This window comes from Melopsittacus undulatus, chromosome 7 (genome assembly GCF_012275295.1).
Source record: "Melopsittacus undulatus isolate bMelUnd1 chromosome 7, bMelUnd1.mat.Z, whole genome shotgun sequence".
NCBI lineage: Eukaryota > Metazoa > Chordata > Aves > Psittaciformes > Psittaculidae > Melopsittacus > Melopsittacus undulatus.
This window is the reverse complement of record NC_047533.1, coordinates 34,340,274-34,546,187: the sequence shown is the minus strand read 5'-3', so window position 1 is coordinate 34,546,187 and position 205,914 is coordinate 34,340,274. Positions and strand designations below refer to the sequence as shown.

Genomic DNA, 205,914 nt, shown 5'->3' with positions numbered 1-205,914 from the left:
AGTGAGTTGGGGGCATTAGCAGCCCACCTGTGTGTTCATGTAATAGTCTGCTGGGAGAGCAAACCTCAGCTGAAGAATAGATGTTTGGTTTATTAGCATAGGTTTTCCTACTGCTTCTCCAGGGAGAAAAAAGGGAAGTTTCCTTCCCACACATGTAACTTTTCAGACTGAATAGTATGAGAGCAAGAAAGCTGCTGCCACTGCTTAAACAACAATGGTATGAGCATGAGAAGCCAGGTGAGACTTCATTCATTGTATGCAATGAAACTTAGGTAAGCTACAGAGCCTGACACCTAATGGAGGAAAGGCCAATGAAGGTCAAAAAAATTACATTGGGAATCTCTGCACTACTTTTAAACTAGAAGTGTTATCTGTTGCCAGTAGCCTTTGGTGTAGTTTTCACTGTGTTCATATGGTAGCTATTCATTGTTGAGTAATTATCTTGTTTTATTTTTCTATTTATTTATCAAATAAATCAAACTAATAAAAATCCAGCCCACGATTGCCATGGGAACTCTCCAACAAGGACAGATGCAGTGTATAGCTGCAAGGGAAGAAAGCAGGCTTCAACTTTATTAAATTATACACAAGGCAATCAATACAACTTAACACAAACAGCACTTGCAGCCTCTGCACTACCCATGCAGAAGGCACAACCGGTAACTTAAGAGATTCTTGCAACGCTAAATCTTAACAAACACCATGAACATGCTCCAGAATGCAGTCTTTCTTGCCCTTTCCTCACGACCTTCTAAAGGGAATCACAGAATTCAGTTTGCGTTTCCACCCCATAGACATGCTGGGTATTTTTTCCCCTTCCCTAAATCCCATAGATCTCTCTTGAATTCTTCTTGTGGTGGTGACAGAATTTGCATAGAAAATTTAATCCTGGTTAAAATAATGCATTTAGACAATTTCAGGCAGCTTTTAAAAACAGAAATCAAATCAACCTCAAACAAATCTAAATTGTTGTTTAGCTTAACTTGGTCACTGCCTCCCCAAAGATGGATGGCAACAGACAGGAAAATAGAAAGCAGAGAGGAGAGGAGATTAAAGCGATAAAGGGCCTACAAAGCTCATAGCAATTTTTCTCCTTAATTTCCTCATATTCAAGGTAATATCACTGAGAGAAAGCCAGGAAAAAGAATTACCTGCACTGCCCAGACTGTATTTGTAAAAGGCAGTCTTATCACTCCCGATCCTTTTATCACTGGCAGTGAGGGTTGTCTTTCTGGACACTGCAGGGAGAAAAGGTGCCAGGCATTTGATTAGGCCACATCACAGTCTCCTTAAGTCCCCCAGCTGGGAGCCATCTGGCAGTAACCTACTCTGTGCAGGTCATCCTTTCTATTGCAGTGCCTCCCCACCTGCCAGAGTGCTGTGATTATCCTCCCTGCTCACATCCTCTTAAACTTGTCCCTACAGTGCTGACAAGACCCCCCTCACCCCTCACTGCAGCACTAGGAACAGGCTCCATCTCCCTTCTGCTCTGGGAATTCTGAAACAATCCTAAGATCTGTTTTCTTTATTTCTAATCTTCTTCTGATGACAGTTGATCAGGGATCAGCACTGTGATTAAACAATACCTATACTGAGAACTTTGCAGAATAAAAGATAATGTACATTTGCTTTGCTCCTTCTACCCATACTCTGCCTTCTTCTGGGATTATTCAATATTTCATTACCATCCAACATCATCTCCAGTCCCTAGCCAGAAAGATGTACTGGCTCTGCCTTTCAGAACTGTAGCACTGAGTGTGCAACTTCAAAACAGACAGACACTTATCTTGCCTGTTCAAGTTACCCACCAGTGGGTGATATCTCTTGTGACATTGTTCACACAGAACAGCCATCCAGCTTTCACCCACACTCTCTTGCTGGCTCAAGTTCATTTTCTCATAGACCAACACCCCCAGGTCCTTCTCCACAGGGCTGCTCTGAATCTCTTCTCTGCCCAAACTGTAGCTTTGCCTGGGATTGCTCTGATTCAGGTGTAGGACCTTGCACTTGTCATGGTTAAACTTCATAAGGTTGGCATCAGCCCACCTCACAAGCATGTCAAGGTCCCTCTGGATGGCATTCCTTCCCTCCAGCGTATCAACTGAACCACACAGCTTGGTGTCATCGGCAAACTTGCTGAGGGCACACTCAATTCCATTGTCCATGTCACCAACAAAGATGTTGAACAGCGCCAGTCCCAGCACCTACCCCTGAGGAGCAGCACTCGTCACTGGTCTCCACCCAGACATCAAGCCGTTGACCACAACTCTTTGAATGCAACCATCTAGCCAATTCTTTATTCAGTGAGCAGTCCGTCTGTCAAATCCATGCCTTTGCAGTCTAGAGACAAAGATACTGTGCGGGACAGTGTCAAGTGTTTTACATAAGTCCAGGTAGATTGTTTAAATATAGTTAAAGTGACATGTAATTTATTTCCTTTCTGCTTAACCCTCTAAGTATATTTCATCCTTGAGGCCAAATTACTTACGAGTGGCATTTGTTAGTAAAGCAGAGTTTTCCAGAGTTTTGGTTCACTTTTCTTTTTGAACCTCATTATACCAGCCAGCTATCATTAATGAGACATCATAATTTTGTAAGTGGAAGATGTTTCTCATATAAGCGTAGGGCTGTGATAAACATTTCCATGTAAAATTGTTGTTTTCTAATTAGTATGCCAAGGTTGGTATCATTTGGATTGCTAAAGTCTGTCTTTAAAACAGAATATGAATATGTATTTTGTCACAAAATCAAGGTAATAAAACGTTCTGCAGCAGCAACTTGATGATTATGTGGCAAGGCATATGTTTTTAATACTGATTTAAATAAAAAGCAGTGAATGACTCATGAAGAAGACAGCCTGCACAGGGAACCTTAGGAAGGTGCTTGCTTTCTTCCTCACAGTATCTGTTTCCAATGAGGACTCTTCAGTAGATCAGGGTGCTTGCAAAGAGGCAATTCCTAGCAGAGCAGAGCCAAAAATTAAAAGTGCTGTTAAAGCTTTGTCAAATCTGAGGAAGTGCTGATCTGGAACCTAACATTACAATGACTCCTAGCCTCAGCCTTGAACCAGCATCTAAGCTCTGAAAAACCTTGAACTCTGCAAGTTTACATCTGGGTGCAATCAGACAGCTCAAGTCCATTTCCAAGCAGAGGCAAACTGAAAGGCATGTGGTGTGCTGGGGAGACAAACTGCAGATGTTTATTGTGCTCTTACGCCCTTAGCAATTGTTTTAATGGGTTGAAGCTCCTAGGAGACCATTTGACTTTTGCTCATGTCTATACTGTTCTCTTATAATGCTGACTGTGCAGAAGCCTGAAGCTGTCAACAATCTGCTTCCAGTGTTATTTCAAGGAAAGAAAAGTGAAGTGACATCTGATCTACTGGGAGAAGATGGGGAGGGGGAGCATTTTTAAAATATAAAACAACAACAAAATCTGTAGGGAATCGATATTACAGTCAATACCTTTTGCCCCTTTGGAAAGCACAGCTTAGTCTGAAACACAGGTTTGTCCTTCTCTGTTGCAACTATCCATTAAGAAGACTAGTACTTACTTTGCCAAGACCGCATTGTCAGTAAGTGTCTTGAAGCTCTGCAATAACGATTATTGTGCAGTATTGCATTTTAATAATTCAAATAAACCATGGAACATCATGATCTTTATGGCTAAGTAAATACTTTGTTGCAACTGCAGCCTTGGAAAGCCTCCTGAATTTCAGTAGAATTGTCTCTCTGCAGAAAGGAGCACTTTGAAACCCCAGCTTACCCCCACAAAGAGCAGCCCCGGTTGCTGCTGGTCTCCTCCAGTCTGTGCAGAGGGAAGAATCTATGTTTGTGAAGATCATCATGATGTGAGAACTGTAGAGATCTTTTGCTCTCTGTTGTACCATAAGACCTGTGCAAGCAAGAAGATCCACCCATATGCATTGGGCATTTATCTCCTTTCCTTTATTCTTCAGTCATTAAACTAAACTACACTAAACTAAACTAAACTAAACTAAACTGGAACCTAGACAGTACCAACAAGAAACACCTGCCCGTTCAGGCAAGAGTGACACCGTGGCACTACAGGACCCTGGTTTGAACACAGAGAATGTGAATTGCAGAAGTCACCAGGATGAGGTATTATCACTAGCCATGAGTTTCCCTGGTTCTTCTTACATCCAAGAGGCGAACTGCGGCAGAAAAGGAAAAGATCATCCTTCCTCTTTGAGATGAAGCACAGATGGTAAGTGAGAGAGGTTTTGTAAATGGTAGCAGTGAAGGATGAGTGGATCGGGAAGAGAAGAAGGATTTAAGGACAGTGGAGGTGAAGAAATGCTACAATTTCACAGAACTGAGTAGAGCCCTTCAGGAGAGAAAAGAACTAGACAAAAGTAAGAGAAAACAGAGAGCAGGATTAAAAAGAGAAGTGTGATTACTCAAGGGCATTGGTTTCAACAGGAGAAGAGTTAGAAAACATATTGCTCAGGCTAGAAACTACCCCAGGCAAGGCTGCAAACATGAATGTCAGCTATGTAAAAATATACTGTTAGTATTGTGCAGATGGACTAGGATAAGGCACACAATTCCTAGATTTCCCTAGTCACTCAGAATTGTACAGACTACTTAAAAGGCATAAGGATTTCACTTTCAGTTTTGCCCTACACACAACCTTTTGTGGCCACTGAGATTTAGATAGTAACCAAAGTGCAAATTCTTGAAAACTGAATGAAAAGGTTTTCTATTACTAAGGCTATAAAGCATTTTTTCCCCAGTTCTTATATGAATGTGCCGCACAGAGGCTCATTCCTCTAATTGCTGTCTTAAAACTGTGTGTATTGGTGGTGGACAGTTCCACTACTTAAATGTTTGGTGAGGCTCTCTGCTCTATTTCGAATGGGCCAGTAAAGACAAAGGGCATTTTCTAATCTGCTAAATCATGTAGCCCAAGGATCTCTCCACTGTTACGCATGTATTTTTCTACAACCCTCACAAGATAAGATTAGATTAGATGGAATATTATCAGAATTAGAATCACTAATGTATCAGTAGAAAATGCAAGAAGAAGATGCTGTCTATTAAAGTGCAAGAAAAACCTACTAAACAGGAAATGGATGACTGGCTACAATAAATCAAAGCTTAATAAGGCTTTCAATTTATGTGGGTTTTTATTTATAGTGGAGAACTGAATAGGCTAATATTTCTCATTCAAATTTACATAAATACGTTCTTTACTGTCTGCTAGGTCAAACAGAACCCTGGTAGCTGCAGACACAATTCCCCTGGCTTCTGAGAAGTCAAAGTAACCATGCTTTTGAGGAATGTGTTGCTCTGACAAACAGCAGAGTCAAAAGTACTCTATGACAGGTAGAAAATTTGCATTTCCATTAGTGAGGCCTTTGTCAAATGAAATCCCTAAAGGCAGTGAAGAATGTGTGTGGAAGGAAAATGCAGTGTGTTAATTTACCACCTTCCCCCAAAAAAATTTCACTGTATAGTTCAACAGAACGTAAGTTAAGATAAAATGCAGAAGGAAAAGATTTACATTCCAGGGGGTCACACAATAAAAGGACAGTGATTTATACATGCTTTTGCCACAGGATAGCCCAGAAAAGAAATGCTTTTAGATAGCTTGGTTGGCTGGAAATTTATCAAGGACTCAATTCTTCTATCCTGTTCAAATTAGCAGCTGCTCAACTAATGCTATTAAGATGTACTGAGTAAGGAATCAAAGGGAGGGAGTCTGTGCCTGAGCCACTTGGATCCTCTGAAAAACCTGGCCTAGATGTTCAGCTACTTGCAAAAATAACCCCAGTTTTTACCTTTATTAACATTTATTAAAATATGGATACACTTTAAAGGATAATGCTTCATCTTTTTTTGGCTGATATGTTTTAGAAATGAATTAAAATATTACTGATTTTAATGAGATTCCTATTCCTTTACACTCTGTGACTGCTGTTTTTCATGGATGAAATTCTTGCTAGAAATTAATAGATCATCACTGAAATTATAGATAAAACAAGGTACTATTTAATGTGCATAAAACATTCCAGAAATTGGTCCCAGGTTTAATTTAGCCAGCTTTTAGAGCACATGAGTATTATCAAAACTAACCTTCTTTTTAGGATGTCTATATCCTGCATTAGGACTTCATTTATATTCCAGATATTTATCATCAAGGGTCACTTTATCTTTAGAATGATAGAATTAAATTGACAGATTTGGAATAAAGTAGGGCCAAAAAACAATACACAATCATTTATTAGTTGATATTGGTTTCCCTCAGTACATTTGAGCATTTCAGTAGAATATGTATCATGAAAATTAAATTAAGAACATACAGAATTAATGTTTTTCAAATCTTACTAGTTTATCAGTGTGTTCTTGCTTGCTATAGCCCACCCCACTGAGAGCTAGCCCTTTCCTCAGTATTACCTTCCTTTCTGACATCCCTTCCTTTATTCCAGTGCATGTGGCTGTACAGCGTTAGCTGAACTGGTTGCACTCCTTACCAAAAGGGCCTTCCATTTATCTGCATTATTGTACCTGTGCAACATCAACAGTTTTCCTGGACTTCTACATTCAGATGTGGAAACAAGACCCCAGCTTTGAGGCCTTCAGGAACAATCCTTTTTCATTTGCGTGCATTGCCTATAGCTTTAGGAGTACCTGCATTCTCTACCAAATTAGCTAATGAAAGTTAATTTCTCTCACCAAGAAGTCTTTTCAGGAACAGCTCAAATATTTATATGCTCCCTTTCATGCAAAACTCTCAAAGGTTGACTCTATTGATCACAGCTCAGAGGAGACAAATGTCAAGTACAATTATAGTAATTCTTGGATAGGTATTCTTCTGGTTTATTTATCCTCCTCTATACAGTCGTGCTGTACTAGCATATACCTCTGTGTGATATGTGGTGCTTGTAAACTATTCTATCAAAAGAAAATCCAAAAGCTTGACCCCAACCGAAACAGTCATATTGGAGCAAAGGTTATGAGTTAACTGGGTTCAGAAGCATAATTCCCAATATCTTCCCCTTTAATGGTGTTCCTGCTCTGAAGTAATCTATAAGCTTTCACAAACTAAACAGACTGTGTGACCATCATACACCCCCCAAAAACATCACAACTATACCAGAGAGTGCATATTCTGAGCTGCAAACATGTCCATGATGAAGCTGTGTTTGTTTCAGGCATGAAGAAGTAACTCCCCAGATGAATTAAAGAACTGAGAGACCATGCACACTGTGTAGCATCCTATTTTGTATTTGTTCAGAAACAAGTGTAGTTGCTTTCTTTATGCTTTTATAAAACAGTGGGTTTTCTACCAGCCCTACTTGGTATTACTTTCTGGTTTGGGCTCTTTCTGCCTCTGTACTTATTTATTCCTGCTTCACTAACTTTATTGCTAGCAAAGTTTTTCAGCATTTCTTTCCTTTTTTCTCTCCCCTTTTCATACAGCAATAAATATTATTCAATTCAACAAATGCATACAAATGGTTTCCATTAGAATTTTAATCTACTCTCAAAATGAAAGAAAAGCTTTGTATAAATCTTTTTAAATTACCAGAACATAGATTCAGACAGGGACATCTACACCTAGGCTGAGCTGGGGAGTTCACAGCCTACTGTTCTCGTTCATAAATTAATTGAGGTCTCTAGCTGCTGTAAATGAACAGTGCATCCTGCAAAAGATCGTATCTGTCAAGATTGCAGATTGGTTTCTATCAGAGTTTGCAAAAGTCAGAGCGCACAATACTTTCATTATGCCTATGAGTATGGCTTCCCAACTGGAAAGAAATGTGCGGTTTGTTCTGTTGGGCCAAGATTTACCAAAAGCAATTTTCCTCCATGCTCCAGCTATGACAAACCTACTGAAAAATGCCATTTCATGACTTCTTTCATTCAGTCACCTTTTTACCGACAAATATATATTCTTTCTGCTTCATGTGTATGCACCAACCATGACATTTAATGGCCAAGGAAGGTTAATCACAGGTGAATACATATCCCTCGTGGATATTGCAAGCTATACTGCATTCAGTGCCACTTCTCCATTATAAAGTAAGCATGGCTTTAGCTGTCTCACACTACGTGTTTATATTACAAATACATACATTTTTTTAAAAGGCTTCCTAAGATTCTGAGCACCAGCCAGCATATCCATGAATACCTGTTAGGTGTCATAAATTATGTTAAGGTTGTGACAGACTGTGAAAAGTCAAAAGCAAGGTGGATACTGAGTATTCAGAATCATTTTGTTTCTTCCCCTTTGACTTTGCCCCATGAATCTGCAGGCACATGAGGGGTAAAATAAACAAAAGACATAGCATCAGATCCTAGAGTTTGGGAATCAGACATAAGTTTGCTTTTGGTTTGGTTTGATTCGGTTTTTAAATCAGTGCTGCATTTGACAATGGTGGCAGGGACCCTAGATGCACAAAGACCTTTTTGTAAGAGTTTGGAAATTAAAAGGAGGGTAAGACTGGGCAAAATAGCACTTTACACATATCAGTAGAATTGATACTATTACAATTTACAGGTAAGGGACTAAACCCCAAGCACAGCACATTTTCTTCCTTGCCTAGATCAGCTGTGCTGGACCTTCTCTCTTCACAGCTGGAGCTGTAGAGAAGGCACCCCCAAATCACCTTAATGCCAATCTTTCACTTCTACCTCTCTTCTTTAAGAGAAGAAGACTCTCCCTCTTGTGGTGCATTGAGTATCGCCCAACAACTGACTGTCGTTCTCTGGAAGCAATAGAAAGTCATCATACCAACTCTTAAAGATGATGGGAAGATTGTCTACAACTACAAACACAGTCACAGAGAGGTCTACACAGTAGACTATTGAGGCAGGGCTAGAAGGGCATACTACGGCGTTTTGTTATGTAAATACAATGTAAATACATTTTAAAGAATGCAGATTATCTACATGCTAAAACTTCATGTGCCTGTTAATCTCTATTTAAAGGGTTCTGCCTTAGCCTAACAGTGTCAACCAGTTATCCTCCATGAAACAAAGGTGGCTGCCAGCCACAAGAACCAAATATGTACTGGAAATTAATGTTTTATTTGGCAGGCTCAGCAGTCCATTTATTATCAAAACAATTGGGGTAATTTAGCAGTGTTATTAAATACTCCATAGTTCTGACCCATATCACACAGGCGATATTCAGCATCCCTGTATCATGATGCTGCCTCTTCCAACCATGAGTCAGGAGCACCACACTGTCACACTCTTCTCCAGAAAAAATACTTGCAGGTGCAAGCATCAGCAGTTGTCCTGGTAGTCTAGTTTAGAAAGCATTTAAAATAAGTATTTTAAATGTACAACTGCTCTGTGCTGGGCTCACACAACAGGAAGGAAATTTCAGACTGGAAGTTTTTATTGCAACAAATTACAGCCTCTTGAAGATGTGATTGCAGTGGAAGCCCTGATAGCCTGTGCATCATAGCAGGAACAAGTCAATATGGTGTGAAAAAGAAATCCCTTCTAAGCAAATACTCATGCCAACATTTTCTGTTACATCAGCCCACGCCTGATATATACTAGCATATAGGTAGGTACATCACTCCACCGAACACAGAGAAGTAGAGAAGGGAAAACAAAAAAAAAAAACAGAAGAAATAAAAAAAGAAACAACCCCCAAGTGCCTGTTAGTTTGGAACACAAATCAAAGTGCAGAGGTTTTTGTCCAACAACAGTTTGCACCCAGAGCTGTGCTGTTGCTGCTACAGGTTGCAGAGATACTATTATCAGAACAAAATTCCTCCAGATATTTAATTTCACCTCTTCCTTTATTTTAGCATACTGTCCCTAGTTACAGTCTTTTGAACAGAACAGTCCCTCCCTATAGCTTCAAATATCTGGAAACACCTGAATGCTATTTTAGGCATCATTTAAAGAGCTTACCCATTTCAAGTTTTCCCCTCATCCCTGGGTTCCTAATTATTGTTATGCTCTCTGTGTCTTAGTGAAATAAGAAACTGCCCCAGACAGCACCCCAACACCTAAGAGTGTGCAGAACACCTAGCAGAAGAGTCCTGTGGAGAAGGATTATTTCTCTCTTCTTCATGACAGACACAGTCTAAAAGTTATCATTTTTTGAGCAACTTGATCCCACTGCAAATGCATCTGTTGTGCCCTACTGACTCTTTCTTAAACTACTTAGTAACTTCTCCCAAAATCTCTCCCTCTTAGGGACTTTCTGTGTTTTGGATGATTTTTCTCCAGGTGCAGTTATTTTCTTCTCTCTTGTATCCAGGTAGAGAATGGCAGAAGAGTAGTTATGCAGCCTTTCAATGAGCCCAGTCTCGAGGGCAATTACCTGTGTGATCCTGAAGCAAGATCCAGTCAGCATAGCTAACTCCTCATTCATGCTGGGAAGTCTAGCACAGTTGAATGTGATACCTTCCTCAGACACAACTGATGAGAGAAACTATCACACTACCACATTAGTCTCATGTACCACTTTGGTTAGTAAATGTTTGACCTTGATTTGTCCACAATCTAAGACAGAAAGGAAAAAAGTCAGTGAGAGTTAAGGACCCTCTTTCCCTCCCAGTCCCCTTTCCTACTAAGGATCAGCTGTTAATACCTTTACTCAGGTATTTACCTTTAGGTGACTAAGATACATCTTAAATAGCCCACACCAAACATAATCTAGAGGCAACCAGCTGTGATGTGGGATCCTCATAATATGCTGTTACATATTTGTTCATCAAACTGGGGGCAGGTTTAATACTGATTTGAAGCATACAATGCCAATCTTTGTTAGAGTATCTGGCTAAATGGACAATATGTGTGATTTGCTTAGATTGCAGACAGTAACAATGGTCAAGACAACTTGTCTTGTCTACCAAATGGATCAAAACCCTATCAGCTCTAATGACTAGCATCAGTCCCTCCCCACCTTTGTTTTCAGCAACAGTGTCACAGTGCTTTCTATATTAGTCACTGAGGACGTAATGACCACAATACAGAATTAGTTAGAGTTAGGTACAAGGTGACAATGTTCTATCAATTATTTTGATATTTTTTTGTTTGGAAATGGTTAATGTATGTGACTAACATAACACTTCTATTAAGGTCTTACTTAAAAGACCTAAGAGATGTGAGAGCTAGCTCACACAGTTTGGTGCATGTGTTTCTATCCTATAAGAATTCTTAGAAAGTGCCAGAGGAAAGGATTTGAGGACCTTGATTACCAAAATAAAACAAAACACAAAAAGGGAAGGGTGCTCTATGCATGTGTCCATATCGGGTTTGCATGGCAAGGTTTTGATATTGGAGGGACTACAGGGATGGCTTTTGTGAGCAGCTGCTAGAGGCTTCCCCTGTCCTTGGTGCAGCCAAAGCCAGTTTGCTCTAAGGTGGACCTGCTGCTGGCCAAGGCTGAACTCATCAGTGACAGCGGTAGTGCCTCTGGGATAACGTATTTAAAAAAGAAAGGGGGAAGAGAAGGAAAGCTGTGCAGCAGCAATTGCTGGGAGAGGGAATGAGAATATGTGAGAGCAACAACACTGCAGACACCGAGATCAGTGAAGCAAGAGAGGAGGAGGTGCTCCAGGCACTGCAGCAGAGGTTCCCCTGCACACCCCAGTGCAGACCACGGTGAGGCAGGCTCTGGCCCTGCAGCCCATGTAGGTCCATGGTAGAGCAGATCTCCACCTGCAACCCATGGGGGACCACCCACCATCCCCAGCAAGGGGATGCCTGAAGGAGGCTGCAACCCCGTGGGAAGCCCATGTCAGAGCAGGCTCCTGGCAGGATCTGTGGTCCTGTGGAGAGAGGAGCCCAGGCTAGAGCAGGTTTGCTGCAGGACTTGTGACCCTGCAGGCATCCCATGCTGGAGCAGTCTGTTCCTGAAAGATGCATCTCACAAAGGGACGTGCACTGGGGCAGTTTGTGAAGAGCTGCAGCCTGTGGGAAGGACTCACATTGGAGCAATTTGTGGGAGACTGTCTCCTGTGTAGGGCAGCAAGGGAAGAGTGTGAGAAGTCCTTCCATGAGGAGGATGGAGCAGCAAGGCCAACATGGGATGGACTGACCACAACCCCCATTCCCCATCCCCCTGCACTGGTGGGGGAAGAAGAGAATTCGGGAGTGAAGTTGGCCTGGGAAGAAGGGAGGGGTGAGGGGAAGGTGGTTTTAAGATTTGATTTTATTTCTCATTATCCTATTCTCTATCCTATTAACTGATTTCCCCAAGTCAAGGCTGTTTTGCCTGTGGTGGTAATTGGTGAGTGATCTCTCCCTGCCCTTATCTCAATCCATGAGCCTTTCCTTCTGTTTTCTCTCCCCTATCCAGCTGAGAAGGGCAGTGATAGAGCAGCTTTGGTGGGCACCTGGGTTCCAGCCAGGGTCAATCCACCACAGTGTCCAAAGAATATTATAGGGATTCTTTGTCAAGAAACTGCATGTCTTTATGGCAAGTTTCCCACTGTTGTTATCTATCTGATGTGTTATAATAACCTCTGCTTCACTGAAGCTTCCATCTGTAGTTTTCTAGGAGTCAGGAAGCCCAATTTAGGAAATTAATCTACACCTTTGCCTGTGCAGAAACACAGAGTGGAGCACCATCCCACTTCAGAAGCTTGCATTAAATGTGCTGGCAGGAGAACAGAAAGCAAGTGTTCATATCAGTGCAGGTAAATTCTAAAATTTGGAATAAAACTACTACAGAAAGAGCAGTCTTTTGAATACTGCACTGCTCATTTAAAAGCAGAGGGAAAGATAGGATTTTAGTGCATTATTGAGGGGGCACAGAGAGACAGCTTTCATGTGACATAGAAGACTACACTAATCACCAATGTCCAGCCCCTAGCAAGCAGTTCATCTCTCTCTCAATCTAGCTTTCAAATGAAAGGTGCCTGCTCTTTCTGAAGTTATTGGATTGTATCCTGGCAATAAAGTTAAATTACATGAGGAGTATCTAGAATATTTCATTACAAAATCAATGTGCATTATCTTAAATTTTGCTTTCTTCCTCATAACTTGCATACACACACACTGATCTATGGAAGTTTGTGTTCAGGAAGAACACAATTTCAAAAAGCTACTGCTGCCTCAAGGAAAATGCTGAAATATATTCTAGGACAGAAATAATTCTATTTATCAATCATTTTTCTTCCTCACCTCTTTGCTATTTAGAATATTTGCATGAAAATGGGAACTTTATTTCCCAAGAGTTCATCAGTTGCTCCTGCTATGATATAATTTCCATGGATACCAATTGTATCTGATGTTGCAAGCATATGAGTAAAGGATAAGGAATAGGGAAGAGAAAAATCAACTGCTTTATTCTTTGGCTATGCTTTTGAGGAACTCCATAAACAAAGCCTAAAGCTTTGTCTAATCGATTCATCACCCACACAAGCAACCCAAGCAGTCCATCTCCCTTCCAGGCCCTCTTGGCAAAAATATCCCCACTTATTTAAATGTGTTCAGTCTTTCACATGCTACCTGCTAGTCAATGGGAACAAGAGTCAGGGCTGTACGAGGTGACAGAGAGAAAAAAAGCCATTTTAATTTGCAATTTTGAAGTTAAACTTTAAAACTTGCTAATTCAGAAATTTAAGTGGTAGAGTTCTCCATTTAGAAAAGAAACCCAACCTGGTAAGGTGTTGCTTTCAGTAAGAAGACTAGCAACAAAGAATTACAGCTATAATAAAAATCTATCCAAAGAAAACACCAACTTTCAAAATGTATTTGTTTTATCAGTAGGTACAGCAATTTAATGCAATGTGCCTGCACAGCTACACAAGACTGAGTTACCTCACAGCCAGATGGGAATTTTGATACCTGTGTCTTTTTAAAAGCCATGTGAAGAATACATTATCTTTGGTTTAAAGCCATCTCTAATAACAGGGTTTGGATGAACAAGTTTTCTCATTTTGTAACTATACAGAAACTACTTTTCAGATAAGCTTGATCAAACTGTGACCCAGGGATTTCAATTTAGCTCAGGCAAGAAATGCCCAGAAGCAAACAGCAGAGAGAACTGTAGCCTCCATTCATCCAGGGAACCCTGATGTGACTCACAGGCAAGTTCTTGCAATATTTTGATGTAACAGTAACACGCGTGACCTATAGAGATGCAGGAAGACAGTCGTAACTATAAAGCCCTCACCATTATCTGTGATCCCTTCTGTCCAATATCTCAAAGGCAAGGTGATATTTCACAGGGAAGGAAACACCCACAATGAGATCAAGAAACTTGAACAGAGTCACAGGCACAGCGCAGAGCAGAGCCACAGAGAGAGGTCTCACAGGAGAGTACTTGCCACTGAAGAAGAGTCCCAGTCCAAGGGAACATGGTGGCAAGGACCACCAGGAATGTCTCACTCGCTGTTTCTCCAAGCCTAATAGCGTCTCCCTCCTTAGTTACACTTAGAAAGCAAAAATCTAACTTCTCTGCCAGCAGCAAAGTCATTGAGCCTTTCAGTCCTCACTACTTTTGCATTTATTTATCCCAGGCTCAAGCAGCACACTGAGGGGCAACCACAAGGAGCCTTGCCTCAGCTTGCAGGCTCCTGCCTTGCCAGGAAGTGGAAGTTAACCCTCAGCACAGCCAGAGGGAGAGCAGTTTAAAGTTTTCACATCCTGCCTTTTCGTACAGAAGGTTTCATGCAAATACCCGGCTGTAGTGATAGAGGCTGGCTGCTGCTCAGGCCAAGTGCAATTGTGTAGTCTCCCAGAAACAAAGCCAAGGTATGCATACCTGGCATCACAGAGAAGCAGGGCTTGAAGTATGTGTTTTGCTGCTCATTCTCTACTTCTCGGTAGCCTCAACGTTATCTCTGGGGTTGATAGAAACTTTGCTTTTAAAAAAAACCCAACCCTCTGCTCATGTGTCAAGTCTCATTGCCTGACATCAAGGAGATGTCCTTAAACACAACTCTTGGCTCTTTGGAGAGGCTCCTCTTCTCAGATGTTGATCTCCTAAGCTCCTCTCCGCAGCCCATCTCCCCTGCTGCAGCCTTCAACAGATTTTTTCAAATCAGAACAGACAACCCATAGAGCCTGACATGCTTTTTACAGTGCTCGCTGCTCACATCTGAATGTTAGTACCCAATCTGACTGCATTCCTGGGCAGCACAGCAGAGGAGAGTGGGGACGCGAGGTGTCTGCTACATGGGTAGAGGCATGCGCCTTGGAAAGAATTCTTTCTGTAGTCAGTAAAGATGACATGGGTGAGGAAACCCATAAACATTACTGCCAGGTAGTTTTAAGTACTAAGAGCAGAAGATTTCTATGGGAGGAAAACCAAAAGTGAAACAAGGAAAAAAAACCCCAGACATTATCAGAATTTGCCCTTTCTTTCGGAGGTTTTTCCTTGGGAAGAAAACACATTTGGGTACGTGAACACATGACCTGCTCTCTCTTGAATGCCAAATTCTCAGAAACAGAATTCATCTTACTAGATGTTCCTTCTCCACCTGAGGTGAAGTCAGTCAGGTCTGCACACCCAGTGCTGGTAGTTATGTCTTACCTTAAAAAGTGGTCAAAATAGAACAAATACGTGAAGTGCCAATGCCACACAGGTATTTCTACTTTTACAGGGACTTATCCATTCGAGAAGACTGTGACCTGAAGCAGTTCTCCTCTGCTCTTCCCCAGTCCATTCTGCATCACCGCCCCCCACTCCTGGGATATGTAAAAAAACACCTTAGTTGCATCAGTCTGAGCTAAAAGTGCATTTAAAATCAATCCAGGTAATGCGTAGCCCCCACTCGAAGGCAGAATCTCAAACTGGAATATTTATTACTGAGCTGTAAAGCTGTGTTTTTGCAGACTTTGTCAGGAAGGCATTATTTGAATGCCAATAGGGACATCAGGCTCCATCTCTTTATAGACCTCAGGTCAGGAAGAGACGTGAGCACATCGCCAGCCCTAGCCCCACTGACTTAAAGGATAGTTAAGCACATATTTTACATTCTGTCATGAGCAGGAAATATGTAGTACTGTAGTCACCTTAGCTGCAAGGGGAATACACACACTCATACAAGCTACCTAGCTCACTGCAAAGGATGGTTACAGCTTTTCTTGCACTCTAAGCTATGATCAACAGAAAAGAAAGGAACTGGCCAGAAGTGAGCAATGGGATCAGACTATTAAAGTTTTAATTCAAACCAAACATATGAAGGTATCATTTTATTATTCCTCACAGCTGACATCAGTGACCTTTCTGCAGGCTTAAGTCAGTCCTAGGGCATCTAGGATCCCAAAGGCCCAACCTCAGGGACAGGTACCCTGCTGGGCACTGATCTGCCTCACCTGTGCCCATGCATCAGTATTTCCAAACAGGGATATGAGCCAGCATGAGCAATGAGGGGAAAAGCAGCAGAGACATCCTATTTCCAGAGACATCCTACCTGAACCAACCCATTGTGTCACCCCAGGAGGGGACAACTGTCCCCTTCTGTGACATATGGAGACAGTTACCGTGGCTCCCACCTTTCCCCACACAATGCGACCCTGGGGAGGTGGCTGTAGTGTTGAAAGACCCTGTATTTCAGAAAGGGGGTGCAGAAGAGACTCACAGCTCTGCCAGGTCAGTGATGACCCATGCTGCTTCTGCCATGCTTGTGCCACTTCTGCCATGCAGCCCACTCTTGCTCACATCTTTGCAAGTCCCTGTAGGAAAAGAGGCTGTGGAGGAGATGATGGGGGCTGCAAGAAGAGACAGTGAGAGGATGCAAGATTCTTTTCCTTCCCGTTTCCAGATAGCTTCTTTTGGCCTTGCAGGTCATGACAGGTAACAGACCTCTTGTGCAACTATGCACTTCCTTTTCTCTCTTCCTTTCAGGATCAGACATCAACATCCCATCACAACTTTGTTTTGCTGTCAAGGGCTTTCTCGTCAACCCTGTCCCTTTCCTCAGGGCAAGTCTCCAAGCACCAGCCAACACTCTTTGAGGTGTTTCCACACCTAACTAGCTTCTGAGTTTTCTCCTCTGCAAGGTAGACAAGCAATGTTAACAGCAACAAGCAGATTCATATAGACAAAGGCATTGATGATATGGCTGTTTCCTAAAGTGTAATGTTCCCAGTTGTAACAGACATATTTCTTCCCCATGAGATTTAAAACTAGAAAAAATAAATAGGATACCCATATCCAATATAATTAGGTGCAGTCACCCTTGAGAAAGGGAATACATGGAATACAAAAACCTGGCATCTGAATGTGAAGCTCTTTAGCAAAACTCGTCAGCACTTCAAGAAATAAACATGAAAACTGTACTACAAAATGGCAGATGCATTATTATTGGTATCTTTAATAACTACAAATATTAAAGTGCCATATTGTTTACAACACAAAATTAAAACTTTAATTTTAATCAGTCCTATTTACCCAGCAACATTCTGATTAGCAGTCAGACTTGATTGAACAGTGGAAAGAAAGAACCCTGCTCACAAGATGTGCCACATAAAAGACTTCAGCACGAGTCGACAAACAGCAACAGCAGAGTTATACAGCCAAGAAGGTACCCAAGTCTCTGGCAAACCAAGACACAAACTTACGCCACTGAAGTGGTGATTTGAATATATTTCATTTTCTCTCCTTTGGTTCAGGGAGCCCTTCTGAATATTTGCATGGCAGAACTGAAATACACATTAGCTTGAAACAATGAAGGAATAGGGAGGTAGAGAGCCTGGAGTAAGAAATCCCAGGAAACCGCAGGCAATTGCTTCTTTATTATGCATATTCTGCTGCTGGAGCACATTATTCTCATTCTCCTTAGGGCACTGTTTGTTAAGAGCACAGTAAATAATGTCAACAACTAAAAACCCAGCACATTGAGCTTGATTATTCTTTCCCTCAAACTTGAATGAGAAGTAGTGCCCTGACAGAGGGCAGGTTTTCCACCATGAACCTTGAAGCATATGAGACAGAAGTAGCAGCTTCCCATTCCAACCTACTCCTTAATTCCTCACAGGAAAAAAAAAAAAAAAGGAGAAAGATCAGGTAGAGACACAAAACAAATCACTGTAACTCACGTACCCTGTCACATATAGATCCATTTTAAGTGTTGCCCTTCTGCTTCACAGTTCGCAGGAAGATGGTGCCCTTCTTATTCATTATTGGGAGTGACAGGCAGCAGCCCTCCCACCACAATTATTTGGTGGTGCCTCACAGTCATAGAGCTGCTCAAGGCACCTTCTTCATGGGATACCTCCTCAGCAGGGAAGGGGTTCAAAGCCCAGCCGCAGGAGTGCCTTTGAAGCATTCAGGTGACATAAATCCGCTGCTCCTGAGGATGAGCAGTGTTGGGAAGCAAGCTGCTGCGATTAAGCTCCTGCTCCAGCAAAAAAAAAAAATAATAAAGTCAACTGCTGCACTCTTCCATAGCTTGATGAACCACATGCTTCATTAGGGCTTTCACTGCTGTTTAACTGAGCTGTAAATGCCAGGAAGACATTGGGTTTCTTAAAGGGCAAAGACAGTTCACAAATCCTTTTGTATCATCTCCCCTCATTTCCTTCAAGCCAGAGAAAGTAAACAGGTGAGGCAAGTGTAAAAGGAATAGAATGTGGATTTAAAGATTTTATATAGGGTTTCTTAGGCAGTCAGTCCTGTTCAACACTTTTCCACCATGTACCTTTCAGTAGTTTCCAAGGCTGGGAACACAGAGCAGATGCAGACTAAGCACTTGAAACAAGTTTTACCCCTCTGTTCTCAAAACAGTTTTACATTAGCTAAACCTGGATTTTAAAGGGAAGAAACAGAGAAACCTGCTAAAAGAGGCTTTAGTGGTACAAACCCTTTGAGCCATCACCACTGAAGAGAGAAAGAGCTGGTACCTAACACTTTCGGTCCTGTATTATATAAATCCTTTTCTTACCTACAACTGGGAAGAAACAGCACAAATAAATGGCTTTGCAGCTGCAGTCACTTCTGTACTTCACCATCAAGTGCCCCCAGTGCAGCAGAAACCCAAGACAACCCTGTTGAACTCACTGCCCTTTCATGAGCCTCACACCACACAACAACTCCCAAAACCCCAGCCACACCTCGTAAACTTGTCCCAGGCCCCCTGGTGAAACTCAGCCCCCTGTGATTGCTGCTTCAGGGGGATCAGGTGAGGTGCTTTGTCCCACCTCACTTGCATGAAGACTTCCATCTTCAGAGAGAAAGGCCAAGAGAGGCAAGTCAGAACTTCTGTTTATTTTGCTCATTTTTAACAGCATAAAATCCCTGCGAGATTCACTTTGGCAGCTGATGAACTACTGCAGCCTCTGAAGTTACATACACAGGGCTTTCAGCCTGAGTGATGCACCAGAAGAGTTTTTATTGCCAACGTTATCTTAGGCTATTTTGGAAATCAGAACAATTGTACTGGTCACAGCATACTTTTTGTTATCTTTGTGAAAATATTGCTAATATACAAAGCAATAAAATGCTTGGAGAGTGATCAGGGCTTCAAAGATGGAGATTACGCTCTCATTGAGTATGCCAGCCTGTGAAACCACCCTTTCTTAAATGAAATTTATGTAAATAAGATTGCTGATTCCTTGGGCTCTTCAACAGGGGAATGAAATAATACTTGGAAGGAATATCTAGATGGTGGCAGGATTTAGATTTAACTGTTAAGAGTTATATTGAGCTGGATGGAATCTCAGCATTTTATTTGAATGTGATTTCTTCCTCCAGTTAATGCTCCTGAAGTAACTACCAAAGTGCTCCCCAGAGTCTCCTTTTAGCTTCCTGTACTTGTTTAAGCAAACCCTAACAAAGCCTCAACCTGCAGTTCCCCCATCAGGCAGGAGGGGTTCTTCACCATGGGAGTGGTGCTGCTGGCCACCATGGGGCTTGTGAAGTTTCACATTAGTGAGCCATCAGGCTCCAAGAGTCAGTGCTTAGAAGTCCAGCTACGTAAATAGCTGGAGGAATGGGTTGATGGAAACATGCTGAAGTCCTGCACCAGATACAGAACAGCCTCCTGCTGACTAGGTTCCCACTGGTTGGAAGGTAATTTGGAAGAAAAGGACACAAATCCAGGCGGACAAGAGATGAAGTGCCCTTGCAACACAGAAGGCTATCCAAATAGCAGGCTCTACTAGAAAGTGTCTATCCAGGAGGTGAGCAGAAGTGAATATTCACGCTCCTCTACTCTGTTTGTGTAAGACCACATCTAAAGCAGTGTCATCTTTGGGCTCCTCAGTACACATCAGGCAGTGAGGGTACATTAAGATGGCGGGAGGATGGACCACATAATGCATTGAGAAAGGATGAGAGTGCTGCATTTATTCAGCTTGGAGGCTAAGGATGAGGGGAATCTAACACTGAATTCAGCTACCTAATGGGTGGTGTTGTGGTTTAAGGCTGTAAATCAGAACCACGCAGTCTCTCTCTCACTTCCCCCCTTCCCCTCCCCGCTCCTGGAGGGATGGGGAGGAGAATTGAAAGAATGTAACTCACACTGGTTGAGATAAGAGCAGTCCAGTAACTGAGGTATAACACAAATCACTGCTGCTACCACCAGTAATAATAAGGGAAATAACAATGGAAGAGAATACAACTGCTCACCACCCGCTGACTGATACCCAGCCCAACCAAGCAGTGATCTAGCCCTTTCGGGTAACTGCCCCCAGTTTACATACTGGGCATGATGTGCTGTTGTACCTCTTTGGCTAGTTTGGGTCAGGTGTCCTGTCTCTGCTTCCTCCCAGCTTTCCCTCCTCCCTGGCAGGGCATGAGGCTCACAAAGCCCTTGGTCAGAGTAAACATGACTTGGCCACAAATAAAACCATCGGTGTTATCAGCATTCTTCCCAGGCTGAAAGTCAAAAACACAGTGCTGCACCAGCTCCTAAGGAGAAAAATGACTGCTACTGCTGAACCCAGGACAGGTGGCTATAGAGAAGACAGACTTCAGACAGAAGGATGAGAGGCAACAGACATAAGCTATAGCACTGCAAATTCTGACTGAAGAAAAAAGGCACAGTGAGCGTGTCAGTGAATGGGAATGGATGACCAGAAAGGCTGCAGAATTGCTGTTCTTGGACATCCTCATCTAGACAGGGCCTGAGCAACTGGATGTAACTTCCAAGTCAACAGTTGTTTCAACAAGGGGGAAGACTAAATGCCCTCTAGAGATCCTTCCAGGCCGGCAGTTCTGTTAATCTTGAACTGGAGTTTCAGTAGCTAAACAGTTTATTATATTTACTTTGTTTCCTCTAGTAATTATTCTGTATTTGGAAGTTAAAGCACTACCTCCTGAACTATTAAGCCAGAAGCATTTCTAGGAATGCACATGAAGTAAGGGTCAAACCTTCTTTAAGATTTGCTCTAAAACGTTAATCTTGAGATAAGCACACATTACCTCCAGAGCTGTGGATGTGCTTCTTCCTTTTCATAAAGTTGCCTTGGAAATAAGAGAGCCCAATTACTAGTGTGAGTCAACTGACAATTGCTCTGAAAGCTTGCATATGTGGCAAAACTGATAGGAGGAAACATATCACAAATCCTATCATATTCTCTATTGCACTCTTCTGTTACATGAACAGGAAAGTCCTGGGAGAGGAGAAAAAAAGAGTCATTAGGAAAAGTAGTACATTCCTAGTAATACCAGGACATTGGTTCAAAAAACTCCTGAGTTCTTATACATATCATACATACCCAAGGCTTGACAATAAAGTACTTAAAAGTAAGCAGAATCACAATGCATGTATGTTTTAAGTCTGAACTTATACCAGCAATTATCTATGAAAAAACAGCAATGTTTCTGCCAAATGTAATAATTTTGCTTCTTCTGTGCCCTCTGTACCATTGTCAGACCAGCAGAACTCAAAATGCTTCTACTTATTAATTCAGGCCAAAGAAAAAGATGCACATAAGCTGTTTTAGTGACAATTTATGAAAGTAATTTTTCAGGTTTCACCCTCCCCCTCCACATATGTGCAAATTTCTTCTTCTGGCAGTAAGCCACAGACTGACTTTGAGGTGGAAAACAGTTGCAAGAAAAAAGAGAAAGTCAGAAATTACTTTATAAATGGACACATAATATGTTATGGTGCTCCCTTTAGTAGCCAAATGGTTCATGAACACTTCACTTTATGTAATATCACAATGCACAAAATATGCTTTGCATATGATTGCAAAAACAGCAGTGATCTGGAGCCAAGCACATGGCTTAATATTATAATAATGAGTCTACTTCAATGTAGTGGATTTTAATAAGACTTTAATAATATTGGTATGAAGCCAAATTACATAATGTCCCAAAATATGAAACAAAGCTTTTCTAGAGAAAATAAAAGCTCACTGAAGTATAACCACATTTAAAATCAACCTGCCCACCCTCTCCCCCAAAAAAACCCATAAAAAAAAAATAAACAAGAAAAAACCCCAAACACCAGTGTTATCCAAACAAAGCCATTAGGAATATTTAATTTGAAAATAATCAAATTAGAGAAAAGGAACTCAAATCTATTCCCAGATCTCGAGACAAAATTAAAAAGGATATTATTTTAGGCAGCATTTATGAAATGAAGGTACTACACCAGCACTGGGAAACAAGCTAACACCGTAATTACCTCTTTTGGCATGAATGTGGATATGGGCTGACTATCTTCAATTTCTCTCAAAGGACAAAAAATTATTTAGTTACCTTACAGGTTGATTTTAAGACTGAGCTATGTTGGGATTGTCTAGAGACATCTTGGACCAATAAAATTATTTCCTTCTACACATGAAAACCAACTCCAAGTAAGAAAGAGTCCCAGACATACAGAGACAAATAATTTACTCCCTGAACTCTCTCCAGTTCTGGAGTCTTGGGGAAAATATGGACCTGAAAGCACCTGTGAAGGCTGGTACAGTATGGACCATTCCCAGAACTTCCTCTCTCATCCCTCCCCATGTATGACAGTGTTAGACTGCAATTAAAGGAAAAATGAGGATTTAATTTGTTGGATAAGACATGCAGAATATCGCACATTCTTAAAGCTGTATCATCTTTTAAATATTAATGTTATGCAAGTTGGAAGATTAGTATTTGCATGGATAACATTTTTTTGTCCTTTATTAGAATCAAGTATTTAGATCTCCACATCCAAGAGAGATCAACATATTATCAGTGTATTTCAATGTACTAGTGGTTACAATAAGTATGACTGTTAAACTGAGTCTAAATCAGTGCTGACAGCCTATCAGAGCATGTGGTGATGCATACAGCAAGAATCTGAACAGTTTTCTTTACATACATTATATTGTCTCATCAACATGTCTCTAGTCTTTTTAAGCAGTTTTGATAAAGGCATTAAAAAAAATTAAATAGATTTAGATTTCACTTGACAATATGAAGTGATGGGGACATTTAATGCCTTGGATTTCTTAAAAGTCTACTTTAGCTACAGAAGCCATTAAAAAGTTGCAAGTGACTTCAAGATGAAAGGCATTAGCAGCATTTTGGAAAAGGATAATCACACTCTTCTCCAGACTTAATGAGACTTAATTCACAGAAGCTTCTGATTTGGTCTGCTGTTAATTGAATCAAAGTCAATGATGATCTTGTTACACTTTGGCTTGAATTCCCTAAAATAAAGAAAAATACAGTTATTAGTTAGTGAGTAGTTAAAACATCTTGTTTGCTTTAGCTCCAGCTAAATTTTTGAAGGAATTAAATAAAATTTAAAAAACCCTCCTTGGATTCACATAGTTTTCATCTCTATGGGAGCCAATTATAGTGCACCACACTGAGAGAAACCTGGACAGGAAAGACTAAGACAAAAAAGACACATGGGGTGGGTTAGCCTGTATATTCTTTGGCTATTGGAGTTCACAAATTACCTAGGAGTCAAAGGACTTTTAACAACTTAGCTGCAGGTGGTGCCATCATGTTACCAAGGGCTGGGATTTTTGTTCATATAGATTTATGTTTCAAATATTTTTAATACATATTTATAGATACAGCTACACATATGTACCTACAAAAACTTAATACTATACTGTACGTGCATTACATATACACATATATGTATATCTATAATCTATATATATACACACATACGTATATATTAAAGGTATTTGGAATATATTTTGGCAATATTTTGATCACTTTTTTTTCTGCCAAGTTTTCAAAGAACACTTTCAAACTTCATCTCAGTATGTTATATTATTTTTTGAGCTAAGGGAATATATCACATTATGCATCATACTGGGGAAAAACCAAACTAGTTAAGAGGGAATAATTTAAAAATTGTAACTTTAGAACTGTAAAATTAATACTGCCACAAAATGTTTCCTTTTATTATCATTGGAGCATCTGCTACGGCAATTAGCAAAGAAGGTATTTGGGGACCACGCATATATTTTCCAGTCTAGCAGTAAACAAAGGATTATGCAAATAGTGTGGATTTAGTGCCTAATTAAGCTCTGCAGTTCAGTTCAAGAGATTCATTAAGTACCACCTACATCCTTAACAATCAATACAAGAATGAGTAACAGTCAACACAGAAAAGCACATGCTGCTGACCATTGTAAATGCTTTGTCCAGAATACCAATCTGAAATGCAAGAAACACTCTCACCCTAGAGAAGTTACAAGATTTGATTTGCAAGACAATGATTTATGCTTTTTTAGTCAAAATAATCTTAGTAGGTAGGAAATATACTGAAGGACTAAAACTAAATTTCAAGTACTGCTGTGTTTTCTCATGGACATTTCTTAGCCCAGTAGGTACCTTTCATCCTCAAATTCTATCTGTCAGAATTGTTATGTTTGCAAATTTTTCCAAGTCTTTATATTACTACTGTAGAACTTCTTTAGAGTTGTGAAGCCTTCCTCACCGCATAATTAGCCTCACCCACAGCATGTTTTTGCCATCAAACTAGCTGTTGAACAGATTGTCTTTAGGTATCTCTGTCAATGTCTTTAAAACCCCACTCTTCAAACATTTTTCAGTTTGCCATTACTTTAAGGAAAATATTCCAAATTTACCCTTCGCTCACAAGAAAAGCTGACCAAAGACGACTGGACAGCTCTAGGCACTCAGAATTAATTATGGGTGGCTGGAATGACAACTTCCCAAACTGACTGCAACAAAAAGATATTAAAGTTTCAAAAAGGATCAAGTAATCCACAGACAAAATAAAAATCAACTGGTCGTTTCAGTCCAACTTGTATGATCACTGGATAATTCAGGTTATAAAGGACTTCAGGAGATCACCTCATCTAACCTCCTACTCAAAGCAGCAATGACTCTCCTGAGTACAGTGTAACCACCACAACTGCAATTTCACTTGCAGTGCAGGAATTAAATGAGTATTCCAAATGGACTATTTTCTCATACAAATGTTATGAAACTGAAATTTAACCATATAGAAGGCAAAAAGAATGGTGCATGTCTGTCAACCCAGTATGTTTTACAGGCATAGACAGCAAGCCATCTACGGATACTACCAAAAAATAAAATGCTGCACAATGCAAAGGAAAACTTTTACCCTAAAGTTGTTCTCTTTCACACACCACTTTCTTCCTTTCCAGTATAAAGTTAATCCAAGGTTCTCTTACCTGTATATAACACCTGCTAAATCAAACATCCGCCGTGCAGCTGTCATTTCCATAGTGTCATGGTATTTGTCAGACATAAAAATAACTTCCTTTATGCCTAAAAAGGTCATATAGAAAAAAGCTTAGAAATGCACTGACAAAAAAAATAAAAGAGAAACAGAGTAATATCTGGTGGACAATATCAGAAGAGGTAGCATTCATCCACATGCTCTAGAACTCTTTGGTACACCTCTAATTCCCAAAATACTGTAACTTGTACTTGAGAATAAGGCTATGTAAGGTAGAGCTATTTTGGAAGACAATTCTTTCAAAAATGTTGGAAAATATTTTTCTCTGCTTTCCCTTGAATTTAACTCAGGAAACCAGAATGAAAACCTCATAGGCAAAACCACTAGACAGACTAGAAATTGAGCATTTTTGCAAAAGTAATTGAAAAATTATCTACCTCTCTAATACTGATAAAATTCCCCACAAAGAATTTAAAACTCCTAATCCTATTCCCCTTCTGAATGCAGAGCTATAAACCAATGCCTTTCTCCTTTTGTTCTCTTTTATAAATAGCTCTCAATCCCAGGTTCAAATCACAGAAACATGCCATCTCAAATTGTTGAATGATCTATGCCTAAATTACTTAGGCAGGGGAGAAGTGTGAAGGCCAGCCCAAGAGAATTCACACGTGTTTCAAAGCCTATCAGCATCTTACTGTGTTTACCAGACAATGTGAATATCCATACATTGCAATTAAGTGCTGACCTAAACCCATAAGGATGAATGACTACATTCAGAACATGCAGCCAATGGGATTGGAAGACCATTTTATTTTGATTCTATAAATAACAGGAATGTAACACAAATACAAAATACTGTTGCCTCTTCCCCTTCACCTATCTTCATTTCAAACCTTACTGACCAAAATAAAGAAGTGTTCTGTTTGCTACTTTCTTCCTAGATCCCTGTGGCCATTTCTGGTGACAGAAACTCATCAGAACAACAATCCATTCCAGGACTGCAAGACTTTACTCAATGAGCAAAATATAGGCTACCTTAAACAGAGATTTTTATGGAACTGAAGCCTACTGCAGATACTGCCTAATCTGAAAAAAGGAGACACATTTAGGCCAGCATACTTGCTGCAGTGGCACAGATTTATAACAATTGTAATGAAAGACATAATTAAAGTAGGATCATAGAAGTCTTATGACATTTATGAGCAAAGATATTTTAAAATCTTCAAATATCTACCATGCATCACACTCAAATTAAAATTTCATGTATATACTCCCAACAGACCTTTTGTCATGCAGAAGTTTATTTCTTTCTGCCCTACTCTATTCAATGTGTCAGAGCACAGTAAAATTGACAGTAATTATATGCAAAGCCTGTGTTGTTCTTTGGCAGCTCCTGGTCTAAGAAGTTACAAACCTAAATTAGAAGCACGCTTAGAATCACAGAAGATGCAATTAGCACTGGAAAAATTTGGCACCATTCAGATGCAAAAAAAACCCCACAAGTAGCATCTTACGAAGTTGACAGTGCAATTAATTTAGAACTAACAGCAGCAATTTAACATCAAATACATCCATGATAAGATACCAATGTGCAGGCAGCACTGCAACCCTGACAAATCAAGCTGGCACTACTCCTTACCTGCCTGGATGATAAGTTTTGCACATTCATTACATGGAAATAAGGCAACATACATGCTGCAGCCTTTCACATCAGCTGAGTTTTTGTTCATGATGGCATTCAATTCGGCATGGCACACTGATTTATTAAAACAAACAAACAAAGAAATAATTCATATTACCATTCATTAAAACAAATCAAACTAAAATAAAGTGTTACAATACAACTGCTTATATACTTTCAAAGGCAAATAGCTTGCACAGCTTGTCATAAAGGGCAGAGGAAGAAATAAAAGCAGAAATACCAAGATCAATGAAGGTCAATTGTTCTGACCAGGCTACAGATTAGTAATGATATCATTAAGCGCATTAGCATTGCCATTTGCTAACACCTATTGCAGGCAACAAAGCCCTAGGCTGTGGGCCAAGTAGTTGCAACCACCCTAAGTGAAGCAATATCTCACAGCTTCACAACTCTCTGGAGTATCTAATTGCCAGTATAAAACAGCTCATTTATGTGTTTACATGCACAGATAGGAACAGTCTTAAGATTGTAAGAGCGCACTGTGCACTCTCAAAGGCAGGAGAATCACAAAGTAAAACTGAGCAGCTGTGTCCTCTGGGTCTCAGAACGGCTCAGCCCTGCTGCATGATTCTCTCACCCCAAGAATACACAAGACACACTCAACCATAAAAATGTCCCAGCTTTAATATTAAAGTGAGTCTACTGCTCATTAAAAGGTGCCAGACTTCCCAAGCAGGAAAATAAAGTCCTCTATTTCTCCATGGATTTGAGATAGCAGGTAGCAACAGACTACCCTGCCTTATTCCACCGTAACACAATAGCTCTTTCTGGACAGATCGCACCTTAGGGTTTAAGTTTTTATACTTTACACATCAGTAGATTATCTAATGTGTTACCAACACAGGTGAGAACAGTAGAGTTCCTGTGTCAACCCCATGAACCTCTGAAAAAAAAATTAAGTTCTTGGTGAAAACTTCCTGTTTACACCTAGGAATGATGGTAAGGTGAGGAATTTATATACCTACCTACCAAGAAACTGGCTGCTGCCCTGACTTACTTCATAAACAGGTGCTGAATTGAGGTGTGGGTTTGAGCTCATCTCAAGACCTGCATACGCAGACATGAAGAGTTTTTACACCGCCTATTTTGATGAATGGGTTAAAAAACCCAAACCAAACCAAAGTAGTTTTCCTCTCCCTTGTGTACATACAAAAATTAAACCAGGCAAAGTTTCACAGCATGAGTTCACAGTATACTTGCTACTATATACTGACCTCTGTGTGAATGACCTCACCATGCAAAGAATAACTGAGTGCAAAAACTTCAACACACAGGAATCCTTGCTGAATGGATTTTTTTTTTGTATGTGCTAAACATCTACATGGAATTTGCTATGTAACAGCTAATGCACTACAAATTTACAGCCTAGCTTACAGCACACAAGCTTTCCCATGTAGACAAATCACAAAGGACCAAACCCTTGTTAAAGAAAGATCATCATCGACTTCTATAAGCAGTCCCTGGCACTACAATAACCATGCTGTCCACATACCTTCTAACAAAAAATAAAGCCAAAAATTAACATGAAAAATGGGAAATTAACAAAACAAAAAAACCAAACCAAACCCAAAAATGCACATAAAAGAAGCACCATGACATTAAGTTTTCTATCACTATTACTGTTTCTGTTACAACTGTAACTGGATCACACTATATTTTAAACATGCCATTAAGTGTACAAGATATAGAATTATATGAACCTATACATTTTAAATAATACAGAAGATACATTTAACTCCAAGTATACTCATGAGCTGTATTCACCTTATGTAGCCTTCAAAAAGCCAGAGAATGATTTTTTTTCTGGGGTTACAGAGCATTGAGTGGAAAAGTGTCATTATTTCTGCAGCTGGAATTAGGTTGTGTCAACAGGACAGAAACATCACTTTTAAGTTTCTATGAGCAATATATTATGTTCTAGACAGCAGTCTAAAATATGGAAGGTCTCCAGAAAGAAGGATGAGGGAATGTTTTCAAGGCTCACAGAACTAAAATAAAATAACAACCCACAACCAAACACTAATTCCTTCAGTAAGTATTTCTCCTTCACTAAAACTCAGAAATCCTCAGCCATTAACCCAGGAAGTTTCATTATTAGTACTGCAACAAGTTTCCTTCCTGCACCGATGAGAAAGAAATGCTCTTTTGGCAGGCTTCTACAAGCTTTCAATAACAGATCTCTTTCCAAGCAAAAAGCAAATTTAGGCCAAAAATAACTTACAGAAGATAATCAGCTGGAGGGAGAAAAGAAATTTTGCCTCCTGACCATTTTAACACAATCTGAAGGTAAGAGCAATTTTGAATCTCCAGTGTGGAAAGAAGACACAGAGGCAGTAATAAGGAAGAAACAGACAGTAATCATTCCGAGACAGAAAGTAGTGGGGTCTCCAACAAACCCAGCATGCTTTTGTTTCAAAAACAAAAGGAGGCAGGTTTTTCATGCACACAGTAGCCTAATACAGTATTTCTTACTGCATTCACTGCAGAAAGTAATACAGGACACAAAGTTTGCATTGATTCCAGAAGTCATCTTTTTTCTCCCAGTATTTTTTTTTCAGTCTACTGGGTTATTAAATACAAACCCATTTTGGCTTAGTTATTAGAACTCGGAAGATTATTACATGTCTTTGGTTTACACTTTTCACTAGACATCTGCTACTGACCCCCTAGATGGTCTCTCAGAAGGTATAGGCATCATACAAATATTTTTAGGCTTTGTCCTATCACTCTTCATCCCCTCCTTCCTCATATTCCTGCCTCTGTGGCAGATAGGCATTGACTGCTAAGTGATTTATAGATAGTCTATTATACTCAGATTTTTCTTATAGACCTACTATGCTTTGTACAGAGGATTAGTGAGAGACAGAAAACAAATCTAAGAGTCCAAAAATCCTACTCGTTAAAGTTAGTTCACATGTGGGACATTAGAAGTTTTCTAACCTGTTAAAAGCTTCTAGTAGTAGTTACATATTGTTCTCAGGCAGTAAGAAGCTAACTTAAAATAACCTTTCACAGGTGCAAAATATTCAGAGCTCTGGAAACTATATATTTAAACAGACTAGTAAAAGTAAGAATTTTTACAATACCCTTTGGGGAGTGCAGTGTTTCAGGGCATGGGGGAGTGTCGTTTTTTTGTTTGTTTCGTGGGGTTTTGGTTTGGTTTTTGGGTTTTTTTTTAATAATATTCACGTATAAACAACATAGTATTAAGTCTCCAACACTGGTTTCCATTCTGGAAAAGCGGCTTGAAAAGTATTCTCAAAAGACTTCATTAGCTGAAAAAATAACCATGCAACAAGAAGTTAGTGTTTGCTGTTATTCCCACCACCTGCTAGTATAGTTACAAGGCAGGAGGTGAGGAGGAGGAAAGGCAGTAAAGGAATGAATGCTGCATTACTAGTAGCATTAATTGCTAGGGCTTCTATCTTTTCTCACTGCATACTACTTTGTGTTGCACATATGAGGTAGTACTCACTCTTAAGCCAACCTGTAAATACGAGACCCTTACTTACCCTATTAATGGAACATGCTCTTAGTGGGCTGCAGTCAGAAATACTCTTCCCACCTACTAAAATGTTCTGACTAGGGAATTTCTAAGTAGCACAGACTAGCCAAAATATTTCTTTTTGTTTTAAAGCTTACTTGCTTGATGAAGAAATTAGAGTAGGGACCCCTGTAACATGTCACCTTTTAAGAAGCAATTAAAGGAAGGGCTGGGGGAAGTAACTTTAATGATGTGATTAATTACTAAGCCAGACTAGATTTTTTGAGAAATTACTCACTGAAGACAGTGTTATATTTGAACATGATACATTTCAAAGGAACAAGATTTGCAGTGGCAGCCACTGGGGGAAGTGGTTTATGAATCTGGAATTTATAGAATAATACTGGTATTTTTCAACTTTTGTGAAAGTATAGGGATAGTTGCTGGCCCCTGCATTAGGGGAAGGCAGGACACTGATGTTGGGCTGACTCTGCCCTCAGCCATTCCTGCATATCTTTCTCATTCTGTGTACTGGAGAAAGAGCAGTTGCTGTGGTTAAGGCAGGGAGGCAAGAATAATACCTCCAGATTTTACTGGAGCCTGGTTTTCGTGTCTTTCCTCAATGAAAAAGGAGAGCTAGGAAGTGAAGATGGAACCACTCAGCCCATTTCAGATCACAAAATCTGCTGGGGGCACACCAGAGAAGCTGCTCTCAAAAGCTGAGAAGCATTGGTTAATTCAGCCCATTTCCCCGTTCCTCCCATCCTGCTCCAACTTTGTTTAACTCTCAGCAGAGCACAGAGGCATTTGTGTTTCTTTATGTTTCAGAATCTCCAAACTTTGTAGAGATGTATGAGACCAGAAATGGCCAGAAATTCACAAAGGTCAACAGAGTGAGTGGCTGTACAGGGAGACTGTCTCATACAGATCCCCTTTCCAGCTGAAGCCTCAACTTTGCACTGCCATTTGGAAAGAGAGCATCACACTTCTTCATAGTACTTTATCAAGTTTTGTGCTGTCAAAATAACAGCTTCTACAAAAGTAACATTTGCCTGAATATCTTGGAGCGTTCATCTCTTTAAAAAATTGACGAAAAGCTCATAATCCTAACACAGGAAATGTTGATAACAGTTTGTTTCATTTACACAGCAGGTACTGTTCAATTAGAGCACACTTTTTACCATAGCACATATTTTATCATATCTGAACCTGTACAAATATTTGTAAGCATATTTACTCATTATTTTCTCTATTGCTCAGAGGTTTCTAAATTTGCCAGTCATTTTAATTTAAAACTCTCTTAATTAGACTGGTTGTCAAATGGATGTTCTTAGATTACAGTGGAGACAGAGGGCATAATAGGAGCACAGCAACCAGCATTAGTGGGAAGCTCACATTAATAGGAGAAAAATGTAGTATTTTAAATGATTAGTGAGAGGAAATGGAGCATCATCAAATCCTTGATTCATGTAACAGAAACAGAGGGCATTTGCTTTTGACTCAGAAAGACAGAATTTTGTCTAATTATTAAGAAGCTTCTGCATACAATATTCAACAGAAGCAGCAGCTCTTCCAGAAGAGTCACTTAATAACATCTTAGTAAAGTACGTATTCAAATCTGGCCTTCCATTTCACCTGTGTGCACAGAAACATCCCTGCTCCTGTCACCGACTGGCAGCCTTGAAACATCCAGTTCCAGCATAACAACTAAGGCTGTGAAAAATGGCATTCTGCAAAGCAGCCAGTGCTTTCTAACATCACAAGGTTATACCACTAAACTGTTCAATTATACATAGTTGAACACTATGTTCAACTACAACTACATGGAAAAAGTTCTAATCTGCTTCAAGACTCTCTTAAGGAAAGCACAGTATCAATACAGGTGATTCCTGTAATAGCCAAATGCTTGCAAGCATTTATATCCTTTGAGGTAAAGTGAGCACTACCTAGCACATTTTGATGCTTTCTTTCAGTAGCAGCTCAGGTTACATTTAGATACGGGTAAGCACATTTATTTTTTTTTAATCAAGCATGACCCTTTCCCTAACACTGAGCTGAACAGAACACACACTTGAGAATGCAGGTTAGATATGTACAGTATATTGCAGCAGATACAGGTAACTGAGACCCTGGTGAATTTCAAGCCAACAAGTTTCAGGATACAGTAAAAGTAAAGACTGACAGAACTTGTTTAGCCATATGACAAAAGTTAAAAAAGTTATTGTTATCAATAAGTGCATAGAGGAAGGGAGGAAGGACAAAGGGTTAACAGCAGTGAAAAAGAAAAGTTAAAAGAACAATGATGGCACACAGGAACGTAAGAACTAACCACCAATAAATTTAGGGTGGAAATGGGAAGTTTTCTAGCTATGAAACAGTGAAGCTGATCAGAGCTGTAGGGTCAATGCATCCATCTGTTCTGCTGGAGCTCAATAAATTTCTTATAAGATCATCTAATACACTTCTGCAAAGACAGCCTCTGGGTCCCATCTCCTGCTATGTCTATGCTGCTAAACACAGACAGGGCCAGTGACTGACCCTTGGCCCTGAGGCCAACTGGTGTAGCCTGGCTTGTGGTCATCTTACTCAGGCTCCATCAGCATTACATAGCACTTGGCCCTGGGTTTCCTCAAGGCTCCACATCTCAGGAGTCCCATTGCACCACATACTTATTTTGTGTGTCTCAGTTCAAAGTGCATAAAGAAGTGAGATGACTTTTTTGCAGCCCACTAGAGTGGTATTTTCACAGCATGATAAAAAGAGTATGCTTGGCATAACCCCCAGTATGGCCTGAGGGAGGGAGAAGGGTTAAGCATACCATCTCAACAGGCTTTGCATTACACGCCTATACAGGATGACAGTTTTCTTGCAGCCTGTTTTCCACCATGCCCTCTGGAGCTGCCTTTAAGTGAGCCATTCACGGAACAATACTCAGCCTTTGTTCTGAAGAAGGCTAGTCAGAGTGGCCTGAAAGAGATGGGAAGTGACTAATGTTTATGTCTAACCTACAAAAGCACTTAAAACCAGGAGGTCAGCATTCAGATCCACCCAAGCCCTTTTCTGTAGCACTGCAGATGCATGAAGTAGCTCTTGAAGACATCTTCCAAATTATGTGGTGGTACATGCACAGTTACCATCAGCTTCACCTAATAAGGTACATTGCAGCTCCAGTGATGAAGGTGCAGCATTTGCACAAGCTAATGGAGCACACAGGAAGATTGTACCATCTCTGATCAAGCTAGTCAGGAAAAAGCAAGGATAAAAAGTTCAATTTACACAAATGTTGTGCTGATTAGCAAAAGCAGAAAGGAAAACATGACAGTTTAATGAGATTTTAGCAGCAATTCTATGTGTCTCCTGCATCTACCAGATTTTTTTTAAGCAGATTTTTTTTTTTACATATACTTGTCTGGTCTGTCAACTGTGCTATCAAGATTAATAAGAAACTGCTAGAGTTTAAATGATCTGTGAATTACAAAATAGGTTGTTTATTCATCACAGCAGACACTTTATGTTACAAAGTTGTGATTTTTTTAATGAGGTGAAGGCTTAAGACTCTTGAGGGGGAAGAGCAGTAGTTAGACCAACTCCTAGAAACAAACTCATCTTCCAACGTGTTAGATTGGTTAGTGCGGTTTTTAAACATCACATATTGAAGATTTTTACTTTACTCCACATCTTTTTGTATCGTGATTAACAACAATATCACCATCATTGTCTCAGGTCATCTTATACAAAGATTCTTCACAAACTCATAGAGCATTTTCAGTTTAAATTGGTCAGCTTACATTTGAGTGCCTTGAACTTGCTCAGCTCCCAGAGATCCACACTGTTAGTTCAAAACCGAGAACTTACAGCAGCATAAAGATTCAACCAAAATCAATATTCTCTTTTCTGCACTTTATGTTTAATCAATGGGCTAACATTTTTTTCCTCACCCTGTAAGTAAAGAGCAGTCACACCAGTTGTACCATTATGGTACTGTCATTTCATGTAAAAACAGTGCTTCTGTGCTTTAGTGCATTTTTAAAATTTAGCAGGAGCTGGCCCTAGTGTCAGGAATACATCTCTTATGAAAAAGAATATGAAACTGTCTCAAGCTTAAGAGTCAACATTAGAGGTTGTATAATAAATTGGTAAAGTGAACAAGGACAAAGTACCAGGGTTTTAAGAACTCATGTATGAAACTGATGAATTAGGTGCTGAGGCACTGCATACCATCTTTCACTTCAATACAATGGGAAACCAGAAAATGTAATGCCAGTTTTTAGAGTGAGATCTGGGTGAACACAGGGAACATCAAAACTCACGCAAGTCTAATCTCTGCATCAGACCAAATGTTGGAAGTTACAAGTGAAAAACAGAATTAATAGGCAGAGATAAATACTGTACACTGGAAAAAAGTCAGTATCTCTTTGCAAAAGCTGCACTCTGGTTCTCATTTCCCCACACACATGCAGGGAGAAGGGGAAATTTCTCAGGGCTTTTGTTCAGTTTTGTGATTATTCCCCCAGCCATTCCTGAGTCCAGGACAGACTGAGATGCAGCACAGCATTAACAGGCTCCTAATACCTGTTTTTCCTGTGCCCATCCATGGCTTCTGCGGCATTAGTCTCCCTCCACAGAGGTGCAGCAGGAGATGGTGTGGCAGCAGAAAGATGAAGAGGGATTTAGGAGAACATACACTTCAGTCCTAACAAAGCTCCTCCCCAGCATCAGATATTCAGGCCACAAGCCACCTCTCAACTCGATTTCCACAACCAGCAGAGAGCACTCATGACATAAAGCCTGAGGCAGCCCAGCAACTCATCTCTTTGGTTCCTGCAAACCATGCCTGGCCCAGAGGAGTAACTATGAAGCCCTGTTGGTAGGTGCACCAAGATTCTCAGAGGAACTTTTTGGAAGGCTGAACTATACCTGCTGCAAAGAAAAAGACAGGATCCAAAGCAGCAGCCATCCACAATTACCATGAAAATATCCTTGCTCTTTATTTTTGTCCATTTAGTGTATGTGAATGAAATCAGAGGCCGAAATTAACACTGGAAGTCACCTCACCCACAGCAGGGTAAATCACTGCACACCAGACGAGGCAAAAAATGGCATGGAATGGTAGAATGCAATCACATGCTTCAAGACAAACAAAATTCAGCTCCTCCATAGTATGAATTGCCTATGTCATCAATACCTGAACACTGCAATTTCCCACAACTGCAGTTTACAATTTTAATACCTGTATTTTAGATCCAATTATTTGTTTTGCATATACATAAGCTCTGTAATTAATGTGGAGATGTACACACAGAAGCAGCAATCATCTGCGCACACTGCAACTGGGTGCTAATGTGCTGCTTTATAGTTGCAAATTTTCACTACACAATCCAAAACAGCTATTCATTTATGAACATATTTCACCATGAAGTCAGTCCTTCAGATGGACCATTTCATTCATTTGCAGAGCTGTGGCTTTTATCCTGAGGTACCACATATGTGCACATTTTAAAAAACCATGTGAGTGGAAGACAAACTGATCTGTACTTTAACAGCTGAACTTAGAGATATTACAAGCCTAACCTGTTAACCACAAGAAGACTTACCATAAGGATATTTTGTGTCTAGCCTGTGCGCTGCTGTTCTTGTCCAGGGTAGTACATCATCACTGCAGCCATTAGGCATCCCATTATATCCAATTCCAACAATCTTGTTTTCTAAATTTACAATGCAGGCACCAACCTAAATAAAATCAGATTTATACAGTACCGACAACATGCAAAACTATGTATCAACAAGAAAGATGAGACCTGAAAAGTCAGTCCTACAATTTCCATTTAAGAGATGCAAGCTTCATTTTATATTAAGTCACACCATCTAGTGAGAAAGGCTACAATTGTACCGAACTGGTGGAGCTTCAAAATAAATCGGGGCAGATGCAACCCTGCTGCCCCTCTGGTCATGCAGCCCCCATCCCAACCTGCCAGAACTGTTCCTTATGGAAATGTGAAGTAAACTTAGTTCAGGGAGCAGAACTAGCACCTAATTAACCCTACTAAATACAAGTTTTCTGTCAGTTCATCTCCCCAAAATAGCTTTTCCAGGAGCAGTATGAGCAGCAGCAGCAGCTAAACAAACATATCAAAGATGGAACAAAAATGAAGCACTGTTGACCTAGGCAGAGATAGGCTCACAAACCTTTCTGGCTTACACCAGTGTGCACCAAAATACCAGACCTTTTAACGCCCACCTTTTATTACTTCAATCCAAGTCTGCACAGGGACCTTTCTTATAGAATGATGAAGTATCCTGTTTTACATTTTCTGCCCATATTGCAGATTTATTAAAATGGCCATACTACTGGTTTTAACTCACACAATGTGTTTATCGACCAGCTCTTGGGTAACAAAAATTTAGCCCTAAGTAACTTCCAGAGAACTAAGAGCAATAACATATAGAAGCCAGAGAGTAATTGAACGGACTGTTAACATGCATTTTACTCCATGCCTCTTCTGGGATTTGCTTCCTAAATTTCTTCATACAAACAAAGACTAACAGGACAACTGGGTCCTGTTGAACAGCATGTTTCAGCAGATGTAGTGATCACCTTAAGCCAATATTCAACAGCATATAGCACATGAAGGAAGCAAAGAATTGGAGCAGAGAGTGAAGCAGAGGAGGCAGGGCAACCTGAGGGAGGAACCAAACTAGGCAGGAACTCCAGACAACAAAACAAACAAAAATGTGTTTTTATGGTCTTATAGGTGAAGGAAAGGAACTTGTAAAATGCTGTGTCTTGAAAAATTATAATCTAAGACTTTCAGTAGTTTATCCTCCACCAACAGTAACTATATTTACCGGAAAACAGAGAAAAAAATACATGCTATTTTAACCTTCAGATGAAAAGATTTACAAAACTCCAAGCTGCAAATGTACAACAGAATTATACACCAGGTCATGCCCAATAAGAGAACTTCTGCAACAAAAGGTGCTGACCATGTTAAAAAATAAATAGCTGTACACTGAAATAACTTCCGATTAAGAAATTCCTGAAAGTGCTACATGTGCATCTGATGTAATGTACAATATAGATTAGGTTATGCTATTCTCATACATTGCCTTTTTACCTGAGAACTTGGATCCTTGCTTCTTTGTGCTGACAAAAAAGCTACTGCCATAAAATATTCAGGCCACTCCAAATAATCTTCTCGTTTTTTGCAGGATGCTTCATTGCTGAAACTATATGGAAAAGAACCCAACCATCAGCAAAGAACACATAGCTGGAGCTATCACAAATTGTATTCTTTTAATGTGTACAAGTTTAAAGTATTCAGGATCACAATCTGGCTAAGATGACTGCACACACAATGATATTTTAACAGTAAAACCACCAGCACTATGTGCTTTCCAGGGACTTATGTATGCGTTATTTCCTTTCAGGGGAAAGCCATCCAAGCAAGGTTGCAAATTTCAGTTTTAGGTATGAGGCTGAGATATTCAGAGCACTGAGCTATTCAAAGACAGAGCAATTTATCCTTGACAGATAACACCTTCTGTATTTCTAAGATTCAGGAGTATCATGTACTAGCATTTTCACCCAAACAACATAATCTTTTTTGTGATGACTGTGCTAACTGCAAGCCTCTAATCTAAGATATTTTGTACTTCTGCCTACGACAAGTGCTGGCTGGATTTCTACTTGGTACCTTTGTGTGCAGTCATTTGTTACTGCCTGTACAGTTATTGCCATGAGTTTGCCTCTCATTACAACACTTACTAGTGAAAATCTGAGGCCATTTTGACAGTCTGCTGCTATGTCCCTCTTGAGATTATGGAAGCCTTGGGGCACAGTACTTTTCTTCTTAGGCTCCACTTACCAAGGACTACAGCTCAAGACTGAGATACCCTTCTAGCGATGTACAGTGATGGAGAAAAATTCATCATAGGCAACCACAAGCAGCAAGACATCTTATAGCAACACTAGTTCCAGCAGTTTCAGAAGACAAACATCAGAAGTATTTTGTTAATTATTTTTATAACCAAACCCATATGCTGGGAGCTTGCAGTTAGCTTATCATAAAGAGGGTACACTACTTGAGTGAAGATTATGCCAGCACATGATAAAATTGTACTTTAGAAACAGACAGGGTGCTATTTACTAGTTTTGAATAGTTCATATATGGCACATTGCAAGTTAGCCATTTTGGCTTGTTCTTGGAAATGAATGAGAATCATATTTAAGACAATCTTCTTAACCTAAGGAGGGAGAAGCATACACTCTTGGTGTAAACAGCACACCTAGTTCACATTTTGACATTGTAAATAGTGCCCAGACTGTCAGTTGTCTAATGAAACACACTGATCAGGTTTCTAAATGAGAGTGCCCAAAGTGTCTTTAATCATTGTAACTAAAGGGTTGGGCCTATATGCTATTTAAGAAAAAAGTACTCCGAGAAGAAGAAAGTCACAGCAGAAAGAAGAAAACAAAGACACCCTCACACTTCTCCATGCGAAACTGAACTTTGACAAGTTAACTGGAATGCCTAGAAATTGCTTCTGCTAATTTAAGTGATTATTTAAAATATGTATTTCACAAACGCAGACTTCCAAAATGCAAAACACCATCAGACTTATCATATGTTCCCAACTACGTGACATTCACTCACAGCGATGTCTTTGGAGAGGGACACAACACACAGTGCAGAACTACATTAAGTAAATATTCTGGGCAAAGTGTTCCAGAAAGACACTGAACTAAGAGATCATGAGATCTCCTTTTATTAAATTATTCCCTAGCAACCATATTTATTGAAAACACACCAAAACCTACTATTTACTTTTCTCATAAATACAGAACTGTGTGTAAGCAGAGGTTCTCTCTGAGTACCAACTTCACATGGAGGGGAGAGTATCTGAAAAACAAGCAGAAGGCTTACATCAAAGAGAACATAAAAACCCCACTTACTCAGTTACTTCTACTTAACATCACCATGTTTGGTGAAGTAATTCCCTCAACTCAGTGCACAGGAATGCAAGAGTGTGAAATGGGTATAAACCACTTAATTTCTGACTGAGCAGAAGCCAAGACCTTGGCTGGCAGTCAAGCACACACAGGAAAATTAAGTTTATGGATTTGGGACAGCTGATCATCCTCCTTATGCTCATCTTCAAGTTCTAGAATTGCATGAATGAAAGATACTCTAGAAATTACAGCTAGCGGTAAAATAAGCAATTAAGACTTATGCTTGTGATAACTTGTAAGAACTTATTGTAAGAATAAAAATGGTAACTGAAAGCCATGAAGATAACACTACTGAAGAAGGAAAAAAAAAACTTAAATTTGAGAGTGGTTAATAGTCTGTAGAAAGTCTGTGTAAACAGTATCTCAAAGGAAAATAGAGAAACAGATTCTGCAGTTACAGGACAGTGCTTCCCTTTTCAGTCCTTTTTCACCCAGCTAGGGTTCAAAGAAGGTGTAACAACATCTGAAACAGGAATTTCATTCAGCTACTAAAAAAAAAAAAAACCAACCCAAAAAACCCCAACCTATCTTAATGAAAATTTTAGTTACAGCAGAGTACATCACCTCAAATCTTTTCATGCCACAATTACGATAGTCAGCTACACAATATAGCCCAACTGGAGAGCTGGTGACTATATGACTTTTTTCCCTTTTCCCCACCTCTCCCCCTCTGCTTTATCTCTAATGTCATGTCATTAGAATTATGTTCCAGCTGTACTGCAGTAGGGTTTTTTCCTCACTCTACCACTCAAAAGCAGCTATCAATATTTCTTACTTAAGTCACAGAATTTAAAGTGGTAAAGTGTACCTTAAAAATAAAAATTAAACATCTTCAGCAATGCTCTTGTTCTTCAAAGCCAAATGGGATATGTGTTCTTGATGACTTTTAATACTAGCTGCTTCTTTAAGTTTCACAGTTTTATGATCTCTATTATGTCAAATTAATGTGGAGTTTCCTTTACTTGAAGCTTGCCATCTTTTGCCTTGCATAGGTACTGAGATACAGTCATTACCTGTTCCTTACTGGGAAGTAAGTTTTTGAGACAGATGGAGAGAAAAATCAACTTTTCTCACAGGAAAACAACACTGAAAATTAACTACACTCAAATTTTTCCTGCAAGATAACTCACCAAACCTGTACACTCTGTAGAAATACTGAACCCTGCCCATGGCAGGGGGGTTGGAACTAGATGATCTTGAGGTCCTTTCCAATCCTAACTATTCTATGATTCTATGAACCCGGTTGAGTAGTACAGGAATGTATTTCACTCTCACAGCATCACTTCTTTGACTTTAATTAATTACATACTGCACACGCCAGCCTCCCTTTCAGGAAATAATGAATTCAAGATAACCTACCTGCTCTTTATCCTATCCCTGTAACTGCCGTACCCAAATAAAAGAGGCCATACACAGGGCCTTCGGAGGCCCTAAGAAACGCTTCCCTGCGGGATGTGGCGCATCCCTCCTTCCACAGCCGGGGCCGGGGGATCCCCTCAGCACCGCGGAGCCGGACCTCCAAGGCAGCCTCCCCACGGCTCGAGTAAGCGCCCAGCTGCCTGCAGCCTGTCCCTGAGGACAAGGCTCCCGAAAGCAGCCTCACGGTGACCGCGGCGCTCTTCCCCCTCACGGAGCCGGAGCCGACCGCGTGGCGCAGGCCGCTCCGCAGGCCCGCCGCCACCGGAGTTAAACTCTTCGGCGGGAGCGGCCTGCCTGAAGGGGGATAAAACATGTTCAGTGGGGATGCGGGGGGAGCACGGTGCTAGCGGAAGGGGGAACCGCCGGCTGACGGGCGAGCAGAGCTTGGAACCGGCATCACTCAGGGGCCACCCCGCACCCGCGTCCCCTCCGCGCCAGCGCCCCCTCCGTAGCAGGAGGCGAGCCCCCGCGCAGGCGCGGGCAGCGTACGCGTACCCGTACCCGTACCCGTACCCGTTAACGTGACAGCTGGGCTGAGAACCGCTCATCTCGCTGCGGACCCAGTCCCTTTCGTAGCTTGGCGCCAAGGCGGCAGCGGGCGGGGAAAGGGGAGGGCGGCGGGGAGGAGCGCGGCGGGGTTAGGGTCCCCACCGCCCTGTCCCCCGGGGGGTGAGGGTCGGCTCTGGTTTCAGTGTGCCCTCAGAGCCGAGAGCTGATGTCCTTTTCCCGGAGACACCGCTTCCCTACCTGGCTTCTGTGAGCCTCCGCGCTGCTCTAAATGAGTTACTTTACAACGTGTCCCTGGAGTTGTCATCTTTCTGACAGATGCTGCTTTGAGCGTTACGCTTTGACACAAGTATGCAGGTTGGTTTTGCCCAGCTCACACTCTTGAGATAAATGCATATTTATTAAAGCTTGGCATTAACATATTAAAATGTCCAAAAGTCGGGTTTTGTTTTCTGAATATGAAATTTATATGGAAAGTGAGTTATGGTTTATTAATTCCTCCAGCTGATGCCAGGTTTTAGAAGTCTCCTAGGATGCTCAGGTAGCTGAACATACATATATAGCCCATTACAGTGCAAAATAAGTGGTATAATAATAAATATTAAAGGCGTGTATGGTGTGTTTGCCTTACTTCTGCAAGGAGCTGGCTGGCTGGCTGCCACAGGGGCCTGCCTTTATGGAAGCACTCATATGGGAGCAAGTTACAGCTGTTTGCTCCACGGGGCTGCCTGACACGGGTGAAGACGGCCCAAACCAGCCATACGTGTCTGATCCGGTTCCCTCTGGAGGCAGTGACAGGTGCAACAAACTCTGTGAGAGCAATGATGGACAAAGGAAAACACTTGCCTGTGAGAGCATCCCTATGGGGGATCTGTGCATGCAAACAGTACAGCTCACACTGCATATGTGCTGCACCATTGATCTGAACATGGTCAACAGACAAGATAATGGTTTCCTGCAGCCTAGTCAAAAATCTTCATGTAGGAGAGTGCTGCAGGTTGGGGAGCAAGGACATTTTTGGGAAATGGAGCACACAGTAGTCCTATTCCAGAAACTGGCTGTATAGTTCCCTCTTACTGACCATATGCTTAGCAAACTCCACAAGTGAGTACACCAACCCAGTTAGTACACCAGCGTGTGTGTAAGAATATGGCTAAGTCAAGGAACCTGCCATGCTCATAGTTACTCTTGAAGCTAGGCCAAAAAAAGAGCCTGCAGTGATCAAAACAGAAGAACACAATGCTAATATGTTTTCATATTTAGCTAGCTTTAAAAAAAAAAAAAACAAAACTGACAAATCATCAAATATGAAAATGTTACTTAATTTCACAGATATTCCTATTCAGTTGTAACTAGAAAACTTGGCAAAAGCACCCTGTTATATTTCAGCTGACAAGTTTTCCAGCCCTCAGAGTGGGAAAACATACAGCTATTTCAGTTTGCAAGACTTTTATTATCGCAATTTCATATGGACAACAAATGTTCATGTATGGTTTGCTAATGAATGAAAAGGAATGATTTAAATGCAAGAAAAAGAAATTAAATGAAAGTTGCATCACTCAGAAAAGCATAAGCCTGAAGGTGACATGAAAGGCCTGATTATGGCTGATCACGAAGAGAGCTAAAGAGCACTCATTTAATTAATCTGGAGGAAAAAAAATAGCATAATTCAGTTCAGAAAGTTTTCTAGCTTCTGCACTCTTGAAATATGAATTAAAATGAATAGTGCTACAATTAGCTATGCCAAATTTGTTATCCTTCATAATTAAGATTCTGAGGACAAACCATAACAACTACTAACCTTTAAAAAGCAGTGTTTATATGCTGATCATATGAAGTGAATGATGGATTCTCTATTCTGTGAACATTGATGAGTTGTTACAAACTATTCCCTTCCTTTGAATTTGTCATGTTTTCCAGCTGATATCTACAAATCATGCACAAGCAAATTCAAAATAATACAATTGTTATTGCTCAAAAAGAAAGCAAACTAAGATTCTTGCTCTTCTCTTTCTGTCTCATCAGAGAAGAAAAAAATACATACTACAAAATAACTGCTTATATTATTAAGCAGTGAGGTTTTTAATTCTGGAGTACAGTTTTCACCTTTCCATAAAATTGCATAAGAATCATATTATTTTTTAAATTCAAAACAAATGGTTTTGTCATGCTTAGAAAATAAGTTTCTGTAATAATTTGAAGCTACTCGTATCTCCATCCGTAAAGTTCACAAATGTACAATTTTTTTAATTTTTCAAATGTTATTATTGACTCTTCTATCTTGTTCTTCCTTAAAAGGATGTGTTGGTTGATGAGATGCTCAGTGTGAGCTGGCAGTGTGCGCTTGCAGCCCAGAAACCAACCATGTGCTGGGCTCCATTAACAGGAGCATGGCCAGCAGGTCAAGGGAAGTGATGTTTCTCCTTTACTCCACTCTTGTGACTACTCTCACCTGGAGTACTATATTCAGCTCTGGGGCCCCCAAAACAAGAAGAATGTGGACCTGTTGGAGTGAGTCCAGAGGAGGGCCGTAAAGATGATCAGAGGGCTGCAGCACCTCTACTATGAAAACAGGCTGAGAGAACTTGCTTGTTCAGCCTGAGAAGAGAAGGCTCGGGAGAGACCTTAGAGCAGCCTTCCCATACTTAAAGAGGGCATACAAGAAAGTTGGAGAGGACTTCTTACAAGGATGTGTAGTGAAGGGAGAAAGGGGTATGGCTTTAAGATGAAAGAGAGTAGATTTAGGTTAGGAATTAGGAAAAAATTCTGTACTGTGAGGATAGTGAGACACTGGCACAGGTTGCCCAACGAAGCTGTGGATGCCCCATCCCTGGATGTGTTCAAGGTCGGGTCGGACAGGACTTTGATCAACCTGGTCTAGTGGAAGGTGTCCCTGATGTGGTGGTGGGAGCTAGAACTAGGTGATCTTTAAGGTCCCTTCCAACCCAAACCATTCTGTGATTCCGTAATTCTAAAAAACAGACTGAAAACATTCAGATTTCTAATAATACAGTAATAATATATGGCCTGAGTGGGACAATGTTTGGTGGAATTTTAGTAGACTCCTAAGTCTACTAGTCTTGCTAAATGACACATTTTTGGGGAACCTAGATACATTTTGGTTTTCTCCTTTTTTTTTTTTATTTTTAGGAATTACACTGAAAGCTTGTGGTCAAATTGTGATTGCTTTTATGATAATGTGCTATGGAGGTGGTACATGATGTGACAGTCCCTTTCTTCATGCACACATCACATACAGGTTAGGTGGTTACAGATACCCACAGAAAGTTACATCTGGATTAGGTGACATTCAGGCCAGGATCCTGTGATCTAATCATTGGGTTGCACTGTGGGCAGGTAGCTTTACTTGCTACAGGTGTGGGACAAAGTCCTGCTGCCTGCAAGGTTCTGTAAGATGTCCCTGGCAGCTGTGTCCTTTGCAAAAGCAGCAGCTTCTCTGGACCTGCTGTCTGAATCCTCTATTAAGTCTGTCATATGCTTGATCTAGAAGCTTACTTGTACCCTTCATCTGTCTCAGGACCATTCAGATCTCTGATAGAGCTAGAGTTTCCTGACTCAAAGTCCCTGTTCAGAGAGGCATGCACTAAAATAGGCTGAATTGCTTTTAGTTTTGTATCTGACACTAGCCATGTCCTTACATGTTCCTCTTTTATTTCACAGAGAAGTGATTAACGTGAAGCCACACAGAGTACCTCAGGTAGACTTTTGTAAGTTATTTTGATTAATCTCATTTTTTTAGGTGAAAGTCTTGAGCATGGATTATCATGGCCTTGCTGTATAGATGTCAATAAACAGTCTGAGCTGATTACAAATATTTCAGATGCTCTTATTAATCAGAAGTGATGCAAATTTGAAAGACATGCTAAATATATAACCATCTGTCAAGATGCTTATATTTTTAGCTCACTGGTTATGAAATTTTCACATCTTCTACCTTTTGTCAATTTTGATAAAAGCAAACTAAGTTGAGTTTGGGGAAACCCCAGGTTTCAGACCCCCCTCCCCACTTTCTTGCTGCTTGCTAATGGACTCAATTTTAACTTTGTTGGCAAGCAAGGTCTCTACACAAATGTAGCATATGTGTAAATTGTCATTCAGAGAATAATCTTTGCTATTTGCTACGATATGGAGCATGCAATTTGGTAGACCACCCTGAAATCACTCTCAAAACTTAAGGGAAAAGTAAAGAGAAATTGCTAATGAGCTGTTGTCTTTAACAGAACGAATTTTTCAGGAACTAATTACTAGATTTAGAGAAAAAGACTCTAAAATAAATATATATGACAATATGTCTTAATATTGCAACATCTGGTTCTTGTCGGTCTTTCAGAGAAGTACTGCTCACTGACAGCATAACTTTCACAGCTAGAGAAGGGGATAAATTTTTAGGCAAATCTCATCTTCTAAATATTTTTCCAAATAGGAGTTTCTACTTGAGTTAAACGTTTCCTCCTATAGTTACATAGCCGAGAACATATTAAATACAAATGCAGCTGCTGGCATATGCTGCAGTTCTCAATTTTTATGGTTTATTTAATCAAGAATGTGAATTTATTGCTTCCTTACTGATAAAATTATGTTTGTTGCAATGTCAAGCTTTGCCATATGAATAAAGTGCTGCTGATGTAACCCCCTCACTGGAAGACCTGTAGCAGCTTGTTAGTAAGTCAGCCCATTAATAGATGGCAATAAACTGTTAGATTTTTATATTATAGTATTTTGTATGGGAAACATAAGCATTTCAGAATTGCTACAGGAGTTTTAACTTCAGCATGTAGCTCTTTATACTACATAATTTTGAAACTATTTGTTAACAAGCATAGTAAGAAATGCAACTAATTACGAGCCTTTGATCAAAACCAAATAGAATCACAGAATCATAGAATGCCAGGCTGGACCAGATGTCCCAGCACCCTGTCTGGCTGAATCTTAAAAAGGTCCAGTGTTGGGGAATCCACCACTTCCCTAGAGAGATTATTCCAATGGCTGATTTACCTCTTGTGTGTAGTTAGAATCTCTCTCAGACTAACTTGTGCCCACTACCCCTACTCTTTCCCATGTGAGTCCTTGTAAAAAGGGAGTCTTCATCTTCTTTGTAACCAGCCTTTAAATGCTGGAACGTGCTGATAAGGTCTCCCCTGAGCCTTCTTTTCTCAAGGCTGAACAAAGCCAGCTCTCTCAGCCTTTCCTCATACAGCAGCCTACCCAGTCCTTTGACCATCTTTGTGGCCCTTCTGTGGACCCTTTCCAGCCTGTCCGCATTTTTTCTGAATCGTGGTAATTTTAGTGCAGATGAAAGACTGCTGCAAATACAGTATTTTCAAACTCTGGTGCCAAAATTCAGGACATCAGAATCTGTGTTTAGATGCCTGCATTTTTAGAGATTTGTGAACTCTGAATGCCAGAAGAGCTTGCATGATGTGCATCTCTGACAGAATCCAGTCAATACTAAGGTATTTCTATGATTTTGATATCCTAATGGATACCTTTTCTGTTTTCTATTCTTAGGTTACAATGACTCGTATATTACCTTACCTTTTCTATAGCATCCTCTTTCTTGAAAACTAGAATCAAATTCTGGATTCAAGTTTTCGTCCTCCCTGTCCAAGACAGACACTATTTTGGATATCACATTCTCAGTCTTTCAGACTCAAAATTTTCGCAGTCTGCCAACTCCCTAAATCCAGAACTCCCTAAATCCAGCATCTGACCTTGAATAGCAGGCAGTTTTCTCTGACTGCTGTCTCTGCACTTTATTCTGACTGGGGTCACAAATGAGTATGTAAATAATATTCTTTAAACAGTCTTCTGTCCAATTTTTAAAATTAGAGCTGTTTTTCATCTCACCTAAAATTTTATGAACATCTAGTGGTTTTCCATATTTTGACTCTCTTATTGTTTTATTTATACTGATGGCTCTAGTTATGGGCAAATGTTACCTTCCCAGTACCTCAATCACCTTGTAGTTTCTTTGATATCAGTATATTCTCCAACTAGATTGGTACTTTCTCTATGTTATTTGCTGATGCTTTCTGGTTTTGTTTGTTTTAATATTTGTATCTTATCTCTGACAAGTCCTCTACTTTTGACACTCCTTGTTCACTCATACCTGCCCGTGCATCCAAATTCTCCATTTTAAGCAAAGTAGTACAATTGACACACAAAGACAAGTGCTAGAAAAATAGAAGGTCCTGCATGTAATCTTTTTTTTCCTATCTTCCTCCATAACTGGAAATCCCAGATAATCTTGCTAAGCTGTTCTTTGAAAAGTAAACTGAGACATAAAGTCTCAGACTGCAACCCTGGTGTTTTCTTCCAAAATATGAATTACCATCTTTGCCCACCCATGCTAGTCATGATCACAGCTATTCCCTAATTAGAAGTGAGAAATTAATTTTCTGCTTTCAGTATAAAATTTCATTTTCTTGGCATGATGCTTCTGTACTCAGCACCCGCCTACATACTTCACAGCTTTCTATTTCTTCTGTTACCTTCACCTTATTTTTCAAGGCTATTTTTAATATCTACAAAGAGTATTTTCTATTTCCATCCCCTCCAATTCAGCATGATTTTCCTACCATGGTGCAGTAGCTTTTCATATTACTTCCATGAACTCTCCGTAAGCCCCAAAATCTGTTGCAGTGTATTGACTTGCAGAAGCTCCACCTGGACAATAACATTTACCTGTCATCACTACATCAGACACATTCTGAAGAAAGAAACCTTTCCTCTTCTATCCCACACAAATAATCTTCAATACATGTATCCCTTCATATTTGAGCAACTAGTTTGCTCTTTGTAGTTTTTTTTTTTTTTTTAATTCTCCTGATACAAATTCCTGTTATGATTGTCTCCTTTAACCTCAGTGGAGTTTCTCTCCAATTTTCTTCTTGTTCCTTTCAATTTTTTTTTTGTTTATGATAAGTTTTAGATTTTTATACAGAGAATTTTTGTATTCTATGTGTAATTTCCTGACATTTATATTATATGTATCTTTAGATTTCATTATTACAGTGTGATAATACTTAAATCTTCATATAAGAGCCACTATACAGAATCATTTTCTTACATCTTCATATTATTTATATGGGATTTAGTATGGAAAGTGTTAAGTAAATGTGTTAAATCCATTCTGTGGTAAGAGAAGAATTACCCTTTCAGCTAACCTGTGGACTGGACAAATATTTCAGGATTTTTCGGTATACTACTACATCAAAATTATACTAACTTAAAGGAAACAGAAAGAACTGCTGCAGTCCCGCTGGTTTTGTCCTGTATCTAACCTCAGCATGATTAGATCCCTTTGACCTACTTGGCTTTCAAGTTTGCCAATATTCACATTTCCCCGAATACCCTTTATCACTAAAGGCATTTTCATTCCTCAGTAATAACTGCTCCATTCCTAAGACATTGCATCAAGAGATGGTAAAACAGGAGGCACGAAGCCTTGTTTTGTAACATCCTGAGTGTTAGCATGGCAGCAGGGCAGAGAGAGTTCAGGTGCCACTATCATATGACTTCTTTTCACCTCTTCCAACAAAGTTCTGTCTGTTTCCTAAACTCATCGAACTAATTACAGAAGAGCAGCTAACAGACACGCTCCTTTAACTTATCAATAATGAAAAGTGAGCTGGAGCTGTCAGGAAATACATCTGACAGCTTCGAAGAACAGGAACTCTGTTCTCCCTCTGAAGATATGAAAGGAAATATAATCATTAGTAAACCTAATTTATTTCATAAGCAGAGTTGGCAGTGTGATTCCTTTTCAAGACTTCCTGGCACTTTCCTATTATGAGAGTCTACTTTTAGTTGTCTACATCAGACAAACATGATTTGTTCAGGCTGAAATAACCCAAGCTGAGCATTTGCTTCTACTAAGATTATTTCTTATCTTTCAAGTTGTGTATCCATATTTTTTATGCTACTTTGACTTTAAAACCATTATAAATAAACACATATTCACATTAGGAAGGCATCAACTCAGATGGCAAAGACAGTATATGGTAAATGAGGAATTCTAGCATGGAGCCAAAGCAGCTTAATGCTTTAAGAAAACAGATTATTAGGTAAAGAAGACCAAGAGCGGGATGTGATCTTTGAAGCAGGAATCACTAAGGAATTCAAAGGTGGATGGGCTACAGATTGTGGAAAGGGAAGATAGACATTGGTTAGATATTCAGAATTCTTATTTCTCAGAATACAACAGAATATTATTAGGGTACAAAGTAATGGAGAAAAAATATCTTTTGAGGCCAGCCTTCACAGGAACCTAAGGAGATAAAGAAATCAAATAGCAGATAGACTTCGTATTTTTCAAAACTGAGAAAGCAAAAGGGAACTGAAATGTGGTTTTCTTCATTTACAGGAAAGTAAATAAAACCCCCTCCCTATTACTTCTACAGAAATTCAGTGGGTTCTATAAGGACAGTAACAAGGAGAACTTTGAATCTCTCCACTGGTATGTATATATATCCTCTGGGTAAGCATTTTTCCACTGAAGATGAATGTCTTACACAGGCAAAATAAGAAACAGGCCAAAAATAATAAGAATTTTATGGGCTTTGTGAAAACTATCTGCTCTTGTTAGTACAATTTTTTAGGATTAAAATATTTCCATGCAAAGAGTCTGTTAAATTGACTTTAATTTTTTTAAAGGATTTGACAACAGAGGTTTCTTGTTTGGAGATGCTACATGGGTCATTTTGTTTGTGCATTTTGTGCTAAAAATTCTTCAATATTTTCAACAGGGCTTCAGCAGATCTGCAGTACAAGAATCTGAAATTAGGTAGCATAATGCAATCAATATTGAGCAATATTTTGTCTCTGAAAGAAATTCAGTCTGACAGAGAAAAGACCAGTGTAGGAAAAGTGAGACTCTGGCTGAAAAGCTGAATACAGAAATTCCCTGCAAAGCGGTACAAATTAGTTGATGTCACCAGAGCAAGAAAACCATAGTGACAGAATAAAATGTTATCTGGGTTCCAGAATACTTTATTATCACCACCTTAGGTCACTAAGCTTCACAAGCTATATCCATCAAGTTTGATAGCAGTATATATACTCACAGCTAAGCTAGAAGGTGCAGTGCTTTAATGTACTAACGATTTACATTAAGACACCTGGGTTCAAAGTCAGTTTATGACAAGAACAAAATGGGTTTGTTGGTCTCAGCCTGCTCTCTAGTGGACAATTGCACATAAACCCAGACCTGAGAAGAATCCCAAGAATTAGATTTGGTGGCCAAGACATATGATGAAATTCATATTCTCTGAACAACATTATTCAAAATTAAATTAAACTGGATATATGTGCTAATTCTGAAACACTGTAAGATGAAACACGTCCATCAGCATCTCTTAAATACTGTATTCAGTATTCTTGTAACCAGGGTTTGGAAGGAAACAACAGAAGGGGAACCAGTACACTGGAAGGCAGAAAAGGAAATTAAATGTTTTCATGTTAGGTTAAAATGAAGATAAGATGACATGCTGCAGTAACAGACATTTAATGTTTGTGACTAGGTAAAATATTTGTCTTTATTTACTCTTTTTCATAGTACAAGACAACAAGCAATGAAAAACATGGCACACACAATAATAATAAAAGGAAGTATTTTCTTGGTACATAATTAACCTGTAAACTCATGTCTGAAAGACACTCAGAGACAAGAGCTAAACAGGACTTAAAAAAGATTATGCTTTTATATAAATAATGAGAATAGCAAGAGGTATGCTAGATAGTATTAAAATGTATGAGGGATATAAAGTCTCATGATTCAAGATATAAAACAAACATAAATTGCCTAGAGCATGAGAAGAAACTACACCCACAGATGTTTTATTTCATTAGTGTATCCCATACAATGTTTACATTCACTTCAGCAGGCAGGCAGCAGAATACTGGAGTCTCAGATTTGTGTAGTCTGTGGTATTTCCTATGCTTCCAAGACAAAGTCCTTAGTGACTCATTTGCAGAAATCAGCTGCAAAAAAATTGTCTGGAACTCTGACCCCATTTCAGGTTATTCCTCTTTACATTGCTTAACCTTTTATTAGTCAGGAGAACAACACTCAGTGATAACCAAGCATTTACAATTACAATCATATGCCAATGACAGAGGCGAGTAAAAATTTTATTGAGTTAAAATATCTTTTCAAAACTTTTTTTAATATAAAAAATGTTAGTTATTGCTAGCTTATAACTGACCATTACATATTACATATATATTTGTATGATATATTTACATATATATACACTGTATTTACAGAGTCTTTTACAGTCCTGTGCTTTTTCCTAGTCTAAGCTATTCCATTATTTTTCATCATGTCATCTACCTCACTGATTTGCAGGAATGTTTGAACACTTATGTTTTACAAGCCTACATTTCAAGTTTAAGATAAATTTAAAACTAAATTCTTATCCAAATAAAGTTCACTTTATGGAGTGGCTGCTGTTTACCTTGTTTAGAATGCTGTATTTCTAGATTTTACATAATTAAAGAAAAGACCAAACCAAACCAAACCCCAGTCTCTTTTTCAGTCTTTCAATCTCAGAACAGCCTCTCTGACATTATTCTGATTCCAAATTTAGCGAATCATCATTTTTCATAAGAAAATAGTTTTACCCTCAATTTTGCAAGGAAATGCAATTCCAGATATAATTTAAAGTGCAATTTATCAAACATTAATTTCCACTGCTCTCTCAGTGACTAATTATACTATTAGTTTATCAAAGCTCTTCTTTCATTGTCCTTTCATGATTACCACTTTTGATTATTTTATTTCCAGTCTTCTGAGAGCTGATGGTTTACTTAAAGGTTGAACAGTAAATGCTAGTGTGAAAATGTAAGTTATCATGTACAGAAAGACATGTTTCCTAGACTTTGTAAGAGAAGAAATGCATCTTAACTACTTTTTTAAAGTGAACTAAGTGAATCTGAAAGCCTCTAAAATCACAGGGCAAATAAAGTAAAACCTCAATGTACTGGGGAAGTGAGATGACTCAATTTCTGCTTATGTGTAAGCTTCCATGAGTAAATTCTTACTCCAAAATTATGTTTTTATGGAATAGCTTGGCAAGCAAAATTCCCTTGAAGATTAAAAAAAAATAATTAGAAATGGTAAATAGGACCTAGATTTGTCAAGCATAATGCAAAGGAATTAAACACTAAGACTCCTGTAACTTCAAAAGAATTTGAATTATGCATTTAAATTCAGACTTGCGGCATGAAATAAGATAATTACTAGGAAAATAGCAGCTTTTGCAGTCAATAACAGACACTAGATTGAGTTTGTCAATTTTTCTGATCTGACAAATGAAAGATGATGGCTGCCAAAATGAGCTGCAGATTATATGAGAACTACTATGGTCCATAAAAACTAATGCTTTTATTGTCCAAGCTTAAAGCTGTAAGAAATATTAATAAAGCTATTTATATTTAGCTAGTTGTAGTGCATCAGGTATCCAGTAAAGAAAGATTTCTTGATGGAGGTAGTCTTCTGTTTCCACTTGGCATCAAACAAATTTTAATAAAATGAAAAAATGTTTTTCTGCTCTATTTTGATAATTCAACAGTAGTATGACCAAAAAAGCCCTGTCAGAGTACTGACTGCTTGCACAGAATTCCTATTGTACCCACGACTACCCACTGGCGAATACTAATGTGCAGAACAAAAGTAAGTAAGATTACTATAGCTCAAGATAGATAGTGCTGGAAACAGGATATAGCAAGTGTACTGGTAAAGGAGAAATCCCACCCCTAATAGTGGTGCCTCACTGCTGGAGAATAAATAAATAAAACCCAGTATTTTTGCTATGCAAAATCTTAATCTTTATTTGTGATCTTACGAAAGAGCTTAAAATCCTTTACTTTCTGCAAAGCAGATATCCATGCATACTGAAGGAGGAACATACTGTAATCACGACTATATGTTCCAGGGATATAAACCACTGAATGACAGCTCAGGATCAGCCAAAGCTGATCAAAGCTTCAGGAATCTTATCTCCCCAACTTCTGTAGGAGCCCACTGTGACAAGCTTATCTCTTTGATTCCAAATTTAAAATATGTCAGAATGGATTAATCCTACATGTTTATTTTCACATTTGACAGTCTTTTTTTTAATATTAAGTGGTAGGCAGGGCCCAAGCTTTCAATTTTCTCAGTGGTTTCCATCACTTGGAAAGTGCCATGGGCATGGCATGGGGGAAAGTTCTAACTTTGGGATTTCAGCTGAAATCTTTTCAGCTTTTCCTCAGCTCATCTTCAAGAGGTTTCTGAACTGGATTGCAGAGAAATGTGAGTGGTAAAGAACCTTAGAAGAGAAATCTGAAAAAATGCCATAGAAAAGGAAGGGAGAAGAATCCCAGTCTGTTACTATTTTTACACCTCACTATTTTGAAAAGTCATGGATTCTGAATGCCACAGCTGAACTGTCTTAGCCATGATAGAGATTTTCCAGTCCAGACAGTCAGTTCCCCTCTATGCAAAGGTATAGTACTCTTCAGACAAGTAGGCCATTGCCCTGAGCAATAGACCTGACTGGAGGCTTAGAGTTATCAAGGGTCCCTTCTGTGAGGCTCATGAGAGAAGAGCCCTACATCTTCCTTCTGCACAATCTCGTAATCATTGACTGTAACTATCACAACTGACTTCTGCATTGAGGCCCCGATGCTGGGCCATTCCCTTTGGTTCTGCTGGACCTGTGTGTGCAAGACTCATGAAACAGCTAGGTCACTGAATAGGTACTGTCAAGGGTTGTCCCTGTTGCTTTAGCAGGAAACCTTGAGGCACACATTACTATCTATAGGCTTACTGTACAATGTATCACCATTGTCATTCCAGATATGATGGCAGAGAAGACCAGTCAACCCCCCCCGTCATGGTCCCAAAATGTCAGTGAGAATGCCACAAAAATACAATTAGGGACAACTGTTCACTGAAACTAATAGTGGTATAGGGGAGAGAAGCACAGGGCAGCTGCATGAATTAATTATTCATAGGTGTAGGGGGAAAAGCAAGGGTAGGTAAGAACAAAGAATGTGCTAGAACAGCACATGCATGTATTCACCCATATCTCCCCACATTTTCTTTGTTCTCTACAAACTCAGCTCTGAGGAATGGAACCCAGGAATTTCCTTAACAACATCTAGACTAGAACATGGTGAAGGAACAGCTAGAGGCTTACACCCAGGCACTCTTCCCTACAATTTTGGTTTAATTTATAAAAGAGTAATGAAGTAAGAAAGAGGAAGTTTGTTAAAAGGAAGCAAAGGGCAGCTCAGAGTCTCAGCTCTGTACAGCCACCAAGTAACTTGTTTAAGGGTACTGTAGTAGAAACACATACTTTCTCTCAAGACTTCAGAAAGGGCAACAGGAAGCTGGCGTAACTAACCAGCAGGGTAAGTGAGGTTGTTAGAAGCAAAAATACGTCCTTGAAAATGCTGAAATCTTGTTCAAATGACACAAGAAGAGTTACAAACTTGAGCAGGTTAAATGTGACAATGTAATAAGGCAGACCAAAAAGCATCTGAAGGGTAACTGACAAAGGAATCAAAACTAGTAATCCTTTTCTCTACAAAACCCATCAGGAGCAGGAAGTTTGCCAGAATCTGTAAAGCCAGTTCATTTTTTAGGGCATAAAAGGAATACTCAGAAAAGACAAGGTCATTGCAGAGAAGTTAAGCGAACCCTTTGCATTGGTGTTTGCTGTGTGAGGAACTGGGATGATTCCAAAACTAGAACCCTTCTTGGTGGGGGACTCATCTGAAGATCAGTCTGAAACTGAAAATACTGTAGAAGAGGTTAAGGAATAAATAGATAAAGTGAAAATCACCAGGACTGTGTAGCAGTCACTCCAAATTTCTAAAGGAACTCAAGGACGAAAGAGCTGAATTACTTACAGCAGGGTGTGATCTATTGCTTAAAATTGCCTTGCTTCTGGAAGGCAGCAGATGTGACATCAGTTCTTTAAAAAACTTACAAAGACAATCTGGGGACTGGTAGGAATGTAAGTCTGACCTGTACTGAGCAAATTACTACATACCATGATAAGGAGCAGAATTAGGAGACACATGGGTAGATTTGATTTATTGTGGAAGAGTTAGCATTCTGTTGAGGAAAATACTGCTTTACAAGTCTGATAAATGTTTTCCAAATGAGACAAAAAAAGATATGTATAATACTGGGGTGATGATGTTGATACAGTCTACTTTGATCTCCAGAAGACTTGAGTTCAGATTAAAATTAGGGTTTGCTAAACTGTAATGTCTACAGGGATGGTAAGACTGAAGGAAGAAAAAAGACCACCAAGGAAGTGCAAAGCAGAAGCTGGCAGGTTTACAGAGAGAACATTATGGGAGGGCATCCTAAGCAGCCTGGCCTTTGGGCAAGACTGAGGAAAAACAGTTGGAAAGAGTGTGGTTCTTTTTTCCAGATGGAGAAAAAGGCCCAGAAAATCAAAGACCTCTTACTGGTAAAATGTGATGCTATTCACTATGTTATCCTTTTCAGTCCATTCACATGAAGGTTGGTAAATAGGATTTTGCCAATACTAGTAAAAGGCCAGAGATTCTAGTGACCTGGCCATGCAGGGTCTCAGGAGCTGTCTGGGCTTTTCTTGACTAGAGCTTATTTTAATTTGTTTTTTTTTTTTTTTAGTGTATAACAATTGTCTAGTGGTCAGCTGGGTTGAGCTAACTGGATTGAGCTTGGTCTGTGGATATTTTATATGTTAAATGCCTAACCACCCCCTTGTCACAGTGGCTCTTTACATTGATAGGGGTTGTGGGAGACTGTGGAACAAACCTCAGACTTCAGCAATGAGAAGGATGCAGACTATAGTAAGAAAAGCCAAGCAGACCCCTAAACAGAAGGTGAAGAAACTCTTATTGCAAACATCAAACTATTTGCAGCAAAGGATGCAGGGGGGCAATGACTCATAACACCTCAATTTCTCATGCAGTCTTTGTAAGGAAGATGGAAGTTGTCAACCTTAGGATCCAGTGGGACATGCAGAAGGTGGACACAGCACCAGAGAAACTGAGCAGAAACAAGGAAGTTTATATACAACAATCTTAACTGTATTGTTAATGTATTAATTCTGTATTAATGGGGTAGTTTGTACCATTAGATAATTAAAACATTACTAGGACTAAAACTACATTCTTACCTCCTTTTTTAAGGTATGATCTCTTTAGCCCATAACAGGATTTGAATGTAACATGAATCCAGCCTCAGGCTAGGGCTAGTTCTAAGGGTTAGGGTTAAGGTTTGAAGAGACAGAAAGCTTACAGGGGGTGATATGAGTGGTGGCAGAAAAGAGACACCAAGGAAATGTGGGGCAGGTGTCCAGGAGGTTCCCAGGGATAACATCATACAAGGGGTCTAAAGCATGACACAAGGCTTCTGCCTAAGCCTACTGTTAGCCTTTGACTATGAAGTTCAGACAATGTGGTTGAAAAGAGCGTGCTTCTTGATTCTACATGGAAGAAAATGTCTAGAAAAGCAGAAAAGATCGATCACAGGTAAATTCCAAGACAATATCTGCTATATTGCTTTTTCTAGAATCATGGAATCATTTAGGTTGGAAAAGACTTTGAAGATCATCGAGTCCAACCATAAACTCAGCACTGCAAAGAGATCAGTTATTGTGATGGACAATCACCAGGGACCAGAAATCTTCAAGAAGCAATGGCAGGACATTTCAGCGAGTGTGGTAAAAGTGTTAAGTCATATGAACGGCTGGAGAAACAGTCCTCTAAGCTAGAGTCTGAGGCTGACTACCAACCTGTGAAGTTCGCTGTAGTGGTCAAGTTTATGGTACCATGCTTTGCATATGGAACATAGTTATGTTCCCTCTGCATTAAGAGGCACAAACTCAGGCCTTGTTCTTCTGATTTCATGAAGCCAAAAGATAAGATGCTCACATTTTTCTGTTTATTTTTTTGTCATTATTTAAAATCCGAATCAATTAATAAAGCACAAAAAAAGAGAAGTATACAAGGAAAAAAAGGTGTTGGCAGCAAACATCTATATTGCCCTTTACATGCCCACAAGCTTTTCAGTGAAGTCAAAAGAACGAAAAGCTCAAATCAGACTTCTTTTCCCCATGAATCCCTGTGGATTCATAGGGGTTTCAGTGGCATTAAATTCAGTGAAATTTACAGGAATTTCAGTTCTAAATATATAACAGCCTAATAGGTTGGAACAGTAATTCTTCTTCCATCAAATTTAATGGGTACTTTTTAGATTTAATGTGTTTGTGACATTTTTGCAGACTCGTATTTCCTTTGTTGTCTTCATATTGCCACGGAGTTGCACCCCAGGGTACTTTATGAAACTGTAACTGATGTAAAAACTTGATTGGCAGATTTTTGTGTGTAAAATATATGTTTCATGACATTTTAAAGTATTTCTTGATGGAATCTACTTTGTTCTCTATTAGGTTGTAGTTCATTCTGTTATGTGAAAACATATTTTTGCATTTGGGTGCAGTACCAAATACACTGCTTCATATACTGTCAGTAAAATGTTAAATATTGCTTATTGCATTATGACAGGTATCTAAAAATACAAGAGGAACGTTTTTATTTTGGTAAACTGCCAGGACTTTCCATGCAAATAGAATATTTAATATTTCTTTCGGTGTGAAGTTACCAAAATGGAAACCATGCATAACAAGCTAGCATAATTTCTTTGAGGAAGTGACAATAAAAGCAGGCAAGAGTAAAGAAGTACCCATTATTCACTTGGATTCCAAGGGAGCTTTTAATCCAGTGCCAAATACATTATTAATGAATAGGGTAAGAAGGTAAGGAAGTAATACTCAACTGGATAACAAACTGGCTTGACTACAAAGTCAAGGAATGACCATAGATGTAAAAGGAAGATGAGAAATGCAGCACCACAGAGCTTAGCATCAGATCCTCATCTTCATGATACTAATGAAATGCACACCTAACAGAGCTTCCAGGTGTGCAATCTGGTGTGTCAGAAATAGAGGTAACAGATGGTCATGAACAGAAAGGAGGAAAATATGTTTGAACCAAATGGAAAAAAGCAAGTATGTATATGCCACAAAAGTGAAAATGTAAAATGTGTAAAAGTGAGCATAAGGAAGTTAAAGAAATAATAGAAATTATGCCCCAAATGATGGGCTCTACTGAGCATGTCAAAGACAAGGCAGTGTTCAATACACAGTTTAAAACATGAGGTAATTAGATAAATTATTACATTAAATTATGTTCAGACCATTTGGTAAGAATGTAAAATACTGCATAAATGCAATTAGCCATTCAATATCTGGTAGCAGCTAGAAGGGACAAAAATTATATGCAGAAGATGGAGAATGCCAAATCCAGACTTATAGTACAAAGGAGTATGAAAGGAATTGAAAATGAGAGTATTTGAATCTGTCCCAGGAAGATGAAGATTAACAGTTCTTTCCATCAGTTTACTTGTTTGTCTGGGTTTGAGCAGTGAACTGGTAAATATGCCCACAAACACATCAGTGATTGACAAAACTGCAAAATGAATTATTCTCTTCCTCTGAGAATCTTCCAGTTATTGTCAGGAAAAAAGAAGGAGTTATACAGATAGGGGACAGCACTTGTTGGGAGACTGCTGTGATACTTCTGGGAACTGAGGGATTTAGTTGCTCTGTATTTCAAAAGTGCATTTATTAAGCACTAAGTGATTTTCTTCACTGCTATACTCTCTAACTAGTGTGGTATATGCTAAATTCATCATTGCTGTGATAGCCCTGCAGTCTGAGTGTTGCAGTGTAAGTTCCCCCTTTCCTCCAAATGTGCATACTCAAGAACAGCAAGTGGAAACAGTGCTGTTGCTACCAAATCCTACATAAGTCACATGAAAGTTTATTCTCCCACCTGCCTTTTCAGTTGTCAAATGCAGTCTTCAGGAGAACCAGTCAGAAAAGACTAAGACAACAGCAAGTGCAAGCTATACTTCGCATCTGACCATACTCATTGACATTGAGATAGCTTATTCTTTTGACAAAGGCAGTTCACAAATAAACATTTGGCTAAAGCTGAAGCAAAGAAATAAGTGATACTACTTGAAGAGCTCAAAGGGGCACTAAGTCTCTTCTGACTGAAAATACAAAATAATAAGTGGCCAACTCAGTCCATAAGTAGGGACTGTTTGTGGATTCTTACATCTTTGCATTTTGGACTGATGCTGGCTCTCATGAGGTTGTCTCTGCTGAAGTGTGCTAAATTATGATCTTGCTTTTCATTCATCAGTTACCTAGATAACAGCAAAGCAATGTGAAACCTGCAGCTTTCCAGACCCTCTAACCTGTTACTCATCTTCTGAGAATCAGAGTCAAGTCTGGACACACAAAAATCATTCTCCACTCTTTGTATTGCTTTTTCATAGCTCTGAAGTCTGAAGATCTGAGATATCAGTATTCTGCAGCATCAAGTCAAGCTAACAAAGCTAGAGGATGAAGAATGTGGGGCTATGGCTTGATGAGTTACTTCTTTATCAGCATCTATCAGCTAACAACTGCCTGTGTGACAGACAAAATCATGGCGGGATTGAGGGTAGGGGGAGGAAGAAATAAAAGACTATTACACAGGGTCACTACCTTCTGTTCAATGTGCAAGACCAGCTAAACCATAAAACAGAAGACTCCTCAAGAAAGCAAAATCAAGAGATGCCTATATGTCTCCCTGCATACCTAGGACAGATATTAAGGGTAGTCATCACACCTCATTATTGGTAAGAATAAAATAGTTAGTAATTGCATCTTAAGAAAATTTAGGATAGGATAGGATAGGATAGGATAGGATAGGATAGGATAGGATAGGATAGGATAGGATAGGATAAGATAGGTCTCTTTGCAGTGAGTTCTAACCTGCACTACACAGCAATACATCTGCCTTCCTACTGATGTCAGATGTCTATTGAGAAAATAGGACTGAAAGCAGTGATTGTGGGGGATCCTTTCTGAGAGGTTTTTGTGCTGGAGATCAAGGTACTGAGAAGAAAAGAGAAGAAAATAAACTTTCTTGCCCCATCTGAATCCTTCTCACAAGAAAGAGATGAACTAATCTCTGCCATGCTGGCCTGGTCTGTGATGATACTTGTAGATCTTCTGTGTTATTAAATCCTTCTAAGTCAGTATAGAAAGCATTCATGGTTTTCTTTTATGTCTCTTTTAAATCAGCCTACGGCTATTCTTGCTTAATTCTTAACATATCTCAGGTATTTTCATCATTTTACTGATGATGGTAATATAAAGGCGCTGTCAAACTCCAATAAAGCTTAGATCTATACTTCGTATCTAATATTTTCATAAAGAAATTTTCCTCAAAGACATTCAGATATCCATCTTTGGTAGTTTTCCAGATTTTGTACCCATGTATTAAGATGCAAATTATCCCTACTCTCCCTCCTTAAAGCCATTTCCTAATGCTTCTTTCCATGATATTGTCAGTTTCTAATTTTTGAATGCTGAGTTTTGCAATAGTAATGACCATTTTTGGTAGAATATGCATAATAGAGCAATCTGCTGTTAGCACAACTGGCATCAGTGGTATTATTCCTACTCTTTGTGAATACAATGATGAATGCAAATAGGCCAAATGCATTTCAGAATAGTTTCTTGGGATCCTGTTCTGGAGAATTTTCCATTTAATTGTTTCTTTTACAAAGCTTTCAAGACATCTAGAAAATTTTTATAAGTCTTTCTAATAGGTTGGAAGAAATCTAATAGTGTTTCTAATAGGCATGTAGAGAATGAAACTATGAAAATGAAATGAGGGTAGAAGCAAAATGGAAGCATTCTTGTTACTGTATTATAAAAAAAGGTCCTACTGCAAGTTCCTTGCTGTATGTTATTATATGGGGAAGAATTAATGTATCAAATGTACTTACTGGTAGCTCATTTATAACTAAATGGTCATCAGACATCATATGGTCTATATGGTGGCCTTCAAAATTGTATTTTATATATACTTTTATGAACACTGTTTCATCTCGAATCATAATTGGCAAAAAAATCAGTTTCATCTATGATGTTTGTAATAAAAATAATATGGCTTCAGGCATCAACTGGCAACATTATTTTCTGAGCACAGGGGAATCATTAATCTTGAGAGACAATCAACTGCTAAATCTATTATAAAAATATAAGTGCTTTCAGTTAGCTTTAATTGTTTGTTATCACAAGGAATTCAAACACTTGGTGTCGCTGCCTAAGGCACCAGCTCAGCAAATCTATGGGGAAGTTCCAACAGTTTGCATGAATGTAAAGCTAAAATATTTCAGTAAATCTTACTCAGAAACAAATTAATAGAGCATGGTTGCAATACCCACCATAGCTAAACCTTAATTCTATTAGCCTCCTTCATTTCTTAATTCCACTGAAATTTGAAGCACTGAAATGTAGCAATAGTCCCTATTCACAGCATTTACAGTAATCGTTTTCCATAGACCTGCCGCACTTTGTTCTTGTGATCCACCTCCCTCCCCTAGGAAAAAACAAACCAACCAAACAAACAAGTAAGTCAGAAATGCAAAAGAAGAAAGAATTAGCTGATGCAGATGGGGCATTACCAGATCCCTGTGAAGTCTACAGGCCGTACCTCAGCCTGTTGTACAAGAAATTCTAGTTGCAGGCATTAGTGAAGCAATTTTTCCAAGTATTATTGCAAATCACAATATTCCCTTTAGATTATCTCTGACAGAATTTTAAAATATTTACATTATTTATCAGCTCCTGCATCTCCTCATCTACATGTAAGCTGTAATCAATAAATCATCAATACCTCAGTTCTTTATTCTGTGGAATTTAAAGTATGTACCTTTCTATTGTTTTTATATATATATATATACCTGTGTGTAATGCTCAGCCTTTCCAAACCCATCACAAATAAATTTATTTCTAATCAATAAAGGTGCACCTGTCACTTGGGAGCTGTGACTACTTCTACATGCTGAGTAATGAATTTAAATAGCATAGGATAAAATGGCAGAAGTTCTTTACGCATTCCGACTCTGCAACCTTACGACTTCGAAGATGAATGGAGCTAGGTCCAGTGTTTAGGCAATTATTTTATTTTACTGTGAATCGTGCTCATATGTCATGAGAAGATCTCAAACTCTATTTTACTGTAGACACAGACTAGACGAGACTAGAACAGAACAGAATAGGTATAAGTGAAATCTGTCTGAATTTCTGCAGTGGTTTTAAATGGATAAACTTGTTAGATGCTTTACTACCACAATCTTCTTCTTCCTCATTTTGTAAGCTTTGAAGTGATTAATAAGGATTGGTAAAACTTAGTAAAGACAAGAGTCTGTTTTTCAGTAAAATGCTTCCTTCAGCAAAAGTGAGATGGTTAATGAAGAAAGAGTAAATGCTGAAGATACAGCTTGGCATACTTTCCATGGTGTGGTAGGCCTCAGCCTGGCTGTTTGAGTATGGTTATACTTCACACACAGGTTTGAATGGAAATACAGTTTACTTAGAAATTTAACTAACTTTATTCAAACCACAGGGGAACAAAAAAGTTTAAAACTTACTATTATCCCCAAACTCATTTTAAAGGTGTCTTTTGATAAGAAAAACTAACCCATTAATCTGAATGACAATTATTACTGTTCTCAAAACTAAACCACTTAAAGAGTCTGGGAGTTCTTATGGAAAAGTTTAAAACTATTATACTTCAAATTAAATATGAAGGTATTGCATATTGAGTTGCCTTTTTTTTTCTCCCATCGATTTTAATTACTGGTACATTTGCATGAAAATAGAATCTTTATTTCTTGAAAGCTCATCTGTTCCTGCTGCTTATTCTTCATTGAAGATGTCACATGCAGAGGTTTAGATCTTCAGGTGATGCAGAAGCAAGAGCAGATGTGCTTAGAAGAAAGAAAGTTTTTTTATGTAAATCTTATTTTTAATAAAACAGAAGAGGATAAAAAGTGAAAGTAAATGCTCTGGATGCAAAATTCCAGTAACTCTTCCAGGAGATACCGTTATCCCTCCAAACACAAGAAATTTTGAACTTTAAAACTGAATATAGAAAATGAAAATACAATATGAATACATAAAGATGCACTAGACCACTGTTTGCTCAACCCACCCCCCCCAACCAATTTGCTATGCATGTACTTACTGTACAATAAAAAAAACCAAGACCCAGGCAGTGAAGTTTATTTAAGCCCTCAAAATGAGACTTTTCCTCTACAAAAGTTTCTGATTTTTGATGGTCCTTTCTGAAACAAATTGCCAATTTCTATCTGAAGAGAGGCATTCCCGTTGTAAAAATCAGTCAGATGCTCATGCCTTAGTATGAAGAAACCATGAGCAGCCAATACTGAATGAACACAAACTATGAGCTATACATTGGCTCCTCCATGTGCAGATCCATTGAAACACAGTGATGCAACACTTGGAGGAAGTTTGCATCACCATGTGTATGTGCTTTGAAAGAGAACTGAAAGTATTTAGCACCATATTTAATATACAACCCCTGCTTCTATTTCTTGATAATGTGGCTCAATTCCAGCTATCAGCAAAATTCAGTGCATGAAAATAGTAATGAGATCCTGGGCTGTACTAGAAATACAAAAAAAGCCATCAAAGACTCACATACTAAAATAAAACTGTTCTGCTTTATAAAAGCTACTGTCCTCTACCAATTTTATTGGAGATTAACTGGTCTTCAGATAGCTCTGCCCAGTTACATAATAAATGTGGTTATTATGTTTGACGATCATTGCAACTGCCTGCAGCCTATCTGGGAAGCATCCTGAAGTTCATCACACTCCAGGCACCAGACTGGTGATGACAGTAAATGAGCTGTCATTCATCAGGTATTCCAAAGCTGTAGACAAAAATTTGGCTGTGTAAATACTGTTTTGGAATGACAAAATGGCACTAGTGGTCCCCAGTCCATGTAAGATAAACTAGAGGCAATGCCACCTCTCTGCTGGAAGGGGGCATCACTTGGGAAGGAAGAGAGATTGGGTTTATGACATAAGTCCTACTAAGAAAAATACAGCTCTGTTGAAGCTCAGAAGTAGTATTTGACGTCATTTCTTCTGGTACAGAAAATGCCACAAAGGCAGAGGCAAGGCACTCAGACAGTGCACTCAGATAGTCAGATTCAACTCTGCAATACAAATGAATTGCTACTAATAAAAACAAGACGCAGAGTCCCTTTTACATTGTTTTATCCTGTTTAAAAGACAAACATTTGCACACTGCAAGCCTCAAATGGATAAAAGCTACCATGAGAACTTATAAGCCATCTGCTAGCTTCCTAATGAAGCCAGTAACTATTATTGTTTACAGTTGAACACCGGGGGTCATGTGTATTCGCTGTAATGAAAGAATCAATGCATCACTGCAGATGCGAAAAGGGAACTTTTTTTTTTCCAGACGGCTAATTATAAATACAATAAAATAGCAAATTAAAAAAAAAATCTGTTCATCTCCATAGAGAAATAGTGCTTAGCACACCAAATACAAAATGCAGCTCTGTTCTGGTTTCTAGTAGTCCTCCTTTGACAGACCCATCGTACAGAAACAGAATCACAGGAAGTTACTCTTCAATATTTGACAAATAACAGATCACCAAGGAATGCTTAACCCCTAATTCTCTAATCTTTACAAACTCCCTACATTGTGTTCCTTATCTGAATGAAATGATGAGTGTGTATTATCAGGTATCTCTCTGTTGCTGTTTCTCTTGCTTGAAGAAGACACTGTAAGTTATGACAATTTGGCTCAGTTGAGCTACTGAAAATGTCCTGAAGTTTCTTGGGTTTTTTAAATATTGGTTGAAGAGAAACTGATACATAGCAGTGATACAATCAATTCTGGCTTACTATTTCATCATTCACACAAAAATACACTTACAAAAATACACAAAAACTTACACAGTATTAACATTCGTTCACAACATAAATATTTAGGCCTTTATACCTGAAGGAATTCTTAAATTCACTGAAAACAAGCCATTCATTTTGAAATCTTGATAATGGCCTTTATTTGCTCTAAAACCAAAGTACCTTATTTTCAGGAAATTTCCTAAAGATTGTGAGTCAAAAAAGCTTACTTGCTTTGCTGAGTTGGAACATTACAAATGACTCCTCATTGTTCCCTTATGTCTGATGGCCACATAGCCGTGGCCAGCATGTATGGGCAAACCTGTTGTGTGAACCATTCCTCGTGTTCCTGAGCTATGCATAGTACACAAGCGAGTGGCCTCAGAAGCTGGGTAAAGAGAAGATGGAAGGACCTGCTTAGCATCCAAAGCTTTGCTTTTCTGTGTCAGGCATGGCTGGACCCCTCCAGAGAAAATCAGTGAAAGAGCAGAGTGACTGGAGTACAGAAAAGCATGAGGAGAATAATTGTCCTGGTTTCTGCTGGGATAGAGTTGATTTTCTATCTAGTAGCTTACACAGTGCCACATTTTGGATTTAGGACAAGAATAATGCTGATTACACAGGAATGTTTTGTTTTAGTTTTTGTTTTGTCTTTGTTTTTGTTGTTGCTAAGCAGTGTTTACACAGAGTCAAGGACTTCTTCAGCTTCCCACACAACCCCACCAGCAAGAAGGCTGGGGAGCACAAGAAGTTGGAGGGGACACAGCCAGGACAGCTGACCCAACTGACCAAAGGGATATCCCATACCACTGTGTATCATAACCAGTATATAAACTGGAGGAAAAGCTGGCCGGGGGCTGCTGCCTGGGAACTGGCTGGGCATCAGTCAGCGGTTGCGAAGCAACTGCACTGGGCATCATCTGTCTTGCATATTACAGAATCACAGAATCCCAAGGGTTGGAAGGGACCTCAAAAGATCATCTAGTCCAACCCCCCTGCAGGAGCAGGGAAACCTAGAGTACATCACACAGGAACTTGTCCAGGTGGGCCTTGAATATCTCCAACGTAGGAGACTCCACAACCCCCCTGGGCAACCTGTTCCAGTGCTCTGTCATTCTTACAGTAAATATCTTCCTGATATTCTAATTCTTTTACTATTTCTTTTCCTCTTTTTCTGTCTTATTACACTGTCTTTATCTCAACCCCTAGTTTTTGGGGTTTTTTTCCCTTCCTGATTCACTTCCCCATCCCACTGGGATGGGGGGAATGAGCAAATGGCTTTGTGGTGTTTAGCTGCCTGCCATATTAAACCATGACAACAGTTTAGCTTCAGTTCCTACTCTGACTTCTCCATCTTTGTGGACTTAAGTGAATAGCTTAATTTATAGGCCTTAATTCTTTGTTTCATAAAAAGTCCAAGGTAATACTGCGTTTCCTAAACCACAGGCAAACATGTATGAATATACTTCTCCAAATTACAGGGGAGTTGCAAGAATTAATTACTTAATGTTTGCAAAGTGCTTTGAAGGCAGAAAGCACTCTATAAATGCTAATTATTAAATCAAAGGTTTATCTGACTTTATTATTAAACCACTAATAAAATAAGTTACATAGCTGTTGCAGGTTGGAAAAAACACTTTTACTGTCTAAAAGATATAAAGGTTTTAATTAGCAAATGTTTTGAAAGCGCTTTGCTGAGGAAAAAAAATGCTTACTGTTAATAAAGGTTTTCCCTAATGAAAACGGCTACAAAATATGAACTCCTGGATGCTACTGTATCTTTTGCGTATATTATCTAAAGTTTTGTCCCATGACAGCAATATTTATATTGGAGGTACAATTTTTGTAATACTGATAAAAAATAGTGGTTATGTTTGTCAAATACATATTCAGATGCAGCAAGAGATTAAAGGTATCATTCTTAGCAGAGAATAGCAAAATGTAATGTATTGTCAAATTATGCATATATACACATACCATTATTTTTGCTATTTAACTTAAATAAGCGCTATTTAAGTTTTGTTTTGCTGAGCTTCCAAGCTTCTGCTAATGTAAAAGGTTCACCTCTTCCAAATGCTCCACTGTACCTGCATGTATGACCTGTTATCTACATGTTATCTTAAAATCTAAGTATGCAAACAGATTTGAATCTTTTACGAACAGGCAGTTAGAAAGACTGAATTCTGACAGTGCTTCAAGCCTTTTGAAACACTGTGGATCTTTAGGTTCACACATAGTTTCATCCTGCTGGGAGAAATGTTTTGTGACCTGTTTGTGACATGCGTTTCTCCCTTGGATTTAATAATATAAACCTGGATATAATAATATGAACATTTATTTCTTAATAGGAGTATAACGATTAATGTATTAATATAATTGGTTTTTAGACATAAAATTTTAGACATAAGCTTGCTTTTAGAGCCTTCCAGAGTCATATTATTATTATTATTTCAAAATTATCAGATGGTAATCAGTGTTTCTCAAGTGCCTAGGCTAGTGGTTTGAAAAGAAGCTTAAAGATAGATCTTGATATGCTTAATACCTGTTGTAATGTCTGCCTGTGGCTGTAGAAATACAAAACCTTGAACAATAAAAAAAGTCCTATTAATGTGTTTTGCTGAGAGGGGAGAGGCATGCCAGCATCCTCCCTACTTAAAACCTTGCTGATGGCAGGAGGATGAGCATGCAGTCATGCCAGGGCAACTCAGTGAAGCAATGCAGCCTGGCTGCTGAAGCAGAAGCTGCCTGTTTTGAGGGTCCAGGAACAAAAATACCTCATGCTGTCCCTAGTGCTCCCAGCAGGAAGGGGAGGTACAAGTGTTGCACCTACAGGGGACAAAGGGGCCTTCTGCTTTCTGATGTCACAGACTGGTGGCTCCAAAAGGTCCTTTTCAAACAGCCCCAGGAGAGGCGGTAGTATGTTCATTAATTTGAGCCATAAAGCGCAATTTCATATGACAGGAAAATGTCCAGAAGATGATATGCTACAGCAAAGGGTTATGTCCGTTTCTGTGCTCTTACTATAGCTCTTCCAGGCAGATGGGGAGAGTCAGAGCAGCAGCAGGAGTGATAAACCTTTATCACTGCATCGATTTGTCAAGCTGTCACTGAAGGAAAGATGACTGAGATTTTCCGGAAAGGGAGCAGGGATAGGGACTGGGGACAGGAGGGACGTCTAGGAATAGATGGGAAATGAAAAGTGTTCAGGAGACTTGTTATAATGTCAAAGGTGTTTTTAGCAGAAAAAACTCAAGATTACTGAATTTCTCTCAGCCCATGGTTTTTTAAATGCTTTTTCTTGGGTTACAAATTTACCTTAGAAAAACATAACTATCATAACTTCACAAAACAATTCCAGACTAACTAATAACCAGATAGTCCAAATTGTCACTAGTCTTATACATTGTGAAATAAAGTACCTATGACATGAAGTGAGAGCAGTAGTGCTGAACCAAGGTCTTGACTTGAAGTATTGTCCTCAACATAAAAAGGACATGGACTAGATCATCTAGTTCCAACCCCCCTGCCATGGGCAGGGACAGCTCACACTAAACCATATCACCCAAGTCTTTGTCCAGCCTGGCCTTGAACACTGCCAGGTATGGAGCATTCACAACCTCCCTGGGTAACCCATTCCAGTACCTCACCACCCTCACAGTAAAGAATTTCTTCCTTATATCCAACCCAAACTTCCCCTGTTTAAGTTTTAACACATTACCCCTTGTCCTATCACTACAGTCCCTAATGAACAGTCCCTCACCAGCAACCCTGTAGGCCCCCTTCAGATACTGGAAGGCTGCTATGAGGTCTCCACACAGCCTTCTTTTCTCCAGGCTGAACAGCCCCAGCTTTCTCAGCCTGTCTTCATATGGGAGGTGCTCCAGTCCCCTGATCATCCTCAGGGCCCTCCTCTGGACTTGTTCCAACGGTTCCATGTCCTTTTTATGTTGAGGACACCAGAACTGAACACAGTACTCCAAGTGAGATCTCACAGGAACAGAGTAGAGGGGCAGAATCACCTCCTTTGACCTGCTGGTCATGCTCCTTTTGATACAGCCCAGGATATGGTTGGCTTTCTGGGCTGTAAGCACACACTGAAGCCAGCTCATGTTCATTTTCTCATTGACCAACACCCCCAAGTCCTACTCCGCAGGGCTGCTCTGAATCTCTTCTCTGCCCAACCTGTAGCTGTGCCTGGGATTGTCCTGACCCAGGTGTAGGACCTTACATTTGGCATGGTTAAACTTCATGAGGTTGGCATCAGCCCACCTCACAAGTGTGTCAAGGTCCCTCTGAATGGCATTCCTTCCCTCCAGCGTATCAACCGAACCACACAGCTTGGTGTCATCGGCAAACTTGCTGAGGGTGCACTCAATCCCACTGTCCTTGTCACTGACAAAGACGTTGAACAAGACCAGTCCCAACACCGATCCCTGAGGGACACCGCTCGTTACTGGTCTCCAGCTGGACACTAAGCCATTGAGCACAGCTCTTTGCGTGGAGCCATCCAGCCAGTTCTTTACCCACCAAATGGTCCACCTATCAAATTGATGCCTCTCCAATTTAGAGACAAGGATGTCATGTGGGACAGTGTCAAACACTTTGCACAAGTCCAGGTAGATGACATCAACTGCTCCACCCCTGTCCATCAGTTCTGTAGCCCCATCATAGAAGGCCACCAAATAGGTCAGACAGGATTTCTCCTTACTGAAGCCATGCTGGCTGTCACCAAGCTCCTTGTTGTTTTTCATGTGCCTTAGCATGCCTTCCAGGAGAATCTGCTCCCAGATTTTGCCAGGCACAGAGGTGAGACTGACTGGTCTGTAATTCCCTAGGTCATCCATTTTCCCCTTCTTGAAAATGGGGGTTATATTTCCCTTTTTCCAGTCATCAGGAACTTCACCTGACTGCCATGATTTTTCAAATATGATGGCCAGTGGCTTTGCAACTTCATTTGCCAGCTCCTTCAGGACCTGCAGATGGATTTCATCAGGTCCCATGGACTTGTGTACATTCAGGTTCTTAAGATGATCTCGAACCAGATCCTCACGTACAGTGGGCCCAAGGTCTTTATTCTCACAGTCCCTGCGTCCGCCTTCCAAGACTCAGGTGCTGCAGTCAGAGGCTTTGCCAGTGAAGACCGAGGCAAAGAAGTAATTCAGAACCTCAGCCTTCTCCAAATCCAGGGTAGCCAGTTCTCCCGAAAGCTTCTGGAGGGGGCCTACGTTGTCCCTAGTCTGTCTTTAATTCACTACACACCTATAAAATCCCTTCCTGTTATCTTTCATGTCCCTAGCCAAGTTTAATTCTAATTGGGTCTTAGCTTTCCTAAGCTGGTCCCTAGCTTCTCAGGCAATATCCCTGTATTCTTCTCAGGCTGCCTGTTCTTGCTTCCATGTTTTATAAGCCTCTTTTTTCCTTCAAAGTTTCCTCAGCAACTCCTTATCCATCCAAGGAGGTCTCCTGGTCCTCCTGCTGCACTTCCTTCTAGTCAGGATGCAACACTCCTGAGCTTGTAGCAGGTGATCCTTGAATGTTAACCAAGAGTCTTGGGCCCCCCTGCCCTCTAGGGCTATATCCCATGGAACCTTGCTAAGCAGGTTCCTGAAGAGCCCAAAGTCTGCTCTCTTGAAGTCCAGGGCAGTGAGCTTACTGCACGCTCTTCTCACTGTCTTGAGGATCTCGAATTTGATCCTTTCATGATTGCTGCAACCAAGGGTGCCCTGGAGCATTGCATTTCCAACCAGCCCTTCCCTGCTGGTGAGCACGAGGTCAAGCATGGCACCTCTCACTGTCGGCTCCTCTATTACTTGCAGAAGGAAGTTGTCTTCCACAGAATTGAGGAACCTCCTGGATTGCTTGTGCCGGTCTGTTCAGTCACTCCAACATATATCAGGGTGGCTGAAGCCTCCCATGAGAACAAGGGCCTCATGAATCTCTGAATCTCTTCTCTGTCCAAATGACAACAACAGCATGAAGCTGTTCCTATCTGTTTGTAGAGCACTTCATCCACAGATTCCTCTTGGTCAGGAGATCTGTAACAGATCCTCACAGTAATGCCTCCCATTGCTGTTCTCCCTTTAACCCTGACCCACAAACTCTCTGTTGACTCTTCACCTGTCCCTACACAAATTTCCATGCTCTTCAGGCTATCCCTAACATAAATGGCAACTCCACCTCCCTGTCTGCCAGGCCTGTCTTTTCTAAAGAGCCTGTAACCTTCCATTCCAACACTCCAGTCATAGGAGCTAGCCCACCATGTTTCTGTGATGCCTATTATATAATACCCCCATAGACAGAAGTCTCAGTGAGGTGCTGTGGCAGAAGGAGTTAATCTAATCTATGGCCAGAAACCTGTGGAAACTATAGCACAAGTGGATAGATGCCACATGTGCCTGTATTTGGCATTAGTGTGACTGTTGCTGGGGAGTTAGTTCTATTTCTGATATTTCAAACTGAAGAAAGATCTCCTTTAACTGGAGTGGAGTCACAGAAAAGAAATGCAAATGATTAAGGGACTGGAAAGTGAGCTTTATAGTGAAAACTTACCAAAGAGACTAAGCAGTTATTTGTTCATATTCTGATATATCTATTTTATTTTTGCAAAATAGAAATAGCAATTTCCACTGTGCAAGATGAGATTTAAACACATCTGATAAAACACAAGAGTGAAGAATAGAAATGTTTATCTCTTTAGTTATGCTTAATTCTCATATGTATAGAGTACTAAAATAAAAATCCAATATTTGAAGAGGATGCAAAAATCACCTGCTTGACTTGCTGCAAATAAAGCCAACACTTACATTCAGCTCTTTGGATTTTCTGCAATCATTTGAAGGCAACCCTACAAATTATATTTCTTCTATTTGGTTTAGTATTCCATTATCCTTGCTTGCTTTAGCAATGTAGCTTTCTTCCTACCTGCTACATATTTGCTTTCCAGAAAGCCTGTTCCTGTGATTTGTCCCAGAACAATTTCCTTATACATGTACACAGATCAAAAATATGAGTAAGCCTAAGCTACACATTGAGACATTATCACATCTCAGAAATCATGTATAACAATCCATGTGACAATCCATATCCCTGTGTTGGTCAGGAAAAGCAAGGCTTTGCAGAGGTTAAAGAAGCCCTGTCATACTCTGGTATTGGGACTGTTTGCCCTGTACTCAGCTGGATGGCATTTGGAATAAGAGATCATGTTAAGGATTAAAATCATTGCATAGCAGGACTCCACTTGGTGCTGTAAAAGTATCAACTGTCAGATAAAGCGACAGAGAAAACAAAGTTTGGACGTGCTCATTACTGGTTGTCTTTCATCCATCACTGTTTGGCTTTGGGTTTTTTTTGCTATTTCAGTCTTCTGCAGGTCTGTCAGTTCAGTATTTGACATTGTTTAAAAAAATATGACATCATAATTATTTTGCCATGATGATTTGGTATATTTGAACATACGAATCTTTGGTAAATAAAGTGAAGGGATACGAAAAAGAATTTTAGCTCTGCAGTCTGCTTTAAGGCCTTTGATTTTACTTCGATTTGGAAATGTCATGGTTCACTGCAAGCTCACCAGAGTGAGTTTAATGGATTAGAATATGTTATTAAAATGAGATTGCTGGAGAAATATATTCCACAGACGTGGAATACTGAGAAGGGAGATTAAACAAAATGACTGGTGAAAGGCCTCTGCTTCATTAAAAAGAGCACATACTAGTTTTCTTTCTTGCCTTACAGGATAAAGGGCAGGAGTAGGGTTGTGCATATATGTGCTTAGGGAAATATTTTATGTTCTTTTTGAGATTTTTTTTCTGAAATATTCTTCAAGTTTTTACTTGATTCAGGAAAACTTCTTTTCATAAACAATTCCTTACCATCTTCTCCCCTGTCCTAACATACCTCTTTGCCTCCTCCTATCAAAACAAAACAAAAGCTGTGTTAACTTGCTCATGATCTATGAAATCCACCTACAACCTTACAAATATATATGTTATTAACCAGATCTTTGCTTTCTCTTAACACCATCCGGGCACTTGCAATTAATGATATTATGTGTAACTTGAAAATGGCTCTTTCCCTGCAACTAGTATAGAACTAGTAGAACCCCATTCCAGGGTTGATGATGACTCTGAACCTCCAGCTGCTTGTTCCAGCTCTCACTATTGGTGTTGTTTTGAGGCCACTGAAGGACGTGCAGCATATTTCCCTCTGCTCAGAGCCTTTCCCAAGCACAATCCAGGTGTGGACACCCCTGTTTTGACTTTGACTAGAGTGGGATGGTTTGAGTGGCAACCCCAGCTGCTGACTCCAACAGCAGATGTCACTGTCGCCAGTGCGGTCCTTTGCTGACTGTTCACAGCAACAGGTATGGAGTTATCTAAAAAGACTGTTCCAGGGGGTATGGATATGGGTTGCACTGGAGAAGGGAGCAGCGTGGTTGGTGTAGGACCTACAGCACGCACTAGGGACAGTAGCACATAAACACACCAGCTGCATGAATTAAACCAGGTCCATTAGTGTTAGCACTGCTGCAGCTCCAGCCCTTGCAGATCAGAGCCAACAACTGCAGCTCAACAGGAGCATCAGAAAGAGCACATGTAAGAACAAAGGATGTGGGAAGGGGAAGGCCAGGAAAAGAGCAGCAGCCAGCACCCTTCATGGAAAAGGGTGACACTAGCTTTTCTACCCCCAGCCCCATGAGTGATGACCATGGATCCTGGATGGAAACTGTAGAACAGCCAACCCTTGTTCTGCTACATTCTGAAGATACACTCACTTTATTTCTTTGAATGACAGGACTAATTCTGAAATCTGGAAAAAAGACCAAACCAATTGTTTCTGAGTTCCTGGAGTGGGAAGCAAGCTGCCACATTTGAATACTGTACTTTATTCACATTTGTTACATTCTGGAAAAAAGGTATCAATGGTTAAGTAATCAGAGAATTTCTGAGGTGGTGTTTGGAAATACCATTTTAGCTCTTTATGTAAAAGAACACTTTTACATAAACTTCTTTTATTGCTGACGGTGGCATACTGAGTTGTACAAACATGTATTAATACTTCCATGGAGAAACCAAGGTCTTATCTGAATGTTGTATTCTGTACCACTGGAGGCTGCAGACCACAGTCCTGAGGTGGTTTATCTCTAATTCTGATTGTTTAGGGAGATTAAAGGGAAAGCAGCACTGATTCTTAACACCTGACTGCTTGCTAGTGGGGCACCTCTGGACCTAGTGTTCAAGAAGCCAGTTTACAGCACAGCAGTTTTCTTGTTTTGGTATGTTTGAATTATGTGGTGCTTTTTTGTGCTCTTTAAATATGTAGAGAAATGAGCAAACATGAATCTTGTAAGTTTGACAAAGAGAAATGCAATGTCCTGTGCATGGGGAGAAATAACCTCATGCACCAGTACATGCTCCAGGCCAACTGGGAGTCCTGGGAGACAAAAATCTGACCAAGCGCCAGAAAAGTGCCCTTGTTTGTATCACTTTTTTTTAGTGAGGGTGACCAAGTCCTGGAACAGGTTGCCCTGAGAGGTCGTGGAGTCTCCATCCTTGGTGATATTAAAAAACGTCTGGACATGGTCCTGTACTATCATCTCTAGTTGGCCATGCTTAATCACAAATAAGATGGTTGAATAAGATGACCTCCAGAGGTCCCTTCCAAACAAAACCATCCTGTAATGCTGATTCCTCTGGTATAAGCACCAACTGTACATCCTTTGGCTTTACATTCACACCATTACAGAACAGCTGATTATCAGCAATGATTCTGACATTCCATTGTCTGAGGGTTATGTTTAACACTTAAATTCTGCAGACTTTGCTTAGCTTTGAATTATTTTCTTTGAATTATTGTTCAATGTCATCTGTTTATGCTGTTACAGGTTGTTTATTAGTGTATCTCAGTTATGAATGGAGAAGTACAGCTAACTACAATTTATATTTCTGTTATGTTTCTCCACCAAGAAATTCAAAGGAGCCAGCTATTGAAATATTGTCATGTGCCTCATATGTGGGCACAAGCATTTCATAACATATGCTTGACCATATGGAATTGATAACTTTTATACACATTTTACCTGGGAATGAGACACTGAATAAAAGGATTTTTTTTGTATGAATTATAATCTTTTCCTTGTGATAAGAAAGCTTACCCCAAGTATTTCTGAGACCACATCTTGAAATAATAAAAATGATAGAATGCAGTTCAACAGATTCAGCTCAGGAGCTGAAAACAGCCTATGTTCTAAACCCTATCCTTTTTCACATAGGTATTTTTTACTCCACCAAGTCACTTAACACATTTATTTTATGTCCACTGCAAAGTGGATATAATAATATCATCCCCCCAAAAGTGCAAACATTGTGTTTCTGGGTTTCAGATAACCACACTAGAACAAAAATTGCCATAGGATGATTCATACAATTCAGTAACATCTCTAGCATTCTAGAAGTGCTAAATCTTGGTATGATGCATCAGCCCCATTTTTGCTATAAAGCTGCATAAGTTCAGTTTGCAGCACAGTTTTTAGCCTCAGTTAGCAATAAGACAAGACTGAGGTTCCTTTGTGGTTGGCTGGGAGAGATGTCAAAATACTTTGCATTCATGTGAAGAAACTGTACTTTTTGAGTGGAAGGAAGAAGTGAAAAGTGGGCAAAAGAGAAAAGCAGCCTATTTTAATATATTATAGTTTGGCAGGTTTGTACTTGTTTTGTGTTTCAAATAAGATTTTTCATTTTTCATTTGAAGATTCTCTAAGCCTATCCCATCAGGCAGAGGATCTTTCTGTTTTTTGTCATGCAGGTGTTAAATGCTCAGTCTCAGTCTACTTCATTTACTGCACTGTTTCTGAAAGTAAGTGGATGATACAGAGAAGAATCATACTTCAGGATGTCATTGCCAAAATGCTTGTATTTCATTCCATTGCTCCCCTTGGATACAACACAGCAGACATACGTTAAATGCTTTCTTCTGACTGTGGTGGGAGCACTTACTCCTTGCACCAGTAGAGAGGGACAGTTAAAACCATTAGCTCTGTAAACCTGTGCACTTGCATAGCACTTAATGAAGAATTTTAATATGTACAGAAATTAATTGCTGTTCCCCACAAAGGAACTGTTATTGAGAAACTTCTCAATTCTTCCCTCCCTGGCAATGAGCAGAAAGCTTCTGTTGCTGGCCTACTTCTGTTTTACTCATGGCCAAAAGAGAAACCTGTGCTCTTGGGAACCTTTTGGCTGACCAGGCATGCTTCTGTGGTTTCCCAAAGCCATTAGACAGCAGTGAATAGATATCACAATTCCATAGATATGATGAAATGTAGGCAACTTAAATCTATGTGTACAAGTACCAGAGATATATTAAAAACAATATAGCAAGACTGCTTCTGTAGAAGATGTAACACCAAGAAAACATACAATTTCAAGACTGCATCAAGAAATCCTGTGGGAATATGCCTCAGAGGCTAATTTGGACCTCATCAATACTAGGTTTTTGGAACAACCAAAATTCTCCATCTTCTTTTTCCTTTTTCCACAGAAATACCAGCAGTATGAATCAGAGTTAACAGAACTGAATGCTAAGTTAGTTTAATAAGTGGTTTGGGTGAGCCTGAGATTTTACCATGAAAACATTATTCACATTTCCATAGTTATGTCTGAGGCAAAACTCTTACCACATCATTTCCATTCTACCTACCCTTTATCAACTTTTAATCAGACTAACAATCAGTTAAAATTGTTCTGTATGCTTATTTTCAGATTTATAGGATTAGAATTATGTCTGCAAGGATTTGAAATGTGTAATTGCTCATTACTTTTTCCTGCACATGCCTAAAGGCAAAAATAAAGCCAAAATACTGAAAAAGAGATAGTATATATTTATTTGAAGCAGAACCTGATAAGGTCTTTTCCACTCATACTCTGAGAACTCTTTGTAGGACATCCTATTTTAGCAGCAAACTGTCCAGTTGAATGCAAGTGGAAAGAGCACGCTTTGGAGCAACAAGAAAAGCTGAATGTGCATAAACATTATCTGGCTTCATCACTTCTGTAGAATTACATCATAAATTCAACCAGAAACAATATAATCGAAGATCTTTTAGTCTCAGATATATACATGCATTAAAAGCTGACAGCAGCAGCAGCACTCCTCTTCCTCCCTCATGCATGTACACTGTTATTCTTTACAGAACTTTTAAAATCCTTTTTAAAACTAACAATCTCACCACATAAAGGAGTCCTGGATTTGGTGCCTTTCATTTCTTGGAAAGCATAGCTGTCAGATAAAATTCAGTGTGATTAAATAAATAAATAAAATGCTGAAAATGTTGTTTTTAGAGTTCTACAGTAGCTATCTGTGAGGGAAGTCAGACTTATTGCCAGTATTTGGTGCTTTAAGAGCTTAAAAACCCCCTCAATGTAACCTATATATTTTTTCAAACATTTTTGTCAGATATTTTTAAGAATTAATTCTGTCACCATATTTTGTAACTCATTCTGCACTCAAATTATGTTTGAAAGCAGTGGAGACTGAACTGTGTAGATTTTTAGGGAGACAACTGTGGCTCTTGATTCAGAGCCGTTTGTAGATAGTACAAGTTAGAGCTGTAACAGCTGTAAATTTCTTCAGGGACACCACTCTAGTGGATCAAGTTAAGGGAATCTCTTGTTATGGAAGGAGAGGGTACAAACATGCCTTTTTTGATCACAAATTTACTATAAAAGAAGATGAAAGCAGAGAGTATCAGGAGATGACTAGGGTAAGTACAGACTCTTATGAGTATGGTTCTCATTATGCGACAGGGCACAACCATTTGCCTTTGCAGCTCCTTTTTCTGGATTCAGCCACTTTCACACTTGCATTCTGAATTTTTGCACAGACATTTTTTTCTTCTTCTAGCTGGCAGCAGTAAGGAGAAGGGACATAAAATAGTCATAATTCTAATTCCTTTTAACTCAGTTCTTTAACTATGTACTACTTAAAACATGAACTTCTCCGGACTGGTTAAGCATGCATATACAAAGCAAGAAAGGAACAATCAGCTCCCTTTCATGGAGCATATCTTGTTATTTATCATACTTATTGATAAATACTTAAGTCATGCAACAGACACATTGTTCCATGCTTTTGGACACCTTCTTCATATGCACCCTTCTGTGTTTTGAATAAAGCATGCTTACATATTCTGAACTATGCTGTCTTATGCAATTAAGCCAAACAATCTGTGGTATGCTGTCAGCTGACAATGTCAGCACAACATGCTAGGCAGGTTACCAGTTGAGATGTGGGAGATGTACTTGAAAAACTACTCTAGTTAGAATTTGTAGCATATATCAAGCTAAAAAGAATCGTCATGAACATCTATTCTGTTTTTCTATATTGCACATATGAAAACATATTAAAGGATAATGGAAGAAACTATCTTCTACCAAATGGGCTCTTTTCCCAAGTTGCAAAAGAGTAAAAAGCAATAGGATAATTGGATTCTCTTTTGTACAACAGCAGTCCTTCAAAAAGCTAAATATTCTCATATTCTCACTGGTGATACTAAAGGTCTGGCATTTATTTACACAAATATTACCTACTTTTTGTCAGTCTGACTTCCAATATTGCCATTTCTAAGCAGTCCTAAACTGGCATTCCAGACTGTAGACCCTAACTATAAAAACAAACACAGTGAAGTACTAGAACAAGGGAAAATGGAGGGAGGGAGAGCCTAATGCTTACCATGCAACAGCTTATATTTACGTATAAGCACATCTGTATATACATGCACAAGCATATACATAGAATTTAGACAATTATACAATGATCTTAGTACACTTATTTTCAAAATTAAGAACTGCAATTTCCATTTATTTATGCAACTGAAAACATTGATGTTTTCTGATGTTTTTTACCCTGGTGAAGATGGTTATAGATCAGATCCACATCCCCATCCATGCGGATCTCATCTGACCAATAATCAAAGATGCGATACTTTGGTGCCTTGGCAGTGACAGAGAACAGGAATTAGGTATCAGGTTCAGGGTAAGCATTGACATAAACGAGTTTCCAGTTTTGTCTTGGTATTACAGAATTTCTAATCTCATGCTCTCTTTTGTGTGGGTTATTTAGAGAATAGGAGTATAGGAATGCTGCTGTGTCACAGGCCTGTTTTTTCAGGATGAAAAAGGCTGTATTATTTATAAAAGGTCCTTGTTAATGTCAAAGAGAAGTAACTATATCCTCTATAGGTTTTTTATCAACTTATATAACAAACTCTCTTACTGATAATGCAAACTGAGCTTTAAAAGGGAAAAGGAAATCCAGTTTATCCTGTCCTACAACTGCCACATGTACTTCTGCAGTGTAAGATGTCACCTATAAACTGGTTTATAAAACTCAAGACTATTTAAAAGGACAAAAATGTAAATGCACAGTGAAAGTGCTTTTTTTCCACAGATGGAAAGTAAAACTGGACTTTATAAACCAACCACCTCATTGAAACTTAATATTCTCAGTGAAAATAAATGAGTCTGTCACTTTAATAGGTAATGACTCTGTTGCTTTTCCTAAGTAGCTGAACTCTTACAGATACCCAGAAGTTAGGACAATTCAGTTTTTTGTGCACTGTTAACTACAAGAGCCTTACTTCATGAATGTAGTTTCACTGCACACTCCCTCAAAACACCAGATGTGAAAATAAAATCTTCAAGATAGTATGGAGCTCAACATACAGGTATTTTGGGGAGGCATCTGAGCTATTTGTAGAGACAGTGTTACAGAATAAGTAAAATGACAAAGATAATAAAGGTCTTAGTTCTACCAGACTGTGAAAATAACTAAATTAAAATCATATCTTGCTCGTAATTTTTACTATTTAGCAGCAGATCCAACAGAGGGACTTAGACACCTGTAAATTATTTACTACAATGCCTGTCAAATATGTGCAAACTTCTTATGCATTAAACAAGTCTAGTAATAAGTGTAAATTGTCTAAGACCAGTAACTCAGAGCTGAATGCTAAAGACAGCTAGAATGGAGTAGATAAACAGACTAAAATAAATAAATAAAAGAAAAATAACAGCTGAGTCCCAGGCTTCCTCTCCCAGGAAGATTTTATTACTTTAAACCACTAACTTCAAGTGAAAAGAAATAAATAGGGACTAAAATTTGGGTTACCTCAGATTCCTAGCTGCTAAACCAGTCATATTCCCTCATAGGTGCTCTACTTCTGGTGCCAAATCTTGGAAATCAGATACACATGCAAATTAATAGAACTCATTAAATTACCTTCTATCGGCTAAACCATGGTAACCAACCTGGAGTAGCTTCTCTTGTAGCAAAGATGAGATAAGCATCCAGTAATTCACACCTCGTTCCTATATCTCATGCGATTTAGCTACCTGCTTTTTAGGCCAGAACAGTTCAGGTCACGAATGGTGTATGCACAAAGTAAATAATTAAATAAAATCGGTAAGTTTATTTACTTCCAGAGTTAAAAAAAAAAAAAGTCTTTTTGTTTAAATTTTGAACTCTACTATTTTAAATGTCAAGGTCCTTTTAGGAACTTTCGAGCCTTACTGGACAGTAGCGACAGTTGATGAGGATGTGAAGCGAAGCGAGGGGGACCAGAAGGGAAGGGACACTCGACACCTCCTCGATTGAGGGCAGGCAGGCAGTGGCAAGCTGCCTTTTCCCAGGGCACCTCTCCCGTGCCTGCAGAGCCGGCACATCCCGGCTCCCAAGCGGCCTGCACCTCCTGATGCGGGTCCAGCGGCAGGTCCGCAGACAAAGGGCCGGGCGGCAGCCCTCACGCCAGGTCGCTCCTTCCCTCACCTCACCTCACCCCAGCCCTTCCGCACCGCTTTCCCCGCCGGCTGCTTCAGCTGAGGGCGCGGGCCGTCGGAGGCTGCCCCCCTCAGGTGCTTGCCTCCTATCCCCAACCGCACCAGCCCCTGCTCGCCGCGGGCACAGCTTGTTTGGAAGCAGAAGGGCACCCCCCGCCAGCTCTTCCCCCTTCCCCTGCCCATTGTCCTCCGGTCTCCCCTACGTGCTCGCCCGCTGGACGCTTTTCGTCCCGGATCCACGGCCGGGGCCTGTCCAGCGCGGCGGAGGGCAGCGCCGGCAGGGTTAACCCTGAGGAATGCGGCGGGAGGAATGTGCATGCAGATGAGATGGATGCTAATCTCATGCTAATGAGCGACGGCCGCAGCCGCCTGGGGCTCAGCCGGGCTCCGAGCGCCCAGACGGCAGCTGTGCTCCGCCGGCAACCCTGACCCGGGCTGCCGCGGCGCGGGCAAGGCGGCAGCCCCGGCATGGTGGACTGAGACCCGGCCGCGGAGGAGGGCTTTCCTGGGCTTCCGCGAGCGGTCCGCTGCGTGCCCCTCAAATTCCCAGACCTTTCCCCGTCCACCGGGCTAGGGTGGGGGTTTTTCCCGCTTCCCGTCTTTCTTTCTGTCCCTATGGATCAGCTATCCCCGCCGCCCGACCATGCCTAGGAAAGCTGGGAATGGGCAGCTCCCCTTACCCGATGGCTGGGAGGAGGCGAGGGATTACGACGGCAAAGTCTTCTACATCGACCACAACACCAAGCAGACCAGCTGGATCGACCCCCGGGACAGGTGGGTGCGCGGGCAGGGAGGTGGCGAGGCCCGGAGTGGGCTCAGCGCAGCGCTGCCGGGGCCCTCTCCGCTGAGAACGGGGTGGGGAGTGTGGGGTTCGCCGGAGGGTTCCCCTGGCGGGACGGGGGAGAGTGAGCACAAGTCCCTGCGTGCAGTAGTGCCCCCCTTCCCGTCGGCATCGGTACAGCGTGTTGTTAAGACCGCTGCGTGAGTTGTTTGAGGGGGGACGGACACCTGTAGAGCTCTTCCCGGAGGCGACAGGGGTCGTTGAGTTTGTGGTGTTCGCGACAGGTACTGAAGTTTGAGAGTCCCTCCCAAACCCGAGGCACTGGCTTTTCGCCATCCCTCTACCCCGGGCTCCCCGGAGCGGGGCCGCCTCCCTCCTTGCCGGCGGAGCATCCCGGACTCCTGTCCCTGCCTGGTGCCCCCCCCCCCCCCTTGCCCCGGGGCCCGCCTGCCCTGTGGCCGTCCTGTCCCGGCCGTCCGGAGAGGTGTGTGCTGCTGGCGGAGGAGTTGGTGCTGCGGGAGGCCTCGTGTGCTCGCTAGGCCTCAGCAAGCCCAAACCCTCTCATCCCCCCGCCAGCCGCAGACCGGGGTGTTTGCTGCCCTTTGCAGGTCTGAGCGCTGTAAATCGGCAAGTCTCCTTTGAAAAGTGCTTCGGTGAGCGAGGTGTGGTACCGGCTCAAAGGCTGCTCGCCCAGGAGTCACCAGGGCAGGTCTTACCGCTGGGCAGGGATCCTGGCTATTAGGGTAGGCTTCAGTGGCTGTTTTAAAAGCTGGATGATAGATGCCAAGCATACCTACTGTAAAACGTATGTTTTCCCCAAAGTGGTCCTGAAAAGTAGTTACACCCCAGAAATTTGTGTGTGTTATGAAATGCAGCGTTGCTATTCAAAACAGTGCTAATTATCAAAAACTTTTAAAAGGCATTATAAATTTATGGAACAAGCTGCACTGAATTATAAATGAAGGCCTTGGTTTATATTTCTTTGGTGAAATTAGAAAAGGTAGCTGCAATGAAGCTTGCGGGCTGTAAGTTGCATAAGGAAGGGTTTGACAATTATCATATGCTGTGTTGGGCCTACTTCTCTATCCTAGTTGCTGTAACAACAAATTCCAGTAATGGAAAACTTAGTATGTAAATTCTTTCATACTTGAAAATATGTTAAACATCTTGTAAATATTAGTGAGGTGGTAAAGTGTACAGGACGCTTATTTATTACACCTGGCTTTCTCAGGTGATTGAGTTTTGTTGGGTTTTTTTAACTGTAAACAATATTTTCTGTGTTTACTGTCTCTAGATATAGCAGATTTGAAGTTTAGTTTTAGACTTTTAATGTGTTTGCAAAGCAGAATACAAGATGGTATAATATTCATTATAATATCACCTCAAAATTTCACTAATTTAAAATCTTGTTTCTACACAGTTTGTAGTCTTTGAAAAGTTTAACACTATGCACATTTGGTGGTAAAACTTGAGTTTTCACTAATTAACAGAATAAAGAGCAGAGTAGCACTTGCATGTTTGCCGTCCTATAGGATAAATATTGTTTCATTAATATCTTGATTAAAGGTGAAAGAGAAATCAAGCCCCCAGACTTTAAATAATGTGTAAGGGAACTAAGGAAGTAAAGCCCTTTTTCAGAAAGAGTCCTGTTTGAAATAATTGTTAACCTGTGTCAGTCATGCAAGACAGAGGGATTTTGCCCTAGGTGTCTATGAGAACCCATGCTTTAGTGTATGTAGCTTAACTGTGAAGCTGAGTTACCTGCACAGAAGAGAGGCTGACAGGCCCATTTTATGTGCAGCTTACAGTATTTGTATTTACAATATCCATATTTACAGTGTATTTATATCTGTGACCTGGTTTGGAAAAGTAAGTAAGAAATGCATGAAAGTCCTGGGATGACTTTGCTCTAGATTCCATTGTATCTTCTAGGAATTTAGAGAATGTATGTTCAGAAACCATACAGTATGCAATTAGGGCTTGCTGTCAGAAAAATTTAAAAGTGGTTTTCCAAGTTTGTCAATACAATAAAATCTGGGTTCATGATGTTTTTAAAACTTACTTAAATCATCAAAATGAAGATAATGGATTCTACAGAAATACTGAAAGCACATTCTTTTGTTGGATAATAACTTCAGACTTTGTTTTTTTCACCTATTTTCATTGATGGATGTCATAAATTTTTCCTAATGTACTTGTGGAATATTAGAGTACATGGGCTTATAAAATCTGTCATTGGTAAAGCAAGTGTAGAATAAGTAAGTTTGTATGGGCAGTATTCCTTATGCTGTTGTTACACTGCAAACCCTAGCTGACAAATACTGAGGACTAGTGCTGTGAGACATCAGCCATATGTCTGTGGGTTGCCAGCTGTATTTAAGCACAATTAGGAACTTATTTGTTACCAGTTTAAAATATTCATGTCTAGAAATAAGCTGGCAGTTGAAAACGCCATATTTAAAAGCTTATTTGAAAACTTTGTGGTGTTTTTGTTTTGGTTGGTTGGTTTTTTAAATAGAGTGATGCTTATTCTCTTGCTTTTCTACACTGTTCTCATAGTACATGTATTTGTTACTGCTTATCTGGTGAAGGTCTGTAATATAATGATAGCCTTGGGTACAGCTGTGAAAAAAAACCTCACATCAACTTCAAGCCTGGGGCTCAGTTTTCAGATTTGCCCACTTCATTTATCTGAGTAATCCCATTGACAGTAGAGAATCTCACAGTTGTAAGAGCAAGAGTGACGTGGCTTGTTGTGTTTTAGGAGTGTTGTGGAGGCACAGGAGTTTGTAATGTTTTGCACTATTCAGTAATGATTTTTCTCTCCAAAGACTTAGGGTATTGTGTTGATTTGTTTTGAAGACTGGTGGCACAAAAGAGAGGGCGCTTTAAGATACCAAGTGTGAGAAAGAGAAACATAAAGGCAAGATATATGGGGGTGGTTGTAACATTTTCACTTGCTATATATATAGGTGTTATTTCTTTGTTTATGACTCCTCCAAGATATGGCAAACTTGCTGATCTTGACAGTACTTCTGAAACTGATTTATTTTAAGAAGGGTAATAGCCCAAAATATCAACTGTATTCTGCTACTACTTAACAAAGTTATTGAGACACTGAAGAGGATGAGCCAGGTGAAAAGGTGAGGAAGGATTAGGGAAATTCATACTTCTTTGAAGTCCCCTTGAAACTCTCAAGTTCCTGTGATACTGAGTTACAGTAGGGTGTTGATGTGTTTTGGGTTTCTTGATAGACATTTAAAAGGGTCTTGGAGTAGAGACAGAAATGTGAAAAGGAAGGCTGGGTATGTTGTGGGGTTTTTTTGTTGGCTTTTTTTTCAGTTATTCAACACATTATAAGTAGGCCTCTGTTCATTTCATTTCTTGGTATGGAGCACCAAGGAGAAATGGAATAGGAGATAGAAATGTCGGTATCCTCAAATCTTCAGCAGTTGGATGGCATTTAGGCAGGAATGCGGGGCTTCTCATATCTTGCTTTCTAAATAGTAAATTGTCCGTGCTTCACTGTTAATCACCACTGACTCAAACCAGCTATCTTTTGTTTCTATAGCTTTCCTCAAATGAGTTACACATCTCAAATTCTGAAGCTGCAAGTGATCTTTATTTAATGTTTCTTGGCACTCCTGTAGAAGTGGTAAGGAGTGAGCTGCTATGAAAACAAAACTATCCTTCTGCCCCTTTTCACTTCTCATGAGGAGAAAAATCTGTTCAAAATATATTTGTACATTTGAAATAGTTCATAGTATACTTTTACTAGAATGTTTCTAGAGTGCTTGCTAACTATGTAACTGAGAAGGTGCTTGAGAAACATCAGATGCACAGAAACCAGAGCTTCACAAGTCAAGAGGTTGTGAGAGTCTTCTTTGTGGCAGTGTGGAGAGGGAATGCAGTTTCCATTGCTGTTTTTGTTTGTTGGGAGAAGTGAAAATGCAACAATTTTTATCATGGAATTATGTAGCTTATGCAAGATTTCTCTGAATTAGAATGTTTATTAGGTTTCAGCAATTAAACTTTGCATTGTACTTTTCCCTTAGAAAAGAAGGGCACTTTGTTCATTCCTTTTTTGCTGGAACTTCCTTTCTCTTGTCCTGTGATCAGCAGAGGCTGCGAGGAGGGAAGATACTGAGGTTGAAGTTACTTGAGCAGGGGGACTTTCGTCATGCCTCTTTCTTGGGCATTGCTCTAGCTCAGGGGTGCATGGTAGGACCTTCAGTCACAGTGGAGACTCAAACAAGCAGGAAGCATATAAGATATTGTTCTGGTAAAAGTTAAAGGTAGTAAATAAGAGGCAAGCAAAAAAGGAAATAGCATGATGGGAGGTCATCAGAGACTGGAAAACACATTTGGATCTCTTCTTTTTTTTTATGAAAGTAAGCTGTGTTGTGATAGATGAGTATTATAACTTTTACTATCTGAAGTGTCTGGTGTCTGAGGCAAGTACAGTTCTGTGTGAAAGTGGTGACTGCAGCTAAAATAGGAAAAAATTCTGAAATGTTTAAACTTCTGGTGGGTGGAGGGAACAAAATTTAGGCAAGACACAAGAGTATGGTTAGCCTGTCCTTTGAAGAAGAATGATGATAAATTGGAGTGTTAGTCCTTATATTTTGAAAACGATGGATCTTAATTTTGTTTTAAGTGCAAATCTTACCATAGCAGATTTAAGGTACAACTAGAGCAACTACTTGATAAATCCCTTCTTTAGGCTGCTGCTTGCTAAGAATTAATTTAATGGCAAATCATCACTGAAAGGTTCCTGTTCTCATACCTCTCATACCTATTCTGTTGTCCCTTGCATCTCCCTTGTTTGCTGATAGCTAAGGAGGGAGTGGGGCTTTTATATTCTTGGTGGCTTGAATCCGCTGATTGCCTCAACATACCTTGTGAAATTCTAACCCTAATAAGGAATAGTCACTTAACTATTTTGGAAAATCAGAGAAGGATCACTTGATGACACTCCAAGGTGTGTAACTTGAAGTAATCCTGTAGGGAGATAGGACAATGATTTCCCTCTCCCCCACTCAATCCAAATATATTTTTCTGACTTGTTTCATCCTGTAGTATCATTTGCTGTTTTTTATCTGAATTTCACATAATTTGTTCCTGTCTCCTTGTCTGCTCAGGAATGTGCATATTCCCTGTGAAACTGTCTGGTATCTCATTCTCGTTTCAGTGACAGGTTGGGAACTGCTTTTACTTAATTGATGTATATTTATTCAAAATAAAACCTGTGATGCAAGTACTGAACTTGCAATGAGAAACTAGCTGTGTCTGAACTTCTGACACCATTTGTTTATCCAGGGTAAAGTAGAATTCTAATATTACAGTGCTAATATAGCTGTGGTAGCATCAGACAGTGTTAAAAATACATAGTGATTGTGTAAAATAGATTGATGTTAAAATACATAGTGATTGTTAAAATACATAGTGATGGGATTTTTAATCAGTCTGTCATTGGCTTAGGGCTATGTGTTGTTGATTTTAGCATTAGTGAAAATGGCTATGATAACTGAGATAACACTTCTTTATTTTTCTGGGAGTGATAGGACTGCACTGTGTCTTTCATCTCAGACCATGTGAAGTTAAGTCAGGAAATGCTAGAGAGTATTTGCTTTTGTATACAAAGTGTGTACAACTGGTTAAAGCCAAGGACTGTGACCTGGTATGTAAAGTGGAGCGAGTGATCTAGACTGGTTTATTCAGGCCTATGTCTGTAGTACTTTTCTACTGGAGCTACTTTGGTTAAAACCTATCTTGACGTACAGGGTAGTATTATTGTAGTTGTCATGCACAACATAAGCCTTCACAAGAAGTTTTACATATGAAAGAAAATAGACCTTTTCTCAAATGAATGAAGCTAAGCTGTTTGCTAGAAATGTTGTCCTACCATAGTATGATTAAATGAAGGAATACTTCAAAACTATCTTATATTTTCAGAGAAGGGGAACTTTCTTTACTTTGAAGCAATGGTTATGAACAAAGTTATAATTTTTACAAGTAAGGGTCAATGTATAGATCAAATAGGGCAAGTTATTTATAACTTCAGAGATCTGTACAGATTCCATTAGTAATTCTTCTCTTTCTCCAGTTAAACAACTGTGTTCATCTCTTCTTAAAATGCTGCACTTTGAATGTTATTAGTGTTATTAGAATAAGAGAATTTCTCTACTTCCACTTACTAATATTTGTAACATCTACAGACAAATTGAATTTTGTGAAATCCCAGAATCCCAAGGGTTGGAAGGGACCTCAAAAGATCATCTAGTCCAACCCCCCTGCAAGAGCAGGGTAACCTAGAGTACATCACACAGGAACTTGTCCAGGTGGGCCTTGAATATCTCCAATGTAGGAGACTCCACAACCCCCCTGGGCAACCTGTTCTAGTGCTCTGTCACTGGAGTTCTTCCTGATGTTAATGTGGAACCTCCTATGCTGCAGTTTACACCCCTTGCCCCTTGTCCTGTCACTGGATATCATTGAAAAAAGCCTAGCTCCATCATCCTGACACCCACCCTTTACATATTTGTAAACACTGATGAGGTCACCCCTCAGTCTCCTCCAAGCTAAAGAGACCCAGCTCCCTCAGCCTCTCCTCATAAGGGAGGTGTTCCACTCCCTTAATCATCTTTGTGGCTCTGCGCTGGACTCTTTCAAGCAATTCCCTGTCCTTCTTGAACTGAGGGGCCCAGAACTGGACACAATATTCCAGATGCAGCCTCACCAAGGCAGAGTAGAGGGGGAGGAGAACCTCTCTTGCCCTACTAACCACACCCTTTCTAATGCACCCTAGGATGCCATTTGCCTTCTTGGCCACAAGGGCACATTGCTGGCTCATGGTCATCCTCCTATCCACCAGGACCCCCAGGTCCCTTTCCCCTTCACTACTTTCCAGCAGGTCAACCCCCAACCTGTACTGGTACATGGGTTGTTCTTCCCCAGATGCAAGACCCTACACTTGCCATTGTTGAATTTCATCAAGCTTCTCCCTACCCAACTCTCCAGCCTGTCCAGGTCTATAGGTTTTGTTTTGGTTTTCTTGCTGCTTTTTTTCTTTTTAGCCTAGATATTATTAGATATTATTTACAGATATTTGAAATTTCACATTTTTATATCACACAGATGACTATAAACTAGAAGAATACTCATGGAAGTAATGGAAAAGATTGAAAATGGACAAATATATGGTAATATTTCCATGGTGACACCTTTTCAGAAAGGCACAAATAGAAACAATGCCAAGATTCCACAAATGTTATTCTGGAAAGTGTGAATTCAGCACCTACAGCAACCTGCAAGAAAGTGGAAAAGGATTGCAGAGGGGTAACACAGCTACTAGGTCTTGACTGTCATGGTTCTGTTTACCTGTGCCTCTCTGCCACCAAATAGTAAACTGAATCCAGGAGGTGATTTGGCTAAGTTGTTTTTAGGGTTGTTCTCCATCAGAATCTGCTTGTCTCACTGAATAGATACTAGTGCTGGTATGAGGCAGGAGGCAAGTCCAGAGGTGGAAGCAAAAGGGAGAGTGATGGTGTAGAAATCAAGATGCAGCTCAATCCTAGCTACCGTGGAACTGTCATGTTAGGTGTTCATTTCTCTTGTTGGCTTTCTCCATTATTTTCTTGTGTCTTTTTGTTCACCTTTGCATTACAGTGAACTAGCGGTACAGCTGTTGCAGCCATCTTGATGCTAAACATGTTTTCTGTCAGCAGGAAACCTTTATGGTGTACAGACTTTTTACTGACTTTTAAAGTGTTTGTTACTGTGAAGCTCTTGTTCCAGAGAAATTTTATCATTGCACAGTTGCAGAATTAGATCTTGTTTTCCAGTAATGTGCTGCTGTTGACAATATGCTTATGAGTAGCTAATTTCTGCCATCTATGAAAGTAGATCAGAAATTCTTTGACTTTGGTGCAGCTTTTTTCCGTAACTATTCATAAAACACAGTTTAGACTCTGCTGCAAAGTGTCTCACCAGAATGATGGTATAATTTAATACTTCGAGTATTTTATTCTGTGAAGCAAGCTGGAACCATTTGTCTCATGTATTTGAGGGAGTCATCTGTATGGACAAATAGACTTGTCCTTCATTTGAAATAAGCTGTTAGTAGCTGAAAGAGGGAGTGATACAGTAGTTATGTTTTCCCTTTTGTGTTGATTTAGTATTTAGTAGAGTTTTGCTTTGTGGGTGTAGGGTTTGCGTCTTTTTAAATAGCACATTTTGAGTGTTGCTGAATACTACTGCTTTTCACAGTGGCTTATTTGCAAAACCATTAGTGATGAAGTTCCTACACTATTAAGTCTATCTCTGGCCCTCATTTTTAAAAGGCTAATGAAAGTGCTTCTTGGGGGAGAGATTGCTTGCTTTCCCCTTCACTCCACCCCTTGTTTGTATTTCTATTTAAGGCTAATTTGTTTTGTTTTGTTTTGTTTGGGTTTTTTTGTTGGTTAGGACTTCTGGGATACAGATGGTCTGTCAGTGTATGAATATATTCTGTCAAGTGAAACAATCATTTGTGTCTCATAGAACAAGATCAGATGCTATCCTTTGAACTTGGATACTGTTAGTACTTGAAGAAAAGCAACTTTATCTCATCAACCCTGATACATACTGTATTTGAAGTACTTGTTTGGGTACATGAAGATGTATTGTTTTAGGACAGCAGATTCAAATTTCTGCATACTCTTGCTTTGTGCTATACAGTACTGTATGTTGAACCAGCTTTGGTATGTCTGTACTTTTTCTCAGTTCATTAACTCAAACTTTGATCTTTATTTGAAAATTAAAAAGGACAACCATACTGGGATGCCTTCCATAATATCCTGTTTGTTCTGACAGTCAGGATTTAAGTGTCTAGAAATAACAAACTTTTTTACTTTTAGAGGAAAAGATCTAGAAGAGTCTGCATTTTAACTAAATTGTGCTAGGACATTCTCTATTGGCACCTTTCTTGTGTTAATGAAGGAACAGTACTTTACAAGCCTGTTGCTTCTTTTTAAAGTACATTTAGGCACTAAACTGGAGTCTTGTCCAGATAAGCACATCTTACTGCCTACAGATCTGACCTGTGAAGAATTCTTACTCTGATTCAATGCCTGCCCCGTGGCTCTTAAGAGCTTACGTCCCCCATAGAGCTGGGAATGTCTCACAAAGGTGCAGGTATTTTTATAATGAGGCAGATGAATTTTTGATATTCTGCAGATTGTGTATGAGCACATCATGCCATATGGCAGTAAGTATGCCCAACACATGATCTTAGTGTGGCATATGACTTACTAACATCTTGTCAAGTAACACAATTTGACCAAAGCACAGGTGTCCTCTGTCATATAGCTGCATGACAGCATTTTTATTGGGATCACACTGTGGAGAAACAATTCTGGTTGCTTCTGCTTGTCAGTCTCTGGGGCACTTCTGATCACTGGAGGACAGGGTGATTTGCTATCTGTTTTTTTAGTACTTCTAGAAGAGAAGATATGGCCCCCTTTAGCTGAAAAAGTAGGCATTTTAGCCTTGCTCATTGTCTGATGGATTGCAGAAAATTGTCAGGGAAAGGCATCTATTTGTTCTTGATGAGGAAACAGTAGGGTGGGTTTTTTCCTTTGTTTAATACCGTCAATTGTTAAACTGTAGTCTAGTCCAGAAATGCCTGTCTCATGGCCTGATGATCTGATTGAGAAAGAATACTTTTATTCAGAGCCTAGCCCCTTCATTCTTAATTCAGATTTCCTTGATTATGCTAAAAATATTTGTGTAGACTTATAAGTCTGCCTCTTCACTGGTGTTAACAAAATGTCTCTATGAAAATTCTTAATTCCTTTTAGAAATAAACCTCCTGCAGAACTTTTTGGTTAATAAACAGTTAATGTGCATCAGAGAAAAAGATGTAATTCAGATTTATGAACTAGATTTTTTTAAATGCTGTTATTAGCAAATTATTGCAGTCCCACCCTGTGATTTGATTTGTGTTCATGAGCCATTATGGTTATTGTAGGACATCGAGGTGCATGCTGCTGTCCTCATTGTAGCCTGACCAATGCAAAGCCCAACCAGGGGATGTTGGTTGGCTTCTATTCCACAAGGATTCAGTGGAGAGCAGCTCTCATGGAGAAAGGTTTATATTTCAGGAAGGCTGGAGTAGCTGGGAGCTGAGCTAGGCAGGGAACATTTGAATGTTGTTTTTATCTTGCTTTTGGGAGGGCTGTGGGGAAAGTGGGACATGTAATGGACTTTGTGAAATAGTCTGTGGCTACTGTTACTTATAAAGGTACTTTAGCCTATATTTAATCTTTGATGTTTTTGTCTAAAGTGAATGTGATACAAAATTTCCTTGTGAGCTAAGTGACATTTCTGTTCTATATATCATCCAACACTCAAGTGTACTTCTCTTGTCAAATGTGTGTTGTTAATTTGGGTTTGGTTTAAATGTTGAAACATTTTGGCTATCTTGAGTTACACTGTGAATACCCATGGTGAGTTATCTTTGTATACATAGTTTCATGGTACAGCACCAAATAATATAATTTAAATTGTTTATTATTTTTAAAGAGACACAGCAAGCATCCTGTGAGAAACTAATGAGCTTTCAGAAGTTTGGAAGCTTAGTAGCTTATTTTCTTCAGAAGTGACATCTGGGTAGAAACATACAAACATATTACTTCTTAGTTTCTTAAAACTTCAATGGAATTTAGATTGTGGTTCTGCCATAAGGACTGTATGGGATTTAATTGCGCTTTTTGTGTGTGCTTGGGGTGGATATATTCCCGGTTGTACCTAAGCCTACTTTCCGACTCCCATATTCCCAAGACCTGTACAATGTATATTCAGTATATTCACATCTTGCAAAAAATGTTGTTTTCAGCTCATTCTGTCAATGCTGTCCTAACACATTATGCCATTTTGTAGTTTGTGATAAATTTTGAAGTATGACCATGCACTATATAATAATGACATAATATATTGATATATAATGATACAATAATTTATGCATAATTGTGCTTTTTCCGAGGCATTGCCTTGATTTTAATCACATTTCCAGTATTCTTGTCTGCAGGATTGACCTAGAGGGTATATTGCTTTTGTGTTTCTTGAGGCTTTTAATGTGAAGTGCAAAGACTTACACTTACCCCTTTTTAGTTTCGGTGGAATTGAACAGTGGTGAGCAATTCTAGTTTGGAGTGCTATGGACTCCTCTCGGAGAGATTTGGAAAGTAAGCTACAGTATGAGTTTAAGGCACAAAACTATTCAGTACTAAATTCCAGAGTGAACAGTGACAAACTGCCAGAACCAAAACTGGGATGTCCATGGAGCTGGAGTGTAACAGAGAAACCAAGATACTGCTCAGATTGATGTAATCTCTTAGGATCTGACTTGAATTTCCACCCTTCTGAAGTAAATAACAGCGTTCCTTTTGATTTACTGGATGACAATGTAGACCTGTAGAGAAGCTCCAGAAATCGAGGTCTTTCCTTCATTTCTCTATCTTAATGTTCCTGGACAGTAGGAGATTTGCCAAAATTTTTCATATTTCATGCATTCTTTTGCAGTTGCCAGCTTTGTTTTGCACAGAAATGGCAGGCTGAGGTGCTGCTTTAGTTGGGTTACAGTATGAGCCTCAAGTCCTCGACAGGACTTGCAAAGAGCTCAGCTACCGCAAGGAGCTGACTCACCAGGGGCGGAGACAGGAGGCTCAGTGGAAGATTCAAACCAGCCATCAGCAGCCATTCTCAGGCACTTGCTGAGGGGGGTGGCTTGAGAAAGGACACCTGTGGCACCGGAGCAGAGTAGGGGGAGATCAGCGTCCAGAAGCCTCACCTCAGGCGACAAGAGCCTCAAATCCTCGACAGGACTTGCAAAGAGCTCAGCTACCGTGAGGAGGTGACTCACCGGGGGCGGAGACAGGAGGAGTGGCATCAGCTGTGAGTAGTTAAAAATCTACCCAGGGAGCGCGGCAACCAGGAGCGTGGCGAACAGAGCGGGTCGAGGCAGTTTGTGCGGGCGGGCGAGCAGGATGGTGAGCACTCGCCGTATGACCATGGTCCGGTCTGGGAGCTCTGCCCCGGCCGCCCCGTTGGTGACCAGCGTAGGCATCCAGACAGAGCCGGTAAGAGGGGAGGCTGCGGTGCAGAGCTTGGAGTGTAGAGAGTGCCTGCACTGGTCTTGTGAGGGAAAGGTGCAGAATGGGCAGGGCTGCGCTCGCTGCTCCCTGATGGAGGTCCTCCTCCAGCAGGTGGCTGAGCTACAGGATGCTGTCAGTAAGCTGCAAGGTGTCAGGGAAGCTGAGAGGAAGCAGGACTGCTTGCTCCAGACCCAAAGAGCACAGGGGCCTCAAAATTCCCCTCTAACTCATGGAGGAAAGAAGGAGGCTGTTGATCAGGGAAGCTGGGAATTAGTAACAAAAAAACCACAAAAGGAGGAAGAGAGCAATTAAAAGCAAGGGGCTTCCTCCTAAATCTGCTGTACCCACCCAGAACCGCTTTGCTGTCCTGCAGGGAGCTGATGAGGAAATGCACTTGCATCAGAAACAGTCGGCTGGTGCACTGGTACAGAAGATCTCTACTGGTGCTGCCAGGAAAAAGCAGCAGGTTGTAGTAGTAGGGAACTCTGCCTTGAAAGGGACAGAAGCGCTCATCTGTCGGCCTGACTCGGTCGCAAGGGAGGTGTGTTGCCTACCTGGGGCATGGATCAGGGATGTTGCGGAGAGGCTGCCTGCTCTAGTAAGTCCCATGGACTATGACCCGCTTCTAGTGATAGATGTGGGTGCTAGGGATATAGATAGTAGTAGCCTGAGGAGTATAAAGAAGGACTACAGAGCTCTGGGAGAGGTGGTCAGGGGTTCTGGAGCTCAGATAGTCTTTCCGACAATTCTCCAAGACGTAGGGGAGGACCTTCCAAAAGCAAGGAGGATTGGACAGGTTAATAAATGGTTAAAAGGGTGGTGTCATAGTCAAGGGTTTGGGTGTCTTGGACACGGGGCCCACATTTGTAAGCCAGGCCTACTGGGGGCTGGTGGAGCTGCTTTGATAAAGAAAGGGAAGAGTGGCTTTGCTGGGAGGCTTGCCAGACTTGTCAAGGATGCTTTAAACTAGTTGTGTTGGGGGAGGGGAGCATCATTCCATCCCAACACACCCAGTCAGTTGCCAGCACCTATAATAAATACTCTGAGCAATGTAGTAATATTCTAGCCACTCCAGCCACTGAGCCGGCTTCACTTGGAGCTCGGATCAGATGCCTCTATACAAATGCCTGTAGCATGGGGAATAAACAAGAGGAATTGGAGATTTGGGCACATCTACAGGGCTATGATATAAAAGGCATCACAGAAACATGGTGGGATGGCTCCTTTGACTGGAGTGTTGGAATGGAAGGTTACAGGCTTTTTAGAAAAGACAGGCCCGGTAGGAGGGGAGGGGGAGTTGCCCTTTATGTTAAGGATAGGCTGGAGGGTATGGAACTCTGTCTGGGGACAGGTGATCAGTTAACAGAAAGTTTGTGGGTCAGGGTTAAGGGGAAATCGGTGACGGGACACATTACTGTGGGGATATGTTACAGACTGCCTGATCAAGAGGAACCTGTGGATGAAGAACTCTACAGACAAATAGGAAAAGCCTCACACTCACAGGCCCTTGGTCTCATGGGGGACTTCAACCACCCTGACATCTGCTGGGGCAACGGTACGGCCCAGCACAAGCAATTCAGGAGGTTTCTCAATTGTGTGGAAGACAACTTCCTTCTGCAAGCAATAAAGGAGCCGACGAGGAGAGGTGCCCTGCTTGACCTCGTGCTCACCAACAGGGAAGGGCTCCTTGGAAATGTGACTCTCCAGGGAAGTCTTGGATGCAGTGATCATGAGATGGTTGAATTTGAGGTCCTCAAGACAGTGAGAAGAGCATGCAGTAAGCTCACTGCCCTGGACTTCAAGAGAGCAGACTTTGGGCTCTTCAGGAACCTGCTTAGCAAGGTTCCATGGGATATAGCCCTAGAGGGCAGGGGGGCCCAAGACTCTTGGTTAACATTCAAGGATCACCTGCTACAAGCTCAGGAGTGTTGCATCCTGACTAGAAGGAAGTGCAGCAGGAGGACCAGGAGACCTCCTTGGATGGATAAGGAGTTGCTGAGGAAACTTTGAAGGAAAAAAGAGGCTTATAAAACATGGAAGCAAGAACAGGCAGCCTGAGAAGAATACAGGGATATTGCCTGAGAAGCTAGGGACCAGCTTAGGAAAGCTAAGACCCAATTAGAATTAAACTTGGCTAGGGACATGAAAGATAACAGGAAGGGATTTTATAGGTGTGTAGTGAATTAAAGACAGACTAGGGACAACGTAGGCCCCCTCCAGAAGCTTTCGGGAGAACTGGCTACCCTGGATTTGGAGAAGGCTGAGGTTCTGAATTACTTCTTTGCCTCGGTCTTCACTGGCAAAGCCTCTGACTGCAGCACCTGAGTCTTGGAAGGCGGACGCAGGGACTGTGAGAATAAAGACCTTGGGCCCACTGTACGTGAGGATCTGGTTCGAGATCATCTTAAGAACCTGAATGTACACAAGTCCATGGGACCTGATGAAATCCATCTGCAGGTCCTGAAGGAGCTGGCAAATGAAGTTGCAAAGCCACTGGCCATCATATTTGAAAAATCATGGCAGTCAGGTGAAGTTCCTGATGACTGGAAAAAGGGGAATATAACCCCCATTTTCAAGAAGGGGAAAATGGATGAGCCGGGGAATTACAGGCCAGTCAGTCTCACCTCTGTGCCTGGCAAAATCTGGGAGCAGATTCTCCTGGAAGGCATGCTAAGGCACATGAAAAACAACAAGGAGCTTGGTGACAGCCAGCATGGCTTCAGTAAGGAGAAATCCTGTCTGACCTATTTGGTGGCCTTCTATGATGGGGCTACAGAACTGATGGACAGGGGTGGAGCAGTTGATGTCATCTACCTGGACTTGTGCAAAGTGTTTGACACTGTCCCACATGACATCCTTGTCTCTAAATTGGAGAGGCATCAATTTGATAGGTGGACCATTTGGTGGGTAAAGAACTGGCTGGATGGCTCCACGCAAAGAGCTGTGCTCAATGGCTTAGTGTCCAGCTGGAGACCAGTAACGAGCGGTGTCCCTCAGGGATCGGTGTTGGGACTGGTCTTGTTCAACGTCTTTGTCAGTGACAAGGACAGTGGGATTGAGTGCACCCTCAGCAAGTTTGCCGATGACACCAAGCTGTGTGGTTCGGTTGATACGCTGGAGGGAAGGAATGCCATTCAGAGGGACCTTGACACACTTGTGAGGTGGGCTGATGCCAACCTCATGAAGTTTAACCATGCCAAATGTAAGGTCCTACACCTGGGTCAGGACAATCCCAGGCACAGCTACAGGTTGGGCAGAGAAGAGATTCAGAGCAGCCCTGCGGAGTAGGACTTGGGGGTGTTGGTCAATGAGAAAATGAACATGAGCTGGCTTCAGTGTGTGCTTACAGCCCAGAAAGCCAACCATATCCTGGGCTGTATCAAAAGGAGCATGACCAGCAGGTCAAAGGAGGTGATTCTGCCCCTCTACTCTGTTCCTGTGAGATCTCACTTGGAGTACTGTGTTCAGTTCTGGTGTCCTCAACATAAAAAGGACATGGAACTGTTGGAACAAGTCCAGAGGAGGGCCCTGAGGATGATCAGGGGAGTGAAGCACCTCCCATATGAAGACAGGCTGAGAAAGCTGGGGCTGTTCAGCCTGGAGAAAAGAAGGCTGTGTGGAGACCTCATAGCAGCCTTCCAGTATCTGAAGGGGGCCTACAGGGTTGCTGGTGAGGGACTGTTCATTAGGGACTGTAGTGATAGGACAAGGGGTAATGTGTTAAAACTTAAACAGGGGAAGTTTGGGTTGGATATAAGGAAGAAATTCTTTACTGTGAGGGTGGTGAGGTACTGGAATGGGTTGCCCAGGGAGGTAGTGAATGCTCCATCCCTGGCAGTGTTCAAGACCAGGTTGGATGAAGCCTTGGGTGATATGGTTTAGTGTGAGGTGTCCCTGCCGATGGCAGGGGGGTTGGAACTAGATGATCTTGAGGTCCTTTCCAATCCTAACTATTCTATGATTCTATGAAAAAGGTTTATTTTGAATGAAAATATTAAATATTTAAAATATATTTTTGCTGAAGCATTGAGTGGTAAATGATTGTATGTAAGAAGAAGCAACTCAAGACAGCAATCTGACAAGAAGTAAAGACATCTTTCGGTCATGTTGTGTTGCAATGCCTGAAATGAACTGTTAAAACATTTACGATCATTCTGGTGAATAGTAGAATGCTATGGATGTGAATAATCATCTGAGACCTCTACAGAACAGTCCTGAAATAGTGTTCAAATGACTAGAGAAATTATGGGATGCAGCAAAGCACACAGACACCATAAACCTTTTAGTCAGGCTGGCATGGTCAGTGGTTTACTACAAGAGTAAGGCTTTATACACAGGAACTTACACTGTAAACAGATTATTTGCTCAAGTTTCTGAACTTGCGAGTTCTTTTCTGGTTTTTCTCTGTTATTTATTATCCCCAGGCACACTTTTTATATCTACTCTTTGAGAGAAAGGCTTTAGTGAAGTAAAGCTTGAGGTTTGCTATGGAGTTGTTAATTGGTTACACTGCTGTTTTAGCTGAATTAATGAGACTGTAGTCTAGTGAGGTAATGGCTTATAGCAAAACAAATTATTAGGGTAATATGGATTAGGCTTTTTGGTTCTTGCTTATTTTTTTGTTTGCTTGTCTGGTTGTTCTGCCTCACTTGCTAGCATGGTGTACAATGATCTAGATGAGCCATGAACTTCCATGCTGTGGCAGGTTGCTGGTTTGCAGTCAGGACCTGGCTGTCCCATTTGCTCAGCATACATGGAAGCAATCAAAACTTTATTTTTCCAGGCAAGATTTTGGCAAGAAAATAAGCTTTGAGGACAAATGTAGGACAGTTAAGGGTTTTGTATTTAAAAATCTTTAGAACCTCTGATACTTGATATTTCATAACCTTTTTCTGTCAGCCAGGTTTTGCTAAAAAGTTGTACAGTATCTTCTTTTTGGTCATAGGTGTAGTGCCTAGTATTTTAAAATTGCATGAAGAGTATAGATTCTTAATTTGGCAGATGTACTATATAGTTAAACAGCTTCAGCCAGCTGTTTGAAGGTCTTGTGAAACACTGTAGTTGTCTGGTGTTGAGGAGTGACAGTACTTATCATAGGGCCCTCCTTGTGGCGGTACTGTCATGCTTATTGAAGTAGTAGGTTTCTAGCAAATCTTTTGGGAATAAGCTCTCATAAATAGCTATTTTGTAATACATTATTTGAAAGGGTTTTTAAAATGGCCTGTATTAGAGCTTTATCTGAATGCTATCTTTTTCCTTAGGTGTGGCTAGTACACATCTGTTTAAGATGTGTTGTGATGTTTAAAGATGATGTTGCAATGATGATGAACACAGTTAACATTCAGATATCATGAAAGATTTCTTATAACCTTGATGATGGTGATGTTCTGATGGGATATTTTGATTACAGCCTTTGATTGAACTATACAGCTGTTTGTACAACTGAGCTGCAAACCAGAGTAAAAAGGCTTAAAAGAAGCAAGAGTAAAGATGAAAAAAAATCCTGTTAAAGATCATACGAAAATATCAAGAGCTTGTAGTACTGCTGCATAGGTGAAAAGTGAATGTACCTCCCTTCTTTTAAATTTTATTGTTATTTATTTTGAAAAGATGGATCATCTTTATTAAACTGGCTTTGGTACTGAAGACCTCATCTTGTGAAAGCACAGTCTCTGGGTGCTGTGGAAAGTAAGGATGAATTAGGTACAGAATGCATACCTAATGAAGACTGACTTTGGTCTTCTGTGCAGATGTTGAAGTATGGGAAAGTGACAGTAGGCAACTGATGATTGATTGATTTTTTTTTTTTTTAATAGAAACCACAGTTTGACGTGGAGGTAGAATTTATACTGTTCATTGTGTTGAAACTGAGAGACCAGTATACAGCCTGTATCACTGAAAATGGAATTGCAGTGATCTACTGAACCAAAAATAAAAAAATGGCAACATAGACTGGGATCTGTGGGCAAGCACTAGAGCAGGTTTCCCTGGGTGGTTGTGGGCATGACTCGGAATAACCTGGTTTGATTTCAGAGCTGTCCTGCATTGGGTGGGATGTTGGACTAGACAGTCTGCAGAGGTTCCTTCTCATGTACATTATTATATGCATTTTATTTATTTAAGGGAAAAAATGTTTTCTGTGGAAGACTGGCCTGCTATTACTAGATGTGAATATTTCAAGATTTTATAACTGGCCTTTCCTTCATTATTTACCAGGCATATGTGGGTAAATGTGGCTTCATCAGGGTTAAATCACCAAATTAACTAAGCATTATATATATTGGGAAAAGACTAGTTTCAGAGAAGTAACATGTTGATGTAGTCTGTTTAAATATAAGGAAAGAACTTGTTACTACACCCTGACATGAAGTCCTTAATCCCAAACTCCTGTGTCTTTAATGGAAAAACTGGATTATGATCAGTTAGCTGCAGGACAAGGAGACTAAAATGTGCTGTATTGGAATGGGAATCATGAGGGCAGTGGGAGGTTACTCGCAGTGTTTTACAGTATATTGACAGTAACTCAACCACTGTCCAGTTCAGTAGTGTCTATAAAATGATCTAAAGCTAAAATCATCTAGTGATGATTTTTTTTTTCTGTTCTGTTGGATGTGACTTTGGAAGGGACAACATTTTAAAGTTTGTTCCAGAAGGCACTTTCAGTGATGGATGATTGAAAACAACTCTCCTGAATGGCACCTTGCTGTACTTCATAACAGCTGTTATTCACCACTGTGATTGTTTTTTAAATTACTACCTGCAGATGAATACTCGAAAGAATTGGCCTGCTGACTGCATATTTGGTTTGATTGGGGGCTATCTTGAAGTTGCCTTTAAATTACATGGGGTTCTTGATGATCCTACCATTTTCTAATCTTCTTTGTACTGCATGATTTGTTTTGTATCTTAGTTTCTTGCAATTTTGGGAAGAATAGTAATTCAATCTTTATTTTTTTTCTTGTTTAAAAAACAAGTGTGCCATTTCAAGCTAAGATATACAGAGATGCTTCTAAAAATTATGTAGTTGTTTATTTTGCATTATTCTTCCACTAGAAGCTGTAAATTATGTAATGAATAATTACTATACTAATAGTTGTTGACAGACTCAACTGTTTAATTTACAGAGATACATTTGTTATTAGGAAGGCTTCAAGTGACATCCACAACAGTGGTGTACAAAAATAATACTGCTTTAGTACTTTATTGAAAATTTCAGTATAGTAGTAGTGTGCTCCATGTTTTTCCACAGGTGGATGTTTCATTGAACTGTCACTAACAAGATGGGCAGAAGAAAAAAGAGAAAATGAATATCATAAGACAAAGTGACAGTTGAAGTTGGTTGGAATATTTGAATAAACAGCTTTTTTTCCAGAAGTTGCAGTTGGTAAATCTGTATAAAGTGTTCCATTCTTCTGCTTTGTTGAAAAATTTTTGGCAGAGGCCCTTTAGGGAGTGTAAAAGACTGGGAAGATTTTATTGCTTGTTAGTTGGTGTACTGGTCTGGAATGTGAAAGAATCAGATTCCAGCCCCTTTCCTGGCTCAGAATGACTCGGTGCTATTGAAAAGCTGTCTTCCCTGAGTGAATGAGGCGGAAGAGGTACCTGACATCCCAGGCCTGTTTCCTGAACTGCCATAACCCGAGGCAAGAGGAAAATCTAAGTTTCAGTTTTGAAAATGCACATTTTGAAAAACCTCTGGGGAAAAAAAGCAGACAGATGAATGGAAAGAACCAGTGCTGTAGAAATTCCTGTGAAATGTAGTTGTTGTCCTCTAGATAGCCTTGAGAGGTGTGCTGATCCCTAGAAATATTTAACCAATCAAAGACTATCTGTAATCTCCATAAATTCCTCTCAGATTTTTACCTGAGCTGAGGGAACTTCTTAGCCAGGAACTGCGAAGTTCCCTGCTTCAGTTGCCACATCCCATGCTCCCTCTGTTCCTAGCGTTCAATCTTTTCTCTTTTCATTCAGAAAATAGCCTGAGTGAATAAGCAGAAGATGGAAAGAGTGGGTCTTACCCTGTTCAAATGTATCACTTCATCTGTATGAATAGCATGGAGTAAGTAACAGGTAGGTAAGGGTCATGACAGCAGGAGAATGCAACATTTTTCACTGCCCTTAAGTCCACAATATGTTTTAGCTTGTTGGTAGCTAAACACCACAACTAGATTGCTAGCAACTGGCAGGAAGAGCATGATTTGCTCTGTATAGTTTGTGTTAGTTCTGCTTTTAGTCCACAGACATGCTTAGCCAGGCCTTTTTTTGTAGGTCCTGAAAAAATCTGAGTTCAGAAGGTCCTAAGTGGTGTTTTGGGCTACCTCTGCCTTTGGAAATTGCTGTCCCCCTTCAGTTTGTTTTTTTTTTTTGTTTTGTTTTGTTTTTTCTTGAGGCATTTAGCAGCTGGAGGAAGCCGAAACAGATTGAAGGTTAGGGTTCGGGTGTTTCAGTACTTCAGCTGAGGAGTGCATCTGACCCGTCTTATTCTGTACTAGTGACTGAAAAGTCACACTTTGCTCTTCTGACAAAGTTAAGTCTTTTTGCCTAATGTAAGCATCACAGGAGCATCGCTCCACATGGATCAGTTTGCCTGTGTCCCTACTGTTTAAAGCAGTTATCCATACTGCAGCACATTCTTGGTTACAGCCCATTCACAAGTATTCAGGCCACCCATAACAGACTTTGGTTATAGCCTAAGCATAGTGAATGTCAGTACAGTAAAGGGCCTTTGGACATCAATTAAGCTTTCTTGTCAGGTTTGTGAAAGGAAGAGATTTTGTTTTGCTGAAGTCCAGTGAAAGGATCAAAAAAATACTCTAGCCTGCTTTTTTTCAGCTGGCATAGTGGATTGCCATGCTCCATCAACCAGACTAATTCTTTGGCTGCCAGTGAGGGTCACCAAGCACTGCTGCTTCCTTGCATATTTCTCAGCAGCTGGCTTTAGAGGGGCAACAGGAAGAACAATCCAGGCATGGAAACACAAGAGGATAACAGTGGTAGTTACTTTGCAAACTCTATTAGTTTCTTGCACAAGATGATGCGTTTCTTCTGCTGGCTCTGGTCACATGAAGCCAAACGTCATTATCAAAAACTAGATGTGGCAGCATTTGTGGTTCCTTTTTTTTTTTGGTCATTTATTGTTTTGTTTGTTTGGGGTTTTTTTTGCTTTCCTTATTGGGATTCTAAAGAGAAGATGTCTGCTGTTATTATTAGATTTTTGAAGGCAGAAATGACTTCTAGACAAAAGTATGTGTTGAAGCAGAAATGCTAATCGTAAAATCTTAAAATTGCTTGGGTTGAAAGGGACCTCAAAGTTGATCCAGTTCCAACACCTCTGCCCTGGGCAACTTTCCACTAAACCAGGTTGCTCAAAGCCCCATCCAGCCTGGCCTTGAATGCTGCCAGGGATGGGGGCGTTCACAGCTTCTCTGGGAAACCTGTTCCAGTGTCTCACCACTCTCAACAGTGAAGAACTTTTCCTAATATCTTCTCTAAATATACCCTCTTTCAGCTTAGAGCCACTACCTCTTGTCCTGTCACTACATGCTGTTGTAAAATGTCCCTCTTCAGATCTTTAAGGAGCTGGAATATTGAAAGTATTAAATACTTGAAGTATTGAAAGGCTGCAGTGATGGTTGAAATACTGTAACATTAAGAAATGTTGAGTACTGTTGGTCAACTGGTACTTATGGACTGCTCTAGTACTATTTGGCGGGTGTCGCTAGTTCTTTAAAGTTCCCACGGACCTTGTTACCTGTTTATTGTGAATACAGGTGATAGAAATGCAATTACTTTAACACAAAGAAAGCAGTAAGTGAAGGAGAGAAAATGTGATGGGCAAAATTAAATGCTTTATATATCTTTGGCATGAAGCAGTGAAATCATAGCATAGTTAGGATTGGAAAGGACCTTAAGATCATCTAGTTACAACCCCCCTGCCATGGGCAGGGATGCCTTACCCTAGACCATGTCACCCTGGGCTCTGTTCAACCTGGCCTTGAACCCTGCCAGGGATGGATCATTCATCACTTCTTTGGGCAACCTGTTCCAGTGCCTCACTACCCTCACAGTAAAGAACTTCCCTGTTTAAGTTTAAACCCATCACCCCTTTTCCTGTCACTGCAGTCCCTGGTGAATTGTCCCTCTCCATCATCAGCAATAAAGACAGAATTTGGACCCTTTCTCCTGGACTTCCAATAAAAAGCAGAGTTTTTTCATTATTTGTTCAGTGTAGAAACTAATGAAACACAGGAGTTGGGGTGAGAGAGGATAAAATTACCATATATTAGAAAAGTCGGTGAAGAGCTATACAGATCACCTTTAGGAAGAAAAGAAAGTGCTTTATTTTATTGCAAAAACCTACCTGTCTTCCTTAATGTTTTTGCTTGTAAAAATTCAGTCAGTACTTCATAGCATGGCACAAAAAAAGATGCTTGGTATACTGACATCTGAAAGCATGAAATGATCAGCCCACAAGTGTGTTAAAAATGTTTAAAACTAAATGTAAAAGAATGGATTTTTTTCATTAAACAAGCACACAGTGCTGATGATTTCTGTTAACTTCTACCATTTCAAAGACTTGACAGAAGATCAAATCTCTCTTTCTATGGCTGATTTAAATCAATCATTGTTCTGTCTGGCAAAATTCCAAGCCTGTATTTGAAAGCTCTTTTGAGAATTATCCTTCCCCCACCCTAGGTCATATTTGCCAGATCAGGAAATTCCAGCTTCTTCTCTTAGATTTACTATGGAATCCTCAGAGTCTAAAATGCATAAAACAAATTTTTGCTGGACTGTGAATAATCATGATCCTCTCTTTCTTCCCTAACCTTTTCATGTAGTTTCTAAGCCAGAATTTTAGCCATGTGAAATGCCTGCAAATCAGCAAAAAAAGAATTGCATGGACTGTCATGAGCTGGAAAGTGTGTCCTCATTAGGTCAAACTCCATGCTTCTATACTTTCTGACTGAATGTTAGTTGTCCTTGCATTTGTATCCATTGCTTTACTTTATATACCGTAGAGCACTGAAGTGCATGCAGTCCAATGGCATTTTCAACATATTAGAAATTTAACGCCTATTTAATTACAGTGGGCCTACTTTTAAGCTTTCCAATACTTCTGGAAATTGTTTTAGATGACCAATATTTATAGGATGAGAATCAGAAGCCTAGATTCCAAGTAGATAGGTTTTGTTTTAAAAGCTTGAATGATACATGAAGTAATTTCCCAAAGGAACCTAAGGATATTATGTAGAATAGGAGGAAAAATAGTATCTCAGAGTATTAATATTTATGTTAAAGATTTTTCACTAAAGAAACTGATGTAGATTGATTTATGAGGAATAGTAAGAGACTTCCATTGAGAAGTTTAAAGAGATTACATAAGTAATTGGATAGTAGAGATTTGTATCTGGACTATCTCTTAAGAGCAATCTTCTCAATTCAGTTTAAAAGAATAATAAATGGTAAATGGAGGTGTAATGCTTATCTTGGCAAGGAATGACTGTCTGTTTCCACTGTGTGAGCTAATGTTGAGGTTTTTCATTACATGAGCTGTATAAAAACTTTGCATATAAGAATAATATTTAAAGTGATTTTTGTGAAGTAATCATTTAAAAATACAGCATCTATGAAATTCCAGAAGTCTGTGAAATTGCAGCTTTCTAGTCAGCTGAATTTACTGAAACACTGCTTATAGGGCAACTTGCCTCTTCCAGTACTAAAGAGATATACAGTGTGGGAGATTACTGTTTAATCAACTGTTTATGCTTAGGTGTTAGTTTTCTATGGAAGTGCCTTTGCTCAGTATTTGAGACAGTACTGTAATTTTCACTGCCATTAGCAATTGTTTTTAAACTCTCCTTACTAGAAACTCGTTAAGGAGCTGGTTTTGGCTAAAAATGTCAAAATGGGGATAGCAAAGCCTCTCACAAATAGACACAATATTTTAGGTTTTATTTTTGCAACCATGACAAAAGTTAGGTAACTATTAATCATATGCAAAGTTTGCTTCTAACTTTGTTGAAGGCAGTGGCAAGGCTGCCTTTGACTTTGGTGTGGAAGGAGACCGCACGTAGAAGCTCCCTTGGCTTATGCTGTGAAGTTGTGTGTCCTTTGCAGGATTGGGCACTTCACTGATTTACACTGTTCTACTTTGAAACTCAAGTAGCCAGTAGATCAAGGTATTAAAATAAATGGCAATTTTCCTAAGTGCCCAAGCATTTCCATTTCATAATACAACAGGGATTAAGCACTGTTCTCTGTAATTTCTTCCCTTTTCTCAGAAATAGGTCTTTGTAACTAGTTGAGGTTCATTGTTAGTCCAAAAAATCCTCAACCTACCAAAATAAGCCTCCTAGCTTTCACCACATAAAACTTGCACAAGATAGTAAGCACTCTCCATTTGTGCATGCTTAGTCTTACAGCTTAATCGTAAGGAGCAGTAGTAATTATGTATATTACAGTACTGCCTAAAATTTCCGTAAAGAACCAGGGTTTCAGTGTCTGTTAGGAACTCTGTTGTTTCATGAACTAGCTCATACCAATCTGAATTGGGACTGCAAGTGCTTTCATGCTTTCTCTTGCATTGGCTTTTGTACCAGTTGTGAACTGGTTAGGCAGCTAAACTGGTTAAAAAAAAATAAAGATTTCAATAACTCCTACTAGTTTATTTGCTTGAACTGGCTTGAAGTCATATGATTGCCAGAATAAGTAAATGAGAAGGGGCATGAACATTTAGCATGAAGGAAGAGCAGAACTGTGATAGCCAGGTCCACTGAAATTATTATGGAACCTCGGTATTTGGTGTGATACAGGCAAGTACAGAAGATTATTTTTCCATAATCAAAACATATGATAATGGAGTTCTAAGCTCCAAGAAAGGAAGGCAAGGCAGGGGTGAGTGCACATGTATGTTTATGTGCTCATGTGGCTTGTAAGGGCAGTGATCACAAAGATTTAAAATTACGTGAAAAAGTATGGTCAGCTCTGAGATCAGTTACTCAGGTATGACTTTATAGGTTAGCTTGTCTCACGTGCACCTGTCCTCATGGTGAAAATGCTTTTTCCTTAAAATTGGTCTGAACTTGTTTTAACTTATGCCTGCTTTCTCTCATCTGCCTACCATACCCACCCCTGCAGAGAGCCCGGTGCAGTTGTCTTGAAGACTTTCTTGGGCAGTCTGATGTTGCATCTCTGTGAAGCTGCCTCTTCTCCAGGCTGAACAAACCCTCAGTCTCTCAGCCTCTCCTCACAGGGCAAGTGCTCCAGCTCCCAACCATCCTGATGGTCTGCCCCTGGACTTGCTCCAGTTTGGTTTTTTTTAGGACAAGAAAAGGCCAGAACTGGATGCAGTATTTGAGATGCAGTTTTAATGTGTGCAAAGTACTGGGGGTAACTGCTTTCCTTGATTTACTGGCCATACTCCTGTTGATATAGGAGACTGATCAGGCCCAGCCTGTATCACTGTAAGGGGCATTTGCACCTGTTGTTGCTGAATCTCTGAAGGCTTCTCTTGGCCCATTCCTGTAGCCCAAGTCTTTCTGAATGTTGGTCATGCTCTTGACAGTGTTGGTTGTTCCCCTGAGTTTGCTGTCATCTGCAACTCAGATAAGAGTGTACTCTGATGCCTTCTCCAAATCATCAATACAGATGTTAAACAGAACAGATCCCTTCAATAGTCCACTTCTTGCTGACTTCCAGGTAGAATATAACCTGTTGACTACCAGCCCAAATGGAGGCAAGCCTGGATTGCAGGCTGTTGATACCAGACTAGGACAGATGAAAAGAATTGGTACCATGTATTTAGTTAAAAGTGGAGACTATCTATGACTACTTTCAACTCAAGATGGAACTTTTTGCTGTGAGCTTTGTGGGAGCTGTACTGCTGAAGTAACTTATTATTCTCCTGACTAGGTTAGTTTTCCATTTTTACTAAAATTCAGTGCTGACCATATATTTTTTGCAATAATTAGGGTTAATGTAAATCTAAGAAATGTCAACTTTAATATTTAAAAAAAAAACCAACAAACCCAAACATCCTTTGTGACTCCAACTCAACAGAAGAAAAAGAAAAGGTAGGAAAAACTCTAATGACTTATTATAAAACATTAAAAGGACTAAATGCTTATCAAATAAGAATATATTAAAGGGAAGTCAAAGATGTATTTGCTTATGAGTTGCAGTAGCTCCATGATGTTCTCTGTACTGAGGCAGTTTTAAGAATACTTTGTAACAAGAGCCCGGTTTGAAGTGTGTGCACAAGGCCAAAGTCTTTTTTTCTTTTCTTTTTTTCCTCCCACTGGGAAGCATTCTCTGCACTTTCATCATTGTAAATGAACTCTTACGATTTGTCTATTGTGTGTTCCTTTCTGTTGCTAAAGAATAAAGATGGCGTCATAGTGCTTAGCTATGCTGCTGGTTTAGTAGCTATCTTGAAAAGTATCACCTCTCTTCTTTCTTTTTCTTTGTTCATTTTGGTGTCTTTTTGTTATTAATGTAAAGTCATCAGCTTCTAAGTAGCTAGAGTCTTTAAGACAAGGTACAGTGTCTGACATGTTTTCTGTCTTCAGAGTTCTGATTTCAAGTCATAACAGCCTTGTGAAAGGAAGGAGTGGCAGATTTATTTCGTCTTTCTGCATGTGGTAGAAGAAAAGTTAATTTAGAATAGAAACTCCAGTAGGAAAATGATTGCATCTGGAATATTATGTTTACTGTTACTGTGGATCTGTTCTTTGTAAGTTTTGTTCTGTTTTTGAAAGTAGTGTTGTGGTTTAAAACCCAACCACAGTCTCTCTCTCACCCTCCTGCTCCCAAAGGGATGAGGAGGAGAATCGAAAGAAAGTAATTCCCACCAGTTGAGATAAGAGCAGTCTGGTAACTAAGATATAACACAAACCTCTACTGCTACCACCAATAAAAATAATATTAGAGGAAATAAGGGGAGAGAATACAATACCACCTGCCAAAATGAGCCCAACCTGGAAGTGAGCAAGCCAGAGCCCTTCTGGCAAACTCCCTGGGCATGACATGCTGTGGTATGGAATACCTCTTCAGCTAGTTTGGATTGGGTGTCCTGTCTCTGCTTCCTCCTAGCCTTCCCTCCTCCCTGGCAGAGCATGAGACTCAAAAAGTCCTTCATCAGAGTAAACATTTGAGCAGTAACTACAAACATAGGTGCTATCAGCACTGTTCCCAGCCCGAAAGTCAAAACACAGCACTGCACCAGCTACCAAGAAGGAGGAAAAATGACTGCTACTGCTGAACCCAGGACAAGCAGTTACAGTTTTGACTCGACAAAATGGTGTGACAGTGAGGTCCACATGCTATTGTGTGTGGTAGAGAACTTTGTGAGCATACTCTTCTGCATATGCCTCCTTGTAGTGTGAGAAATAGAGGACGTGCTTCCCGTTCCTTTCCTTGTATTTAGTATTTCCATTCTGTAAGCAACTCCCAACATAGATAAACTTAGTGTGTTAAGTTACATTACATTCTATATGTTGCCTGTTTTTCTCTGTATCTTACTGTATGATTTAACTCATGAGATGTTGTCGTGTAGAAGTACAAGGCTATCAGAGCTGAACATAGTATTAAAATGTAATCACACAGTGGCTTTATAGAAGTCATGTGGTGATGTTTCCTGGTTTGTTTTAAATTTCTTTCGTTGTAACTTGTAAATAAGCTGTCTGTAATTTTAGCTTCTGCTGAATGGTGGGCTTATTCAAAGAGCCATCAGCAGTGAGTTTTGGATGACTTCTTCAGTGGGGTTGCTAAAAATACTTAACCTCTCTTGCTCCAATTAAAAACAATTCTGTGGTACAAAACCCTTTCAGAGATTTTTGTGCATAACCTCTTTCCTTTTTTAATTTTGAGTTTCCAAGTGTTAGCTTAAGCAACTGAATTTGAAAATGTGCAAAATAACCTTGTCCTGGTATTCTCATCTTCTTTCGCCTTCTCACATATGCTTTCACCTTGAAAGACAGGACTGGTAAAACATTGCAGTTACTTATGGGAGTACTGTGAATACTGTTCTGATGTTTGTACACTTATTTGAAGAAATAATGATGATTTACTCTGCATTATTAGCCATCATGACTAGGAACTAGGTTTTAATATGTACTACATTCTATGAGGTAATTCTTTAACCTGGATTAGAATAATATTTTTAGATCAGATTATTAGCAGACTGCTAATAAACCAGAAAGGAGTGCTTTTTTACATGTGGGAAAAGTAGACAGCTCTATTCTGGTAAGTACAGTATTAGCTTTTGCAATATCTCACAGAAGTCCTCAGCAGTCTTTTCAAATTGCTGCCTTGGAAGTATTTCCCCTGCTCTGAACAACTGTTTGTGCCAAACATACTCTGTAAAGAGTGATGTGTGATAAGATGTGAATTTGCTGCATTGGGGTGTTTTGTTTTTTTGTTTTCAGGTCTTTTCTGGGAGTGGGTGTGTGGGAAGGAAGTCACAGCAGAACACTTAAATGTTTCCTGTTGGATAATTGTTGTGTGCTTCCTATTCCTCAAAACCTTACTGCCACTGGGAAGAAATGTAATCTAAAACTTGAATTAAATTAATATTGTGAATAAAGAAATGTAAAACCAGTAGAGGTCCAAAGGAGCTCTGAGTTCATTTTGTTTAATATAATACTATTTTGGGAGTGTCTTGAAATATACACAGAAAACCAGTTTAATTTTAATAAAAGCATTGCAAATGAGAGGTTTGCATATTAAAATAATTGGTGGGAGGGATTAAATGTAGGCCAGAACATATATCTGAAATCTTAGAATTGTAATTTTACCATGCCCTAATTTTCCAGCACCCTGATACTTCCGCATCTTGCACTTTCAAGTTCAGTGTTAATTTGTATGAAGCAAACATATTTGCTACAGCCTTATTTGTTATTTCAGTTTTGTGTAATTTTACTAATATATATGTAACTCACACTGAGGCTTCCAACACTGCTCTCAAGAATGTAAAGATTTTTCTGGAGGCTGTCTTCTATGAAACCATAACTGAAATTATTTGAGGGAACTTTCGGAACTGTTTGTACCAAGGGTTGTTTGACTTTTCTTGTTTCTTAATATAAATATATTTTCCCCCCTTTTTTATATTATACTGCTTGCAGATGTATAAAATCAGTGGTGTGTTTGTTCATTTTCCATGTAAAAAATTAGTACATTTAGAAGATTTCTCCTTTAGTATCTGGAAATAGTTTACCAGTGCCCAGAAGTTGGCCAAGTGATTGTGTAGGATTTGAGCTCTGATCTCAGTCTTTTTGCAACAGGAGTTGCAGTGTACTGCAAAACACATAATGATTTAATGATGTGTTAAAAATTGTTACCAAACAAGTGATTAGATGAGAAGCTAGAAATCAGGACATGAAGAATTTAGTATTAATAATGGTAAGAGTGGGGTGCTGTCTCCTCTTGGGTGCAGTTTGTAGGTCTGTAACTGAATTGCGGTGACCTTGGACAGTTAACTCGAGTTCACTCTTCCCTGCTTCTGGAATGATTGGTGTACTTGGCTGGAGTGCTTCACAGCACTGAAGTTGAATGTTTGTGAGGTTATTTGAAATGTTCAGATGGATGGTACTTCTCAAAAGTGCTTGTCACAGATTTAAGTTTCCTGCTACTTAAATTGGTAGCAGGAAATTGGTAACACTCCTGCTGACTTCAGTGGGAGCAGTTAGGCGAGGAGAGTCTTTAAATATCCACTCTGTAAATTCAAAGGTCCCTTGCAAGGCAAGCGTGTGTTTGCAGGAAGAGTGAAGGGGAATTCACACAAAAAAAAATTTCTGTAGCTGATGAGGTGAGTAGTGGGGTGATTTGCTCTAGCTTGTGTATGAAATTACAGAAAGGAGGAATGGGGAAAGGTTAGGGATAGGTCAGATCTTTAATGATGACATTAACTATCATGATCGTTTTGACTGTGTTCTTTCTTTGAAATGCCTTTCTTTTTCCCAGATTTAGTTTTCACTCTGCAGAAATGTCCTATATTTAACCCTTCAGTAGTTAACTATCTGCCACAAAGTTTGCTTTTGATACTTTGTGCCTGACAGCTATTTGGACAAATCATGCAAAATAACAGAATAAATGTTTTAATCCTTTATTATAAGTGTATCAGTTTTGATTTATTCCAGTAAAGTATCCCAAACTATGGATATTTCCCTCCCATTGTTTGTCGTATGATGCTTCAATTAAAGGTAAGCTTTGGAAACAGATGTTGCTCCTGTTTGCATATTTGCATATGGAACTTATTGCAATTTGTGACTCTTTTGAATTTCACAAACAAATGCTTGACTGGGTTGGTTGGTTGGTTTGTGGATTTTTTTCTTTTCTTTTTGTTTTTAAACTTCTGTATTTCTAAAGGTACATTTTCCTATCATAGAGGAATAGTTTGATAATGTCTGAAATGAGAAGCAGGGCAGTACAAGACACATAAAGGAAACATTTCCAGGTCAAGTTTGCAGGTAGAGATTGTAGAATTGGGAACACTTAAAATTACTGGAAAAATATAATGGTATTTATGGACTTATATTAAAACTAACAGCAGAGTTTCTTAACAGTATTCTCAATTGATGACAACATGGTTTCCTTCTATCAACACTGTATAGTTGTGTATATACAAATAACCTATAGCAACGCTGCACATAATAGCCTTTTCATAATGTCACTGCATTTGAGCTTTCTAGGGGAAGGCTCAAAGGTCGTATCATTGGTTTATGGCTGTGGAATTATCCCTGTGCTGGGGTATGGTTATCAGACATTCCTCACATTCCAGGTGTCTAATATTATAGTGCTTACAGGCCAGCGCAGGACCAACTGCTGCGTCAAAGGAAAATGCAGAAGAAAATATTCATGGCATTACCCATTTCCACTCCTCTGTCCCCCCCTCCCTTCCTAACCTTTCAAAATGGCATCTTTGCATTGAACTTGGCAATGTTAAAGGGATAAACAAATTACAAGTAATGATTTTGTTGGGGGGGGGGGTGCCCTACAAAAACAAATAGCTGGTATTCTGAGATGGAAAATACTGGTTCTCCTTTTCACTTAAGCATTTGGTTTCCTTCAGTACCTTCAATGATAAAATGATGTAGCAAAATGTATAGCTGTGTTCAGCATGGGTTTTTTTCTTCACTGATGGTAATTGTTAAGTGGAAAGCCAAAGCAGTTTATCATAATCAAAAGGAAAAGGAAACAAAAAAACATGCCAGCAGCCAGTTTGACCTGGTCCTGCAACCAGTGGGTGTGGGTCCTTTCCTTCCCAAAAGCATTCTTCCCCTTCTGGGTCTCAAGTATTCAGTTTATGTGCCTTTTCAGAAGCACCTGTGAAGAGACACAGTGAACTGACATGGAGCTAATGCTAACCCTTTTGTGACTGGGAAGAGGCAGTTATGCTCTGCTTCATTGCTGTTATAATGTATTTTTATGGCAGTCATTATCATGCACATAGCTTCTTATGGTAAGCTGGAAGGCAGCGTATTCACTTTGCACTCACTTCCCCCTATCTTCTGCCTCCTGTACTGAAATACTGTGTGTTCTCTACTTGCTTCCTTCCTTTTGTGTGTGTGCATGTGTGAGAACAGCATCAGTTTCTCATTTTGTGTTTTTTCTGTGGAGGAAATAGACAAAATCTTTGGAGGACCTGAAGATTTATGATTTCCATCCTTTTCTGTATTGCACTAAAGCTGAGGGAGCTTGGAGATGTGTAGGGTTTTTAAGCATTGAAGATAAGACTTTTGAAATAAGGAAATAATAGGACAATAATTTTTGTTAATTCTTTGCAGGTTGTAGATTTTTTGTTATAAAGAACATGTTGATATGTATAGTGCATCTTTTCTAGTACATACATGGCTGGATTGGCTTAAAATCATTATGTTCTTAATAGATATTGAAAGCCAAGAACTTCAGTCAGATTTCTGTTTGGGTTTTTTTGTTTTACAGGTTTAGTAAGTGATGTGTAACTATACTGAATCTAGGATTTTTTGTTATAGTGTGGTTGCAGAAAGGTTATTTGGTTTGTTTTGCCCTGGCAGTTAAATGTTTAACTAAACCAAGAAGAGTAGTTCCTGGAAAACATTTGAGGAATGGAGTACGGTTTGCTGCTGTAGTTTAGTGCTTGTCTCGAAACCCAGTCACTGGTGAAGTATCAGCTTGTTATTTCTAAGCAGTACTTAATGAATGTAGTGAACAGTTGTGTCCCATAGTACAGTCTATGAAACTGTGAGTTTGTCTTCAGAAGGCCTTTTGGCAGTAGAAGTCAGAACTGATAATTGGCCAAAACTGCCATTTCACGTGGTAGTTTTAATGCAGCTGTCTTTCTGGAGGGCTAATTGGGAACTTGAAGACTGTTCAGCACATTGCCCTTTTCAGCAAAGCATTTCAAAGCAGCCTTGAATACTTTGCCCAAATTACAGAGAAAGCACTTGCTTGGTACTTAAAAAAAGTTTAAAAAACCTCAAGCCCTACAAGGTCAGAAGAAGGTAAATATAGCCTTAGTTTCTACTTTATCTTCATGTGCTTCCTGAACACAGTATTGTGTTCACCTGGGCTGCTGAATAGCTAGACAGGAGTCTTATAATGGAAATTGTATTTTGCAAGGTCTTAGAGGTCCCCTGAAACAGCATTGAATGTAGCTAGTCTTATCTACATGAGCCCACAGCTCATTTGTAAATGAGAGATACAAACCATTCAAGTTTTTGTGCTTGTAAAAAAGCTGTGACAACCCATAACCCCCAGTAGTACACATCCAAATAGTGTCTGGCCATTCGGTGTTGCTGTAAGGTAGCAAACTTTCTTACGTTGTCTTTTAGTATAATCCTCTATCTGCATGTGTGGACATTTTTGTTTACCAAAAATCCCCTGTAAAACCCAAGAAGTGATTTCTTTAAGGTCTGCTGTCTAAGTATTCAAGCACTTAAAATACTGAGAGGATACAAATTGCAGGCTGTTAAGAATAGTACTGTACCTGTATGGTTTGGGGTTTTTTTTGTTTGTTGGCTTTTTTTTTTTTGGTAGGTTTATTTTTTTTTAAGAATACCAGAATCAGTACCCACATAGTTCAAGTTTCTGTTCTTATATTAATTTGACTGATTTACCCATCTTTGGATTCCCAAGGGCAAAATTACCTGAAATCCAGAAAACAAGTGAAAATTCATTAAATGTATCCAAGAAATACTGATAATATAAGTTAATAAATCCTTGTCTCCTAAAAGTGTATAACTCCACTGTGACTTTATTCTCTGCAGTTAGTTTCTGAGTATCCAGTTGTGGTGCAAAAAGGTGAAGGCATGATGCTGTCAGTGTAGTGCTGACTGCTGCATGTAAATGCTACGAGCATTGCTAAGAACATCTGAGTGTAAACCTATACTATTATGTGCATGCATGTGTAATATAAACCAAGCAGATTAATGGTGCACATGGTAGTGGCTGTAGGCATAAAGCAGCAGAATTTAATGTTACTGTTAAGTTTTCATAATTAAAATGTTAAATTTTCATAATTAAAATAATGGGGTGACATTTAGTTTGAACTACTTTTAGTCATTCTGTATTGGTGTAGAAAAGGTAACGTGCATTTTTGCTTGTCTTTTAAATATAGGCATTCGTTAACATTTGGTTGCACACATCTTGTGAGCAAGGTAAAAAATGCATAACTGCACCATACTTTTTTATTTTACACCACTGCTCTAAAACATGGGCTGCCTCCATGTTACTCTTTCTTTGATGTGTTTTGATGTGTTACTGATGTCCAGTTACTTACTCTTTCAAAATAATACCTGTAATAAAGTTCCAGTATATCTTAATAATACCCTTGTTAAAAGAGAATGTACCTAAGCCATACAAAGGTTGTACATAATGTCTTGGCCTGGTATCTGAACAGGAGGCACTGCTGTGTTAAGAACATGGTGTTTAGAAGCTGAAATCCTGTCAACAGTCTCATGAATGAACTTTTTCAAGACAGAGGGAGAAGTTGTGCATGGGATTTGCTAGTTTATAGAACTGAATGAACAAAGAATATGGCAAAAGGGTGTTTGAAGGGCATGCAAATCTGCCCCTTTCTACAGATAAATGGCCCAGTTACCACTTTTTAAACTTGGGAAAGTGACAGCAGTGTTATTAATAGACAGCAAATGCATTCTGTTCCGGTTTAAGCCACAGTTATTTGTAGAAGAGAAAATTGTCTTCCCAATGTAATGTAACTTTCATGCTGTTAGTGGCTACTGACCTGAGCTCTAGGGAGGATGAGTGCTTCTCTCTAAACTGACACGTGGAACTAGATCTTGGTGTCTTTTGCCTTTCTGTATGCACTCTGCTGCCTGGTATAGTTTTCATCCAAATAAATTTATTTACCTTGTATAGGCTAAGGAACCTTGCTTTCAGACTCCTTCTGTAGTCACTAGTAAAAGAGGGAAATTAAATATTCAGGTGTGCTGAATCAGCCTCTCTAGGGAAACTGAAGGGGTAATTCAGGTTAGATAACTAACTTTTGAAGTTGATGAGATCAATTGCACCCCAGAGTTTTATAGAAGAAATTGATCTTGGGTGCCTGAAGTGATTAAAATCCATGTTTGGGAGGCTATTTGGGAAGGGATTAGGAAGACGTATTTATAGATCCTCTACAGTCACAATGCCTATAGTTTTAGAAAGTTGGGTAAGAATCAATTTGATTTTAAGGTTCAACTTGAGTAATAAATTCAGAAGTCTAGAGAAGAATTTAGAGCATTTAACTTGTATTTATACATCACTTTCTCTGATCAGTTGGTTTGCATTTTTGCATTTGCTTGTCTTGGGCTACTGGATCAAAATAAGAATTAACTACTTTCAGTCATCCTTTTGCAAAATAAGAAATTAGCTGATGTTGATCATATGTTCCTATTCTGTGTCATTGTGCTAAGTGAAATTGTTTTGGGGTAAGTGCTTTATGTGCTACTGTTGTATTACTGGCAAGTCACCTGTACGCCCTTCTGTAATGTAGTTAAATATAAGTATGTAGTTAAATGAGCCAGGTTCCAGGAAAGTGTGCATGTAGCGCCTCCATCACTTAGTTTCTTCTGTTATATTTTAATAGATGCTCATTTCTCTGCACCTGAATAGTAACATTTGTTTTGTCTTCTCAGTTCTTTGGTGTGGAGAAGAGGTATATTTTTTTTTAAGAACAGGTTTTGTCTAGACAAAGTACTAGCAAGTACTGCATTGTAAGAGAACCTAAATAATGTCTAATGTACATTGCTTTATATGAGAATGAATGGGTGTGTAATCATACAGCACTTCGTATAAATGTCACACAAGATCTTGCTACATGGCGAAGGATATGAAGTCATTTTGTGTAGGGAATATTTGGGATTTTGAGAAAGTTTTCAAACGCATGTTGAAGTTGCTATAGAAGTTGAACATTGACCCTAGTTATAATTTAATTCAAAACTCCACGTCTTGACTGTAGGTCAAGAACCACATAGCAAAGGAGGAAATAATTTTGAAAGAGATTAAGACAAATCTGGTCAGAATTCTCAGGTATTTATGTACCTTTCATCAACCTTCATTTTCTTCCTTTCTAATTGAGGAAAGGAAGTCTCAGGTTTTTTGTGGAGCTTTTTTTGTCCGTGTCTCTTCCTCATTCTCCCTGTTTGCCCTCTGCCCCATTTTCTGAGATATGCCTACTGTAATTTTTTTCTCTTCCTCATACTCTCCACCACATATATTATAAATCACAATCACTCTTACAAAATTGATGAAATAGTTACAGCTAAGCAAAACATATCAAGCTGTACTCACATAGTCATTCAGAATGTGGGTAAAACCAGGTCTAGGAAGTATGCTAAGGAAGTCAGTGATACTGGCATCAGCTGAGTTTAGAAGATAACAGAGACCAAAGTCCAGAGTTTCCTATTGATAAGGTAGGCTTCTAATCATATTATGAAAAACCTCTGGTTCAGTTTACAATTGATTTAATCCTGAACAGATTTCGGAGGGACAAAGGAGTTAGGAAAGGAATGCAGCAGAATGCAGATTTGCTCTTGTGTAAAACAACATGTTAAAATTGTGTCTGTGTGTATGTGTCTGTGTATATATATATATATACATATATATATATATATTCACATACACCTTTTTAAGAACATGCACATTGATAATCTCAGATCACAGAAGTATGAAATATCTTGGGCTATGTCTTGACAGAAAGATACGTCATTCACTAGTATACGTAGTAAATTTCTCATTTTTTGTGGACCTTGACCTTAGGAAGAAATCTTTCTTCTATGTATTTTTGTGGTCTAGGAAGTACAAAAGCAAGAAAGTTGTCTAAATGGAACAGTATTGCACTGACAATCCATCAGTCTATAGTTACAGTCCATTTTACAGTATCATCAGCATCAACTTCAGATGCATAAACAGACTTAAAGGCATAACTGCAGATGCAATAGCAACTGTTAATGATAACACATTGTTGTAGAGTCTGTGTTTTAAGATCTTAGCTAGCTTTATATTTTTGAGAACTTTTAAAGAAAAATGTGCATTTGAGGTGGTAATGCAGCTTGTAAATTTGTAAGCTGTTTGTCTCCTGTGTTTCCCAGGGCATCCGTGAAGTGACTGGCAATAGTGTAATTATGTACTATTTACATGATGGAATTACAGAATACTTCCTTGTTTTCTTGTGAGTACCCAGTTCTTGTTGCACACACCTGCTTCTTGTTCTCTTGGTCCAGGGAGTACATGTACACTTCAATCTGTATACTGAAATTGGAGTGTTGCAGCCATATAGGGCTGAGGAGATAAGAATGTTTTATGTGAGCTAAAAGTTAACAAATTAGTCTTGAGTTTGAAAGAGTTCTATGAGGTAAAAAAAGATCTTGAGAATATTTGAGAATAATTTACCTTAATACTAAACATTAATCCACTTACCATCATCTTTTGTTAACTAATTGAACTTCATAGTATACTAAGTGTGGACTTAAAGTCATCCTTTTTAGAGTATTGGTATTCTTTTAAGAACATGTAAATTGATAACTGCAAACTGAAGAAGTATTACAAATCTTCTCAGAATATCAGTGCCCTGAGAGAGCGCTTAATCCTGTTATGGTGCAATAAACATGATTTTTCTTGGGTCATGGTTAATGAATGTAATGGCAGTCTGTCTATCATAAGTTATTATGTCACAGATAATGATCTTCACACAGACAAAGTTCCTTCAGTCCTTGCTCCCAGATACTATTTTCTTTCCAATGCAACTCTCAACTTTTGTCTTGCTGATTTTATCTTGTGTTTTACTTCATGTTATGTTAATCTTACCCTTTTGCCATACCTATTTTGAGAGTAAATACTGTTTATGTTGAGACAGGTCTGAGGCCCTAAGCAGTTGGATATTACCTTATGTTGATTGCTTCTCAATTGTGAAAGTATGTGTTGGGCTCGAAAATCTTGTGCTATTTAAAGAATCTGGAACAAAAAATAGAGTCATAGGAATGTAATACTCTTAAATAATGGTGATCTTTTTATGTAAAAACCTTATGTTTTATAAATCTACTTGGAGCAGATCCTCTGACATAGTTCATATCTGAAGTCTGCAATATTCAAGCATGATCCAACATAGCAGAATTAATAGAATAATTTATCAAGTACTGCCTGTATTTCAGGGCCTCTATCTCCCTCCTTTTGTTTAAGGTCCAGAGTGGGTCACTGAATTACTTTTCCACAGTTTTTTAGTGTCAATTTAATGTATGGAGTGTCTAGGATGAGAGAGCGGCTGCTATTCATTCTCACGGTGTCTGATTTCTGACAGGCGATAACACCTGGGCAGAACATCCACATGGCCAGAGTGGCCTCCTGTCTAACCTACAGAATGTGCTGTAATAGTAAGAAGTCAGTATTTGATTAAAAATAAAATAGGTGTGGAGTGCAGATGAAAAGCCAGAGTAGTACTGAGTTTATATCCTTCCTGTAGGGGTGATTTGAAAATCACATCTTGTGATTGTTGCTAACTGTGGTGTGTATCTTTTGAAAGTATCAAATGCTTATGCAGAATTTTAAATGAGTTTATTAGAGGCCATCTGTCCGTGTTTATACAAGTTTGTTATGATCCCGACTCTGCTATATGGTATTTCAAATATTTTTTCTACTTGAATTACAAGACTTGCATTTTGAGTTAATATTAAAATGTTATGGCTAAGGATGACATTGAACTTTTATTCAGTTTAGATATTTCATGAAAATACGCATTTGTAATTTGATTTGAGGTAGGACTTATTTCACAGCAAGATGCGCCCTTGTTGGCACAGGCTCACTTGACTAACCAAACTCGCCAAAGGGCTGTTGCTTTTACGTGATTGATGCTTCCTCTGAGGTGTAGTGTCCTGGGAACACTGATCTGGGTGCCCTGTATTCAGTCTGCCATGTGCTGTGGACAGCCTGGCTCAAGTTGCAATTGTATGCATTATCCTGGCTTTAAAAGGCTTCTGCTGTTTTCTTGAGAACCATCTTTTTCTATCTAGCTAGTACTGTTTGCAAACAAACCAGTAATTTTTGAAGTGATGCTGGTAATTATTAGCAGGTAGCATTTAGGCAGGTGTATCTGATATGGCAGCACTAGGCAGCTTGTATGCTGAGCTGCATAGCTGCCATCTTGGCCACAGCAGCACAGTTTCTATTGCCCTGAGAGCAGGAGGAGGAGGGTGAGGAACAGTGGCAGGTCTGAGCTTGTGTTTTTGGAGAGCTTCTTCTTGGAGCAGACTCACTTGGGGCAGTGCTGTGTCTGGATTTAAAAATGTATGTCAGCAGTAGGAGAGGATACAACGGGTAGGTCTGGCTTACTACAGACCTTGCCTCTCCCTGGAGATCACTGGGGAGTCCATCCCACTCAGCTTTAGTGGGATGTTCTTTTCTGCATCAAGATTTCCCTTAGAAAAGGAGCTCTTACAGAATCACAAAATCCCAAGGGTTGGAAGGGACCTCGAAAGATCATCTAGTCCAACCCCCCTGCAAGAGCAGGGTAACCTAGAGTACATCACACGGGAACTTGTCCAGGAACTTGAATATCTCCAATGTAGGAGACTCCACAACCCCCCTGGGCAACCTGTTCCAGTGCTTTGTCACTCTCACAGTAAAGAAGTTCTTCCTGACGTTAACATGGAACCTCCTATGCTATGAGACAGCATATAGTGGATAAACGCTGAGAAGAACAAGTAATACAGAAGCTACATCTTCTCACTCCACTGAGAAAAGTGTCTGTGGTTGGCCATTCTCATGGGGAATCTCTCTCAGTAAACAACTTTTCTCACACCTAGTGCTGCTTATAATCCATATTTTATATCCTAGTGATCCACATGTAATTCCACATTGGTAATCTCACCTGAATTTTGTAATACTTTTTGGGGTGTTAAGTGATTTTGTATAGCAGTTAGAAGTGGCAATAAATAAGCAAATTTGCTGCATATGTGTGAACATGTTCTGGACTTCAAATTAAGCATTAGTAACCTTATTGGGTTTATGTTGTAAACTTTCGGGGAATATGAAGAAGTCGATTTATGTTTACAATTTTTAAAAAAAAAACAACAAACCAAACCAAAAAGAAAACCCCAAAACTACTCTACAGTTCAAAAGATTTTTGATTGTAAGAGCTTGGTTCTTTGTAATTTCTGGAGGATAAAGTATTGCCCTGCTTAAAGAACTGGTAGGTCAGGTCCATCAATAATAATAATATATTTGCGGGACAATGATCTAAATCATACCTGTGCTCAAATTTCTATTTTCTCAGCTGCATAAAGAATTTAACCAGTTTTGTAAAGTGTTTTCTATTTGGCGTTTTCTACATAAAAAAATAAAGCCAGCCCATTTTTTAGAAAGTAGAATGTACTGTTCTTTTCTCTTTCAATCCTGACAAAAATGTCAATAAACCAGTTTTGGTCAGAAATTGAAGAAAAAAAATACTGAAATGCAGAAGAATCACGTGTATTAGACTGTCAGTGTTTTATTTGAATAGAAGTTTAATGATGGGATGACAGAACAGTCTTAGGTGATAGAAGTTAAGCAGCAGTGAGCAAAGGAGGTGGTGCTCATGTATCCCACAAACTTCTAATAATCTTACCCTGAGGATTTTTTTTTTTAACTCTGGATAAACTTTGGATGTGCACTAATCTTACAGTCACTGTGGTGACGACGGAACCTTAAATCTCTTGTTCTACCTATTTGTCATGGGTTCAGCAGTAGCAGTATTAAGTAGTAGTATTAAATATATTGTATCAGGCATGGCATTTATCTGAGGAAACTCAATACTCACTTTCTTAAAAAAAACCAAACAACCAAAATCCCCGAAAACCAAAAAGATGATGATGTAAAGCTTTGCTGAGCTTTAGTTGGAAAAAACCTGTGTATTATTGTTACAAATCTATTTCTTGTAATAGATTAACTGCTTCATTATGAAAATGGAAAACTTTGTCTATCTTCCTAAAAGAGCACCATGTGAATATCCAAGGCACATTAAATGTTACTTATAAAATGTCTACTCTGTGCACACTACTGTTTCTTTTATTCAACTATGTTGATGGATTAAGTGCTGCAAACAACATCTTAGGTGCTGGTATTCTCTTTTCTGAGTTTTCTGTCTGTGGTTATTAGAGAAGATGACCTTGAAATCTTGTGCTTTTACCATAGGCTTAAGGATGTAGGGTCCAGTTCTTCTGGGGACAAATAGGATTGTAGATTTTATTTCTTTGTTTTATAAGCTACTGGTTACTGTTTAATGTGAAGGATGTTGCTGTGAATTTCTCACTTGAGTACCGCTACTGAAAAATGTTTGCAATAACTTGTATTATGTTCTCAGAGTTAATGAATTCAGAAGGATGGAACAGGGAAAAACAATCAAGAGGGAGAAACGAACTTGCTTTCCTTTCTCCTTGCTAGTTTCTACCATCCTTGTCAGTGTTCAAGGCCAGGTTGGACAGAGCCTTGGGCAACATGATATAGGGTGAGGTATCTCTGCCCATGGCAGGGGAGTTGGAACTCGATCTTAAGGTACTTTCCAACCTTAACTGTTCTATGATTCTATCATAATACAACTTAATATGAATAATAAACATATGTATGAAAGAGAGAAAAGCTATACCATTAACTTGTTTCTTTATTTTTAGGTTGACAAAGCCCTTATCGTTTGCGGATTGCGTTGGGGATGAACTGCCATGGGGTTGGGAAGCTGCATATGATCCTCAGATTGGTGTCTACTATATTGATCACATCAACCGTAAGTATTTTTCATTTTGCCACATTGATTATATGAGAAGGCACATCTTTATTAGACTTTCTTGAGGAGCTTATGGAGTATGACTGGGAGTAGGGAAAGATTTCTTGCGAGAGAAATGTAGTGAATGTATCAATTTCTGTTTTTCAGTACACATCCCGTTTGTGTGCATGGGTTTGTTGGGGATGGTTGCAGTTGTATTATAGCTGGCTCAAAATTATTTATGGGGCTATTCATATTTTTTTTTTCTTGCGGAAGAAGTCCATGTAATGTGTAATAAATAAAAATAGTTAACATCTGTTGGTATCTATAACAAGTAGGATGTTTGGTGGCTATTCAGTATTCAGCAATGTGCACTGGCAGAGATAGTCTGATATGAGTAACAGAATCTGGCTTCAGTCTAACTACTGAAAGGAACTATTGTAGACGAGATAGTATGGGGTATTTGTAACTTGTATATGAGTTCTGGCAAATGTATTGTAGTTCTAAGAATGTTGTAGAATACATTTCAGGCTATAAATAATGCTGTATTTTTAATGTAGCATTTGAAAAGGGAATGGGGATTCAAAATGTTGGGGAAGATTTACCCTTTCATATAATGTTATTGGCTTTAAAAGGCTAATAAGAGAATCTGCTGGTACAAAATGACTACATCTGTTCCTACATATACATTTTAATTGAATGGAAATATGTCTAAACCATACAAAACTGTAGCAAAATTTGAAATATAATGTTTGTTAGGCTTACTGAAATGAATATATTCCTGAAAGCATTTCTGTCTTCTTTTTATGCATTTATTGCTCCATATTAATGGATACCTTTTTTTTATTTTCACAGAAATTGTCCTTAATATCACAATAAAAGAGATTCTATTTAATATCAGTACCTGAACATAGGTGCATTTGCACTAGCAGCGCTATGTACTTAAAAGCAGTAAGGTGTCTATGACCATTTCAGATGCTTTAGGTTTGCTGAGACAACTGCACAAGGTCACTACATATGCCATGGACAGTAAGAGATCAGTGGCCTTCTGGAACAAAAGCTGTAGACGAGGCTCGTTACCTCATGACATCTCAAATGTATGGGCAAGTGAATCAACCCTGAGATGTCTCAGCTGCTTTTGTAGTCAACAGCAATCAGTCAATACAGTCAGTATAATGTAGTTGACTGGTTGGGTGTCTGCTTTGAAGATGAGCTTATTTAAACTCTTTTGGTTGGGTTGGGCTGGAACTCTGATAATGAGAATGGGACATTAGATACCTACTGTGCTTATTGAACACCTGCAGATAGATACTTACTCTTGAACTGAATCCCACTTAATAACCTCATTTGGGCTTTGTAGCCCTGCTTTATTGGAATAGCAATGAGAGTCCTCTGATCTTGTGTGTGGTGTTAAATGTTCCTGAACTTTAAAAAATAGGGACATACTTGATGGAATTCAAAAGGTGAAGTAAGTAAAGGAAACCTGCCTTTAATTTCTGCTTTGGCCAAAACTATAAAGCTCAATACTAAAATTTTGAGAGGCAATCCGCATTTCTATGTGTTTTTAAAGTGCTTTCAGTTCACTGCTTGGATAATTGTGCTCTTGCATTTCGTGCATGCTCAAAACTTTTAATTAGTTCTAAAATTATCAGTATTGTAGTTTTGTTGCCTTCCCCCTCTCCCTCCAACAAAGAGATCAAATGCTTTGAAGGCAAATTCCTGAATATTATAAAACTGTTCATGGGCTGAAGTTTTATTTTGCACACGTGCAAGATGTTGAGGCTTTGTAGTGGTTTAAACCCAACCAGAGATCATTCACTCACTCCTCCCCTTTCTCCCCCAACTCCCGGAGAACTGGGGATGAGAATCCAAAGAATGTAGCTTCCACGGGTTGAGATAAGAACAGTTTAATAACTGAGGTATAACACAAATCACTACTGCTACTACCAATAATAATAATAATAATGATAAAGGAAATAACAAGTGAAGAGAATACAACACCTCACCACCTGCTGACCGATAACTCACCCCACCCTGCCTGACCGAGCACCGACCAATACCTTCTCGAACCCCCCAGAGCACTCGCCCTTCCGGGTAGCTCTCAGTTACATCCTGGTCATGACGTGCTATGGTATGGAATATCTCTTTGGCTAGCCTGGGTCAGGTGTCCTGTCTGCTTCCTCCCGGCCTCCCCTCCTCCCTGGCAGAGCATGAGGCTTAGAAAGTCCTTGGCCAGAGTAAACATTTGAGCAGTAACTACAAACATAGGTGCTATCAGCACTGTTCCCAGCCCGAAAGTCAAAACACAGCACTGCACCAGCTACCAAGAAGGAGAAAAAATGACTGCTACTGCTGAACCCAGGACAGGCTTGGACACCATTGTCTTGAAATTCTCTTCTTAATTGTTGATATACTGCAAACACTAATAATAGAGGAGAGTTGTATATATCCATCTGTACATATGTGTCATTCTGTGCCTGGGGTAAATCTGTACACTTAGCTAGGTTTCTTTATATTATGTTAATGCATATGATGGATGACAAAATGGTATACTTTGGTATACTTGAAGTGTTTTCTGTCCATTATTCAGTAGCATATTGGTTCCTGTGGTATTAATGTGTGTTGCTTTGTAGCAATTTCAGTGAAACTTCTTATTTTGTAAAGTGGTTTATTTTTGTTTTGTACACTGTATTTTGCACAGTGTTTTGCTGAGAGTACTCTTGAGTTGCAGAGAGGTAAACTGCCTCAGAATCCTACAAGTAGGTCATTTGTCTGACATGCCAAATGTGGAGATTATAAATTGTACTACATTTGATGGGGTACGTTTGTTGTTTTGATGCTATTGAAATTTCTAGTATGGAAGTCACCAATAATTGGGGGGAAGAAGCAAGTTTTGTGCCCACTTACTGTTTTATTAACAGTGTAATAATTCAGATGTGCTGAATATGCTTTTTCACTTTCTGGATTTGAACTGTTAAAATACTGTCAGGACAGTGGCTGTATTAGAACAAGGAAGACTCCTTTACTCTTTTACCTGCCTACATTAATTTTAATTTTGTTAATTCTCTCTTTTACTGGACAAAAAAGCCCAGTGACATAGGAAAACTGGACCTCCTGATAGGAGGACCAAATAGATGCCTGAAAAAAGGTTGAATAACGCAGAATTTCAGGACCCATAAATGGCAGCTTGATGGATAGCTCCTTGGGAAAAATCTGCTTCTGTGTGCTAGGTAGGGAGAGGTGACGAAAGACATTTCATGTTCACTGCCTTCTGGCAGGATTTATTTTGGCAAAATATTTGAGGGAGGACTCACTGATTCTTTTCTCTCAAATCTCATAATTAATTATTCTGAAAAGCTTCTGTATTATCTTTCCTCTTTTTAATTTCTCTTTCTAGTATCTTTTTTACTGCGTGCCTTTGTACAAAGCTAGATTTGATAAAACTCTGAAGTGGCCAGTTGTCCACAGAACTTTGGAGCCATTTCAGTAAAACTAGCCAATCTTGTTTAGTTTCTCAAACCAACCAAATAAGCTATGAGCAACAGGCTAGACTGTAGCGCAGTAGACCGTAAGTTCAGAAGGTCTTACTCATCGTTGTTCCTTCTTTTCTGTTAAAAACTCAATGTTGAAATGTTAAGGATTGAATTTCATAGGATCATAGAATATTTGGTTGGAAAGGACATTAATATCATATAATTCCAACCCCCCTGCCATGGGCAGGGATGCTTTGCACTAGACCATATCACCCAAGGCTCTGTCCAGCCTGGCCTTGAACACTGCCAGGGATGGAGCATTTACCACTTCTTTGGGCAACCTGTTTCAATGCCTCACCATCCTCACAAATTTCCATTAGTGGTCAGTGTGGGGTTTATTCTGCTTCTTTTGAAAGGTGGATATTTCAGGAAAACAGTGCTAGGCTGGACCTTGCAATGTTCTAAAAATACTAGTGAATTTCTATAATGTCAGTTCTTAAAAAATACTTAAAATATCTTTCTTTTAAAATAAATGAATGAATAAATTCTGCATGTGTGTAATTATCTTAGTCTCTTACCTTCACTTTTCCCACACAAACCTAAGAAAAGCATGCCTTCCTTAACTGCCAGTGGAAACTCAATTTCTCCTCCACAGAGGGGTTGGCTGTGAGAGTCTGCAGTTGTAAAACACTCCATCAGGCATGAAGAATTTTCTTGTGGTGGCAATATGTTTAAGTGTAATTTTGTTTCATTATAATCACACTTTTTCTATAATTTTATATATTTTAATGAGTGGAGTTTTTTTTCAAATACAGCTTGGGATTTTTTTTAGCTTTTACTGATTGCCTTAGAGCTTTTTCATGATCCTTTTGGATGATGTAACCCACTTTGAGAAACACTAACTGAGGTCATTACTTCATGAATATATTACCCCAATTAGGAATTTTAATGTGATGCTTTCAGCTTCAAGGGAGACCAGATTACAAGCCATCTGGCAAGACAGAACATGCATATGATGTGGGTAGCTAATACCATAAGAACCTAAGTGCTTATCCTGTCGTTCAGGAGCACCCTTAGTTAGAGGGGTGACTGAAGGAATATTTGGTGGTCAGAAACTGAGGAGATGCTTTTGTGCAGGATCCTTCTTACTGTGGCTTGGGGGAGCCCAAAGATTACATAGCTTATGCTGTTCACTCTTACAATAATTACTGCATATATGTACTCCTGTGTTCATCTACTTCAGCTAATTTGCTAACACTTACTAATTTTGCTAAATAACACGGTTAGGAACTCAAGGCAATACCAAAAAATAACACAAACTATTATTCCACTTCATTTCATATAGCTACAGGCAAAGTCATCACTTTCAAATTTTTCCATTCTTCTGCACGGTTTTCAACATCAGGCGTTAAGTGGCTGAGATGCAAACATTTATGTTCTTAGAGCTCAGATTTGCAAACACTTTTAAGCTGATATAATCTCTGAAAGAATTGGTCTTGCTCTATTGCTACCTCTGGCCTTTTGTTCTGTCCCTGCAATGTTTTTGCTTATACTGGCATGAACATTTGCATGGCCAGACAGTGAATCAGATGAGGGAGCTGATTCGAGTTGAAACCAAGTTGTTACGGGGTGAAAAAAAAATGTTGCTATTTGTTCTGCTTTCCACACCCCTATTCATGCAAGCAAGCAAGGGAAGGTGACCTGGGGATATGAATGAACAGTCAGGTGGGAGAGGCAGGGGACATCTGCCTTTCATGGTAGCACTAGTTGAAGGTATTTTGAAATGGCACCCTTGAACTTTGATCTCTTCCATGCCCTGTGCAGGTTTGTCAGGAAGCAGTTTTGACTCTGAGGCTGTGATTTCCAGGTGCACTTCTTGGGTGGTGGGGGCAGGTGAAGCAGCAGTCATGCTTGTGCTGGTTCCTGTCCCCACATTGTGTCAGCATGAGGACATGCAGTAAGCACGGACAACAGGGAAGCACTCTGCTTCCTGAGGTGTGTGAGTCGTTGTTCTTGACCTCCTTTTCCTTCCCCCAGCTGCTCAGGTTTTCTGATCTGGATCATTGCATGTGTGTAGATGAACAGCTGTGGGGATAATGGCAACAAGAAAGGAAAACTTCTAATTCAGCTTTGACAGGATAGTCCGAGGGAATGTGGGACTGGAACAAGTTCTGTCTTGCCTTCAGCGTTGCATGAATCCCTAAACTTTTCTCCTTTACTTCCAGTTTTTATGTTCAGGCTCAGGAATAACCAGGCAAGTGGTTGTTTTTTTCACTGCATTGCACCATTACCCTATAAAACATGTACTCCACCATTAGTGAAGGTTAGTGGAAAAGGTAACAGAAAGGAACTGAATGATTTAAAGATTTTAAAAGATACTTTATTTAAAAGCTAAGGCTGGGAAGGAATAGCTACTCCGAGCCCAGAGCTCACGTCACATCACACATCCACATCACTTTCTTTTTGCTTCTCTGTACTTTATATTCAATACAATTATTTTTCTGCCTGCCCTCTACCTCCAACACTTTTCTTCAAAACAGAGTTGGACATTTTCCTTCTCTTGCTTCTGCAGCTCCTCCTTACTTGGTTTTAATTGTCCACTTTGGAAGCATGAACAGGCTTTTCCAGAGACAGCTTTCTACCACTTTCATCCTTGAAGAAAAGGAAAATTGAGTCAGTGATGATAAAACATCAGGAAGCATGATGGGGGGTTTGTGTCTATTTAGCTCAAGAATAGAATTCTGTTGAGGTCCCTATTTCCCCACTTGGTTTATTTCCTTCTTAAAATTTCAAAGCCTACCTACGTACTTACACTGTTTGATGCTTATAACACTATTTTAGCTACAGGCATTCTGTTTCTTCTTGTAATCTTAAAGGCTTTCATGACTGTTTACACCTGTGCAACTGGTTTATCTAACACAGGAGGTTTTGCAGCTAGATCAACTCTAATCTGCTCCAGCCTGGGATTCTAGTACATCTGCATCTCTGAAAGTGTGCCAGGCTGTATGTTCAGGCAAGGAAAAAGTCTGAAAATCCTAACATGAGTCTGCACTTACCATTAGTTTGAAGGAGTCAAACAGTGTATCATGATCACAAATGTGCACTGTTTGTTTCCACAAGCCATCGCCATCTTCTAAGCAAGTGGTGACATGCAAGCATTTTGGAAATGATTGTGAGACTTTTTATGGTCAGCAGACACACATGGTGAAAACTTAAGTGCAGTATATTTTAACTTGAATCTTATTTATAAGTATATCTCCTCTGCACTCTGGCCATTGGAAAGGATTAGAATAATAGAGTGTATGCTGGCTGTAGAAAGAGGGCTAGAGCAATGAAGGCTCTGGATTAAAGGTGGTTTTTATGTAAAGATCATACTTACATGTTTTTCTTATGTCATAGTTCTAATAGCCATAGCAGTGGAACTTCACCTACTTACTGGATAATACAGAGCAAAATGCTCAGAGTTTCTACTGAATTTAGCTGTGAGATATATAAGCATATGCTACCCGATATCTGGAGGAGCCTAATATGCCATAAGGATAACATGTTCAATTTTAATTTGTAAAAATCTCTGAATAAGTATTTCTTGGAAATCTGCTCATGCTTGCATAGTGTAGCAGAAAACATTCTCATTTTCTGTCATTACTCAAATCCAAGCACAGAATTATTTTATGGAAAAGTGAAGAAGGTGTCTGGAAGAGAGGAGGCATTTTTTGTGTGCAAGTTCTGTGTCAGGAAGCAAACTGTAGAAAGCTCAGTTCCAAGCATACTCTGAATAATCTAATTTTCCTCCATGTTTCTCTTCATAATCCATATTCCATCTTATATGTGGTAGAATGTGATTTTTCTTTGGCTGTCCAGCAACGTGTTAGACCATTCTTAAGACACGGTATATGTCATCTTGTTGGGCTGCATGGTCTTACTGAAACTGTTGTCTTTGGAATGTGCTATTATTTTTATATACCTATTGAACAAATTATGTAGTATTTGTGAATTCTTTCTTAAATTTTGGGGTACAGATTGCTTGTTTGAGTTAAAATTTTAAGGGGTGGGGAGGATAAGTAAAAAAAAAAAGCATTCAGAAAGCCTCTGGTATGTAAACAATGAAGTACATTCCTTAAGTGAGTCTAGTAACACTTGGGTGTTCTCCCTGAAGCTAGTACTAGCGCATTTTCTCCTTTGCTGTTCATTAAGACTTGCATCTCTGTTGCCTACAATATTTGTTTTGCCAGTTGAAGTACAATAAAGTAATATTTGCGCTTTATTTCCCCTAAGTGTATTTTTGTCTGATTGCAGGAAAAATACTGGAGATTTGAAAGCCAGGTTGTTTATCAAGAAACGTGGGATATACTTGTAGAATAAACATATCCATAGCGGTTACGTAATGTTGTTGATAAAATTCCTTTCACCACCTACCACTAAGCTAACTCATGTTATCCTGTGATGGCTGATCTTAGACACCATTGTTTCTCTTCTGACGTTATGTGTCAAAGGGTTGTAGTTGATTTTGTTTGTGCTGTCTTGAGACATTTTTGTGTGAGATACCATTGAAATCTTGGTTATCCTTTCAGTGCCACTGGCCCCAGTTTTGCTTATCTACAGCCCTTTTCCAGGGGGTTGCCCTTAGGATGCAGTCAGCTGCTTTCCAGTAGGTTGCTTCTGCAACCTACTGCAGAAGAGAGTACATCAATGTAACGTGAGGGTGTGTGGGTTGAGGTGACATGGTGGAAATCATCACTGCCAAAAAGGAGGGCTATTGCACAGCTCCAGCTGTGGCACACAACTTCCCCTGCTCTTCTTCCTATAGGTCTTAGGTCTCTGATCCTTATTTCTAGCCAGGTCAACTAATTTCCCTGGGGATAGCCTCTATTCCCAAATGCTGATTCTGCCACATTAACAAACGGAAATAAAATGGGCATGTGTTTAAAGAGATGAGAATTCTCTCTTCAGGATGAATAGTACAATGACCTGATTTCGTCTGCTCTTGCTATGTATGTGTCCTTTTCAAGTAGCAATGTAACATCTCGAGCTTTTTTTTTTGTAGTGGGCCCCCTTGAGAGTACTTGTTCTCAGTGTTGCCTAAATGCAACTTGTATGATTGAAGACAGCTTATATGTCAGTTGTTCTAGAGCCAGACAGTGCTATTATTTTGTTTGGCAAGAGGAGATGTTGGAAAGCTATTGCTTCCACATATTGTTAATCTCATAGTAAAATGTCCAATTCTCTCATGTGTAGCAGTAGGGCGTCAGGGAGCCGTTCCCTTCCCTGTGGGATTTTAATTTCATGTATTTTAGGGAAATACGATCTACTGCTGATAAGGTAATAGTTTCCTTCTGTTCAAGTAGACTGTAAAAATTTGGCAGAGTTTCTTGATAGCAGACAGGAACATAACATCTGAAAATAACTCATTTAAAAAAATGGCATGCCTGAGTATTGCCGGTATGCTATGTATAATATATATCTTATGTGTAATTACACAGAGCATGCATAACATTGCTGCCCTAGAAGCAAATTCTAGCCAAAGGAATAAACAAAAGTGTCAAAGCCTAAACTCAGTCCTGGCATTTTGGTTTTGAATCATTGTTTGAACCAACATTTTTGCTGAGTTGAAGTGCATCAAACCTGTCTGGCAGTGAGCCAGCAAGAGTGTATTTCATGAATAGCAGTATGATTAAAGCCAGCATAGCTTCCTCTTCCACATTACATGGCTGTGAACATTTCAGTGCACAGGAACGTCCTTGGGTGGAGCGTGCCATCCTGCTGCTTGTGTGGTTCCGCTGGGCGAGACTACAAGTGTTGTCTGTCTCACAGCATTTCCCCCCAGTGTGGGTAGTCACTCAGATCTTTTAAAATAGGAGGAAATAAATGTCTTGTTTATATTTTTTAATAAATTTATTAACTACGCGCTTGCAGTAATTTGTTTAAATTTAAACTAATTGGTTTTAAATCAAGATTTTGTAATTTTGATTTGCAAGTGGCTTTGCCAAATGAAGCTAAAACCTAGTCAGATTAGGAACGTGTAACCTGAATATTAGGTACACCAGCACCCTTCTCATTTTGTTACTATGGAACATTATTTTGCATTGTGATTGGACAGAGAAGTTGATATATAAAGGTTTTTTTCTGAATCGAAGCAGTGCTCTTCATAAAGCCTGCTATTTAAACTCCTCGTGTACAACTCCTGCTGTTTAAAAGTTCATTTTGAGGATATGCCATCGGTTAATATCCTGGTTTATGTTATGAAAACTGATGGCCAATCCATCATCTTCATTTTCTTTACAAGAACCATCTGAACTCTTGAACTTTTCCTGGTGATGCAGAAAGTATTGGAGAGGTTGTGCCCAGGGGGGATGGTTGTTTGTTCTCCACTGCTGATGACAGAAGTCCAGTCAGTATTTTTTAGAACAGATATGACTCTGCAGCTCTGCCTAGTGTTCATAACCAGTGCTTGCTCCTCGCCTGATCAGCTAGCTGATCAAAAAACAGCTAGCAATCTGGTTTTTGCATCATTCATTTGTGCTGCAGACGAGGTTGTAAGGCATCCTGTTGCTGTCACCAGTGGAAACATGTCCTAAAAAAGGAATGAGATCTCCCAAGTTTATTTTACATTAGCTGTTGAATAATAAGGGTAGGAAAATGTTTGGATGTTCTTTGTGGTTTAAATTTCACTCTTTTATTTAAGCATTAGGAGTTTCACATCTCATTTTGAAATGTTCATCAAGCTGTTCCCTCAATGACATGCATGTAACTATTGCAATAATATTCTGTATGGAGGTTTGCCCTTAATAGCAGGTGTTTGAAACATTCTCGTCCAAGGAAAAAAAGTCCTTATCTCTGTGAGGCTTTGGGAAAAATAAATATTTGGGTTTAAAAAAAGTCTGCTTTTTAAAAAATGTGTTGGCTCTGGGAAGGTAAGTGTGCTCAAATGAGCACGCTTTTCAAAGCACAGCACTACAGTACAAGAAATATTATCCAGTCTGTCTTTGGGGTTTTTTCCTCTGTGGAGTAAACCTACTGATTAAAATTGAGATAACTGAAAAATATAGATGAACAAGCATATGGTGCTGCTCTACAGGCACATATACATACATATATATATATATATGAACAACTTGCCAAACAAGTGATAGGCTTTTTTTGAATTTTCTACTTTTAATATTTAAGAAGACGTAAAGTAAAAAATACTCTAGAGACTTTTCTGCTTGGTAGAAGTTGAGTAACAGTTCTGGGATAGTCATTCCATTACTGCTTTGCTTTTTCCAGGATTATATGTTTTCCCAACTGGAATGAAATACTTGCAGACAGAATTGGCTGAGAATTATTTGACCAGTTAATGTTACCTACACAGGCACATACCCAAACCTTCAGTATGCTGAAGTTACAGTATGCAATTTTAAAATGCAGGGTCACCTTTAACTTGTTCATGACTATCAATATAAAAGATGTTAGCTCATATAATCATACTATTGTTTTGCACATGCAGCTTGGAGAGGCAAAAAGAAAATGAGTGTATTTGTCAGCAGTACAGAATAATCTGCTCTTGATCAGCTTTGTCCTTCTCTTGCAGTCACAAGGACAGGGCATCTGTAGGCCACATTTTAGAACTCTGCAGGCTACATTTGGTCTTTGGGCTGCATGTTGAGCAATCTTCACTTAAAACCTACAAGGCAATTACTTACAACATGCTCGAAGATGAGACCTTCCAATCTTGTAAGATTATTTGGTGGCTGCTGGTTGCACTCTTAAAACACAATCGCATCATTACATTCTTCTAAAACCCCAACATAGCTGCATTTATCCTATTTGATCATTGACCCATGAGAATCCTGCTTCATGGTCTTCATCCTGCTTCACAAAAAAAGGACATATCTTCTAATTTGGTGTAAATAATAGTGAATGTGGAGGTGTGTTAAAGAACAACAGCAGTAAGTGGGAACAAATAGGGGCATATGTTGACCTTTTGGGAAGGAAAAGGTATTGATTTGCTTCTTCGTGTGACTGATACCATTGTGGAAGAGAGCAGGTGGCTATAAACATGGAGATATGTATGTGTGTCCATAGCTATAGTTAGTTTTTTTGAGAAAGTGTTCCTGTTGGGGTTATTGGAAAACCAACTGTGTATAAAGCCTCTCTGCTTTAATCGCTTATGCACCAGGCTTGGGTTTATGTGATATATACTCTCTGTGCATCCATTGTGCACATCTAAGAAATACTTTTCTCAAGTAGAAATACAAAAGCTTGACATGTTTGTAAGCGATGGAGGGTGTATATGTGTGTGCTTGTTTTTAGAAGTATTGGCAGTTCAATAGAAATTTTCAGTTTAGGATTCTACAGGATTGCTTTTATGGGATATTTCTTTTTATTTATGTCTTCTAGTTTGTGATATTAACACCAAAAAAAGGCTTTGAAAAACTAGTAGTCATTCAGTATGGGAGATTGTTATTAACCAGAATCTGTTCTTATCAGCTTTTGCTGTTACAAAATCTGTTTTCATATATGGAATTGAAAGAGTGCCTTCTCCCCAAGAGTGCACTTTCAGCTACAGTTCAGAGCAATCAGATTGGTTCTACTGCAGTTCTTCTTTTTCCCCAGTCTTCAGACCATGTTCCTGTTTCCCACCCCACATAGGTTCTCACAGTAAAACAATTCAGAGAACTAAAGCAGCAGAAATCTAACCAGAGAATAAACTTCCCTCCTCCTTTTTGCAGAAAAAAAAAATCTGAAGTAAATACTATGCATTTAAATACTTTGGTATTAAATGTTACTTTTTATCTCTGAGGATTTATACCAGTAGCTTACAAAAAAAATGCAATGTGATGCGTGTTTTCATTTAGCTTTCAATCTTTTCATGGCTGTGCCTTATCAGAATGTTTTTATATGTAGTACAGCTTTAAAGGAAGAGTATTCATTGTACAACTTCAAAAAGTGCTGAACTAAGTCAGGAAATATTAATGGTAAGATTGAGCATTCAGTCGTAACTCTTCCTGTTTGTATTGTTTACATTTTAAAAAACCCTATAAATCTTAAAAACCTGCATTTAGATTGATCTCATCACATACTTTCTTAATATATACTAGTACAATATGTCTGATCCTCTTATCTGTGCATTCTGTGCAAATCCGTCTTCTATGTGGCTGCTGGAGTTAAAATGGTTGACCCAAAGCCCTTAATGAATAAAGGGCCTGTTCCAGCCTCCTCATTTATACCTGGGTAGTTGGTGGGAAGAAGTGGACATCTCAAAGTCAGTTCAGTCCCACGTATCTTGGGCAGCTGTCTTTGATGAAGTGAAATGCCCTCTGGGGGTGACCCTCTCTGTGTATTGGCCATAAAAAAGAAAGTTATATCTGGGATCAGATTCCTAGCAGGGATAAGAATAGAGTTAGGTGAGATGATCTGGAGAGTTAATGATCTGTTATTTCAGTTACAGGGGAAAAGATAAAAGTGTTTTTGTAGAGGGAAAGGAGAGAGATAACCACTATAAAACATGAATAACGCATGAGTAAAAATTAGTGAAGTGGGGAGGTGGGGGGGGGGGGTGTAAAAAAAATGTAATAGCTCAGCTTACTTTTCATTTTTGTACAGAAATGCATTCAATTTTAAGATGTCATTGAAAGACTTTTTTGGTCCAGTTATTTCCAAATACTCTGCAAAAAAAAAAGAATTTTTTTTTCTTGAGGTTTAGGATGTTATTCATTCAGGCTTTCAGGTGTGGGGATCATCTACATAAGCATTTACCTGTTGAACCCTTAAACAGTGCTTCTTACACACACTATTGTGGCATAGAAAAACTTGAATAAAACTGAGCATTTGCCTAGTAACCAAAGGTGAACTATGGTTTAGATTTCTATAGCTGCGAATTACAGAAAAAGAAACAGTCTAATTGTCAATGGATTTCAGCAGAGGTCTCTTTAAATTCTTTCTTTTTCTCCTGTAAAGAAACAACACAAATAGAAGATCCCAGGAAACAATGGAGGCAAGAACAAGAGAGAATGTTGAAAGATTATCTTATGATAGCCCAGGATGCTCTCAGCACTCAGAAAGAACTGTACCAGGTGAAAGAACAGAGACTAGCACTTGCACTGGATGAGTATGTACGGTTGAATGGTGCCTACAAAGAGAAATCAAGCTCTCGTACAAGCTGTAAGTACAGTAGAGAATATAATGTAGGTTCTTTGATCTGTGCTTTGCAGGGGATCTTGTTTCTCTTTAGGATGAATTTTCAAGGTTTGCAAGTACACCTTGTACTCTGACTTTTTTAGAGATAGCATCCCTACTTTTTGTATTATTATTTAATACAAAGCTATTCTGCTGGAGAGAACCCTCTTCTCTGTAATACAGTTGAACTCCTTTGAGCCGTGCTTTAGAGCAGTTGGCTCTGAAATCTGTTTTGTCATGCAGTTTGTCAGAACAAAATTCTGCCAAATCTAGGTTCAAAGTCAATAGGACCTCTTGCCTTCCCAGCTGCATACTGAAATGGCCCTACTGTGTGAGAGGTGTCTGCAGTAGACCAAGAGGGGAATTTGTTGGGTCTTTGTAAGAGCAGCATATAACAATTTTTTAGCCTGTGTGCTGTGATCAGGAGAAAAGATACATGTTACAATGGTGGTCAAGGAATTGGCATTGCAGTAGATTGTTGTCAGAAGCTGGTGGTCAAATATCTTTCTTAGAAGTTCATAGTGTGATAAAAGTAACATGTGCAGCTGTGAAAGTACTGAGTGGCAGACCAATGAGGCTTCTGAATAAATCTTCTGCTTTCCAGAAATCTCCTTAGAAATTACAGCTTCCAGGAAGAAGTGATCACAAGATGGAACAGCTAGAAGAATAGGAACAGAAAGCAAGGGGTAGAAAGCCAGGGAGAGTAAAGTACTACCTTAGGATCCTGGGATAAACAAAAGAGGAGAGATACCAAATAGTAGTAGGGGAAGAAGGGGGAAAATTTTGATTATTTATTAATTATTTCCATCCTGCAATGCTGACTACTTTATAAACAATATGTTTTGGTTGGTTTGGGGTGTTTTTGAGTATTACATGTTTTACTGCACTTTTTAGGTCAATGTGGATTCCTCAAGAAAAAAACTACTTAATGATTCAAAAGTACTTAAATATTTGTCCTTCTTTTGTCTTTTAAAAAAAGTGTTCTCAAGCTCCTCATCAAGCACAAAGTATGACCCTGACATTCTGAAGGCTGAAATCTCCACTACAAGATTAAGGGTGAGAGTACTTAATTCACATTCATTTGTATTCTGTGTGCAAAGTTTATGAGTATAGAGCGAGCAAAGCTTGAACTAGCAGACGTATCTTATCCCCTTGTACTGAAACCTCTTAGTATTCTCATTGAATACCATTCAGAGGTTTTTAATTAACTTTTAAAGCAGTCTGTTACTTTCAGATAACACATTTTAGGGAAACTGGCAGATATTCTAATTAGATGTGGGTTTAAATAAATCTGATAACTATTTTCACTTGTATACTTTTGTTTTTGAGAGGAAGAGTAAAAGTCTGTGGATGAAAATAGGAAAGTACTAGGCCAAGGTGAGCTGCAGCTACATGGCTGTTTTTACACAGTCTTTCTTCTGCGAGAAATACACCATTAGCTACATGAACTGCTGTTGGTTTCCAAACCACTTTTCAATAATGGTGTGAAACTTTGCTCTGTTTTGTCAAAATGGAACAGTTCAGAACAAGAATGAAAATTTGTTTGCGTTTTGAAATTACTAACTAACAAATACCCATTATTTGATCAACTGTGTTCAGTATGGTCACTACAGACTATATAAAGAACTTTAATTCACGGATTAGTTTCTAGTGAATTTATTTTGAATAAGGGGGAAATGGTTTGGAAGACATTTAAAATCTATACAGGGAGTTAATTTAGTCAAGCTGTGGCATGTAATGCTCTTTGGATAGCCTAGACTTTCTGTAGTTAGTAATGAAAAAAAATGAGAGCAAACCATACAGGCTAAAATGACAGCATCTCACAGCATAGTCTTTCGATGGAGGGCTGGAATAGACTCAGGAGCACAAGTGACAGCAGTTACTCAGCTCTTCTATTGCCCCCTCCTGGTTTTTGCAGAGAGCAGCACTCTTAGGAGCCTCCAAGAGTAGCATCCTTCACCCACAGTAAGAGTTATGATTAGGAATACAAACAATTAATGTTTAAAATGGATTGTGGAATAGCTCATTAAAGTTTTAAAATCCAGTATAAATCAGGGGTGGAACTCACTGTAAAACTGGCATCTGGATATTGCCCTCCTGACTGCTTTTACACCTTTTCATCCTTACCGATATCAATTTGTAGTCCCTTATCCTTTAAGGACAAGGGAAATGGTTGGTGAGAGAACTTATTCCAACACTGGAGGAGGTGGGAGGAAAAATTTGTAATTTTAGTACGGAGAATCAATAGCAGTTAGAACCCTGTCAGGAGTAAGAATGAAAAGACAAGGTGAGAGCTTCTTTCTAAAATGAGTGGAGCAGTAACAGATGTTCCCTTTGGCAAGGAGTTTGCTAGTATGTTTGGGAATTCTAACAGCATTGTTAAAGAACAAAACACAAGACAAAATTTAAACACTGTCACCAACAAGTCAAAGAAGGGAAAATTCAGACCTGGTTCTGCATTCAGTTTTTCTCATTTTTTAGCTCTGATCACTTCCCAGCTCAAGATGCAGAAACACTGAATCACCTCTTGGCTGCAGAGTTACAATTTTGTTCACTGAGAGAAGAGGCAGATGTGTTAATCAAAGTAATTAATTTTTGGGGGGTTCTTTCTTCTCTTCGTTGTTTCTTGTAGTCAAAGAGCCTAATATCCTGCTGGTTCCCAACACCTGATTTATTGGCATCACAAAGTCCAAGTTGTATGTGTGCCTAAAATAGGTGACCTGAATCTTGTCTGTGGAGCGTAGGAGGGTACAGTCAAAGAGTATCTGTATCAACATAAAGTGTGTTGTCATCCAAAGCCACTGGATATGAAAGTCATAGGGCTGGAAAGTGGTTTTCATGGAAGTTGGCAAGAGAGGTATGACTATTATAATAGTTTACCCTTATTTGAATGTTTGAGGATGCTTGCTAATATGCCACCTTTTGGCATTTTACAGTATATGCATGCTTGGACTTAATGGGAAACAAAGTTAGTCATTAGTAAGCTGCTAGCCAGCTTGTTAAGATTTACCCATTGTTTAGTGAATTATTAGGTCAGATGTACTAAATCTGTTCGTCTCTCACTGGCTGAGGTTTACTGGTATCATCAGGTTAATGGTGGCTGGAGGGGAGAAACTCAGCATTCAAGGAAGTTCTGAATTGACCTTTGGCTTTTTCCTTGTTAGCTGTGCTTAATATATGCATGTGGAGTCTTTTGGATACATGAAATGCCTATTGTGCAATAGGTCGTGGAGAAAATATGACAGAAATCAGACAGCTGTTAAAATAAGCAGGAGAAGAAAGATCTTTCTCCCAAGATTAAAACTGAAAGATCTGATCCTGCAATGGACTTTGAGCAGGACCATTTGGGATCTTAGTTAATAATGCGTAAGATAATTCAAACAACGCAATGCATATGTGATCACAGTATATTTTATGTATATGCAGTGAGTAGGGGATGCACCTTGTGGGATTGTTGTTGTTCCATTAGTACTCGAGTGCCAGGAATAGAAGAGGGTGAGCCACAGGAGCATGCTTAAAGATGCAGTTAGAAAGATGCAGTTAGAAGCAGGAAGTGAGAGGCTTGTTAGGTGATTTAAGATTATATGCAGAGGCAGTAGGAAGGGGGTGAAGGATAAAACAAGTGAAGAGTTGTGAAAAAGCAGGAACTATATGAAAGATCTGAAGGAGAAGACAAGGAGCACAAGAGTAGTTTAATGCAAGTATGATGCAGTAAACACAAAGCCTATATTATGATGTAGGTCACATCCTTCTAGGATAATGTGCCTAACTCACATTTCCTGATAATGAAATGATGATGAATCACAGCAGAGGACACTCAGAAGATGATCTTGAGGGTTTCTGTAAGGGTTTCTGAGAGATCCAGTCCTCTAAGTTGAAATAAAGTATGCCTTCTACTATTACTATAAATTCACATTTCTGATTTGAAAGAAAAACTGTAACCATTCTATGTTTCTCGGAAAACTTGAGACTACTTTCAGATTTTACACATTACCTGGAACACAGAGGTGATATCTCTTCATTTTCTATAACCTTGATCAGAACACTTGAGAGATTATTCTTGGGGGTTTTGTGCTAGTCAGGGAAAAAACTGTTAAGGAGCTCTGGATCTGTACTTATTCTCTGTTTATCGTGCTAACTATTCAGTACAGTCAAAATAAAAGCAGGTTTCTGTCAAGTAAAGCAACTAGTGATGTTAGTTTCTGAAAGCCTGAACCTAACCCTTCATTTAGAAAACAGATTTTGCTTTGGAGAAAATGGAGTTTAAAAGCATTTTATTTCTGTTACAAAAAAGAACGTTAGCCAGAAGCTACAAACTTGAATGCCTATCATTCACAAACCCCTACAAAGACCCCACAAATCACTGGTTATTTTAGACACACAAAGCATTTTAAGTCTCTTGGAAAGCTACAGCAGCTGCTGATGCTTAGCACTTTTGCTCACCTGGCATGTTGGGAATTTTTTTTTTTTTTTTTTTTTTTACTTGATGAACAGCACCAAGCAAAACATCTGAGGGGATTTGGGTACAAACAGTCTTGAAGACATATTTTGAAACTAATTTCAGTTAAATTGGTCAAAATTCCTTTTTAATGGAATGGTTTAATAGAAACCTGTTTTCAGCAGAGTTGGGTATCTGAGGACCTGTATGAAAATTAGCAAGAATTTCACAGCAGTAGGTGATAGCAGGGGACTTCCAGCAGGCTCTCTCTTTTTTCACCTCGCTATTGGAAAGCTAATATCCTAACAGTATCTGACTAGAATGGAGAGTGCGAATCAGCCAGGTATAGATGCACAAAACCTGAAATTTGGGAGTCTGCATTTCAAGAAGGCATTTCTGCCTCTGTAATCCTATGCTGAGGATTAATTTTAATTTGTATTAAAGTACAGTCCTTAGTAGGTGGTCCAGAAACTTTGGCTTAGTACATTTGGGAAGTATGACATGAAATATTAAGTAGAGGATTTTTTTATTTAATCTATATTCATAAATCCTTGGTGGTGTTCTCATATCTGCTAACATCTGAAATAGCAATATGAAGATGAAAAAGCCTATTGAGCATGCAGATTTAGGGGAAGCAGGAGTTCTTTTGCCAAAGATATTTTTACTAAGTAGATTCACATATTTGCAATCCAGATGTGTTTAGTGATTGTTGTCTTTGTATGAAATGAATCTGAACTATATATTTAGGGATCCAGTCTTGGTAAACCTTTATCAAAAAGGATTGCTCATAGGAGAAAGGAAAAAAAAAGTCCAAACTTGGTCTTCTACAGTGCAAATGGTGTGAGAGGCTCCTGGAATGAAAGGGTGAAAAAAATAAGCAGCCTAAAAATAAACAGGCATGTCCCTGTAGGACAGTTGGAATGCATGCTTAACAAGTGAGAAGTAAATTACTTGTTAAAGTTCTCTCAGGTTTAATAACACAGTGTGGTATTGATACAAATAAGGAATGTGATTTAATCTGCTTGTGTCCCTTTAATACTAAAACATGTTGCCCATAGACATCAGGAAGAGAGCTGATCCTTTTGGTTTTAATATGTGTCAGTAGAGCAATTTTCTCTTTTTTTCTCATCTGATGTAGAGACTACATTAATTGTTCAAAGCCATGTGTTATGCTGTTTAACAAGAGAAATTTTCTAATTCTTGCTTTGATTTAACACACAAGGTTAAGAAGCTGAAGAGGGAACTCTCTCAGATGAAGCAGGAGCTGCTGTACAAGGAACAGGGTTTTGAAACACTGCAACAGTGAGTAAAAGAAAAGAGTTGAAACTGATTTCATTCAGTCGACCAATTTCTTGCTTTTTTTAGCCTTTTTTTTTGTTGGCATGGAATTGAATCCATCTTATGTAAGACAATTACTGGAGAAAAATGAGAATCTAATAACTCGTGTTGTTGCTGTTAGGAAGCAGGCAATCTGTAGAAATGGCAAACCTATTGTGCAAGTGTTAACATGAGAAATCTGTTCCCCCTCCCATTTTTTTTTTCCCCATGAAGTAGCTTGTGTTATGAAGAGGCAGAAAGAAAGGCAGTGGGAAAGGGTCCCAGAAAACAATTCAGCTGCTTTGCGTGGCCCATTTAAACATTTCTTTTTACAAAATTGAAAAAGGTAGTTAGGAAATAATGGTTTTTATTTCTTCCTTCTCAGCTTCTGAACCCAAGGCAGTGAGGGGCAGGTGCTGTTCTCAGAGGTATAAAGGGTGTGCTACTGTGCAGGGTTTGAAATGAGTCATAATTTGAGAATTAGAGACCTGACTTTCTTTGTTCCAGTTGCTGGGATGCCTGATGTCCAAAGGGCTGATGCTGAACTGGGTGAGCATTCTGGGTATTTAACTAGTTGGATTATTAAGGGATGAAGTTTTTCAGTCTGAGCACTCCCTGCTGCTTCTGACTTACAAAGTTGCGCCCTAAAGTATTAAACATTACTGGAACTGTCATCACAGAGAACTTGCTGCAGAAGAAACATTGCTAACAAGCATGTTTTCTTGACTAATGTGAACAGAAATTTATTAATGCTAGTTATTTTCTGCATGGTGGTATGTACCTATCCATTAAGGATACATTTGAACAGTAAAATCCTGAGCTGTGAGCTATTAGTATGCTAGTTCCAATAGCAGAAAGCAATGTTGTAGCATTAAAAGTAATATTGTCTGGATTCACTGACTCTCTTTCTCTGGATCTCCTGTGTATGGCAGTGTGCTGTCAGATAAGTGATAATCTCTATGCTGGAGGGCTTACAGAATAGATAGGGAAGATGGACAAAAGGTGGGAGAAGGGAAGTGCATTAGTTGTATTTCCATCTTCCAGGTAAATAAAATGCAGAGAAGTGATTTACAAAGGATGACAGAGCGTCTGTGCCTGGGGTTCAGTGCCGAATTCTAAACAGAAAATCTTGTGGGCTCTTGCCTGTGTGTTCTGATAGATCAGCAGGATTTTTTTTTTTAAGTGGGAGGACAAAATTCTCATCCAGGAAATGATCAGTCATAAACAGAGACCTGCAAAATGGATGAGAAATGGTTTTCTGGTATGAAGAGTTTGAAAGCGATTGGAAACTGAAAACCCTCAGCACCATAGGAGGATCCCACATGACATCCTTGTCTCTAAATTGGAGTGTCATCAATTTGATAGGTGGACCACTCGGTAGATAAAGAACTGGCTGAATGGCCACACTCAAAGAGTTGTGGTCAATGGTTCAATGTCCGGCTGGAGATCAGTAACAAGTGGTGTCCCTCAGGGATCGGTGTTGGGACCGGTCTTGTTTAATATCTTTGTCACTGACATGGACAATGGAATTGAGTGTGCCCTCAGCAAGTTTGCCGGTGACACCAAGCTGTGTGGTTCGGTTGATATGCTGGAGGGAAGGAATGCCATTCAGAGGGACCTTGACACACTTGTGAGGTGGGCTGATGCCAACCTCATGAAGTTTAACCATGCCAAGTGCAAGGTCCTGCACCTGGGTTGGAGCAATCCCAGGCACAGCTACAGGTTGGGCAGGGAAGAGATTCAGAGCAGCCCTGTGGAGAAGGACTTGGGGGTGTTGGTCGATGAGAAAATGAACACGAGCCAGCTTCAGTGTGTGCTTGCAGCCCAGAAAGCCAACCGTATCCTGGGCTGCATCAAAAGGAACATGACCAGCAGGTCAAAGGAGGTGATTCTGCCCTTCTACTCTGCTTTCATGAGACCTCACTTGAGTATTGTGTTCAGTTCTGGTGTCCTCAACATAAGAAGAACATGGAACTGTTGGAACAAGTCCAGAGGAGGGCCCTGAGGATGATCAGGGGAGTGAAGCACCTCCTGTGTGAAGACAGGCTGAGAAAGCTGGGGCTGTTCAGCCTGGAGAAGAGAAGGCTGCATGGAGACCTCATAGCAGCCTTCCAGTATCTAAAGAGAGCCTATAAGGATGCTGGGGACTGTAGTGATAGGACAAGGGGTAATGTGTTAAAACTTAAACAGGGGAAGTTTGGATTGGATATAAGGAAGAAATTCTTTACTGTTAGGGTGGTGAGGCACTGGAATGGGTTACCCAGGGAAGTTGTGAATACTTCATCCCTGGTGGTGCTCAAGGCGGGGTTGGACAGAGCCTTGGGGATGATATGGTTTAGTGTGAGGTGTCCCTGCCCATGGCTGGGGGTTGGAACTAGATGATCTTGAGGTCCTTTCCAACCCTAACTATTCTATAATTCTGTGATTCTATGCCAGTCGAGTCTTTATCCTCCTTCATTTTGACTGAAACAGAAATGTAAGATTTGTTTGTTATTTCAATTTATAAAGCCTCGTGAGGAGCATAGGGAGAAAAGGATAGTTGATTGAATTTATTTAACCATAAATCAGATTTCATTTGAAACAAAATTTAGAAGAAGAAAGGCACATTGATTCTAAAGCTTAAGGTAATAAAAACTCATGCTGCTGTCCCAGGATTAAAGGTTAGCCAATCATGCTGGTTTTATTATATTAATTCAACAATGAAGTATTGTTTTAAAGCAGCTTGCTCACAAGCCATTTTGATAGGAATCCAAAGCATGTTTCAGACACTGTCAACAGCATTCCACAGAAACACAATGGACATTTGTTTTTAAAATTCAGTCAGCCACCTTCAAACAGTACTAATCCCATTAATTTAAAACAGGATGATGGAATATCCTACATGTCAGAGATCCTTCTTGTCCATCTTAATTATAAACAGAATAAAGCAGTTGCAATTTGAATGTGGCACATCATATTACTAGGCAGCATGTGGTGTATTACCTAACTTTTCATTCATGATCCCAATTGTTGGACTACCCTGTATCTATTTGACCTTAGCAACCCGATAAGTTACCAGAAATTGAATGTTGTCAGATAGTAAGTGCCTATCTATGAAAGAGTTTGAGGAACTTTCAAGCTGAAACAAATACATCCTTGAATAGGAACGAGTGCTGACTCACATAGGTAATTTTCTTAGACAAATGCAGTTCTAGTTTGTACAAAAACTGAAATTTGAAGAAAGGAAAGCAGAGGTGCTCACAGCCTTATAGACTGCTTCAGAACCTTTATATCTTTGTGCATGAAACTGGAAAAAGAATTTAGTTAGTTACAGGTGTTTTGTGCGAGTTGATGTTCTTGCAGGGAATGCTCAAGTTCACTTCAGATCATTGAAATGTTTGCTCATTCCTTGCTCACAAGGTAAATGTCTTCCAGCAAAGATGATGGATGGTGATAAAAACAGACAACCAATTGCATTATAAAAGAATGTATTCTCTACTAAATGCTGTGAAGATGGTTGTTGGTTTTAATTTTGTGAAGCACAGCTGTAGTCGTTTCTACGATGCTATGAAGTACTCAGTTAAACTAGAGATCAGAGAAATGTGTTTACAAACTGTAGTTCCTGAAGTAAATATGGAAATACTAAAATGAAATATCTTTTTATCTCAAAGTTTAGGGGTTTTTTTGTTTTGTTATTTTCAAGTTACAGTTTTTAAAGTCGTTAATAGTCCAGGAATTTAATGAATTGCCCAATCTATGACATATGGTGTTAATTATCCAGAGATTTTGTGAATAAAGAGAGCCTGGTGTGACTGGCTGAGTAGGACAGCTGTTCCAGACAGTTAATGCCTAGGATTAGGGTGAACGAGAGGGAAGCTGAGAGAAGAATGGTGCTGGTTACATTTCTGTTCTGCAAGGCTGATTAGTGACAAGAAGCTTGCCTGTCTGCCCTGTCGTGGTGTAGGTATGGATAGAGGAATACTGCTACTAAAAATTCTGCTTCTGTAAGGATCACAGTTAGTAGTATGAAAAGTGTACCCAAAAGCTATTTCTGTTCTGCAGAGAGTTATGATGGGGATGGACATTTTGACAGCATTGTCAGCAATAATGCTATGCTCCCGGTAGCATGTATGGGAGTTTTCAGTGCTCTGTGCCCCTTATGTCTTTGAGACTAGATTAATTAGAATTGCTTGTTGAGTAAGGCCCCAGTATTTTAGCTGAGGTAGTTTTAAAGCCAACAGAGGTATTTTTCCCTTGAATATCTGATGTCAGCAAAAGCTGTTCACTGGGCTTTGTGTCTTTGTTAGATAGCTTGACATTTTTGCCAAGGATTAAGTATTTTAGTGGAGACTTCAATGTCCTTTTTCCTCTTTGCGTGTCTGTTACAGGAAATGGTGTCTTTTATCTCCTTCACTTCTGTTCTCTAACTATGCTTCTGCCTGAAGCAGAACAGTAGAGATGTTAGTATTACTTTCTATATCTGCTATTAATATTCTCTCTTTCCACAGAATTGACCAAAAAATGTCTGGAGGCCAGAGTGGGTATGAACTGTGTGAGGCCAAAGCCATCCTGAGTGAACTGAAGTCCATCAGAAAGGCTATAAGCTCAGGGGAGAGAGAAAAACAAGATTTAATGAAGGTATTTTGAATGGCTGATGTAAGTTTTGTGTGGATTTGGTTTAACATGACTCACTTTCCTGATGATAAATACTTTGCAATTTATACTTCTCAAAGGATTCTCAAAGTCCTTTGAGCCATACTAGTAATAAAATGAATTTTCAGAGTGAAGCCTGTGACATTTCTAGTTCAAAAAACCACTCAGTCAGAGAATAAAAACTGAGACACATAAACCCACATGAGTAGTTTTACATTGTCACAGGTGTTGGTCTCACTTAGTGTCACTTACCAACTGCTTGATTAAAAGGATAGTTTAATATTAAGTAAACCCAGAATTTTAATATTTTCATCTTCCATGTAAACATCCTTTGGTTTAAACACAATAAAGTGCAAAGGAACTTTAACACCACCTCCTCCTCCTCTGTTTCCTGGACAGAGTCTTGCAAAGCTCAGAGAGAAATTCAATCTTGACCAGACCATTAGGGCATCAGAACCAGACTTGAGTTCCAGCTCTGTAAACTCCCAGCTGTGTTTTCCCAGACAAACTCTGGATACAGGGTCTCAGACTGACATTTCTGGTGAGGTGAGCTTTTTTCAATCTTATCAAATGTAAAGAGAAATTGAATCAAAATGCTGCAGTTAATGAAATTGGAATTAAATGGTTGTTTACTGTTGCTGATAGGTGTGTATACACACACACACAGGTTTGAGAGAATTAATTAGAATCAGTTATCTGATTTCCCCCCCTTTAAATGTTGAATGAAGATGAACTTACATGTTTGGCATGAAGCATTTATGACAATCTCATTTAATCAAATAGTTGCAGTACATTGAAGATCAGCATAAGCAGGTAGTGTTTTTTGATTTGCCTATAGGGTATGTTTCACCTGACAAGCTTAATTCAACATGAAGGCACTTTTCATTTTCAGAAACAAGATCTCAGAATTTAAATGTGTGATTTCGTTTCATGCAGGTGAAAAAACTGTCACTGGAACTACTTGTTCCGTAATTCATTAAAACCTCTGTTTCATTGACTGTATTTTACATATACAGAAATCTGTGCTTTATTTTTGTACCTTCTTTGAAGTTCTGTGAGCTAAGGTTATAAGGAAAAGACTGTACAAGGTTTTCCAAACAAAGAGCTAAGCTATGTTTTTGTAGCAAATTTATTGAAGTCTTTGACTGAGTTCTAAAGTATATCAAAATCTTAGGTGTGAGCATTGTGAGACTTGTTAGAAAATGCTTTTGCTTTACCCCAATGTAATACAGACAATTGGTAATACAGAGTTAAAAATAGGTGAACTGAATCAGAAGAAGACTGTACACTGTTTTGTACATCTGAGTAGATTCCTAACTAGGCATTTAACAGCAAGTGTGTGGCTGCAGGTGGGTGTGGTTTTAGTCTTTTAAGTCATAATTTTTCTAGCCTGTGCATAGATGTTGTTGATTCGTTTAACAGCTTTGCCCATTAATAAGGCTGTTTCTTTTTTCAACAGGTTGGAGCAAGAAGTAGATCAAATTTAGCGGAGAAGGTCAGACTAAGTCTTCAGTATGAAGAGGCAAAAAGAAGGTAATAGGGTTAGCTGCTTTGTTAAGATACAGCCTCGAAGCTACCTCTGCAGTACTAACATTGTGCTCACAGTGACATCTAGTGGGCTGCTCTCCTGAGGCAAGTGGGCATCACTGCAACGTGCTTCTTTCCCTTCAGAATGCTCAAACTTTCAGGAGCAGTTGGCACTTTTGAAAAGTAGGTCTACGTTTAATGCTAGGTTGAATGTATTAAGAAAGAAAATAAAGACGGTGACAAATTAATATCAGTTCCAGGATTAAGGGAATAGGGCGAGGTGGATTTCCACTGAAAGGAGTCACTAGGTTATTTATGCCTATTTTATGCTGCTTTGGGATCATCCTTTCAGTTTACTATGCCACTGAAGGCTCTTCAGTTTTAGAGTTGCTTCAGAATTCCAGTGCAGATTTAGTGTGCTTAATTATATCTTTTTTCCCTAGGACTTTGCATAACTTACATACTTGTTATCACTATGGAGTTTGGTTTTTTTAATGGGTTTAACCTGAGGAGAAAAGAAATCAGGAACTGCTCCACTGATGAATGTGGAATGCTTTTCAAATAAAGTTCTGCAGGGGTTGCTCATGAAAGGAGGGCCATTTTGATGAATTGCAACAGCACTGAAGAATGGGCATCAGAAATCAGAACATTCAGGGTTAGAATGACGTGTCTTCTGGTGCACCAGAAGTGCTGCATGATACTGGGAGAAGATCTACTATAAAAAAAAAGTGTGTGGAATATCTTTCTCTTAACAATGTATCAATTAATGCCGTATTATTTTTCTAATACTTTTCACAAAATTAGGTGTCAGCTATTCAGAAACATTACAGGTTTTCTTATGGAGGTTCTAATTTAAAGGGAATAGAAATCTAAAAACTTAAGCCATACCCAAAGTTATTTTTTCACTCTAAAGAAATAATGAAGGCAGTACAATAAAAGCCAGCACTCTTTCTCCAGATGAAAAATGTGCTTAAAATGTCATTTAATCTGCATGATCAAGTAGAAAACTTGGAAAATAATTTTGCAGCTTATAAGTATCAAGTAAAGGCATAATGTTTTAAAGGCAGGAGGCTGCACAATCAACTGGGTTTGTTTTGCCTGATTTCAAATATATACTCTCCTCATACTGAATAGTAGCTACCATCCTTGCTGATAACAGCAGTCATTCTTTATGTCCTTATTGAGGAATATGGTGGAATTCTTTGATGAATGCATTGATTGTATCATAGCGCTAAGGCTGTTGTGTTTATTCAGTATTGAACATGTATGATATTGGCTCAGAATCATTATGTACATAACTTTAATTGTCAGATAGTGATGTGGATAGATGACTTTTTTTTCAGGCATGATTGATCCAGATTATCCTTAGTATCAAGATACAGTCAAAAACAGAGAAGTCCAGCATTGTGTTTTATCTCACTTTTTTGATAAAAAAAAAAACTCCTGGCAGTAAGTCAGTTTACCACTTCTACCAGAAAAATTAAAAGAGAGAGAGAGAAAAAAAAACCAGTTCAGGGTGTGAGTACTGCAGCACAAGATCTCACTGCCTCACAAATTAGTCATCTAAGGATGTGGGTCAAAATTTCAGTAGTAATATTTGTTCTATATGTTAGTGTGTTTCAAGGTTAAATTCTCTCCTTTAAATTGGTATATTTACTCAGTTTTGTCTGAAAACTGCCTAGTAATGAATTTTCTTTTCAGCTTTAAATAAGAGAATTGTATGTCTTGAAGACACTGTTAAAGTCTTTAAAGTGTTTGCACTATTGGTTTTATCAGTGACTACTGGATGAACTTAATAAAGTGTACATAACCTGAACTAATGAAGTTACATACCATTTGCACATAAAGTTCAATATCTAATTAGATCCCCCTGAAGTAGTATGGCCATTGTAATCATCACTAATTCTTTTCTGAAATATGAAATATGAAAATACTTTGTTGTTTTGTGTTAAAATAACTAACAGAGGATGATGTAAGTGAACTTCTCTGCTTGAAAATGATAATTTTGCATGTTGTATATGTTATGTTGCTTAGCCAGCAGAATGTCTTGAAGAGGTGGAATGTTGATGTTAACTATACTTAGTTCATTTGCAATTTTTATTCAAAAGGATCCAATACAGTGTGCTTACAATCCTGTCTTGATGTGATGAATATTTAGGTAATATTCCTTGTTGACCTGTAACGCAAGGACTTCCTTAAGAGTGAGACCAGTTCAGTTTTCTTGTCCATCCAGTCTTTTGCCTGTGAGGCAGCTGAAAACGGTCCGTTATGGTAGCAGAGAGTTGTCTATAGCACAGGAGCAAAGGAACTATTTGGATACTACCGTTGCATCCCACAGGCCATCTAACAGCTGTCAGTAGCAGGTACTTTCACAACAAGATTAGCTGGAACCAGTGACCTGGAGATGAAAGTCTTAACATTTCATTATCCATCTGAAATTACTCGGTTGTTTTCCTTCTGACTACTGCTCTTCTAAGGGGCTGTGGAATATATGTGATATATGTGAAAGCTGCAAAATATGTTGAAATGCTTAATTTCATTTCATCCCACTGTTCGGTTATGGTAGCACTGCTAGTATTTCTGTTTATTTTACATTGGTTTTTTTGTGTGAAAATACCCCGAGTAAAACTTGTTCTTGCAGGGGTTTGGTGGGAAGAGGAGTTGTTCAGCTTCTAGTATATGCAATGGGATAGTTAGATTCATCATTAACTATTCTTAGCTTTGCCCATAAATAAATGCCTTAATGTACTGTAAAATTAAAACTGGGGATGCAAAATGGGCATGATATTCTTAGTTTTCTTAATCACAGAAAATAAACTGGAAAGAAGAAAAACGTTTTCCCAGAGATCTGTCAGAACTGCAGAAAGATTATACATACCAAATTATCTCTGTGTGTTTATGAAATGGGTCATTACCTTAAGTAGTGCTTGCTAATATTGAAGTTGCACAGACTTGTATCAGTTGTTGAGCTGATGTAGGGTAACTATGGCAGTTACAGATAAAAGTAACAGATCAGTTCCTCTTGCCCTAGATTGTATGGGAATATCTTTCTGCTTTAACTGCCTTTTTCCAGCCTACAAAAAAGAGGTGCAGAAGGTTAGGAGCTGTTACATAGTTCAGAACTTCCATATCTTCAGCTACGCAGCTGGTTCAGATGTGGCTAAGGCTGGAAGTGACTGAAATCCTATTAGATAATGTGGCATGTATAATGGGAATTTTTAGACTTTCCTAGGGGACAGTGAGTATTGCAAGACCTGCACTTCTTAAGCTATGCTGCTGAGCCCATAGGCAGAATGATTCTGGAGGCTGAACACTGGAAATAACCTGTCTTGGTCAAGACTGAGCTATAGTACAATAATAATGTAGGGAGGTTTCTGCTTCCATTATAAGCGTGTGTTCACAGAACATGTATGGCGAACCAAGTCTTGGGTGTCTTAACCCTGATTTGACATCTGCAATGGGAACAGCAGTTGCACAAACCAGAATTTTGAGTAAAAAAATGTCCTTTCTCTTTAGGTGGCTGCTGTCCAATTACCTTTTATTTTAATCACATAGAAGAGCAATGCTTTTACCTGTTAAATTTTGCATTCATGCTTGCTGCTGAAGTGAGTATCTTGCTATGGTGCATATTCTTGCACCATGGTAGCTGCTGTTTGTGAGGAGCAAGGCAGCCTCCAACAGCAGAGGAGAATTCCATCGTATTCCTCAGTAAGTACTCAGTAAGTAAAGCGAAGTGCCACTACCATATTACCAGACAGATCGCTTTCAAGAGAGCTTTTATTTACGTTGTGACTTCTACACAAACTTGGCACTGAAATGCAGGAGCAGCTCATTTTTAATGCATATGCATATTGCTGTTGGCCTGGATAGGTGCCTTGTTTTTCTGGTGCAGTCTGCATTCTTTGAAGCAAAACTAAATGTATGGCTTTGAGCAGAAAATGTTGTTATATTCTGCCAGCTTTCAAAACACTGTATCACTTCTCTTGTTCCTGGGACTCGTATGTTGTGCTGTGCTCAGACAAATCTGCTCTGTTTTATTTTAGCATGGCTAACTTGAAGATTGAACTCTCTAAGCTAGATAGTGAAGCTTGGCCTGGGGCACTGGATGTGGAAAAGGAAAAACTGATGTTAATCAATGAAAAAGAAGAGCTTTTAAAGGAACTCCAGTTTATTACACCATGCAAACGTACTCAAGGTGAGCTAGAGCAGCTAGAAGCAGAAAGGAAAAGGCTTGAAGAAGAGCTGCTCTCTGTAAAAAGCACACCCAGTCAAGCACTTGCTGAAAGGTAAGGGGTTATTTTTTTTCTAATATTAAATGCTGCCTTCTGCAGTCTAACCTTTGTACTCATTGCAGACCCTGAACTATGCCTTGATGGGCTGTTTTCCTTCAGTAACTGTTCTATGTAGATCTTAATTAAATTTGTTATTAGTCCACTGGGCAGAAGCACAAAGAAGTCTTCTGTACTGTGAGAGAATGTGAACACCCTGTATGTTCTCTGCAGTATCAGTTGCTCTGCGTTTGTTACCAGCATGAAAATGCCTGTGACAGATGTTAAATAACTGAGGAATGTCAACATACCAGCAGGAGGGCAATACATCATTCACTTGTTTCTGATAATAGCTGTAAACTATTTGAACTCAGGTTACAAAGATTATCTTGATCGTTGCAACATCTGAAGCATTTCATTGTGAGTTTTATTACATACAAAAATGCAACCAGAGGAGGGGAATGGAGTAGTTCAGAGGAGAAGGATAATTGCTGCAAAACTTCACTAACTTGCTGCTACCTTACTGGTAACTGAAGCGACTCCCACAGTAAATTGTTTTAGCCAGATTCAGAGTTCGAGAAAATCAAAGGTGACTGTCACAAATAGACTCTTCATCAGCTGTAAGTGGAAATAAATTTATGGGCACCTCTAGCTCACATAAAATGCAATAAACACAAAATGTCATTGTGTGTATCAGCGTAGTATGCTTTATTGAAGTAATACAATCAGCACTGTAAGCCTTTCATACTTCCCTCTGCTAAGAAACACCTGCTGTTGCTCCAGTTTCACTGAACAGTGACATTCCTATTAGTGGCATTAGATGCTGGGTCCTAAACTGTAGCGGAGCAGTGAGGAAGACTGGTTTATGAAGTACAAATGTGTATATTAGATGTGATTTTTAGACATATTGATACACTTCCTAATAGTTCAAACTGCAGTATATAATCCAGGAGTGTTTTAGAGAGATTATGTCCTGCTAGAACTATATTTTTACAGGAGACATTTTGTTAGTATCTGAATTACTGTGGAACTGTTGCTTTCTGACTTCCATTAATAAATGGAGAATAAGGGATCAATAACAAAATCACATTCACAAATAAGTAACGCAAGTCTAAGATTTTGCTGATATGCCGTTGTGAGTAAGAGCTAAGTCTTGACTCGTGCTGTAAATAGGTAGCTGGTTTCTTAGTCTTGTGGTTTGAATTTGCTTGTTTAGTGCCAAAGAAAATCCTGCATCTGACCATTTTCTCATACATGTCTGATGCCAAACTAGAAGTACCAAGGGCAAGTAAAGTTGTCTCTCATTGTCAGGATGAGATGAAACAGCAGTCTTTTTTCTCCCATGTGTAGTGACACAGGTAGTTGCTAGAGCTTACATTTTTTCCACTCTTATTTTCTTCAAATTTTTCTCCTTTGGATTTTTATTCCTGAAAATGTGGATTTTTTTTTTTTTTTTTTTTTTTTGGTTTTCTGAGGTTGCTGTAAAATTTGATGTCATACACTGCCCCTTGAGTGGCATTTATGGTGGCTTCTGGTTTCCTTTTTTTGCTATTCCAGTGAATGTCTACCTGCAGTTGTTTAGGGTATTAAAGCTGTCTCCCTTGATGGCTTCAGAGCACATCAAGTCTTTTATACCATGTTGTTTTGAGGATTATTTCTGGTGTGTCTGCTATGAACATGAAGAAAATCTTCATTTTGTAGGACTCAGATGCTGAAACTTTTCCTGAACTGTTAATTGGAGAAAAAGATACATTTAATTGTGTCAGGTCAGCCATCAGCATTTTGTTTCTTGGAGATGAGGAAGGTTCTTCTCTCCATTATCAGTGGAGGAACCACACCATCTTCTAAGTGCTGCACTGTTGTTGCATTAATGTTTTCTTTCATGAGGTTTCATGAATGACTTAAGTTTACAGTGTTCAATATATCCAGTGTTTTCAGTGGATAATGAATTTGATAATGAAGCAACAGTGTAAGAAGCTATGGAATGTGTCAGACAGAGCGTGATGTGACAATGGTTGTCTGAGTTGGGGTTGGGATTTGTTTCTTTTTATTTTCTTTTTTTTTCCTTCGGGGGAAGGAACAGAAGACTTGCTTTGACTTAAAACAAAAGCATTAGATCATTGCCTGGGGTTATTTTGGAGCAGGATGCTGGAATTGCCACTGGTAGATGTACGCAGAATCAGTTTAGAGAAGGAGGATGTAGATCATAACATACCAGCTTAGGAAAACCAGAGACAGTGTATACTCTGACTGCTTTAAGAAACCTGCCGGTAACTAAATAGAAATAACAAGATTGTGGAAAACTTACTACTTGCTTGCCTCTGGGTTCCCTCATGTCAGGGGGATTCTGTTATGCTTCAGTCCTTGGCAAAATCTTCTAAGTAATCACAGGCATTTAAGAAGATGTGTGATATAACTACTTGATTGTGTTATTTTCTGCAAAACTAGCCCCTGTTCTTGTGCCTGTCATAAGCATATACACATAAGTTTGCATTTAAAGTTGAAGTACCTGCTCTTCACCTTTTTAATGTATTTTCTTAAGATTCTGAGTCCCTCACAGCAATGTTACAATTTAAGATGAAAACTGGAGAAAAATGCCTTGCTCCCACAATGAGTAATAGGTTAATTTAGGTAGGAGGGATGCAAAGAGGAGAAATTGAGAGAGGCCTGTGTCAGAATAGGTAACATGATGGTTATTCAGGTATTTACATGGTTTGGGTGATATTAAAGTTCCTGCTTATGCTGCAAAGAGGGAAGATCATTGTTTAAAAGTTTTGAAGGGTGGTTTGTTGGCTTTGGTTGTTTGGGGGGGTGGTATGCCGCAGTTTTGACTAATGTAGGTTAAAAACAAAAAAGTAATTCCTTGAATCTCAATTTGTTGTGAAATACAAGATTATTCGTTGTGTGTCTTGGAACTTCCATGAGTGATTTCCTCATCCAGCTTGTGTTTGTGACGTGTGACTAACACCTTTGTGAAATTTACCTACAGGTATTAATACTACTTCTCTTTAATTACTAGTAGATCAAACTACACCCAGGAAGGAGTTTTTTCTGGAGCTGAACTATATGGGATAAAATATGTTTTATCACACTCCTCAGGATAATAAGGGGAAATAAACTTTTGCTTCTGCTTTGGAGGAAAAGAAAAAATAAATAGATAAACCCCAAACAAAAAAAAAATCAAACCTTTTAGTTTAATAGTACAAATTCAATGGAAAAACGATAGGTTTTGAGGGCTCCATTCAGAAAAGTTCCTAAGCTTTTAGTTTTCTTACTTGCCTTTATCCATTAGTAGTTGAACATGTAAAGCAATTTTCGTGCTTCTTCCTGGAAGATAGAAATGATATTTCAGTATTGAAAATCCACTAAAAAGCTACTGAAGAGCACTCTTGCTTGGGAAAAGCAGGATAGATTAGGCTTTAAAAGAAGATGCAAGGCACTGATAAATAGTAAAATGGTAGGAGAGAGTATCCAATAGCGTAATTCTTGGTTTGGAAACCCCTGTGTATGCCCTCCCAAGCAAAGAATGAAACACCGTGTATGCTTTTAACAGCCCTAGCAGGTACTGGCAGATGAACACATTATTGCAGTGTAAGAGCACACGCAGTGTAGGCAGTGGAGTGGAAGTTCGCACCCTAGCTGACCTCGGGGTAACTTGTTCACCTTTGCATAACCCAGATTCGCTGGCTGAATAAGCATGGGTGTAAGCAAGTGCTTTTCATGCTTTGCTGAATTGAGGACTTAATGTCTTTTTACTGGTATCTGACACTCAAAGAGAGTGAATTCTGGGAACTCTCAAGTATTTCATTCACTTTGCATAAGAAAGCAATGGTTGATTTTTGGGTTTTGTTCTTTGAAGTGTTCTCTGTATCTGAATTTTAATTTACACATCCTTGAGATGCCAGGAAAGCCAAAGGAATGGTTTCTAAGAATGGACAGCAACTTGGGTTTTTTCTTAAAGAGGGGATGTAGTTTCTTGTCTCTCAGATTAGTTGCTTGAGAACTTGTGACATGTATCAGTTGACTGAGCAAGGGCTAGAGGAGAATGGACTAATCCACAACTACAGGAGAGTTTTAGGTGAATCCACTGGGGGAAAGCAATTTATTTGGTGTTGTAAATGGAGTGATAAAAGGGAATTATAAGAAGAAACAATCACTGTAAAAATTAGTGAATCCTTCCTGCTAGCAGCCAGCTAAAAGGAATGGGAAATTCCATCATTTGTGGGTTTAGCTGCTCTGGGTAATGGTCAATAAATCCTGCTTTTTTATAAAGGTGAACCTTGATACTAAGCATCACAATGCTGTGTGCCTCTGAGGTGGTGACAGAGCTGTTGGGAATGTAGAAATCTTTGCCAAGGACTCCTATATCATAGAGTGAATCATAGAATGGTTTGGGTTGGAAGGGACCTTAAAGATCATCTAGTTCTAACTCCCACCACCATGTCATGGACACTTTCTGCTAGACCAGGTTGCTCCAAGCCCTGTGCCAACCTGGCCTTGAACACTGCTAGGGACGGGACATCCACAGCCTCTCTGGGCAACCTGTTGCACCACTCTCACAGTAAAGAATTTTTTTCTAATATCTAATCTAAATCTCCTCTCCTTCAGTTTAAAGCCATTCTCCCTTGTTCTGTCACTACATGCCTTTGTAAAAGGTCCCTCTCCAGATTTCCTGTAGGCACCCTTTAGGTACTGGAAGCTGCTCTAAAGTCTCCTCAGAGCCGCCTTTTCTCCAGGCTGAACAAGCCCAACTCTCTCAGCCTGTCTCCAGAGCAGAGGTGCTTCAGCCCTCTGAACATCTTCATGACCTCCTGTGGACTCGCTTGAGCAGTTCAGCATAGCTCTTGTGTTGAGGGCCCCAGAGCTGAATGCAGTACTGCATGTGGGGTCTCACCTGGAGATGTGGTCTTATCATCTCAGAACCTTGCACTTGAATGCTGCTTTGATTTACTGTCTCTATAGGAAGACTCTGAAATCAAATGGAGTGCTTCATTTGTAAATTTCTGCAGTGCTACCTCAAGCTCTTGCATCATCAGGGCTAATATTGGTATTAGTGCTCCTCTGGGTTTTTTTTCTGAAACTGTATGAAGTGAGGAGCCAGCCTACAGCCTGGCTTTTAAAACTCTGTTAGTGCAGATCTTATTTTCCTGAAGTTGCAGCTATTTTCCCAGTGCTCATCTGTTACTCTTTTATTGGGTGCACATTCCCCTTGGTACAATGTGAATGTACCAACATTCTGCTTGCTTGCACACTCAGCAGGTTCGTTACAGTGCTTAGTATACTGCAGGTTAAGTCACTCTGCTGGAGTGGTTAGAGTTTTACAATAGGACTGAGAGCTAACACAGTCTTGGATTTTAGTAGTTGGCAACCAGATGAAAACATGGGGGACCTTCACTTTGTTTCTGTCTTATCTGTAAAATATTTTAGTGTCCAGATTATTTTGCAATGCTTACCTGTGTTTACTCTCTTTCCAGATTGAAATTGGAGGAGAGAAGAAAAGAGCTGGTACAGAAACTTGAAGAAACTACAAAGTTAACTACCTATTTGCATTCACAACTTAGGAGGTGAGCCCATACTGCCTGATGTTAAACCTCTTTAGAGCAACAATCTAGTGGACCTGGATGCCTCAACTTCGTTCTTAGGTTTTTGTCTTAGCTGGAGGCTGAACAAAATTTGTTTAAGAAAATGCAAACGTAAGAGCTTCAAGCATTTTGCCACCATGCAAACCTTACATACCTTTATCATTTCAGTAAGCACTCCAGACTAGGTGAATGGATTTGTTGCACAGCCTCCATAATTAAGCAGGCAGATGTTATTTTGCTTCAGTGTAAATAAATCAGGAATTGTCTAATTGGTTGTATCTTCAAAATTCTGTTATTGAGGAGACCAAATGCTTTCTCAGAGTTCTGTCTAAAATAAATTATTAGAACTGTATCCTTTATTCTGTGTAATAACTGAAGAGACTTAATGAGTACTTGTGTGCATGTAAATATGTGAATAATTGATTCTGGTTTTGTTCTTCAACACTGACTTACACTTTCTGTAGGCAGAAATGTATCCTCAGCAGGATTTTTTTTTTCCCTGACAGTTATTGATTGAAAATCTGACCTTGGGTTTACAAAATTCATAGTGATAACAAAAATGTGATTGGTTACAGCAACTATGAACTCAAACTCATTGCCCTCATGGGAAGCTTTAAAGATGTATACAACTAGTCTGAGCAGAGTTTCTCTCACTTCTGGACTGTTACCCTGGGCTACCAAACTATGTGCCTGTTACATTTATTTAGGAAATCCTGAATTTTCTTGCAAATCCCAGTGGGATACACCAATTGGACACTGCAGTAATTAATGTATTTTCTTAGAAATCAACCTGGGGCATTAAGAGGAAAAGGTCCTCTCCCAATAAGCCGTACCATCCTATTTCTGGCATCTAGGCTAGCTTAGCTATTTCAGACATCTCGGCCAGAGCACATCAATTACATTTTGATTGGTGACTAGTTATGGAAAGAGTATTTTAAATATTTATTTTTTTTAAGTATTTTGTGCTCCTGTTTGGACACTGGGGAGTCTCTTTGTGCTGTTTTCTAGCCCAGAGGCAAAATATTTTAAGTCGCTATCTCTGTTACTGTTCGGTGAACATCTTTAAAGTGTTTAGAAGGGGCTGCCTTGCATTATTTTTCCTGACATTATTTGCCAGCAGAGTCCTACTGAGCCAATGAAGTGACACACAGTTTCTCTGGCCTGGCAAGGCTCCTTATTTTCTGTTATTAACAGGAGAAGACTGCATGTTATGGCCTATAGCCTTTGCCACGCTTATGTAGTTGGATTTGCTGTATGTGTAGGGTGTGTGTTGTATTATATATGTGAAGCAGTTCTCCTGTAAGTTGTCTCGTTTTAGCTGCCACCTTCCTCAGGTGCTTGGGCAGAGAGCAGGCTGCATAAATTGCTCTAGAGGTGGCAGCACTCCTTTGTTGTCATAACCTCCTTCCTGGGGATCCCTTTCCTGCCACATTGACCCCATGAGCACCCACACCAGAACTGAGCAGGTCTTTGAGTGAATGTCACAGCTGAGAAGGCTGCGGTTACTGCTGGACCAGTTTGTCAAACCTGCAGCCTTCTGTAGAGAAAAAGGGGCTTTGGCAACTTGCCATAAGCTGGACAAATTGCTCTGATAGCGTGCAGATTGGGCACACTGATCTAAGCCAAGTATGGCTGCTTAAAAACCATAATGCCCTGAGCAGCATTCAATTGCAAGCAGTTACACAGAAGCTCCAGTCATTGTTACCTCTCCTTGTTCCATTTTGTGCTGGTTGACTTTAGTAACGTCAGTGTCCATGTTTGTGCTTTCTTCACAGCCTCTCAGCTAGTACGTTGTCTGTGTCTTCAGGGAGCAGCTTGGGATCTCTGGCATCCAGCCGGGGATCTCTGAACACGTCAAGCAGAGGGTCGCTAAACTCACTCAGCTCCACAGAACTCTACTATAACCAAGGCGATCAAATAACAGATTTGGACTATCAGTATAAACTTGACTTCATATTGCAAGAAAAAAGTGGTTACATTCCTTTGGGGTCTATCACTACTATTCATGAAAATGAAGTGGTCAGTTCCCATGGGAGACTGGGTTACAGTGACTCTCCTGCTGCTGCAGACCATCCCAAACTGACTGAACCTCCTAAATCTGTGGCATCGCTGTCTTCCAGATCCTCACTGTCCTCCTTGTCCCCTCCAGGCTCCCCACTGGTTTTAGAAGCTGCATTTTCCGTGTCAGCTCAGAATTCCCCTCTGCATCACCTCACTGCGGACTTTGAAGACTCTGACCTTTCGGGTGATTTTGCAGGCATTAGTCTCTGTGAGAACCAAATATTACTGGACTCTGAAGCCAGATTGGGATCTCAGATTCCTACAGATGATAAAGACCTTAATGAAAGCATTAGGCAGCCTCTGCCTTCTCTACATGGAGGAAGTTCAGGTAATAAAAAGCCTAATGCCAAATGTATATGTAACATGAAAATTTTGAAACAGCTGGCCCTTGAATGGGGAGGTACCTCATGTCACTGAAGAGTGTCTTGTTAGCACACATTTGCCATGATGGGCAGTCAGTAGTTCTGAGGGATCTTCATAATGTCTAGCTTTGGGTGCAGATTGCTACAATCAGTCTGATTTCCTCTACGTTTTTCAGTAGCTGTCTCAGAAGGAAAGTTCTTGTATTGCAGATTCTGTCATGAAAAAAATAGCAGAAAACCCTGAAGCTGGATCTTGAAAACAGAGGATGCACAGTGTTCCTAGGTATTGTCAGGATGAATGGGGGTAGAGCAAAAATACCCTCTGCTGGGTTTTGCTAATGTGAAATCGGATGCTTTTTTTCTCACTGAAGAAGTTACAAACTGACATCCTCTGTGACAAAGATTTCTGGACCTAAGAGTTAGAATTTTTATGTGTGTGTACCTAGTTATTTGAACCTGCTGTCACTGAAAGATCAGCAGGTCATTGTTTCTATGAGCTGTGAGCTGAGGAAAAACAAGTGACCACGTGCCCTGTATGGTGAGACTCTTCCCATTTTTAATATGGCTTTCATAGCTTTTAGCTTTTTATCCATGTGAGTTAGAGCAGAGCTCCTAGGCCTAGTATCGGCTTCGCCCTGCAGTCTGTGGGTAACTTCCAAAAGGATGTAATCTCATCCTAAAACATACTTCCCTTTAACCAAGATGGGATGAATGACCCTGTTAGCTACTGAGGTATCCTTAGTAACTAGTTAGTTTCGAGATGGCTGTAATGAATCTCACCTCAAGTCTGCAGTACAAGCAGTGCAACATATTTAATCATCTGTATTTTCAAAGCCTTTGGCAGAGTTAGAACTTCAAGAATCCCAGTTGTCAAGAACTGGTGGCTTGTCCTCAGTCTTTGCTGCCTTCTGTTGGGGTTGACAGTATGTGGTGCTTTCTCTGCGCATTTATCATGTCATTGTCTTTAAGTACGTTACAAACCATTCCTGTGTTTGTTATGAAGTGGCTCCATTTTCCCAAGGAAGAACTGAGGGAGCGAGATTTCCACTAGTGCTGAGCACTGGCAGCCCTGTTTGAAACCTGATCAGCACCCAGCATTCCCAGCTCTACGTTTCTGGGCTGGAGCTGCCAGTGAAGCAGCCAAGGAGTTTGGATTTCTTGGAATAAATACAGCCTAGTTCTAGGGAGTGCATTGTCCAGATTTGTTGCCAAGCTTGAACCCTTATGCCAGCTTTTAGTAAAAGTATCTGGACATACTGATAAGACATGAATTTTCATGAGAAATATTTCTGTATTTTATATATATATCTATCATGGAATTGTTGTAACATCTGTTGGCTAATGAGGTTAGCTTACTGCATTACTGTAGTTATTTCAGTATGGACCAGAGCAATGTGGGACCACCAGAGAAATGTAACAGTATACATAGTACAAACTAGGCAACCCCTGTTGTCACCTTCCTGGCTCAACTGTGCAGAAAGGGAAGAAAGAAACTGACTGATGTCCCAATGGTCTGAACCTGGGAAATGCAAAATGGAAAAACATGGAAGGGGTGGGGGCAATTTTGTCCTTTGTCTTTTCAGTATTGTGGCACACAGTAGTAACTTTGCTGTAGAGCAATATTATAAAAGATGGGGGGAAAAAGTAATTTCTCCTGCCTGCATTTCAACAGCACATCCTTTCCAAATGAACAACAAATTCTTGTCTGTTTGGCTTTACAATCAGCTGCAATTCAGCTAGTTTGAAAACTACATTTAAGATGGCTTGGAATTTGGGAGCACATAAGGCTATGAAGAATCATAATTATTTCTTTTAAATGTGTTTCTTTAAATAATTATTTCAAGGGCATCATGTGGATGTCTAACACTTTTGAGCTTTTTTGAGGGCCTATCATTATGGATAGCATCAGTGTGTCTTTTAAGTCTATAAGTAGTTATGGTTTTAAAATACAAATTTATTCTGTGATTCATCATACTGATACTTCCTCATATGGGGTTATATATATGACACAAATTATCTTTAAATCTGTATTAAGGCTGCCAAAACACGCACTTAAATTTTGAAAAGCCAGATATTAACTAATTATGCTTCAATAGCTCTAGTTTCCACAGTAAAATGGATCTCATGGTGAGGCTTCAGTACCTTAGACATAGACTGGGGGTTGTTTCAGTGTTTCTACTCCAGTTTCATTCTTGGAACTGCAGTGATGCCAGATGGGAAGGTGTTCAACAAACTCAGCCAGAGGCATAAAATCTGCATGGAAAATTTCAGCCCACACACTAAAGTTTCACAAGACTACAAATCTGAATACTGCTGAACCTTACCCTTGGAGGTAGACAGGCACACCTGAAGGCAGCATAGCTAGTATTTTCATGTAGTAATCTGCACAGGCTCTTCAGGTGCAGAGCTCACCTGCTTCTCTGTCTCTGAATTTTCTGCACAGGTGAACCATACAGATATTCGCTCCTTTTCACATGCCCCTGCTGTCAGAAACCAAGTTGGAATATCATGTAGTTCTTCCACAGTCAGTCTCTGTCATTGTCAAAGTCAATTCAGGCTTCTGTGGTAATTCCTAAGGGTAATCAATAAATCATGTCATCACCTTCACCCCTCACGTGGTGGGGGGAAAGAGAAAGAGCACTTCATCATCAAGGAAAAAGCATTCTCACTGCCATAAATAAAAGCAGGAATGCAGCAATCAATCATCTAATCTGAAGCCTTAAATTCTAAACAGCTTAACAAGATGTAAAGTCATGATTCAGGTGGGGATGATAATGCATACCAATATCCTCACCCCTTGGCAGATGAAAGTACTGCATAGGCCTTTGGTTCACTGTGCTGCAGAACGTGGCTTTCTGTGAATGCGGCTGCTTCACTGCATGACACCAGCATATGAATGCGACTTGAAGATTAAAGCTAAGTAGTAGTTGATAGTAAAGAGACTGTAGCATAAAAGTTTTTGATGATAGTAAACCAGAGGGGATTTTTCATTTCTAGCAGTTGTATCACTGGGGAGAGGGTATCTCTCTGACTTCTAAATCTTTAATAAACCATAGGCAAGCACTTTGCCTGTAGCCAAAGTGTTACTACAGTGCAGATTGTGAACACAGCAGATGCAGGTTTAAAGATCAAGATAATGAGGGTTAACAATGAAGATAATGAAGGCTAATAACTAGCTCAACAGATATGGGTGATGATAGGAGCCTGTATCTCTGGGAAAGAATAATAGCTGTACATTTTCAAGTTCATCAGTTTGGTTATATCCCTAGCCAGAATATCTGGTAAGAGCACTACAGTCTTAGAATGTTTAATGATGTGGAACAAAACTACTCTGTGATACTCAGTTAAGGGTCACTGCTTTCAACTTCACAACTTTCTAAGCAATGCACTTCTCTCTTTCTGACTATTAATCTCTTGGACCAGTTTTCATTCTTCTTTCTTTCTGCAGGTGTTGACTTATCGAGAAGAACAGCTAGCAACCTGCTCGAGGACAAAACAGCTTGTGTATCTGCTGCCGTGTCCGATGAGTCTGTAGCTGGAGATAGCGGTGTATATGAGGCTTCTGTAAAACAGTAGGTTTGAGAATAATGCAAGTCTTCCCACCAAAAATTTAGATACACCTGTAAGCAGTTCTATAATACCATAAGTATTTATATAAGTAGGTAATTGGTTGTGTCTTTTTTGTAAATATTTTATACTTTCCTATTGAAAGAAGGGCACATTTTCCAAACTGAGGTGTCATTGGGGTTTTTTAAGCTAATAAACTTGCATTAGGGTGTTTGTAGGACTTGTTTGAGCAGTGTTAATAAGCTGCCTTCTGATCTTGGGCTTTTTTTGTGCTAGAAGTGTTCCTAGGAGAAAAGCTGAATTCAAACAGTACAGTTTCTGCCATGTAGCTGCATTGACTGCACTCAGAGTGATTCTTGTTACTCACTGTTTTGTTTAGATACAATCTTAAGATTGTGTAGGATTTTGCTTGATTTTTTTTTAAAGAAAATATAAGATAAAATATCAGTTAGAATGCAGGTATAAAAATAGTTTGGGTTGGGGTTTAAAGTTTATGCTTCACTGTAGTAAACATGATATAAGAAATGTATTTGCTGTTGTTGCTTTTTGACGATACATAACTTCTACAGGATTCTTCATACTAGCTTATATAGTATTGTCTGGTTTATAGCAGTGAGAACAATGAACTTGAGACTGCATAAGAGAAGACTTATGAGAGAACTATGAGAGAAACCAAGATCTTTAGTTTTCACTTCAACTTCAGCAAGTCCTTGACATTAAGAATGTTTTGTCCTTTTCATGTTCAGAGAGATGTTTTATCAGGATGGTTACATCTTCTGTTGCCAGGCTAAATGCTTTTCTATTAGGACAGACAAAGGTGCATTTTCGTACCATAAATGGGTTTTATTGGCCTCTGATAAAATCAATTGTCAAATCTTTCACAAATTAAAGGTAATAAAAATAGATGAGGCCAAATAAAAAGCTGAAATACAAAAAGGGTTTCTCCTGAGCTATTGCAGTTCCCATTCAATCTCACCTTAGGTCATGAGCCCATATTTCACCCTGAACTCTGAAATCCTAACATTAGTATTCTCCATGTCTTCATTTAGACCTAATGCAACTTTTTGGGCTGAAATAAGCGCCCATCTATTAAAAACTCAGCTTTCACTTGAAAGAGTGGCTGTGGCTGTGTGTTTTGGTTCAGTAACCAAGTAACCATTGGTGTCTTTCCATTTTGTTTCGATTCTGAGCCACTGTGATCAAAACAGACTCTCTGCTTCATTTACAATGTCCAGTGGATAGAAATGAACAGACATTGGACCAAAGCTGTGGATGTTCTCTGGACCAAGTCTTGTCTTGCAAGTCCTCTACAGCTGGAAGTAGTGGGATAGGTGGAAAGCAGAACAAATTCCTGTTGTCTTTCTGTTGTTGCTCAGGAAAAGATGAAAGAAGACAGTTGCGTTGCCTAAGCCTGTGTACAAAAGGAAGCTATTGCCATTTGTGGAAGCTAAGATGTACAGACTGTAGATATTCCGTGATAGCTCCAGGTGTGGATATTCTTAATTATTGCTGAGTAGGAAGCAGTGAAGAGGTGATGAGTGTCTCTGTGTGAGTTGCTTATGTTTAGTAGAAGTGTTTTTATGAGCACTGTGTATGAAACGACTTATAATTTGTCATTGTGCTCCAGAAGTTGCACTACAGTGATTTCTGCCGTATAGACCAGTCTTTTGTGTTAAGTAATTCAAGGCAGGGGATGAAATAAACACACTCTATCAAATTAGCCATCAGCCAGGAAATGAATGGTAAAAAGGAAGCCTCTAGATGCAGAGTCTTAAAATAAAGCTGTCATATCTTGTGGGATGCCTGTGTCATTCTCCACATTTCTTATCTTGACACTTCCTATCTTGATCTTGTTTATTGATCCCAACAGTCTCATTTTAAAAAATCAGTGAAACACATTAGTACTGCATCCTCAGTCAAACCTCCCAGAGAATGACTGGAATTATTTTGCCACATGAATTCTCTGTAATTCCATTGAATGCTAGAGTTGCTCTTCAGCTGCAAGACTTGAATCCCTTTGGTCCTTTGAATGCTTCTGAAAACAGGCTCAGAGGAAAGGTGCTTCTTGTTTGCACAGAAACCCCTTTATTTTACAGAGCTTCTGCTCCTTGAATATTCTTCAAAACAGTATTTCAAACCCAGTTCACGTGTGGTCTGATGTTTATTACAGATCTTGATTTCCTATTTTGTATTCAGTAGGGAGATAAAGAAATACGAAGTACGAGTAGGAAAATGTCATGAGCTTTTCTCTTGCTTGTTAGTTTGGCCTGCTTCAGTAATCAGCCTAAAGTCTTTCTGATTCATTACTGGAGTTGTTAAACTGTTCAGGCAGCAGCTGTCCCCCAGACAGGTATTTCTATTGTGTAGGCTCTGAAATTCTCATTTGGAGTACATGCTGTAGTTAAATCAGCCTGTTCAGGAGAATGTATCTGTGTTCTGTGTACGCATACCATAATTACTGCTGTAAGCTAACTATAATTTTCCTTAATCTGAGTATTTGACTCTTTGCCCTAGACCAAATGAAACTGAGGATATTGTATATAGTGAAGATGATACAACACTTTTAGAGGCTGCCCAGGTACAAATAGGACTCAGGTAAGTGAGTAAGCAAAGGGAGTATTTCTGTTTGTATGTGAATGCAACTTGTAAACTTCCCTTATGTTGTCCTTTCTTCAACAGATATGACCACAGCAATTCAAGTTTTGTGATAATCATTGTACGGCTTAGAAATCTTCTGGCATTTTCTGTCCCCCTTGGCTCTAAAGTGTAAGTCAAACAATCACTCTGCAGTAGCAATAATGAATTGTGCAAATTCTTCAAAGGAGTTGATTGGTTTACTGCCTAACAGCACTAAAATACATATAAAACTTTAACTGTGTTAGTACTGAGCTTTTAAATATTCCAGCAGTGCTGCAGGAAGTAGTTATCAGCAAATTTGCACGTTCCATTAAAGTGAAACAAAAGGATTTTTTAGTGATGATTCATTTAGTGTTTTAAAACATTTTGTAGCTTTGTGAATGCAGAACAGCTATTCTGTTGTTACTAAGAATGTTCTTTTGATACTTTGCCATTCTTTCAGCTCAGAATGTTGTCTTTTTACATTTATGTGGAATTTTGATGTAAAATGATGTTAAAATAATGTGTCTTTTAAGTGAGCTTTTAAAGGTAAGGGGTAATTCGATAAATTGCAGGTGGACAAGCACAGCCACATTGAGATACACCAGCCCACATGACTGGTGCTTGGAGATCTGTTAAGAGTTAGTTCCTGTGTTGAACTGGAAATACTGTATTATTCAACTTGTGTTGAATAGGAAAAGTCTAGAATAATGCAGAGGAAATCGTATGTAGCAAATGAAGAAAAATGTCTAAATAAGAAAACGTTACTGCTGAGATTCTAATCCAACACTCCCATCTGTAGAAATAAGTACAGCTTGCCTTGGCTCCCTGGGGACACTTGTACTTCAGTGAGGTTTTTTTACAGGCTGGAAGGCTAGATTAAACTGTTGAGAAGGTAAATAAGATTAGAACATAATCCTTGCAAAATTTAGTTTTCTTGCTGGTTCCCTTCCGCCTGTCCCACGTCATTTTGAATTTGATTGGTAGGTAAAAGGAAGCCACTGAATATTGAAAGGATGTATAGGCACACAGGCCTGAGTGGCTTGTTGGATTTTCTGTTTGGTTTTGTTTGATCTTAATAACAAGTGGTGTCTGAGATCATCTTTCCTTCTCTGACCTCCATCTTTCCCCTGCTCATCTTCCAAGTTCACTAGCATTTAGCAGAAAAATATAGAAAAAGTATAGAAGAATGAATTGATGAAGCTAAGAGGAAAAGTAGATAATATAGAATATAAAAAGAATGTCAACAAAATATTTGGTAAGATAAAGTTAGGCCGCACCTGGCTTCTTTTTCTGAAGCTATAATTAGTAGTCAAGTATCTTCAGTGCAGAAATCCAGACCTCCTCTTGCTAATAAGATTTAATAAAGCTGAAGCTACACAAAAGAAGGAGGAAGAAAGGACAGGGAAAGGGAAAGACCTTGCAAATAGCAGTTTTTCTGTCATTTGCCATGGTCTCCAGATATATGTGTGTATATATATATAGATACAGATGTATAGTACAGACATGTACAGTGATAAAAATTGGTCCTGGAAAATGATGCTGTGTTATAACTGCATTTTCCAGAACATCAAATTGGACAGATTAGTACATTATTGAACCTTTACAGAGGAATAGATTTGACATGAGGTCTTACTGATACCTGTTTCCACACTGTTTTCAAGAGCTGTTCATTTTTGGAGTAGGTAGAGCCTAGACAAATACTCGTCATTACTTGTGTCAGGATAATATTTTCATCAGTTGGGAAGTCATAGGCTTGTCACAATAAAATCTGAGGCATTGGTTGACTCTTCACCTTTTTTAATTGAAATGAAAGTAAGCATTCTTGTAAAACAGAGCCAATGAGCAGTTTACCTTTTCCTTCTCTGTTTACCCCTCTTGCTGGCCTGATGCAAATAAGCTGGCTGCTAATTGTTAAAAGAGAGCTCTAATGAACCACCTTTTAAACATACTTTTAATATACTTCATCTCCTGTTCCCACCTCTTTTCTAAATGTTTCCTAATTGCTTAATCTATTAAAATGGCTGTTTTCAGTAGACCATGCAAATTGCTCACCTACATTTATGGGAATACAGCAGCAGCATTATGGGAATTGCATTACACTAACACTTAACTTCACGATTGGTTTGTCAAGATGTTGAATACCTGCTCTCCAGTCTATACGTGCCATTCAACTTTGATCATAGCCTTTATCCTAAGAAGCTTGGCATAACTGGGGAGCTCAGGTTATGCCCACGTTCAAAGAACAAACCCAAATTTCTCACAGACCTGATTTCTTTTGGCTTAATTAATGTAAAATTTAAATTTTTAATAACAACAACAATATATACAAAGTCATTATCAGCAAATATAGTAATAGTACTGTAAATCTAGGGTGAAAAGTTTTTTCCAGAATGATCTTGCTTGGTGTGCTTTTTCTTCTTGCTTTAGCTAGCTTCACTGTTCTCTGTTCTGCAGTGAATGTCAATTATTTAAAGCCAGTACCAGAAATGGACTAATGCATAGGCACAGAAAAGATGTAAAACAATTACTGTGCTCATTCATGTATATAAGCAGCTGTGCAGTAGGTAAATAACATGTACAGATTGCATTAGAAATGTCTTTATGAAGCTGCTATTAAAGTGAGACCTGGAGGTTAGCTAGTATTACCTTTACCCACATATTTGTTACGTAAAAAGAATGCAGTCACGTAACACTTCAAGTTACTCCCTGTGCTTACACTTAGCCTTGCAAGATGCGTTCTTCCAAGTCTCACTTAATACATTATGAATGGATCTTAAGCAGCTGTGGCCCTAGCTATTTTCTTCCTCATTTTCCTTAGTTTTCTGGTTTCTCTGGAGATTTTGGTTTGTTTGTTTGTTTGAAAGATTATAAGACATCACTGCTTTTCAGTGCTGCTCACATCATTCTAAGAGTTTAAGATTACATCCACCCAAATTTTTCTCATGTTTTTAATTAACATTAAGATCACATTTCCTCCCATCTGGGACATGATCTTCAGTGTTCACGGTACTGAACCGGCAGATAAATTTGGAGAGAGGCAGAAATAGCTACCTCTCTTGCCTACTACCTGCCAGGCACAGAAATTCCTTTTTGGGAAATGTTTCTGCAAGGGGCAGGAAGAGTTTCTCACTCCTCTTTTTCACCTTTTTCCATTGCACCTTGATTTGTTGCTGTTTCATTTTGTTGGCATTCAGTGCTTTAGTTGATGGGGTCAACTTGTATCATGCATCACCAGCAAGTGCTGGTTTACATCCAAGTAAAGACTGAGTTTTGTCTCTGGCAGGTATATTAGGGTAGCAGTACTTCCATCCTCAACTGATATCAGCTGCCTGTTCCGCACGAAAGTTCATCCTGCCATGGAAACCATTTTACTCAACGAGATATTCAGAGTAGCCATTTCCCAAGTCACACTGCTACAGAAGACGCTGAGAGTAGATGTTTGTGCGGTCAGTCGAAGTCGTCGGGAAGAATGCTTGGTATGCAGCTTTATTTCTGCCTTTGTTTCTTTGCATGCATTTGTTTATAGTGTCCCCTCTTATTCTGATGGTTAAGGCTGCTAAAATTCCACAGTACATGGAGATAAACTCTGAAGCAAAATCTGGTTGTTGCTATAGTACTTAAAATACTGCCTTTCTCTAAAAATCCTGATACAGAATCCTGGATGGAAGATTTTGGAGGTGTTTTAATAGTTCTAACACTGCAGGGTACAAAGGTGAAATAAAAAAACACCTTAGCCCTTTAAATACAGATTGATACCATCTTAGGTATTTGTACATAAAATATCCCACAAACTTCATTGCAACATTGCTCTAACGTTGGGTTTTAAAGTAAAAGTTGAAAAACAGCCACAGTATGTCCAAAAAAGAAAGCAAACCCTCATTATCATAACTTGTCAGAAAGAACAAACTGAAACTACATTTTTGCACATTGTTGTAAACTATATAATGTCCACTTTTTTAGTTTTTATGATGTATAGAAATAATAAAAAAGGTGCGTGACATTCATAGATCAGCCTGTTGGGAACTGGCACTTTGAAAATACTGTTATTAATTGTGGTCATCAGCTACTTAGTGATGCTTCATTTACTTTCAGATTGCTTCTGCATGGTCTGGTACAACTCAGTTGGGTTTTTTATCATGAGCCTGACTTTGTAACACAGTGAGATTTTTAGTTACAACACATTGAAGAGATGTGGAGTGTGGTGGGGTACCTCAGCTCTGACTACTCAGAACAGCCTCTCACTTCCAGTAATGTAGAAGTTAACTTCATTCCTGGGGAATCTGTTGGCTTTTTTCAGTGTGTAAGAGATTTTCCTTTAAGTAAGGGAAGGGCAGCTGAACAAATACACAACAGAATGCAGGATACAGAGGTGAAGGAAAAAACACCAATAACAAAAATACATGGAAGACATAAGGGTTAATCACAAGGTCAAATTAAAGAGTCGGGAGTACCACCCACCGCAACAGAAAGCCCTGGGCAGCAAGATGAGAGTCTTGGCAAGAGCTGTATATGCAGCCCAGCAGCTCTGAAGATGATTTGCTCTGCCAAGGAACAGAGAGTTGTAATCTCCAAGGCACAGCCCAAACACAAGTACTTTGTAAGTTTTCCCAGAGTGCCAACTCAGTGGATGTCAGCGCTTGTCTGAATGAAAGGGTTTCTTAATCTCTTTTACTGTCTTTTCATCTGCTTCCTCCTGGTTGGAGCAAACAAGGTCACCCATTATTGTTTGCTGTATTGATGAATTTTGTGGTAGAACAACTGAAAAATTGACTGAAACTTTTGCTGCTCTGTGAGTTGATGCTCTGGGTTTCATTGACACAGTTTTTCATTATTGAATGCTGTAGAAAGCAGACGTGTGCCTTACAGTGATACAGAGGGGTTTGTGCACAAAAGGAGATGTTCTGCACACTGAAATGAAAGATGACAGAACAGACGGTATGAAGGACCTCTCTGTGTACTTGTATTTGTTTATTTTAATTAGAAGTGGAGGGAAATAGAAAATTTTACCATTAAAGAGGGAATGAAGATTCATGTCAAATTGGTGCAGCCTATTTTACATGTCAAGTACTGCAGAATTTATTTTCAGCTGTTTTGCAGGAAATAAAACAATGATTTTCTTCCACTTTCTTCTTTTGTGCAGGCTAAGACTCAGATCAGTCTGGCAGATTTATCATTTTCTGATGAGACTTGTACTCTGTGGTACAACCTATTGCCGTGCAAGCAAATTCCTGGTAAAAAAACAAGGGAACAAAATGAAGAATCCATGTTTCTGTTAAGCAAGCCGTCATTGGACTCATTGGACTTGGTGAGCAATGTGTTGGGAAAGGGAGATGTGACATTAAAAGGGGACAGGAGTATATTTGATTGCATTATCATTTTACAGTCTATTTTTGAGATTTAGTCAATATAAAAACAATTGCTTTACATGCTGCATGCTGACACTTTAGTACCCACATGCTTGTGATCCATGTCAAGTGTTTGCTGGTGTCAGGGAGGAGCAGAGTAATCCAGCTCTTGCAAGGATTGTCAGGTTTTTTACTTACATTATGTATCACATGATTCTGGTTTCATCTTCTCTTTCTTTGTGAGCAGGATGCTGTGACAGCTCTGCTGGAGAGGACATCTGCTGAGCTGGAAGCAGTAGAACAAGAGCTGGCTGAAGATGATGAGGAGGAGGAACGGGAGCAAAGGGGCTCTGAAGAAGACTGGTAAAGCCACCCTTCTTCCCTCACTATTCATGCCTGAATGATTTCACACATCCCTCCTATTCTTAGACAAATGAAAGGGCTGTACTTCTGGAGGAAATCATAGACTCATAGAATGGCTTGGGTTGGAGGGGACCTTTAAAGTTTGTCTAGTACAACCCCCCTGCCATGGGCAGGGACACCTTCCACTAGACCAGGTTGCTCAAAGCTCCATGCAACCTGGCTTTGAACACTGCCATGGATGGAGCAGGCACAGCTTCTCTGGGCAACCTGTGCCAGTGCCTCACCACCAGTCTTGTTCTGTTGTGTGGCAAATTCATTCACCTTCTTTCAGATTTACTGTATCTTGGCTGCTCTGATAACTCCTAGTGCTGACGCTCCTCCATTCCATGTACATCTTCCTATGAAGCCACATGGGGAGTCTAAGCCATTAGAATGTCTTGTATCAAATACTAGTTTCATCAATGTTAATAAGCAACTAAGATTTGAAACAAGAGCTGCTCTCTAGCAGAGTCAGTGTGTATGTGTTTCCACTGATGGTCTTGTTTTTGAAGACCATGTGAACTTTCCAAAGAAACAGATTTCTTTCTAAATTGCTGTGTTGAGTTCCTGTGCAATTTCTTAGCTGCAGTGTAGAAATAAACATGCTTTATTACAGGTGAAAGAGAGACTTGCACATTTGTTTCATGAACTTATTGCAACCAGAGTTCTTCACAAGTATCAATATAACAGCCATTGAATGTAGTGCAATGTTGTCATAATTGTCTCGAAGGTGAACTGTAGTGGAGCTTGCTGGGGTTTACTGGAGCATATAATGAAATGTGCCTTTAGGTGAACTTAACGGAAGCATTTGGGTGATACTTTTGTTTTCCCTGTCAGGAAATTATGTACATTATATATGGGTGATGGCCAAGGCCTTCTCATTTATTTCTCTGGTGGGCTTTTTCAGATTGAGAGTAAGCCTGAGCTACTTCTGTCCATACAGGTTAGAAATGCTCGCAGATGCCTCTCGTGAAATCATGGATGAAGAGGAAGATGGCATTAAGCTGGTAGTAGAAGGCAACTGTACTGATGGCATGGGGTTACTCACTGATGCACCAGAAGCAAATGAAGACAAGGACAGAGAGAACAGTGATGAGGCCCATGAAAGCCAGCAAGCTGCTGCAACACCAACACTGGTGAATATCTTGAAATATGCATTTCTACGGTAGCTTTCTGTGTCTGGAGATCTATTTCTGAGCAGTTAATGTAGAAGTCTGCTGCATCTGAGCATTTACAATTCAGTGCGGCCTTTGCTGTAGCACTTGTCAGTATATACTTTGAATGAAATCAGTGTGGTCACATTTGTCTGAGCTGTGAAGAGGATATTTAACAGACATGTTAGGCAGGACGTCAAAGCCAATTAACTAAAAACACATATGTTTTTTGCTGCATAGGGAGAATATTCCAAATACACATGTAGTTCAGTAGCTGCAACTTGTGCATATTTAAACTATTTCTACACGTCTGTTTCATTGTTTCCTTTTTTTCTTTTCTGATTCATCTGATAAACGGGAAAAGGCAGAGCAGGGGTCAGGATCTCTAAACCAGTGAGGATGATGGGGTTCCCTGATTTCTTCCCTTTATTTTAGGGTGTGAAGTACAAAAACTGGCTTAGCAGACAAGAAGAGGAAAGATTAATGAACAGAAAATTCCAAAATGTGTTAAACTGTAGACTATTGAACTGCCCACACACTGCATATAACAAGAACATGCAATGAGACTTTGTTAACTGTTCACTTTAAATTATATTCCACCTTCCTGAAAGTACTTCTAGTAAATTTTTAGTAAACGTATCCCTAGCATGGTGGCTCATACTCTAGAAATAAAAATTTTAGAACAACTTTCTGCATCATAATGTTTGCGTATGTTAAACCCACAGGTTCTGTAAAATACCAAAGGTAAAAAAGTAAAGAATGACATCTCGTTCCTTCAGGTTTGTGACAATACATAAGTTCAGCACCTCAATGGACTTGCTGGAAATGGTAATTAACTTCCAATTAATGTGTCAAGATGCCAAATGAGCTATGGCCATGGTACAAAGGGACTGACAGTCTGCTGGGTAGTAAGCAAATATAGATCAAAGCCCTGAATTGGCAAGGGGTAGACATCAAGGACACCATCTGAAGGTTAGGCACGCACACAAGTGTATTGCTAAACCTGGGCTGGACAGACCCAGACAGTGAGTGAAAGGCATAGCAGACCTCATTTTAAACCCAGCCACAGCACAGGTCTTCATGTGCCAGATCCTCTCAGGGTTGCACTTGTGTTATTTGGGTCATTGTATTTATCACCTGCACATTGAAAACCATGACCCTCATTAAATTACCCATGCAGAAAAAAATGCCCCAGCACAGATCATTGACAACTGATGTGCCAGCTGCTCCAGTGCTTGTTCTTTCGTGGCTGTCAAGAGGAATGCTGCTTGTAAATAAGCACGAGCTGTGCTACCTGCAGGGATGTGGCCACCTGAGGCTCTCTGTGGCATGTTTTGTAGGCAGCAAGCCATTCTGGGGGACAGCAGCTAATCGTGTCTTTTCCTTGGGTTCACAGGGCTGGCACAGGTCTGCAGGTCACAGTAAAGCAGCTCTGCTGCTGGGGCTTGGGGACATATGACAGTATGTCTGAAACAAGCTGGGCAATGTAACTTTACCAGCTGCCCCTTTCAGTGTGCAGAGGCACCATCGCTGGCATGGCAGAACCTTGCTGTTCTGAAAATGCAAAACAAAATAAATACATAATAATAATAACAATAATGATGATGTCTGCAAATGGCAAAGCAAAACACTTGTTGCACCATGATTGCATCAGACGATCTACAGGGCAGCACAGGCCTTTCTACAAAAGCTTTGGTTTTACTGGATACAAAGAGCACCTTCCAAGACTCTCTCCACACACTGTTAAGTTTGGGAATATTGTGTTTCTTAGCGTAGCCTCTCTGTGTGTGCAAGATGCTTTTTGCTGATGGCCTTTTGCCATCCACTGCAAGGTAACAAGGATGGTTATAAAATCCAAAGGCAAAAAAACTACGTGGTGGCAAGTGTCTGTATACAGTAGTTCTTATAAACTAAATTCCTTTTCATAGGTTGATAAAGAGACTAACACTGAAGAATCTGTTAATGAGAACACAATAGTCCGACCCAAGGACAGAGCCAGCTGGAGCTCAAGACAGCATCCCTTTGTCAGGAACAGCATGATAGTGCGCTCACAAACCTTCTCTCCAGGCGAGCGGAACCAATACATCTGTAGGGTAAGAGGAAAAACACTTGGGATGAGGAGCTATTAACTGAAGAGTCATTTAACTTCTTGGGAATGATGCATTAATGACAGTGAGTCATGTACCAATTTTCCCTGCAAGAGGCAAAGGCTGTGCTTTCTCTAAATTCTTTCTTTCCCTAACTGACCTGATGCATAGTAGAATTGACTTTCATCAGTTGCATGCTCTTGCAAAACAACTTTACTAGGGCAAAACCACATTTATTGGAGAGAAGTAACACAGATGCCTGTGCTGGCTATCTGCAAAAACTGTGTTTCCCTGTGCGTCAGCAGCTACAGCTCTCTCACAGCAAAATAATTTGTTAAAACACAGAATAGAGTTCACTGTAAACTGCCATTACATTACCATATTTTAATAACCATTTAAGGGTAACAGTGTGGAAAGAGCTCAGTCATCAATTTAAACCTTGCTTTCTATCTCAACTGGTTTTAAACCTGGGCAGCCCAAATCCTGCTCTAATTACATTTTTGAAAGATGTGTGAGCGCTGCCTAGGGGCGAGTTTTAAAAGTAGCTTCGGCAACAAAGTTTTCCAGTCTCTGGATCTGTGGTAGTGTGGAAAAAGATTAAATTGTCAGCCTTGTTGCTGCTAAACTAACTGTGAAAATCATGTGTTTGAAGATTTAAGTATGGATTTCCAGCTCTATAGATTTTAATTACAGACACCCTAGAAAAGGCAGTTTAATTTGATCTATAGTTTCTGCAGGTTACTTACACAAGTATAACTCTTTGAAAATACTTATGCTTTAATTTTTTTCCAGCTCAGTTAGAGGTGGTTGCCTTAATAATTTGGGAATATTAAAGTTGATTGCTTCTCTGTGATTCATATTGGCCTAAAAAGTAGAGTAAAATCTATGGTCAGTACTTACACACTTACATAACTATTCCATATACCCCCCAGAATGAAGCACTGCAGATCGTTTAGTAACAGTCTTTACATAATTTGGGTAGGTTACTGGCTGAATTCATAACATAGCCTTCATCTTCATCTCCGTACACTAGAAATTGGTTGTACTGCCAAAAAATTACAGCCTTACCTTGCTGCCTATGGAGGTCTTTGACAGGAAGTAAGACTAGTTGTTCTGACAGTATAAGCTCTGGACATTCTTTCATTTAGAAAAGTACAGGGGTTTTGTAGCTTCAAACATTGCTGCCAGAAACCAGAATCTGAAAAGCATACCTTAAGTAAAACATTCTCTTCTCATTGTGTACAGTACAGCCTGAAAGCAAAGCACTCTAGGGAAAGTACATGTTTACACAGATGAATCTTTTGCAGTTTCAGAAATACATGTAGTGCACTGCTGGGGCTCAAGAGTGGCACTGTAGCTGCACCCAAGTCCACAGCTGATTAGCATGGGTTTTCCCAGTCCTAGTCCCCAGCTTGCACCACAGGCAACCTAGCCTTGCTTGCTTGGTGGTGCTGTCCTAGATGAAAGTGCCTCTTGGATATGCTCTGGCTAACTGCCAGCTTCTCTCTTCAGAAGAGGTTGCCTGGTTATAAGAAAGCACCTACTCTCATATGATGTTACAGAAAACACAAAGATTTTTGAGCCCTGAAGGACAGACCCAAAGTCTGTTGGTGCCTTTGAAAATCACCCTTTAGAAGTACTTAAAGACTACCAGTGATGACAGCACCTGTGCATATCCACCGGTGAGCTCCCAGTAGTGGCTCCATGGTGAAAAGACAGATTTGTCTCTTGAGAGGTGTATTCATATTGCCAGAGGTTGTATTTCTCACCCCCAACCCCCAGTCAGTCCAGTGTAAGCATGTTTAGGGCTCTGGGTTTGGTTACTGAAGTGTTACCAGAATGAGTCCTTTTGTCTGTCCTGTTCTAAAGAGGTGAAATAAATACCTTGTGCATAGATGCTTCTGTTTTCTGTGAAGGTTACAACCATGCATTTTGATGCATCTAACAATCAGTCTGCATTGATATATGTGAAACTAGTGCTATAATGAAGAAGCTACTGCTGAGCTGTGGTGCATATTTTTGAGAAGCAGGAAGTGCTTCCGAAGGAAGCTGTAGGCACTTGTAAACTTGTTGCTACTACTAATAATAATAATGCAAAAATACAGTTGTTTGGACAGATGCATGTCTACAGTAATTTACCTTCACTGTGATAGATTTGTTAAGAGCCTGCCCCAGGTAAATGAAATCCATAGTGTATAATCTGCAGCCAGACAGTGAGTTGGCAGTACTTAATAACCATAGTTGGCTTCCTTGCATTCCTAAAGAGTCTGCTTACTCTTCATCTAGTAAGATCAAAGGTTGTCTTGGTTTAGGTATAGAATTTAAAAGGAGATGCTTATTCTAGTTGAAAAATTTTGCTAAGAATGACCTACATGTATATCAGCACTAAGGTTTTCTTATGATCTGTATCAATACAGCTGTATATATATGTGAATGTGCTTTATATCTCTGTTATGTACATTTTCACAGCTGAATCGAAGTGACAGTGACAGCTCAACACTAGCCAAAAAGTCTCTCTTTGTGAGAAATGCCACAGAACGGCGGAGCCTAAGAGTTAAACGGGTATGTGCTATGTTACTTGGACATGGTTTAAAACAAAGTATGGGGAGAGAAGGAATAACATGTCTTGAAATAAAGCATATCGTTTATTTCAGCAAAAGTGATGCAAGTACTACATGTGGTCGTGTAGTTCCCGGTTGAAATCTCACCACAGTTGTCTCAATGCTATGTCTTCCCCAATGAACCAAGCTGATGTTCTAGCTGTGGCTGAAGCCAGCAGCCAAACACTGGTGCTCAGCATCATGATGTTTACTGGTGAACTTTAGCTTGTTGCTGTCAGAGGAATGTGGTTTAAGGAACCCAGCTACTCCAAAGTGACCCAAGGTGGCTTATGCTACCAAAAGTCAACACCAGCAAAATGTACCTTGAGCAAATTTTGGTCAAAGTTTTAAAGATTCAGGTGCCCATTTAAAGAGGGTTTACTCTTCTCCAAGACTGAGTAGCAAAATGATTGAAGGACAAGAGAGCAAGGCTGTATTTCTCTTGCATGGAGTTCTTTCTTGCATAAGTTGAGAGCTCTATTTTAATCTTGATTGTAACTTTGAAAACACTTCAGAGAAGGGTTTTACCAGGTAGCAGGATTACATTTGGCATAAAGAAAGAAATACTGAATAGTCTGGGATGGCTTCTCATGCAAAAACTCACTGTTGAAGGATAGTAAGTAGCATGAAATATGCTAAAGAAATGCATTTTTACAGTGTTTGTAACAGTATGTATTTGCTTAGGCACTGAAAAAGGAAATGCTTATAAAAATAAATAGAGAGGTTGAAATCTCTGGGGAAGTCTGCATAGTGCTGTCCTGGGGAGCAGAATGGGTTTTTTGGTTTTAACTTGTAAATATATCATTGTACATCTGGTTGGAGAAACTTTCACATTCATTTTTAGCTAGTGCCTGAAGAAAAATTGCAGAATAGATGAATTTTTGGACTTGGATCTCATCATAGCAGCTTTCTGCTAAAGAAAAGCAAAACTATTTGAGCTTTTCTGACTGTATCATGTCAAAGCCTACATCAGCCTCTCTAGATAATAACTTTTATTGTTCTGTCTCCCAGCTGATTCAGCCTGTTTGCCAACCAATCATGCGAAGAGCTACACAAGAGTGCCCTGTACGCACTTCCCTTGACTTGGAGCTGGACCTCCAGGCATCACGCACAAGGCAGAATCGACTGAATGATGAGCTTCAGGCCTTGCGGGATCTTAAACAAAAGCTGGAGGAAATGAAAGGCAGAGGAGAGACAGATCTTCCCCTGTGTGTGCTAGAGGATGAACGATTCCAGAAACTCTTGAAACAGGCTGAAAAACAGGTATGAGCAGCATACAGATATTGTATGACTGAATGCACATAGACCCCTGCCTTTTCTGTAAATTTGTTAAAGAATTTGATTTCTAGTGTTAAAGATCTTTTTACAGAAGCTCACAATTGACTCAATACACTTCTGAATTGTATAGTGTAAACTATTTCTTTATTGGTCAATACTACAGTATTTAAACCTAGAATCTGACATACTAGTTTTCTAGTACTCTGTAAATACTTTGGCAATGCAGAGTAGAAACCCTATTACTTGGAGTAATAGCAGTGGTGTAATAAACCAGCATTTACTTAAAAGTTGATTTAAGATTCTCATGTGCCAGTCATACTTCTGGTTTTTGTCCTTCAGAATCAGGTGATTTGCAGCCTTCACAGAAATCGAGAGAGGCAGTGACTATTAGTTATAGTGGTAGGGGTATGTGGGAAAGGCAGTACTTCCGCTGTGGCGTATTTCCTTATGCAGGACATACTTGTTCTAGTTTTGGCAGATGAAAGCCAAATTCTATTCCCTATGTCATGGTCTCTAAAAATAATACAAGTATATATGCACTTTCTCTAAACTCTGTAAGGTAATTGGATACCCTTATGGATAAAAGACAATAAATAAGATAGAACAATTGAGAGGCAACAGTGACAAGTTGGAACATGGAAAATTCCAAGATGTATTAAAAAGTGGGAAGGTTGGTTGGTTGGTTTAAAATTGCAGAGGTGATCATACACTGGGATATGGGCCTACTGAGGTTGTTAGGAGAGGAAAAAAAAGGTTGGACAAAACAAAGCATTGTTTTATGATGTAAATATGCATTATGCCAGTAATTTAAACATTGTTCAGTTCTGGATAATAAGTTCAAACTGGATAATAAGGCTACAGGGAGTTGACAAGAATGGTCAGAGGAGGAAACAGCTTCTCTGTTAGGAGTGGCTAAGTAGCTACAACTGAAGTCTATAAAATAATGGGTGAGGTGGAGGAAAGCACTTAATCGTTGTCCTTTATAATACAGGAAGTAGGGAATTGAAGAAGTTGCACGTTAAAGGAAAGCAACCATAGCACAACATTTAGAAACTGTAAAAATGTTGTCTATGGAACATTGAGTGCTGCAAGTTTGTAGAGGTTTGAAAAGCAGTTTGATAAATTCATGGAGGAAAAATCCATCAGAGGTCATTAACCATAATGATATCACCTACTTCAAGAAGTCTGACTGATAGCTTAGGAAACAGAACTTTTTCCCAATATGTTCTCCCAGCTCTATGCTTATGCCCTGTTCTGTTCTCTCTTTTTGTCTCTCTTTCCTTGGCATCTGCTGTTGGCTATAGCTAGTGGAGTTCTAAAATGGCTGTAAAGTACTAGCAGAGCTTAGGTTGAGCATTAAGAGAGAAACCCATGGGCAAAATGGGATAAAACAGTGCAACATTTAAACATCACACAATATTAATCTGGGGTTTGACAGTGTGAATTCATTATAGTAATTTGATCTTTCTAAGTTGCAGCCCATAAAAATAGTAGTAGCTTTATATAAAAGGATAGCTACATTTTAGAAATTCATAGTTCATATCTAATGCTGGGTGCAGGATAGAAATGGTAATTTCTAATTGCTTATTTAAAACTGTTCCCACTCTAAAGCTATTCCCGCTAGAACAGAGTATGCCTCTGCAACATTTAATATTATAAATCCTTTGGATTTGTGCTTTCTTACTTCAGCTGGCTCTTTCAAGGCAGCAGATAGGTTTCTCATATTTTATACCTCTGGTGTCAGTGATCAGCACCATGACATACACTGCGATAAGGAATAAGGGTAATAATGTATGTTCCTAAAATATATGCAGGCTGCAGCATAGCATTCAAGTCCTTCTTAGAAGTCAGAACAAGGATCACAGCCACTCCACTGCTTGGAAGAGCACTTGCAAAGTTTCTGGAAATATTTCTACCATTAAAATTGTTGCAGCTTTCCCCTGTGGAGCAAAACAACCCTGAGAATACTGTACTCTGCTGTCAGTTTCCTCTTGGGTTAGTGAAACACAGCAGCCTAGAGAACATTGTCATAGATTATTTTTTAGATCCTGCAGGTATTATAATGGTGCAGACTAATGCAGCAGCTGGAAGTGCCACAGAAATTGAGTCTCAAGTGAAAAATGAAACCGCACATGTAGGGGACGTTGAAAATCAGTGGCTGCCTTCTAGCTTGTAGTTACTCTGCTTGAAGCCATATACACAGACTCGATACCTACCTACCACACCTTCCCAAGTACAAGTATGTAAAGCTCACCAGTACCTGCAGATCAGAAAACAGTAGGTAATTCTTTGCACCAGAAGCATTTTCTCTTGTTTAGGTTGCATTTTTGTGAGAAATCACACAGTATTTCAAAGTCTGAATCTTAAATCCTCATACAAGTAAGTTTTCAGACACCTCGTGTCCTGTGAAGGACTTCCTCTTTGTGTATGCTCAAAATAGATAACTATCTGTAAATGTCTTCATTTTGTTTCAGTGCATCTTCTGCGTAGAGGTGGTCTGCAATTAAGTCATTAATACCACAGATATGTTCTTGTTCCAGTGTTTTGGTATGCAGCACAGTTAGCAGTTTTTCTTTAGATTTGCCTTCTATACAAAAACCATTGAAGAGCAAGACAGGAATTAGCATTTCACCTTATTTCACCTAAGTAATTGTTATAGTGGTTCTTTGTTATCCCAGACTTAGGAATCTCTGCATCTGCACATAGCTGATCTGGCACTTATTTTTTGGCACTTATTAAATGTATGGCCAGTGTATTAGTCTGCTTTTCTGTGTTTCATATAGATGGAAGATTCACTGTCTTTATAAATCACCCAAGAAAGACAGTGTAAATTTAAAATTGGTCATGTACATACCTTCATATATGCATGCTCTTGGAGACATTGGGCTGAAATCAAAGTTTCTCTGAGAGCATCCTGAAAAAATAAAAGGATTAAAGAAACCCCCCATGGTTAGAGTATGAAAACAAGAGAAGTCTTCGTGCTGTTAACCTGAAATGCATTAGTCACAAGATTCTCATGTATAGTTAGGGAAAATATGAAAGATTTTGAAATATTGTATGTTTAGTGCTCTGATGATAAATATTAACTAGGGAAGCTGATAAAACATATGGCCATTGACATATGTAAAATTAAGACAGTAACAGTTGTCATTGCACATTTATGTTCACTAACAAGGAAAACGATATTTATAGGTTAACTTAATTTTAAAATCACACATACTTTGGAGCCAGGGGCTGAAGAAGTTAACAGCAGTACAAACTGACTGGAGTTTGAGTGAGTTTTTGAAAGGGTGGTGCTCTTTCATGTAAAACCCTTTCATACAGAACACTGGAGTGCGTTTCAACAGATAGAGGATACCACTGTCCTGCTGTGAATGGATTTCTATAGCTGCCCAGTATGGAACTGATAGTATGGACTAACTTTTTTGAATTAGCTGGTTTTGTTGTTTGGGAGTCTACTGGGTTGAATTCAGAACTAGAGACATGAACTCCTAACTTACAAACCAACTTTGAAGATCACTGGTTTTGGCTTGGGTGTGTGTGTTTTAATTTGAGGTAACAGAACAGCATTTTCGTGTCTGAGTGCCGAAGTCAAGCATAGAAAATTAACCTCTAAAGAACTTTTAAAATTGTTTAGAACATGAACTGCTTCTATTAAACCCTGATGGCTGGCAGAATTCAAAATACAGTACATGACTTCAGGGACTGTCAGACAAATGTCTAGAAATGAAGCTAAGTGAGCACACAAGGTGGCATTGCCTGTGCCATGCACCATACACACCATGTGTGACCATTTGTCTAAGAAATTGAGGTGACTGTCCACCTGAAAAGAGCTGTTCTTCACACTATCGGGAATTCAGAAACACTTGATAAGTCTTAACAAAACAAAACACAGCTCTTGATAACAGTGTGCTGCCAAAATGCTGGATGGTACAGCTGCAGTTGTCCTGTTGATGCAGCAGTGCTTGGTAGAGATGTATAATAGCACCAGCCATACTGAGGTGCAGAAATACTGCGACTTACTGGCAGCGATGTAGCTGCTCAACAGCACTCATGTCAAGGAAGATCTTTTATCTGTTGTCATCAGTAGTGTTTGGTTCACTTGCCTTGGCTTTTACAACCCCTCCAGTGCAAATGAAAGAAGCGTCCCATACAAAAGTGTTGTGTCATGAATAAAAGCACAAAAGTTTATGCATATTAACTTCACTAGCAAGGTCAGTAAAACTTGAAAGTTTGTTTTGAGAGCACACCTTCTCTGGTTTTTGTCTGTAATTTTAAAGTAGGTATAGGGAACTTTCCTAAGAGCTTTCATCAGGAAATAGAAGAACATTACATGGGAAAGGAATGACTGTCTCCCAGTTATAAAGATACTTGGGTAGATAACATCTGTTCATACGAATTTAGGTATTGTCTAACTGTGGCCCTAAGACAAATCTCATCAAAATCTACAATACCCTAGTAGCCACCTGTGATGATGTGGGATTTGCTCTGTTTATTTGAATTTTTCTCTCTTTTTTCTTTTTTTCAAGGAAAAGCTCTCTTATTTTGTGCCCATGGCTTACTTTGTGATGTCAGTCTGTCTTTCTGACCCTTTGTATAGAGATTTTCATAGAATCATTTAGGTTGGAAAAGACCTTTAAGATCAAATCCAAATGTAAACCTAACCCTGCCAAGTGTTTTGCTTGATGAAGAATAATTTGTCATTTCCTTGAAATGAGTAGTTGTTCATTATTAGCAAAATAGTTATTTTTCCTGTTTACAGGCTGAACAGTCAAAAGAAGAACAGAAACAAGGTTTAAGTGCCGAGAAATTGATGAGGAAAGCCTCTAAGGATGTATGCCGGTTACGGGAGCAGAGCCAGAAAGTGCCACTGCAGGTGCAGTCATTCAGGTAGGGCCTGTTCTGCTTTTCACTCTCTTTTTAATGTAGTGAAGTAACACAAATTATTTCTAAGCTTAAAGAGACAAGCCTTGTAATGTTGGTCAAAAATCTACACACCTTTGAATTGCAAGAAACCTTATATGTTTTTAATATAGCTCTGAGTTGGAATTTCAGAGGACTTGGGCCTTGGTATTACTCATGTGGCAGCAGTGGCAATATTTAGCTGAGCTGTGGTGGCAAGGAAATGGAGTGAAAAGTTTCATACCTCTGTGGATAAGCACGTGTGTGACCATTGCCACAGCTTACCTCACCCACAGCAGATTCACAGTGGGCTCAAAGTCATGGGATCTTTCCCGGTGATGGCAGGTGCCTCAAGCAAATCACCCTGCAGGGAGAGGTAGAACAGTATACATCTTATGATTAACCACTACTTGTGCCTTGCTCAAGACTTAGTATTCAAGAAAAATCTTGAGTCCCTCCTGCTTTGTTTCTCTCCTCCTTTTGGTTGTGGGAACAGCAACCAATCACATGAAGCAACATCAAGTTTTCCTGCTTAGCATAAGCCACAATGAACACTTTGTATCTCATGCCTTAATTCTAACTCATCTAAATTCCCAAAGTAAGTGGCAGACTACCAGCCCAGAGGCCACACTTTCGTATGAAAATCTGAAAACTCCAATGTGCACTCTTCCACACAGGAACAGTGTGGAATTTACACTATTTGTCACTAACTGATATTCTTAAAGCTTGGCTTCTGGGTCCTGTATAGGGAACTTAAGTCAGCTACTAATAACTGTGAGGATTTTTTTTTTCCTTTTTAACCCAGTCTATCATGAGCAGCTTGAGAAATCCATGAGCAGATAGGGGCCTGTGAGACCTATATTTCAAACCACAATTGTAAATGATGCAGAACCAAAGCAAGAAAGGAAAGGGGTTTCTTAGCAAAGAAGTGTTAAAGCTGAGCTATTTATTCTCAGTATGAAATGTGGGACATTTTCAAACAGTTTTCACTTTCTGTGTAAGTGTTGACAAAATTTCGGTCAGTGCTGGTCATTTAACAGTCATCACAAACAGACTGCTGCCCAAGTTTACAGGAATGTGTAATAGTGCTCAAGACGTCATTCCCCTGCAAGAGGGGTATCATAAGACACTATTCTCCTTTATCTTCTGATAACCACACAACTAGCTGAGGACTCCAGTTTATGCAGTTGATTATGCTCTGAGCTCGCATTTTTGATGGGAATTCAAGCATCACCAGTGGAAGGCATGGTTTAGTCTACTGGGCAAGTAGCTACCTCCTAAGGCTGAACTGTAGAGGCCCCACTAGTTGGATTTGTTACACTGCTGTGGCCTCACAGCATAACCATGCAGAGGCATTTTTGAAGCTCTCAAGAAGAATAACTCTTCTGAGCTTTAACTTTTAAGCCCCAAATACTTATCATCTGTTTTGTAGGCTGCTGGCAGACAGGCTTTTGTAAACCTGTTATGCCTCAGTAAGCTCTCGGTTCATAGGAGACAGAAATGGTAACAGCACAGGGAAGCAACTAGAGAAGGGGTTGACAACTCTGCTTCTGAGTATTGCCCAGACCCAGTTATTTTATTACCCCCCCTTTTCCCAAGTCAGGATAAAATGTTTTATTTTGCCTTTTTGTCCACCCAGTGCAATATCATCATAGGAAATCAGTGACTAGATTAGTATTTGAGCCTGATCACTGCAGTTACTAATGAAATACTGCTTTATACATAAATCTGCCTAAGAAGGGAATTATGTCAGAATGCCACGTTTGCTGTAAATAGATTCACTGTGTGTATTTTCCTCACTGTATATTTTCCAAACCTGTATTTTAAAGAACAATGCTGTAGCATTAGCAACTCTACAGCAGATGACATTGGAGTCATGCCATAAATAGTAAAATAACTTGTTTTCCTTTATAATTTCAGGGAGAAGATAGCATACTTCACAAGAGCAAAGATCAGTATACCAGCCCTTCCAGCTGATGATGTGTAATTACGCATTTTCATTGAAGTGTTTTTCCACTTGCTCATCTCTTTTCAGATGAACTTAGTAGTTCCAGTGACCTGCTTTGAAAGATCTTCTATTTTACACTCACTATTGATACATTTATTTGTAAGATACAGTGAATTGAATTGTTGTATGCTTAAAAAATGGCAACCCCTCCTCCCCCCCCCGAACAACTGGAAAAACCAAAGTAGATTAATTTTGGTATACTGATGTTGATTTTGTACAGTTTGTATGTATTGCATGTGTTTTTATTTTGTAAAGATGGAACAAAGGCAGTACTAAGCATGTATCCTGTTGAACTGCACTGTGTTGAGAAATATTACGTTCAACAGAAGATTGTTTATCTTTTCACTATTTTCATGTGAGCAGACTGTGAAGATGGCTGATTTGCCATGCAATATTTTTGTACAAGAGTGTGACTTTTATAGTTTAAAGTTAACCACAAGAGTAAGCTCCTTTCAAAAACATCAAGGCTGCCTCACAACAGCTGCTAATTAAATTCATCACTTGCATTGGAATTTTGTTTCTGAAAACAGTTTTTTGTGTTTTAATGTTTTGTAGGAAGAGACAAAGTTCAGTTTAGTTTATGAATGTACAGTACGTTAACCTGCACTAAAAGGTTTCTTGCATCTGCGGGAGAGTGAGAAAGGCAAGGCAGACAAGTAACCCTAAAAACTTACTATGAGACTACCAAAAGGGGCAGCTGCTTTCTGAACTGGAAGCTAAATCAAATTCACTATACCAACATTGGAATTACAATAGTCATATTCACTGCACACTTAAAAATGAGAGTTCCTCTATCTTAATCTTTTGTCCTAGAGGCTTTCTTATTGCCAACTAGGAATACCTAAAAGTGTTTGTTAGGTTTACAAATATGAAGAAGTTTCATTAAAGTATTTGTACCAGCAGAAAAACCTGTCACGTACTAACTCAGACATCAGAATTCTTGTTGGTAAGGTAAACCCTTCCTGAAAAGGAAAAGCTCCTCACTAGAAGTCTTCACATGTTTCGGTACAATAAATAACATTTTATAGATACACGTTGACCCTGTATGCAGTTGAGGGTGCACAGGTTTACTAAACAGATGTTGCAAGTTCATCTTACATGAAGCAGCCTGCTAGGAGGAAGCATAGACTTGGATGCATTCTTTTAGAAGCACAGAACATTATATGTAGGCATTCAAAAAGCCCTGCCTTGGTAAAGCAGTTGGCGTCTTATTTTCTGTGGGTACTGTGTGAGGAGGTGGACACTGCAGAAAAAATGAGTTCATTTTCTACTTAAACTGTTGCACTGGGATGCACTGGCTAAAGTTTTCTTCCTCAGCAAGCCACGGACTTCATCTTTCAAAAAGGCTGTAATTACTTGGTAAGAAAATGGAAGCAAATACAACCACAACATGGTAGCAGCTGCCTTAAATTCAAAGTGACAATTCTGTGACAAGAGGTCTGTGCAACACCCAAGGGTTTTCTTATGCACAAATAACATCAGATCACTTAAACGTACAGCCAAACATGCCAGTTTGGGCAAGAGGACTGACTGAACATCCTTTGTGAATGCCCCATTTGGTTTTTGTTTCTTGGGTTTGAGATAACATTAATGTTTTGAAAGGTCAATTTAAAAAAAAAACAAATCTGGAATTATTTAATGTAGAGGTGAAATGAAGGTTGACAGTTTCAACTTCTCCATTTGATTATATGAGTTGTTTGTAGAATGATGTTTAGATGTGTACTTTATGATTTTTCTTTTATTTATTTACAGTCTTATTTATGTTCTGTTTAATATAGTTCAGTTCTGGCCATAAAAATATTTGACATTAAGGATATTGTAAAAAATATTTAGAGCTGTCAGAGCTGTCTTGAGCTGCCCCATGAGCTGTTTCTCCTCATGTGTTGGAATAATAGTCAGAAAAGAAGTATTATCATCTTCATTTGTAAGCATGAAGTGAGGTCAAAATTTAAGGAGTGCTGGCTTTAGCTTGCAAAACTCATTTGAAGATGAGAGACTTCTACATATTCATGCTCCTTGTTTTCCAGATCGGTAAAGTTGAACATGTTTATAGGAGGCTTTTAACATTTCTGGAGTTTTGGGTTTTTTTTTTTTAACTAATTTGGATTATTCACACTTGAAACACTCGATAGAATAAGCTAAAATAGTCCATACAGGTAAAGCTCCATCAGTTTAAAATTATAAATATTACTCTTGAAGTGGAATTTATTCTGCACAGCAGGGTATAACGAATGTAATTTGTTCTATTTCCAGGTACCAATGTCACTACAGTTGCATATATCAAAATCTAAATATCACTGGTACAATAATATTTAGCCAAATTAGCAAAATTTAGCAGAAAATGTAATAGAACACAAATCAAATAATTAAGATTTTTTTTTACTATTGCTATGTTTATACTGTATTAAATATCAAATGCTCAGGACTGAACTAAGTATTTAATCAGGTTATATTCTGAATGTGTTTCTATTCTAATTTTGTCTGTAAAAGTATGCAAGTACATCACATAGATTAACTTGTCTCTGCACTTTCCATGTGTTTCAGTGATTGGAAAATACATTTTTTTTAACAAAGTTCTTTGCCAGACCACTGTTTTATTTAATTCTTTTATTGCTGTTCTATGTCTCTCTCTGCTTTTTGCATAAACAGATGGCTGCTGCAGCTTTGTCTATGTAAAAATCATTGCAATTTATAGAAGGCTGACATCAATCAATGCTGAGCCTTAGGATAAGTTAAACTGATTCATATGCTTGAAGCTAGCTCTTTACATTCATTAAGTAAAATCTGCAGTAGCAATGGATAAAGTCAACTCTCCACTGGACATCTCATTATTATTGGGGAATACTGGATTTCCCTGGGGAGAGATTGTGCATGGATACATTCAGTCGTTCTCTCTCTCTGGAGTACAGTATATTACATGACATTATGCCTGAGAACATTTAGTTTATTGTGACTGATACAGGTCCAGGGAACTTCATCCAAGGTTGTCCTGTATCAGGTTTTGTAATGCATGTTGAACTGACACGACAAACTTTCAGGACTTCAGCTACTATTATGTTTTGTACAAAATACATTGTTTAAAGCGGCCCCAGTAGGAGTTGTGCTGTTTAAAATACAGTCAAGTCTCCATGCATGCCTAGAGATTAAGAATTTTATACTTATTTACCCTAAAACACCAAGCAAGCAAAACCCCTACAAAACCAAAACGTGCAATTGATCAAATTTTAGGGGAACAGAGCAGTGACTTATATCTCCATAGCTCATCAATTAGTGTAATTAAAATTGAAGGTAAGCAGTGATTAAAGGAACTACTTTGTAAGAAGCAATCCCTCCCCTCAGTCTCCTGAACAGTTACCTGTCAGTTCAGCAGACATTTCTTGCTGTAATGCAAGAGTAAAATCTGAAAACCTGGTATCTTCCCTTTTCAAAGACATCCAGTTTCCAGATGTTGATGAGTGTCTTGCACATCTGCCATGGCATCCAGTTCTGGTCATTTACAGTCAGGTGAGCAGCAGATTGGGAAGAGGAGATCCCCCCAGATTTATAAAAAAAAAATACACCAAACTAATCACAGAATAGTACACCCCTTATTTCCCATCTGGGCACAACCTCCGGGATGTCTTTATCCCAACATTCCTGGATTATGGTACAGGCAGCCCAAGAAACAGACGAAGGCCAAAACTCCAACCACGCACAGAAATATTCCTTCAAGCAGTAACAGCTGTTTCTTTAGCTTCAGCTCTGTACTCTCCATCCTTAGGCAGTACAGATCAAGACTACAGATCACAAGGCTCAGAAAATCCTAGTCCATATAATGTAGGTACTAAAATCCTAGAAAACTGTAATTCTAGAGGCAAAACTAGGAAATCAGTAAAATCTTCACACTGTGTTCTTCCTATGGCTTGGACTGTACAGATTTGCCATAGTCCCATGGTCCAAAGCTCCAGTACATTTTTAAGTCTAAGTTGTGATTTTTCCAGTCTGCTGAATAGTTACAGGTACCAAGTAAAATCCATCCTTGTACAGACAACAGCAATCCAACTAGCTGTAGCCTGTAGATCAAGTTCAATTTTAGCAGCCACAGAACTGCTGCACCATTTGCTTTTGCAGACTCAGTTCTTTGTCATCTTGAACATAAGCGAAAGTTAATGCTTTAGAAAGCATGGACTACTCTTCCTCCTCCTGCTCCGTGTTGCCTGTTTCCAGTTGCAGTGTTTGGGGGACAGGGACATAGTGTGGTAAACCAGTAGCTGAAGGGTGCAGCCACAACTGGGTTTTCTTTGGGTTTCTTATTTTGTTTTGGGTTTTAGATAATGCATATATTTTGCTTTCCATCAACCTGCTAAATCATTAACAGCAGTTCTCCTAGATCCAGCATCTCACCAGTCATTTTTAGATGAAGTTTTAATACTATATTGATGCAGATGAAGCTATCTGCCTTGGAGCCAGTTAAGCATCAGTTGTTTAAACTCCAAGGTTTCAGAACAACATGTTGCTGTAAATGAATGGAGTTTAAGGAGCTTTGACAGGATACCTGATGCTTTAATACCTGTACCAGAAGAAGTTAACATAAGGATTTATAGAGCAACATTTCTCAACCTATTTTGGGAGCCTAAAGTATGAAGGTGCCAGAAACACTCAGAATAATTTGCATGGGCAGCTTAATGTGCTAGACAGGGGAAACACAACTTACTTGCTGGGTATGGAGCACCCACACTCAAACACCCCATGCACAAAAAGACATCTGCAAAGCTCACTTAGAGTTATAGAAACCTACAGTCTTCTGAGCACAACGATTTTCGAGTACGCAGAAAGATAATTTGATGCGATGCATGTATTTAGACTGTTTAGGATGTGAAAACTCAAGTTTGTACAGCACTGCATTAGGCAAGTGGAAAACTGCAACAAGGAATCAAGCATTGAGGCTCATTTAATCAGTTACATATGAAAAGGAAGCACATTTTGGTTAAAAGCCAAGCTGTAAAGGGAACATGCATATTCATTTTCAGGATTTTACAGTGCAGTTGAGAAAGCAAAAGCACCTTTTCTGTGCAGTCTATGAAAATTTCAGCGTTCAGCTGTGAAACAAAGTTTTAAACAGTTCTGCATGTGAGAAAACACATCACCTTCCAATACCAGTTAAGGAGAAAGCAGGCATAAGTTTAGGAAATCAGCTAGGTAACAAAGAGTCCTTTGAATTTCTACTGGAACAAGCATCTGACTTGCACTGGGGTTTGAAAAAGATAGGGCAGTCTTTCTGTTCTGCATAAAACCTTCCATTTTAAGGCCTAGTTTCAGTTTCCAAGTGTTGACACTGATCTTGCTGCTCTGCTACTGTGTAATGGACCGAAGACGGATGGACTTCAGTTGAACAGATTGTGCAATTAAGTAGGGATCCTCCTAAGATAAGACAAAACCCAGCAAGCCAGCCAACAAATAATGCTTCCCCAAAATCCCACCTGGGAACAATATCTGGTATATTCTCATCCCAAAATTCCTGGACTGTGGAATGGGCAACCCAAGAAACCGGGACAATAGCTGTAATCCCCGATATCCAGAAGAGCATTCCTCCAAACAGCAACAGCCGTTTCTTTTGTCCCTGTTGTCTTTCACCAATTTTCAAACAGTCCAACCCAAATCCTGAGAGCAAGAGGCCAAAAAGCCCCGATCCATTGGAAAAAACCATCAAAATCCTAGAAATCCGGAGCTCTGGAGGCAAAGCTAGGAAAGAATCAAAGTCCTTGCACTGCATACCCCCTTCTTCCTGGACAACACAAGCTTGCCAGAGTCCCATGGTCCAGATCTCCAGTTCATTCAGGTCCAAGTTAAGATTTTTCCACTGGGGTAAATAAGTGGTGAGACAGGACAGGACCCATCCCAACAGAGAGACCAGTATGCCACTTAATTGCATCACTGGTTGATAAAGCAAGGCCATTATGAGAGCAGAGTCCTAAAAGCTTGAGGAGGAAAGGTCTCCCCAGCAGACCTGTAACAACCACTGCCTTGCGTGATGGTGGAAGCTATGATTATTTTAGTTCTCTGCTGCCCAAAATATAAGCACTTGCTATTAACCCTTTGTGAGCTCTGAAACACTTTTTTGTTCTTTGCGAATATAAAGTTTCACGTAAAGGAGGAAGGACTTCACTAAACCATGAGTTAGTCTTTCCGATAAGGATTTGATCTGGTACCTTCCAATTTGCTTGGTAAAATTATATCCCAATGCCTGATGATTACAAGCCTGAGGATGAACAAAGAGGGCTCTATGACCCCTCACCCTAAAACACAACAGAAATCTTTGTGCTTCAATACGGATTAATTAGATTTTAAGTGGTGATAAAAAGGCTGCTCTGTGTACAACAGGACTTCATTGTAATAGCTAAATTTGAGATTTCAGGGATGTAAATCAAGGCCTTGTAAAGAAAGGTAGACTGTTTGCCTATAATCTTTATTCTTCGACTTCCTCAACATACATAATAGCTTATCTTCCACTGCCCTGTTTTATGTCCCAGCACTGTAAAAGACACTTTGTAAGAGATCCTTATGTTTCACATTTTCTACATTCACTTCTTTTAAAATGGGCTTTGTTTTGACTGACTCTTATGAGGAAAAGGAGAAGGGTATGGTGAAAGTACCGTAAAAAACGAAATCCTAGACATCCCTGCCCCATAATGAACCCAGACAGATCACCAGCCAGCATAAACTTTACTTGCCCCAGGACTTCAACAACGCCGTGGTAGCAGCTTACACCAGCTCAGTGTCCCCTTTCCTAGAGACTACATCCCAGATGGCAGAGAGTGTATGCACTTAGTTTCTAACAACATTTGGCACTCAGTGATCCCAAGGCCAGGAATGCCTAGTACCTTTTTGATCAAAGCAAGATACCATTATGCCACTACCCCATTAGGAAACCCTTCTTTTTAACTGCTCTCATATCTGCTACACTTGTTCTTGTCTACAGGGTCAGCAAGGAGAACATGTGCCTGCTGTTCCCCACTCAGATGTAACAGCATGGCCTGTATGGGAGAGAGCTGAGTAGTACGAAGACATGCACATGTGTACGACTCAGAAATGTTTTCCAGTCTTTCTTGACTTTATTTCCTAGACGAGATAGTATCTCCTCAGTTGCTCAAAATAGGTTATCAGGTGATGGAAAAAACAGCACTACTTTTGAAAGTTGCCAAAATCCCAAGGGGTACCAACAAGAAATTTCACTGTGAGAAGATCTCTTCTTCCTCATTTCTCTTCTGAGTCTTATCTTCTAACCCTTGGGGTTTTCCTGTCACAAGCTTTGATGAGCCAACACAAAGAAAGATGATCTGTTTCCCTTCTGCTTGTGTACCAACCCAATCCAACAGTTTACACCAGGTCAAAATATTACCATACACAAGAGCAGGAATCACTAAGGATATTGCTGACAAAACCAGGAACAAATTGATGCAAACAAGGCTCTAACTTCGACCATCCACTAGGCAAAAGAAGAAGACAAAAACCCTTGCATTCGTTCAAAGTCCAGATTGTATTTTCAGGTTTGGCAGTGTCACTTCTCTCCCCTTTCTCTGTTCAGAGCAAAACTGCTAGTTCTGGAAACCATCACCACATGCAGTGAGAAACTCAGTAATGGCATTTAAATACTTTTTCAAATAAACAACTAAACTTGAGGAGTGCTTCTGCTCATTCAGATGATACACGCTTGTTTGACTTTAAAATCGTGGCTATGCCGTACTTTGACTGGAAGCATGTTGCGCTTCTGTCTGGGAACATTTAACATTTTCTTCTTGTGCTCTCACACTGTATGGCATTAAGAGCAAAGATCAGGCATGCGAAGTCCGTTCATTTTGCTAATATTGACCGTAACTGGAGCAGTATGCCAGCCTTTCAGTTTTAGCAAGCAGAAGCATTCAGACTACTGCACCAGTATCATCTGCCAGTTACGTTCTGCAATTTACTATTAACTGTGCCCTAACTCAGAGCAAACAAAGCAGCTTCCTTCAACTATCCTGTGCAAAATTACAAAAGAATCCTTGCTCCCCAGGGAAGAAGTGTGGAAAGTAAGACTTGTCTTGTCGCAAGGATAGGAGCAAGTTCTGAACTGCCTTTTCCTGGAACCTACTGATCTTGTGAAAATCTCAGCAAGCCCATAAACAAAACCAGATCTTCTATCTGAAGTGAGACATCTAAATTGTTGGGTCAGTAAATGCCTTAGTCCTGTCTTCTTGCACACCTTCCCCCCCACACACACTGTTCATTCTTTCTTTTTCTCACATCTAAAAATGTCTCATTCCCAGAATAACTTAATTTTGGTAGGCTTGTGCCTACAAGGAAGGTAATGCGTCAGAGTTACTGCAAAGCTCAAGGGCTAAAGTTGGGTTCCCATCATTTTCTGCCTGACTGCTCGGGGTAATTTGAAACGCAAACCCAGGGTGCACTGTTACACTGTGATGGCAAAAAACATTTGCTGACCCCTGAAATAGTGCCCCTCAGTGAACACTAGGATGCTGCTAGAGCAAAGAATTCACAAAACAGACAACTGAATGCTTTGTTGAGAAGTTACAGAAGGGGACAGCCCAGCAGAGACAAAGCAAATCATCACTAAGGCCATATCAGCTCTTCTGATCCACCCTCCCTGGCACAGACAGAGGCTACATCCCAGCCATGCAGCCACTGTTGGTGCAGGAGGGCCAGCATGCAGAGGGCAGGGCAAAGCTGAGCTGAGGGCAGCAGTGCAAGGTGAGGACTCAGTGAGCACTCAGGCCACCTCAGCACCTTCAGAATTGCCAAGAAAGGGCTGCAGAATCTTCTCATGTAGGAAAAAGGCACTGGCCCTCTGAATAGGGCCTCCCTCCTCAGATGGGCATATTCAGCAGTGCAAGGACTGCCCAACCCTGCATTCCTTCCCTCTACAAACACTGGATATAATTCATTAAGCATCTTTAATAAGAGCACATTATGTATGCAAAAGAAATTTACTTCTAGGAGTGAAAGACCTTGCTAAGAGTTTCACTTCCATAAGATTAATCAAAAGCTGGAAATAAGACGTCATGTAGGATTAATGGCAGTTGGAAAGATGTAGAAGGGAAAGGCACTGAAAGAGTCAAGCACAAAAAGATGAAACTGTCTATTTCTGCATTAGGGATTCATTCAAAAGACTGAAATGGGAGAGGGAACATTTGCCAACTGGAAAAATAAAGAGTAGTTTAAGGCTCAGTACTTCAACCTTTGCAGAAACTTTTCCACCACCATCCCAATCTAGACTTCAAAATGAGGGTTGACTGGGTTAGAAAATTAGCCTTATTTTTCAGGGAGCTATTTTTGATGTACTATCAATAGAGGAGAATACTGTAAGTATGAAAACACTTGTCACTTGAACAGTGATTGCAATGTGATTTCCTTGAATGATGGAAATCTAAGAAATTAATTCCTGAGCTGTGAAGTATGTAGGCTTCTTTATCATTATCCATCCCTTATTATGAGATTCTGGTTTAATAGAGTGTTACACATACATATTTCTATAATGCTTTTCATTTAACACCTGCAAACAATTATTATAATAAGATTTCTCTCATTCCTTAAGATGCGTTTCTTATTATCAGTAATCTTATGAGAAATTATTTGTAGTACCCAGCAGAACCTGCATGGGGAATTGTTATTGCATGACAATAGGGATTACAAAAATAATATGGACTTGTTAACCATAAATTAGAAGACTGCACATACTTTTTGATATCAAACTAGGCAGACTGGGAAATGAGCAGTGAGGATTTCTGGCAAGTGAAGGAAGCATGGGGCACCTGTGGCATTCTGCTCATCTGCCATAATTGAGATTTGGGGGGGAAGTGAGAAAAAGAAACTGAACAGATTTCGGGTAGTCATTTGATTGTTCTTCAGATTCTAGTGGATTCAACTGTTTTAGTGTTTTACCTTCTAAGATGCAGGAAGCCAGGAGATGTAGAAAGGGAATATCTTTCCTAGCAACTGTTCTCCCTAATGCTGCAGATCTTTTTGGCTACAGAAAAACAAAATAAAACTTTTCTGCTGCTTTTCCTCCTTTCCAGCATTTTAATAATTTCAATATCCTCCCCCCCCCAACTGAAAGGTAAGCAAGCTTATAGCTTAAATAGCTCATGAGGTCCTATCAGTAACAAATTAAAACCTTAACATTTGTCAGCGCAAGTTAAAACTCAAATATATGCTTACTGTCGTCCTCCATCATATTAATCCCCACCCCTTCTCTTTACTCCCTCTCACCTTCCCTACTCTACATCAAAAATCTGACAGGTGTCTATCTACTGAGGTTCTCTCAGGGTGTCAGTGAGGAGGAAGTCAAGCAGAGCTGCCTACAGCTACCCCTGAGGAAGGGATGAGTGCAGGGAGGGAAGGAGGAACAGCAGTTTCCTCCCTTCACTTTCCCTTGGCCCTCCCACCAACTGTGGCCACACAGCAGCACCTGATTAATTCTGCATGAGTAGATTGAAATAGTGCCTGCCCGTATTCACTGTCAACCCAGAGAAAAATAATTGGTGAAGACTTCTAAAACCATGTCTCTGCAATAGTTATGTGCTAGTTATTTCTGTTTTAACTAATTGATGATGACTGCATATTGGAAACATACTTAGTATTTTCTGCCAAGTATCATGCACTTTCTAAACACACTTACACAGAGGTGAGGGCTACCTCTGTTTCAGGGGTTCAAATTAAAAAGAGAATGCTCTATCCTAAATGAAAGACAGTGAAGACTCTTAGGTTCTGAGTGCAAGAAAACAAGTGTGAAGGTTATTACAAGTGATAGTTCCCGATATAAAGATAACCTGTGTTCACTTGGGCAGACATTCTGTAGTACACTCAAGTCTTCCTATTATTTTGTACAAAATCCCATGCAGACAAAAGGTACTAACAGTATAAGTTAAAGGACAATGCAGATATTGGCATTGCTGAGCTTGGAATACATTTAAAAAGCATTATTCACTAAAACAAGAACAGCAGGAGAAGGTCAGGCTAAGCCAAAAGTTTATCTAACCCAGCAGGAAAAGACTATAACAACACGATAAGGATAGGCTGATATTCTCTCCATCTTATAGTGTAAAGATCTGTGAGCCTAGACTTTAAGCCTACATCATCATGTCTAGTAGCCTTTGATGGACCCTACCCCTAGGAATTTACCCCCAGAGCACATAGTTGCTGCATCCAGAGCATCTTACAACAGTAACTTTCACAGTTTAATTTTGCTTTGTGTCATTTTACTCCCTGTAATTATAAATTTACTGCTAGACTGTTTTATCTACTAGTCAACAGTTATTATGTAATGTTCACTATCCTTCTGTTGTGATTTAATGCCCAACAGCAACTAAGCACCACCCTGCTCACTCTCTCCCCCTGTGTCAAGGTGGAGGAGAGAACCAGAAAAGTGAGAAAACATGGGTTGAGATAAAACAGCTTAAAAGGTAAAGCAAAACAGGGAATTCATTCACTGCTTCCCATTGGCAGGCAGGTGTTTGGCCATCTCCAGGAAAGCAGAGCTCCATCACATGTAATGGTTACTAGGGAATGCAGGTGCCATAACATCACATGTCCTCCCTTCCTCCTGCTTACCACAGCTTTATATGCTGAACATGACACCATATGGTATAGGATATTCCCATGGTCAGCTGGGGTCAGCTGTCCCAGCTGTGTCCCCTCCCAGCTTCTTGTGCACCCCCAGCCTCCTTGCTGGTGGGGTGGTGTGAGGAGCAGAAAAGGCCTTGACTCTGTGTAAGCACTGCTCAGCAATAGCTAAAACACCCCTGTGTTATCAACACTGTTTCCAGCACAAATCTGAAACACAGACCCATAGTAGCTGCTATGAAGAAAATTAACTCTACCCCAGCCAAAACCAGCACACTATCTCAAAACTATTCTTTTTGTATATACCTCTTTAATATCCTTATGCAGAGGTCTTATCCATGCTAAAAGATCCTAGCTTATATATTCAATTATCTCTAAACAGATGAAAGAGTGGTTAGTTGTCTTGCAGTGATTCTACCTTCCCGCTGTCAGAGTTCAATACAGTGTGCATGCTGTCATTCCTTAAGGGTATCAATGTGGGATTAAAAACCTCTCTTCTTTCACACTACCACCATCATGACTGTCTTAGCTATGTTTCTGTTCACCATACACTTTAGGACAAAACAAAAAGAGAACTGATTAAAATCTTCCCTGAGGTTGGAAATACCATGCACATCACCATCTTGTTGGCATATTGGTATGCAGATACGTCCATTTGGCTATTTTGGGGAAGCAAGAACTCTAGCCCAAGAAGTAAAATGGAAAAAAGTGAATTGACAGCAGTCTTTTTGAAAGGCAGTATCTTCCACTGCAAGATATGATCTACAAATGGTTATTTTTTTGAATAGGAAGGATACACTCCCAAGTGGATGTACAAATGACTTTCCTGTAATATTCTGCCAGATGCACAGATGGCATGAGATTAGGAAAGTGCTCCTCACACCAAGTACATGATGATTTTCATAAAGTATAGTTTCCATGGTTGGGAGTAATGCATCTGTATTCATGTGAAAACCCTTTATGATACATCAAATTACCATGCTTTCTCTATACCTAATTATCACTTCTCTGCAGGACAGCAATCACAGAATTTGCTGCTGTTGTGGTAGAAGGAAAAAGAGGGCATTATATCCCTCAAGGAGTGCAAGTGTACTTCTCTGACCCACATGTCCAGTTGCACAAACCACAACCCACAGGAACACCACTGACAGCAGGGTGCAGAAATATCTTTAACCTTGGAAATTCCCCTACAAAGGTGGAATAAAACAACATGTAGTTTCCATATAAATTGAAAGAAACATTAAAAGTCCTTTTTCCCCATCTTTTTCTTATAAGACAAAACAACACAAACCTAGACTAACAGACAGTTACTTAGCCTTTCTTTAAAAATGTCTGCTGTCAGAAAAAAACACAGCATTCCTAAGCAACCTGTTCTAATGAAGCTCTGGAATACAGATCACATTTCCTAAGGCTATGTACTTGTTCTCCACTTTTGTCCTCCTTTCTTAAGCAATAGCATCTAGTGGTTAATGTCACAGAGATGGGCATTGTCTGCTCTCTTACAAACAAGATTGTTGCAATCCGTGAAAGGAAGCAGCTTTTTATTGCTGTTGCTGATGCCATCCAGTTTATGATTTGCTATAATTTTGAATTCTGGTATATTCACATCCCTTGCAGCACGCACACACACTTTCTGCCTTCTGATGATGTTGAGAGGACAAGGACCTTTCCCAGCTCCTAGAACATGTATGGAAGAAGATGAGGGCTCACAAGCATTCCCCTTCCTCTACTCCCTGCTAGATATGATGGAGAACATGCAGGTATCCCTCCACACAGCCCTGACAGAGAAACCTTTGTCTCTTGCCTCTGCAAGAAGTTTGCTTTCAGAAATGTCTGATCAACAGAGCTCTCTGCTGAACTCTTATTACACCTCCATACATGCAAGAGAGAGGCAGCCTTTCTCACATTTCTGAATCAAAATCAAACCATATCCAAGCTGTAAAAGGCTGGAAGTGGAATGCCTTGAGGAAAGGGAAAGGCTATAGCTTGGGAACATCTTGTTAAAGATCTGGAGCTCAGCTCCTAAATACTGTGCCCACACGAAGCATAGTGCATATCTGAAGAAAAGGTGACTCAGTATCAAGCTTTGGCACTTTATCCCTCTTAATTACAGAACGGTTACATCTCTTTGATTATTTTCTAAGGCACAGAAAACATTAGCATGCTCAAATCATCTCACAGCTACGACAGAAGATATTTACCTTTCTTCTTGTCAGACTGTGTTCCATAAAACATAGCAAATACACTGGCTTCTCAGACTTGTACAGGAAAACATGGTTCTACCTCAAGCTGATCTGCAAAGCCAGCAATACTGATGGGGCTGAGGAGACCAGCTGGGATGAATCCAGTCAGAGGAGGTAACAGCTTTTATCAGCATACAGCAATAGTGCTGCATCACAGCCCTGAATCCCCAACACAACAGCATCTTCTGCCCCACTGTTGACCACAATGTTATGGGTTTTGTGCAAGATTAGAACAAGTGGTCCAGGTAAAAGTTTGGGAGCTCTCATGATGAAAAGATAACAAAAATCCTGGCTCCTTTGTCTTTTGTGTGATTTAGCTTTCTGTATCAGAGAACAGCAGGAGTGAAAATACACTGTTGGAGCCTCAAAAGTGACCTGAACAACCAATAACAGGTAAGATATTGGAGTGTGATGGAGGATACTCAAGTTTCAGTAGAAGGATTTACAGTGTCTAGTACTTCAGCACAGCCTGGGACTACCAAATCCCAAATGCCAATAGGAATTAAGGGTAGAAATTAATGACTTTAGCAAACAGGAGCTACAGATACGTAGTTTTTGAGTTTCCAACAGCTCAGGGAAGAAGCAGTAACTGATAGAAAGCCGATAGCTGCCCGAGATCTGCCTACTAACATTTCAGCATAAAGGCAGGAAAGATTTGCAATCAGCAGGGCAAGCTGGAACAAGAAGCTTGCTTTCAGTGAGCCTCACAGAAATGCTGCAAACTAAAGCATAAAAAAGATCTTTGAAATGCTACATATGTTGTTAGACAATTAATATAGAAAACTTGAGATTCTGCACTGCCATGAGCATCTGATGTAGACAAAAATCTAATTTAAAATTACCTATCTAGGGCCCTGAAGGCAAAAATAATGATAATTTAGATCATAAAGCAAAGAAACACCATTGTTAGAATTTATTATGAGAAGCAGTCAAGGAGCTGGACTGTCACAGGATTCCTAAGGCAGTTTGTATCTAAATACATCTTCAACTGTCTCTGACTACTTTGTTTTTAAACGAGTGGGGGCTGGGGAAGTTATTTATGAGTGCCCAAACTGACAGCCTCAAGCAATAAGAGAATTGCTCTGTTGCCCAGAAACAGATCATGCCAAATCCCAGAGAGTGCTTTAAGAGCACGGGCTCCAGCCACACACCAAAGCACTGCTTAGCCAGTATCCTGTTTCTGTCAGGGACTGCTAGGGAAAAGCAGAAAAATAGTACAAGCACCTTTTCCAGCTTCCACTTCAAGGCAGGCCAGGGACTTCCTATCTCTACAGCTGATATCTTTGCAAGACCTAACGTTCTTTCATCATTTTGTCCAAGTGCTTACTGAAATCATGTTCAGGCCAAGCCTATCAAACCTCTTGCCAGTAAAACAGTGTTAGCTTGAGGTGAAAGTCATGGTGAAAGTCAGTCCGTTCCCCCTTTTTTAAAATCAGCACCTAAATAAGTTTTTTTTTTGTTTGTATAGCTTATTCCCTTTTGAGGAAGCAAAATACATTAGATAAGACATAATAGAAGGGTTTTCTAGTTCAGATATCTTAGCAAGCCTATTCTAGCCTTTAGAAAAATAGCTAGATGACAGTAATATATATTTAATAGTGCCCACAAAAATTAAATATTTAAGAATAAACAAGTGTATTCCTTTTGGTATATCATTTAATATATAAATGCCAACCTGTTCCAAATTTCATTTTCTGTGAATCAGAGTTTATACTTCACTTTCAGAAACTGAATGCTGCTCCCAGTAGCCTCATCTCATCTATCCTTAAAGCATAACACTTACACTACAAACTATTCATTGTGATTCTGGAATAACTGAATAGTGCTTTATGCTTTCTGTTTGTTTTGTTATGTGCAAACTAGACACTAATCCCCTTCAGGCAAAAAAAAAAAAGATTTGCTGGTTCTATGGAAGTGGCAAGAACCTCAAAGGCAGCATAAAGTTATTGTACAAGAGCACTCAGATCTATAAAGTCAGTTTTAATGCACTGAAATAAACAGACAAATCCCAAAAATGCATTCACAAGTAAAGATTAAATGAGTGGCCATGAGAAGACCTGAGCTTAAGTTTTGTTCTCCACACAAACTGGATTGCTGGCAAATAATCACAATCAGTAGTTTCGGAATATAGTCTGGATTCAGTGGCCCTCTAGCCCAAGCAAAGCAACATATAACGTGCAGAACAAGGAAGATGACCAATGGCTAGAAAACAGGCTCCAGTTTTCTCCTCAACTCTCAGAATGAACATACTTTTAAGAAGCAATTTAACCACATTTCCTGTAAGTACATTGGTTTTCTCTGGGATTCAGGGCAGGCCACCTAAAGTGGCCACAAAGAACAAAACAGATACTGCGTAAGATATCTGTATAAGAAGCAATCTAATTTTGCATATTTATAAGGCAAGTCATTTCACCTCCAGAAGAAAAAAACCCTATATTTTGTGCACAACACATTCAGGAATAAGTCTAGCAGTGTCAGTATTCTGATGAAGAAAGTGGTCCTAAGGGTTACTGCATCTCATGACTGCAGAATTGTTAGTAGAAGAGAATTCTTTGATGTTTTATTTAAAAGCTTTGCTCAATAATTCAATAACGAAATCCATTATAAGTCAGGAAAGAGTAAGAACATGGCATGAGTACAATCCAGTAATGAATAAAAAACAAACCAACACAAGGATAGCAAGTAACTGTAATTTAGGAAGTATGTAATTCACCATTTAACCTTACTGAATTAAGTTACCTCAGGTATAAACCAGCATGAAGCCTTGGATCTAAATAGTGACCCTAGTGTATCTCCCTCATCCTGTGAAATTGAATAGATGAAAATCACACAGTATCTCAGATGTTTTTATTAACAGACATAAAACAGTCTGGCTTTTCGATCACCTATTGGCACCAGATTTTTTTTTTCGAGATTTCATGTGAGGTAAACATAAAAAGGAAAAGGAAGATGTAGTGTTCTGTTCCTTGTGTGTTTCCCTCTCATCCTTGAACAAGCACTTCAGGTCAGTCAGGCACCCTAATGCCTATTAGTTAATCAAAACTCTATTGCATACAAATCCCAAGATTGGGATTCAACAAGATTCATACCCGAAAGAGGATAATGAGGATTTACCTTTACTTCATAAAAAGATACATTGCTTTAGTGCTCCCAAGTGTCAAAAAGAACATGTGGCACCACAGGATTACATTTCCAGAATTTCTGGTGCATACCCCTTCATGGCACCTCATTTCCCCTTCAAGCTGTCTCTATTTAGTCTCACATACAGAAGACTAAAAATACTAATTTCTTACATTTCCGCATGTCTTGCCGTCTGCATTTTCTAGCAGGACCCACAAAATTATTTCACGCAACCTAACAAGGAATCTGCTAGCAGCAAGGAAACCAAACCAAATTAGGGAATGCATTTCCACAAAGAGCCTTCCATCAAAACACAGCAAATATGGAAATTTCCAACAACTCAGCATGTTGCTACATTGCCATTTGCCCATAAATTCCAATAATACATAGCTCTGGGATCCCATTAGCATCCTAGAGAGTAAATAACTACTGAGCTATAAATCTCCAGCCCTATAATCACAGTCAGGGCTACCCATCCCCAATCTTTGAACCCCAAAATAGTTTTTAATTGCATTAGCTATTTTTCTTTATTATTTCTGTGCCAAAAGAAGCAATTCTGGACTGAATGACATCTTTTATCAACTTCAGCTGCAAAGCTATCATCTGTTCTAAACAAGACATCCAGGTAGGGGAAAAAATAAAATCCTCTTGACTTCAGGATCTGTTATTACAGTAGCACCATCAAAACTAGATATAGAAGTCTGAGCTTTCCTCCCTTCTTTCCTTTCTTCCTCCTTCCCTAGTAATTCATACCTCTTGCTATTCTACCTCTTATTATTCTGTACATTCCGCTTTCCCACAATACTTATTCTATTCTAGATAGTCCTGATTGTCCCTTCAGAATATATAATAATTTGTCCCAGATGCTCCTCTGTAGGTAGTGATTAAAATCATAATAATAGCCATCTTTCTTCCTGACCAGGTACCACTGAGGCACTGACGGTCAATACCACCACCAACCAGAACTTTGCAGGATGTGACAGCAGTAACATTCACAAGGAAACAAGATCTTGCTTTAATCAGTCTCCTGCTGCTTTATATTCCTAATCTGCAGGCAAATGCCACTAGGTTGATATGCCTTCAGGTAAAGAATAGCTGGCTCCATTTTATTATCCCAACAGAACTGTGGGGAAGGAAAAAAATATAAATAAATAAATAAATAGATAAATAAAAATCAATTTAAACCCCCCTTCATGTTTCTAAAAGATTACTTAGGAACAAGCTCTGAGAATTACACAAACCTTCTTTAAACTATGATGTCAGGCATAACTGGAAAGCTAGAAGTTACGGGAAATATAAGCCTGAAGAACTAAATAGAAGTGAAGCAGACTTAAACCATCTAACCTTAAGACTCTATTCTACTTACCTTTCTTGGTTTTTGGAAACTGCAGTAGAACTCTGTTCCTTTACAGAGAGCCCTTAAATATTCCAATGTAAAACTTTTCAGATTATGTAACAAGTCTTCAGCCTGGGACACAGGCTTACAGATATGGCAATGGAAACTGCAATTTCCTGTACTTGCTATTACTTAAATCCTTAAAAATCAGATCTGAGAGTCATCCAAATTATGCTACGAGTTCAACACTAAAAAGGCATGTGTTGTAAAGAGTTGTGGTGGCATTTTAAAGCTTATTTTATCTGTAGAGTAAGGGGGTAACACTTAAGCTGCTATTGCCTTTAGGTACTCACTTTCAAGAAGGCTAGAA

General features: G+C 39.4%; 4 protein-coding genes across 6 annotated transcripts; 1 reads left to right on the top strand and 3 right to left on the bottom strand.

Moving 5' to 3' along the window:
* Positions 1-22,218: 22,218 nt before the first annotated feature.
* On the bottom strand, positions 22,219-41,710 carry DCTD (dCMP deaminase). Of its 2 annotated transcripts, none has more exons than XM_013129048.3 (6): positions 41,642-41,710; positions 37,815-37,926; positions 36,294-36,429; positions 27,153-27,269; positions 25,506-25,602; positions 22,219-23,528 (listed from the first exon to the last, which is right to left on the bottom strand). In XM_013129048.3, the coding sequence occupies exons 1-6, from the start codon at positions 41,674-41,676 to the stop codon at positions 23,450-23,452; spliced, it is 576 nt and encodes a 191-aa protein (XP_012984502.2). In that variant the 5' UTR covers positions 41,677-41,710; the 3' UTR covers positions 22,219-23,449. The 2 variants fall into 2 exon arrangements, with proteins under 2 accessions (XP_012984502.2, XP_030904797.1); XM_031048937.2 differs by lacking the exon at positions 41,642-41,710 and adding an exon at positions 41,069-41,286.
* A 40,051-nt stretch (positions 41,711-81,761) lies between these two features.
* On the top strand, positions 81,762-189,820 carry WWC2 (WW and C2 domain containing 2). 2 transcript variants are annotated; one of them, XM_031048939.2, is made up of 23 exons: positions 81,762-82,126; positions 123,382-123,491; positions 136,880-137,083; positions 138,078-138,154; positions 142,759-142,838; positions 147,341-147,470; positions 147,885-148,031; positions 148,945-149,018; positions 153,056-153,298; positions 158,755-158,844; positions 160,638-161,251; positions 164,734-164,857; positions 167,367-167,447; positions 167,532-167,618; positions 170,755-170,947; positions 172,612-172,776; positions 173,064-173,179; positions 174,162-174,354; positions 176,301-176,465; positions 178,929-179,021; positions 180,071-180,322; positions 185,100-185,227; positions 187,160-189,820. In XM_031048939.2, the coding sequence occupies exons 1-23, from the start codon at positions 81,996-81,998 to the stop codon at positions 187,224-187,226; spliced, it is 3,564 nt and encodes a 1,187-aa protein (XP_030904799.1). In that variant the 5' UTR covers positions 81,762-81,995; the 3' UTR covers positions 187,227-189,820. The 2 variants fall into 2 exon arrangements, with proteins under 2 accessions (XP_030904799.1, XP_030904801.1); XM_031048941.2 differs by lacking the exons at positions 81,762-82,126; positions 123,382-123,491; positions 136,880-137,083; positions 138,078-138,154; positions 142,759-142,838 and adding an exon at positions 146,682-146,796.
* Positions 189,821-190,811: 991 nt separating this feature from the next.
* Positions 190,812-191,977, bottom strand: LOC101870838 (putative claudin-24). Its single transcript, XM_005155118.1, is given in 5 exon segments — positions 190,812-190,914; positions 190,916-191,046; positions 191,048-191,200; positions 191,203-191,348; positions 191,941-191,977. Coding segments are annotated over 5 exon segments (570 nt in total).
* A 551-nt stretch (positions 191,978-192,528) lies between these two features.
* On the bottom strand, positions 192,529-193,182 carry LOC101867927 (claudin-22). Its single transcript, XM_005149031.1, has one exon. It carries the CDS (start codon positions 193,180-193,182, stop codon positions 192,529-192,531), a length of 654 nt encoding a protein of 217 aa, XP_005149088.1.
* Between the last annotated feature and the right edge of the window lie 12,732 nt (positions 193,183-205,914).

What these genes read in the sequence shown, in the direction of transcription:
- LOC101867927 (XM_005149031.1), bottom strand. Translation starts at nt 193,182, where the DNA reads ATGGCCTTGCTTTATCAACCAGTGATGCAATTAAGTGGCATACTGGTC.
- DCTD (XM_013129048.3), bottom strand. Translation starts at nt 41,676, where the DNA reads ATGAGCGGTTCTCAGCCCAGCTGTCACGTTAACGG. An exon ending in GCAAGGATCCAAGTTCTCAG is followed by an intron (nt 36,430 to 37,814) that starts GTAAAAAGGCAA and finishes GATTTTATTTAG; the next exon opens with GTTGGTGCCTGCATTGTAAA. An exon ending in AAAACTTATCATCCAGGCAG is followed by an intron (nt 25,603 to 27,152) that starts GTAAGGAGTAGT and finishes TGACCTTTTTAG; the next exon opens with GCATAAAGGAAGTTATTTTT.
- WWC2 (XM_031048939.2), top strand. Translation starts at nt 81,996, where the DNA reads ATGCCTAGGAAAGCTGGGAATGGGCAGCTCCCCTTACCCGATGGCTGG. An exon ending in TCTCCACTACAAGATTAAGG is followed by an intron (nt 138,155 to 142,758) that starts GTGAGAGTACTT and finishes TTAACACACAAG; the next exon opens with GTTAAGAAGCTGAAGAGGGA. An exon ending in CAGGTACAAATAGGACTCAG is followed by an intron (nt 167,448 to 167,531) that starts GTAAGTGAGTAA and finishes TTTCTTCAACAG; the next exon opens with ATATGACCACAGCAATTCAA.